Source organism: Meles meles, chromosome 1 (assembly GCF_922984935.1).
Source record: "Meles meles chromosome 1, mMelMel3.1 paternal haplotype, whole genome shotgun sequence".
Classification (NCBI taxonomy): Eukaryota; Metazoa; Chordata; class Mammalia; order Carnivora; family Mustelidae; genus Meles; species Meles meles.
The window spans coordinates 108,404,878-108,614,651 of record NC_060066.1 but is presented as its reverse complement, the minus strand read 5'-3'; the positions used below and the strand labels follow the sequence as shown (position 1 = coordinate 108,614,651).

The following is a 209,774-nucleotide window of genomic DNA, read 5'->3' as shown; positions in this document are numbered from 1 at the left end:
GCCCTACCTCTCTGGTTTCCACAACCCACTGTGTGAAGGACCTCTCACCTGGGTGTCTCCGGTCCACGTCACCAAGGCAACAGAGGCACAGCCCAAAGCAGGGGCTGTGCTTTCTCTCTCTGCCCCTTGTCTCTGTCCATCTCGTCCCTAGTTACCAGCCCCTCCATAGTGGAAGGGCCATAGAGCCGGGCATGGAGAGGACTAGTAAAGCTATGCCTAATAAGCTATGCAGCAGGAACCCAAAGAGTTATTTCAAGTGCTTTCAGAGTCACACTTCAGCAGCTATGGCTCTGGCAGTGAGCTACCCCTGCTTAGAAAATCAAGACGAAGCCGTCAGCGGAAAACCCATGTGTAGTAAGGACCTCTGATGTGAAGTGTTAAATTAGACTCTCTCGAAATCTTTCCCGGGAAGGAGGCCTGTGTCAAGATAGGGAGAGGGCAGTGTTTTCCAGATGCTCGTGTGCATGATGTGGTACCGCAGGAGGACAGTGGTTCATTCTTGGAAGGTTTCCTGGCAGAAATAAGAAATGCATTTCGATTAGAATATATTTCAAAGCCAAGGAAATCTTGCATTTAGCACGTGGTTTAGAGCATCTGCTCTAAAGGGTCAGGTGCAGAGGTCATCCTGCCACGAGCTGCTTGACGGTCTGGGAGGAGATGTGCATCTTTCTCCCCAAGCGTGAACTGTCCGGATAGCTCACCTTGTAGACGGAAAGCACCATCAGAGCAGGGACCAAATCTAAAAACCGGGCTTGTGTCTGGCATGTAGTAAATGCTCAGTAAGCATCTGTGGAGGGAATGAATGCTTGTGTAATGGAGCAAGCAATCATGTTGCATCAACTGCTACAAAGACTATAAAGTCACAGAGCTGTGATGGGTGTAGGTACATCTAGAGGAGGAGGAAGAAAGGATACTGGCTCTACCTGCAGGAGTGAGGGCGGCCTCAGAGAAACTGGCATGGGATGGGTGGGAAAGGGTTTGCCAGATGGATGTCGAGGGTGGCATGGGGGGCCAGAGTACTGCAGGTTCTCCACTTTGCTGGGGAGGGGGGTGGTAGCAGACCCTGCATGTCACCTGGTCATCCTTCTTACCCCTTTCTTCCCTGCTGACTGTACACCGGCTTTGTTGAGGGCAGCAGTGGGCTCAGCCCCAAGTGGTAGATGGTATTTATCCTAAGCCAAGCATGGCAACCACATTCCCTGGTTTCCCAGCCTGCCTTGCAGCAAGGGACAACACGAGTCAAAGTGCACTGCGGGTTTCTAGGAAAGCTTGGAACTTTTGGTGGTACCTTCCCTTTTCCCACCTTTCTTCCTGTTTTGAGCCTGAAAGTGAGGTCTAGAGCTGAGTGGCCGTAGTAAGGCCATGAAGGGACAAGTAGGGTGGCTGAGCCAGTCCTCCAGAGTGGCAGGGAGCAAAGATCAAAAGACTGAGGGCCTGGTGGCATCTTTGAACACTTGAACAACCCAGCAAACACCTGCCTCAGACTTCCTGAGAAGTGAGAAAAATACCTCTCTCATTTGTTTTGAAAGCACACCAGAGTTTAATCCTGACCCACCATTTACCGGTTATGTGGCCTTGGCCAAGCTGCTTAACTTTCTTGAGGTCAGGTTTCTCAGTCTAGAAACCGAGACATGTAATTAGCAGCTCCTGGGGCTGCTGGGTTAGGAATAAAGAAGGGGCAGTGCCTGGCATGTGGGCAGTGTTCATAGGAGGGTCTGACTGGAGGCGAGAATGACGCAGGGATGAGATCCTGACAGGAGGAAGATGGACCCATCACAAGGAGCTTCACACATGAGACCCAAGAGACTGATCTTCACCATCTGGGCAATGGAGAGCCAGCAAAAACTTTTAAGCCAAGAAGAGTTCATGAAGAGATTTAGAAAGTGCCAGAGTATGGAAGACAAGACTAGAGGAAGCTCGGACTAGATGTGGAAAGACCTGTGGCCCCAGCCCGCACCACCTCTTCCGGCCCCTCCGCACTCCCGTCTTAGCAGGCCTGTACCCAGGCCTGCCCGCTGTAGCGGAGAACCCAGTGCACCTGGGAACAGAAAACCCAGTTTATGGCAGCTGACGCAAATAGAGGGTTGTTTTTCTCACCCAATAGAGTGTCTGGCTATAGGCAATATTCAGAGGTTCAGTGGTGAACACAAGGACCCAGACCAGTCTTCCATCCCTTCCACTCAGCCGGCTGTAGCCTGTGGCTCCACTATTGCGAGGGGCTGCTTCTGTTCTCTAGTGGGGAGAAGGTGGCAGAGCTGCACCAGCTGAGTCTGTCCCTTTTTGTCAGGAAAGCCAAGTTTCCCCAAATGTTCTCTCCACCTGCATCTCACAGGACAGACTTGGGTTCCACCCAAGTGCTCCGGGGATGGGGAAAGGGAACATTTAACTCTAGCTTCTAGAGAAGGTGGTGTCTGGAGAAGAGTGGGAATTGCTGTTGGGTCAGCCCCAAAGCAGTGTCCATGCTCACCAGTTCCTTCTGCCTGCCCCTGCCTGTCCCTGCCATTCCCCCCAAAGAATGACCTTTTAAGAAACCCAAACCAGAGGGGCGCCTGGGTGGCTTGGTCAGTTGTGTCCAACTCTGGGTTTCGGCTCAGTTCGTGATCTTACGGGTCCTGGGATGGGCTGTGTCTATGTCGGGCTCCACCCTTGGCCGGGAGTCTGCTAGAAGATTCTCTCCTTTCCCTCCCCCAATTGCGTGCCCCCTCTTGCTCTCTCCAGTAAATCTTTAAAAAAGGAAGGAAGGAAGCTAAATCAGAGTATGTCACTCTCCTGCCAAAAACCCTTCCATGGTCTTCCAGGCACTTAAATCCAGATGGCTTTCTTGGGGCCTCAGAACTTTGCAAGACCCCCTCCATCTCTCAGACATTTTCTGCCCCCTGCCTCCCACCTGCCTGTGTTCCAGACACACGGTCTTTTTTCCCTTCCTCAGACATGCCAACGGAGTTCGGAGTTTTGGAGTTAGGGTCTTTGAACTCTGCCTGCATTGTTCTTCCCCAGGTCTTCACAGGGCTAGGGGGCCCACCTGGGATGCTCTGGTCTGAAAGGAAGCCTCTTGCTAAGGGAGCAGGACTTTCTTTTCTCAAACGGCAAGTCTGTAGTGTCAGTTTAGGGCCTGCCTCTGCGGTTTCTTCCTTTTCCCTCGTGGTCGAAGGCTGAGCAGGAAGGGACTGTACCAGCAATACTTGTCTTTCTTTTCTGGAAAGCAGGTCTTCCCCCAGTAAACCCCTCCACCTCTGCCAGCTCCCACTAACACCTCATTGACCAGACCTGTGTGCATCGCCGCCTTTAAGGGAGGCTGGGAAGAGGAGTATTTAGCCAGCCAACAGTGCCGTAGAGAGCTTCTTGTCACTTTCTCGGAGTCCTTTCCTAGAGTCCCAGACATTTTTAATATTTAAACACCCATGTCCGCCTCTGCCATGTTCTCTTATATCATTCTGTCTTTTTCACAATACCTGTCACTGTCACTGATGTGATCTTGTTTGCTTGTTTTCCTGTGACTGTCTGTATCTGGACTCTGAGCTGTGGCGAGAGCTGGCCTGGCCAGCCATGTTGGTCACTGGTGGCCTGGCACCCACAGCTGCCCAGAGTGCCCTTGCTGAGTGAAGGCTGAGCCATGGTGCCCGGGCCCAGTCTGTGCAGGGGCATGGGGACAGAGATGGAGTCTCATATTTGGGAGGAGAGCAGGCAGAATTGTGGTTTGAGTGGGGGAGAGTTATAATGACTTTTTTTTTTCTTGCAGGGGCAAAGGGAGACATATATGATGGGATTATTCACTAACACAGAAGTAATAGATTTAGACCCAAAGGTGTCTTCTGGGTTTGTAAGTGGGGTGTGGTTGAAATTAGCATGAATCACTGCAGTGGGGTCGATAGGAGTTGGACTGAGTGGACTTCTTAGTCGTCGTGAGATGGGGATGTAGTATGGATACATACGTCTTTCTAGGAGCATGGTCTTGTAAGGAGATGGAGGAAGGGCAGTAGTTAGAAGGGGGAGTTGGGTCACTCGTGGGCTTTTGGAAGGGGAGCTGCTTGAGCAGGCAGGGATCTGGCATTTTTCATCTCTTGAGATCTGTTTTACTTTCAGGCTAAAAATGGTAGAAGCTTCTTAAAAATGTTGCACAGATAGAACCTGATAATGGAGGTAATGGGGACTAACAGGCTGGCCTAACTGTGCCTCCATGTGACCTAGAGTGACCTGTGTCAGCTGCTCCTTCTCCCTATAGTTGGGGCAGTAAGGATCGCCCAGTCTTATAGCACAGGGTGGCGAGGAAGAAGGGCAGCATTTAGAAAGTGAGGTCCTCTCCTAGCCAGACAGGCCTCTACTGCCCTCTCCTGGGCATGGCTGCAGAGCTGAAGCCGCCCCAGGAGATTGCCTGTTCCAGGCCAGAGTGAAACCATCAGCAGGGAAAGAGAAACAGGACTTAGGAAGGGAAGGAGTCACAGATTCACAGATTCTGTAAAGCAAATTGCTTCAGAAGTTACAACATCCAGTGCCTTGTCTCTGGCAGTCCTGCTCCATGAGCTCACTAGATGTTTCCTTCTTTAAAGTGAGGGAAAAAGGAAACCTTCAAGGTTGATTCATTCATTCACTTACTTGCCCATTCATGTATTCAACAGAAATTATTAGACATTATGTACCCACAATGCAAAGTTTTGGGAATAAGATTCTCTTTCCTCAAGGAACTCACTGCCTAGTGACTGAAGACAGGTACATAGATAATTACAATACAGTTTCAAAGGTGAAGAGAAACATACGAGGTATGATGGGCATGCGAAGATGGCCAGGCAATGTCTCCGAATGTGGGAGCAGAATGCTGACGAATGGATTGGGACTGTGGGCCACTGTCTGATACCATGTCTCCCCATTGTCAGCTCTGAGGGGCGATTATCATTTCCTCCAAGGAAAGTTATTCCTGAACTCTTCCCTCAATTTCATCTCTCTGTTTAATACAGTCTGTTAGGGCCTTGTTTTCACAGCTATAAAAAGAGGAGTGTGTTACTGGATGTTACATTTGAGCATCACTGACATGACCGAACTCTATAAATGCTGACATTTGATGAGTTAAAACATCTCCCTGAGAGCATGTTGGCAGGTGTATATGGCCATCCTTGGGAAAATTCAGTTTTAGTCCAGAAGAACCAAATGTACCTTGTGTACAGTTGCCTCACCCTAAATGCTTGCTGAAAAACAAATTTTCAGCATTCTTAAACCATCTGTGTTGGTCCCTTGGGTGGCTGAGTTTCTTCATCTCTACAGGGCAGTAACATGTCCCCCTGTGGATTTTGTTGTGAGGCTTGGCATTGCACAGCCTGACATCCATACCCATGTCTGGCCCGTGGTAGGCCGCTGTAGATAGCAGCTACTATTTCGGTGAAGTAGCAGAACTCAGTGCGTCATTTCCCCAGAGCCAGGAGCAGTTCCTGAGGAGAGGTCACAGGTGTGGGCACCCTGGTGAGAAGAGGGAATAAGCGAAAATGAAATGCAAGTTGACATGTTGGAGTGTAGGACTGAAGACTTAGACCTTTCTCAAGAAAGCTTTTTCAGGGCGCAACCCAGTGCTTCAGTCGTCACACTTCTTCTTTTTCTTTTTTAAGATTTTATTTATTTGACAGAGCAAGGACAAAAAAGGGGGAGAAGCAAAGGGAAAGGGAGGAACAGACTGCCCGCTGAGCAAGGAGCCCAACATAGGACTCAATTCTGGGATCATGACCTGAGCTGAAGGTAGGTGCTTAACTGACTGAGCCACCCAGGGGCCCCACAGTCACACTTTTGACCCTGTCTCTCACAGGCCCCACGTGGACTGGAATCTGAGGTCCTTCAGAAGCAGGACTTTACAAAGTACCCTATTCTTTGGTCATCAGGGCGGAGAAGGGACAGCACAGATTCCTTAGAGAATTACAGTGATGAGAGACTCTCTGGTGGCTGGGAGAACAAAGTGCCAGGAGTTGCCTGATAGTTGTAGGTTTGATTCATTGTCCAATTAACAGGTACCTGGAAACAAAACCGGACGGGAAGAGGCTCAGTCGATTACTATATTTCATTTCCACACTTTATGATTGGAGAAAAGAAAACCAAATGCTAAATAGGATTGAACCGTAGAATTTCTCCAAGTGGAAATTGCCTTAGATCTTAGTGATAGATGAAGAAACCTGCCCACAGATGACAGAGTGGTTGAGGGGCTGGCACTCTCCTGATTTCCAATATAATGTGATTCTAGTATTTCATGCTAGGAAAAAAAAATACCTAGAATTACTAAGTTTGGAGAGCAAAATGTGGCTAGGTGACAGTTCAGGAACGTGGAAGTATTATACCTCTGGGTAGTTAACCTAGCCTTCTCTAACTGTAGCTGAGGACGAAATTGAGTCATTCATTCAGCTAACATGTGAATGCCTGCTGTATCTCACTCAGGGTCATTTCCAGCTCCATGAGTTTCATGAATTCACTGTTCTATACATCATCTTGAACAAGATGCTATGGGGACATCTACTGAGTGTAAGGAAAAGTAGTCTTCCCCTTGGGGCAGGCAAGCCGCCCAGTGCGTTCTTGCTCACATGTATTCAGTAGGTCATAGCAGTGTTTGGAATATGCCACTTTCTCATTTTTTCCCCTCAGCTGATGACCCTTCCAGTAGCAAAACAACAGACTGTGAGACCCACCTACACCGAACCACGAAGGAGAGGAGTTGTCTGTAGCTGTCCTAGGCATTGCATTCCTCATACTTAAAGGAAAGGTGCTGTAGTGGGTGCCATGGTGTGCCATCCAAACACCCCTCCCTAGGACTGAAGCACCCCTGTACTCTCTCTCCTGCCTGCACTGCTGGGTATGTTGATGGCTAACGGGTCTCAGGTGAGACCCCTCTAGGGTCCTCCACTGAAAAATCATCAAAGTTCATGCCCATTCCTGAGGATCAGTGTGGGAGTACAGAGGTCTGATTCCCTTGCCTCTGTGAGGGACAACCCTGAAGGGTCCTCTGTCCATGCTGTGGCTTCTTGCTCTCACAGATGTGTTGGTCCTAACATACACCTTCCTAAACCTTTACCCTTTACCCTTAAGATGCATCCATCTTAAGGAATGTTTCCCAGGGAACTCCACCTGGCAAGAATTGGTGCCAAGACTACTGAAGAGAGAAGATTCTAAACTGAGATTTTATTTTATTTATATATTTATTTGAGGTGGTTGACATCTTTATTGCTTTGGAGTTGGAGGGCGGGGAGCAGGTGCTCAGGAGCTCTTGGTGGGGCAGGCACATCCTCTTCATCACCACAGGCTTCTGGCAGCCATATGCAGATCTGGGTGGCCCTTGTTTTCATGATCCTGTGTCTGATGGGGCTGAGGGGCCCCTACGTAGGAGGTGGTGACTTCTCTGGCCGGATCTGGGATCATGGCTTCCTGACCACTGCTATACCTTTGCTGTAGGCTGCGGGTGCCATGCCTACAATCTGGCGGTGGATCAGCCTGTTGTAGCGGGAGGAGTTGCGAGACTTCAGGTTACTGGGCTCTGTGGTGTTTCTCTTTTCTGTCTTCTGCACCACCAGCCACTGCAGTCAGGTGGACAGTGCAGCGGCTGCTCTCACTGCCATAGCCGCCGGAGGCAGCAAGACTGAATTGGAATTTTAAAGCTGAACCACCTGTTGGCCGGCTAGCGGTGAGGGACCCCATTACTGGGAGTAGGTGGAGCTCGTATGGCTCTGGCACGCTGACTCAGTGCAGTTGTTTAAACCCTCACTGGCTGTGAATTAGAATGGGATCCTGGGGGAAGGGAACCCCTTGGTGGGGGAAATACATCAGGTTTGAGAAGTCACAAAGACAATGGAATTGGAAGCTTTCTGCTTGGGAGAAAGACAGTGAAAGGTGAGGGTAATTAATCACCAACTAAAGCCCAAGGCTTTAGTTTGTAAAGCCCAAGGCCCTCCTTGGCAGCTTAAGGAGAGACTTGTCCCTTGCATCTAGAGGACCCAAAAACCTCAGAAGGACCCGGATTTACTTGTAAGAGTGGGAGAACTCTGGTGAGGTTTGAATTCTTAAATCTGGCAGGTCTGTTGGGAAGGAGTGAGGCCCTGGGTTGGTGCTTTAAAAAATGTTGAATCCTGCAGTCTCCTGCATCCCTTGGGACTGCAGGAGTACCCAGTGCTTCCTGTTAAAGGCCGTGCCTCACCAGCTGGGTGCCCCCTTAGGTAGAAGGCCTGGAGGCCCCAGTGGGACTGGCCGGCATATACTGGCTGGAGATGGTTGGAGATGTGTCAGGCTGCATTCTGAGGGTGTTGCACCAAGGAGGGTGGGACGTAAGGGTGAGTAGATGGATACGGAAGCCCCTTCCCATGATACAGGACTTAATATTCTGACAAGTACCCTGAGAGATACTGTTAATATTGGGATGGGATGGCTCTTAATCACTTGGAGGAAGCCATGGCCCACATTAAGTGAAGCAGAAATAACTGTTTCTTCATAAATCTTGAAATTTTTCCATTTAAAAAAAGTTTTTATAGTTTTCGTTTATTTTTAGCTCCATGGCCATTCTGAGTTAATTTTGGTATGAGGTGTTAGATGTAGGTTAAGTTTCATTTTGTGCCTCTAGCATTTGTTGAAAAGGCTATCTTTCCTCCATTGAATTGCTTTGGTAACTGTCCAAAAAAAAAAAAAAAAATTGGGGCATATTTATGAGTCTGTTCCTGAGCTCTGTATCCTGTTATATTAATCTATGTGTCTGTCCCTCCACCTATATAGTTATACACAGCATTGATTATTTTAACTGTATAACCTAAAAATTGGGTAGACTGATTTCTCACACTTTTTTCAAAATTCTTTAAGCTAGTCCTTTTGCCTTCCACATAAATTTTATGACAATCTTGTAAATATTTACAAAAAGTTTGGGATTTTCATAGTAATTACATTAAACCTGCATGTCTACTTGGGAAGGAAGTAACATCTTTACTAAATTGAGTCTTTTGATCCATGAATACCGTATGTCTCTCCATTTATTTAGATCTTTGATTTTTTTCATCAATGTGTAATTTTCAGCATGTAAATCTTGTGTTTTATTAGTTATACCTATGTATTTTTGAGCAACTTTAAAGAGTACTGTATTTTTAATTTTGGTGTCCATGTGGTATGTGTGTTTGTATGCGTGTGTGCATGTGGGTGTGAATTTATTTTTAGTTTTTTTGTACATTCCTTGAGATTTTCTACATAGACAATCAGGTCATCAGTAAATGGGGACAGTTTTATTTTTTCTTTTTCATCTGTATGCTTTTTACTTCCCTTTCTTGCCTTTTGCACTGTCTAGAACAGCTAGCATTATGTTGAAGAAGAAGGGTATGAAAGAAGATATACTTGCCTTGTCCTGATCTTAGGAGAAAAGCACTCAGACTTTCACCATTAAGTATAATATTAACTGTAGACATTTTGTAGTTTTTCTTGTTAAGTTGAAGAAGTTCCCCAATATTCCTATTTTTCTTAGAATTTTTTTTTTTTTTAAATCCAGGAATGGTAAAACAAAACAAAACAAAACAAAAACCATGAATGGGTGTAGACTTTTGTCTAATGATTCTTCTCCATCAATTGGTATGATCATGTTTTTCTTCTTTACAGTGTTAATATGGTAGATTATATGGATTGATTTTTTAATATTGAACCAGATCAGCATGCCTGGAATAAATCCCACTCGAGCATGGTATATAAGTCTTACCATAATTTGATAAAATCTATTTGCTGATACTTTGTTAAATTCATGAGAGATAATTGGACTGTACTTTTTTTGGTACTGTTGGGGGTTTGTCTGTTTGTTTTCATGGTAATACTAGACTCATAAAATGAATTGGGAAGTATTCCATCCTATTTTGTGGAAGAAATTATGTAGAATTATTAGTGTTACTTCCTCTTTAAACATCTGGTAGAATTCTCCAGAGAAACCATTTGGGCCTGAGAGTTCTTTTGGGGGAGAAAAGGAGAGCCTCAAATAATGAATTAATTCTCCTTAATTATTATAGGACTATTCAAATGATTTATTTCACACTGGGTCAGTTATGGCAGTTTGTGTTTTTCAAGGATTTTGTCTAAGTTGTCAAATTTATGCATATGGAGTTTGTAGTGGTCCCTTATCATCTTTTTGGGGTCTGTAAAGTCTCTATGCTGTGTTTCATTCCTGATCCTTGTAGTTTGCTTTCTTAGTCAGTCTTGCTAGTGGTTTGTCAATTTTATTGATGTTTTTCAGAATACTACCTCTTTGTTTCACTGATTTTTCTTTATTTCTCTCACATTGCTTTCTGGTTCCTTTTATTTTTATTTCCTTACTCATGCTTGCTTAGGGTTTACTTTGCTTTTCCTTTTCTAGGTCCTTAAGGTGGGGCTTAAGATGATTGATTTTAGACTTTTCCTCTTTCCTAATATATGCATTTAGTGCTTGAATGTTCCCTCAGCACTGCCTTAGCTGTGTGCCACAAATTTTGATGTTTTCATTTTTTATTCAGTTCAATGTATTTAAATTGTCTTTCCTTTGAAATTTCTCACTGACCCATGGATTATGTAGAATTGTGTTTAATTTTGAAGTATTTTAAGATTTTCCTAGCTTTCTATTGTTGATTTCTATTTTGAGTGCGTGGTAATCAGAGAGCACATTCTGTATTATTCTATTTTTAAATTGGTCAAGATTTGTCTTTTTGTCCGGGTTATGGTCTCTCTTGGTGTATGTTCTGTGGGAGCATAAACGAAGGTCTACTCTGCTGTTGTTGGGTGGAGTGTTCCATAAATGTTGATGAGATCCTGTTTGAGTTGTGTTGTCATTTCAGTTATCAGCATCTACTATGTTTTTTCATTCAGTTTGAGATCTTCCTGGTTCTTGGTATGATGAGAGACTTTTTTTTCTAACATGTAACAATTTTTTTTTAAAGATTTTATTTATTTATTGACAGAGAGAAATCACAACAAGGCAGAGAGGCAGGCAGAGAGAGAGAGGGAAGCAGGCTCCTTGCCGAGCAGAGAGCCTGACGCGGGACTCGATCCCAGGACCCTGAGACCACGACCCGAGCCGAAGGCAGCGGCCTAACCCACTGAGCCACCCAGGTGCCCCTGTAACAATTTTTTTTTTTTTAAAGTAATCTTTATGCCCAGTGTGGGGCTTGAACTAACCACCTCAAGAACAAGAGTCACACGCTCTCCCAACTGAGCCACCCAGGCACTGCATGATGAGACTTTTTTTTTTTTTTTTAAGATTTTATTTATTTGTCAGAGTGACCACAGGCAGACAGAGTGGCAGGCAGAGGCAAAGGGAGAAGCAGGCTCCCGCTGAGCAAGGAGCCCGATGTGGGACTCGATCCCAGGACGCTAGGATCATGACCTGAGCTGAAGGCAGCGGCTTTAACCAACTAAGCCACCCAGGTGTCCCCATGATGAGACTTTTTATTGGAACCTGGACATTTTTGTATTATGAGATTGAATCAAAATTTAAACTTGTTTTTTAAAAATAATTTTTAAATAAACATATATTATTAGCCCCAGAGGTACAGGTCTGTGAAGCACCAGGTTTACACACTTCACAGCACTCACCATAGCACATCCTGTCCCCAATGTCCATAACCCACCACCCTCTCCCTCCCCCCCCTCCCCCCCATCCACCGTCAGTTTGTTTTGTGACATTAAGAGTCTCTTATGGTTTGTTTCCCTCCCGATCCCATCTTGTTTCATTTATTCTTTTCCTACCCCCCAAACCCCCCACATTGCATCTCCACTTCCTCATATCAGGGAGATCATATGCCTTTTGCCTTTTTCCGATTGACTTATTTTGCTAAGCATAATACCCTCTAGTTCCATCCACGTCGTTGCAAATGGCAAGATTTCATTTCTTTTGATGGCTGCATAGTATTCCATTGTATATATATACCATCTCTTCTTTATCCATTCATCTGTTGATGGACATCTAGGTTCTTTTCATAGTTTGGCTATTGTGAACATTGCTGCTATAAACATTTGGGTGCACGTGCCCCTTCAGATCACTACGTTTGTATCTTTAGGGTAAATACCTAGTAGTGCAATTGCTGGGTCATAGAGTAGTTCTATTTTCAACTTTTTGAGGAAACTCCATGCTGTTTTCCAGAGTGGTTGCACCAGCTTGCATTCCCAACAGTGTAGGAGAGTTCCCCTTTCTCCGCATCCTCACCAGCATCTGTCATTTTCTGACTTGTTAATTTTAGCCATTCTGACTGGTGTGAGGTGGTATCTCATTGTGGTTTTGATTTGTATTTCCCTGATGCCAAGTGATGTGGAGCACTTTTTCATGTGTCTGTTGGCCATCTGGATGTCTTCTTTGCAGAAATATCTGTTCATGTCCTCTGCCTATTTCTTGATTGGATTATTTGTTCTTTGGGTGTTGAGTTTGCTAAGCTCTTTACAGACTTTGGATACTAGCCCTTTATCTGATCTGTCATTTGCAAATATCTTCTCCCATTCTGTCAGTTGTCTTTTGGTTTTGTTAACTGTTTTCTTTGCTGTGCAAAAGCTTTTGATCTTGATGAAGTCCCAATAGTTCATGTTTGCCCTTGCTTCCCTTGCCTTTGGCGATGTTCCTAGGAAAGTTGTTGCAGCTGAGGTCAAAGAGGTTGCTGCCTGTGTTCTCCTTAAGGATTTTGATGGATTCCTTTCTCACACTGCGGTCTTTCATCCATTTTGAGTCTATTTTCGTGTGTGGTGTAAGGAAATGGTCTAATTTCATTTTTCTGCACGTGGCTCTCAATTTTTCCCAACACCATTTGTTGAAGAGGCTGTCTTTTTTCCATTGGACATTCTTTCCTGCTTTGTCAAAGATTAGTTGACCATAGAGTTGAGGGTCTATTTCTGGGCTCTCTATTCTGTTCCATGGATCTATGTGTCTGTTTTTGTGCCAGTACCATGCTGTCTTGATGATGACGGCTTTGTAATAGAGCGTGCAGTCTGGAATTGTGATGCCACCAACTTTGGCTTTCTTTTTTAATATTCCTTTGGCTATTCGAGGTCTTCTGGTTCCATATAAATTTTAGATTATTTTTTTCCATTTCTTTAAAAAAAGTGAATGGGATTTTGATAGGGATTGCATTAAATGTGTAGATTGCTTTAGGTAGCATAGACATTTTCACAATATTTGTTAAACTTCTGTTTTAACTTTCTGTGAACTGCTTTGGCATGGGAGGGAGAGGTGGGGACTTCATGACCCTCCACCAGCTCTAATCTCTGGCTTTATTTAGGATCTCCCCTGTGCATTGCTCCCTCACTGCAGTGCAGGAAACTACCTCTATGCAATAAACTGAGGCAATTGGATGGCTCAGCTGACCTCATTTATTTTCCTTTTCTCATTTAATGGAATTTTGCACTACCTGCTTTTCAACATCCACAAACATGTATAATTTTGTCTGTGTTTTGGTTATTCATATTGGGAAGGTGATTTCTGTAGCTGTGATCATTTCATGGGTAGAAATGGAAGTCTTCCTGAGCCAGATTTTCAGCTGGAACAACTGATGTAGAGGCTAAGGCCCTACAGGATAGGACCTTGAAAGGGCGTGACAAGTGTGTAAGATAGTAATTCCCCCAGTCTTCTCCCGTAAGGACTCATGACCATTTGTTTGCACAGTACATACTGGAAAAAGAGGAGTATTTCACCATTTGAAGAAGTATCTGCTACAGAGTCCTATCTGATATTGACGTCCACATCTAAAGCATCATATGGCCCCGTTAGAGTGGCAGTGAATGGAGACAGGGTGTCAAATGTTCTGCTGGGTTCATAGATCCACCTAGCGGTCATTTCACTGGTCCTTGATGGGTAACAGATGGACATATTTGATAGTTGGCAGACCTATATTAACCATGACAGGTTAAGAGTTCTCATAGTGAAGACGACCAGCATGAAGCTCTTGAAGCTGCCTCTACCATCTCAGGCCAAGATAAATCAAAACTATCACATTAGTGGCCTTCTTGAAGACCTAAAGGATGCAGAGATGGTGGTCCCATCATAAGGCTATTTGATTCACTAGTCTGGTCCCTGGTAAAACCAGACTGTTCCTGGAGGCTGACAGTGGATTATGGCCATCTCAACCAAGTAATTTTCAACAAGTAATGTTATGCTAAATGTGGTGTCTTTGCTAGAGCAGATTAACACAGCCTCGGGTATGCAACAGGCAGCCATTATTCTGAGCAATATATTCCTTTCCATCTCTATAGGAAAGGAGGATCATAAAAAGTTCGCTTTCACTAGTGGAACGAGCAGTAATATAGATTTAGTCTTGCACCTGGACCATGTAAACCCTCCCACCCCGTCATCCTATGACCTGGACCATCTGGGCATTCCACAAAGTATCACCTTATCACACTGATGTCATCATGGTCATTGTACAGGACGAGCAAGAAATACAAGTACATTAGAGACTGGAGCTACGTAAACCTGTGAATAGGTCCAATGGTCTGGACCATGCCAGGACATTCCCTCTGAAGTAAAGGAGAAATTTTACATCTCCCATCTCACTGCTAGGAAGGGAATATACTGCCTGGTAAACCTCTTTGGGGTCTACAAACAGCACATTTCAGTGTTCTGGGAATAGTGTTCTGATACTGGTATCAATTTTGATCATACACGGACAGGTGCAGTCATGGTCTGCAAAGGGCACGATGACCAGGTACTTTATCAGGTAACCTCTTTGGACTAGAAGTACAAGTTGAGGGGGTGTAGCTAGGAACCTAAATGGGGAGTAGAGTGGGGAGAGGATAAATACCCCTGCAGATAGGACAAGCTGTAGCAGCAGGGGCTGTGAGCTGTCCCACACCTTCCTCTGTGTTTTCCCAGGAAAGGGGGCCTATCAGAATCCCAAAGAGATCAATTCAGAACTTATGAAGTAAATGGATCTGAAAACCACAAAAGGTGGACTGTAGTGGAGACTTACAGTGGGCCCCAATTTCCTGCTCCAGGACTGAAGCTGCTGAGAATGCTGAAAGCTCCTATCTGAGTTCCCCTTGGGAACTACCTTTGCCTGTAGTCAGTCATTTCACCTGAGCACATGGCCCTTTCCGGGTCCATGTGGGGGTACATGTCTGGCCACTTGCCTCAATAGGTTACACATTTCTGCACAGCGATCCTAGCTTGAGTGTGAGAGACTGACCAAGGTCTTTGTTGAGACCACTCAGCTCCACCTCCCCCTCTACCCAGTCCCGCTTCCTTGACTCTCCCACCATACACTTCCTGCAAACAAATTTCCAATTCAGTCTGCTTCATCAGGAACTCACATTATAGCAAATTAAAAGAGAAACACTTTGGGATTAGCTGTGTGGAATGTTGTGCCTGTTGTTTAGGCAATTTCAGAGAGCTTCCCGTTGCTGATGGTGGTGGTATGGAAAGATGTTGTTAAATGAGCTTTGCATCTTAACCCTAGGGATGGAGATCGCTGAAATGGCAAATTTCCAACAACACCAGTAGCACACTTGAGTTATGGAGTTTGGCCAGTGTGAGGCTGGCTGCAGTTATCAGTGCAACTGATGTCAGACCTCTATTAGTTGGGATGGCCTCACGTGAATGAAAGTTACTTACCTGACTCAGAGTGGTAGATGAGCTCAAACACTAGGATAGAAACAAGTCTCTCTGAGCTTCTAATAAGAATAGTAGAGTCAATGGTCTCTTCTTTACCCTTCCTAAACTGTGTGACCTTGCACTATATTTGAGTGACTAGCATAATCCATTTGTCAATTGTTGGTCTTTTTTCCACTCATGGACCTTGAATTTATGCAGAACTATCTACTTCCCTTACCTCCCATCAAGATCGCTATTCCATCATTACCCAATGACTAGTCCTATATCATAACCCTGGTCTAGAAACCAAGATACCATCTTTTTCATAATTTCAGGGGCTGGTTATAGAAACAAAACAAAAGTTCTCCTTAAATTTCTTTCATCTCAGCTTCATTTTCTCCCAGCAATTATCCTTAGGCCTTATTTGGATCCTTTTAGAAAAGCAGAATCCAGGGCACCTGTGTGGCTCAAGTGGGTTAAGCCGCTGCCTTCAACTTGGGTCAAGCCGCTGCCTTCAACTTGGGTCATGATCTCAGGGTCCTGGGATTGAGCCCCATGTCGGGCACTCTGCTCGGTGGGGAGCCTGCTTCCCCCTCTCTGCCTACTTTGATCTCTCTGTCAAATAAATAAATAAAATCTTTAAAAAGAAAAAAAAGAAGTAGAATCCATTGTGCTTATTCATATTCTTGACTTTATCAATATACCTAACAAAAATAACTCTTAAAACCAAAGCCTAGGGCACCTGGGTGGCTCAATGGGTTAAAGCCTCTGCCTTCGGCTCAGGTCATGATCTCAGGGTTCTGGGATCGAGCCCCGCGTCGGGCTCTCTGCTCAGCAGGGAGCCTGTTTCCTTCTCTCTCTGCCTGCCTCTCTGCCTACTTGTGATCTCTGTCTGTCAAATAAATAAATAAAATCTTTATTTAAAAAAAAAAACAAAAACCGAAGCCTATTTGCTTAAGTCCTTTGTCCACAGCACCCATGGGATGTAGCCTGCAAATGCATCCTCTTCTTCCTTTTTAGCACTAAACCCCAGTAGCTCCAGAGGACAACCTACTTGGTGGTCCTATCCCCAGTCTACTCAAGCCTGGTAAACAACATCTGAAAAGAACACAAGCTTATAGTCAGTGGTATTATAATAGCACTGCATGGTCACAAATGGCCACCAGACTTGGGTAGGCCCAGGAGAACATACAGAATTACCCAATCATTTTGCCATTCACCCAAGACTAACATAACATGGTGTGTCAAGTATGCTACAATCAAAAAAATTAGAAAATTAGTTAAAATTTATCAAAACATGCACACAAACACTTAAAAGACCATACACAGCCCCATTTGTAGCAGAGAGAAATGTAAACATAAAGGTGCGGTGTTTAATCCTAACTGCATAAAAGCAACTGTTGTGCATATTGTATCACTGTTGTAAAAACACCAGAAAATAAAAAGAGCAAAACCTCTTTATTTCCTCTTGAGATACAAATGCTCAGTTTGTATGTGGGACCAGTCCTGGAGACCGTGGCTAGCTCTTCCACTTGTTCCAACAAATTCCAGGCCAAACAGGATCTAGACTGTTTCCATCTGTTAATATTTGGCTCATCAAATCTACAGCCTGGTAGCCTGCGAGCAGGACTGCCCGGTAAGGCCAGATGTAGTAACAGGCAAACACGAAGGTAGGAGATACGGTGGATTCAATGTGTACGTGCAGTTTAGGCCCATGTCTCCCCACATGCTCTCTAAATTCCATGATTTGGTCAGAGCTGAGAGTGGTATCAGGGTGCTGGCCCATTGTTGCTCCCTGCTCCTCTGATTCTGCTCTTCTGCTTCTGAGGGACAGAAGGGTTAGATCGTCTGGGAGCTGGTGGGGGCCATTTCCTTGGCAGCCTGCCGGGCTAACCAGTACTTGTATCTTTTGGTCTTAGGCCTCTCAAAGTTCACCACAGACATAGGTACCCTCACAGTGTCAAGTCCATTTACCTGTACACAAAACGACAGGAATCCTCAGAGGTCAGTTGGGCAGGTAAGAGCTACTACCATCCAATCCCACCTTTTCACCAGCCAGAAAGAGGAGACCCTATGTGACACACTCACCGTCACCTCACACCAGTACTCCCCCCACCGCGTAATGGGCTCTTCTGGTAACTTTAATGCATGTGGGGCGACCACAACACCAAGCTGCAAAAAGTCACAACCAAAAAGAGATCTGTTTACATTGATGCAACTGTAGGCAACCTCAAAGGAGGTTCTGGAGTTCCTGTAAAGGAATGAATAAAACTGAGTTCACCCTGGCTGATTCCTTGGGAGGGCACAGACCTCCAGAGATAACAGCAGAGACACTCAGTCCCAATTTCTCAGAAAGGGGGGAGGATTCACCAAGGAAAAACAGGTCTTGAGACTGAAAATCACTTCACAAAAGTACAAACTCTCCAGTGAGTCACATTTCCTAGGTTTTCCCTATCTAGAGAGGAAATAAATGATACCACTATCTTTTCCTATCTGCCTTCAAATTCTGGCCACACTTAGTCCTTAGCCATTTCCCTCCCACAACCCCTGCAACCAACAACACTTTCCCTAACTCCAGCTGTACGATCATACCCTTTCCTAACAGATCAATCGTTGGCCTCGTTCCTGGGCTTCTACCCTCAGAGGTACAGCGGTATTTGGGAACACTCACATTTTTGAAGAAATGGCGGGCAACTATTTCAGGGTTTAGTTCCCATTTGATGTTATTCTTCATCCCCACCTCCAGATGACAGCTTCTCAGAAATTTCACTGTCTGATAGGAATTATAAACGAGATAGGTTAGAGTTGCAATCAAGGGAGAAGAAACATGTTAGCAAGAAGCATAAGGTCTGAGTTCAGGAAAAGGCACAATTTCTGCCTCACAAGCATACAGGGAAGGTGAGTGGGAAAGAGAATATTCTTCTTTTTAAAAATCTATTTATTTGACAGCACAAGCAGGGGGAATGGCAGGCAGAGGGAGAGGGAGAAGCAGGCTCCCTGCCCAGCAGGGAACCCCACGTGGGGCTCAATCCCAGGACCCCAAGACCACGACCTGAGCTGAAGGCAGACGCCCAACTGACTGAGCCACTGTCTCAAGGCTACTTTTGTAGGAAGATGTTTTAGTGAAACTTTGGAGGAGAAGGCCACCTATACCTGGTTGTTCCTAAGCAAGGAGAAACAGGCCATGTCAAAGTTAGACCTATCAATGGGGACCAGTGGTGTATCTCAGGAGAGACTGACTTTTTTTCTTTTCTTTTCCTTTTCCCTTTTCTTTTCCTTTTCCCTTTCCTTTCTTTCTTTCCTTTCCTTCCTTCCTTCCCTCCCTCTCTCCTTCCTTCCTTCAACAGAGAGAAAGAGAGAGATCACAAGTAGGCAGAGGGGCAGGCAGAGAGGGGGAAGCAGGCTCCCCTCCAAGCAGAGAGCCTGATGTGGGGTTTGATCCCAGAACCCTGAGATCATGACCTGAGCCAAAGGCAGGGGCTTAACCCACTGAGCCACCCAGGCGCTCCTTTTTCTTTTCTTTTTGAGACAGAGAGAGAGCATGCATGAGTGAGGAGGGGTATAAGGAGAGAATATTAAGCAGGTTCCACATAGAGCAAAAAGCCCGACATGGGGTTTGATTTAACAACCCTGAAATCATGACCTAAGAGGAAATCAAGTCGGATGCTTAGCCAACCGAACCACCCAGGCACCCCAGGATAGAATGACTTTCATAGACCATATTAACCCAATACTTCTGGCCCTTCAGTCCTACCCCTACCCCATTAACAATTTCTCCCTGCTTACAGAATGAAGTATAAATTCATTAGGTGAGGATTCAAAATGTTTTACAAATCTCACCCCAACCTCCTTTCCAGCCATATATTTTGTAATATTACCCTATGTAAGTCCTCTGGTTTTGCTAGACTGGTTCTACTTTCCATGTTAAAAAAATGCCTGAACCACCTATACTTTTTTTCCCTTAATACCTTTCCCACTGTCCTGTTCTATCCAAAGCCTACTAATCCCACAAGGCCCAATTCAATCCTATCTGAAGAAAAGCCCTCTCCAGTCACCCTAACCCTTTTTGATCCATGTCATTCTTATAATCTACTGCCTTGAGGTTACTGATCACATTCTCATGTGCCTATGTTCTCTGCGACTTGTCTGTAAATATCCTTGGAGGCAGAATCCTCATCTCCCATTTTTCCATGGGTCCCCTGGTAATCGGATTGGGGCCCTCCTCAATAAGGGCACATCACCCAACAAGTGAGGATCTCCCAGGAGGTCTCAATACCAGTTATGGCAGCCAAACATTTCCCCTTTCTCCTACTCCTGTCTCTGCAATCAGGAGATTTCAAGAAATCAAGGAGCCTCTCAGGAACAAACTGGTGACTCCTTAGGTGACAAGTAACAACCTTATATGTTTTTACTCACCATCTCACCTGCCCTGGTCTGGATCTTCTCTAATTTTCCTTCTTGTCTCAGCTAGAAAAGAAAGTTAAAGATGAGAAAAAAGAAAAGAAATATGAGTCCATGATAAATATTGAACTTACTATGCTGGATACAGGCTGAGTTTCTGGATTCCTGTACTTCTAATCTCTATTTCATTTTAAAGTTAGATAGCAAAAGAAAGAAAGTTGCAAGAAGAAATCTTATGATTTTTATTTCTCCAAGCCCTTCTGCCTTCCTTGCGCTCACCAATTTCTCCTCCTCAAACAGTTTCTTGCTTTCAGGGGAGGCATATACAGCCAGACCTTGAGGCAGTAGTTGATTCCGGCCCAAAGATTTCTTCACTGAGACCAGGTCACCCCGGACTCCAAGTCCTACCAATGAGAACAGATACTGGATCAGACTACCTAGGAGTACCTAAACAGGAGCAGAGAATCAAAGAAAGAAGCAGCTATCATTCCCTTATACCACTTATTCTAGAAAAAATATTAATATTCACTAAGAACACTTAGAAACTCCTAATTAGTTTTTCTGGGCCTGATTTAGAAATTTAATATTCCCTGTACAAAGTGAGAGCTGTCCCATCACAGGATCTCAGTAACTGTAGCACATGCTGTTAGGCCTCTTTTTCCCTCCTTGCACTGTTTCATGTTCCTTTCTCTACGCAGGAAGGCAAGGGCACAATCATAGTACTTGTTATGGCTTCTCAAATATACAGCAGCTCATTTCTACAAGTAGAGTAAGGACGAAAACAGCTAAGGGGAGACGGCAGGGAAAAGCTGATGCCAACCAGAGCCAGCCCAAGATAGGAAGTATCTTTGCCGGGCCTCACCTTCCACGGACTGCGTGAGGATGAGCTCCAGGTTGCCTTTGGGCCCGTGTTTAGTGTCCTCTACCAGCTTATAGACCCGGTGTCGCCGGTGTAGGCGCGGCTTCCGGCCCTCTCCGGCCAACGGCACCTTCCACCAGCGCTCCACAATGACCGTGCCCTGGCAGCCGGGGACGGAGGGTGAGCGAGTCTCCCGGAGAACCCTCTGCCGCCCTCAACCGCCGGAACAGCCCCTGGCAAGCCGCGGCCCCCCAAGAACTGTATTTGGGCGTAAAGAGCCCCACCAGAGGCGAGGACCCCCTGAGCTAAGAGCTGGCCCTCACCCGATTGTGAGAGAGGCTGAAGTCGCGCTCCGTGCCGGGGGTGCCCCCTGCGAGTCGCGGGAGCAGCAAGCCCCGCACTGTTCCTCGCAGCAATGATCTCCCCGCGGCCGCCGCCATGTTCCCAGCGCCGAGGGAGAGTGGAAGAGGCCCCCAGCGCCGGCGCAGGAAAGGCCCCAGCGCCTGCCCGCGGCGCGCCTGAGCCGCCGCCTCTCCGGCTGGCGAAGCCGAGGGGCAGATCCGGCCCCAGTCCCAGGGTGGCCTAGCCGCCTCGTGGCGGTCGGGAGCTGGGGGAGCTAAGGCAATGATCCGTGATTCGGCGTTTTCCTCACTCCCTCCTCCCTGTTTCTTCTCCGAGCAGGGACGCCCTGACAGATCATGGCATGAACCGGAGAAAGACACCATCTCCCTCTTGGCTTCACTTTATCTTTAAAATGGGGGCTTTGGTTTATCTCTTGTGGCTCTGAAGTCACTTGCGGCTGTGGCATTCTGTGATAAATGGATGCCAAGGGAAGAGGGTTGCTGCGCTCACTTTTCCTTACTTGAGATCTTCCTAAAAGGAGGGGAGGGATGGGATCCTCTGGAAAACTATGGCCAGCCAGGAGGAGGACTACCCTTAATCTTTACAACTGTGGTACTCCCGCTAGTATTTAAAGAATTCTAAATCGCAAGGGAGATAAGCCACAGAAAAAGGCAAGTATGGCAGTGGTGAGGGAGCAGAAAGCACAAAGGACAAAGCACAAGCTGACAACCCACAACTCCCACCCCAGCTTGTGCTTTGTCCCCAGCTTGCCTTCTGCTCCCTTAGCAGCGGGGTCCAGACTGTTCTGTGGAGGATCTTCCTACCCCGGAGAAGACCACAAATAGGGTCTGTTTGGCATCGGAGATTGTGTAAAGGTGTTCTATGCATCCTGTTATTTGACCCTTAAAACGTCCTAATTTCTCCTAATTACACTTGCCTCACTTAGCTTCTGGGACACCAGTTTTGTTTCTGTTGCCTTCCAACTTCACCAATTTTCTTCACAGTTTGCTTTGCTGATTTCTCCTTTTCTCCGAACTTTACTTGGAGTGCCCCCAGGACAGTCTTTGGATCTTGACTCTTTTCAGTATACACCCCTGCTTTGATCTCATTCAATCTTAGTGATTTCCAAAGTTCTTTCTCTCCTAGACTTCTCCTAAACTCAGACTTGAATAGCCCGCTGCTTATTTGTCTTCTCCTTATATATCTAATGGACAATTCAAAGTTAACGTGCTTCAAATCAAACCCATCTCTACCCTGCCTCAAACTTCCTCACCCGCAGCCTTCCCCATCTCAGTTGATGGAAACTGTTCTTTCAGTTCTTGGACTCAACTTATTTTTCTCAGACTCCGGGAAATTCTGGGGGTTCTATCTTTAAACTGTTTCCAGAATCCAACCACTTCCCACCACCTCTACGCTTCAGCCTGGAGTAAGACACAATCTTCTGGGTCACTGCAATAGTTTGTTGGGAAATCTGCCTTAGTGCTCTGCAATTTATTTACAACAGAATAGTCAGGATCTTTAAAAAAAAACAAACCACATACATCAGATCATGTCATCCCCCTACTCAAAACTTTGCAATGACTTCCCCCTTTATTCAGAATAAAGTGAAAGGGCCATACAGTCGTCTACAGGGCTTCCCTAATCTGCCCGGTTAGCTGTTTGACTTCATGTCCTCCTTTCCTCACAGCTTACACCATGGCCTCCCAGTTTCTTGAAAACACACAGGCACTTTCACCTCAGGGCATTTGCCCTGGCTGTAGCTTAGGCATGGAATGCTCTCACCCCCAGATGTTGGCTTGGCTAACTCCCCCACCTTTAAGTCTTTGATTAAATGTTACCTTTTCATTGAGGCCCATGTGGATCACCCTACTTATTTCTCCAGGCTGCCCACGCCCTTCACACTCATGATCTTCCTTTATCCTCTTTTCTCCATAGCACTTATCATCTAACATACTAAATTTTATGTTTATAGTTTGTCTTCTCACTGTTTCAGATTTATTAGAGAGACAGTGCAACAGGGAGAAAGGGAGAGGGAGACAGACTTCCTGCTGATTGGGGGAGCCCCACGAAATCAAAAGTCAGAGCACTTAACTGAGCCACCCAGGCGCCCCTGTCTTCTCACTGTTAGAAGCTAAGTTCCATTAAGCAGGGATCTTTGTTTTGTTTACTGGGGTATCCCAAGCACCTAGAATATTGCCTGGCTTTCAGTAGGCCCTCAATCAATATTTGTTGAATGGGTGAGTGAATGAATATACAGAGGTTTCAAACTGGTGGCCTCAGAATCAAATTTTGCTCACAGTGTTGCCTTTTTTTTATTAACAGTTATTCTTTTTTGAGTAACAGCCCCTAGTTAAAATTTGGAGGAATTTTTTTTTTTTAAAGATTTTATTTATTTATTTGACAGAGAGAAATCACGAGAGAGGCAGGCAGAGAGAGAGGAAGGGCTCTTCATTGAGCAGAGAGCCCAATGCGGGACTCGATCCCAGGACCCTGAGATCATGACCTGAGCCAAAGACAGCAGCTTAACCCACTGAGCCACCCAGGCGCCAAATTTGGAGGAATTTAACACAAAAATCTATCTTTCCATTTTATGTTGAAAAATCATATGGGGGCGCCTGGGTGGCTCAGTTGTTAAGGGTCTGCTTTCAGTTCTGGTCATGGTCCTGAGGTCCTGGGATCCAGCCCCGCATTGAGCCCCACACTGGGCTCCCTGCTTGGCAGGGGACCTGCTTCTCCCTCTCCCATTCCTCCATTTATATTCCCTCTCTCACTGTCTCTGTCAAATAAAATCTTTTACACACACACACACACACACACACACACAGTTAAAAAAAAAAAAAGAAAGAAACTCATACCATCTGGGACCACTGAGTCAGCATTTCTACAACTGGACAGAGCTGAGTTGAGCTTTCCATTTTGCTACAGCTCCACCCAGCAGCTAATTCCATTAGCTGTCCTGGCTCCTGAAGGCTGTTTGCAATTTCTACCCTACAAGGCAATGAGATAATTCAACCATGTGTAGGACCCCTGGATTATTAAAGGTAGGGATATAATAAAAACATTGAACTGATAGGAACTGGGAACCAATGTATTAGATCAGACATTGCATTAGGGCCTCCGAAGCCTTCAGTGTTAAAGACACCAACCAGTTAGTGGCTTAAGTGCGATGTGTGTATGTGTGTGTTACAGGAGAGTATGCACGTGCCTGCGTGCATGTGCCAGAATAAGGAGCCAGGTTGGGCGTACTGGACAGGTGCTCAGGTGAGCCTGTTTACCTATCAGTACAGAAGCTTAAGTATTCTAATCACTGGAACTGCTATGAAGTACTTACTAGATGAATAGGAGCCATAGTTAAGGGGGTTGGTGGGGTGGGGTAGGGGAGCAGCAGAGTGGAGTCCTAAAGTGACATAAGGGCTGACCCCTTGCCCATGTCATAGTACCCACCGGGTCACAATGACACCGGGTTGTGTGAACCTCTGCCACCCTCTCTAAACCTCACTTTGCCGCAGGGAGGCACTGAACTGAGAAACTGCCTTGTTACAGGTTGCGACCCTCTGCCTTCTCCCTTTCTTATATCAAGAGGGGAAAAACACGGAACTACCTCTACCCGATCTGGTCACCATACGCCTTTTACCTTTACTGTTACAAATACCGGATCACCCTCCGGGAGAAGATGCTGCCTTGTTGTTATAAAAGGTAACTGTTTTCATCTGTACTTGTAGTTGTTAATATAAACTGTCAGGAAAAATTTGAGAATTTGAAGGAAAGAATTTGAAGGAAATTCCCAAGTGGTAAGTGATAAGAGCAAAAGAGGGTGGAATGCTGGCATGGAACTTCAAAATTTTTCCATCTGGCTGGCCTGGAAGAATGGAAACAAGCTGGGCAACAGAAGATACAGAAGGTAGTGCCAGAGCCCAGTTCTATGTACCCAGAAGTTAGGAGCCTCTCCCCTTCTCAGACACAGAGGGAACTAATTTGGGCCCCTTTTCCCAACCAGCATCACTTATAAGGAACGGGAGGACTTGACACTCCGGCCCCGTTCCTGCCTTCAGTGCTCCTGAGTCCCTAGCAGGCCTCCAGGTGGTCAGAAGCACCAAACAGGGTGATCACGACCAGCTTAAAGAATTATACTCGGTAAGTGGCCTCTGTGCTGGCGCCGTGCCAGGGAAGTCCCTAGCTTGCTGTGATACATTGTGAAGAAGGGGCATTAGCTAGCTGGAAAAGAGTCTGTAGATCTTGGAGCTCATGTACAACAGCTAGTTGCTTTAGAAACAAGGATTCTGGCCCAAAGATATTAAGTCAAGATCATAGAGCTGGTGGTGAAAAGCAGAATGGGAAAAGAGGAGGGGGGAACAAAGAGCAGAACATAGTAAGACTTCAGGGAAATAAAGTTGTTTATATGCTAAGCAGGGTCTAGAAACCAGAACATCTCAACTTGCCCCTGTACCCTACTGCAGTAACATGTCTGTGGGTGACCTCTGTATTTTAAATGAGAAATAGAATTCAGAGAAAACACCTACCATGGAAAAAAGTGGTAAAGCATTACCAGTGAGACAGTAAACAAATGACAGAGTGTCGTTTGAGGAATAAGGCCTCTGATGTAAGTTTCCAAAGGACTCGTGTGCCTCTCAGGTGAGGTCAGTAGGCAGTAAACCTGCAACTGCATCGACTCCTTTCTAGATTAATATCAAGGAAAACTCCACGGTAGAGAATTAGGTCCTGGGACTAAGGGACAGAGTAAGACTTTGGCTCCAATTCTCCCAGGCTCCCTGTCAGCACACAATTAGCTCTCTCAGACACAGCCAAATCGGCCTGCAGTCTGATCTGAGGTCGAGATGAGAACAGAAAACTATTACTCTTTTATTCCTCTTCCAGGCTGGGAACCTGACGGTGCTGGCTACTGACCCTCTGCTCCATCAGGACCCAGTGCAGTTAGACTTCCATTTCCGCCTCACCACCCAGACCTCTGCCCACTGGCACGGCCTTCTTTGTGACCATCGACTCTTCCTGGATATCCCGTATAGGGCCTTGGATCAAGGCAACCGGGAAAGGTGACTGACCCCAGATAGGAAAGCAGGAAAGAGGAGTGAGGGGGGAAGGGGCAGAGGGTTTCCTTCTTTTATGTCATAATCAGGGAGTGGGGATGCTAACCAGTGAGGTTGATTCAGAAGCTAGATACTCTCGCACCACTGAACTGGCAGGCAAACAAGCCTGTGAGCTGAGCCAGAATCTGGGCTTCAAGGAATCACAGCCCATGGGAGGCTGCAGGGCTCAGATTCAGAAACACAAAAGTGAGGATCCATAAATAGTTGAGTGATAGGACGTGCCTTCCAGCTGTTTGTGTTTATAGAGCAGTTCCTTCTCCCCAGGCCCCTTTGGGTGTCAGTCCTATTGTGTGCAATCCCTGGCCTTCAGAGGAAAATCTATCAATGCAATTTCATCAACTTTTACTTCCTGGCTTAGGTCAGGAAAAAGGGAGCTGTAAGGTTTCTTCTACTCCAAGTAGGGGTCTGGATTTTTTTTTTTTTTAAGATTTTATTTATTTATTTGACAGAGATCACAAATAGGCAGAGAGGAAGGCAGAGAGGCAGGCAGAGAGAGAGGAAGGGAAGCAGGCTCCCTGCTGAGCAGAGAGCCGGATGCGGGGCTCCATCCCAGGACCCTGAGATCATGACCTGAGCCGAAGGCAGAGGCTCAACGCACTGAGCCACCCAGGCGCCCCCAGGGGTCTGGATTTTTAATTCACTAAACATTAACTGTAATTCTTCTCTTTGGCCCCTAGTTTGACTGCAACACTGGAGTACGTAGAGGAGAAGACCAATGTGGACTCCGTGTTTGTAAACTTCCAAAACAACCGGAATGACAAAGGTGGGGATTGGCTGTCCTTCCTGACCTATGGTGCTGAAGTAGCTGACAGCAACTTTCCCTTTGTAGGATACCCTCTTCCCCTACTCTTTAGAAGAGAATGTGCCATAGACATTTCAAGGATTTAACTCCCCTACCCCCCCACCCACACACACAAGGAAATGAAGGCACCCAGCACTCTGTGCCTTCAAATTACACTGGGATTATGAGGAAGGCCCTGCAGGTAGATGTCAGAAGCCAGACTGAAGAAGCACTAATGAAATTAACACAGAACCATTCAAGGCATGTAGCTGGTGGGATGGAAAGGACCTCAAACGTATTAAGCACCTACAGTGCGAAGGGGTTGAGCATAGGGCCAGGAGGATAGGAATATTTTTAACCAGATGCTTGGAGCACATGTTGCAGAAACCACTTCTTCTCTCATCCTGTTGGAAGATGGTCAAGAGCTTATTACACCATCATTGTGTTGGGCTTCATAAACCTCAGCTCACTTAAACTACGAGGGAGGTTCTATGATCCCCATCTGACAAATGAGAAAACTGAAGTTCAGAAAGGTTAACTTGTAAACCTAAGTAAATGTTAGAGCCACGTTTTGGAGTCTAAATCAGCTAGTCCACAACACGTCACCCTAATGCCAACACTACACGGCTTTCCCCCAGCCACTCCCCGGTGAAAGAAGCCAAATCCGGGGGAATAGCTGTATGGAGCCTTGAAGTGTTTTCTCATTTTTTTTCTCTTTTCACAGGTGCCCTGCTACGGGCCTTCAGCTACATGGGGTTTGAGTTGGTCAGGCCAGATCACCCTGCCCTCCCTCCCTGGGACAATGTCATCTTTATGGTGTATCCCCTTGAAAGGGACCTTGGCCACCTCTCCAGTGAGCCTCCCTGAACATACTTATTCCTGCGGATAATGGGAACCTGATAAATGGGAACCAGGATGTGATTCAGGACACCTTCCATCTTAGGAATAAAGGGTAGTGCAATCCTCAAGTGTTAACTTTTCTGGGGGGTGGGCTGCAGGGGGAAGGCAGGGTTGGTTATGCAATCCTCAAGTGTTCACTATTTCTTGGGGGAAAAGTGGGTTGGCTGAAGTGGAACAGGAGCCCTAAAGAGCTGAATTCACTATAGGATAAACATTTAATAATGGAAAAATTAAGAGGGACCTGCACCAGAGAGGGAAAGGAGAAACTAAGAATCTTAGTTTCCTTTGTCTTTTACTTTTACTTATCCCATTTACTGAGCACTTGCTAAGAGAAAAAATCGGGCACTATGGAATTCAGAAAGACTTAAGCCTTGATGGGAGATTTTTATCCATATATTTCAGTTCAACTTAGAGAAATACTAATTCCTTCTCTTTGGTTGTGGAGGAAATCCAAGAAGGTACCTGGATCCCACAGCTGTGACTCAAGGGGAGGATTTCAACAGACAAATTCAAGAAGCAAGCATAGGAGAGGACATTCCACACAGCAAGAAAAGTACAGGGTTGTGTTGAAAGAATAAGGAACCCACCTGATTGGCAAGTCTTAAAAGCCTCATTAAAGGGACAGACTTGCATTCACAGTAACAGACTGCAGCCAGGAATGATGCACCATTCATTTTTCTGAGCACCGAGTCCTACAAATGATTTAGATCAGGGACTGCTCTACTTAAGGGTGATTGCCAAGGGACCAAGGAGCCTTGGTTGTGGAGCAGCACCAACCCCAGGGCCAACGCTGCTTCAGGGGTGGGTTCACTGCAGCCAAGATCTGAAAATTTGCCAGGTCAATGGCTGTCCTTACTGATTCTTCTAAAACCCCACAAGCTACTCATTACAGTTGCTCCTTCACTGTAGCCTTTCTGCTAGATGGTACTGAGATTTTTCTGAGAAAATATATTTTGATAACTGTGGTATGGGAAAACATGGTAGCCATGCTGTGTATGACTAGGCCTAATTCCTAGATTTAAAACCCTGCATGAGGCATCCTTATGTACTAAAGTTCTGCAGTTTACCTTACTGATCCTTAAAAAGTCCTCTCTGTTCATTGGCCATTAATCCACCACCCACATTGCTGCTTACAATGTCTCCTTCCAAGCCCTTCATGGCTCCCACTGGCCGCACACTACTGCCTACAATGCAGGGAGACACAAAGACATGGCTCCCAAAGATCTCACAGTAAGTTCACATAGTGGAGATCCACCAGAACCTAGGCCTCTTCTTCCAAATATATAGTTTGGGTAGGGTCTTTTTTTTTTTTTTTTTAAAGATTTTACTTGAGAGAGTACACGTGCATGTGAATGGGGCAGGGGGAACAGTATAGTGTGGTAGAGGGAGGGGCAGAGGGAGAGAATCTCAAGCAGAATCCCAGCTGAACAAGAAGGCTGAGGCGGGGCTTGATCTCAAGACCCTGAGATCATGACCTGAGCTGAAATCAAGTCAGATGCTTTACTGACTGTACCACCCAGACACCCTTGTGGTTCTTATTTATATAACCTGAGCTTAAATTGGTCTGATTCTTAGTGAATGGTTAATTCTGAAGTAACTTTAGGGAAAGGACAGGATCTGTGCATGGGAAGGACACTTGTTTCAAAGATGGGCCATCCCTGTGAGGCATGTGACAAATTCTACCAGGTTTAGGTTCAGAAGATACCCACAGGCCTGCTTCCACCTGATTCAACCAACATTTAGTTTTAGATAATTTTGTGAGAACTTTATTCAGCAAAGAATCCCCCAAATGATTCAAACAGCTATGTAAGTTCTCTTTCACTCTATGAATGTGTGTATACACACAGATACTACACTAGCACTTCAGAATATTTCCTGAGCCGCTCTCTCCTTGTCTAATTGTATTTTAACCAAAGTTTACAGGGAAATAGCTGGAGCTACTGTTTCAAAAAACCTATCTCCAATAACATATCAGCAGTTAAGGCTGGGAGGCAGTGTTCTCTTCCCCTTTCCTGAGGCTTTTTTAATAATAATTCTGCTGATTTCTGAAAGTGCCTCCTGACTTAACTGCAGTCTTTTGAGTTCAGCACTCAAAAACCTTTAACAGTCACCTGATGAGGTGAGTCAGAAGTCTGCAGAATCATCACTTCCAGTGACAAAACCCTGGCTGCTTCCCAGCCCCCAAAAGGACACAGCCTTGCAGAAGCATAGATCAATGCCTGGCAGAAAATAGTGAGCCAGATGTTGAGCAGCCTGGAAGCAAACTCCAGAAGAATACGGGGTCAGGCAGGTGAAGTGGGGACGTGTACTTGTCTCCCTCTACCCCGCACTCTTTCTGGTAGTCTGACAGAAGGAGAGAAGGCATTCAGTCCGCAGCAAGCCAGATCATGTAACAGAGGAAGGACTGCACAGATCTCTTTATCATAGGCTCCTCTTTCCAGGTACCAAATCCTGTGCCAAATCCTGCCAAAGACACAAACACACAGAGACACAAAAAGCTTGAAAGGGCTCAACCTGAGAGTGAAGCTGCAGGAACTCAGCTGCAGAGCAGTGTTCAGACAGGCTAGGGAAGAGAGCAGAAGGCAAGGCCCCTGTTGTCACCCTTGTTACTCTCTGGTGGCTTCAGACAGAGGAGAGCTGTACTCACACAGCAAAGCAGGCAGCTGAGGTGGCTGAAGCCAACTTCACAGTAAGTAGTCATCGTCCAGGTTATCATCACCAGACATGGAGGCAGCTTCTGTGTAGCAGGAATGGAGAGGAAGTTAGGCACGGCCTCTGAGACTCAGGGAAAAATGGGCTACTTCGTGCTCAGGATGCTTTTGGTTAAGAGCCCAGCTTTCACATCACCCCCGGTTTGGAGAGATCCACTGAAAAACAGTAACTTCGAAAGATGCTCGAGGGAGGAAATGCAGCCTGTACCTGATAAGCTGAGGCAGGACAGGGTATTTGCTATCTCTCCAGGGCTCTTCTTGGTCTCAGTGAGCATGCTGCCGAGAGACACATCTGTTTCTGTGGCCTGTAGGGATGAAGATAAGAGAGCAAGGAAGAATGTAGTGTTGGTTGGTGGGAAAGGAGAGGCCACCCCAGCTTTATGCCCACAGGATCTGGTTAAGGCAGTTGGGTTTGGCTGCCAAGAGGGACGCAGTGCTTCCTTTGAGCAACCTGTGGAGCTACTCCTTAGGAAAGCCCTCCACGGAATGCACACAGGACTAGAAGCCCTCCCATCTCTCTAGGCACCAGATCTGCCCCCAAGCAGCGTCCTACACATAGCCACAACAGCTCACTCACCACATCGTGCAACATGTCTGGGACAGCTCCGCTTTCTTCCACGTCTTCTGGAAGCTCAACTGCATATCCTTTACGAACTAATTCTAACCCAATATCGAGTTTCTGAGAAGAAAAATGAAAAGGGAATGATGTTCTCTCTCTAGGGACAGGAATATCTGAGGAACTAGGACAGAAGAGTTAGGATTGATACTTCAAAGACATTCCTTTAGTGGGACAGTAAGCAGGATCTTATGAGGTAGGAGTAGTATCAGATAAGGGTTTCTAGGAAAGAAAAAGTGAATGAGACTATAAATATACTGAAGAGATAGTGAGCAATGAGTGGACCCCAGTCGTACCTTCCCACTGCTAGTATCATATAAGTAAATCTTGGGCCAAGTTGAGATCCCAGTCTGGACATAGCTGGAGATCTTGGCCACCAGAGGCTTCCAGTCAGCACAGTGAGTTAGTCTGTCAAACTCATCCAAAGCTTCCTCTTCCCACTGTTCACCTGGTGAAAGATTGCAGGGAGAACACCTAAGAAGGGATCCCTGCTGATGGGGTGAGATTACACCCTGGAGGGAAATTGGAACCACCCCTTTCTACTCCACAAGGCACCTATGTCTGCCTACCAGCTTGCTGCTTTCTACTGCTGGGGAGGAAAGACATCTGAGCCCCCAGAACTCATAAAGTTTGGGAATGTGAGAATTCCTTCTATGTGCTGTACGAAAGTTTTTCTATGTGGAGGCAAGGTCAATAGGCCACATGACCAATTTACCTGAGGGGGCAATCCGTGCCAGACTACACTCTATTGCTTGAAATGGGAGGCTCAGGAAGTCACTCCTAAAGTGAAAGAAACTGAAATTAGAATCCCAGTGCCAGAAGGGTCTCTTACAGTCCTTGTTTCTAGAGATCACTAATTAACCCAGCTGGAGAAGATAATCATCTGCTCTCTGTAAACAAGTTCTCTTCCCAATCCCCCTACATGACTGCCAAGAGCACACCACCAGCTATGGCCAAGGCAGAGTTAACTACTGGGACTCCACCATGGCCTCCATACTGACCTGAGTGCCCGGAGGTCCTTCAGTGGGCAATCTCCATTATCTCCAAAGTCAACAAAGTAAAGGTCCAGGTTCCCATTCTCCAAGGTGCCAAGGACTCGAGCTCGATACCAGGAACCATTTGTAGGTAAAGGTGCTGCTACAATGTCTCCCACATGCACAGTCAAGTCTTCAGGCTGCATATGGGAGTGAGGATCAGGACGGGGAAGAGTTAGGATGGGCAGGCTAATAAACAGATAAGCAGGAAGTACCAAAAGGAAGAACAAGTAGTTGCTTCCCAGGAAAAGAAGAGAACACACTACAATGAAAAAAGAGGCCCCCCCCCCCTTTTTTTAATCAAACCCAGCCCTGTCCCTATGGCACTCACTAGACTATTCTCATAGTGCTGGGTCATCTCACTGACAAGCTTATCCAGCTGCAGGCTGCGGGAGCCGATGATTTGGATCCAGAAGTGGTTGGGATGTTCAGAGGCAGAGACATAGACTTCCAGGAACTCATCGGCATGGAAACTGAAGTCAGGACTGGGGACTAAACACAGGGATAAACAAGTTAAGCTATAGAATCCTCACCATCTAAACTGGTGACCATATCAGAATTACCTCTGTTTGAAATGGGGAGACTGTCTCAGAGGTGAAGGTACAAACACCAAATGGCTATGACCATTTAAAAAATGGCTGGAGGGAAAACTGGATGAATCACACAGAACATCCTGAAGACACATCCTAAGTTGATTTGTGTACCTTTCTATGTAACAATACATTTACATTCCTAGTCATCTGCCATATATTCAAATCAGACACCAATTACACGAAGGTAAAGCCTCTATACGCTATGCAGCATGGACCAGTGGAAAGATGTGGGCTTGTTCCAGATCTCATTCTATCACTGACTCATTATGTAGCCCTGGACAAGTCTGAGAACCTCTTAGGGGCCCTGGTCTTCCCTGCCCCCATCCCACAACCTATGCACAGAAGAGAATGCTCACTGTCTTTTCATTCTTCTTAATGGTGATGTTTTTTTAATGGTGATGATTTTTAAAAACAGTAATGAGGTAGGCCAAAAGCAAAACAAAACCAAAAAAACACCAGGCTGAGTATTTTACTTATTTAATAAATCTGCGAAAGAATATCATGTAAATTCAATTATTTGATATGTTCAGTAGTACTAGTTTCCTGTGAACTAGCATATTTTAAGATTTTATTTTTAAGTAATCTTTATACCTAATATGGGGCTCAAACCTACAACCCTGAGATCAAGAGTCTCATGCTCTATTGACTGAGCCAGTCAGGGGCCCCGTGAACTAGCATATTTCTATATCATTCTCCATCACTAACTGGTCTGTGTTCAGAAAATTATTACTTATGTTTAGTACTAACCCCAAGTAAAATATTGCCACATAAAGAGACATCTGTGAAGAGACTTCTAAATGCAATCCAGAGAACAAATTGCTTTTACTGCTTCCTATTTTGGGTTATCTAAGCCAGTATTTCTACCTTCCATATGGGAAATGGGTTCCCACTTTGTTACATACTTTCAAACATGGACATCTCTGGACTGGTCTGGGCTCCAGATTTCTGACAGCTGTCACCATTAGGTTTCTCCCAAGCACTTTCTGGCCCTACAACAGCCGCGTCACCACCTCCTTTTTGGGAAGGAGCTCCTGATAGGGTTGCCGGCTCTGGCACTGTGCCAGTACCAGCGTTTTTCCACAAAGCTGGCTCGCCAGCTCCACCAGACTCTGCCACTTCCTCTCTTCTCACACTGATTGGCTGCTTGCGTGGGACTCTGGTTTCTGCAGAATGAGCAATTCTCTTCCGAAGTTCTTCATCTTCTGAAACTTTCTCCAGTATCAAATGCTGTGGTAAGAGATGAGATCTCTGTGGCCAGATATTTTCACCCAGGACAGAATAAAGGGTTCTCATTCTTAGACACAATTCAAATATATTAGCTACTTGCCTTAGCTGCTGCCACTTCCTTCTGCGTTCCTGAGATTTTTATAAGCCTTGATAGTAGCAATGTCCCCTCTGATTCTTTGTCACAGGTAATTTTGGCTCCAGAGGCCTTACAGATTGAACGAATAGTCTCCCCACCTCTCCCTGCATTGAAAAAATGTAAAAACCTGTTCTTTCCTCCTGGCCAAACTTAACTATTAGAGAAATCACTATTTTGTGTATACTGGGAGAGAAGAGTCAGTTCTCATGTCCCAAGTGACCAGAATGTAGGATATTGAACAGAAAGCAGAAGCTACTGCAATCCTTACTGTGAGAAGGGGACTAGGCACAGTCTTCTCTTTCTCCTTAAACTCTTGATTAGTATAAGTTCATGTCATTTCCATTTTTTGACCATTCAGCATACTTTACACCTGCACTTCGGAAGATATCCCACACTGTGAAACACTGGGCCAATGATGGACATTTCTCTACCTCTAATAGCAGTGTAAGGAATGCTCTTGGGGAAGGCATAACAGATGCTCTCTAGAAGAGCACTATCTTGAAAGATCTGGGATAACATGAGCAGGATTAGCTTTCCTTTAAATATCTATTATGAGGTAAACACATTTACCTGAACCCTTCTGGAACCTACTTGTAAGATTCAGATCATAAAACTTCTTGAGGTAATGGGTTTGCTTTACCACTGGTTCTATAAAAAAAGTAAAGCTCTGGTCTCAATATCCCTGTCACCCCACCCCCCACCCCCGGCAAGGTGAAGGGAGATAGGCCAGGAAAAACCCTTGGGAAGGTGTGAAAGAAGGCAAAAGTGAAGAAAAAAGGGAACAACAGAGGAAGCTGTCCAGTGGTACCTATGATCCTGCCCACGGATCTCTGGGGAACTGAGAGCTGCTCAGACACGGGGGTATTCTCTGTCAGGATCTGATGGATGGCTGCTTTGGCCTTGCACACCTGAACAGGAAACCCACTGATAAGCAGCACCCGTTCATCGCCTACATCCTCTGTGTCCACATCAATCCGAGCACCTGTCTGTTTCCGCAGCTGCAGAGAAAAGGATATATGGCAGTACGCTCTAGAATAGCTCCCATTCGGGTCAGCGAGGTACACTCTCAACCTAACCATGGAGGTAGACGGAACTGGACAGTAATCAGCTAATCAGGATGCTATAAACAGTCCTCAATTACCTGTAGTTATGAAAGGAGATTAGTGACAAAGCTAACCTCAACTAGCCGTTGATTCAAAACAGTTTCTCTTTGTGTTTAGAACCCTTTTCTCCCTAATTTTTTTTGGATCAGACAATCAAATATATGTATATATATTTACATTCCAAATGAACAATAGAAGAATTAAATAGCAACTCAACATTTACTAACAATTAACGAGAACTCATTAATTCCATAGTAGAAAGGATGGTTCAAGCTACACCAAGTTGAGAATCATGCAATCAAAAGTCCCCATTTTAAGCTGAGTCACTTATTCTCTAGGGAGAAGTATGCCTCTCTAGAAAGAAAAGAGCATAGTTAGCTAAAAGTTCCTGTATTTTTTTCTTTTGAAGACATACATAATATGGGATGGGGGCAGAGAAGGGAAACAAGATTAAGCAGAATCAATCCCTGGGGAAGCCAACTCCCTGCTTGCCACTTACCTGTTTAATATTGGCTCCTTGCCGGCCAATGATGAGCTTCACCGCCTCCTGGGGAACTCGCATCTCTATCTCAATGTCGTCCTCCCCAACAAACGTCAACCGCTCTTCTGCACAGATCATGGCTCATCAGATCAGACTTAGATAGCATCCAAGGTACCCCAGCCCTCCCCCCTAAATCTAGCTGTCAAAGAGAACTATCCACGAGATTGACCCAGAATCTCAACCATAATGACAAGTAGCAGCATCTGAGTAGGCATGAGAGGGTCCAGAAGACCAGAACATTATCTCTGGGATACTACTTCAGATTTGGATCTGCAAGGAAGGGGTGCTGGCTTTTGTGCAAACTGGATCTCCCAGGAGATGAACCCTGGAGAAGAATGAAGGTTGGAGCACTTGGGTAGCTCAGTCATTAAGCGTCTGCATTCGGCTCAGGTCATGATCCTGGGATTGAGCCCCACATCAAGCTCCCTGCTCAGCAAGAAGCCTGCTTCTCCTGCTCCCACTCCCCCTGCTTGTTGTGTTTCCTCTCTCACGCTGACTCTGTCAAGTAAATAAATAAAATATTAAAAAAAAAAAGAATAAGGGTTTAAAAGTTGCCCAAGGAATTCACTGGGCTGAGAACTTCCATTTGTACCTAAATCCTTTCTCTAGGTCTAGCCTATGGGTAAACTGGATCCCATGGTTAGCTTTCTAACAACTAAATACAAGAAGCATATAAAAAAGATAGAGTATAGATTCTTAAAAAAAAAAAAAAGATGAAAAAGAACCCACTGTGGTGCTGCTGCTGAACGGAACAAATCAAGAGAATTATAAAATGAGTTTATCATTTCATAGACTAGCTGCACATTTAGGACATAGAAAAGAAGAAACAAAATAGTTTCAAAGACCCCTCACAGAAAGCCCATTACATTCCAACAGACATACCCAGTCCAGCAAGGAGAATTTTCATTTCAATTTAACAAGGCCAGAGCACATTCTGAACATTGCCATACACACAGCTGTGGACTGTGGGGCTCACGTACCTCTGCTTTCCCTGTATCTGCGGTATAGGATATAGGCAACCGTTGCACTGGCTGGGATCCCAAGGCCCAGTGCTATTTTCTGAATAGTGGACAAACTTGTCCAAGAAGTTCGTTCAGTGGACATTTTCTGCTGTATTCAGACTTACATCCTGAAATAAGTAAATAAGGGAAAAGAAGAAGCTTTCATCCTGTACCTTTATGACTGGCAGAGAGGCACAGAAACATATTACAGTATTATTAAAAAGAATACAACTATCAACCTTTCCATATTAAGAGCCTAAGCAATCTCAAAATCTGCGCCCCCCCCCCCCCAAATTTATTTCATGTAAAAGGTCTCAGGGTATTTTTTCTAAATTGCTAAGAGACATACATAAAGAGGCAAACTTCATTCCCCAAACCCTTCCAAGGAAAACCATAAACTGGTCACAATTTTATAAGATGGAAGAACAAAAAAATTGTTAAATGAATAAAACAGTACAAAAATGTATCTTTAGATTTCACATCAGACTACTTAAAATTGCTTATCTGTGCCCTTCCAAGCCTCTAGGCCTTTCCAGAAGCTGTTGTCTCTGCAAGAATGGCTTTCCAGGCCTAGTTTTATTTATTTGACAGAGAGAAAGAGAGAGCGAGTGCAAGAGCGGGAAGGGCAGAGGGAAAAACAGATTCCCTGCTGAGTGGGGAGCCTGACCAGGGGCTTGACCCTGGGACTCCGGGATCATGACCGAGCCAAAGGCAGATGCTTAACCAATGGAGCCACCCAGGTGCCCCTTCAGCCCTAGTTTTAGGCTCTGCTCCTTCTACTTCCTTACCTCTACTCCTGATTTCTATTTATTCCTCGTCTGCCCTGCTCCTTCACCAAAATTACAACTTCCCAGACAGTCAAACTAGCTGACCTCTATAAACCCTATCTAATCTCACCTCTGCACCTTCTGTATCTGGGTTTCTCTTCCTCTTTCCCTGGAAGTGCCTTTGTAGTGTTGGGCCTATCTCTCTGTGGCCTCTATCCACTGCTACTGTTACTCTGCTGTCTTGAGGCGATTTCAGCCACACGCACCTTCAACTACTACCTATATGCTAATGACTCTAATAACACTGCCCCGCCTGATTCAGAAGCTCATCAAATCTCATTCAGACCACTGGCCTTGCTGCTCTTTGTCACTGTATCTTCATTTTGCTGCCAAGCTATTTTTTTTTTAAGATATTATTTATTTGTCAGAGAGAGAGAAAGAGCAAGTGAGCACAAGCAGGGAGAGCAGCAGGCAGAGGGAGAAGTAGGCTCCCCGCTGAGTCAGGGAGCCTGATCCCAGGACCCCAGGATCGTGACCTGGGCCAAAGGCAGACACCCAACCGACTGAGCCATCCAGGTGACCCTGCCAAGCTTATTTTTAAGATTTTGTTTACTTGAGAGCAAGAGATGAAGCGAGCACAAGCGGGCAGAGGGGCAGAGGGAGAGGGTTAAAACAAACTTCCCTCTGAGCAGGGAGCCAGATGCCTGGCCTTGGGATCCTGAGCTGAACTAAAGGCAGACAACTTTTTTTTTTAAAAAATTATCATATAATGTATTATTTGTTTCACAGGTTCACGTCTGTGAATCATCAGTGTTATACAATTCACAGCACTCACTATAGCACATGCCCTTCCCAGTGTCCATCCACCAGCTACCTCATCCCTTCTACCCCCCTTCCTTCCAGTAACCCTCAGTTTGTTTCCGGAGATTAAGAATCTCTTGTGGTTTGTCTCCCTCTCTGGTTTCATCTTGTTTCATTTTTTCCTCTTCCCCTATGATCCTCTGTCTTGTTTCTCAAATTCCTCACATCAGTGAGATCATACGATAATTGTCTTTCTTTGATCTGAAGGCAGACACTTAAACGACTGAGTCATCCAGGCGCCCCTCTCCAAGCTAACCTTAACATCATCACTGTATTTCCTTATTCCATAACCTCTCACACCCTCCCAGAAAACTCACACTGTCTCTTCGCAAGCCTCTAGCACCTCCTCCATCCTCACTCTCAACTGATATCTTACCTCCTATGCGACCAAGAAAGCACAGCATTCAGAGACGATATCAAGTGAGCTCTACCACACTTAATACCTACCTCTATCTATGCCCAAATACCAACCTCCTGTGGCCATGGATGAATGTCTCTTCTCCTGGCACTGAAGGCTCTCATAAAAGTATTACTCTCCTTCCTTCCCATGCATTCTTAATGTTTTCCTCTCTCCTGGATCTTCCTCTTTCCATCAGCAAACACCCACGGTTTCTTGTTTCTTAAAGAATACCTTTCTTGATTCCACTTACTCCTCCAGATACTTATTTCTTTCCTCCCTTTTACAGGAAAATTCACAAGTGCCAGTACTTCAGTGCTCAATTTCTCCTCTTGAATCTACTCCCACTGTTCTTGCCAAGGTCATCAGTGACTTTACATGGCTAATTCCAATGGTCAATTCTCTGTCTTCACTCTACCTGCCCTCGCCCCCGTATCTGGCACAAATGGGGACTCCCCCTGCTCTGAGACCCTTTCTTCACTTGGCTTCCACAGCAGCACTCTTCTGGTTTTCCTTCCCCTTTTCTGGCTGACCCATCAGTTAGTTTCCTTCTCTGGCACGGTAACCTCTTAACACCACACTGCCCCCAGGCCTCTGTCCTTTGCCTCTTGTGGGTTCTACCTCACTTCCCTAGTGATCTCAGAGAGTTTGATTCATAGCTTGGCTTTAAATCCCATCTGTATGCTAATAGCTCCCAAATTCATCCATCCATTTAGGGTCATTCTCCTGAACATAGGTTTGTATACCCAACTGCCTAGGAGACCTCTCTGTTGGAGATCTAATAGGCCCCTCAAACTTAACAGGTACCACACTGAGCTCCTGATCTCACCCCCTGCCTGTAGTCTTAGCTTACTCAGTAAATGGCAAGTCCATTTTTTTAGTTCCTCAGGTAAAAATCTTACTCATCCTCTCCCTCAAATAGCACCTTTAGTCTGTCAGCAAATCCTATTCATTCCACCTTCAAATTACCCAGAATTTGACCACTTTTTATCTTTCCATTCCTAAGATGACCATCTACCCTAAACCATCATTATCTCTTGTCTAGACTATTGCAATCAATTATATCCCAGCATTTGCCATTGTCCAGTTTATTCTCAACAGCTGAAGTCAAATAACATTACTCAGCCACTCCAAACCTCCCAGTGGTTTTCAATCTCACTATGATTATAAGCCCAAATCATTATATTAACCCATGAGGTCTTCATTTTGATTTTATCCCCAATGGAATGTAAACTCCACAGGGCAGGAATTTTTGTTTTGTTCCTCAGTGCACACAGTAGCCAGTCAATAAACATTTGCTGAGTGAATAAACTTCTTGAGCCACTCTGTTGCCTATGTGAAAAATCATTAATGGCATGAAAAGGTCTTTATAATTTGCTTGCCTACTGTTTTCACAGCCTTATACTTGAAGCCCACTGCTATCAGGGGAACAGGATGTGCTCTCCTGTGTCCCTTCTGTCTTCCTGGTCATACTCCTTAGCCCAGCTGGTCTCCCTGGCAAAATCCTACTCTTTCCTCACATCTCAGCTCTACTGCTATACTTCTGCTGAGGCCAGTGTGATTTCCCCTGGCTGACTTAGGGTGAGTTTATCCTTAGCTCCTGTTGCCCTATGAATGAGACTTCCATGATAGCACCTGCTCACACTGTATGCAACTGTGTATCTGTTATGCCTGTGTCCTGGAGGGTGGCTTCAAGCAGGCTAGGTCAACCACATCTATTCAGCACTTCTAGGTGCTAGGTGTTATTGTGACATTAAGGATGAAAAGATAAATGTACTGAGTAGCTACTCTGCTACCAGGCACTTTACCTCCATTATTTTAGTTGATCTTCATGTAACCCTGTAAGGTAGGAAATGTTAACCCCAATTTTATAGAGGAATATACCTTCTTAGAGAGGTCACCTCTTACCCAGAGTCTGGATTATTATTTGGATATTAAAAACCTTGCAAAGTGACTTTAGGAGCCCCTCCTTCCTTTCTTTTACATAAACTGAGCAGAACAGTACTTGGTATCTTTATTTAGGAAATTCAAAATTAACACTAGTGGAAAACACTGCAGCTGGTAAAAAAAAATAAAGATGATGTCTACTTTCAGATAGTACAATCTAGTAGAATAAAACAGTGTGGCTTTTAATGAAATTTGCTTTAAAATAAATGAGGAAATGTAATTTATGCTATGATTTGCCTCCACGTACAACAATTTACCTCGATGATTTGATATCCAAGAAAAACATCTTTTTTAACCTTAAAAAAAAAAAAAAACCTGGTTCTAGGAAGGCTAAAAACATACTCATTAATATAGGACCTACTCAGGAATAAAACTTTGACTCTAAATGCTTTTCCTGAGGAGGAAAGAAAAAAAAAAAGTGCTTTCCCTAAAAGCCTTTCAGGAAGAGTGATGAAGGAAAAGAAGAGACCTAGCACAGATAACTCATTCCAGGGACACTTGGGAGGCTCAGTTGGCTAAGTGTCTGCCTTCAGCTCAGGTCATGATCTCAGAGAGGTACTGGGATTGAGCCCCGAGTCTCCCTCTCCTTCTGCTCCTTTCCAGCCCCGTCCCCCGTGCCCCATGTTCTCTAATAAATAAAATCTTAGTAAAAAACAAAAACAAAAACAAAAACAAAACCCCCAAAAAACAAAAAACTCATTCCAAGAAGCAGATAAAAATCATGTTAAGACTGGAGGTAATTTCTTACTATATTCAGACAGAGGACTAAATTTTGCATCTGGCCTCTAGAGCTTTACTGACCAGCAGAAACGAATAAAGTTCTTTAGAGAACCACCAGAAGTTTGCCTGTATTTTAAAAACTTGTGTTTTTGGATGATAGTTTTAAACAAATTTCATTCACTGTCTTGCCCACTCAGGCCCAAAAGAGAAAAACCTTTTATTACCTGGGTGAGGGACTCCTTTCAAGTTTCTTGTTATTTCAGACAATTCGTTATTTAGTAAGAAGATCCAATATATACAGTATATCACTTTTGGAGATTTAGTATAGACATGGAGAAATGTGGTTGCTTTTTTTTTTTTTCTTTTTTAGTAGGTAGGAAGAAAAGGCTTGAGTTTAATGTGCATTTGAGTTATGAGTTTCCTTTCCTAACTGGATAAATAAAATCAGTTTCTCCTTTTTCTAGGCTGTAAATAAAACCTTTCACTGATCTCTGTGAAAGTTTGGGTGGTATCATGTTTGCATATACCAAAGGAAAGGAAATAAGCTCTGTTCCATAAAGACTTTTGCTTTAAAGTCTTGAATTTTTTTTTAAATATTTTATTTATTTGACAGAGAGAAATCACAACTAGGCAGAGAGGCAGGCAGAGAGAGAGGAGAAAGCAGGCTCCCTGCAGAGCAGAGAGCCCGATGTGGGGCTCGATCCCATGACTCTGGGATCATGACCTGGGTAGAAGGCAGAGGCTTTAACCCACTGAGCCACCCAGGTGCCCCTAAAGTCTTGAATTTTTAAACCTCAAACCACTTTTTTCTTATTTTTTATTCTGGGTATTCAGAAGAGAGTTCACTTCTTTTGTCTAGTGGTTACTTCATATATTTTTTTATACGGTCTCTAAAGTCCAAAGCTCATCTTCACTATTATAGTGCCTCATTTAAATAGTGCTCTTTGTTATGGGCTGAATATGCTGGGGACACAAGGAGGAATAATTCTTACCCTGAAATACAATCTAGGAGGAAAGATAAAACACCAAAACAACCAGCTACAGACAATGCAAAGACATTATAAATTCTTGGTTAAAGCAACAGCTGAGGACACCTGGGTGGCTCAGTTGGTTAGGTGTCTGCCTTCCACTCAGGTCTTGATCCACGGGTCCTGGGATTTAGCCCCGCACTGGGGCTCCCTGCTCAGCAGAGGCAGGGGGCTGCTTTTCCCTCTCTGCTGTTCCCTCTGCTTGTGCGCTTGCTTTCTCTGTCAAATAAATAAAATCTTAAAAAAAAAAAAAAAAAAAGCAACAGCTGGGGGGAGCTAGAACTTAAAAGATTTTTTAGATGGCAGAGTTGAAAACTCGTTAAAATAAAAATAATTTTTCTGCACCCAATCCAATAAATATTTAGTATCCATTATGTGATTGGCCCTAGAGGATACAGCAGTCCAGACAGACTTGGTAGCTGCCTTCATGGGGCTTCCTAACTGGCAAAAGGAAGGTCTTACCTTGATAGGCAAGAGTCTGTAGGTGTTAAAGGTTTTGGGAAACAAATCTAGATCTGTGAACAAGAGTGGTAACTGAATCCATGCTCTAATGCTGTCTGCCTTTTAACACAACATTTCTGGCCACAATTCATGCCTTATTAACACTAGAATTTTAGAATTGGGAGGACCAAAGAAATGATATTATTCCACTAATAGTGTTCCAACTGGGGAAACTGAAGCACAGGGAAATATAGGGATTTCCCTAAGGTTACACAGCTAATTAGTCATTTCCATACAATGCGGTATGCAGTGTGGTTTGAAGACCAGTCACAAAGGCAACTCTTTAAGGAGAAAAAAAACAAAACAAACAAACAAAAAAACTAATAGAATTTTCACCCCAGTTCAGAAACTGTTAAGGATCAAGGCAAACAATATCTGACATTCCTCCTGCTCTGCTGCCAATGCCCCCCACCCCAATCCCAACTTCTCATGCTTATTTGGGTTTCATCACTATGGTCTTCCATAGTACTCCAAACATCCCTTCATAACACATAGCATTGCTTGTAATTCTTTACTAACGGCTGGGTCTGTACTGAGAAGAATGGATGGTAGCAAGTGTGGGGTAAGAAGACAAATTCAGAGGGTAGTTCAGGTGCCAATGATGGAGATGGAGAGTTTTAGTAGGTAGAATACACTCAAGATCTAACAATTCATGGAAAGGTTCATGGAAAGGTTCATGGAAAGGTTCATGGAAAGGTTCATGGAAAGGTTCATGGAAAGGTTCATGGAAAGGTTCATGGAAAGGTTCAAGGGTGAGCCAAAGAACTGGCTATCAGGTTTCTCATTTGAACATGCAGTAGATAGTGTCTGAGACACAGTATTAATGATTTGGTGGTGGAAGAAATGTGGTGGGAAGGTGAATGTCCATGACGAGGATAAATTTATTATCTATTCAAATATTCTATTTGAATTGAAAGCTAAATTTCACTTAACTCTTTTTCATATTTCATATTTGTAATATTTCATATTACAAATGGAATGCATATCTACTTGATTAATCGAGTATGATTTTACTATAATATGCATATCATTTCATATGGTTTCTCGTTTAAAATAAGTGGGAAATACAGCAACAGGGATATATCTGTATAATACTGAATGCCAACTTGTATTTAATTTTATTACTTCAAATTGAATGTGAAAAGGAGGTTGGTATTTAAGACCATCATTCTAGGGGAAACGGAGTAAAGAAGAGACACGTGGATCATTTCAAGGTGATTCAAGTGAGAGAAGCAGATAATGGTTTTCAGTAAAAACCAATTTTGAAATTTCTTGATATTTATATGAAACAGTTGCTATTTGATATGCATAAATAAGGATTACTTTTATGTTATTTCAAAAACATCGTTAGGAGTCAAATCATCATAAGCTCCATGGAGCAAGAATCTCTCACTCCCTTATCTCCAAATAACCAGAACCTACAAAGTAGCTAAAACATAGTGACAGGCCTGTTGAATTGAAGCAGCTTGTTCAATTTTCTCAACCTTGCTACATTTATTTTTAACCAATGAGTGAAGAAAGTCAACCCGTTCAGACTGAGAATAGAGTAAAAACGTAGCTTTGACGGGGAATCTTCAAGGAGGGAAATTGGGAAAACAAAAACTCCAATTTACTATTCAGACGACTGACTGTAGTCATCCTATTAGAATAATTAAAGAAGATCGCATCTCGGCCTTTTGGCTAAGATCAAGTGTAGAATAATTGAAGAAAAAGCTGGAGAGAATAAAAGGCAAACTGATGGCGGTTCTCAGTCTCAAAAAAGATCTCTCGAAGAGTCCAAAGTAGCTTGGGGCAAACACTCCGGACCCGGGTCCGTTATGGGACCACAGCATGTCCTCCGGATTCGGTTGGTAGCCCGCCGTTCGGCTGCTCCATACCCTCCGGACGCCTGCCTTCTCTCAGCCCCACAGTCTCGCCTGCTTGTTACCCCCGGCCCGGCCTCTCGCACCCCCTAAGTTTCCGCGTCCGGTCCCAGCCTTTACCGCTCCTCCAGTCAGTCGTCGCGTGCTCCGCCTCGCACCTCGCCCACCGGCCGTCGCCTCCTCCCTCTTGCACTGCAACTCGAGCCACGCCCGCCTCGCTTCAGCCGCCTCTTCTCCGCCCCCGCAGCTCGCCTGCACCAATCAACGCCCGGATCGCAGTCCGACCAATCGCCTGCCTCGCTACAACTAATCCTTCCGCGGGCTGCCCCTGAGTGACGGGGCTGCTGCGTGCTGATACCCAATTACCCGGATGGAATTCAAAGCCGGCCACCACGTCACCCAATAGGAGTCAGGGAAATCAGACGTTGTTAATTGAGACTGCACCTGCTGAGAATTAAACAGCCAATTAGAGGCTTCGCGGCGTCCTCCCCGCCCACCTCTAGTCCAATTACCGAGGAAGCGTCAACGTCCCCTAATCTGGGGGAAAAATCAGCGCTCCTAAGTCTGAGACCCAGGTGCGAGGGCGTGGAATCACTCATGCTTGTCACCGTTCGCAAAAAATTAGTGCCTTTGTAGCTAGTACCACCAACACCCCAGTTACCGTGGGGAGAGCAGCCTCCTGACCGGCGATGGCGATGCTCCGCCACTTTTCCTCTGTGATTTTTTGCCTTGATGGGTCCTAATACTGTGGCAGGGACTCAGGAGGCATGGAAAACAATTTTTTTTTTGAAAACATAAAACAGGCTCGGTAGAGATGGGGAAGTTGAGGGGAAGGAGGTGCTCGGAGTGGACAGACGATGAAGACGGCCACGGCAGCTGGGGAGATGGAGAGGGACCCGAGTTGGAGCGCCCCGTGGTAAGGGAGCGGGTAGAGCGGGCGTCAGGGACTCGCCCTTTCCTAGGGATCGAGGGGAGCGGGTTGGCGACCGGAGCAAAGGCACAGCTGGGGGCCCCCGTTCTGTGCAGCGCGGCAAAGGGGGTGGGCTTTCCCAGGCGGCGGTTTCCTTGGGGAGAGGGCATTCCAGCCACCTTCCCAGACCGTGGACCGTTAAGGACGGTTGGGCCCTGCTACCGCCGTGGGGCGGGCTGGGAGCCTCGCGAGCCGGACCCCGCACTCCCCCGGGCTCACCCGGGGACGTGGAAGCTGGGCGCTCCTCGTAACGTGGAGGTCTTGGCACTATCTTCTGTCGCTCTGGCTCACGATGAGCACTCGGTGCGTGCTGAAGGAACGCCAGATGGTATCTTTGGTCAACTGGAGCGGTGCCTTTGGGTCTCAGGTTTTCGCTTTGTATTAATTTTTAAAATGTACATTTTGAATAAGTAATACATACACATTCTACAAAATTCATAGACTTTAAAGGTTATTACGGTGAATAAGGTCTCTCTTCCCTCAGGAGGCAACCAGTTTTACTACATTCTTTTAATTTTTTTCACAAGATATTCTTTTTTAAAAGAGTTTATTTATTTGACAGAGATCACAAGTAGGCAGAGAGGCAGGCAGAGAGAGAGGGGGAAGCAGGCTCCCAAGCAGGGAGCCCAATGCGGACTGGACCCCAAGACCCTGGGACCATGACCTGTGAGTGGAAGGCAGAGGCTTTAACCCACTGAGCCACCCAGGCGCGCCCCCACAAGTAAACATGCACCTATCATTCATATATATATATATATATATATATATGCACAAATTTTTTTTCTCAGTCGATAATTTATTATCCGTACTGTTCCTGCCATTATATAGCCTAGATAGCTTACCAGCACAGCATATGTACCTGCTTCATAGTAGGTTTCACCGTAAGATTGAGGGATGTATTAAGATATATTTCACCAGTCCTTTCACATTATATTGATACCCAAGTATATTTCATCTGGCTGATGTTTATCTGTATAATAAATCCTTAGGACAGCAGAATACTAGGTCAAAGAAGTGTGTGCATTGTTTTTCATTTGATAGATATAATTTTGCAAATTCCCAAAGACCTTTCTCATTTTCATTCCATCAGCAATGAAATTTGAAAAAAATTTGGTAAAGAAAGTATGTATTGCCAATTTGCCTTCCACTGAAGCTTTAAATTCTCTCTCCCATCAACAGTGTATGAAAAGGACCTGTTTGGTAACATACTTATGCTTTCTGATTTTTGACAATCTCATAGTGTAAATGGTATCTTATTGTAATCTTAATTTCCATTTCTTATTTTCTTTAAAGATTTATTTTAGAGAGAGTGTGAGAGAGAGCAAAGGGGGGAGGGATAGAGGGAGAGAAAGAAAATCTCAAGCAGACACCTCCCTGAGCTCTGTAGAGCCCCAGTGGGGCTCCATCTTGGGACCCTGAGATCATGACCTAAGCTGAAATCAAGAGTAGGACACTCAACTGACTGAGCTACCCAGGAGCCCCTAATTTTCATTTCTTTTAAGTCAGGTTGAGCATCTTTTAGTACATTTAAGTTACAGTTGTTTTTTTTTTTGTAAATTGTTCATATACTTTTTTCATATTTATATTGGTTATTAGGTCTTATTTGCTCTTTGTTCATATATAAGTTAAAAATAGTTTTCCCTTTTCTCAGTTTGTCCTATGTCTTTTTACTTTGCTTATGGTGGTAATTTTGGTAGGCAAATATTTTTACTTTTATGTATTTGAATTTATCACTATTTTTAAATGACTTCTGGGTTTCCTATAATATTTAGAAAAGCTTATAAGATTATTAAGAAATTCTCCAGTGTTTTTAAAAAATACTTTAATTGTGTCTTTTTTTGTATGTAAATATTCTCCTGGAATTTATTTTGGTGTAAAAGTGTGAGATAGATATCCAACTTAGTTTTGTTTTATTCATCTCTACTTATTGAATGAACCCATATTTCCTTCTTTTTTTTTTTTTTTTTTTTTTTGAATTCTACCTTTATAAGACCCAAATTGCCATATGTATTCAAGTCTGTTTCTGGATTTTTTTGTGTTCCATTGATCTCTTTTCAATTCTAGTACCATACTGGTTTTTTTAAATTATTGTACATTATGAATTTTCTCATCAAAATTTTAAAAATTGATGTATAATATACATATAGAAAAGTACACAGATGAAAATAATACATTTTTTAAAAGATTTTATTTATGGCAGAGAGAGATAGTGAGAGGGAACACCAGCATGGGGGAGCTGGAGAAGGAGGAGCCAATATGGGGCTCGATCCCAGGATGCTGGGATCATGACCTGAGCGGAAGGCAGACTCTTGACAGCTGAGCCACCCAGGCACCCTGAAAGGAATACATCTTGATGAATTTTCAAAAATGTAACACATTTGTGTAACCAACACCAGATCAAGAAACAGAACATTACCACTCAAAGCCACCGTTTTGTTCCTTCTCAGTCACTACTCCCCTCAAGGGTAAAAGGCTCTTTTGACAAAAACTAGTTTTGACACAAACTAGTTTTGCCTCTTTTTGTTTTTTGTATGAAGAGAATCAAACAGTATGTACTTATTTGTGTCTAGATTTTTTTGTTCGGCATTATTTTTGTGAGATTCAGCTATATTGTTGTGTGTAGTTTTATTCCATTAGTTCTCATTACTGTGTAATATATTGTGAGAATATACCCCAAGGTACTTTGTGATTGTACTGTTAATTTTATTTTTATTGGAACCACATATTGTTAGTTTACCCAAGGGAGAATTGTGTTTGTCATACAGAATCTTCCTACATACACATCTAAGCCATTGGTGTTCCGTCAGCAGCATTTTAAAGTATTTGTCATACAGACTTTACATATTTCTTGTTAAGATTATTCCTCAGTATTTGACTGCCTTGATTGCAATAGCCATGTTTACTTTTAAAAAGGTAAACCAGTAGTTCAGACCTAAGCAAGAATAACCATTGTTGCTATAAAAAGTACAGGCCTGCTTTATGGACCCATTATCTTCTAGTTCCAATAGGAGGTGGTAGGCAAAAAGGATATGAAGTGGAAGTCCAAAAACAAGGATTACAAATTAACCACAGGAGGAATTTCTTAATCAGAACAGCAGAAAACCAGGTTTAATCCCTTTTCGCAGAAATTTTTTGAAGGAGTGTTGACTTCTAATTAACTTTTAATTGGCTGAACAGAGAGGTTGGCAGTAGAAGGGACAGTTTTAGGTGAGAGGATTCCAAAGTCTCAACTCCTATTTGGGATTTGTCATCTCATGTACCCCTCCAAGAGCCCGAGTCAGGATTGAAAGATTGGGTTATGAGGCTGGGATTGAATGAATTGCAATTTCTGTGTCCTTATCTTCAGTTTTGAAGAGTCTGTCCTCTTCCCTTGAAGGGTGCAGGAGCAGGTGATACCAGTTAACGTAAGGTCTGGGTTTTCCAGAGCATTCAGTGAGCAGATGTTTCCATTCAATAAGCTAAGCAGGAAAGTGGACTTTAGCTAGAAGGCTGGGCAGTGAGAGGTTCTCAAAGGCAGTAACCTGGTTCCAGAGCCTTTCCTGCTTACAGAGTTCCCTGCTTGGACAACAGGCAAACAATCCAGGCATACAATATTCAGCCATCTGAGTTTTTAGAAAACAGCATTCATTTCTCCCTTTGTCTGTTGTAGGAGTTACCCCATCCTCCCCCATGACTCAAGGCTCTGCATCCGAAACCAGCAACCCCAATTATGCTGTGCTGCTCTTTAGTCTTTAGAGCAGATGGATGGATTGTGGCAGGTGTCCTCTACTTCTCTGGTCTCCACCACTCAGCTCTATGTTTTCCTACTTAATTCTCCTTACAGAGCAATTTGGAGGAAGAGGACTCAGGAGTCCCTGATATCAAATGCTCTCCATCCGGAATCACCACCACACTCTTTTCTTTGGGCAAAATTCCCTCCCCACCCCGAACTCTCCTGCATCCCACTGAGACATGGAAGCTGGTGGGAGGAGGGGAACAAAGGAGGGGAGAAGCTGCCCTGACCTGTGCTAACATCCACTCTGTGCCATAGTCCTTCCCAGCCTTTTCTCCTTCCTTATGATGGACCCCAGAGAGTACAGGCAGGCTTGTCCTCAGCTTTCCCGGCCCCTGCTTCTGATGGCAGAGCTTCTTCACCTGCCTTCCGTGGAGTCTGTGATGGTTTCAGGGTGACTGAGGACAATCTATAAGCATTTTTGTTCATAGCTCACTCCAGGCATTCTCATAGGGGTCTGTGACTCCAAAAAAAGCTGTGGATCATTGTCTTGCAGGGCTTTCATCCTTGAATCAGGGATCCAACATAGCATAGGAAATAGAGAAATTGGAATCTGTCAGGGGCCAAAATGGGGAGTGCCCAAATGCTGCCCGAGTATTTTGGGGCCCAAATTTCTCTCAGCTTAGGTGAGACCATGTCTGAAATGGAAGAGAGGAGAGTGGGAGGATGGGGTAATCTCAGGAAGGCTCTGTCAAGCAGGGGTGGGCAGAAGGTAGGCCTTCTGGTTGTTCTACCATACTAGAAATTACCGAGCAGCCTCTCTATAACCTAAGAGGTTTTTGACGTTAGAACCCAGAAAAGGAGGAAGTTTGAAGACTCCAAATTGTGAGAGGCTCTGTTGCTGGCATCCAGGATTTCAGTTCAGATCATTTGATCCATGGAATTTCTGCCCCTTTCTGCCAGTCCTTGGAGCAGAGGCAGCGAGGACATTTGGAGAGGGAAATGAGAAGAAAGGGTAACAACCAACCAAACAACCCCCAGCTTCCTGAGTCAGGCGCTTTAGTTCCTGAAGGGAGAGAAGGCTGTGTCCCCCTAAGAGACTTGTTCTGAGTGGTAGGGTGGAAGAAGAGCCAGGTCAGACCCTTCCATGGAGAGGCCCTGGGGAGGGGTCAAAGGAGCAGGCAACGACTAAAGCAGCATACTTGGTGGGAAGCATTTGGGTTTTGAGTCCCGACAACCCCGAGTTCAAAAACAGCTGCCTCACTAACTAGTATGTGTCCTTGAGCAAGTTCCTCAATCTGTTTGACCCTGCAGAGAGCCACTATTGGGTTGCCCCTACTATGTGGTCCTTAGTAACATCCCCGCGCACACACACACACACACACACACACACACACACACACCCACCCCCCCACCCCCCCGTACAGTCACACCTGGGCTGAGGGCAGCCTCCCCAGGCAGGTAAGATAAAGAACTGGCTTGCTGGTGCTTGGACAAGCTGTGGAAGTGCTTATCACAGTGACCTTGCCACATCAAAGGGCTCTAGGAAAAACTGTGTAGGGAAAACAAGGGGTGTTAGTGGGCGGTAGTTCCACAGGCATTTTCCCCAGGCTGAATGTGCTTCTCGAGGGCTACATTTAAATATTAAAACTGATACTTGATTTAGTTATTGGAAAACTTTTAATATATTTGGAACAAGGTGGATGTGTGAACCCCCTTTTTCAACAATGACTTTTATGAAACCTATGAACAGCTTGCGTCTTCCTGGGAAAATTTAGTGATTCAATTGAGATGTGCTATAAGTGTAAAATAGACACTGAGTTTCAAACATGTAATATGAAAAATAATGTAAACTATTTCATTACTAATTTTCATATTGATAACATGCTGAAATGATAATAGTTTGGGTGCCCTGGGTTTAATAAAATATAGTATCAAAATGTTATGGTATCTCTGGGCTCTTTGCTTTTTCCACGAAATACGAGACCATCTGAAATTATATGGGTGACTCACATTCTCTTGCTTTTGGGCAGTGCTGCTCTAGAGACTGTGGGACCCAGGGAGCTGCATCATTTGCTCTAGGGCATGTCATCTGTCCCCCACTGCCTCTGGGGGCTTTCCAGAGATTTGTCTGCACAGCAATGCTGCTTCTGCCCTCTTCTGCATTGCAGAGTGGGCAACTAGAGTGAGAACCTCTAGTACTAGACCTCCAAGTCCCAACCTAGTAACCTGTGCATGAAAGATTTCAGAGGGGAAAGGGCTGTGCCAGGGAAACCTTTTCGGTGCCCTACAAACTGGAGAGGAGCAGTTGCCAGGATGTAAGAGAATTGGGTTGGGGTTTGGGGGGATGAGGTTGGAAGCTCAGGGATACTGTTTTCTCAAGATTGTTGGATTTTCCAGCCTCACTCCCCAGCCTGCTGGGTTCTTACCTCTGGTCCCCTCTCATATCCTCATTGGGCCCCACTGAAGAGCTTGCATGCTGGTCAAGTCTGGCTGCCTCCTGGAGGGCACCTGCTCCCCTCTCTGGTCAGGGACAGTTTGAGCTGGGAATCTTAATTAATCTAATTAGTGGAGTCTCCTCGAAGCAAGGACGTGAGCAGCAGGAATTGCTAGGAGTCTCATGATGCTTGCATATTGTGGGGTGGTTGGGGGCTCTTGAGGGCAGAGGGGAGCTAAGGACACTGAGCAGATGCTGCTGCAGAGAGAGGCTCCCTAGGGCCACATGACTCCCCAATTCTCAGTCTCTCCTCCCTGCCCCTCCCCTCCCTTCGCTCCTCCCCTTCTGATGATGCTGGTGCTGTTGCCTCTGGAATCTCTCCTTTTCTCTGGTACTGCCTTGCTTTCTCTTTGAAGCACACTCAGAGGCAGTCAGCATCTCCTCCCACCCCTCCTCTGTACCTGGGGTCTCTGTTCAGCAGTGACCTCTATCCAGAGACAGCTTCCCACTGGGGCTGCACTAAACAGGAAAACAAGGGGCACCTGCAGAAAGGTAGTGGAAATTAACTAGGCAGCCAGAACCTGCTGCTTCCTCTTTCCTCTGCTTTTCACTACAGTGTGTGGTGCCCCTTCCTGCCTGTTTTCTTCAAGCCTGGTCCCGCTGGGTTCTGGGACTCTCTCCTAGCACAACTGCAGATCCTTGCTTTTGTTAGGCATTTTCTAGGAGTTCCCTTTATACTTTTCCTCCAGGGCACTAGGGATCTGTGTTGGGAGATCATGATTCGGAGATCCCAATAAGAATGAGAAAGAAGTGAAGGAGCTGGGTGTCCTAGACTGGTATTTCTGCAGCAGATCTCTTGGAAGGTGGAGGACCTCTCCCTCTCCAGCTGCACAGATGCAGAGGACAGGGAAAGAACTGAAACTGAAATAGATGGGGAGTCTCTCCAGAACATCTCTGGGCCTCCTTCTGTGTCAAGCCTGTATATCAGGCAAGCCCATTGGGATACATGCTCAGTGGGCAGGCAGAAAGCGTAGGAAGGGAGAGATTTGCTAACAGTGAAGGGGGAAAAAGAGTGAAATAAAACTCCCGATATCACACTTCATTTAGGCTGCAACTGTCATGGCCATTTGGCAGCAAGTTTAATGTGACAGATGGGACAGGTATTGGAAGCTCATGCAGACATAGCGTCAATGTGTAGTGTGACACCACCCCCACCACCCCCCCACCCCGCCACCCCGCCACCCACCGCCATCGCACATTCACATCTTCCTACCCTGAGGTCCTTGACCCTAGTTCCTTGTGCCTGGGGAGGGGACAGAGCAGAAAAAAAGAGGGAGACTGCCTGGTTGATGAGCAGAAACACTGAGAAGCAACCGACACTTCCCAGCCCCACCTCTGCAATGATCTTATAGCTGTGGTTGGCACCTGGTAGTGATTGTTAAAGGGCGTAAGTGCGAGCAAGTAGACTGGAGCCTTGGGGATGTTTCCTGTTTTGTTGGGGGAAGGGTGGTTGGGGAGGTCCGGGCTGACTATGGATCTGTATCTTCTGCTCCCTGGGACCCTCAAACTGCAAAAGCATGGGGAGGCAGACCATCCTTAGCTGCTGGCACGAGGCAGGCGAGTGTGGGACTAGCTTCTGGTCCAAGGAGCCTTGGTTTTCTTCCTTTCTGTATCTTGGCTGGAATTCCACCATGGAAGGAAAGGTCAGAAGAGCTTGGCAGTGACCCGGTTACCCCCAGAGTTCTTATCCCCAGAGGGCCGAGGGGCCACAAAGTCAAAGGTCATGTGATGTTTGACCCGGCCTTTGCCCTTGCTCCAGAGGGCAATGAGGCCAAAGCAGAGGGTCACGGAGGTGAGGAAGGGAAGAAAGCCCACTGCCAGCACCATAGCGACCCCCCTGCTGTCTAGGATGAAGGGCCCTGGGATAGCTGGCATGGTGATATTCGGGTCAGAGAGGGTGCCGTTTGGCGGTTCCACTTGGATTACTTCTAGCCAGGTCCTCAGGGAGTCATTCCCAGCAACGTTGCTGACCACGCAGATGTAGGCTCCCCTGTCCTGTAGCTGCACTGAACGGATCTCCAGCGTGCCATCCTCTAGGACCCTCACTCTCCCAGCCCTTCCCAGCCAAGCCCCCTGCGGCCTCATCCAGGAGACAGTCGGGGCTGGGTCTCCATCTCCAGAGCACGAGAAAACAGCATGCCCCCCCTCCTCTGCGATGACCCATCGTGGCCCGGACTTTCGGATCAGGGCTGGTTGGCAGGTGAAGTGCCCTGGAGGTAGGATGTCTGAAAACTCCCTCAGGCTCTTCCCCTGCATGTGCCGGGGGCCTGCACAGGCTGGGGGTGATGCGCCAAAGTCCAGGCGGCGGCGGAGCCGTAGCAGCCAGAGGAGGCGACAGTCACAGGTCAGGGGGTTGCCGGACAGCCTCAGGGTGACCAGTTTGTCTGGAGCAGGGAAGGCTGTCTCTTCTAGGGTCTGAAGAGCGTTATCCGCCACATCCAGGAGGTGGAAGGCGGTCAGGCCGTGGAAGGCATGAGCGGCGATGGAGGTGAGGCATGCTCCGGACATGCGGAGCTCCTGGAGCCGCACCAGAGGACTGAGCCTTCGGGCTGGGATGGCTGAGATGGGGTTCTGAGATAGATCCAGGACCCTGAGGAAGCTCAGGTGATGGAGCGCTTGGAAGGGCACGGAGCTCAGATTGCAGCGGGTGATGGCCAGGCTGCTAAGATTGAGCCCTGCCAGGCTCCCGGGCTCCAGGGCCTCTAGAGATGGCCAGTGGTGGATCTCCAGCTCCTTGAGCTGCCCCAGGCCCCGGAGTGCCCCGGCTGGCAGCCTCCCGATGTCCAGTTCTCGAAGCCTGAGGGCCATCAGTGTTGGGAGGCGGGCTAGGGCTGGGCCAGGCACTGTGCTGAGGTTACAGCGCTCCAGTGTGAGGGTGCTCAGCTTGGCCAGCCCTGCAAAGGCCCCTGGAGCCACAAACACCAGGTGGTTGTCCCCCACCTCCAGCTGCTGGAGGCTGCCCAGCTCCCCAAAGGCTCCATCAAGGAATAGGACAATCTGGTTGAGGCGGAGGTCCAGTAGCCTGAGGGCCGGTAGGCCTGAGAAGCTCCCAGGCCCCATGATTCGTAGCCGATTGCCCTGCAGCCTCAGGGTGAGTAAGCTTTGGAGGCCATGGAAAGCTCCGGGTTCCAGGCTGGACAGCTGGTTGTAGCTGAGGTCCAGCTCCTGGAGCAGGCCCAGGCGGGAGAGCATGCCACGCTGAAGCCCCCACAGGCGATTCCCACTCAGGTCCAAGAGCTCAGTGTCCAGTGGGAGTCCTCCAGGCACAGCCTCCAGTCGCCGATGGGCACAAAACACTGCCCGGGGCTGTGAGGTGCAGTCACAGACAGCAGGGCACCCACCGCAGCTCCCTCCAGGCAGAAGGAGCAGGAACAGGAGAGGGGGCCAAGGGGGCCAGGCTCGCTTTGGAGCTGTGGCCATGGCCATACCCTCTTCAGTCCTGGAATAGATGATGACATGGTCCTTTATGGAAAGTGACTTCAGGTGATGGTGACCCCGGCCTTCCCTGGGCCTCCTTAGAGGAGAGAGAGATGGAGCTATCTGTCTCGGCATTGCCAGCGAGTAGGGTGGAGACCCAGGAAGCACCACTGGTGGACCACTTCCTTGGGCACCTTCCTTGGGCATTCTCCTCTCCGGAGAATCTCTATTTTCCTCCTGCTCCCAGCCCTGGACACCAGGCCAAGTGCTTACTGGCTCATGGAACCCTAGTTGAGCCTGACTCCAATGGGGAAAGTTTCCTATGGATGGGACAGGAAACAAGGAAGTAACTCTGAGTCTTCCTGTATTGTTTTTTTCCTGTATCTGTGAGATCCAGGAATACCTCTGGTCCCTTCTCCCTGATACTTGTTCTCCCCAAGCCCTGCCCTCCCACTCTCTGCTGACCCTTGTTCTCCCATGTTATCTGCCTCTAGCTTTGCCCCCATAGCTCAGGGAGAATCACATCCTTGGATTAAGATTGGAGTGAGGTCCTCACCTTGACTGAGTCCTCCAAGGCTGGGAAACCTGCTCAGCTCTGCTCCCCCAGGCTGCACTTACTGCCCCTCTGCCCTTCTCCAGTCTGGCCTTGAGCCCGGAATGAGCAAGATCCAATCTCCCCGAAATCCCCATGTGGACAACAGCCAAGCTTCACCTCAGCCACGGTACAGGCTACAGGGGGCACTTGAGTCCCTCACAAGAACTCTAAGGGCAATCCCCTAGTAGATGACACTGGGGTATGTGAGGGATCCAAGGGATGCCCAAGATTTGAGGTTGTTGCTTGGTCCTTAGTCTCAGACTTCTCTTCTATTCCTCCTCGATGGTGTTTTGATTTAGTCCAAGGTGTTAATCTGAGGGAGCTCTCTTGTCCCCTTTGGGCTCAGCTGTCCAAGTGATGCACAAGAGACAGGCTGTGAGCCAGGAATGCATTGACAGGTGAGAGACAGCACCCGGCCTGGTGCTGTGGGTGGGGAGCGTGCGAGCCCTCGGCTGGCACAGCGATCGCTGGGGGAGGCGGTGTGCAGAGCCTGTGGACTGCAAGTGAGTTTTCTGGGAACCTAGGGCCTCGGTGGAATCACGATGATGGTGGGCAGAATGGCCACCAGGGAGTGATCGAGGTGCTAGAGGAGAAGGGGCCTGGTAGATGGTGAACTCACCCTCAACTTCCCCTGTTTAATGTCAACAGGGCACTGAACAAGGGAGGGGAGGTATTGGAATTGGCAAGTGAGGGCTAAAGAGATGGGACTAGAGACAAGTGATGTTCCCTGGGTGTCAGTCTGCCTGGGTTTCTTTCTAGCTGCGGATCCAGATGGCCTTTGGGGCTTCAGGCTGTCTGGGCCCTGCAGGGTCAGTTTTCTCCCACATGCCCCATTTTCTCCCATGTGGAACTTAGGAGAGGCAGTTTAAGAGATGGTAGGACTTCTTCCCATTCGGGGGGATCACATCCCCGGATTGTGATTGAAATGAGGCTCCACAGCCCCCCTTTAGAAGGGCTGTTCTGGCGGCGCTCCTGCTGTGGTAGTGGGAAACTGAAGATCAGAGAGGCAGAGGGAGGCAGGACACTGTCCCCAGGCTTGGGATGAGAGAGAAGGGCACGGGGCAGGCCAAGGCTGCTGCTCAGTCTCCTCTTGTCCCCAGCCCAACCTAGCAGGTATTTCTGGCATGGGACAGACGTGTCCCAGTGTCCCTCATTGTCCCTGTGCCTGTTCTGGGAAGTCCCCCGGACTGCTAGCTCTTTCTCACAACCGCTGCAGTTCCTGCTTGTCCTTTTTGCTGTGCATTCAGCAAAAGTGCAGTGAAGCATGTAACCCAGCTTCCCTTCCTCCTACTCCTGTGAGTTTCCTCTTGGTCCCCAAAGCCTGCTGGGCCAGGGGCTGGGGGATCTGGGAACAACCCCTTTTCTTTATTTTTAAGGTGGCTAATTTAATCACAAACTTCCCTTGCCAGTCTCCATGGCTACAGGACTGGCTTCCAGCCACTTTTGCAGGAAGAAATGGGTGTCAGAACCACTTCTTTCTCTAAATGGGGTGGGGTCTGGGGCATCATCTCTTCAGGGAACAGGAAGCTTTCTTCTTCTTGTGTCTATGTGGCAGTCCAGAAACACATCTGAACCTGGATTATCCCTTTTAGAGCAGACCTGACCGAGGTGTGGGGACCTGCATGGGGAGAGGGCTCTTGGGGGAAAGATTTCTGGAATTTCCACACTGAAATGTGGGAAAAACCCATCCCAGAGGTAGAGGAAGCACTGGGGAGATGGAGGGAGGTCTCCTTAGAGTCCTTCCCCACAGGGGCCTCTGGGACATTTTAGTTTTCCCATTGAAGTCCAGCTGGGCCAAGATCAATGGCTGGCCAGAGCCAGGAGGGGAGGCGGGGGGGGGGGGGCTGGGGACAGCCTTGGGACAGGGGGTGGGGTCACTTACCGGAGAAGCTGGAGGGTGGCATCAAGTTGGACACTGCATCTGTCTGGGGCTGGGGGCCGTCCCATTCAAGCTGCACCCCAGGGCTGGGGTGGGGGCTGGCTGTACCTCCGGGTGTGTCTCACTCCTCGCTGCCTGCCACCCGCTGTCCGCCCGCCCGCCTGCCCACTGTGGCTGCTGTCGCTGCTGCGGCCGCTGCTGCCAAGACCGAGGTAGAGAAAAGAGCCAGAAAGCATTTCTCCTTTTTTTTTTTTCCTCTCTCTCTTTTTAAACCAGGCGAGAATGAGTCTGCAGCAACCCTGTTGGTGCAAAATAAATAAATAAAGCAACCAGGGAGGGCTGCAGCAAGCGCCACTACAGGCAGGTGAAGGGGAGGGGAGTGCACAGGGAGACTTTGGGGTCCAGGAGGGGTCAGGAGGTAGAGGCAGCCAGCAACTCGAAAGGGTCTCTTGTGGACATCCTAACTCCCCCCTGGGGAGCTCTGGGGCCCAGCACCCTCCTCAGCGTTGTCTTTTAGTCTCCCAGATGCAGGGAGAGTCTGTGCAGCCTCTCAGTCTTAATATCCCCCAGGGGTAGCATTTTGTGGGGAAAGTTTTCAGTCCGGAACATCTCCCATGGTTCTTAGTTTGAGACTCCTTCGGTGGGGGTTCCTGAGCAGCAGCTCCCAGGCCTCCCTGGAGGGCTGCGCAGAGTGGGGGCTGCAGTCCTCATTATGTTCATGGGTCGCTGGGTTAGAAACCTGGGTCTCCACATGGGAATGAGACAGGAGAGTAGCTTGTCTGTAATTGGATTTAAGAACCCCTACCCCTGTCCCTGCCACATATACCTCTGGGCTTTAAAGTCGTTTTATGAAGAATAGCACAAGTTGGGGTTTATGTTTAGCTGACTAAACCCCTCCCCTGAAAGGAACACAACACCCCCACATCACCGGCTGTTTATCCCTCAGAGGAGGGCTCACAGTGATTTGTAAAGCCAAGAGAAGTTCTGGGGCATGATCACAGCCAGAGACACAGGTGTCTATCCTGTTCCCTGGTCTCTCCCCTGCTGGAGTTGGGATGAAATGACATCTATTTCCTTTCCGCACAATGAAGGAGGACTCTTCCAGGGACCATCTGACCGACCAGTGTCCAATCATCTCTTCTTCTTTTGGGGTTTCTTGTGCTGACAACTGGGGCTGGGATTGAGTTTGGGCCACCCCAGGTATAAGGTTGGTGGACTGGTACACCATGAGAATGTTCTGGGGTCCCTCAGGATTGGGACTCTTTCCCTGAGGCCACTAAGTACCTCTGAGCTGTGGCCTCGAGGAAGACAGAAATCGTGTTAGGTTAAATGTGTCTACAGAGGTGCAGAATTGCAGTTTGAGTTTGTGAGTGTGTGTTTCCTTGTGTGTGGATGTGTGTCTCTCCTCAGATTTGTGCTGACGCCTGAAGTCTATTTCTAAAGTGCACAGAAGTGGTTTGAGTTCTAACTATCTATGATGTTCTTGGCCTCCAACTGTACCCTATCCCTGTACCCAAATGCCATAAAAAAAATTATCCCAGGCCCTTACCCCCATTACATCCATATTCTCCACATATCCCGTTCTTTTTGTTTTTTGTTTTTTGTTTTTTTAGACCCTGGGAAAAGGGCAACCATTTCCTTGCTGAGCTAAGAGGAAGGGGGAAACAGAAAATCTGAAGATTTGGATTCATGTTATGTACAGGTTCTCCTGAGATTCAACCATCAGTCTCTGAGCTTGACATATCTCACCAGCCAAAGCCCAGGGGAAATGCAATGAGGTATTTTAAAGTCCTATTTTTAGCTTCTGAGCCCAGAGGTGAGTTCTATTCATCCAGGGTGTCCTGGATCTGCCTAGTGTCCTGAGGACACCATGGTCCTTTTAGAGGTCCTTATGTGGTACCTGAGGCCTCTCAGAAGCTGGGGGTGAAGGGTCGTGGGAAAGGAGATGCAACAAAGCTGAGGCTGGAGATGGTGTTCCCTCATCGCCACCCTCTGGCTCTTGGCCCCACTACCAGGCAAGTCTGTAGGGGAAAACCAGTCTCAGCAACTTCACACCCCTCAAGAACAGGCAGGGACCACCCTCCGGGGGCACAGGTAAGAAAAACGTGAAGGTGGGATGAGATCCTGGGAGGAAGACCAGTAGGCTGTAGGGAAGGGAAAGGAGTCCTCCTCCAGGTCACTCGGACAGGCCTTCAGGTGACTCAATTTCAGTGCTGAAGAGTTCCTTGTAGAGTGGAGGAAAAGCAGCTTGGACCACGATGGGGTGGAGATGCTGGAAGGTCTGCAGCTTTTCCACGTGCTGGCTACACAGGCTCCGAAGTTTCCCCTTGGGTGGCAGCTGGAGATGAGTTAACAGGGGAGGAGGGTCAGTACTCTGGCCTTCTCCCCAAAACAAAGATGTCCTCTCCTCCCTGGGTGAGGGCAGCCTGCCTTGCTTTCCCCCTCTGCACTTGGCACTGGAAGAGGGGCTCGATAAGAGCCCATCACAGGGGGATTATGAGTTCTGGAAACCGGAGGCAAGCAAGGGCTGCTGCGGGACAGGTGTGTGTTTTCTGAGTGAACACCCCCCCCCCATTACATTCCTGCTATTCCTAAAATGAACCCTTGTGAGTACTCTAATTCGCACTTTCTGCTCTTAGAACAGTGATGCCTTGTGGCTGTGTTGTAGTCCATCGCATGCCCCTGGGACCTTCCCTGATGCTGTTCTCCTCACCTGGAATACCTTTCTGACCTTTCTTTGCTTGGCTAATACTTCCTCACTTTCAAGTGTCCCCTCCTCTGGGAATATTTCCCTAACCTGGATGAGGTGCCTTTCCTTTGGGCTTCCCTCTGTGTAGTAGCACTTAAAGCCCACTTTAGGAAAATGGTCTAATTTGTTTGCCTTCCCACTCTAGCTAGGTTTAATTTCCTTAGGTAGGGTCTTTCCTTGTCTCCCTCTCTCCGTCTCCCTCTCTGTATCCTCTGTTCCTGTCATAATGCTTGGCACATGACAAATGCTCAATACCTCTCTGAATTATAAACGGTTTCCAAGCAGGTACCCAACACCACCAGTACTCAGCCAGAGGGGAACAAAAGAGGCCCAGAGAACCATGAAGAGAGGCAGGGAGACCTCACTGGAGAAAGGCTGAAAAAACCATTCAACCTCTGCAGCTTCCTGTATAACCAAGCTGGGCTTGAAAAGACCGCTCACTAGCTGCCCCCTTTTCCCCCCACTTAGTTTCCTAGGAAAGGGGCAGTCAGAGAAGACTAGGCACATAGATCTCTTGATATCTCTTGGATTCATCGTCTTCTCATTTCTGCTGGTTTAGTCTGAGTTTGTCCAGACTGCCACAGTAGCTTCATCTGCCATCCGTTCATCACTAACTGTTGAGAACCTACTCAACTAGGCACTGTGATGGGCTACAGTGAAATGTCGGATTTACTGGATAAAATAAAGTATAATAAAATAAAATATCTGGCTTTATTAAATGCATATTGTAATGAAGGAGTCAGAAAACAAACAAATATATAATGAGTTTGAGAATTTCTTAAAAAACAATACTGCCAGGTGAGGGGTGGAGGGCTTTTTGCCTCAGGCGGTCAGGGAAAACCTCCCCAGAATGAAGAGATGGAGCCATTTGGAAGACTGGGGAAGAACTTTCCAGGCAGCGGGAACAACAGATACAAAAGCCCTGAGATGCAAGTGTGTGTGATGTGCTGAAAGAATGGCAAGGAGGCCAGTGCTGCTGGAACAGGTGACTGAGGGGGTGGTGGGAGGAGAGGAGGTGAGAAAAGAAGTCGGGTCATATCATGCATGAGGCCAGTGAGCCGTGACAGACTCTCGAGTTGCCTCTCAGCAGAATGGGTGGCTACAGCAGGACTGAAACCTGTGCTAAATGGCTCTCCTGTAGGACTGGGGGGCCTAACAGGCCACAAGAGAATGGTTGGGGGTTAGGTGTGATGGTGGAGGGTTTGTATTCTGAAGGTGGAGCCAATCAGATCTGCTTTCCAGCTGCGCTCCCAGGCTCCAGTCTCTCCTTCCAATCTGGCCCACCGGACTCGAAATTCTTTAGGACTTAGAATGTTGTGTAAGTCATCTCTCTATCCTCAGCACCTAGCACTCACTGTGCCTGGCACATAGCAAGGGCCCATTGCTTGAATGATTACATAAATGGTTCCTCTATGTGGGTTCCAAATTAAATTGCCTAAATAATAGCTCTGATGATATCATTCCTCTAGCCTTTGGAGTTCTCCATTGCCTGGAAATAGAGCCTTCATTCTTTAATATGGCCCTGGAAGTCCTCTCTGATTTGCTGCCTGACCTAATTTCAAGCCTGTCTTCTGCTACTTCCCTGCCCTCATCAATCAATGCCAGATCCCAATCTTACACATTAGAATGGACCACGAGCTATTCCCCATATATGTGCTATTTTGCCTCCTTATTTTTGCCAATGGTTCCCACAGCCTGGAATGCTTGTCCTACCCCCATGAATGTCTGTTAAAATCTGACATACTTCATTGCCAACCTTAAATGCCACCTTCCTAGGAAGCGTTTATGATCCACTCCTTTTACCCTGAATTATTTTTAATTCCTGTTTTATGCTGTCATAACATTCCCCCACTATCTCTTGTTGAAGTAACCTATGAGTGGTGTGGGGTTATGGTAGGAGAGCGCTGGGATTAAATCTTATATTTATTACTTACCAATCGTGCAAACTTGGACTAGTTGCTTAAGTCTCTTCATCACTAAAAGGAGGTTTTAATACCTGTCCTGTTGACTAAGCTGCCCTGAGGATGACTGCACGTCTGGGACAGCATCTTGTTAATTGCATTACTATTGTATCACATACTGTAGGCTACTCTGTACTAGAGTCACTGGTACACGAGCCTCTTTGTACCAGACCAGAAGTGCTCAGTGAGGGCAAGGACCGCCTCTTGGGATCTTTCCATTCCACGGTGCCTTACACAAACAGGTGCTGGGTGAGTGTTGGCTATATGAAGCCAAATTATTTCCTGGCAGTCCCTCCCAATTCCAGGTTCTCTTAACCTTCCGTCTGTACGCACATGGAAGCGACGTCTCATCCCCTTGGTTCCCGAGCTGCTGCAAGCTCTCTTAACACAACATGGCACTCAAGGGCTTCCTACCCCCAACCTTGGAGTCTGGCCCTCGCCAGTCCTGGAGGCCCTGCTCCTGCACTGGACCTGACCTCCTCCACCTCAGGGACTGCTCCTACCTTGGCCAGGATGCCTTGGCGGTGAGTCTTGTAGAGATGGTGATGAAAAGCCAGCTCCAGGTTGTGCTGCAAGTGCTCTACTTTCCTTTTCTCTTGGAGCCCTGGCCGGTCTGAAGGAGGGCATGGGACCATAGTGAGAACAAGAAAGAACACGGACGTTAACGGCCCCCAGAAGGGTTAACAGCCCCCAGTTTGGACATCTGTGCTGGATAGTGGCCTTCTCGGCTGAGTGTGTACACACGTGCATGTGCATCCTGGTTTGGTCATGAGAAGCTCTGGAGCCTGGGGCTTGGCTAGCTGTCTACAAGGAAAGCTGGGGAGAGATGAAATGGATAAGGACATCCAGTCTCCTGGGAAGCTTGGGTGGTTCAGTCAGTTAAGCATCTGCTTTCGGCTCAGGTCATGATCCAGGGTCCTGGGATCAGGTCACACATCTGTCTCCCTGCTCAGTGGGGAGCCTGGTTCTCTCTCTCCCTCTGCCTCTCCCCCTGTTCTTTCTCTCTCTCTTGCCTTCTCTCTCTCAAATAAAATCCTTAAAAAAAAGAAAAGACATTGAATCTCCTGACTCCAAGCGGCCTTCTCCTTGGTACCCTGATATTTCACATAGCCCATTCAATGTTTGGATTCCACTATGGGGGAAAAAATGAGAGGGAGCCCTGTCTCCTGGCCAAGGATGAGCCTGACAGCAGGTGGCCCTGCTGAAGCCACCTAGGCCAGCACCAGGGCCTCTGCAGTCATCTGGGACTAATTTCAACAGACAAACCACCTTTGCCCTGGCTCCAGAAAATGGCCAGAATCATCTTTTAAGTCTTTATCTCTAGTTTGAAGGATGTGTTTAGGTCTCTACCCTTTGGCAGAGTCAGACAACAGATAATCTTGATGGGCAAACTCAGGTTAGTAGCTCGATCCACTTCTCCAGGTTCTCCAAATACTTAGCCTTCCCCGGCTCAGCCCAGCCTGCTCCATTCCAGGGGGGTGGGCCTGCCCGAGTCCTGCCATGACAGCGCACAGTCCTCAACCCAGTTTACACAGAGCAGTGATCCCCACGCACGTGGCAATCACCTGTGGGAGGCTATAAAAAATCCTGGTGCTCTGGCTGTTCCCCAGATCAATGACCTCAGTGTCTCTGGGAGTGGAGCCCAGGGAAGAATCACTTTTTAAAAATCTCTAGGTGATTCCAGTGTGTGGCCTCACTGAAATGACTGACATGAGAGCTCAGGAGCAGACGAATCTCTCCCTGGGAAGCGTCGCCCTTCCTCTCCTCCTCAGGGCTCTCCACTTCTCCAAGCCCAACTTGGAGGGTGTTTCCCTCCCAGAGGCTCCTCTGAAATCTTCTCTCTGCTCTTTAAAGCCATTTCCCAGATTTAACCACATTTGAAGGTCCAGGCCCTTTAGCATCCGTCTCACTCCAGCCACCTGCATGTCCCTCAGGCAAGCCCAGCGACACTCACTGGCATTGATGAGCACTAGCGCCGTGTAGAGAGCAATCTCATCCTCAGAAAAGTGCAGGGAGCTCAGGGAGCGGGAGAAGTCGAAGATGGAGCTGATGAGCTCACTGCAGCCTGTGAGAGGGAAAAACCAAAGGATGAGCAAGGTAGATGAGGCCCCGGCGCCCGAGGACACCCGCCCTCTTGGTGTTGGGAGCAGGAGGGTGATCTGCCCTGAAAAGAGGGAGCCTGGGTCTTGAAGCTTTAGATGGACTTGCCATCCAGTTCTGGTCTCTCTCATTTCCCCCTGCCCCTCACCCAAGGCTCGGAACAGCTCCATGCCACCGTATTTGCCTTCGAAAAAGACCGTGTGGTTGTCAGCGTTGTAGGCCCGGCACATCCTGACCAGCACCACTTCCATTGCTCCTGGAGAGGGGGGACAGGCAGGCAGGAGTCAGGCAGAGCCAGGGAGCTGGCTAGGTGCCCCTCCAGTGTCCTGCTTTCCCTAAGCCACCTCCCTCTGTTCAGCCCCGCCCCACTGCATGCTCTCTCTCCCCCTCCCTCCAGGCCTGCCCCCAGTCTCCAGGCACCTGCTTTGAGAAGCACAATCTGGTCATTCTGGCAGAGCTCCATAAAGCCCGAGAGCCTCTTAGCGAACTCCACCACGTACTGAATGGCCTCGGTGAGGCGGTGGGCACAGCGTTCCCACATCTCCCACATGGACTGCAAAGAAGGAGGAGGGTAGCCTGTACACTGTAGCCCATTTATGACCCTGTCACCCTCCCACGCCCCTGGGAGCCCAGACTGATAAACTGCGGGCGTGAGGTTCAGAACTCCCACACTCTCCACTCTGGCATTTTCAGTCTATTCTCAGCAAAGATGCACACTCGGGGTCAACTCCTATCGTTTGGTCCCACTCACTGAGCACCCACCAGCCACTGGCACCAAGTTAGCTGTCATGGGAAAATGAAAAAAAAAATCTGAGATGCAGCTTTGCCCTCAAAGGGTTTGTGTTTTGTTGAGGTGAGAAGCACATAGTGACCCCTCTCCCTGTAAAGACCTGTAGAGCAGGAAAAACTGAATGCCCAACGAGTGTTTTTTAGAGCAGGTGTGAATAAGCAAGAGCATAAACTTTGGGGCCTGGTGGATCTCAGTGTGCCTATGGCTCTGCTATTTTATGACCTATGGTAAGTTTGTTGACTTCCCCGAGCTCAGTTTCCCAGTCTGTTAAATGCAGAAATAAATGCCAGCCTCGTAGGTTGCTGTGGTGAGGGTGGAGGATCATTTCTGGGAAGCGTGCATTTTAGCACAGTGCCCAGCAGAGAAGGGGTGTTTAACAAATGGGAATCAGGGTTCTGACTACTGCTATCACACAGAGGGGACGGGGAAGGAGAGTGTACTGAGGGCTGTACACACCAAGGTCTGGGTGTTGGCGGAGGCAGGATGAAGTCCAGGCAAAACATCAATAGGGGAAAAGGAAAACCTATCCATCTGCTACACATAGACACATAAGCACGGACACACCCCCAGACTTAAAAGCAGGCACACACTTGTGTCTGTCTGCTTCGCCCCAGCCCACTTGCATGTGCAGGTAGCCATCTCTTACCCTCCCCCCAGCCCCTCCCACATGGTCTAGTGGCCTCACCTTCCTCTGGTAGCTGGCCACCTCCTCCCGGGAGAAGATGTTAGGGCGCTGCCGTAGCAGGTCCTCTAGCCGCAGCTGACACGTCTCTCGGTAGGACTTACAAACGTTCTGCACCAGGTGCTCTGGAGCCAGAAGAAGGCACAGGCTTCATCACAGCCAGCTGCGACCCTACCCATACTCCTTGGGTATGCCCTTGGCCTACCCTTGGCCTGGCCCACCCCTGCTCTACCTTCCCCACCTCGGCCCCTCAGCTCCCTGGGGCTCATGTTTGGTGTTCACAGGGTGCTGACTAGGGTCCCTCTCTTGGAGCCCCTCCCTCATCATCCCTACCCTCTCTGCCACCACGTTGCTCACCAGTCTCTGTCAGGGAGGCATAAGGCCCCTCTGGGGCGCTGTGGAAACTGAGGCTGCAGTAGCTGTCCGGGCCCCGTCCTGGTTCCTCAAGCCCAGGATGCCCGGCATCCTCAAAACGAAGTCCACATCTGTCAGGGCTTAGCTGGCTGCCTGTGCTGTAGAAGCCCTTGCCAGCCTCAGCCTTGCCCCGCTCAGGGCTGTATTCCAGGTGGTATGAGGCCCCGTCAGGCCCGGCCTTGGCCAAGCTGCTGGGGTAGGAGGACCCGGAGCCCGGGGCTCTCAGGAGGCCAGTGGGGCATGCCGCAGCCTCAGGCAGGTCAGGTGAGGAGCCCAGGGGCAGCTGCCCATCAGGGAGCCCTATAGAGCAGGCGAGGGGGTCGGCCCCCTGGCCCCCCGCTGGTGGGGTCTTGGCCACCTGTCCCCGCTGCTGCTGTTGCTGCCGTTGAAGCTGTTTCTGCACCTCGGCGTGCAGGCTGTCCCTCTGCTTCTTGGACATGCGACCGAACTTGACAGCTGAAAGAGGTCGGGGATCAGGAGTTTTTAAGGCAGGAGCTCAGGGTACAGGACAGCATTGACAGGCATTTTGATCATTACAGAATTCACTTGCTGTTCCCTGAATAGCTGGCTCCAAGCAGAGCTTCTCCAGTGTGGCCTAAGAACCTCCCCTAAGGACCCCCACTTTTGCTTGAGAGCCCTTCCACCTCTTGCAGGTGTTTGCCACGGGCTGTATGCAGCCCAGTCTCCCCAAAAAACTCTCCCAGCTGGAAACCAGCTTCTGCTGGTAGCAGAATTCAAGCAGCAAGTCTGGACTGAGGACTCTGGCCTCCTGATGTCGGGGCTGGGGTGGTCGAGTTGGGGGGCCTCGAGCTGTATTGGGGTCACCTCGCCTGTCTAGGAGGGTCGGAGGAAGAGGAGAGCTGAGAACACAGGTCTCCCTGTGGTCAGGCCTGCAGGCTCCCTGGTGACCTAGATACTCACCACAGCCCAACCCAGGCTCCGCGGCTTGTTTCTGAACATCCTCTTCTGCTCTCTCTTTCCTGCCTTTTCACTACCCCCCACACCCCTCCCAGGTGTGGGGGCACAGCCCCTCGCCCCGCCTGCCCCTTTGCACCCCTGCGTGTTTCCTTTCACTTTGTTATTTTGGGCGCTGAAAAGTGCTGACAGCCTCTTTCTGGCTCCTCCTCACCTCATGCCTCCCCCAACCCCACCCTGGGCTCCCTCTGTGGTGGTGATGGGGGGCTGCACTGAGGTGGTGGGCAAGGGCTGAGGAGAAAGGCCTCGGGAACTGCAGCCCTCCCCACCCTCATGCCTTCCAGGTGGTTCTCAGGCTGACTCTGGCTCCAGTCTTTAGCCACTGTCCTGTGTCCTAGCAAGGGGATGGGGGTCTGCGGGAATGGAGCTATTTCCGGAGCCATGGGGCAGGAGGGAGTGTGGAAGCTAGATGGTAACTGGGACACAGGCAAAGGAAGTAAGGAGAATCCATCCCAGGAAGAAGGAAATGAGCAGCCTGGGACATTGAGGGTAGGAGGGCTGTTCTAGCAGAGCCTACAGTTGGGGACCTCGAAGAACTTTGGTGAGGTGGACCCCCACGATGTATGGCCCGCCCATGCCCCATAGATGGAAGGACATTTCTACGGGGCAACCTCTGCCCAGCACAGAGGCCCGCCTGCCTCTTTGGAGCCTCCAGGGAAACCCCAGGGGGCTTCCTGCTTGGCCTCACCATCTCGGGACATGCCCAGTGCCAGGCATTTCTGCAGGCGACAGTGCTGGCATCGGTTTCGGCTGGTGCGGTCGATGGGGCAGTTCTGCTGGCGGGTGCAGGAGTAGACCACATGGCACTGCTGGCTCCGGCGGAAAAAACCCTGGGGAAGGCAGGCAGAGACTCAGTTGCCCATCCCGGGCAGCCCCAGCTCTGTCCCCAGGGCTTCCAGCCCAGGTTCTAGCCCCAGCATTCCCAGACCCCATGACCGGTCCGTTTTCTCTCCTCCCTTTCTTAGCAGAATTACGACTGGCCACACAGTCATGTCCCCAGATTACGAAGAGGCCCTCCCGAGTCAGGCACTGCTCTAGCAGCCCCCCAGCTGCCTCAGGAGACCGACCCGGAGTCAGAACAAACGCCACAGAAAGAGAACAAAGCCCACATCTCCCCTTCTGTCCACCTTGGAAGAGACCCTGTGCGCAAGTGTGCCTGTGTGCCCATGCTCACCTTGCACCCCTCACAGGTGATAACCCCATAGTGGATCCCAGATGACTTGTCCCCACAGATTTTGCAAGGAATGACTTCAATTTGTGCTGAAAGAGAGAAGGAACAGGAGGTCTGCCCAGGGACCTGATCCGCCTCCTACCCTGCGCCTCTGGGCTGTAGATACAGGTACACGGTGCGTCCCCACCCTGCTCCGGCTTGCTCTACCCTGTCTTGCAAAATGGAAGAAGGGCAGTGCCTGTGCTACCCCGCAAAGGGTCTGGGGAGGCCGTTTTCAGTTTCATGGGGGCAACCAGGAGCTATCTCAGCTCCATGGGGGCAGAAAATGCAGCTGCAGAGAGGACACCTGCTCCGCCCTTGAAGTTGAAAAGCTCCAGTCGTCCCCCTCCCTCCTGAGGACCTAGGAGTTCTTGCTGCTTAACAACACCTGTTTCCCGCCCAGGGGGCTTCTTCTAGGCCACCCTCCCCCACCAGGCTTTGCACCCATGGGCAGAGGGTGAGGCGTGGGGGTGGGGGGAGGAGATGTGGTACGTTAAGGCAGGAGGCCCCAGGGGATCAAATAGAGATGCTGGCCATGCTCTGGCAATACTCTTGGCTGGCAGTAAAGGCTCAGGGATGGGCTGGGCAGCAACCAGGGGCCAAGAGGAGAGGGTCCACCGAGTAGGACCCAGAGAGGGTAAGGAGGAGTGAGATGGAGCCCAGGAGAGGACTCAACAAGCCAAGTCTGTCAGATGCTGAAGATCCGGGCAAGAATCAAACAGGACGCTGAGGCCCCAGGTCCTGAAGCAGAGAGTGGGCAGCTCTGCGTGTGTGCACCCATGAGAGTGCCTGTGTTTATGGGCCCAATCACATGTGCGCCAATCATGAACGTTAACTCTGGCTGGGACTAGAGACCATCTCATGCAACCTTTGTCCTTTCCTTTCCTTTCCAGGTGGAGGGATAGACCAGACAGGGTAAGGTGATTGGCCTGGAGTTCATGCAGCTAGTTTCCCCCAGAGCTGGGTCTACACTCTATCTCCCCTGCTTTCCATTATGCTGTTCCTTATACCTGGCTTTGGGGTCCATATGCCAGCGGGCATGTATGAGGGTGTGTACACACACGGGAGGTATATTTGTTTGTTAGCCAGCAGGCACAGTTTCCTGTTGGTGTGTTAGTGTTTGTTCATTGGCCAGTAGGGCCCCTGGCTGCCCACTGAGCTCATCGTGGCCTTTCAGCGCTCCAGATTCTTCTCCTCTACTTCGCCCTGTCCCTGTCAATGCCCAAAGCTCTCTACTGAGTTTCAGTGACCAGCAGTTGGGCTTCTCCCAGCTCATCTTTGAAGGGGTTGGGATTCCCGCTATGTCAGGGGTTTTTATCCATCCCAAGGGGACAAGGGTCTCTTCTCTGCCGTGGGTGCCCTGCTGCCTCCCCTTTGAGCAGGGAGGCTGAGTCCGAGCAGGCCAGAAAAGTGATCTAAGCCCCCAGCCCCAGGTCATCTCTGACTGGTCCCCAACTGTGTCCCACCGTGAGGGTCAGTGGAGGCAACAGGTTGCCTGTAGGGCAAGCCTGTGTTCCATTGAGCTTACCTCTGGCCCAGGCCTGGACCCTGGTCTTGCAAAGGGCCTCCTGATTTGAGGTGGGGAGGGGGACGGTGGCTTGCCCACCACCCTGTGGAATTTTGTTTCCCTCATCTTGAAACCATCGTCCCCTCAAGCCAACTTGGAGCTGAGTCAGAGTAAGCAGCTGCCTTCTCCTGGGGGACAAGGTCCACGGGTGTCTGCAATTCCTTCATGAGAAGTCACTTCTGTCCCCAGCCTCAGCCCCCACGTGGCTGCCCAACATCCACATAGGAGGCTGTGATCATCATGGACAGATGGCAAGAGAGCTTTTCAGATTCTTCCCAGTAAATTAAGAGAAGATTGGAATGCAAGGAAGGGAAGAGAGAACAAGAGGGGACTGGTAGCTGGAAAGGGGGCAGAAAATGTGGAGGCACCTGCATGTCAAGTCACTTAGATTCTCTAGGCCTAGGTTCCCTTGTCAGTGAAATCAGGATGAAAAAGAACATTGCTTGTCCGTGGGATGACTGTAGGTGGGACAGTAGGTGTGATGACATGACCTGCGGAAAGCACTGCGTTTAAGAGGCGAATTCTATGTATGCTGTCACCACAGAGCACAGCTGAAGGCGAAGAAATGCAATGGGCACCTGAGGCCCAGCGGAAGCCTTGTGCCCCATAGAATCTGCCCTTGCCTCAATACCTTCCCCTCCAGCAGCGTGGGTCTCTCTCCACGGTGGCCCAGAGAGGGGAGAAACCAACGTGGGTCACCCAAAAAAGCAAGCAGAGGGGAGATTAGGCCAAGCCACAGTGGGAACTCGGACTCCAGCCCAGCAGTCAACCACAGGCCTCCCGGCCTCTTCCCTTCTCCCAGAGCCACATCCGTGTGCGTGTGTGCGCCAACCACACAGGTGACCCAGGCCCATCTCTTTCTGCCCCACACCTGACCCACTGCTGGTCCCAGCCCCAGGAACCTCACGACGCTGTGAACCAGACCTTGCTCTTCTCATGGGATGGTGTAGTCAGCCATGGACCCCTTCACAGATACCTATGCCTGGGGAGATGCTGGAGTTTGGACCCCAGCCACCAGGCCAACCAATCTTCAGGGTTCCCCAACCACAGGCCCCAAGACAGAGGTACACAGTGAGGCAGGAATATGGAGTCAGAGGTTCTGAGTTAGAGGGGCCCAGACCCTATAGCCTCTGAGCTAGAAAGACCAAGAGGCTTGGGACTGGCAGGCAACAGAGATTTAGACCTTGAGATGGAGAAACAGGGGCAGAGACACAGAAAAACCCCTAGTGAGGTCCTAGTCCCAGTGCCCTGCCCCTGGCCCTGTGTGTACCATCAGACCCTCTGCTCCCACTGCTCCCTCCTTCCCCTGCCACCTGTACCCCGTTCAATGCCATCTGCCCGAAACCTCAAAGAGAAAGTCACTGAGTGTGACTTGTGGAGGCGGGGAGGGGAGAGGACGGGAAGGACTGGCAGAGGTGGCAGTGGGGTGAGCGGGAGCTGAAAAACACCTCGGATCCCTCACCTTCACAGCCTACCCCTGAGCCCCTGCCTGAAGCAGCAGGTGATGGGAACCCAGGTTGGGGAGGGGGAGCTGAGTAATCACAGGATTACTCAAACTGTTGCACTGGAGCCTGGCCTGCCAGGAACTTACCATCTAAGGGCCTGCGGGTGCCAGGAACTCGAACCAAGCAAAGGTCAGACCTGTCTAGGCCAGCCCCTGTGGCCCCCGCTGCTTCGGGAAGATCTTTGTATCTCATTGTTGCTCTCTCCTGGGGGCCCAGCAAAGGAAACCCTCACACTCCCAGGAGACAGAAGTGCCTCCTTGCTCAGGAAGGCTCCCGAGATCATCAAGGGACTTTGTGATTCTAGCCCTTTGCGTTTCACACAAGATCACCGAGGGATCTTGTGAACGTGTTGTGAGCAGGTCCCTTCTCAGGTCTGGGGGCCCAGATTGTGCATTTGGACAGGCTCTGGTTGGTGCCCACTCTGGCTGGTCGTCAGCCTATGCTTTTGAGTAGCAAGAATCTGGGCCCTCTTGAGGCTTTTTGGGCCAGGCGGCTCCTCCTGGGGGGTGAGGGTGGGGTTGGTCATCTCCCCCCCGATTCTTGTGTCTTCTTTTCAACCTGGGAGACCTCTAAAGCTTCAGTTCTGATACGGTGCTGGGGAGAGAAAAGGAATCTCTTCTGGATTGCTTCAGAGACTGAAGTATCCCCAAGGAGCTTGCTATGCACATCTCCTCTGTGGGGAAATCCGGTAGCAACAAAGTGGTCTGTCTGCCCCTCCCTCCAACCCCTCTAACCTCGCCCTTCCCACAGCTGTGAGATTCATTGATAGCGCTTTCTGAATGCATCCAGAGCCTGGCCCTGGGCCACCTTAGGAAGCCAGCCGTGGGCCTTGTCCAGGTGCCCTATGCCACAGAGAGGAAGTGGTAGGAGCAAAGGAGGGGCTCTAACCCAGGGGGATCTCTCCCCTCAAACCCCAGAGCCTCCCCTAGCCCTGCTGGTGAGTGGGTGCAGTCAGAGGAGCCGTGGGGTCCTTAGCTTCTCCTGGTGCTTTTCAGTCTCCCGCTGGGCCTTCCTTCTCTTCTTTTTCTCTCTCCTTTTCTCCACTGGACAGTGATTAAGGTGGGATGGTAGTGATAGGCATCAGCCTTGGCTGAATTCTTACTCTGTGCCAGGCTTTGCATATGTGTTTCATTAATGATTATGCCAACCCTAGGAACTAGGCATTACTTGCCTTGTCCCCGTTTCACAGATGAGAAAGCAATCGGGGAGGGCATAAGTGGCTTGACTATGGTTACACAGTCTGAAGTGGCATATCTGGCATTTGAACCCAGGTCTTTGTACCTCGAGAGCCCATGTCCCCAACCGTTAAGCTACACCCCCTCCAAGGATGAGATGCCCAAATGCATCAAGGAGATGGGATAGGGGACAAAATTATTGGCTGCAGGGGAAAAGTGTAAAATGTGGAGGTGGACTGGGAACAGAATTCAGAGAGGAACCCCTGTGGAACTAAAGCTGACACTCGTGTCTAGTGTAAAGACCCATGGAGACTTGGCTCCCTCTGTCCCAACTCTTCCTCTCTGGAGCCCACCTCCTCCTGCCTTTACTCATGTCTTGGGGCAGGCTTCCAAGGCCAAGGTGGAACAGCTTGCCTAACCAAGCAGAGCTCCTTCAGGGGTATGGACTGGCTTTCATACATCTTAGCAGGCCTCTGCAGAGATGAGTGAGTGAATGGGAAAGAGGAATGCATCTCTTTTCTTAGTTTAGCTCCTCCCAACCCCCCATCAGCACAGAGACCACAGCTCGGGCCAGGGGTCCCCTGCGTACTCCAGCCTGCCACCAGCCTCCCTCCTTTCTCAGCCCTCCTTCCCACAGCTTCTGCAAAGCTGGAAACCACGGTGGTGGGTGCCACCACAGGGGAGCAGGAGGGGGAGGGTCGGTGGGGAGCCAGGAGAGAGCCGCTTTCTACCTGCTGAACATTACTTCCAAGCCAGGGTGAAGATTTTCTGCTGATACACCCAGATCCCGGGGCTGAGAAAGTCATGAAGCTAAAACTCAGGTGGGCGAGGGAGAGTCTGGGGTTCTGAAAAGCCACGAAAGCCAGCCAGCCGCCTGAAACCCCTCCTGGTGCCCCCGCCACCCCCGCAGTCTGGGACAGGAGAAAGGAGGGGAAACAGAAGAATTGAGTGAAAACAACCAGTGCATGGGGGGGGGGGGAGGGGATGAATCACCAGGAGGAAGCTCTGAGGAGTGGGAACCCCAAGTCCCAGTCATGGGCTTCCCAGCCGCCAGGGTGGGAGCTCCCTTTCATAGGGCTCTGCTGTTCCAGGACACACGGAACCCAGTGACACTCCAGCTCTGGTGCTGAGTCCAGCCCTGTTAGTGTCCCTTCCTGAAAGAGACACCCCTGTCTGTTCTGAGGCCAGAGTCCCAGGACAGCATTGCAGTGGCAGGAGGAGTAGAGGTTAGATCTCAGAAAAGACAGGCCATGGAGGACGAGAGGAGACCCCAGGGCTGCCTTCCGTAGAGGGCTCTTAGCATGGGAAAGTCCCTGTTCCCTGTTTGAGTCAGGGACACAGAGGCAGGGGAGGGGAGGGGTGCCTCTGGGACGGGTGGGGACACCAACACCCATACTTTGCTGTACGGGACAGGCTGGGATACTCCAGCTGCTAGTATCTTGGGCTGGGGATGTTTGGGATTCCTGTTAGGAATGGAAGAGAGGAAAAGGCAACAGTGCAGGGGTGATACAAGGAAGGAGGGGGCCCTTTGTAAAGTCTTCAGGTGGCCCTGGGCTCTCAGGATAAGAGCTGTGACCCCCTGGGGACCTGGACTTCTTTCTGGCCCACTGCTCAGCATGATCATGACCAGACTTGGGAAGATCAGGGCATAGCAAAGACAGGCATGAGACCTCCCATCTGCCCCCCACCCCCACCACCTCGTCATCAATAGCCAGTGCTGGGGCCTCATGCCTCTTGGCTCCACACTGGCATGTTCTCAGAGAGAGAGAGATGACTAGGGCCACCATCCCTCTGGCTGGCTGGGGAGTCTGTTTGGCCGATGGACTTTTCCTCTTTACTTAGCAGCAGGTAGCCATGGCGGGGAGCTGTGCCATCCTTTCAGAACCTCCATGCACTCCATGCCTCCCTCTCTCTGCCTTCCTGGCCCCTGTCATTACTTCACGTCTCCCCTTGGCCACCCATCCTCCTACCTCTGCATCTCTCTCTCTCTCTGTCGGTGTGCCTTACTATCTTCTGTGCTCCAGCTCTGTCTCGGGTTTCATACCTCGATGTTTTGGTGGTATTTCCTGGTACTCCTCCATTTATAGCTCCATCAGGACATCACTGGCCTCTGCTCCTCTCTTTATTTCCTGGTCTGTGTCTGCCCCTTGCTCTCTGGGTGTGGCGTAGTCCCCAGCCCCCAATGTGCTGCCTCTCTCTGACTATGGTCAGAGGGCATGGAGGTGGCTGGCACTCACTAGGAGTGTGTATGGGGCGGGAGAGGGGGACAGTCAGGTAACCCAGGGCCATGAGATACCCAGAGATGTCCAAGTGAGAAACATTAGTGGCATCCGGTCCCAGACCGGAGGGGACCCCTCTCTCCTATCTACCAGCTTGGATGGAGCTGTTGGGGGATATCATGTGGAGCTGCCTAGAAGCTCCCTCATTCAGTCCTGGGGACTCCTGCTCTCTGCAGAGCTCTGAAGCATATCCAATCTTTGCTTGCTAGGGTGGATTTGCTGACAGGAGGCCATTTCTGGGAAGATTGGTTTGCTAACCTTTGCTGCTAATCGGAAGAAGCTAGAAGGAAACGAAAGCTCCAAAGGGCCCCTCTTCCTGTGGAAGGTTTGGCTTTTTTCCTCGCCTCACTGACCCACTCCAGCTCATACACCTGCACTGGGATCTCTGTCCCAAGCCCTTCCTTTCCTATGGCCTTCTTTTCGTCTGTGTCTTGGGAGCATTGAGACGCCTTCACCAGCCTTCACCAGCATTGAGACGCCTTCACCAGCTCACCTCGGGGACCAGGGCTCTCTTCTTGGTCGTGGGTCCTTAGAACTGGGAACCTCTCCCAAGCTGGTTTTGTTTTTAGGTTCAGCTCTCTTGTTTTGTTGATGAGGAGACCAGGGCCCAGTGACTTGCCTAAGACTATATGGCGAGTCAGTGACAGAGCTGGCACCAGAACCTGGTTTTTAGACTCTCAACCCATGGGTCTTTCCAGGACCCAATATGGCTTCTCTTCTGTGGTTTGTGGGAAGACCCCAGGTTGAGGTTGGGGCTGCCTCAGGCCTCAGGCCACAGGGACATGGGGCTTCCCTTTTGCGCATTTGCCCGCTGCTCTGAGAGGTTCTCTAGCTTTCCTTACATGAACACAGGGATTGTCTGATTCACCCATCCTTGCTCTGCTAGAAGGTACAGGGATCCCAGACATCTGCCCACTAGCTGTTGGCCCATGGCTCCACACTAGGAAGGGGGCGAAGCTGAAGGCTTTCTGCTCCCATCTCCCTTCCCCTATCCCCCTCATCAAATGGGTGACTGAAACTGGGGACACACACACACACACACACGCATGTTGAGACCTGGATGCAGGGTTCGGACCCCCTCTACCTGCTGATCTGGCTTTCCTCTCCCTGTCCTGCTGCTTTGGGGCACAACAACCCCTCTGGCCGTCTGGCTCCTCTTTCACCCACTTGGAGGCAGGTTGGAGGCATGGAGGGAAACTCTGCAGTGAGAGTCTGGGTCTGTGCCTGTAGTTAGCAGCTGCCCTCTGCTACAGCAGTGGGATCTGGGGCAAAGCTCTCCCCTTCCTGGGGCTCAGTCCTTTTTTGTTAAACGAGGAGCAGAGCACCTCAGATACTCCTGCAGATCCTTTCCAGGGCTCACGACAGTGGCGTTACTCTACAACCCCATGTATTACCCAACCCGCTCTAAGAAAATTGCCCGGGGAGCAAGACTTGTCAGTTACTCCACCCATCTCCCAACAGACCTTGGCCTTGACTGGGACTCACGCTGCCAGCAAGAAAGAGCACTCAGCTTTGCTCACACTGTTCCCAAGACACCCTTCTGTTCTAGAGGCCCAGGGTTGACGATGGTGTCCAGGCTTCCCCACTCCCAGGTGGCCCCCTTCACTTACTTCTCATGACTGAGCCTTGGGCTTTGCCGCCTCAGCTCTCTGTCCTCAGCAGGGGGTGGTCCAGGGATGGGGCACAGCTGGCAGCTGGGTTGGGGGTGAGGCCCTTTCTGCAGAGCCTCAGCCCGTAGCTCTGCACCTAGCTCTCTCCCAATTCTTCTGGGCCAGGGGGGTTTAAGCCACCACCACACAGGTGGCCGAGTGACAAACCCCCCTCACCGCATCCCCACCCCCTCTGGGGTGCAGCAAGTAGGATGACAGGCGCCCCACGTGGCCAATCTGGGCCCGGGGCAGGGTATGAGGGGCGGGGCAGCCAATTGCAGGGGGCGTTGGAAAATTCCAAAACCACATGCGACAGCCACACGCGGTAAAAGCTGTTTCCACCCGCCGGGGTAGTTCTGGCTGGGGAACCAGAATGGAGCTCACAGGAGCCTGGCCAGGTTCCTACTCCCCCCTCCCACTGAGGACCCAACCTGACCCTCTTTGCCAGGTGACTCCAGGGACAGGGATGTTTCTAGAGGTAAGTCACAGGATGTCTGCCTGGAGGGGGCAGTGGCTTGTGCCACTTGAGACCCTGTGGACTGCCAACAGCCACCCAGTGAGGTGTGATCTGGGAGGCTGCCCCACCGCCCACCATGCCCGGGGCTAGGGAATCAATGATAAGAGCAGCGGTAATAATCATCAGACAAATACCCACTATCTGCAGGAAGTGTTAGTCTGTCAGAAATTTCCTCAAGAGCAAAACTGAAATTGGAATTCAGATAACGAACGATGATAGCGGTGATGATGGTGAGGGCAATAATAATAATAATAATAATGTTTACATTGTGCCAGAAACACTTCCTAAGGTTTTATACGGATTATGTAATCCTTACAAAATACTTTTATGAGGTAAGGTACTGTTATCCCCATTTTGAAGATGAAGAAAATGAGACACAGAGAGGTGAAGTAACTTGCCCAAGATCACACAGCTAGTAAGTGGTGGGGTCAGGATTCAAACTCCGGCAGTTTGGCCTCAGGAATGGCAGGGTTTCTCTGGTTCAAGTCTGCTCTTGAGGGTGTCTCTTGGGAGGTCTCCTTGCATGTGAGTCTAGAGTTTTTCGTCCTTCTGAGGGGCTCTTTCAGCCTCATATCTGCTCTGTGGGGTACCTCAGACTGGGAGTTCCCTTTTCAGGGCCCTCGAGTAGGTAGGCCCTCTCTTCATCTGGGGGTCTCTCCTGGGTTCCTCCCTTCTTGGGGTTGTCTTGGACCCCCTCCTTGGGGTTGTCTCAATTTGGAGCCTATTTCTCTGAGCCTCCCAGCCTGGGGGAGTCAATCGCTCCTGGGTTCTCTGCACCAAACTTCTTAAAGAGGTCTCTGATCTTGCCAGGCCTCCAGCAGCTCCTCAGCCTGGTACAGGCTTTTCCCCACTGGCCTTCCTCTGGCTCTCAGGACCTGGGCAGTGGATTGGGGTAGGGGCTGTCCCCCTGGCTTCTCAGAGGACACTCTGGACTGGGGGTAAGGGCATGGTTGCTCAGGACCTGTGGGCTGGGAAGGGGGCGTGGTCCCGGCCAAGGTTTCTGTGGTAAGAGGTTAAGGTAGGAATGGCATGTAGCCTCTTCCAGTTCCAGCTGCTCCGAAAGTCCCCCTTCTCCCTCCCCACCCACGTATGGTCCCTGGCTCCCATCCCCCAGCTCACTAGCACGTCACTCCTTGACCTGCTTTCCTCCCAGGGCCCTGCTCAGCATTTCCGTGGGGCCCTGTGGCTAGGGGCAGGCGAGGCACAGATCAGGATTGTGCTGAGCAAAGCAAGCCCCCACCCAGGAGGATGTGGCATCCTGGATGCCCCCCCAGCCCCTGTCTGCCCAGCTCAGGGACCAGGGGATGCTGTTGCCTCTGAGATTTCTCTACTGGGAATGGGGAGGCTCTAAGCAATCTTGGAAGCCAGAATAGGATCAGCGAGCTCTCGGGAGGAACTGGTAGGTAATCCAAGGGAGGGCCATGGAGAAAGGCAGGTGGTCTCTTGCCCCAGAATGGTTCTCTGTCCTCATTAATTCAGGGACTTATGCTTATGGAGGCCTTCCCCCAGAGTACCCTCAGGCTCTTAAGGGCAGCATGCATGGCCCTGATGGGATAGAAGCTTTGTGGCAAAGTGGAGTGGGTGCATTTTCTGGGAGAGTAGCCTCTCCCACAAACTAGGGGGTAAGATCTGCTGTGCTGAGAGGTCCCTAAAAGAGGGTACATACTCTCCGGTATCCTTGGGAAGTCCTTCCTGAGCTCTAGACCCCTTCCCATATGCTGTAGCCTCAATCTTACAGGGCCCAGAGTGTCCCTGGGTATCATGTTTCCTACAGAGGTGAAGGCTTTCCTGCTCTCCAGCTCTGTACAGCCTGGCTTGTTCACACCTCAGGATGTGTTAACCACCGAGAGGAGCACCAAACATGGCTCAGCTGCCACGAAGCCTGCTGGCACAGGCTCCCTGAGTTCCCAAGGCTGCCCCTGCCTCCCTCTGCTCTCTCTCTCCTTCCTTTCCCCTACTGGCTCCTGTGCCTCTGTCCAGCACCCCTCCTCTCTGTCTCCCAGGGATCCCTTTAATAATCATTCTCTCCTTGTGTCTGTGGTGCCCCCTCTCTGTGGGCTTTCCCTTGATCTGTCACCCTGCTTTTGAGGTTTCTTCACCCCTCCCCCTGCTGGGCTCCCCATCTCCCCTCTTTCCCTAGTCGCTGCCTCTGCCGCCTCTGCTGGGCTCCCTTGTCTCTGGGCCTGCTCTGAGTCTTGCTCTCTCACTCACCCCCCCAGAGCCTGTTCAACTCATCTCTCCACACCCCATGCCAGGGGCCGCCCCAACCCTCTACTCACAGGTGTGGGTCTTCTTTGCAGCCAGCAGCTCTGGAAAGAGAAGACAGAGGGCCGGGGCCAGAAGTTGAAGACGGTGGGCACCAAGAGACAAACCCTTCCCCATCACAGCTCCTATCATACCCCATTCCTTCCTCCAGAACCTGGTGTCTGAGCAGAAGGTAGCCCCATCCTCCACAGCACCCATCTCTCCGTTCTCTGCCTCCAAAGTGCCAGGCTTCTCACCACGTCTGGGAGTCCCCCAGACTATTCCTTCTCTCGAAACGCCCTTTCCTGACGCCCTGCTCAGCATTAAGCCAACTTCTTCCCATCCCTCAAGCTTCCAACCAGAGAAGCCGCCCACGCCCCGCTCTCCTGACCTCGTGCTGACACTCAGCCTCTTGCATTTGGTTTCCCAACACTCACCGCCATGTGGTTATCTAACTGCTATCATTGTGTCATTATCCATGAAATGAGGCTCTCTCGCTAGCTGAGAGGCTGTCTCATTGACCTTGTTATTCCCAGAGCCTTCCATAGTGGCTGGCCCATTAGAGAAGTACGTAAATATTTTGGAGCTAGAGTTACAGCTCTGTGGGAGTTAAATCTCTTGGTTGCTTTCTGGTGCCTAAAAGCACCCAGGGCTTCCAGAGGTGTGGAGATTGAGAGTAAGGCACTGAAGATATCAGGAGGAAGAAGAGGGAGATTCTGCCTTCCCAGACATCTGGTCTACCAGCCTGCAGAGGCCTGAGTCCCTTCCTACTGCTGGTGCAGGTAGACAGCAGCCAAGTAGAGTGCCTGGGTGGGTTAACATAGGGTGGGCAGGGATGCACATACTTCTGAGGGGCGACTGCTAAGGGGAAAGCCTTAGCTACAGCGTCGTGGCAGTGGTGGTTTTGGTGGTGGGGTGGGGAAGGTGGTTATTCATTTATAGCATTTATTGAACACCTACCAAGGGAGCCCCTGGGAAGAGGTTTCCCCTGCCAGTCCTTGGTCCCTTTCCTACCATCACACAGCAGCTCCTCATAGAGCACGAGGCCAGCCTTTTGTCCCAGAAAAATTGCAGCCCTCCCTTATGCCCCCTATAGTCTCCCTGACCTCGGAATCTGCTCTCCTGTTACATTTTCCCTTCCGCTGCCCAATCCTGGACATCTCTCCACCATCCCCCCCATACTGTCCTTCTGCACAGGAGATGCTCCGCACTGGCCAGCTTCCTCCACGGGGCAGGGTTGGGGGCGTGGTAGCAGTGATGAATGGATTAGAAGGGTTGGGCTCTGCTGGGGTGGGGGGGAGGACTGCCCCAGGAAGGAGTCTTTCCATCCGGTCCCTCCCCCCTCCCCCTGATCCAGACTGGCCCCACCCAGCTTCCTCCCTGACGTGGCACACTCTCTCTGGCCTCCAACCCTGTACCTTTGGAGCAGTCCTGGGAGGGGCGTGCTCCCCTCACCAGCCAGCCAGCTGCCTGCCTGGGAAGTAGATTTCTTCCTCCACCAGGTGGCCCCAGAGCCTGCTGGCCTCACTCCCTTTGGCGCTCATTACTGACCAAGCATGTGGCAGTGGCTCCCTCTCTGAGAGGGTCTCTGAGTTAGACCACATGTGGGGCCAAGGACTGCCTGACTGTCTCCCACTGCTCCGGTCTGCTGCAGAAATGAAACCCCACCCTCCTGGGCCAGTGGGGAGGAAAGTGCCAGGCTAGTGGGCATGGGCAGCTGACAGGGTGTGCTTGCTTCCATCCCCGACCCTCAGTCTGTCACCCTTAAAGGTAGGACAGGTCCCTCCGCTGGTGAGTGAACAGAAGGTGGAGTGGCCAGCCTTCCAACCCTGGCTGAGTTCCATTCCGCCAGCTGGGTTGCCACCTTCTCGCAGGGACACTCGTGCTGGGGAGGGCCTGCCCACATTCTGACCCTTCCTGGCTCAGCTCCTCACCCCCCCCCACCCCTGCCCCACACCTGTTGTTTCCTTCTCCACAGCTCCCTTTCTTTCCTCTCCATGTGTTTCCTGCTTCTCCCCCTTTCCACACTCTCCTCCTCTGCTGAGTCCCCAGTCTCTCCTCCTGCTTCTCCTTCAGTTTCCATCAAGACTGGCCAGCATCCCCAGCCAGTCCATCTCTCTCCTCTTTTCTTATCTTGTCCTCCTCCTTCTCCTCCTCTCTTCTTGACCAGACTCTTCCAATCTCTCTCTCTTCTGAACCTCCTGGCAAGTCCTTTCCACCTGCCTGCAGGGCCATGGGCCTCTTACCCTGCGAGGCTCGGTGCTGTCTCTGTGGGGCCCTGTCCATGGGGCAGCTCCCTTGGTGCCGTCCTTGCTGCCCTGGCTGCCCAGGAGGGCAGGGAGCAGGGCCCAGGGGAGGGGGGAGGGAGCAGGGAGGGAGCACCTGGCCCATCAGCAGGCAGGGGAAAGGAGTGGCTGGCAGAGTGGCCTGGCAGCAGGAGGGGACAAGGCTAGAGACTGGAAGAACAGAGTTTGGAACCTGGAGGAGAAAAGGGAAGGGGACTAGCATTTATTGATCACCTATGTGTGCTGGGCCCTTTTCCAGATGCTTTATGTAGGTCCATGATTTTTTTTGATCCTCACAATACCCACCATTATTCCAGATTTACCCCTAAGCTACGTGATGCTCAGAGATGTTACTGACTTGCCCAAGGAGAGTAAGTGGCTGAATTGTGATTTGAACCCAGGTCTTTGTGACTTTAGGATGGTGTGTTTTCTACCTGGCCAAGAGAGGCAGCAAGAACAGAGGAGATGGGGAAGGGATGGCTTCCTTGGGCGGGGGGCTGGGGGGAGGATTGTGCTGCTTCTCCGGGATGAGGTCAGACTCATCCCATGGTTCCTCAATTTCTCAAGGTCTCTGGCTGCTTAACCCCTGCACCTCCCTGTCCTTCCCCTGAGTTCCCTGGCTTGCTGATGCCTCCACATTTTCCTGGTCTGTCGGGGGCTGCATTGCAGGGCTGGAGGAGTGTGTGGGGGCAGAGAGCAATGGGAGGTGAGCAGCCAGGAGAGATGCCCCTGCACCAGCTGGAGGAAGTAGAGGCCCCCCACCCTGACTCAGTGGGCCCACACTGGAGCTCACGCAGAGGAAAGGCTCTGCAGAAGGCTTCAGGACAGGATGAGGCTGGGGCAGGTCTTGGATGCTGCTTCTCTCCTGCACAGCCTCAGTCCAGAGTTTGATTAGCTGGGCCTGGCTCTCCTGGTTACCCAACAGGCTGGTTGGCTGTGGGCCAAGACACAGTGGGGCGGCTCCCTGGACCCGGCTCCTGCTCTCACTCCCAGCTGGTAAACAGCAGAGCAGGAGCCAGCCATGCCACAGCACGTGGCACCTGGCGTGGAGAGGGCAGGTGGCTGTCCCTTCCCTCTCCTGTCCTCCCGTCTTGACATCCTACCCTCCCGCCCCACCCTGGAGGCTTCGCACTCTGCTGCCATCAGCACCTCCATTCCTGGGTAACTCCTGGTATCTTCCAGTGGCTGCAGCTTGAAGGACAAAGGTCAGAAGTGAAGAAGGACTTCCCAACTCCTAGGATGGTGGGCAAGGGGATAGGGAGTGAGGAAGAGTGGAGCGGCCACTTTGGGGGACCGTCTTATGCCAAGATTCTGATGGTGGGTCCCCCACACCATTTTGGTAAATGAAGGGCCCACACATCTAAGTGGCCCATACTTCTATGGACCGACCACACTTCTCCACACAGAACAGGATGTAGACCTGTTTTGATACTCTCCCCCTCAGGCAGGCTTGGATTAAGAGGGAAGGCTCTCCAAAGTACCACGCCACCTGGTGCCCTCTGGCAGACAAGTAGAGCCAGCCCAGAGGCAGAGGGACAGGGGTGCAGGGGAAGGCAGGGGTCCTGCTGTACTGCTCTCCCTTTCCCAGCCCAGTGACTGGCTTTGCTTCCACTCAGGATCTTCTCTGTCTCTCCCTGTCCGCCCCTTCCTGTCTATGGTTCTGTTTTCTGTGCCTCTCCATCTTGTCTCCTCTTCCAGCCTCTCTTCCTTTGTGATTCTGGGTCTCCCAGGGCCCTTTCTGAACTCCCAGTTGGGGGCACCATGCCAGGCTATCGGGCTACTCCCCCAAACCACAGGTGTGACTGCCTCTCCCAGCCACACCACTGGTGCCACTGTGTAGGCGGGGAGGAAGTGACTGGAGCTTTGGAAGACAGGGTCCTGGGGTCTAGGCCTAAGCAAGTCATGTGCTTTCTGGACATTCCAGGGTCTCTACCCTTTCCTTTCCCAAGCATAGATTCCTGGGGTTCTTGTCCCTAGGACAAGAAGTTACTGTGATCATCCTTTTGGGAAGTACCCCCTCATGCCTAATCTTCCTCCCTACTGCTCCAATCACAGCCCCTTTTCTGGAGGAATTGGTCCTTTCAAAGCAGGGCAGTGATTTTTTTTTTCCCCTCCTCAAATTTATTCTTACAATTCTTACGCAAGGAAGAGGCTGATAGGGATCAGAGAATCATTTCACCCCCATGTGCCCAAGTTCCCTTATCAGACTGGGGAATCTCAAAGCAGGGGGCAAGCAGCCTGGAGGAGGTAGAGGGTGGTGGTGGTGGCTTGGAACTGGGGGAGCAGTCACCGACTTGTTTTCCCTTCCTCCCCACCCTCTAAACCACAGAAACCACTTAAAGCTCAGTGCAAGCCTGCCCTTCCAGGGAGGGCCTGGGGGTGTGAAGGTGGAAAGAATGTGGGGTCTGGGCAGCCTGCAGGCCCCATACTGCTCCAGCGCCATCCTTCCAGGGCCACCCCCTTCTGGGAAGCCTGAGTCAATGATGAGGACAACTTTTCTTGGGACCTTTCTAGGAGGTCCAGGCCTGGGGAGACCTCAACCTACGGGAGTGATCTAGGCAGGGGGCTGTACTTCCCTCCTCCCTCAACCATTAAAAAAAGCATAACAGAGGCTCTAGAAACATCTGTAGAGCTCAAGGTCTCCACCCCTCCCCCTTCCTGTCACAAAGGCCACTGTGGGTGGAGGGAACAGTAGGAGTTTGACCCCAGCTACTGGCCCTGAACTTTCTATGGTGACCCGCCTGTACACTCATCTGCCAATTAACATCTGTGATCATTTAGGCTTGGGCACAGCCGCGAGTGCTGAAAGGTGGAAGCTGGGAGTTTTGGAGCTGAAAGACTTGGATAAGAACACGGCCTGCAATGACCACATCATGTAAAACGGGATGACAGTAACTCCTGGGAACAGGCTTTGAGGCCCCAGCAGTGTGCACACAGGAAGGATTCTTGGCACTGTATTTGTCCGGGGGCACGCTTCTGTGGCTTCAGCTAGCCACGAAGTTCCTCTGGGGACCCTGGCCTCCAGCACAGGGGAACAGCTCATAGCTGTGACTTGAGTGAGTCGCTCTTTGAATCTCCACCTCATCTGAGCCTCATCTGAGCAGCAGGGTGGGGTGGGAGATCTGGGGGAGCCAGGGTCCTAAACCTTCCTTGCAGCCAGGCTGTTCCCAGGCGAGTTTACTTAGCCTCTCTGATCTACCTCTCAGTAAGACGGGAATGACAGTACTTCCCTTACAGAGCAGTTGTGGTGATTACTGGGAAAACACAGGTAAGCTACAGGACCTGGTCCAAAATACTGTGGCTAAAAAACGATGTTTTGGCCCATCCATTCCTATGGTCTTCCCTTCCCTTTATCTGACTCCCCTTTCCTAGGCCCCTTCCTGCTTTCTTTTTCTCCATAACATTTTACCAAGTAACTTAACTTCTCTTTTCTTTTCTTTCTTTCTTTTTTTTTTTTTTTTTAACATTTTACTTACTCATTTTGTAACTTGCCTGATCCCAATGTCTGTTTTGATCACTGGCACCTCAGTGGGGCCTCCCTACCTTGTGTCGCAGGAATGCATGAATGAAAGTTAAATGACCTCTGTGTTTCTCTCCAGGGACTTTCAAATGGGCATCAAATCCAGTTGCTCATCAAAGGTTGTGATGGGGGGGATTTGGGGCTGATGTAGAAGGACAGTATTAAGGACAGAGCTAGACCCATGGGTGATTTCACAGACTGGAAAAAAAAATGGGAACACTGTCCTTCTAGGGAAGGAGGAGACACCTTTCAGAGTGACCTGGGTGGGAGGTGGCAGCGGGCACTTAGAGATATAGAGGGGTATTAGGAGCCCAGACTCTGGAGCCAGACCCTCTGAGTTTGAATCTTAACTGTACTCTTCACTACAGGAGTAAAGCCCAAGGTCATATTGGCTAACAAAAGTACTTAACGCTCCAGGGAGTTGCTGGGAAGAATAAACGAGTTGACAAGTTGTAGAACAGTTCCTTGCTGGGTGATAATCCTTGTATCTATTAGCCCTTCTTATTGTTTGGTCAATGCTACCCCCTGGTGGACAGCTGGAGCAAGGATTCGGGGCGGCTGGTAGGGGTACCTAATCAGGGGAGGAAGAAGGCATCCCCAGGATCTGAGCGAAGTACGTTTGTGTTTTGTTAGCACCACTCATGCTGAGCTTTATCAGGATCCAGCAGGCTCGTTTCTGGTTCAAGGCACCATGGAAACTGAGAAAGGGCCCAAGGGGGAGGGAGAAAGAAGCTGGGTTGGCCCAGTGCCTTCCTCTTCCTCTCCCTCCTCCCTCCCATCCCTCTTTCTTTCCTCTAAGTCGGGCATGAGCCAAGAGGAACCAACTCCAGGGAGGGTGGAGAGACAGAGAGAGAGAGAGAGAGAGAGAAGAAGAAGGTCACTGCTGACGTCAGGAACATTAAGGTAGGAGGTAAACACAATGTGACCTACATTTTCTCCTTTCCCACCCTCCCCCTACTCACTGGAGTAGTCTTTTAGAGCATCTTTGAGAAGAGCTCTCACACTCAGGTAAGACTCCCTTCCCATCTCAATCCCTGGGACAGTTTTTCTCCGCCATTCAGTCCTCAAGGGCTGCTTGGACTCTTGACCTCAGCTTTGGCTCCTAGGGTGGCACAGGCACAGGCAAGAGAGAAAACACCTAACTCAGCACTGTGTGCTGACATCTCCTGACTCACTCTCAAGACACAGAAATTTCTTTTCTCCTCAGGACACACGTGGGTACAAGTGGGGAGGCAGAGGAATGGGGGACTGCTGATTTCCCCTATACAGCCCCAAGGAACCCCCTTGGGGGAAAGGTGGCTGATGTTGGTTTCAGTCACAGAGCCCAAGACTGCGGATGTCCGATTATTCCAATGCTCACTCAAGTTTGAGAACCACCACTTGAGGTCGGCTCTAACTCGGTGTGAGTTTCTTCCATCCATGGCGTAGCCAAGGCAGACGGAAGAGAGTAGGCCGCAGATCGAAGCACAGGATGCCAACAAGGGGCGAGACCCTGCTAAAAACAGACATTTTATTAGCAAAAATAAATACAAGCTGGGCGACGAAAAGAAAGAATACGCAGACCTAGAGGAGATGTCTTTGCGTTCGAGACAGTCTCTCAGTCTACAGGCTGAGATGGGCAGGCGCCAGGGAGGTCCCCAGACCTAGCCCCCCACCCAAAGGGGGCAGCAGGGCAATGAGGGGCGTCTCACACTCCCCCAGCAGCGCGTCTCTGCGGAAGCCTGCGCCCCTGTCCAGCACCTTGGCCCTCAGACTGCGGGCGGCCAGGTCTGGCGGGCCCAGCCCGTCGAAGAAGAAGTCCTCGTTGAAGATGGGGTTGGCGCTGCATTTGACCACGCGGCTCCGTTGGCCCCGCGGACGGACGCGCGGCCGCAGCCTCAGTACCACGCAGCAGCCGCCGCCGCCGCTCCCGGGGCCGGGCCGCGACCGCGGCAAGCCCTCGGCGCTCACCAGGCGCAGGCGCAGCCGCCGGGGTCCGGCCTGGTATTCCGCCGAGAGCCGAAGCTGGCCGCCGCGGGGCCCGAGGCGCAGCACGCTCTCCTTGGTCGGCCGCAGCTGGCAGCACAGGAAGTCCAGGTGGAAGAGCGGCGGCCCCGCGCTGCGCGGCGCGTGAGGGCTAGTGTCGGCCGAGCTCGCCTCCTCCGGGGACAGCGAGTGCGGCCGGGGCCGGCCGGGGCCTGACCGCGGCGAGCCGAAGGGCGACGACTCGGGCGACGAGGCCGTGTCGCTGTCGGGGGCCCGGCAGAGGCGCAGGTCCGGGGCGGAGACGTGCCGCCGGCCGTGCGCTGGGGAAAGCCCCCCGGCGGCGGCGGCGGCGGCGGGCGGCGGCGGCGGGTGGAACAGGGACTCGCGCCGGCGCGTGTGCGGGCTCTCGGGCAGGAAAGCCCAGCCTTCCCGGCCTGCAAGGTGGGGCAGCGAACAGGCCGCGGGGAGGCTGCGCCCGGCCAGGGGCTCGGGGCCCGCAGCGTCCGGGAGCCGCGGCGGGATGCAGAACTGCGGGATGCGATCGGGAGTGAGGACGTTGGGACAGGCGCGGGCGGGCGGGCCCGGGGCTCGGCGCTTGGGGAGCAGGCTGGAGGACGCCCATCGGGGCCTGGACTCCGGGGGCCCCAGCCTGTAGCCGACTTTCTCCAGAAGCCACATGCAGTGGCGGTGGGGGTGGGGGTGGGGGAAAGTCCGAATTCAGCGTTCCCGGCGGAGGCCTGCGGAGGACAGAAAAGGGCCCGAAATGGGTGATACGGCAAACATACACCAGTTGGTCCACCACGGCGCACTTTCTCCCGGCGCCCGGGCCCCTATCCGAGCAGGAAAAACAAGGGGCGGTGAAGCCTGGGGGGCTTGAGGAGAAACGGAGGGCATCAGGGTATCGGACAGTCACATTTGCAGATGCACGCCTTAGGCACCCGAGATCTCAGACTCCGCCATTAGTACTAAAGATGCTCAGTGAGAAGTCCCAACACACCCACTGAAACTCTGGGCTACTATTAGGAGAATGGATGAACATGCTCAAACTACCGAAAGGTCCATAGTCACAAACACAGACACAGATCCCGAACCCTGCTGGGACATCCTGTTCCCCGGAAGAGACACAGAGGCCCTTGGCAAGCTCATCCCCTTCTCCCTCGCCCATCCCGAACTCATACTCTCCTCTTAGGTCTTGTCTGGCTCCCCTTCCGGAGGAGGGAGGAAGCTAGCTCCGGCTACCTTCTCTGGCGCCAGGAACGAGCCCCTCCAACCTGAGCCATCCTTCCGTCCTGGCCCCACCTGCCTCCTCTTGCTCCTCCCTCTCCTTTCTGAGTGGCTCCAGGCTGGAGCCGACTCGCTGCACACCAGGCTGCTGCCCTGGGAACCCCCAGGGCCGGTCCAAGGAGACGCACCTCTGGGGGTGAGGGAGTCACAGAATACCCTCCTCCCCAAGCCCTTGTTGTCCTGCTGCAGCCTCCCAGCCCCACGGCATCCTGAGTCTGCAAGGCCGGCCGGCCGTTGGGCCTCCACTCTCGCTCTCCACTCCTTCTGTCCCTAGGAAACCACTGAGCACAAAGGCGGTATTGATTCTCTGCCACCCCCAGAGTTGGTTCCCAGAGGCTTCGGAGGCTCCGCCGCTGGTCGCTCACCGCACCCCCGTGCCCACCCGCGGGACCGCGACGTCTTGACCGTCCGACCATCTGCCTGGGAGCCGGGGCCCACAGCGGGCTCAGTCAGATTCCCGGAGGGCAGGCCTCACCCGTGGGCTGCCTGGGCTGCCGCTGGTTCCTGGCTTCTGGCTGGCAGGAGTTCAGAGCCCAGAGGGGAGCAGCTTCCTCTCCAGCTTGCTCCCCCAGCCCAGTCCTTCTGGGAGGAGCTGGCAGGGGCCTCTGTTGCCTACGTACGACCTCTTTTCCTGGATAAACAGAGCTCTGTCTCCACGGTCATCAGCCCGGCCTTCTTAACTCCTTCCTCCAGGTTTCTAGCAGCAAGCCAGTCCCTGGGCCCTGGCCCTTTCTGCAGGGAAGAAGAAGGAGGTCATCAGTGGGCAGTGACCTCCATCCCTCTGTGCTGCCTGGGCCCTACCCTCGGCTTGCTAGGTGAAACCCATAGCCATGGTCACACACACTGCATATTCTGCAATATGCAGAATATGGAGTCCCCTCTGTTGTTCTGTTCTGGAGCCATCACATTAACTCTCAGACAGAGGGACTTGCAGTGTGACTAGTTCTCTGAACTACACTGGCTCAAGGAAAAGTGACCGGGATTCAGATTTCTGGACATAGAGACACTGAGGACAGAGCTGGTTCTATCAGTGGGTCAAGCGCCCGCTGGCCTATGCTTGTCTTTCGCAGAAGGCTGTTAAACTGGAAACATAGAGGGTGCCTCTCCTCCTGTCCCCTCCCTTGCAGGCAGATCCCACAAAGCACAGGCCACCACTAGCAAGATGAGACCCTCAAGTGCACCCACCATCCCTCACTCTCTCAAAGACTTCAGGCTCATTCCCTCCTTAGGTTTTTTGCATAGGTTGTTCCCTCTCCTAGGACGACTGCCCCCTTTCATCCTTCAGATCTGGAGGCCCTCACTGACAGCCTCCCATCTAAATTAGGGGCTTCTGTTGTATACTTTCACAGCATCCCATATTTTTCTTTTCTGGCATTGGTCACAGGTGTTTTTTTTTTTTTTTTTCCCCTCTGTGATTTTTGTATGTGATTATTTAACATCTTATTAGATTGTGAGCATCATGAAGACAGCACTTAGGACAAGGCAGGTGCTCAATCAGGATTTGTTGAATGAATTAATGACATTAAGTAGAATTATATCTGAATCAATTTATTCATCCATTCACTGTGCTAGGTGCTAGATACATAGAATGGGGGCAGGCTAAAGGAAGGGACAGTTAATAAACCTTCAAACAACAACAAGATGCAGGAAACAAGATGGTTATTTTGACATCTGATACCTGAGAGTTTTAAAAGAGCATATGTTTCTTTTGTGGAGATCCCTGGTGACCTCAAACCCTCTAGTTCCATGGCTCCTGACTCAGCTCGGCCCTGGTGTCCTTTCTGGGGAGGGTGGTCTGTGTGGAGTGCGGCAGCCAAGAACTCCAGGCTTTGACATTGGTCAGACATTTTTGGCTTCTATAATAAGAGGTCCAGAGGTAGGGTAGAATTCAGGGAAGTTTGATTCTGTGGCTTCATTCATTCAGTTACAGACCACCTATATGTGCCAACACTGCGCTGGACTGGAGGATATAGCAGTGAGAAAACAGATGTATCTCCTAGCCAGCTGAAGTCGATACTTTATTTATTTTTTTAAAGATTTTATTTATTTATTTGACAGACAAAGATCACAAGTAGGCAGAGAGGCAGGCAGAGAGAGAGGAGGAAGCAGGCTTCCCGCTGAGCAGAGAGCCGGATGGGGGACTCCATCCCAGGACCCTGGGATCATGACCTGAGCTGAAGGCAGAGGCTTTAACCCACTGAGCCACCCAGGCACCCTGAAGTTGATACTTTAGCAGAGGAAGAAAAGATGATAGAAAAAAATCAGTAAAAAAATAAAGTACAGTTTATGAGAAGTGTTGGGAAGAAAACAAAGGATCATAGAGGAGCGCTCAGTTTTAAATGGGGTGGTCAGGGATGGCCACCTTGAGAAGGGAACATTTCAGTAACAACATGGAGAGAGGAAGGGTTTCCAAGGGAAACGCATTCTAGGCAGAAGGAATCATCAATGAGAGGCTCTCAGGCAGAACCATGCCTGGAGTGTTCAAGGAGGCAAACAGGTCCGCAGAGCTAGAACAGAATGAGTGAGAGGGAGGTAGAGTCAGAGGGATAACAGAGCCAGATGTTGTTGGGACCTGTAGCTACTGTGACAATTTTAGCTTTTATTTGAGCTGAGAAGTAATATGACTTGCCATGTATTAAAAGGGTTGCCTGGTGACTATGTTGAGAACAAAATGAAGGGGATAAGGGCATAATTAGAGAAACCAGATAGGACACTATTGAATTAATCTTTGCATAAGATGATTGGGGCATAGATCAGGGTTGTAGTAGTTTCTAGATCTGTTCTGAAGATCAAGTCAATAAAGGGATCCATCGCCATCTAAAGAGAAAGAATGATCCAAGGTTTTTGGGCTGAGAACTGGAAGAATGGAGAATGGGCCGAGAAGAGGAAACATTAGGAGCTCAGTGTTAGCTCTATATAGTCTGAAATGCCTGCTGACATCTAAATAGAGACATTGAATAAGCAGATGCATATATGAACCTGGAGCTCAGAGGAAAGGTCCAGACTGGAAATATAAGTGTGGGCACCAAGAGAAATGAAGATAGAATTTAAAGTCAAGAGACCGGATGAAGTACAGGTAGAAAAGAGGAAGGATCCCGGGCTCAAGGCTCACGACTGAGCCCTGGGCATGCCAATATTTTTTTTTTTAAAGGATTTTATTTATTTATGAGAGAGAGAGAGAGATTGAGAGAACAAATGGGAGGAGGGGCAGAGGGAGAAGCAGACTCCCCGCTGAGCAAGGAACCTGATGTGAGACTCCATCCCAGGACCCTGGGATCATGACCTGAGCAAAGGCAGATGCTTAAGGGACCGAACCACCCAGGCCCCGGGCATGCTGACATTTAGAGGGGAGAGGAACCAGCTGTGCCAGATGCTGTGGCAAGATCCTGTAAGATGAAGACTGAGAACTGATCATTGGATTTAGTAATGCAAAGTCACGACTATGCTAACAGCAGTTTCAGTGTAGTGGTGGAAGCAAAAGCCTCATTGGAGTAGGATGCAGAAATGTTAGGGAAAAGAGAGACCAAAACAAAAACAAAAACAAAAAAACAAGACCAGACCCAAACCCCAACAAACCTCTCTTGAAGAATTTGCTGAAAGAGCAGGGAGAGGGGCACCTGGGTGGCTCAGAGGGTTAAAGCCGCTGCCTTCGACTCAGGTCATGATCCCAGGGTCCTGGGATCGAGCCCCATATCGGGCTCTCTGCTCAGCAGGGAGCCTGCTTCCTCCTTTCTGCCTGCCTCTCTGCCTACTTGTGATCTCTCTCTCTACCAAATAAATAAATTTAAAAAAAAATCTTAAAAAAAAAAAAAAGAAAGAGCAGGGAGAAGTGGGGTAGTGGTCCAGGTGGGAAGTGGAATCAAGAGAAAATTTTTTTTAATTTATTCATTTGTGAGAGAGAGAGAGTGAGCATAGCAGGAGGAGGATCAGAGGGAGACCGAGAAGCAGACTCCCCGCTGAGCAAGGACCCTGATGTGGGGCTCCATCCCAGGATGTTAGGATCATGACCTGAGCCAAAGGCAGACACTTGACTGACTGAGCCACCCAGGTGCCCCAAGAGAGAAATTTTGAAATCACAGAAATAATGGTATGTTTGTATGCTGATGAGAAAGATTCCATAGAAAGGAGGAAATTGGCAATGCAGAAGAGACAAACGAGAATTAATGCAGCAATATTCCTGAGTAGACACAAAGAAATAGGTTTTGGGCATGGGAAATCAGTCTGGGGGTTGTCGTTTGCCTGCTATGCGAACAGTACACCCAGTTACTGAAGAGAAAGTAGAATAACTGAGTAGAGGTAGAAGGTGAAGGAGTGGGTGGTGGGAGCTTGTTCCCTCTGAATGCTCCTAATTGCTCATGAAGCAGGATGCAAGGTTACCAGCTGAGAGTGATGATGGCTGGAGGAGGAGGTGACTCTAGGGTTTGGGTAGGTACCAGGAAAGGAACAATCACCCAGGAGGACAGGGGAGTGAAAGCTCTAGGGAAATGCAAGCCCGGCAGTACTGCAGGCTTGCCTGGAGGATAGCTGCCGTAACTTTATGCTGCAACCAAACAGCATGGTTGTGAGAGTTTTCTCTAGCTGTATTCAGTTGTACAAATGCAGGGGGAAAATGGGCAGAGATTTGGTTCAGGATTGTGCTCAGTCATTGATAGTTCACTTCCTGGCTCCCTCTCTCCTTCCATTTCCTTCTCTTGGTGGATAAAAGCAAGGGCACATACAAGCGCACCCACCACCTGGATTGCACAGCAGTGGGACTCAGAACGGAGTATAGATAATTCACAGCCTGGTTGCCTCAGTCAGGGTCAGGTGAGGGGAGGAAAACAGCACCTGCTGGGCAGTTCAACAGAGGGAGTTTAACACCGGGAACTTGTAACAAAGGTATTGAGAGAGCTAAAAAGGCAGATAGGCGGGGCGCCTCGGTGGCTCAGTGGGTTAAAGCCTCTGCCTTCGGTTAGGGTCGTGGTCCCAGGGTCCTGGAATAGAGCCCCACATCAGGCTCTCTGCTCAGCAGGGAGCCTGCTTCCTCCTCTCTCTCTCCCTGCCTCTCTGCCTAGTTGTGATCTCTATCTGTCAAATAAATAAATAAATAAAATCTTAAAAAAAAAGGCAGATAGGTTGGTGAGAACAGTCTAGCAGAATCTGGGATCTTGGAGACACAGCCTTTCAAAGCAAAGAGAAGGGGAGAACTCTCTTCTTGCTACTTCCCGCCTTCCAACTGGTCACCAGAGCCTCTCAAAGACCTCTCAAAGGTGACAACAGGACACCTGGGTGGCTTAATTGGTTGAGCGTTTGCCTTGGTTCAGGTTATGACCTCAGGGTCCTGGGATCTAGTCCCACATCCAGCTCCCTGCTCAGCGGGGAGCCTGCTTCTCCCTCTGTCTGCTGCTTCCTCTGCTTGTATTCGCTGGCTTTTTCTTTGACAAATAAATAAATAAAATCTTAAAAAAAAAAAAAAAGACGAGTGACCACGGAGCCTGGTTTCCCAGGTTGTAGGCACTGGCTTTGCCCAATCTAAGGCAGAGGAGGGGAGGAGGAGGGATCTGAGAGCCATCAAGCAAATGACTGGCACACAGAGGAACCACAGGTCAACTTAACGAGAACAAAAAGATGTCAGACCTGGAAGGAACTTAGACATCACCTCACCTGTCCTTCCAATTTTATAGAGCCAGAATGCCATGATGTGCCAAATAGTAGCAGAGTTGAGGCTAGAAGCTAGATCTTCTATGTTAAAGAGCATTTTTTTTTTTCCTTGAACCCTAGAGGTCTTTGGATTGGAGCAGAACTGCTCCCTTCAATGAGGTCCAGAGTGCTGCCTCCTCACCTCCCCCAGCACTGTCACTGCCACTCCTGGAGAACCTCACATGTGACCCAGGGCCCTGATCGCCTTATTCCTGCTGGTGCCATTGTAGAGGGGCCCCTGGAAGACTGGGCATTACAGAAGTTATCTGGGTTCAAGCCTAATGAAGAGGCAGGCAGGACTTTCTCCCAAGTAGGCAGGCAAGTGCTATAAGACTCCCTGGGCTTTTGGGTCTTGCTAAGCCCTCTACCCCATGGCCTTGAGTAGTGGCCTCAGCATAATTTGCTACAATGTTCACTGTGGGCACTGGCAGGTGATGGAATTGGTGATATGCTGTGTCTTATAGCTCTGGCTCCTTATCTAAGACCTTTGATGAATGACTTAGCTCTACAGTTCTAAGAAGGCCTTAGGGGCCCTTTCTTTAAGAGCTGGTATGAGCTAGTATCTCCTGCCTTCTTGAACTGGTTGCTCTTACAATTGCATTATCCACTCTTCGGTTCTCTTGGCACTGGACTCAGGCACCTGGAGAAAACACATCCTCTGTTTTTTTTTAATTTTTTAAAAAATTGATTGATTGATTTGACAAAGAAAGAGAGAGAGCGAGTGAGCACAAGCAGGGAGAGCAGGAGACGGAGAAGCAGGCTCCCTACTGAGCAGGGAGCCCAAGGAGGAGCTCTATTCCAGGAGCCTGGTGTGATGACCTGAGCCAGAGGCAGACGATTAACTGACTGAGCCACCCAGGCAGCCCTATCCTCTGCTTTAAGCAGTATAAGCTGCCTCATTTACCAGGATGGCCAGTGGATTCCATTCTATCTACCTTTAGAGTAGCTGCATTTCTGATGACTTTTTTTAAAGTGTGGAGGCAGCAACTCCCCTTTCCTGCCTAGAAAGCTGTGATACTTGACCTCCTGGAGAGGAGAGGGACTTCTCAAAGCCCTAGAGCCTAGAGAAGTGTGCCAACATCCGATAACCTTATTTCCCTTACCAGGATCCCTGCCTGCTTTATCCAGTCAAGACTGATATTCCCAGCCTTGCTGTGGGGTCTTGCCTGAGACATTTCCAGCTCTGTAGATTTCCAGCCCGTGCCTGTTTCTGTTAGAGGTGCCAGGGTAGGGGCCCCAGCTCCTGGAACCTCAGCCTAGGCCTGAAGTTGAATTCTTCACTTTCCAGGGTGAGGGTTTGGATATAGACTCTTCCTTCCTCTGCCCATCCTCTTCTCAAACGGAGACCATGTTTACCAGCTATTCACCCTAACCTTTTCCCTTTCTTCCCCAACATATAGTTAGACCATGTTTTCTAATCAATCTCCTTTTGTTGTTTAGTGGGGCCTCGTGACTGAGTTCTGGTCAATGGAAATATTTTGAGGCTTGGTCCCCAAACACCTCCGTTATGATTCTCTCTTCTCTCATCTGGCAACTAGATGTCAACATCAGGATGATCTTGGAAGTCATGGGTTAAAGACAGCAGAGCTTCCGTCTGCCAGATTCCTGAATGACTCCTACACACCAACAGCTGGACTTTAGGTCCATTCTTTTTAAAATATGGTGACACTTCGGAGATGTAAAGGTGTACCTGTCTCAGTATTTGGCTTTACCACACCTGATAATAAAGTCCTTTGTGATATGCCCCCTTGAAGTTCTCATTCTTTGGTAAAATTGCTCAAGCCCTTGACCTCTTCCTGGGCCTCTCCCGCACCCCTTTAGTTTGGATGGCATTCTGCCCATCCTGGAGGTCGCTGCTCAGTTTCCCACTTCTCTCCTCTGTAGGCTCAGAGGAGGCTCTGGCTTCTCCTCAGTGACGATTTCCTCCTTCAGTCTGTATTCTCCTTCATGTCATACCATTCCTTCTTAAAAATATGCACCGCCCATATTCTTTTTCTTCCGTCACTGCTGTTTCCTTGCCTGGCTTACTGGCCATTGTCCCATAGTCTTGCCAACTGGCTCCCACCTTCCCCTCATCCCAGGTCAGTACACTCCAGACCCCCATTTTCCAACACCAGTTGGCCTTCTGCATGCCTCAGCCCACGTGTACCTGGTCGGTTTGTTCTGATCCACAGTGGCGTATGGCAATCATTGCCCTTCTTCCAGACCCCTCTCCCCACTGAGGACCTTGCCTCCTGTTTCACTGAGGACGCTGAAGTCCTCGGGCATGAAGCCCCCTCCCCTCCCCCCTACTATGCACTCCCCCTTCTACTAATTCCTTTTTTGGTATCAGAGTCACTGATGCTGTCTCCACCTGTGCTCTCAATCCATCTCTGAGACCAGATAGGTGTTCTGCTGAATGACACCTCTCTCCCTCCTAGAGTGTCAGCCTTTCTCCACTGGCTCCTTCCAAAGCAATTTATAAATATAGTCAACTCTCTTTCCTTAAATAACTTCATCATCAACAACAAAAACAACAACCTTCTTAGAAAGAATCATCTAGATTCACTTCTCATTCCCACCCATCTTTTCACTCACCATCATTCGATTTTGCTCCCACCTGGCAAAGAAGACCCTCACGTTCCTCATTGCCAAAGGGAAAGGCCTATTTTTAGTCCTCATCTGTCTTGCCTTCTTTTGAGTGTTTGACACTGCTGAGCTCTTCCTCTTCAGAATAGTCACTCCTGTCCTATCCCCAGTCTCTGGTGGCTTTTCATCCTTTGCCCCAACTTTAAGCCTTAGCATGACTGAAAGTTCTATCTGTGACCCCTTCCCTATCCTTCATTTCTCCCCCACTTTCCCTCCTTTCATTCTGCATGCTTCACTCCCCATGGTTCCATGTCCCTTTTTATGTTGATGACTTACAGACCGAGTCAGTTGCTCATCAGTCTCGAGCTCCAGACCATAATATCCAGGTTCCCGCTGGTTCTTGCCATGTGGCTAAAACATCATGGGCACTTCAAGCTCCATGGGTGGGAAACTAAGCTCATTATCCACCCCCACTTCAAAATTGCTCCTCTCTATTCCCGATAATGCCATCTGCAATTCCTAGGCCAGAAACCTGGTGTCATCCTGCATAGCTCTTCACCAGTCCATGACATGTAATTAGCAGCAAAGTCCCATGCTCTTTTGTTTGTCCCATGTTCCATCTCTTTCATCTTCAAAGCTCTGACCCATGTCAGGCCCTTACTATCTCTAGCTGGGGGCCGTGCTGGGCTCTCCCAACCAGGGTTCCCACCTTCGGGCTTAGTGACCCTCGCTTTACTGCTACCAGAGTTCTCTTTCTAAAAACAAAACTTTATGTCCCACTCACCGCCACCCCCAGCTCCCCCCTCCCCACCCCACCGCGCTTACTGACCACCACCAGGCTATACCCTTTAAAGTCTTTCCTTGCTGTGTGCTTGGTGCCTCACCCAGGGCCTGGAACCTGCAGGTGCCCAGGAGATCTCTTGGTGCTGAATGGGAAAGTGGGTGTATGGGAGGTGCTGGCAGGATTCTGATTTCTGGGCACAGAAGGGCCTTAGCCTGAGAATGAGGCCATGAATCTATTTATTCAGAGGAGTGTGTCCTCTCCTTTACCTCACCAGTCAATTCCTGGGGACCCCTCCCTGCTGTGTAGTGGATCCCTGGCAGGCAAGGCAGTCAGCAGGAGGGCTTAGTGACTATTACTGGGATGATTCCTCTTCCAGCTGGAGCTGAAGGAAAACACCTGCGGGGAAGGAGGACAAGCTGAATGGCAGGAGCTGGATGGGGTGCCCTGAGCATTTGCATCCTGTTATCTGGTGCCTGATCCTGTCCCTGTGGAACAGGTCAGACCACTCATACATAGAAAAAAAAAAAACCCTAGCCTGGTTCTCCAGGTGCCCAATCCCACTCTAAAAAGCTGGCCCCTGCTTGGGACAGTATCATCAGTATTCTTCCTTCCATTTGCCCTGAGGGTGATGGTGGCAGGGAGCTGAGGCTGAGAACCTCTTTACCTGAGCACTTGGCATAGACTGTCTGCTGGTCCCTGCTCTGGGCGATGCAAGACATGTAAATCTTCTGGTCCTCGATCTTTTCCACGTCAACATTCAGGACAGCCAAAGAGCCCACAGGGATCAAGCTGGAAAAAGAGGTGGTTTAGCCCGTCCCTCATAGGACTCCCCAGCAGCCATCCCTTCACCCCTTCATTTCCCCCAGCCTTCTCGTCATTCCACTCTGCCTCAAGGAATAAGTGGCTCAGGACTCTAGGCCCTGTTTGCAGACTTCCAGAGTCTGACGGCAGAGGCTGTGCTCTGGCTGGAACCCGAGGAATGGCTGAAGAGTGGCTGGGGAAGGAGGGCACCAGACAGGACTCCCACACCACCACCACTGAGCATGGCCACTCCTCAAGGATAAAAAGCACATGACTTTGGCCAGGGCCCCAAGGACCCATACTTACTTTTTGAACCTGATGTTGAGGCTTACTGTGAACAGCCCCTCTCCAGCCAGGTAAGCCGTTTTCGAGAAGGTCTCGTCCATCAGGGCAGCCAAGGACCCTCCATGTGCAAACCTGGGGGTGGTGTAGGAGCTAGGCGGGGGCCGAAAACTTCCCTGTCCCGCTCCCTGATCCTGGAACCACCCCGCCTCTGCCTTTCTACAGGAGAGAATGAAGCAGAGCAGCATCCCAGCTCATCAAACTGGTCCCAGTCACTTCAGCTTTTCTCCCATGTTCCTTCAAAGGCGTCGGCAACCACCTGACATAATTCTTTCATTTTGCCAGGAAAACGTGTTGTTGTTTTTCTGATAAAGTTAATGGGAAAACATTTTTTCTGATTCGTCACTTAGTGGCTGGCAGAAATGGCCACCATTTGGAAAGGTGTGCTCGTATAGGGCCTGGAAAATGCCCGGTGTCTTTCAGTTTGGGCTCCAGGGCATGGCCTTGGGCCAGCTCCCACCTTACCCATCAGTACAGCTGGGGCCGAGCCCACATTTTCAAGGCAGAGAAATGTGAACTGTAACTTATGTTCTCTACAGGGCCAACAGGACGGCCTCCTGAGCAGTGCTGTCTGCAGAAGGCCCAGGGCCCCCCTTTGGCAGGTTGCTGTCAAAACCTGCTTTCCTTAGAGCAAGAGAATTTCTCAATCTCAGTTGTGTAAGCCGACCTTATGCCAAAGCTGCTTTGCTGTTGATGAGGTTGGGAAAAAGAGAAGTGTGCCGAAATCTAGAATGCAGATAACATGAGACAGATTCCAGCTTCTGATTTCCAGGAGCATGATACTCCACGGACCAGGCTAGCTGCCCCGCTGTGCTAGCACGGATTACCCTCCTGTTCCCACCACCAGGAGGGGAAAGAGCTGGAAGGCTGTGGAACAACCCCCCACCTGGTTGGACTTCCTGCCCCACCTCCCATTACCTGTCTGATCTTGAGCAAGCTGCTAAGTTGCTGAGCTGCTAAGTGGCTAAGCTTTTCTGAGCCTAAGGTTTTCCACTATAAATTCTGAACAGAAATAATTCCTATTTCAGCAGATTACATGAAGTAATGTTCATAAACCCCCCTACTTCTGCATTGCTTTAAAAAGGGGAAAATAAGTTGGTGCCAAAGAACCCCAAATCTGCTCTTCCCTTGGCATCCTCATTGGCCAGACAGGGACCCCCCCCCCCCCCCAACAGGCTTGTGGATTCTGCAGGATAGCTCTTGGCCAGCCTGCAACCTAGCCCTCCTCATTGCCTAGGGGCTGGGTGGACACTTGTGATAAGATAGGTGATATATATTGGTCTCTGCCCTGGATTCAGCACAGTGCTGTTGAAACCCTTGTAATTTCCTGGGCGATGGGAGTGTCTTGTTTTACTGAGGTGGCTCTGGGCAGGCTCCTGGATGAGGGCTGGTCCCCAGAAAGACCAAGCCATGATTAGAAGCTTCTAGAGAAGGGAGAAGGGCTGGAATGGAATATTTGATGGATCACACCTGGTGAGGAAGTCTCCATAAAATCCCAGTTGTACAGGGTTCAGAGAGCTTCCAGGCTGGCAAACACAGGCCCGGGGGAGGGTGATGCATGCCAACCCCACAGGGACAGAAGCTCCTGCATGTGCTCAGAACACTCCCAGACCTCGCCATATGTGCATCTTCATCTGGCAGTTCTTCTGTATCCTTTATCATATCCTTTAATAAACTGGTAAATATAAGTGTTTCCCTGAGTTCTAGAAGCCTCTCTAGCAAAGTAAGTGAGCATGAGGAGGGGATTGTGAGAACTCTGACTGGTAACGGTAGGAGCCAAGGCAAGCTGCCCCAGGATGGGCCACTCGAGCATGAATATTATTTTGAACTGAAGGCAGTTGAGACCCTGTGGGATCCCTTCACTACATAGAAGAATTTAAACTGGGGGTCTTTCCCAGAGTAAAGGTTATTACCAGAGATAAATTTTACCTGAGTGACCCATCTGTAAGGCAGGGTAAGCATCTAATTACCAAACATCTGCTCTTCTTCTTATTGCCATGCAAAGTGCATTCCTTCCCTTCTAAGTCCCAGAACCCTGCCCCCTGCTCCTCAGTTCAGGATGACAGATAGGGTTCATTTTGCCTGTCTTTGGAATTCCCATGTCTGTGTGAATTTCCTGTATGTACACGATTAAATTTGTTTTTCTGTTAATCTGTCTCAGGTCAATTTGATTCCTAGTCCCGCTGCAAGGACCCTTGAAAGGGATGGGAAATTCTTGCTTTCCGACATAGCCAAGTCAGACAGAAGTTGTGGGAACCTGGTGAACTGCCACTTGCTCTTGGCGTCTGAAGTGGGGGGCAGTCTTGTGGACTAAGCCTTTACCCTGTAGGATCTGATGCTCTCTCCAGGTAGATGGTGTCAGAATGGAGTTAAATTGTAGGACACCCAGCTGGTGTCCCAGAATTGCCTGGTGTGGGCAAAAGCCTCTACCCATTTGGTGATCAGAACTTTACTGTGTGAGCAGTAAAGGAGACGCACAGGAGAAAAAGACACAGTAGTTGAGAACTGTTTTTTTCCCCCCCTATGCAGTAAATAGACTGAACTGGGTATCTCTTTCTCTTCAGTATTCATCTCTTCTCCGAACCCCTCAACCCACTGGCTTCAGTGTTGGGTGATCCTCCGCTGCCTTTCCATGAGCCCCTAAATCAAATCAGCTATACTTCACCCCTCAGCCCCGCCTTCTACAGTTTTCCTCTTGCGAATGATAGGCATTCCTGACCTGTGTAGGGCTCTGACCTAGTCTCCCAGTGCTCAGTGGGAAAATCAGTGTCCTCATGGAAGATGCCTTTGGGGTGGCCAAGGTGGCCAAGGGCTGCAGTCTGAATCCATGGCCTGTGGAGGTGCTGACATCTATTAAGATCTCTGAATTTAACTGCGAGTTTCTCCCAGGCCTTGGGACCCTAAAGCTACCCCCCACCATTCTTTCTCTCTTGTAGGAACACTGGCACCACCAGCAGGCTTCGGTGACTGTCTAAAGAAGGAACAGGGATGCAGGAGAAGGCGGACCACCATGGACTTGGTGGCCCAGTGGCCTTGGGCAAGAGGCTCAAGGCCAGCTTGATTTCCCTTGTGGAATTTACCTAGTGTGAGTTCCTTCCTGGGCCTATCCCAAGTTCGAAGGCAGCAGAGTATAATGGAGAGATCAATGGCTTAGAGTCACAGATCCTGGACTAGAGACCTGATTGGTTGCGTGGGCTGCTGTGCTACCTTATTTCTGTGTCTGCACTAGGCAAAAGATGAAGTCTGGAGAGATGGTATCTAAGAGCTAACATTGTGCCATATGATTTGTGAGTACATAGACATGGTCCTGTAATACCATATCTCTCAGTCATTCTGGCAGCTGGATATTATTGCCCCAGGTTTCAGGTAAGAAGGCTGAAGGCCAGAGGTTAAATGCTTGCTTAGGGTGCCAAGGCCAGCAAGGCAGAACAGAACTGAAAGCCTGGCTCCAGATCTTGTCCTCTTCCAAGTTCACAACACATTTCTCAAAGTGGCCTCTAAGACCACCTTCTTACTGGAAAAAATTCCAGACCTCCATACAGAGGCTCTCCTTATCTGCCCAATGAGGCCTGGACCAGGCGACCCAAAGTGTCCTTCCAGGCCTGTGTGGAGACAGAAGCCCAGTGCTCACCCTCCCATTACCCAGCTCCTGAGGGAGAGGGACAGACTCTGGGGCCCTGAGTGTGGCCCATCTGAGCCGAGCCCAGAAAGCAGCCAGGGACATCCACCCAGGCTCTGTCTGTGGCTTACCCTGGGGGCCCCTCCAGGTAGCGGCCAGGTTGGAAAAGACAGATGGACTTCTTCTTGGATGGGTGGAAAAAAATGACATACTCGTAGCCTTGTCCTTCCTCTTGGATGCATCTGGTGAAGATGCGCCAGTCGCTTTTGTCTAGGGAGAGATGCGCAGTGCTGTAGCTCGAGAAGTGGGTGCACAAGTGTGTGGGGCTCAGCACCATAGTGGAGCCCTGCCTTAGGCACAGGGTCCAGGAGAGAACCAGAGGATGCCCCGGCTCTGCCCTCAAGGAGCGTTCAATCTAAGAGTGGAGAGTCTGCCCTTTCCTCAGAGAGCCCTTGGTCTGGAGGGGGGAAACACTCAGGAAGTTCCCTAGCTGAGGGGTAGAGACAGTCTTGATCAAGACTTTAACAGACCTTAAACCTGGGAAATTAAAAATGTAACATGCACTGCACATATAATTCAAAATAACAACAGTACTAAACAGTAAAATCAGGATGCCTGGCTGGCTCAATTGGTAGAGCACATGACTCTTGATTTTGGGGTTTGAGTTTGAGCCCCATGTTGGGTGTAGAGATTACTTAAAAATAAAATCTTTAAAAAAACCCTAGTAAAATAAGTGCAGAAAAGTCCACCAAAGTCCTGATTTCCCCCCCAAGATGACTACTACAACAACTACATCCTTTTTTGGTGGACATCAAATTCTTTGAAAAAAATTAATTTGGTGACCCTGCTTTGTGGCATAAATGCAAAGGTCGTGTGCCTACCATACCACAGATTCATCAGTGGGCCGGAAAACCACATACATGAATGAGAGAGACAAGAAAACAGGGACGTGTGTGTGCACAGGCACACATACACGCACCCACACACATGAAGGAAGATGAAGGTGGAAAGTTCTATCCGTCTGATCTGGTGGGAGTTTGGGGAGCCTGGCTATGGAGCCAGTAGAGTGGGGATGCTATGTTGAGGCCTGCAGTGGGTGAGGCAGGCCCCAGGGCCCCTACTGGGTGGAGAGGAGGACTTGGGATAAAGCTTGACGGCATAGGAAGAACACCCAGTGGGAAGGCAGAAGGGTAGGGGGCTAAAGGCTGTGCTCAGGGGGTGGCTCTTGGCTGGAAACAAAGGCCAACACTAGGTTGTGTTCTCTCGGATGCGAGGAGAGAACCAGAGATCAGAGAGAATACTCTTCTCTTCTCTACCCGCCTGGGGCTACAGCATCCCAGGTGGGTCAGACACAGAAAGAACTTCCTGCTGAGAACTAGAAGGGAGGTTGTGGATCTCCTTCCCGAGGGTCCTGATGGTCAAAACAGTGAAAGGGACTGGCTGAACCCCCCGGTGGGCTGGGGAGCAGATGTGCCCACAGGCCCTCCCAGACCAGGCCTTACCTGAGGCAACTGCTAACCCAAGTGGGAGTTTCAGCCCCTGGATGTGGTCTCTGTTGGACTTGAAGGAGGGGAGTTTGATCCAGCCATCAGTCTTGGTCTTCTCCAGAAATTCCTGGTATAGGTTCAGCATGTCTGGACACCAGCTGGCATTGGGAAGGGAGTAATCCTTCAAATCTGTCTTCTCCAGACAGAACCTTGAGACCTGGGCAGGAAAAATCAGGGAGATTCAAGAGCTTCTTGGGGGATGGGGGCTGCTGCTTGTGCTGTGGGACCTCTAGGTGGTTTGCTCCTGGGTTCGCTGGCTCCACCCGTGTTGACTTACAGGAAGTGGCCCAGGTTCCTTGCAGAGGGTTAGGGGACACCTGTGGGCGATGGGCAAGGGGACCCTACAGTGCAAAGGAAGGATAAAAAAGGAGCGGGGGATGACAAGTAGAGGCATACCGCTCTGTGGTGTGCCTTGCAACTGTCCTGTTTAAAAACCCGTGAGCTATTCTTTGAGGCTGAGAACTACTAGCCTAAGCCGCACTGTACAGATAGGGAAACTGAGGAAATATGGCTAAGGTTGCCAGGCTTGTGAGTGTGAGAGCTGATGGTCAAACTGGAGCCTGTCCTGAGACACTTTCTATCCCAGAGGGTGTGTCCAGTGATTGAGGACCATTGCTGCCACCTGGTTGCTTCAGGGGCTAGTCCAGTTCTGTCTATAGCTATGGGCATGCCCTGGCAAGGTGGCTCCTTTTTTTTTTTTTTTTTTAAGGCGGCTCCTTTGAAACATGTTTAAGGTGCCCACACAAGGGTGTTACTATCTGTAGGAAGAGTGAGCCCTCTGTGATGTCAAATACTCACGGACCTGTCACAACTGTGGGCAGTGGGCTGGCTGCTGGCCAAACCACACACAGGTCTGTCCATGGGGAAATGCCCAAATGCAGCTGCAGCAGTCTGAATTCCACGGGAGGAAAGTGATTCATGCATGGCTGCACAAGATCCAGACCAGGATAAAAGTGTCCTGGTGGTATTAGTTTTGGATTGCTTGCCCTTTCTTTCTTTCTTTCTTTCTTTCTCCCTTCCTTCCTCCCTTCCTTCTTCCCTCCCTCCTTCCCTCCCTCTCTGCCTCCCTCCCTCCCTCTCTTTCTCTCTTTCCCTTTCTTCCTTCCTTCCTCCTTCCTTCCTTCCTTCCTTCCTTTTTCTTCCTTTCCTTTTCTTTCTTCCTCCCTTCCTTCCTCTCTCCTTCCTTCCTTTCTCTCTCTCTCTTTCTTTCTTTCTTTCTTTCTCCCTTCCCTTCCCTTCCCTTCCTTTCCCTTCCCTTCCCTTCCCTTCCTTTCCCTTCCCTCCTCCCTTCATATCTTTAGGCCCAACATGGGGGTTGAACTCACGACCCTGAAATCAAAACTCATGCTCTACCAGCTAAGCTAGCCAGGAGCCCCTTGGTCAGGGTGACTTGATATCCCAAGAGCACCTTCCCTTTGCCAAATCACATAGCTCCCCAACACACTGCCCACTTGCCCCAGCTATCATCTGGGAAGAAGAAATTTGGGGTGCTCCTTATGCCCTAGGCCCCCAAGAGAAGGAGGGCTGCCTACCTGGCTGAGCTGGGAACTTACCAGGGAGTCCGTGGAGGATCCAAATGCTGAGGTGGGGCTGAGTCTGGGCAGGACCTTGGGGACGCCAGGAAGGACCCTGTGCTGGCCAAGTCTTACTGCCTGGAGGAAGCCTCTCCTGATCATGGTTGAGTTCTGAGGCTGGGGCTGGGGGGACCACCGGCAGACTCTTGAGAAAGCAGCAAAGTGAGTGAGTGCTTTTTGGATGTACCTGGGTGTTGCGGGTACCCCTGCCACCTCTGGTACAAGCCTCTCACCTTTTCTGTCACCAGGCTTCCAGCAGCAAGCTGCCTCTGCAGATGATTAGGCAAGGCTGGGCTGGGTTGACAAAGGACCGCAGATGTTTGGAGCCTTTCACTGGTCCCAAGCCCCACCCAGCGCTTGGGGAGGAGCAGGCCCTGCTTGGGCAGGAATGCTTAACAGGACTGGGCTGAGTCCAGAAAAGAAACATTTGTTAAAGAGAAAGAAACACGTAAGGAAATAGCAGATGGTACACGGGGACTCGGAGGGCTGCCCTGAAGTGTTTGGTGGGGTGATACGAGAAAATTCCCAGAAGGATAAGGGAGCTCTGTCTCTCGATTAGAGAGTGTTGGTGGAGTGTCTGTGTGTGTTGCTGGAGGCTTTGTGGCATGTGCTCTGCAGGAAGACCACTTAAGCCCCCTGGTATGGTCCTGGCACCCCTTCGTATATCCCAGACAAGGGGTCGCACAGAGAAGCCTCCATGCTGGTCCCTGGAGGGGATACTGGCAAGAAGGAGATGGTCTTAGAGGCACAGACAGAAAATCATTTGGGAGCAGTGAGCTTAGCAAAGGTGCTCTCATGCTTTGGGAAGCCCAGGGAAAGGGTTGAGTGCTGGGGGTGAGGTGGGGAGCTGGGCAGTGGAGGCCTTGTTCCTGGCAAGCCTGGAAGAGAGACAGCTTTCAGGGGAAAGTGGAGAGGAGTGTTCAGCAAAGTGTCTACGAAGTTGCAGGCTTTTCTGGTGCTGGTATTTTTTCTATTGAATTAAAAACTGCCAGTTTTCCACTAGAAGTCCTGGTTTTTAATTTACCGAGAAAAGCATGTTCTGAAGTTCAGAACCATGTAAAGGTGGAATTCTGATGACGATGGTGGTGATGGTGGCAATTGGGGCAGTTTTTGTTTACAGGTTTTGTCCCACTTTCTGTATTTGGCTTCCCCGGAAGACTAGAGTATAACTGTTTCCCTCATGTCCTCTCAAGATTTGAATGAAATTTCTTCAAGAACGGGGAAACCAGGTTTTTGATTGAGTTAGTCTCTGGATCTAGCCCAAATGATTAGAATTAGTTGCTAGCATTTTACAAAACAGGGAGTTTCACACAAAGCAGGTCAAGGATCTCCAGATAAGTAGGAAGATCTGGCAGCAGTGTCCTTCTAGCACTGTGCTGCAGCAGCCTGCCGGGGGCAGGCATTGTGTTCTCTGGCTTGGCCCAGGCCTCCCCCGGTGCCTGGCATCCCTTCATTCCCTTGCAGCCTCTATGTGTGATACCTGACGGAAAAGATGGGGCTTGAGGAGGAGACGAGAGAGGAAAGAGGAATCTCAGAAAGACTGGAGAGGGGTCTTGAGGACACAGGAGTAGGGAGGAGGAAGGGCTCCACAGGGGCCTGATCCCAGGAAGGTTGCCGTTTCTGTCCAGATTCCAAGAAGAACCAGTAGCTGAACCTGAGAAAGGAAGTCCTTGTTTCCTTGCTCAAGAGCCATGTGGGAGCTAGGTTATCGCCCTTGCACAGCCCAAATTCCCTTGCAGATCACATACCCCAGCGGGATCAGCCTCTTGTTGCTAGACTCGCAGAGAAATACTCTCTGCGAAATAATAGAAGATATATATATTGGTTTCTGCCCCTGGTTTCTGAGCACAGCTCCTAAATCCCTTGGAGTTTTCTGGATGATCCAAGTGTCTTTCGTTCTAATGAGGCAACTCTGGAAAAGGAGTCTCCTGGATAGCTTCAGTACGGAGACTGGTCACTGGAAGGACAAACCCAGGATGAGAAGCTTGGAACTTACAGTCCCTGTTGGTTTGAAACCCCTTGGGGGCGCCTGGGTGGCTCAGTGGGTTAAGCCTCTGCCTTCAGCCCAGGTCATGATCTCAGGGTCCTGGGATCAAGCCCCACATTGTGCTCTCTGCTCAGCGGGGAGCCCACTGCCCCCTCTCTCTCTGCCTGCCTACTTATGATCTATCTCTCTCTGTGTCAAATAAATAAATAAAATCTTAAAAAAAAAAAAAAAAGAAAAAGAAACCCCTTGGGAGCTTCCTTGTGTAATCTGAAACTAGCCCATAAGAGACCAACAAAGAGAGACTGGAGAAAAGAGGCAGGCCACGCCAGGTTGGTAGGTGGCAGTTTTAAGGAGGCAAGGGAACTTATAGGAGAGGCTAGTCTTGGGTGGCAGCAAGACAAATGGAACCCTGCACCCACCTGGCACCTTTTAGGTTCAGGGACAGAGGGGCCCTAACTGGATTCAGTCATGTAGACTATGCAGGGCTTCTCAACAGCACATCGTTACTCAAGGCTGTGTCCTTGGAGCAGCCTCTCAGAGTAGGAAAGGCAAATGGAACCCACATTCCAAGGACAGGGGTGGGGGCAAGAACCTCTGATCACCAGGATCCAACTTATGGGTCAATCGGCTGTCATGTCTTCTTGATGACCTTCCCCAAAAGGTACCCTCCTCCATTCTTCAAGAAGGGGACAGAGGCTGGAGATTGAGTTAATGATCCACCATGCCTATGTGAAAGCCCCCATACAAATACCAAAGGTATGGGGTTTGGAGAAGCTTCCAGGTTGGTGCATCTCAACCCTGTGGGAATAGCAGTTTCTGAGCTCAAGACCCTCCCAGACCACATCTTATATATCTCTTCATCTGGCTGGTCATCTGTATCCTTTATCACGTGCTTCATTGTATAATAAACCAGTAAGTGTAAGTGCTTCCTGGAGTTCTGTGAGCAGTTCCAGCCAACAATTGAATCTAGGAAAAAGGGTATGGGAACCTCTGATTTGTAGCCAAGACAGACAGATGTTGTAATTAACCCAGGGACCTACCGCTTGCCATTGGCATCTGAAGTGAGGGACAGTGTTACAGGACTAAGCCATTAACCTGTGGGGTCTGCACCTAATTCCAGTTAGTGTCAGGATTGAACTGTAGGGGCGCGTGGGTGGCTGAGCTGGTTGAGCCTCTGACTCTTGGCTTCAGCTCAGGTCATGATCTCAGGGTCGTGAGATTGAGCCCTGCATTGGGTTCCGTGCTCGGAGCAGAGTCTGCTTGGGATTCTTTCCCTCTTCTTTTCCCTCTGCCTCTACCCCTCCCCCTGCATGCTCTCACCGTCTCTTAAATTAAAAAAAAAAAAAAAAGAATTGAATTGTAGGACATCTATCTGGTGTTGCAGAGAATTGCTTGGTGTTGAGAAACCCCACACATCTAGTGTCAGAAGTGTTGTGCAATTAAAAAGGAGAAATGCAGAACATTTTCTGATGGACATCCTCTCACTTTAGTTGTTTCACAACTTTTGGTTAAATCTGCTTTCACGTATTTACATCATTACGTTTATGTAAGTTTTGTTCCCAGTCTGCTCAAGTCCTATTGTTAAATTCCTTACTTGTATAACTAATTTTCCGTGAACTGATGATTCCCAAGGTTCTGCTGGATGCTGTGGTCCGGGGCAATACAGGGAACTGAAGGGGCTGTCCTGTAGATCAACCTTCATTTCCCAGCTGGAAGGGAAGAGATCCATAAGAGAGAGAAGAAAAGGAAGAAAGACCTGGTGATGTCTGTGATATTTAAGACAGTAAAATGGGGTCAAGGGTATAATAGATAGAAGGTGATTAGAAGGGAAGATACCTGAGAGAACATTTATGCTGATGGCAAAAGCATGGGTATGGCCTTGCAATCAGTGAATGGAGGAAGTTATTCAAGGCCATTCCACATATCTTGCAGGTTCTCTGTGCAATACAGAGCCCCTTCTAGAAAAGGGCTGGGAGGTCAGCTATGCAGGGAGGTGAAAAGGTGTTGACTAGGGCCTTGAATGGATTTTGTTACAACATGAAATTTGGCCCTGATCCTTCCCTGTGAACTCAGCTTAGAAAGAACAACAACAACAACAACAACAACAAAAAACAAACCCAACTCAGCTCAGGGGAAAGAAAGCTTCTTCCAGACCTGGACTCTCTGGAGAATTAGTAAAAAGAGGGAGTGGAGTGCCTGGCTGGCTCAGTCTGAGGAACAGGTAACTCTTGATCTCAGGGATGAGTTCAAGCCCCATGTTGGGTATAGGGATAAAAATAAAACTTAATGAAGTACTGTCAAATGACTAACATAACATAATAAATAAAAATAAAAATAATTAAAAGGGAAGAAAAAAAGGAAACAGAAGGAAGCCAGTGAAGGTTCGTTATAATTTAGAACTCCTATTGAATTCTGATTCAGCCTGTTCGCCTGTTTGGTTCATTTCCTATTTGGGACCCATGGGGGGATGTGGAGTCTGGGAACTTCTCTCACCAGGGTTCGACCTGTCCCCAGAAGCACGTCCTGGGCCAGATCTGACATGTGGGTGGTCCATCAGGAGAACCAGATAACTAGCAACTGCCTCTCGGGAGAGCTCAGAAGTTTGCCAACTTCTGGGGTGGAAATATACCCGTGGTGGCTGGTTTCGGGATAGCACTATGAAGCCACAGACCCTGACTGCAAAGCTGGGAAAAGATGTAGACAGTTGGCTCCTGCAAGCTGGTAGGTACTGGCTCCAGCACTCCACTGATCTAGGAACTTCTCTGGTGTGTTGTAAAGCAACAGGGGTGATCAAGGGCTGGTGAATTCTGTGGATCACTTCCCAGTCCCAGGACTCTTTCTTCCTTATAGTGGGTTCCCAAATCTGAATGCACACCCACCTCTGTCTCTTTGGGAATTTCTTTCACTGTAAGACTATGTGGTAGCCCTTAGTCTCCCCAGCCTGCCCTCCTCCCCTGCTCTCACCAGAGACCCTCTCTCTCAGAGGACCCTTTTGCTTAGGGGGATTTACTGTAAATCACTAAAAGGAAACAGGTAAAGATGAACATTGCCAGAAATCTTACAAAGTCCTTCTCAACTTGGGGGTCCTGGAAGCCCTCTCAGATCATTATGGACATGTAGTGGAACTCCCCACGTGGGCTGGCCGGCTCCCACCTGTGATGGTGGGTTCTGGGCACTTTGGAGTCTTTCTGTCAGAATGGCCCTAGGCCCTTCTGTTTTAGTATATGTGCTGCCGAAGCGAGCACCCTAGGCCCTTCTGGATGAGGAAGGGACTTCCTAGATGTCTTTGCTCTTCTGTGATCTTGATCCCTCCTAAAGACTTGGCTCTTACACTCATCTCTGCAATTTCTAGAGGGCTCCCAGACTACCCCAGGTTTCTCTCAGTCTGTGACTGATCTTCGAACTTGTCAGGCTAGCCCCAACCTCAGGGAAGCTTGGTTTCTTGACCTTCTGAGTCAAGGGTCAGGGACCAGGCTGTGAGTGATGGGAAACCAAGGGCACTCAGAGGGGGCCACCGTGGTCTTGCTCCTCTCAGGAGTTGCTGTGAAGGAACACAGGCTCAGTTACCAACTTTCTAATTTCTCCAGAAAAGCTGGTACAAAACCAGACTTTTATGTTATGTGAAACCTTCCAACTTGCAAACGTTGCCACTAATTTATAAGTACACAGCATACACCAACTCAAATGCCTCTGCCTGGATTTTATCTGGCAGGCTGCTTGATCATGCCAGCTGGGTATAAGCTCATGTCTGGACCTTCTCACACTCTGCTCTCCCGGGAGTCCGCTGCTCTTCTGTTCGGGTCCCGTCTCTCTGACTATTCCCAGAACAGTCCTCTTTTTATGGCTCCCTGAGGGAGAGACCGTCCTCAGATGCATTTTATATCCTGGACACTCACCATGGGCACTTTGGAAAGGAAAATAACTGTCCAGTGTTGAAACTGATAAATCAGTTGCCTTGGAGTTTTTCCCTCCATCCTGTTGCTAAGAGGTTTTGTCTGTGCTGCTCATGGGACCTGTGAATGAACAGCTTGGGGAAAGGCAGAGGCTCAGCCTCAGGACAGCCAAGACTGGAAGGGGTGGGGGAGGCTGCCTTCATGAAACCAGGGCTGTGCCCAGAGGGGCCCTGACAGGACGGGCTGGTGGATGTTGCCTGGGGGAAGGGTGAGCAGGACTGTGGCAGGAGACCTTGTGTCCAGGGGAGCTGGGCAGCTGATAAGCAGACACTAGATCCCAGTATGATCATTGCACTGAGGGAGGGGGTCCCAGCAGAACACAAAGCAGGGACTGCGCCGGGACTGATGGGGACCTGCTCTCCTCCTCTGAGATGTGAGTGCCCCTACCCCAGCTCAGCCGGAGTTCCTATTTGTGAACAGTCCCAGAGAGCTGGGACCTCTAATCTCGTGAAGTGACAAATCCTGAATGGGGTGTGTGTGGGTGTGTGTGCACACTCAGGGTAGGGCTCCCAGTTCCCAGGCAGGCCTGTATGTGAAATCCCTTCTTCTTCAAACCCAGACAGTCATTTGAGAGATAGCACCTTCACATCAAATGGACAGCCACATGGTGCCACTGGCAAATCTGCTTTTACGTTCTTCGGACACAAAGTAAGGTCACATTGCCTTTCGAAAACATATCACACGGCTAAAACAGATCCCATGATACCTGGAACCTTTTCTTCCCCGAAAGCTCTGGAACAGGGGTGTCAACCATCAATTGAACGAGTTCAGGGGCCAAGTCTGTGAGGCTTCCAAGTACAGGTGACAGTGGCTTCACTAGCTGCTGCGGGGCGCCCCGTATTTCTGCCCACTTTCCTCAAGTCACGGGCATCCCGGTGGTAGAGTGTGTGTCTATCGCATGGGCATGGTGCCAAGTCCTGTGGCCCTGACACTCCCTGGCATGGGCTAGGGGAGGAGGGTGTGAAGGCAATTCCTCTTCAGGCCTCCAGGAGGAGCCTCCTCTAGGCCTTGGGAGTGGGCTCACAGGATGAGTCAGCGGCCAACTAGCCCGCAGAGGAGGCCTTGAATAGTGACCTCACAGGGTAGCCTCCTAGGCTGTCCCCCTCAAGGTCCCACCTCTGTGCTTCCCAGGCAAGGAACCCCCTCCTTTGTGGGGCAATTTCCCCTGCCAGCCTCCTTGTAGCCTGCCGTTTCCACCTCCCTTTCTCTCCAGCCAGTCTTCAGACTTCCACTTAGTCCCCATGTGGGAGGCCCACTTCCTTCTCCAAATTCTTCCCATAGAGTTCCCAGAGCCCACGAACCCTGAATGATTAGCACCTGGAAAAAAAAAAAAAAAAGAAACAACCCAAAAACCCAGAACTGTCAGTTCTTCCTTTTCTGGGGTATTGTAGGGTACTATTTCCCACCAGCTCTGGGAGATAAGAAGAACTATTCCATTCTTTGAGTGGCAGGTAAAGATTAAGTTTGATATTAAACCAGCTTAACCTTGGATTCCCTCCTCAAAGCCAGGCTGCCTGGGAGTGCCGGCTGGGGCTCTGCCTTGGGTTCTATGAAGACAAAGAACCCATAGGGAGGTCCCTTCTTGAGGCCGGGGCCTCTGGCTTGGTGGGGCAGGGGAGTTCGGAGGATGTGGCCTCCTCAGAGAGTGGCTCTCCTGACCATGGCTGGGCACTGGGCACACAGCCTCAGCACTGGGCCTTGGTGGTCCTGTCAACAGAGAACAGTGTTGCAGCTGCTCCCTGGTGTCAGGAAAGCCTTGCTCCCTCTGTTGGTGTCCCCTGTGAGGCTGAGCCGGCCTGGCTCCTGGCCACCGTGAAGCCCAGGGCTTTACTCCTCTCGCCTACCTTCGACCCAGCAGCCTGAGTCCCTGCCGTCTCAGTGCATACACACTCACATGCGCACACACACACCCACACATGGGTACATGTGCTCACTTACAAACATACTGTGCATAGCTACACACACTCACATATGCACACACATACTCACCTGCTGGACTGGGAGAAATTATCAAAGAAAGGCTTCCCCCTCATCTTTCATGGCGTGAGGGGCAGTGAAGTCTGTGAAGGGAGGCGAGCCCATCACGGGCCATGTGCTGTGGCTGCCTTCTGGCCAGGGGCATCTCTGGCCAGGTGTCTGCAAGTGTCATTGGTGTGATCACCCCCTAATGGAAGCAGGTAGAAAAAAATAAAAATTCTTTTGTGAAATGTTGATTTGATGGACATAAAGTTCAGATCAGTAGAGGAGTTTCAAGGGCAGAAATATTTGGCCATCCTCATCTCTACCGTATTGTCAAATGAGAACAGATTTGAAGATTACAGATATTTTTTGGGTTTCTTATCCAACTCCAAAAGATCTAATGTTGCAATCACCAGCCCCAAAGCCTTGCTGGGAAATCCTCATGTTTTAGATCCCTGCTTTGGTGCTTTACTGGAATACAGCATTACTAGGGGTGTCTACACGGGGTGCAATTCACCTCCTGAACTGCAGTTCCTGCAAAAAGCCAGGATCAGAGAGACCCACAGGACCAGGTCCACAGCCTCAGTTGGTACCACATCTGAGGGAGCTGCTGTCCTCACCTCTGTGCCAGGGCCCCTGCAGCCTGCCTGTGTCCCGGCCTTTGCCATGAGCATGGGGGCCATGGGGTCCAAAAAAGCCTGCTGTCCATTCTCCACACCAGCTGATTCCGGCCACTGGGCAGTTACTACAACCTGTCACTGAAATAAATGCTCACATGGGACACCCAGCACGACTGGCTGGAGGAGGCGGGCATCAAAGTGCAGGTTGTCTGGCTGAATGGCTGAATGGCGGGCCACGTCCTGTTCAAAGACTGCAAAGACCTGGACTTGACTTTCACGTAGTTCTTCCCACAGAGGCCGAATTTCAGCTGGTCAGGGATGTGCTGCTGAGCTCCCTTCCGAACTTCCTGCCAGAGGGCGTGAACAAGCTCAGAATCAGCCTGGTCACCCTGAAGGAGGTGTATGTGCAGAAGATGGTGAAGGTGTGCACGGACACGGACCGCTGGAGCCTGACACTGAGAGGGAGACTTGCCCTCTCCAGCAAGAAAGGCTGGAGCGTGGAGCTCAAGTTTTCGACTCCAGCCAGTGCCAGTTTGAGTTTGACATGGACTCAAACTCGACTCTCTGCTCTTCTCCTCAGATCATCCTGGACTCTCTGCTCATCTTCTATGACTGCAGACCCTGAACCCCATCTCCCTCCTGGCCTCACATGTGCTGGCAGAACAAAACATCATCCCCAATGCCGCCAGTGTCACCTGTTACTACCAGCCAGCTCCCTACATCAGTGATGGCAACTTCAACAGCTACTACATTGTCCATCCTCTGGTCACCTATAGCCAGCCGTACCCTACCTGGCTACCCTGTAGCTAAGCTTGAGACCTGAAGGCTTCCACAGTGGGAATCCCAATAGGGCAAGGGTTTTCAGGGAGGGGTGCCTCCTTCTCGATGTAGGTGTTTGGCTTTTAAAGGGGCACTCAGCTCTGATTCTGCTCTTTTTTTCTTTGTGCACCATTGGAATGGGTCTACAGTCTATCACAAGCCAACCCTGAAGGGACCCGTTATTCCAGTGCCACTCTGGAAAATGCTACAGAAGGGACGACCTCTCCACATCTTTCCAGGATAGACACTAACACGCATGTCCCCAAACACCCGCACGGGGAGATTGGAGCTCCGTGCGCTAATGGAATCTGGGAGAAAGCTTGGTCAGTGTCTCTTCTTTCTCACTCAAGCTGAGAGTACGTTTGCCCTCACATAGGATTCTCAGCTGTTCTATGAAAGTTGTGGTTGCTGTCTATTTTCTTGTACTGATTTTAGTCACGCAGAAAATGGTGGATGTGAGAGTGGTCTCATGTCTTCATTTTTGTTCAAGGGACTGAATTGCTTATGTTTGTTCCCTGTTAGCAGAGCTCAGGATTTCTTTCCTGAACAAACCAAAGCTGGTAGCTGGAGAATTGAGATCTGGTTGACAGTGGTTTATGGTTTAGAAGCTGTGCTCTTATGAGGAATTGTGAGATATTGCTTAGGAAAAAAAAAAATGACCTTTGCTTGAAATGTAACTTGGAAACAAAAAAAAATGTAGAACATAATGTCTTTTGTTTTTGTTTGTTTTGCCAAATGCTTTGTTTTTATTTCATGCTGGGCCTGAAGGCCCATGGATGCCCTACTCCACCATTTCACCAAGAAAGTAGCACTGCCCACTCCCAGCCTCCCATGACCTGGTTCCCAGGCCACAGAGCAAATGCCTAGAATCAGAATTGTTTTCTGAATCGAATGCAAAGTTCTCCAAGGGCCCTGAGCCTGTCTGGTTCAGCCCGCAGGAGAAGCGGGGCTGGGGGTGTGCAGTGGGGCTGCACAGGAGAACTCGGGGTGGTCTTCCAGGTGACGCTGGGGACAGAGCCTGGGGTACTTAGGAAGGCCACGGCCTCCCTCTTGTTTTATGCGGCCTGTTGTGATGCCCCCTTCGAAACAGAGCGGGGAGATCAACCTGAGAACCTCTCTCCCAATGGTTGCAGGTTCCGTGTTTGGGCCAAGAGTGGATGACGTACGTACACAGGAAGAGGAGGGGTAACAGCGCTACAGTTCCAGTGGTTTCGACTCTAGAGTAGGCTCTTCTGAAACTCAGGGATGTTTGTGGGGCATGTCACAAATGGACAGAGGACTTGGAAGCTCTTTTTTTATTCCCTCATATTTTAGATATGGGTGAAGTGGATATTATTCTTGAATCTTGTTTCCAGTTGCTTTCCTTTGTCACATTTATTCTTACCTGTGGTGGCAGATTAATTTTTCCTGAGAACAGAAAATTACTTCAGAGGAAATCAACAGCCTGAGTCTCGCCCCCTTACTTAGAGCATTTTGTTTGTATTCCTGACAGGGCTGATATACTCAGCTAATCAGAGACAATTAGCTACAACTCTGTAACATTTACCCCAAGTCCTTTACACTTAACTTTACTTAGTATTGTTTACCAGAGGTTTTTCTCCTTGACCCTTAAAATGGACACTAGTGATATACTACTATCAAAATTTGCCTTATGATTAAAACTTTACCAATTTCTTGATTGGAGTATCATTCTTTATAAAGTAGAAAGTTTTTAAAATTCAAGTTTGTAAATTCTGGCCTGAAATCAGTGATAAAGGAAATGTCCGTTCCACCTTTGCCTCCTTGTGGATCTCTGTGCATCATACTTACACACTTGCCTGGGTTTGTAACAAGAGGAGGACAGTAAATCCTGGTGGTGGAGTCTTGAGATCTGGAGTTAGAATGACAGATGCAAATCCCAGGTTTGCCTCAGCCTCCCCATCTGTAAAATGGGAACAATCAAGAGTTCCTACTTCATGAGGTGGCTGTGTGATTTTGGGAAATTTACTTAACCTCACACAGTTTGCTCACAGGTACGATAAGAAGTAAAGGAGGTAAGGCAATAATGTGTTTACACAATGACTGGAAACTTGTAATTTTAGGCAATAGCTATCCCTCCCCCCCTTTTTAAAAAATACTTCCTAGACTGTTGTAGGCTTGAACCACTCCAGAGAAGCCCTATGGGCCAATTTGTCTTTGTTTCATTCACGCAAGGATACAGCCTCTGTAAACAACCTGTGCACACCATCTCTAACACTGCTTCTCCCAGGGGCAAATCAAGACACCGTCAGCCAATGAGGGCAAAGGTCTTGTAAAATTCTATTTTACAAGTTCTGAGGTTCTGAGAAAGAAGGTTCTGAGAAAGAAGGTTCTGAGGTTCTGAGAAAGAAGATTCCTTTTTTTAAATTTTTTTTTAAAGATTTTGCTTCTTTATTTGACACACAGAGAGAGAGAGCACAAGTAGGCTTAGCGGCAGGCAGAGGGAGACGGAGATGCAGGCTCTCTGCTTAGCAGGGAGCCTGATGCAGGGCTTGATCCCAGCATCCTGGGATCAGGACCGAGTGGAAGGCAGATGCTCAACTGACTGAGTCACCCAGGCACCCCGAGAAAGAAGGTTCTCTTTTTTTTTCAAGATTTTTTTTTTTTAAATTTATTTGACAGAGAGGTCACAAGTAGGCAGAGAGGCAGGCAGAGAGAGAGGGGGAAGCAGGCTCCCTGCTGAGCAGAGAGCCCGACGTGGTCCTTGATCCCAGGACCCTGAGATCATGACCTGAGCTGAAGCAGAGGCTTAACCCACTGAGCCACCCAGGCACCCGAGAAAGAAGATTCTTAAGGTCAGTGTAGATTGCTGCAGCCTTGAAGTTGATAGCCCTCGGGTTTGGGTCCCTTTCCTCCCCTCTCCCTTTCTGTCCTTGCCAAGATTGCCATGCTGTGGAAGCACAAGGCTGAGGGCAGAAAACGGTTTACAGGAGGGTGGACTGTCACAGTTCAAGACTGGCCACAGTTTTCCCCGGGGAGCTAGCTGGGACCTTCACATTTATAATTGTGCACACACTAGTCAGAGTGTTTAATGCTAGTTCTAACAGCATGGGGTAGGGATAGCAAACACGGCGTAGGGATGCTGAGGGAGCCTATCTCTGTGGCGGTGCTCTGCTATTTCTCCAGTTGACCCTTAGTTCACTGTAGTGACTGAGACATGTCCCCCCCACCAACCTTGTCTTTCTTCCACGGTTACTAGGAGTTACCTAGGCAATCTTGCTTTCATGGTGAGAGCCACCACTGCTTTCTGAGGGGAGGATGGCAAGAAGTTGTTTTCCCAGAGTGAGGCTCACTTCTTTGTGTTCCTGCCACCTGGGCCTGGGTTCCCACTGTGCTCTAAGGGTAAATTACAGATAGACACTGTTCTTTAGCAGGGGTCCCGGATGTGACCACTTCTGGGTCTGCAGATTCTGGCACCCAAAGGGCTGAAAGGAGCCAACTCTAGAGTCCAGCCATCTCATACCCCTTCCAACTCTTGCCCACGACTTCTGCCTCTTTCTGCCCTCCTGCCTCCTACTGCACCTTACTCCCCCACCCGGGTCCCTCCAGACATGATTAAAACACTTTGACTCTTAGAAAGGTCCCAGGATCCTTATGCAATTATCTCCCTACCTCCTCACAGACTCTGGGCTTCACATGTTATTAGTAGTTGAAGGGGAAGAGTTTGTGAGGGGGTGGAAAGAAGGATGATTTGGTTCCACCCGTCCCTCTGCCAGTCTGACAAGATTCTACTAGTAGAGTCAGAAATGGGGTGACATGTCAATCAGAAATGGCTAATCCTCTTCAAAAGATGTTTTGCTATATTAACTCACCAGGCACTTCTCCATTAATTGTAGGTTGAGTTTATCTCATATAAGTTATATGAGACTATATATATGGTTCCTGGACTATAGCTATGCTTATTTAACATTTAAACTCTAAATACTTCACACATTGCTGCATCCTGTGGGCTCAGTAGTGTGCTGACATGGCTCCCAACCAATGTGGGCGAAGAGGAGAGTGACAGTAACAGCAAACATGCATTTTACATTCATTTACTCAATTCCCCATACAATAAAAACTAGGGACTAAAATTACCTAACTTGCTCCAAGGCACAGTCAGGATGTGAAGCTAGGCTGTCAGACTCTGAAGAGTAGCCTCTGACTTTCTTTCCCTGTGACAGACCCTGACAGACCTTGACTGACAGAGCCTGACAGACCCTGACTGACAGACCCTGACAGATGCTGACAGATCGTGGGCTACCAGAAGACTTCTCTTTTGAGGAAACCTGGGCAGATGAGAAGCTACTGGTAAGAGGACCTAAAGTTACCAAGCTCTTCCACCAGCCAGAGGCCATAAATTACTGTGTAAACGTCTCCTTAGATGAGCACAGAGCCCAGCCCTAGCCAGCAGAAGCCAAATTTCAAAAAGTTTTGTCGTCTTTTTAAGGGCAAGGGTGTCTTATTCAAATCACTTCTCTACCTGGGAATTCATACACATTTTTACTGAACTCTTTCTCTGCATCATACTAAATGCTGTGCATGGATTTGCTGTTTTAAGCCTCATATCCTTATGAGGTATGCCTTATTTAAAAAAAATTTTTTTAAAAATCAATTTATTTAACAGAGAGAGAGAGTGTGATAGAGCACAAGTGGGGGAGGGGAAGAAGGAGAGGGAGAAGCAGGCTTCCCACTGAGCAGGGAGGTCGATGTGGGGCTCAGTCCCAAGACTCTGGGATCAAGACCTGAGCCAGATGCTTAAATGACTGAGCCACTCAGGTGCCCCAGGTATGCTCTATTTAAAAAATCCAACTTCTGGGCGCCTGGGTGGCTCAGTGGTTTAAGCTGCTGCCTGCGGCTCAGGTCATGATCTCGGGGGGTCCCGGTATAGAGTCCTGCATCGGGCTCTCTGCTCGGCAGGGAGCCTGCTTCCCTCTCACTCTCTCTGCCTGCCTCTCTGCCTACTTGTGATCTCTCTCTGTCAAATAAATAAATAAAATCTTTAAAAAAAATCCAACTTCTATTTTATCAAAGTAATTTCTTCTTCTTCTTCTTTTTCTTTTTTTTTAAGATTTTATGTATTTATTTGACAGAGAGAGAGAGATCACAAGTAGGCAGAGAGGGAGGAGGAAGCAGGCCCCCTGCTGAACAGATGGGCTGATGAGGGGCTCGATCCCAGTACCCTGGGATCATGACTTGAGCTGAAGGCAGAGGCTTAAGCCACTGAGCCACCCAGGTGCCCCATCAAAGTAATTTCTTGCATAGAGTTTAAGGTTAAACTTTATGGAAGTAAATTTTTTTTAAAAGATTGTATTTATTTGAGACAGAGTGTGTGTGACAGAGTGAGAGAGTGAGAGTGGGGAGGAGCCGAGGGAGAGGGACAAGCAGACTCTGTGCTGAGCCCAGAGCCTGACGTGGGGCTTGATCCCATGACCCTAAGATCATGATCTGAGCCAAAATCAAGAGTCGGATGCTTAACTGACTAAGCCACCCAGAACCCCCCGAAATAAGGTTTATTATTAAAAACATCATATTCCCTTCACACTGCTCCGTTTTCCACTTCTACAGATTCAATCACTTTTAACTATTGTAGTGTTCCTTTGGTTTTTTAAAACTTGCTTAAAGTGATTTTCCATTGTTGGGTTTATACTCTGGGTTTATTTCCCTAACATTTCCATATTTTATTTTGAATTAGAACTTATGACACTTCAAAATATTTAAGCTATATTTTTAATAGGAGCTTTGTAAGAATTTGTGTATTCAGCAATTAAATATTTGAGATTTCTATTATATTAAGTTGTCTCTTAAGAAACTAAATTTTAAAACTCAGTACTGGCACTGGGAGCCTCAATCCTAGTTTTATATTATTTTTAAAAATATCATGAACTCACAAGATGGGACTGGGGAGGGAGACAAACCATAAGAGACTCTTAATCTTAGGAAACAAACTGAGGGTTGCTGGAGGTGTGGGGGGAGGATAGGGTGACTGGGTTATGGACATTGGGGAGGATATGTGCTATGGTGAGTGCTGTGAATTGTATAAGACTGATGATTCACAGACCTCTACCCCTGAAGCCAATAATGCATTATATATTAATAAAAAAATATATCATGAACTCTTGGTCTTCCACTCTGTGATTTATTTGCCAGTATTTAACCCCTATTTTTTAAAATTTAAATTCAATTAATTAACATATAGTGTATCAGTTTCAGAGGTAGAGTTTAGTGATTCACCAGTTGCATTTAACACCCAGTGCTCATCACATCACATGATCTCCTTAATGCCCATCACCCAGTTACCCCCTTCCCCAACCCACCCTTCCCTCCAGCAACCCTCAGTTTGCTTCCTATAGTTAAGAGTCTCTTATGATTTCATCTTATTTTTCCTTCTCTTCCCCTATGATCCTGTTTTCTCAAATTCCACATTTGAGTAAAATCACATGATAATGTCTCTCTGATTGACTTATTTCACTTTGCATAATACCCTCTAATTCCATCCATGTCGTTGCAATTGGCAAGATTTCACTTTTTGATGGCCGAGTAATATTCCAACATATACCTCATGTCTTCTTTATCCATTCTTCTGTTGATGGACATTTGGTCTCTTTCCATAGTTTAGTTATTGTGGACAATGCTGCTATAAACATTGGGGTGCAGGTGCCCCTTCGGATCACTACATTTGTACCTTTGGGGTAAATACCTAGTAGTGCAATTGCTGGGCCATAGGTAGCTCTATTTTTAACTTTTTGAGGAACCTCCATACTGTTTTCCAGAATGGCTGCACCAGTTTGCATTCCCACCAAGAGTGTAGGAGGGTTCCCCTTTCTCTGCATCCTTGCCAACATCTGTTGTTTCCTGACTTGTTAATTTTAGCCATTCTGACTGGTGTAAGGTGGTATCTCATTGTGGTTTTAATCTGTATTTCCCTGATGCCAAGTGATTTTGAGCATTTTTTTTCATGTGTCTGTTGGCCATTTGTATGTCTTCTTTGCAGACATGTCTGTTCATATCTTCTGCCCATTTCTTGACTTAACCCCTATTTTTGTATCAACATCACCCCCAGGCTTTTATTACAGAGAAATACAATGTACACTCAGGAAATCACTCACTCCTCCTAATATCAGTCTATTAATTAGAACTGAAAACTTGCTACATAAAAATTTTTCTAAAAATTCAGAAAGTATTTCCCCTATCATTATCTAGTTTAGGATCATCTGTGCCACTAGCATTAATTCACCTAATTCTCTATCAATTGTCTACTGCTACATTATAAATTACCTAAAATTTTAGCTCAAAATAACATTTATCTCATATCATTTCAGAGGGTGAGGAATTTGGAAGTGTGTTAACTCTGTAGTTGTGGTCCCATTTCTCGGGAGGTTTCAGTCAACCTGGTGGGTGGGGTGGAGAGAGAGATCGGATGGGGAGAGGGAAAAAGGAAGGGGGAGGAGGAAGGGGTGGGGAGAGAAAGAGAGAGATAGGGATGGGGAGAGGGAGGATTCAAGATATAAAGATGTAAGCTTTTTTTTCTTTTAAAGATTTTTATTTATTTTATAGAGATAGAATAAACAAACAGGGAGGAGGGGCTGAGGGCGAGGGAGAAGCAGACCCTCAGTTGAGCAGGAAGCCCTGATGTGGCTCCACCCCAGGACCCCAGGATCACGACCTAAGCTGAAGGCAGATGCCCAACCAATTGTGCCACCCAGGTGCCCCAAGATGTTAGCTTTTTATTTGTTAGATGTGCCATTAAGTCCCACCCACACTCAAGGGGAATGGAATTAAGATGTAGTATAGTTAACATACAGTGTTATATTAGTTTCGGTGTACAATATAGTGATTCAACAATTTATACATTATTCAGCACTCATCATAAATGTACTCCTGGGTGGGGGGATGGGTTAAATGGGTGATGGATTAGGAGGGCACTTGTAGGGGTCCCTGGGTGGCTTAGCTGGTTAGGAATCTAACTCTTGATTTCAGCTCAAGTCACAATCATCGTGAGATCAAGCCACGTCAGGCTCCACACTAGACATGGAGTCTGTTTAAGATTCTCTCTCCCTTTCCCTCTGCCCCTCCCCACTACTTCCTTCTCTTAAAAAAAAAAAAAAAAAAAAAAAGGATAGCACTTGTTGCTATGAGCACTGGGTGTTGTGACTAAATTCTATACCCGAAACTAATATTACACTGTACATTAACTAACTGGAATTTAAATAAACGTAATTGAAAAAATAAAATTTATAAAAACTTTAAAGAGATAAAAACATTTATGCAACAAGTTGTGGGAAAAGTATATAATACAGAATCAGCCATTTAAACCATGTTCAAGTGTACAATTCAGTGGCATTAATTGCATTTATGATGTTGTGCACATGAAATGTAAAACTATTTCCCAAATTTTCAACACCTGGAACAGAAACTGTATCCATTATGCGGTAACCCCTCATTCTCAGCTCCCCCCAAGCCTCTGATAACCTGTAATCTACTTTGTGAATAAATTTGCTTATTCTAGATATTTCATACAAGTGGAATCACACAATATTTGTCCTTTGGTGTCTGGCTTATTTCACTTAGCATAATGCTTTCAAGGTTCATTCATGTCAGAATTTCCATAAAAATGGCTAATAGTATTCTTTTATATGTATATACCGTATTTGTTCATCCATCCATCTGTTGATGGACACTCGAGTTGTTTCTACCTTTTGGCCACTATGAATAATATGTTAATGAACACTGGCATCCAAGTATCTATCTTTTCTTTTTTTAAGATTTTATCTGAGGGGCACCTGGGTGGCTCAGTGGGTTAAAGCCTCTGACTTTGGCTCAGGTCATGATCTCAGGGTCGTGGGATCGAGCCCCACGTGGGGCTCCCTGATTGGCGGGAAGCCTGCTTCCGCCTCTCTCTCTCTGCCTGCCTCTCTGCCTACTTGTGATCTTTGTCAAATAAATAAATAAGATCTTTTAAAAAAAAGATTTTATTTATTTGAGAGAGAGAGCATGAGTAGCGGGGAGCAGCAGAGGGCGAGGGAGAAGCAGGCTCTCTGCTGAGCAGGGAGCCGGACATGGAGCTTGAACCCAGGACCCCGGGATCGCGACCTGAGCTGCACGTGAGTCTCTCTTCTTAATTCCTGTGGGTTGCCAGGGAATGTGGGAGGAGAGAACAGGGTGTGACTACTAATGGGGCTGTCATCTGGGGTGACGAAATTTTGAAACTAGGGAGACGTGGTTGTTGTACAACACTGGAAATGTACTAAATGCCCTGAGTCATACATTTTATTTTATTTTTCAAAGATTTCATTTATTTAACAGAGAGAGAGAGAGAGAGAGAGAGAGAGAATAAAAGCATGGGGAGTGGGAGAAGGAGAAGCAGGCTTTACGTGGAGCAGGGAGCCCGAGGTAGGGCTCGATCCCAGGACACTGAGATCATGACCTGACCTGAGAGCAGACACTTAATGACTGTGCCACCCAGGCATCCTGAGTCATACATTTTAAAAGTTAATTTTATGCTATGTGACTTTCATCTTGATTAAAACACACATGCACAAAGAGGTTTCTCTTCACATCTACTGGGATGGCCATATATACATACACACATGCATGTATGTATATATAAATATATAGATACAGATTTATTTATTTAAAAAAAGATTTTATTTATTTATTTGACAGACAGAGATCGCAAGTAGGCAGAGAAGCAGGCAGGGAAACAGGCTCCCCGCTGAGCAGAGAGCCTCATGCAGGGCTTGATTCCAGGACCCTGGGATCATGACCTGAGCAGAAGGCAGAGGCTTTAACCCACTGAGCCACCCAGGTGCCCTGATTTTTTTTTTTTAAGATTTTATTTATTTATTTGACAGATAGAGATCACAAGTAGGCAGAGAGGCAGGCAGAGAGAGAGGAGGAAGCAGGCTCCCCGCTGAGCAGGGAGCCTGATGTGGGGCTTGATCCCAGGACCCCGAGATCATGGCCAAAGCCGAAGGCAGAGGCTTTAACCTACTGAGCCACCCAGGCGCCCCATTTTTTTTTTTTAAGAAAGAAAAAAAAAAAAAAACTAAGTGTTGGGAAAGATGTGGAAAAATTGTAACCCTGACATGATGCTAGTGGGATGTAAAACGGTGCAACCATTATGGAAAACAGTTTGGCAGTTCAAGAAACTCAACAGAATTACCATATGAACCAGCAATTCCACCTATAGGTATTTACCCACAGGAATTTGAAAAGAGAGACTCACCTGCATCATATGAGGGTTACAATTTCTCCACATCTTTTCCAACACTTCTTTTTCTTTCTTAAAACAGACAAGATAGACACATGGCCATCCTGGTGGTGTGAAGAGATACCTCCTTGTGCATGTGTGTTTTAATCAAGATGAAATTCATGTAGCATAAAATTAACTATTTTAAAATGTATGACTCAGGGTATTTAGTACATTCACAGTTGTACAACCACCTCTCTCTAGTTTTAAAATTTTTTCATCACCTCAGCAGTAATCACACACTGTTCTCTCCTCCCCGATTCTCTGGCAACCACTAACTTACTTTGGCTCTGCGGATCTTCCTGTTCTGCATATTAACTTTTCATTTAGCATTTTAAAAAATATTTATTTTTTTGACAGAGAGAGATCACAAGCAGAGAAGCAGGCAGAGGGGGAGGAGGATGCAGGCTTCCTGCTGAGCAGAGAGTCTGATGCCGGATGCTGGACTCCATCCCAGGACCCTGACATGATGACCTGAGCTGAAGGCAGAGGCTTTAACCCACTGAGTCATTCAGGCACCCCTCATTTAGCATGTTTTTGAGGTTCCTTCAAGTTGTAGTATGTCTCAGTATTTCATTCCTTTTTATGGCTATATTCCACTGTATGGATATACCTCAATCTGTTTATCCGCTCTTCCACTGCATTTGGGATGAATAATGCTACTATTAAGATCTGTGTACAGGTTTCTGTATGGGGGTGTTTTCATTTTTCTTGGATTAGAATTGTTCAGTCACATGGTAATTTTTTTTTAACATGGTAATTCTATGTTTAGCCTTTTGAAGAACTACCAAACTGTTTTCTAGTAGTAGCCGCACCATTTTATAATTATGAGCAGCAATGTAGAAGAGTTCTCATTTCTCCACATTCTTACTTTCATTTCCATAAAAAATACCTATATATGTGTGTGTATCTATACATATATATCTCCGTCTCAGTGACTGTGAAGTGGTATTTCATTGTGGTTCTGATGTGCACTTCCTTAATAACCAATATGTTGAACACCTTTTCACATGCTGACTGGCATTTTCTCTCTCTTCTTTGGAGAAAGGTCTATTCAGATCCTTTACCCTTAAAAAGATTTTATTTATTTATTTGACAGAGAGAGAGATCACAAGTAGGCAGAGAGGCAGGCAGAGAGAGAGGAGGAACAGTCTCCCGGCGGAGCAGAGAGCCCCATGCGGGGCTCGATCCCAGGACCCTGAGATCATGACCTGAGCCGAAGGCAGCGGCTTAATCCACTGAGCCACCCAGGCGCCCCCCTTTTTAAAATTTTTAAAGATTTATTTATTTTGGAGAGAGTGTGAGCAGGGGGTAGGAGCAGAGAGAGAGGAAGAATCCTCAAGAAGACTCCCTGCTGAATGTGAGCTCGGTGCAGGGCTCAACCCCATGACCCTGAGATCAAGACCTGAGCTGAAATCAAGAGCCAGCTGCTTAACCAACAGAGCCATCCAGGGACCACCCCCCCACCCCAACCCTGCCTTTGCTCATTTTTAAATTGGGTTCTTGTTAGGTTGTTAAGAATTCTATATTCTGGATACTAAACCCATTATCATATAAATGATTTGCAAATCCCTTCTCTCATTCTGTAGGTCATATTTTCACTTTCCTGGTAACTTTTGATGGATAAAAGTTCTGAATTTTTATGAAGTCTTTGTACCCTGCAACTTTGCTGAATTCACTCATTAGCTCTAGTGGTTTTTTGGTGGATTCTTTGGTATTCTCTACGTATGGAATTATGTCACCTGGAAATAGTTTTACTTCTTTCCAATGTGGGTGCTTTTTCTTTTTGTTGCTCAAATGCTCTGCCAAGACTTTCAATACTATGTTGAATAGCAGTAGTAAACTTACAAATCCTTTAAAAAATTTTTTAAAAATTTTAATTCAGTTAATTAACATATAATGTATTACTGGTTTCAGAGGTACAGGTCTGACTCATCAGTCTTATGTAGCATCCAGTGCTTGTTATATCACACGCCCTCCTTAATGGCTATCACCCAGTTACCCCATTCCCCCACTCCCCTCCAGCAACCCTGTTTGTTTCCTATGATTAAGAGTCTCTTTTGGTTTGTCTCCCTCTCTAGTTTCATCTTGTTTTTCTTTTCCCCTATGATCCTTTTTTAAAAAAATTCCATATAATAAAAAATAAATTCCATGTATCAGTGAGATAATTGTCTCTGATTGACTTATTTCACTTCGCATAATACCCTCTAGTTCCATCCACATCAGTGCAAACAGTAAGATTTCACTTTTTTTTGATGGCTGCATATTGAATCCTTATCTTGTTCCTGATCTTCACAGGGAAGCTTTCAGTCTTTCACCAAGTATGCTAGCTATGGGTTTTCCATAGATGCCCTTTTATTATGTTCTGAAAGTATCCCTAGTTTTCTTGAGTGTTTCTTCATGATAGGGCATTGAATTTTGTCAAGTGCCTTTTTCCCATCAATTGATCATGTGGTTTTACTCCTTTGTTCTATTAACATGGTATATTACATTATTTTCTTTTGAACTACCCTTGTATTTCTGTGATAAATTCCACTTGGTCATGGTGTTTAATCTTCTAAATGTGCTGTTGGGGGAGGTGGGCTTCGGTGGCTCAGTCGGTTGGATGTCCAGCTCTTGATTTCAGCTCAGGTCATCTCAGGGTCCTGGGATTGAGCCCCAACTCAGATTCTTTGCTCAGCTGAGTCTGCTGGAGATTCTCTCTCTCCCTCTGCCCTTCCCCTCCTCTTTTCCTCTAAAATCAATCAATCAATCAATCAATCTTTAAAAAAATAAATGTGCTGTTGGATTTGTCTTTTGTTGAAAAATTTTGCACCTGTATTCATAAAGGATATCGGCCTATGGTTTTTCCCCCTTATCTTTGTCTGCAGTTCACTTATTTTAAATCTATAACTACGAAGAAAAATAAGCCAATTCTGTAATTCTGAGCTGATCTTCGTAGTGACAAAGATTATTATCAAAAGAAATTTTAAATTCTCCTGAAACATAAAATCCAAGACTTTAGTGATTTAAACTTGAGATTTTGTGTCTACCACAGAGAATGCTGTATGGTTGGCATTGGAAAGAGATGTTTGCCTAGGGTTCCATGATGACTGGTTATTAGATAAAATAGTAATTTGGCCTCATGACTCCATGATAGGAGGTCAGCATCTTGAGAAGGAAATGCGAAGTGAAACATAGAACATGAAGGACATCTGCATCCTAAGACAGAACAATAGGTTTTTCTTGACTTCCTTCCCACTAGAGAAAAAAAGTTAATTTCTTTTTTAAATTCCTTCAATGTACTTCTGTACATGACCGTCTATTGCATTTCCTAGGCATTTAGAAACCTGGGGTTAAGAGCAAAAGCTGGCTGCCTAATTATGTTTGCCCTGATAGTTCAAGGGTATTTTAACACTGACCCACATCAATTCCCAATCTTTATTCAAACTGTTCCCTACCGGCCGGGATAAGGAGGGGAAACGGGCACGGAGGAATACCTGCACAGCAACAGCTACACAGCAAGCTAGTGACTGAGCAGAGCTGGCCCAGTTCTCAGGAAACCTCCCCCCCTAAGCCACCTGCCCTCTATCTTACAGATTTATCAAAAATGCAAGCTGATGAAGGCAAGAAGGCAAGCTTGGTGAAGCCTAGGAACAAGAGTCTGCTGCGTAGCAGGGAAACCATTTTGCCCTTGCTGGCTGTGGGAAGGCCCTGCGTAAACAGCTACCAAGCCTTTCCCATGGCTGACCCTGTGCAGGTGCAGGCAGAACACCCGCAGTACAGTGCAGCCCAGACACCAGCAAACAGTGAGACGAAAACCTTACATGTGGATGGGAAGGAAGGTATGCACATACGTAGTAAAGAAAACTGGTCCTCTGGGAATCTTTCAGTTAGGTTCTTTTTAGCTTGGATGACGGCCTGGTATGCTTTAGCCGTCTGGCAAGCCTGTTCAAATAAGATTTTTGAAGTACCTTCTGTCTAAACTCCTACTAATCAAGTGAAACTAGATGGCAGTGTTGGCTCATCCCTTCAGCTTCACATTTTTACACATCCTACCATCCACGAGAAGCTATTAGAGTGGCGCCAAGAGCCCACAGGCTCCAGTGTCATTTAGATTGAAGATCTGGAAGGGAGGCTGTTGCCAGACATGCAAACTGCACAGATGCGGGCCAGGCACCTCCCCAAGCTCTGCCAGGATTTCGAGGAAGAAGAACTGTTAGCCTCACCCTTATGGTGACCCTTATCTTCTGCTGGGGCCTTTCTTGCAGCCTGGGAACTGCAGGTGTGCCTTAGGAACGGGAATCTTCTTTGGGCTTGGCCATCCCAGGGTCAGTCCACTCCAGCAGTGGAGGAGCCTGGCTGATCTTTTAGCTGTGCAAGGATGACTGGGTAGGGCACCGCAAGGCTATCCCTAGGTCATTAGGTTCAGCCACAGGAAATTTTATTTGACCATTCTGACCTTCAAAAAGGGCTATTTTGTGCGGTTCAACCTAAACTTTCATAAGGGAAAAGAAAGGCAAGAAACTGAAGCCCAAACTATCGTCTGCAGTAGATTCTATTCAATCTATTAGAAGTAGGTTTCCTAGAACATTAGTCTCCCAATTCATTTTTTCACCTTTCATCTTGTTTAAGGTTCTGTTATGGGGTGAACCATGTCCTCCCAAAAGGCATGCTGAAGTCCTAATCCCCCTACCTCATAATGAGAACATATATGGAAATGGGGTTCGTTTTTTTTTTTTGTTTGTTTTGTTTTTTAAAGTAGGCTCCACGACCCCAGTGCAGGGCTTGAACTCATGACCCTGAGATCAAAACCTGTGCTGAGACCAAGAGTTAAATGCTTAACTGACCGACCCACCCAGGTGCCACAGAAATTAGATCTTCATCAAGGTAATCGAATTTAAAGCAAGGTCATTAGTGTGGGCCCTACCAATGACTGGTGGCCTTATAAAAAGGGGAAATTTGGCTAGAGGAAAGATGATGGGAAGGCAGGAGTGATGCATCTACAAACCAAGGAATGGCTGAGGCTACTAGCAGCTAGGAGAGAGACTTGAGCAATCCCTTCCCTAGAGCTTTGAGACGGAGCTTGGCCTTCTAGAACTCTAGATTTTGTATTTTGGGTTCCAGAACTGTGAGGCAATGAGTTCCTCTGTTGTTTTAAATCACCCAATATGTGGTACTTTGTCATGGGAGCCCTGATGTGAAGGTCTGAATGTTTGTTCCCACCCCTGTCTTCATATCTTGAAATCCTAACACCCAATGTGATGGTATCAGTAGGTGGGCTGTAGAGAAATATGTAATAAAGTGGAACCCTCAGGTGTGGTTAGTGTCCTAATAAAAGAGGATCTAGAGAACCTCTAGCCCTTCCTACCATGTGAGGACACAGTGAGAAGGCGTCAGCTCTAAGCCAGTAAGCTAGCCTTCACCAGGTGACTGTGCTGGTGTTTGATCCTTGACTTTCTAGGTTCAAGAGCTGTGAACAATAAATTTCCATTGGTTATTTTGTTCCGTATTTTGTTATAGCAGCCTGAATGGATGAATACCTGGGAAGTAATTACAGGTTCCTTCCAGTGAAGATCAACTATGCTGTTGGTAAGACACAACAGGACAGCTAACGTTAAAAATGGTACAGCTGTTTAATCCCTAGGATTCAGAGTTGGGCTATCATTCATTCCTATAGGAACTAGCTGTGCTTCCTACTGTGGCCAAAAAGACTTGTTTGGATATAATAAAGCTAGCTTTGTAATTTACCCACCCCCCCGCCGTCTCTCTCTCTCTCTCACACACACACACTACTTTCTTCGGTTTTCTGGCATTTTCTAGTTTGTGGTAAGAGTTTCAGTATGAATTTCCTTCAGTCTGCAATGGAGCAGACATCATGCTTATGAAACCTTAAGGAGCCCATTCAAATTTAGGAGAACCAGAAACTTATTCTGAGGAGACACAAAGAACTGCTGATACTGTCACAGAGAGTCCTTCTGTGTTAAAGAGTTTAGAAGGTGGAAACAGCTCCTGGAGTTGTATTCTGAAGATTTGTTCAGGAGGATCAGTATTAGCAGGCTTCAACCCCTGGGGGCCTCAAAAGCAGGTAAGCAGGGCAGGACCAGAGACACCAGCTTCTTCTGGAGAGAAGAAGAGCCCAGTGCAGGTGGGTGCAGAAAGCACCAGTAACTTCTATGGCGAACTTTTTTTAGGATCCAGTTTTACAAATAAGCCTAAACAAACAAAATAACAGAAGGTAATTATAAGTTGGCTGACTACAGTTGGATGGGACTTCTCTGAGTAGAAATGTATATGTAAGGAAAAGGGATTTTCGCTCATATTTGTTCCTTCCCTCTTTGGACCTACTCTCCTTTCTTAGCCAAATTAAGAGTCAGCTTTTGACTATCCCAATAGAACAGCGCCTCCAGGAACCGTCCTCTCCGGAGCACTTGGTCATTTCATGGTTCATTACCACTTCCATAGAGAGAGTTAGGAAAGTGAATGGAGATGAAATTACAACTAAGCCAAAGGGAACCTTTGATACTGAAAACTTTAGGGAGACAGGACATATAAACCACAGCCTGGAATGGAGTCTTTAAATTTGCTATGGATTCAAATTATTCAGGATCTTATTCCTGTTTCTTTCACCCATCATTTCTGCAAACAGCTACTACTTGGCAGGGGGTGGGAAGGAGGAATAAATATTAAGACACAAAAAGGAATAATTGTAAAGGAAAAAAAATTAATAAACACAACTACATTAACGTGAAAAAAAAAACTTCCATTCATAAAAAAGATACCTTAGAGCAAATAAAAGAAAACTTACATACTGTAAGGTGAGGTTTGCATGTCCAACAAGAACACTAGTTTAATACAAAACATAGAAAGAACTCCTATAAATCAGTTAAAAAAAAACAATAGAAGAGGCTGAACAATAGGAATTTTACAGAATGGGAAACGAATACGGTAGAGAAATAATATGATGAAATGCTCATCTTCATGGGTGATTAGGAAAATGCAAATCAAGATCACACAAAAGTAACATTTTATAACCATTTCATTGACAAAAATCCAGAAGTCTGACTTTACCAAATGCTAGAGAGGACAGGGATCAACAGAATCTCATACATTGCTGGTGGGAGTATAATTTATTAACAGCTTTAGAAAACAAGCTGGTTTCCTCTCTGAAGCTGAACACTCTCATACTCTACAACCCAGAAATTCTACTAACTATATGCCAAGCTCTTGCCTGTGTACACCACCGGAATGCTCACAGCAGCCCATTCACGAGTCCAAGGCCCATGGGAGACCTGGGTGGCTCAGCTGGTTAGTCGACCAACTCTTGATAATCGGCTTAGGTCATGATCGCAGGGTGGTGAGATTGAGGCCCACATCAGGCCCCAGGCTGGGTGTAGAGTCTGCTTAAGATTCTCTCTCCCCACCCTGTCCCCCCTCACTCCCCCTACCTCTCTTTAAAAAAATAAAATAAAAATAAAAAAGAGTCCAAAGCCCAACATCAGAAGAGGATATAAATCCACTGTGGTATAGTAACACAATGGAGTATCACTAAGTAGGATAAATGAGGAAACTACACGCCAAAAACAGAATGAACTTCAGTAATGTGAAGCTGAATGAAAAGACAATCAACTCTCAGAAAAATACATATAGTGTGATCTTTTTACAAAGTTCAGAACAACTAAACTGTACATTCCTTACACACATATATTCTTGATAAAACTTATTAAAATAAAAAATTAGGTATAAGCAAATATAACTTTTTTTTTTTTTTTAAAGATTTTATTTACTTACTTGTCAGAGAGAGAGAGGGAGAGAGAGCGAGCAAGCACTGGCAGACAGAGTGGCAGGCAGAGGCAGAGGGAGAAGCAGGCTCCTGGGATCATGACCTGAGCCGAAGGCAGCCGCTTAACCAACTGAGCCACCCAGGTATCCCAACTTTTTTTTTTTTTAATTTATTTGACAGAGAGAGAGAGAACACAAGCAGGGGGAGTGGGAGAGGGAGAACAGGCTTCCTGAGGAGCAGGGAGCCCGAAATCAGGTCTCGATCCCAGCATCCTGGGATCATGACCTGAGCTGAAGGCAGACACTTAACGCCTGAGCCACCCAGGTGCCCCTAACATTTTATGTTAATTATACTTCAAAAACCTCAGGAAAGCAGGAGGATGAGATGGGAAAGTAATTAGATAGGAAGATGATAGTAAGATTCTTTTTTATTTATTTTTTTTGAAGATTTTATTTATTTATTTGACAGAGAGAGAGAGATCACAAGTAGGCAGAGAGGCAGTCAGAGAGAGGGAGAGGGATGCAGGCTCCCCGCTGAGCAGAGAGCCCGACGCGGGACTCGATCCCAGGACCCTGAGATCATGACCTGAGCCAAAGGCAGTGGCTTAACCCACTGAGCCACCCAGGCGCCCTGATAGTAAGATTCTGATTCTTGGCTGATGGTAGGTTTTCAGGGTGTTTCTTACTAAACTGAAAAATACTTTAGTGAATAAATAAATAAAAGATGACTGTTTCATGCATCAATGATGCCTACTGTGTCCTAACTCAAAGATTCTGATTAAGCCAAATCTGGGCATCTGAGGTCCATTAAAATAAAACAGAAAAGGGGTGCCTGGGTGGCTCAGTGGGTTAAGCCTCTGCCTTTGGCTCAGGTCATGATCCCGGAACCCTGGGATTGAGCCCCACATTGGGCTCTCTGCAAGGCGGGAAGCCTGCTTCCCCCTCTCTCTGCCTGCCTCCCTGCCTACTTGTGATCTGTCAAATAAATAAATAAAATCTTAAAAAAAAAAATAAAACAGAACAGAGACAAACAAAAAGCCCGGGATATCTAAAGTAACTCGTCTACCAGCTGAAGCTACGGAATGTAAGGCTTCAAGTGCTCCTCCCTTTCAAAGGCCCAGTCAGTCGAGTGGCCGTGAGTGCTCAGGGATACAATCTGGAAGCACTTGTGATGAACAGCGTAGAGAGACCGCAGAGGGATGGGACCTGCATGTCCAGACAGCAGCAGCAGTAGCAGCAATGCTGTAGTTTCTTTCCTCTTTTTAAATAAAGACTCACATTTGTACCCAATTCTGCATTCTTTAAACTGTGCAAGCTTTAGGTGCCACAAAACCTAGCTCTTGTCCTGCTAATCCACTGATATAATCATGCTACAAGCTACACACAAGAGCCTATGGTGGCCTCTCCCTCCAACCTACCTAGTCCTCCTCCCAGAGGAAACCAACGTTTGTGTGGCACTCCTGAAAGTCTATGCAACACAAGAATATTCAGATATTTCCCCCTCTCTCCCACTTTTTACTTTGAAATGTCAAGCTGACAGAAGATTGTGAGACTAGTTACTACAAAGAATGGTCTCCTCTGGCACCACTAGAGATTAACTTGCCAAAATGTGTGTAAAATGACAACATATGAAGTTACTCACACTGTTATTTTTAAGAGCAAGAGACTAGGAAAATGTTCATGTCCAAGACCTTCAATTCCAACCAACACCACAGGGTTCATTCTCTTTGTTCATTCTCTTTGTGTATCTGGAAATCCCTTCTCCTGACAGTAAGGCACCTGGCTCCCCTCTCCGCAGCCAGCCTGAGTAGATGCCACTATCCCACAAGGCTCTGACACCCTGCACTGGGCCACCTGCCCTTCACTCCACTCAGGCTCCAACATGGTGCTCAGCCATCATAGCCAAACCTCACCACAGCCATACCTCGCCGCAGCCTTTGGTCAATCCCAAGCCTATCCTGCCCACTCTACCTAATGGCTTTTGGAATAAATTATTCAGGAAGGAGGGTAGGAGTAAAAGGGAAAGAGGAAGAAAAGGGTAAGAGAATGCAAAGAGTCTCTACATTTTCTATATTAATGATAACGATACCACATTCACAGTTCTGCATCTTATGGTTTTCATTCAATATATATTGAGATAGTCCCATATCTAAAGAATTTCCTTATTATTTATGGTACCGTAACATTCCACAAAACTTCTTGCAGCACACACAAAAATGGTTGCTCAACCAATCTCCTACTGACGGGTATCTGTGTTCTGCCAATCTTTTGCTCTCCCAAATAACTACAAGAGTAATACAATTACTGTGACAGTAGAGCAACATATACATTGTAATTTTGCACACTTTAGTACACCTGTGGGATAAAGTCCTAGAAATAGGTGAAAAAGAGTACATGACTTTGTAGGGGTGTTTGTTTTTGTTTTTTGTTTTTAGATTTTATTTATTTGACAGAGAGAAAAACAGCGAGAGAGGAATGGGAGAAGGAGAAGCAGGCTTCCCACCGAGCAGGGAGCCCCACATGGGGCTCGAACCCAGGACTCTGGGATCATGACCTGAGCCGAAGGCAGACGCTTAACAACTGAGCCACCTAGGTGCCCCATGACTCTGTAGTTTTGACAGATTTTGGCAAGTAGCTCTCAACCAGTGTTTAAGAATACCTTTAACTTATATTTTTACATGATAGGGAACTGAGAATTTCTGGGCATTTGTGGGTTATAAAGCCAAAGCAAAACAAAACCAAAAACAAAACCCAACCACTTCCAAGTCCCCCAAACACAAAACCCAAGAAATCTAAACCAAACCAAAAAAAGACATAGTAGCAGTTTCTTACTTGTTGCCTCAGAGTATAGGGTCTTTTCATCCACACTTCGGACACTACAGGAAACAAACAGTTTCCTTCCTTCGATTTTATCAAGCTGGCTATTTATCACAACAACAGAACAAAGCGGGATAGGCCTGCAGAAGAAAAAAAGAAAGGAGACAAAATTTGTTTTTATTAAATTTATGTAACACTGAGATGACCAAGTGCTTGTGAAGGGCTGGAAATCTCTGATAACTAGTATTAACATGTGTCAGATAGAACTTTCTCAGATCAGACACCCGTACCCTGGGCTGCACCCAGGCTGCCCTTGATGTTAGCTTCAGAGACTACCAGGAATTCCAGCTTTTCAATGGCACAGGCTGTCCCATCTGAAGACCCAGAGCAAACTCTGAAGGGTACTGGAATCCTTTAAAGAAATGAAAACAGGGCCATGGGAGGTCTCATTTTCTATCATAATCCAAATTTCTCACCGAATCCCCTTTAGAGTGACTGTCACTAGAAAGACACCCAATAACAACAAACCGCAGGTAACAGCTTAATGTACTAAGCCAGGGCCGTCCAAGAGAACTTTCTATAGTAACAGAAATGTTCCACCTCTGAGTTGTCCACTACAGTAGCCACCTTACAATGAATACCCAAGAGGGGCTGCTGTGATTTAAATTTATATTTCATTTTAAATAGCTACACATGACCAGTGGCTACAGTGGCCTTTGGGAATCCTGGAGACAGAATGCCATGATGAAAGAGGTACCTTTTCAAAGGTGAAGTGTTATTTGGCAGAACTGTACGTGAAGCAGGATGGGGGTCTCTGCTCCTACAGTGCCAGCACGGAAAGGAACTACTCCAGGTGGAAGGGAAGTCATCACAAGTGATTACCTCCACCCTGGTTTCGCTCCCATTAGCTTTTCCTGAACCTCCTGATAGAACAACCAAATTCTGCTTTTATTACTTTAAACATATTTTAATATATTCTTTATTATGTAGAAAAACCATCTCTAGGATCTAATTTTATAGTATAAATAGTATAAAACTATTTGTTTAATGTCAATGTATAAAAAATATACACTATAAATGTATTTAAGTATAAATGTATAGATAAATGTATATATGTAAGTGTACAAAATAAAGTCAATGTAAAAACCACTGATGACTATTTTTCCCAAGTTAATTTTTTAAGTTAATGCAACTGCTATCAAAATCACATTTTGTTTTTTGGTAGATTTTAACAAATTTATTCTAATTTTCATTTGATTCATTCAAATGATACAGAGGTGGTTGGTAAAGCACAGGATTATATAAGAGAAGGTATGATGACAGTTTTGGGTGAGGAGTTAAAAATCTCAAATGCAACTAGTAATAAAGGAAACTACCTCAACATAATAAAAACCATGTAAGAAAAGCCCTCAGCTAACATCATACTCCATGAAGAAAGACTGAAAGCTTTTCCTCCTAGTCACGTCTATTCAACAATTCCACTTCTATACATTAACAGTGAACAATCAGAAAAGAAAATTAAGAAAAGAAATATATTTAAAATAACAGAAAAATAAAATACTTAGGAATAAACATAACCAAGGAGGCAAAAAAAAAAAAAATGTACACTGAAAACTACAAAGCCCTGTTAAAAGAAATTAAAGACACAAATAAATGGAAAAAATATCTGTGTTCAAGGACTAGAATACTAGTAAGATGTCAGTAGTATGCAAGGCAATTTACATATTCAATGCAATCTTAGAAAATCCCAGTAGCATAATTTTTTGCAGAAAAAGAAAAATCCATCCTAAAATTCATAGGATTCTCACGGGACCCTGAATGGCCAAAACAGTGTTGAGGGGTTGGGAAGCAAGCTCCAAGTCTCATACTTCCGGATTTCAAAACACATTACAAAGCTATAATAATCAAACAGTGTGGTACTGGCATAAAGATAGACATACAGACCAATGAAATATAACAGAGCCCAGAAATAAACCCTCTCATCTTGGTCTAATGATTTTCATTAAGAGCATTAAGACCACTCAATGGACAGTGCCCAGGTGGCTCAGATGGTTAAGCATCTGCCTTCCCAGGGCAAGTTCCTGGGACCAAGTCCTGCATCAGGCTCCCTGCTCAGTGGGGAGTCTGCTTCTTCCTCTCCCTCTACCTGAACCCTCTACTTGTGCTCTCTCAAACAAATAAAATCTTTTAAAAAAATGCAAATCAAAGCACAATGATGTATCACCTCATACCATTAGGATGGCTACTATCCAACAAAAGCAAAAACAAAAAACCCAAGGTAACACAGGCTAGCAAAAAGGTAGGCTCCTGTTGGGAACGTAAAATGATGCAGCTGTTATGGAAACTTGTACAGTGCTTCCTCAAAAAATTAAAAATAGAGCTACCATGTAATCCAGCAATTCTACTCACTGTTTGGTACTTACTCAAAAGAACTAGAAGCAAGATTTCACTGAGATATTTGCATATTCATGTTCATTACAGCATTATTTGTAATAGGTCAGCAGTGGCAACACCCCAACTATCCAATGATGGATGAATGGATAAACAAAATGTGATATATACATGATGGCACATTATTCAGCCTTAAAAAGGAAAAAAAAATCCTTGGATGCCTGAGGCTTAGTTAAGTCTCCAACTCCTGATTTCAGCTCAGGTCATGATCTCATGGTGGTGAGATCAAGCCCTGCACTGGGCTTGGCACTCAGCAGGGAGTGTGCTTGAGATTCTCTTCCTCTCCCTTTCTCTGTGTACCTCCCCGACCTGCTCTCACTCTCTAAAATATATGTATCAATCTTTAAGGAAAAAAAAAAAGAAAGAAAAAGAAAAAATCCTGTTACATGCTACAACATGGACAAAACATGAGGACATTTTGCTAAATAAAATAAGCCAGTTACAAAAAGAGAAAATGTTGTATGGAATCCACTTATGTGAGGTTACGTCAATTCATAGAAACAGAAAGTAGAATGGTGGATGCCAGGGGTTATAAGGACAGGAAAATAGGAAGTTTTAATGGGTATAGGGTCTCAGTTTTGCAAGATAAAAAAGTTCTGAAGATTAGTTTCATAACAATATGAATATATTTCACACTACTCAAAAAAATGTTAAAAATATAAGGCACAGGGGTTTCTGGATGGCTCAGTCGTTGAGTGTCTACCTTTGGATCTGGTTATGATCCTGGGGTCCTGGGATCAAACCCTGCCATCAGGAAACCTGCTTCTCCTTCTCTTACTCCCCCTGCTTGTGTTCCCTCTCACTGTGTCTCTCTCAAATAAATAAATAGAATCTTTAAAAGCAAAACAAAACAAAACATATGTATGTTTTGTTTTGTTTATATGTATGTATATATATACATACATATGTTATATATGTTTATGTTTATATATAAAGTTTATATAAATATTTTATATAAACTATTTATATAAAATGTTCACATACATACATGTATGTTTATATGTGTGTGTATATACATATACATGTAAGACATGTGTAAGACACACACATATGTAAATATACACACACATGTATGTAAGACACAAAGTCCATTAAATCTAAAACACCACTGTGGGGACACCTAGGTGGCTCAGTCAGTTAAGCATCTGCCTTGGGCTCAGGTCATGATCCCAGGGTCCTGGGATTGAGACCTGCTCCTTGCTTGGCAGGAAGCCTGCTTCTCCCTCTACTTTCTCCCTCTGCCTGCTTCTCCCTCTACCTGCTCTGCTTGCCACTCCCCCTGCTTGTGCATGCTCTGACAAATAAATAAGTAAAATCTCTAAAAAAAAAATTAAAATACCATAAAGATATCAAAAAAAACTAAATACCATGTGAACTCATAAACTTACTAAATGTTAAGAATTTTCCAGCTGTGACACAGAAATGGCCCAGCAGCAAGGCTATCCTGCCCACCATGAGAACACATCTAATATTTTCCTAGTCTTTTGCACTATTCTCCACTCAAAAGAAATCAGCAATCTTTACAGAGTAGCTACTATGTGTTTTGGCCTAGATAAACCTCGTTGTTGCTAAAATAAAAGTAATAATAACACTAACAATAATAATAATAAGCAGCTAACACTTACTGAGTACTTATGATGTGGTCAGATATTGTTCTAAGTGCTTTACATGCATTCACTCATTTACAGCTCAAAATGACTTTATATGGTGGATATTATTATCGTCTTTTTAAAGATGAGGAAATTAAAGCATAGGGAGGTTAAGAAACCTGTCCAAGGTCATACAGGTGGTAAGTGGCAAAAAGGGCATTTGAGCCTGCTCCAACATCTGTCCTTTTAATCACTACATTATACTGTCACTCTGGAGACAAAAGTACTTAAAATTCCATCTGGAAAGAATTGAAAGGACAGGACCTAGTCCAAAGAAACTCCTAACAGGCCAAATGCAATTTAAGCACAGAAAAGAGTGTGATAATTATGAGTATGTTATGGAAAGCCAGGAGTCCCTAATGATTCTAAAAAAAGGGAAAAATTAACACAAGAACTATAAAACTATAGCTATAATTAAAAAATAAGGATGGCTATGATTGGATAGGTTTAAATTTTTAAGCAGTTTATATATAGAAAACAATGAAAATAAAAGTTTATGTCTGCCTCACAGTGTTTTACTCTATTAAAGGTCATGGTAATAGGTGAGCTGACAGGTGAAAAGAATATCTATGTACATTGGTGGATTTACACCCAGACAACTGCCATTTGGGGGTTTATGTATGTCTGGCACAGTCTAAGAACCCTCACTAACCCTCTCCCCACATCAACAGGCAGAGAACTGTCTGGAAGTCAAACAATTCCAGAAAACGCAGGAATGGGACCCTTTACAGAAAGGACTAGTTACAGAAAAGAACCAAGTAGAAGGCAAATGTGTTGCCCAGCTGAGTATCTCTGAAAGAGAAGGCTAGCTTCCATAAAAAGCATTTCCTTTACCATGTGCACACCAATCTGTCTCAAGGTCTGCTGCCTGATCCAGGACATGTAAGAAGCAAGAGAATACCCAGGAATTTACCTTCTAAAATTGATGTTGAGATTGGCAGTCATGACAGTTCTCCCAGTTTTAAGTGCACACATACCAACAGTAGAATCAATCATGGTTGCAATGGCACCTCCGTGAAGGAATCTAGTTACAACAAAAGAAAAACGTTTTCAGAAGTCTAAACAGAGCCTCTGGAGAGAAACTACCCAAGCACATCTCCATATAATTTATGAATGAAAGGTCCACTTGGTCCATGTTCAATGAACTCAAGTAATATCCATGTCCCCAGATTTATTTCATTTTTAGCATAATACTATAGTGTTGTTAATACACCAGAGCTTAATGGTAATCGGATACCAATTCATTTGTTTTATTTAACTGTATATAACACTGTTTAAAAATATAAGAAATGGGGGGGCGCCTGGGTGGCTCAGTGGGTTAAGCCGCTGCCTTCGGCTCAGGTCATGATCTCAGGGTCCTGGGATCGAGTCCCACATCGGGCTCTCTGCTCGGCAGGGAGCCTGCTTCCCTTTCTCTCTCTCTCTCTCTGCCTGCCTCTCTGCCTACTTGTGATCTCTCTCTCTCGCTGTCAAATAAATAAATAAAATCTTTAAAAAATATATATATATAAGAAATGGGGATGCCTGGGTGGCTCAGCTGGTTGGACCACTGCCTTCAGCTCAGGTCATGATCCCGGAGTACCAGGATCGAGTCTCGCATCGGGCTTCCAGCTCCACAGGGAGTCTGCTTCTCTCTCTGACCTTCTCGTCGTTCATGCTCTCTCTCACTGTCTCTCTCAAATAAATAAAATATTAAAAAAAAAATATGTAAGAAATGCAAGGGCGCCTGGATGGCTCAGTCGCTATGAGGCTGCCTTCGGCTCAGGTCAAGGCCCACATCGGGCTCCCTGCTCAGCGGGAAGCCTGCTTCTCCCCTCCCACTCCCCCTGCTTGTTGTATTCCCTCTCTCGCTCTGTCTTCCTGTCATATAAATAAATAAAATCTTTAAAAAAATGTAGGAAATGCAGATCAACAAAAAAAATAAATTAAAAACTGGAAGGCCTATAATGCCACCACCATCTAGTGACAAATCAGTTAACATGTTAATGATTCTCTTTTGCCCTCATACTTTTGAGATTTAGTATTTATAAACATCTTTCCATGTCAATAAATATGTATCTACATTGCCACTTCAATGCTTTTATTGTAGTCTATGGATATGTATGACTACAAGCTAGCAATCTTTTAGATGCTACTAATCAATGGGATGCTATCATTCTTACCCAGGTACTCCTTGCAGGTAAGGACCTCCTTGCAATATACAAACTGTCCTGTTTTCAACATGATTATAGAACATCGCATATTCAAACCCCAGACCTTCCTCAAGGCTTCTGGGAAAGACCCGGGCCTGTGACAATGGTTCTTCTTTCACGGGCTTTGCATCTGTAGGGAAATGAGGTGGATGAGCATATGAGAAAACAAGTATGAGAAAGATGCCCTGACAGAGCTAAGCACCTGTACCATGCGAGAACCACAGGTTACTGGATGACTGATTAAAATGTCAACCAGGTACAAAATTAGAGGGAATGGGAGCATCCTACAGAAACAGAATATAGGGTCTTGGGGCACCTGGGTGTCTCAGTGGATTAAGCCTCTGCCTTCGGTTTGGGTCATAATCCCAGGGTCCTGGGATGGAGGCCCACATCAGGCTCTCTGCTCAGCGGGGAGCCTGCTTCCCTCCCCTCCTCTGCCTACTTGTGATCTCTCTGACAAATAAATAAATAAAATCTAAAAAAAAAAAAAAAAAATAGGATTTTTGCCCTTATGGACTTAGCAGTCTAATTGGGGACACAGTGAACATAAATGAAATCAAAACCAAGTACTTACTCACACATGGCAATCAGGAAATATAGTATCTCAATGCTGAGGGTATACTAAATAAAACAGTAAATAAGGTACAAAGTCTTCTTGGAACAAGTACGGCTTAAATGGGATTTAAAGAAAATTAACTGTTAGCAGTAGGGAGGTTTTCTTTGCAGAAGTGAGTTTAGCCTCAGCAGAAGAAAAGTTATCATACTGAATCAAAATCAGGTCCAGTTCAGTTGAGTGTTCTGTGTGACTAGGATTCTAAGGCCCCAAATTCAGGGTTAGAAACATTAAGGTTAGTAAAATCAAATTAGTGAGTTGTAATCAGACTTTAAAAGAAAGAGAATGCTTCACATATATCCCAGGCAACAAACAGTCTTCTTATTTAGACATGCTTTTTCAGTTACACATCTGTGCCCAAGTTGTGTGTTAGTGGGTTGCGAGTCAAAATGCAGGTTACTTCCACGCAAAGACTGAAAGCTATTGTTCTAAAGGTAGGGCATGTTTAAACTTACAAACCAATGTTATGATTTAATTCCCCAGGGCGCCTGGGTGGCTCAGTAGGTTAAAGTCTCTGTCTTCAGCTCAGGTCATGGTCCCAGGGTCCTGGGATCCAGCCCGGAGTCAGGCTCTCCGCTCAGCGGGGAGCCTGCTTTCTCCTCTCTCTCTGCCTGCCTCTCTGCCTACTTGTGATCTCTGTCTGTCAAATAAATAAATAAATCTTAAAAAAAAAAAAAAAGATTTAATTCCCCAAACTCTACTTTCTCGGCTCATCATGATTTGCCAAGCCTAACACTAAATTTCTTTTGTTACCAAACTTGTATTTATAAAGTTTGAAAAAGATATGAGATGAGAATACTTGGGAAAAGAGGGGAGAATGGCTTTTTAGGCCATGAACATCCCCCGGGGGGGGGGGGGCAGGTGCCCTTTTAGACTTTGTCTGCTCCACAAGTGATACATTCATTGTATATGCACACAGTACGCACTCTAGTGGTTGTGGAGAAAATTAAGGAGTCAGACAGTTAAAATGGAGGACCAGTATCATAGGAGTTGGGAAAATTGAGTTCTTTGCCTAGAACTTGTTCCATCCTCCACACTTTATCCAGACAGTGAGGAGATAAACCTCAATGACTCTGAGAGCCATCTAACTCTGACAGCCATCTAACTCTGACATTGGAACTTCAGTTAATAAGCAACAAACCCTTCTGATTTTTTACTTTAGAGTTCAAAATTTCTGGGGCACCTGGGTGGCTCCGTGGGTTAAGCCTCTGCCTTCGGCTCAGGTCATGATCTCGGGGTCCTGGGATGGAGCCCCACATCGGGCTCTCTGCTCAGCAGAGAGCCTGCTTCCCCCTCTCTCTCTGCCTGCCTCTCTGCCCATCTGTGATCTCTCTCTCTGTCAAATAAATAAATAAGATCTTAGGAAAAAAAAAAAAGTTCAAAATTTCTGATCTAGATTACCAAACCTTGAGGTTACCTCACAGAAATGAGAAAACAAAGATGCAAAGTTAAGTTTTGTTAGAAATGCAGATTGTAAGGCTCTACCCTGACCTACCGAAGCGCGGCCTGCATTGTAACAAGACACTCGGGTGCCTCATATTCATGTTCAAATTTGGGAGGCACTGGCCTTTTACAACACAGTATAGCAATGATGGTAGCAGGAGTGACATGGTTGGACTTGCATTCTGAATCACTCTGCCAGCTGGATGAAAGGAGGGATTGATGGGGATGAGAAAGATGAGGGGAAGACCATTGAAACACTACAAAATCACAGTCACCAGCTTATTCCGAGTGAGGTGACTGTCCCCAGTGAGAGAGAGATGATGCAGCTATTCGTCCAGGGTTGGGGTTTTCGTAGATGAGTAGGCCAGAAGTTCAGACAAATGAGGTCAAAGAATTGCTTCTGTGAGCCTTAATCAAGCAAGCTGGAAGGAAAACAATCATGGTCAGGAAACTGAATGTGTGAATGTGGAGGCTGTTAACTTGTTGCAGACAAGGTTCAGGATGTCTCTGGCTTGTACAGCTGGGGCTGGGTAAAGAAGAGTTCTCAGCTGACAGGAAGCTAAGTGAACTGAAATGATGGGGACTCAGATGGTGAACCAGGTGTTGAAATACTCTGTATGTGAGGTAGAGGTTGGCAGAGGACAGCTAACACAGAGGGTGACAATATCAGACAGTAGAAACCCTGTTCAAAGGAATGGGTTGCTAAGGGAACAGAAAATATGGGTTGAAAGCAAGTGTGGGTGACAAGGAGAACTTCCAAGTCCCCCCCACCAAATTCAGAGAGAGTCAAGTTTCAGGCAAGAACGATGAACTATGTGGGAAAGGAGCCCTGGAAAACATTGATATTTAAGAGCAGGGAGGAGAGAGAGAAGATTGTGGTCAGAAAGGTTTGTGAAAGCCAAGAGAGAAGTTCCAAGGAGAATGAGATCAACAGAGGGGTCAAGTACAGGCCAAAAAATGCCCTCCAAATTTGGTATTTATGTCACTAGTACTTTAAGTAAAAACTTCCATAGAGCTGTTAGAGGAGAAGCTAGATCACACTGTTAGAGACAGTCAACTGTGTGACAGGATAAAGATCTAGAATGGAGTTAGTAATACAAGTTACTAATTTTCCCCTTCATTTGTAAAACAAAGTAATTCTTATTTTTCTCTATTGGCAGTTCTATAAAGAAACTTGTGAACTCTACCATTTTTCTTGGTTAAAACTAGTTTTATTTTTCTTTCATTTGTTCTTTCAACAAATGCTAAAGTACCTACCATGAGGAAATGAGGCAAGGAATAACTTGCTCAAGATCATACAGCTTTAAATTGTGGAACCCAACTGGAACCCACTCACTAAACTTCAACAGTAAAGTAGGAAGCTGTCAGCTTTTGGATGGTGTCCAAAGTCATGTGAGTGAATGGGACTACCAACAGAGTATAGAGAAGAAAGGAGTCCTGAGGGTTGAGACGTGGGGCACCCTAACATTAAGAGCTGGAGGACAATGAGGAAATGGCAAAAGACATGGACAGGAAAGGACCAATGAAGTAGGGGGGTGTGAGGTCTTGGAAGCTGAGTAGGGGAGTGTGCAGCCTTGGAAAGGAGGCACTGGCTGCGCCAAAAGCTGAGAGGTCACTGATTAGCATCATGAAGGTCACTATGCCCCTGACAAGAGTAGTTTCAATGAAGTGATAAAATTCTGATTGGAGTGGGTTCTAGAGCAACTGGGAAGAGAGAAAGATAAGAGTTGTGGCACGACTGGCACTGATGACTGATGACCCAGCACAGTGGGAGGTCTGTAAGTAGGCCAAAGGGGAGGGAATGCAGTGCACAGAGACAAAGCTTGGCTCCCCTAAGAGGAGGGGAAGTTCATCGGTTAACAGGAAAAAGCAAAATACCAGGCACAGATGCAGGGAGTGGATAAAGGAGGCGGAAGGCACTTGGAAATTCTTTTTTGAATGCTTTTACTTTCCCTTAGGGTTACAGGAGGCAGATCAACTGAAAACAAGGCTTGAGAAGCAGTTAGGATATAGCCATCTAGGACAGCAGGAGCATGAACAGACAAGCAAAAATGAAAAATGCTTCTCAGGCAACATTAAGGGCCTACTCAAGGTTATTTTGTATAAAACCATACTAATCCTGGTGTGGGAGGCCATGATAAGGCTTGAGACCAGGACCAAACCAGGCCCTGACTTGTGTCTCCTTTATGACTTGTGTCTCCTTTAAAGTCCGAATAGTCTAACAAAAGGCTTATTAGGACGGAAAAGTTGAGTTGCACTGAGAAAGGGTCTGTGCTGTGTGTGTTGTGCGCTTGCCTACGTGACTCCACACCTTTACTAGTTAGATGAGAGCAATTTGGGTGGGGTCACAAATTCTTAACTGGTCCTTGCTGTTCCAGCACAGCTCCAAGAACACTCTCAGGTTTGTTGTTACTTCTTTGTAATTATTATCTGAAGACAAAGACCACTGGCCTTGGAAGATCTGCATTTAGACCTTGAGAAGTAGTTAACGGGGAAGTCTGGAGGGTTTCATGCATATATAACAAATTCTTTTGTAATTAGCTAATGATGGATACTTCTTTGTAATTATTTCTGTTAGCTACATAATGCCTCGCTGTACTGAATAAATTCGGCACTGTTGGACATCCTCCTCAGTGTTCCTCCTGCCCCCCATCTCTTCGTCTCTTTAACTTCTTTTCACCATCCTCTTACCCTCACGTTTCCTGGTCGATTTGTCGCAATGGCTACAACATCCTGGGGCATCTGGGTGACTCAGTCGGTTAAGTGTCTGCCTTCAGCTCAGGTCATGATCTCAGGGTCCTGGAGTTGAGTCCCATTCCCCCCCACCCCCCAACATCAAGTTCCCTGCTCCACCAGAAGCCTGCTTCTCCCTCTTTCCATCTCCCTTCTCCTCCCTCCTCACCCCCAACTTGTGCTCTTTCTCTCTCACAAATAAAGAAAATCTTAAGAAAAAACAAACAAAAACTCATCACAATCCCCAAATTATCCTCAGGATGAGTTTGGATGACTAAAAGATAATGAGTAAATTAGGAAATATCTGTATAAGCTCTGTTTACCATCTGTTTACTAAGGCCTATTCCAGAACTACAGTACTGAGGGCAACAGAAATGCTCAAAAGATAGTAATTGAAGGAACAAATCCTGGAATTGCAAATAAGAAGCCAAAAAGGTCTTTACAGGCTGACTCTAAAAATGAAGAATATATTAGGTATATACATAAACTTCTTCAATAAGGTTCAACGAGTCAGCCACATAGGTGCAGAAGAAGGGAGACCAATAGTTCACACAAACGACACAGGGTGTTTAGCTGACTCTTAGTGGAAAGTGGGACATGGCACTCCCCTATTGCTAGTATCTTATTCTACACTGAAAGGATATAAATGGTTTCAAGCTTAGTTCTGGGAAGCACACACTAAGAATTCTGAGAAACTGGAACATGTCCTTGAAAAAGCAACCAGGCTTATAAAACAAAATGTCCTCTGGGAAAAATACCTGAAAAAACAGAGAAGAGAAGCCTGGCAACAAGAATTGTCAGGCACAGGTGCGAGAATGCATGTATCTAACTTCTACACATGAAAGGATGTGAAAGGATGCTTACTCTATGTGTTCCCAGCTAATAGAACTCAACAAATGGGTGAAAGGCACAAGAGTGACTGTAGCTCAGAATGGTCCAAGGAAGAAATCACTAATAATCTGAGCTGTCCAGAATGGATAAAGCCCCTTTGTCCCAAGCACCCTATGACTGGAAGGGTTCAAGTGAAGTGCGGATGAATGATCCTAAGGGTTAATACAGAAAGCAAGAGAAGAAAGAGAAAAAGTTAGACAACAGTAGGGGGTCCCAGCCTTCCTTCCATTCCAAAACAAAGGAGCCCACTGTTCTTTCCAACAGCAGTGGCTTAGTAAGAGTGCTGAGTTATGAGCAAGGGTGGGGCAGCCCAGTTTTTTTCTTCGGTGCTATACCCCAGTGGCTAGCATAGTGTCTGACACACAGTAGGTGCTCAGTAAATATTTGTGTAAGGAAGAAAGCTAGTAATCTCAAGAGAGAAAAGAAGGAAGCTGCAATGATGACTAAGAATCCCTCCCTAAGTGATTCTGACGGTCCATTCTTATATTCCAGACTAAATACTATCTTCCAGGTGCCAACTCCCAGATTCTATTGTCTCTATTTTATCTTGGTTTGATTTAGCTAATTAATATATTTATCTCAATAACTATCCACATGTGCAACTCTTTAAACTTCCTGACATTTCTAGGTCATGGATTCCTTTGGGAATCTTATGAAAAACACTGATTGGTCCCATAAAAAATGGACATTCCTCAGGGAAGGAAGACCATCACTTTATCTGAAAGTCTGACATACTTCTTACGTCCCCTTAACGGCAGGTATTTCAAGTGTTTGTTTCTGTTTTAAATGCAGAAGTCTAGGGATGCCTGGGTTGCTCAATGGGTTAAAGAGTCTGCATTCGGCTCAAGTCATGATCCCAGGGTCCTGGGATAGAGCCCCGCGTCGGGCTCTCTGCCTCTCTGCCTACTTGTGTTCTCTGTCAAATTAAATAAAGAAATAAAATCTTTAAAAAATAAATGCAGAAGTCCAATTTAGGAGCCTAACTGGGCAATAGAGTGTCACCTAAAATGGCAGATAAAAAAGGTTCTATTACCTCCACTTAAAGGGAGATAAAACAAAAGGTGAGTTCAGTAAGACTGGCTTTTGCAATGTGAAGATCAAACCAGTTTAAAGAACTTTCAACTACTAGTTGGTTAACATCATAACAGAAATCAGTGGTTCCCTAATTCCAGGACCAACTGCATCCACAGTGTTAAAGTTTGCTAAAAATAGATTCCAGGCTCTACACCAAAGGGTCCAAATGATTCAGATCAGGAGAAACACAAAGGAGCTTAACTCTTTAGTTAGTGTAAAAGCGGTAAACCTATGCAGACTTGGAAACACAAGTTTTTCAAGTTTTCAGATGTGCCCCCTTTATATCGTAACATCTGGCCTGTGATTTTCACTCCTACCAGACCCAAGAAGGGAGGTAAAGCAAGCAATGGGCTGGTGCAGTTACTCCTTTTCCCCTGGTTATCTCTCATGTATACATGAGGTATACCTGTTAATAAGCTTGTTTATTTTTCTTACTAACCTGTCTTTTATTACAGGGTTCTCACCAAGAACTTGGAATTATTTTTCCTCCCCTATAGTTTCTGGCGACACAGAAAGTACCTGCTGAGACTTATCACTTGTTCCAGAGCCTACACATGGGATCCTGGGAAAACAGGCAGAAGTCAGCCAAGGGTAAGAATTCTTACCAAACTTTGCTCTCCCAGATCTCCATCTGTAGTGTCCGGACAAGAAAGGAAGGTAAAATATTGTTCTACCCTTCCCAAATTCAGCTTAGTAGGAGAAAAACACGTGTAAGAATTAGTTCTTTGAACTGTGGCTCCTGGATTTGCTTTCAGGTAACCACTGGCTATCAACCCTTTCCCTCTTGTGGGTAGTTACCACTTTTCTGTTTGTCTTATTTTCTGTTCCGAGAACTTGGGCTGCATTTCTGCCTGCTGGGGCACATAGGTTGTCAGTTCTTATGTGTACAGGTGGTCCAACTGTCAGGCTGGGGGTCCCAGAAGGTGGCCAGACAGAAATGTGAACTGTACCCCATTTGTGGCTGATGTCCTGGCAACTTTTTGCAAGCTCTCAGGGGGCTGTATAGGTCTTTCTTTAGGTTACCTTGGGGAGTGGTTCTGGGTCTTGGAAGGTCTGCATCTTTTGCCTCTCTTTGGGGACACTTTTTATGTCTGTCGTTAAGCCATAAAAGGCTTACTCATTTTAGTTTTTAGTCACTTGATGGATATGCCTTTGATTTAAAAGACAGGAAAAAGTATCTTAAAAAGAAATAACGTCAGGAAAATTTACTGTTTGTTTCAGTCGAAACACGAGAAAGTATTTGAATTTTTTAAAAAAGCTCAATGGTCAACACCTGGCCACATTGGAATCTGACAGTTTTTGTTTTAAGGGGGAGGTGGGTGCACCTGGGTGGCTCAGTTTGTTAAAGTGGCTGCCTTCAGCTCAGGTCATTATGTTGGGGTCCTGGGATCCAGTCCCACTTTAGACTCCTTGCTCAGCGGGGAGCCTGGTTCTCCCTCTACCTGCTGCTCCCCCTGCTTGTGCTCTGTCAAATAAATAAATAAAATCTTGAAAAAGAGTCGGGGGGGGGGGGGGGGAGGGCGGGGAAGGCAAAGGGAGGAGATCTTTAAGCAGGCTCCACACTCAGTGGGCAGCCCAATGCAGGGCTCCATCTCATCTCATGAGCCTGAGATCATCACCTAGCCGAGTCAGACACTTAACAAACTGAGCCACCCAGGTACCCCAGGAGTCATTTTTTTTTTTAAATGTCTCTCTGCTCTATTTGATCCTGACTCCTCCCATGTGAAAGCAACTGACTGAAACCCCCCCCTTTTTTTTTAAAGATTTTATTTATTTACTTGACAGAGAGAAATCACAACTAGGCAGAGAGGCAGGCAGAGAGAGAGAGGGAAGCAGGCTCCCTGCTGAGCAGAGAGCCCGATGCAGGACTCGATCCCAGGACCCTGAGATCATGACCTGAGCTGAAGGCAGTGGCTTAACCCACTGAGCCACCCAGGCGCCTGCCCCTGAAACCCCCTTCTTGAATCCTTGCTGACTATATGCTCCACCAGCTCTGTCCACCTCCTTCTTGCTCACATGATTTAGCTAAGTATAATTTGGAACTTAATTGGCTTCTTTGGGAAACTTAAGATTTCCCTAGATTGGCTCCTCTGGGACCTCTTCCTTCCTACTGCTTCTGTGTTCCTTTTGTCACCTTCTATCTTCCATTCAGTTCCCTGAATCCTTGCTAAGTCCCCTACTTTAAACTCCTACCTCATCCAAACCTTCTCCACCCCTGCCAGATTTCCCCTTCCCACTTCACCCCCTTAGTTCCTTATAGCCACCTGAGCTTCAAACTGCTTTCCTCTACTGGGGGCTCTCCAGGGACCCAGAGATCCCAGTCAACTCTCTGAGACTGCAAAGAAAAAAAAGGAACTATTTGGACATGGGGCAAATGAAAAACTCTTAAAGAAGTCTTCTATACAAATGTTCGTAAAAGGCTTTAGCTGAGTGGGTTAACCCCAGCTTATTCCATCTGCCTGAAATACAATTTGGATTCAACTGTTCTTTCTAAACTAAGTATAAGATTTCTGTTTGCATTTATCTGTATGTTTATGTATGTCTATATATGTATGTTCTAGATGTGTGGAATTTTTCTACCTCTGGGTGGCACTGCCAAAATTACTCTGTAAAAAGAATTCTACTTAATTGGCTTAAAAAAAAGTGCTTATATATAAATAAGCATTCTCAAACTCAGAAATAAAGAGACTAAGCCAAATGTTTTTCAAATTCACATGACTTGGTTAATCTTTTGTAAATATAAATACTGCCAACCCAGAAAAATAGATAGGCTTTCAGAGTTGTCAGCACTAAATACAGACATGCAACTTTTTCTACCTCCTTTGCTAGTCAAATGAGCTCCTGTTATTTGTTATACAAATTTGTTAGCAAGAAAAATAACTTTAGATGATGAAATTTTTATGAATAATGTAAACATTGCTAAGAACAAATGAATTAAATGGATGTAAGCTAAACATTTATAAATGAACAACAATTTTAAGTCTACCTAAAAATGGCTTCTTAAATCTCTTTGGTAACTTACATTCTTAGAATTTTGCTAAGTTATGGGTATTCATTAAGTATCTAGATCATTTCCAAAGAAGATAAATACTGAAACATTGTTAAATTATTAAGCCTAAGTATTTTTTGTTTAAACTTTTTTTTTTTTTAAAGATTCTATTTATTTATTTGACAGAGATCACAAGTAGGCAGAGAGGCAGGCAGAGAGAGAGGGAAGCAGGCTCCCTGCTGAGCAGAGAGCCCAATATGGGGCTGGATCCCAGAACCCTGGGACCATGACCTGAGCCAAAGGCAGAGGCTTTAACCCGCTGAGCCACCCAGGCGCCCCTAAGCCCAAGTTTACCTGCTTGTGGCTTCTTATTACAGAAGAAATAAACATAATGGGGTCTGTGAGTATACTAACATGTCCTGTGCCACACTGAAAAACTGTACTATGAGGAAGTGTGTGCTTCTAGAAATTGTAAAAATGTATTCACAAATTTGCCAATCTCCACAATGCTGGCATGACAGTTCATAACTGCTTACTTCTTCATTTTCACTAGAAATTAAGGTGTCTATGGGTTAAGAATTCTAATATATGGTATTAAACGTACTAGAAGTAATAAGGGAAACAACTCTATGCAAAGCAAGCAGAATGTACTTTAAGTAAGAAAATGTATGAGGTGTGGAGATGTATTTTTGTTAAGGAAAAAAAGGTAAATCTGTCCTCAAGTAAAGTAACTAGTTGTTTCAGAATGAAAAGAAGAGAAGGACGGACAAACTAAGTAGATAAAGTTGGAGGGGAGAGGGAGAAACACTCTTACCTTTTGTGGTCAAAGTGGCTAGAATTGAATGAAATTATTGAGTTTTTTTTTTTTTTTTTAAAGATTTAATTTTTAAGCAATCTCTATACCCAACATGGGGTTCTAACTCACACCCCCAAGATCAAGAGTCGCATGCTCCATTAACAGAGCCTGTGTGGTGCCCCCATTGTAAGAGTTTTTAAACTAAGTTTTAATTGAATAGCTGTACAAAGTTAAAATTTAACCACCTTTCCTCTATTAGGAGGACGGAGTTTTCTTAAAAGACTATTGGTCTGCTCTTGGTAAGAGATTGTGGAAGTTTTGTTTTTTTTTTCTTTTTTTCTTTTTAACCTTTTAAACAATCTCCCTAGAAAGCACAGATTTTGTGTCTTACCAACATCATTTCCTATGCTCCATGTTGTTTTCTGCAGGTCTTTACCTGAGAACCCGAGTCTTCTCTATTCACAGAGGTTAAGTTTTTGGTGTTTTAACAACTAAGTATTCTTTTGGTTTGCCTCTGACATCTTTTAACCATCTCTTTGGTTAAAAGAGTGGTGTTTCACAGTGACCTGTTTAATAAGGTGTTCTAAAACATTTGGTATTTGACAAACTTCCCCCAAACAAAGTCTAAGTAAGTCTTTCTGAACTCAGACTAATTCTGGGATTTCCCAGCATGTTCCCTGGAACATCTTCTAAAGGAGAGATACTGAACTATTTAAATCATGTGATTAAATTCCTAGCAATCTGCTCTGTTCCGGTATAATGTTATCAGTCATAATTCTAGTTATCTTAAAAATCTGTGCCACAGAAATAACCACATTTCCTTGTCATTTGCATTAGAATGAACTCCCATCAGATCTTTAAACCATGGCCATTTTTAAGTCTTTTTTGTCATTTACAGTTTTACTCTGATGATTTTTCAAGTGCTCTGTCTTCTGAAATTCAAGAAAAGGACTCTGATATGTATAGGTTTCTGATAACTTTAAGATCATTCCACTGAACTGGGTAAGAATTTCCGTAACTCTAATGGAAAACTCAATTCACAAAACTGCCAATGATGAAGTTTTAGAATGTTAAGTGAGGTTTGGTGGGGTGAGGTCTGGAGCCGATGACCAAGAAAGAATTCTTGAGACATCTTTGGTGCAAAATGGTGGTTTTTTAAAGCACGGGGACAGGACCAGTGGGCAGAAAGAGCTGCTGCCCAGGGTTGTGAAGAGTGGCAGGTTCTGTACCACGGGGGAAGTAAGGGAAAGAGAGGTTTCAACAGAACTTTCATATGCTAAAGAGGACCTACAAGATAGGGATACCAGAGTCCATGCCATTGCCAAGGTCTTTCTGCCCTTTTCAGCAAGCTATTAGATAGTTGGGAGAGTCACATATGTCCCACCCAGGAGTGGGGTTGGGGGGAGGTTGCAAGGTATCAGCCTTTTGCTTTGTCCTCAGCCAGCCTTCAGTTCCCTCATCACCAGGATCAAGCAAAACAAGAATCAATTACAAGGGACTAAATGAATTGATGAAGATAAACAGAACTGAAACATTTATCTTTCTCCTTATCTGATCTCATCAGAATTTGGAAATGCTTATTAAGTATTATTTTCATAGTATTATGTATTTATTTGCAGATAATCTGTTCCTTATAACAGACACAGGTCTTACCAAACAGCCTCAAGAACTACCGCTGACTTTTTAGAGCCAATAAAAGCCCTTCAGAACACTACCTGGTATCTTGCTTACTGGGTTTCTGGCATCACAATGGATAAAGACGTCCCCTCCTGGCAGCCTGAGAAATTCAGAATACTTTGGGGGCTCTGAGAAGAGAGGAATCCATTCAAATTCATAGGTAATGCAGGCAAGGACAGTGAGTCCTTGGCTTGGCTTCTGGCCTTGAGCGGCTTTTAAAAGTACAATCTGAGGGGGCACCTGGGTGGCTCAGTTGGTTAAGCCACTGCCTTGGGCTCAGGTCATGATCCCAGAGTCTCAGGATGGAGACCCTGTCAGGCTCCGGCTCCTCGAGTAGTCTGCTTCTCCCTCTGACCTTCTCCCCTCTCATGATCTCTCTCAAATAAGTAAGTAAAATCTTAAAAAAAAAAAAAAGTACAATCTAAGGGATGCCTGGGTGGCTTAGTTGGTTAAGCAGCTGCCTTTGGCTCAGGTCATGATCCCAGGATCCTGGGATTAAATCCCACAAGGGAGACTGCTTTTCCCTCTGCCTGCTGCTCCCCCTGCTTGTGTGTGCTTTCTCTCTCTCTCTCTGGCAAATGAAATAGTAATAAAATAGACATCGAATCGGAGATTCCATAGAAAAGCAAAGGAGCGCCTAAGTGGCTCAGCTGGTTAAGCATCTGCCTTCAGCTCGGGTCATGATCCCAGGGTCCTGGGATTGAGCCCTGCATCAAGCTCCTTCCTCAGCAGCAAGCCTGCTTCTCCCGCTCCCTCTCCTGCTTCCCCTGCTTGTGCTCACTCACATTCTCTCACTGAAATAAATAAAATCTTTAAAAAAAAAAAAAGCAAATCCAAAAAACCCATGTGGCCAATAACTATTCTTGTGGTAGCTATGTAAATAATCAGGCTATGTTTAATGAGACCAGATTTATTTTGCAAACAAGTTAGTCTTAACTGCGATTATCTCTGATACAAATGGATGACTGCAGAAGAGAAAAAGTATGTTTCAATAGCACACCTCTGTGGGTATCAGATCCCAGTGCTGTTGCTGTCTTTGAAGTTGTTATCTATCTGCAAACTGACCTGGATCCTAAATTCTTCTAGTTTTCTCAAATATCTGAGTAAGACTCTCCAAACAAACATTTCCAATTTTCTTCCACCCTTCTGACTTGGAATCACTAAGAACAAAACTGCTTTTCCTGAAGTCCTGCAAACTGAAACTGGACAATCTGACAGAAATTTCCTAGAAATCACAGTAATACCCATGCGTGGATGATGTTCTTGCCTGTTGCAGCTGGGCTACTCAGAGGGTTCACACCTGATGACATCACCAGAGATCAAACTGCACACAAGGAAAATGAATGAGACTGCTCAAAGCGGGCTTTCAACTACCTCCATTTTGACCTTAAGTTTTCTTTCTAGCTATCTCTTAAGGCAGGCAAAAAGCTCTCCAGGCAAAGTATCCTGCCTAGGGAACCAAAACTGCCCTTCAAGCAATAAAGACTGCCTAGACCAGCAATAAGGACTTGCCTAGGCCAGAAGACCCCCACCTGTGATTGATGCCAAGCTAATCATCAACCTGACCTTTATATAATTGATGGAAGGAGGGAATGGAGGCTCAGGAGGGAAGTTGACCCAAGTAAAACCATTTTGGTTTTTAGGTTGACTCTAGTCAGCAGGTCATAGTCTCAAAAGACCCCACTCCCTCTGGCTATAAAAGACACGTCGGCTGGACATTTTTGAAACTGTTCCCTCAGAGTGTTGTGCTGATCATATTCACCCAATCTTTGGCCGTCCATCTTGTTCACATCTGCTCAGTAACCTCGCTTGGGACTACATGTTCTGGGCCATTAGGAGATTAATGTATATACCTTAGAAATGCCTGTTAAGGCCAGGATTGGGAGGGGGGAGGGACGTTTATTTTGGCCTCCCATGAATCTGTTAGAGATGATGCACAGGTCGTGCCACAAGATCTAATTAAAGGTCAGCTGCCAAATAAGGGGCATGGAAGCCCTTGGATGTATGTATAAACCTTTTGATCTCACTACAATGCCCTCTGTGTGTCCCCCACTCTACATAACCTGTGGACTAAGGTCCGGATTTCCTGAATACTACGCAGCTGCTGTGGATAGTTTTCCACCAGAATCCCTCTGTCAGTAAGTTATCCTGAATAAAACTCTATGTAAACTATGTTGTGGCCTGCTTTGTCTGCTGGTCTTGAAGTGCCGTCTTAGCTTGGGAATAGTTTACTGATCATCCTCTACCTTCTAACATACTCCCTGCAGGTAATACCACAACCCTATGGAGGACAGTAGAAAAACCAACCACCAAAAGTATAACCAAATATAACCACCAAAAGTATAACCAAAATATAACCACCAAAGGAGTAAGCTCCTCCCTATATGGTTAGCTAACAAAAAACCAAACAAACAAAAAAACCTATCAAACCCTTTGCCAGAAGCAAAGGGGTATAACTCATTCTTCACCCAGGAGAGACCATTACTTTGTGAAGTAGCTCCTGATGTGGGAAACAAAGGCAAAAGAAAACATTAAATTTCCTACTGCCTATAAGTCCTTGAAACAGGCAGAGTGACATTTCCTCTAGGAACTCAGCTGCCTTTATGTTAATACTTGGCTAAGGGCAATCTTAGCCCACCCCCAAGATCCTGTAAGTCTACTTTAACACATAAAAGTTCCCTTGGAAACTTCCATTATCTCTACTCCCCACCCCAAGATAAATGTTAGCAATCATCCTCTAAGCACACTGCCCACTGATCTACATCTGAAGGGTCTCATGACTCAGGTTTTATTTGACAGTAATAAATGACCTCTTCCCAACAGCAGTCAGCCTCCTCAAGGTCCTGGAAACTTTGCTTCCAAAATTCCTTACAACTTATGGTATATCCCTAACCCCTCCCAACTTGAAGGCATATAATCAGTCACCCATCACAACCCCAGTGCAGCTCTTTCTACCCGTGGGTCCTGTCCTCATACTTTAATAAAACCACCTTTCTGCACCAAAGACGTCAAGAATTCTTTTTGGGCTGTTGGCTCCGAGCCCCAACACTGCCACATCACTTGGTGCCTGAGGATGTGGCTCAGTCATTTCATCTGAAGTCTGAGCTTCTCAGACTCACTTTCTCCTTTCTTCCTTTACTATCATTTCGGGGCTTTTCAACGAGTATGGTCTTATTGGAACACTTTCAGGTCATTGCTCTGGCTGCAATCCTCTATCCTGGGGCTGCTCTATGAGGAAGAGAAAGCCTGCCTTTTGGCTGGTAGTACCCTGGACAGAATGGTAGTTAGACCCAGAAGCTTGAAGCCCTCCCTTTATTTCTGTCTTTATACGAAGTTGTCTTTTTGGGGTACAGGACAACCACCTAAGTTGCTAGCGTAGCTGCCAATCTTTAGACTCCAGTGTGAGGATTCTTCTCATTGGTTTAACGTGATGTTCTCCACGTCTCTGGTCTAGTGATCTCTGGAACTGGCTGAAACCAGAACCCAAATGAATTGAAGTCCAAATGGGACCACTTGGGGAATGAAGGATAGCAGAATGCGCCAAACCCAAAGTATGGCTCTTTGGCATCAAGATTATTCTGAGAACAGCAAACACAGGGGAACCTCTGAAAACAGAGTAGAAGTTAACCTTTTGAGTGGAAAATTTACATTTCTAAAGGAAATCTCCATTTGTAATGGTGTGCTCCCCCCACCCTGTTCCAGATAGAAGAGGGCTCTACTTGAAGAAGAGAATCTTATCTATGGAGAAAGCACCAAGTTAATTCTGCCTAACCAACCTTATCCTCTTTACTGTGCTTTTTCCTGGTATCTTCCCCACAACTGCTCCCCTTCTCCCACATCCTGCTTCAGTCTTGAGCTGAAGATGGTGACTAAGGCCACCCGGGGAATTACTCACTTTTCCCTAGGTATCGTCCATGTACACCTGAGGTTTACTTGTTCAACTTTATTAAAAAAAAAATTTTTTTTTTTTTTTAAAGAAAGCAATGGGCCTCCCAATTCCTATACCAGAGACCTGGCACCACATTTTAGGGACTAAAAAGTTCTCTTTGGGAGATGAAAAGAACTGAATAGGGACTATAGTCAGTAATGCTGTGATGGCAATGTGCAGTAACAGAGGGTAGCTACCCTTACAGTGATGAGCCTGAGTAATGTACAGAACTGTTGAATCCTAGGCAGTATACAAAGAACTACCCTAACATTGTTAGGTCAGTTTAAAAAGTTCTTTTTTTAAAAATTAAGGTGCATTTATTTTTTTGTATAGCACTCATCACCGTTTGACATCCTTTATTTTATGGTCTGTCTCTCCCCTCTATGGTGTTAGCTCAATGAGGGCAGAGATTTTAGGTAAAGAATTTTACCTCTTAGTAGAGCACCTTCAACAGGTCTTCCAGGTTTGTTTTCTCTTTCCTTTCTTCCTTTCCTCTCTTCTTCCCACAAATATTTATAAGGCACTTACTAGGCAGCTGGTACTGTTCTAAATATTAGAGATCCCAGAGAGAATAAAACAAAAATCTCTGTCCTCAGGGCACCTGGGCAGCACAATAGGTTAAGTGATCTCAGGGTCCTGAGACCATGACACTGAGCCCCTGTAGAGCTCTGAGATAGCAGAAAGTCCGCTTAGGACTCCTTCTCCCTCTGCCCCTCCCCCCACATGTGCACACTCTCTCTCATATAAATCAATCTTGAAAAAAAAAATCCCTGCCCTCTTAGAGCTCACACCCTGGTGTGAGAGACAAAAACAGTCTGTCAAATGGTGGTTAAGTGCTATAGAAAAAAATAAATGCACCTGAATAAATGATTATTAAGGGAAAGAAAACAATTTGAAGCTGCCACATATTGTATGATCCTAATTATACAACATTCTGGAAAAGGCAAAACTATGGACACAAAGGATCAGTCATTGCCCACAGTTCAAAGGGAAGGTGGGGAGGGTGAACAGGGCGGGCAGGGGGGCTTTCAGGACAATGGAAACATTCTGTATGATACTCTGATAGATACCAGGCATCATACATTCACCAAAACCCATAGAAAGCACAATCCAAAGAGTTAACCCCGATGTAACCTATGGTTAAGGATACTGTTTTCGGGGCACCTGGGTGGCTCAGTGGGTTAAATCTCTGCCTTCTGCTCAGGTCATGATCTTAGGGTCCTGAGATCAAGCCCTCTGCTCAGCGGGGAGCCTGCTTCCCCCATCCTCTGCATGACTCTGCCTACTTGTGATCTCTGTCAAATAAATAAATAAAATCTTTTAAAAAAAGAATACTATTAGCAATAGTAGTTCATCAATTATCAATTACACTTTAATGCAAAATGTTAATGATGTGGGAAACAAAGGCAGAAGGAATGTAGATAAAATTAAATCTTATAACCAGATTATAATATTCCTCTTTATGAAAGTCTGTGCTCCTCATAAGCCCGGAGCAGCAAGGAGCAACAGCAGCCACAGCTCCTTCCACCCACAGGGCCTGTCCCAGTGCTTTAATAAAACCACCATTTTGCATGAAAGACACCTCAAGAATTCTTTCCTGGCTGTGGCTCTAGACCCCAACATTTCCACATCGGTATCCAGTGTCTCAATATTTCCCGTTTTATATTTAACATTTAAATATTCTTTATGAGAGAATGGTTGTTCCTACCAGGAAAAAAGATTTTGACTTCTTCAAGCCTTTTAGAAGATGTAAATCTATATGAAGGCAAACGTTTCCAAGAGCCATCTTCACTCTTCTTCATGAATTGGTAAAAAATGAGTCTCATGTCCTTGCTCCAGCTGGGGTTGGGGAGAGAATGGTCCACGTGAACAACCTCTGATGAATATGACCTCTAGAAGAAAGAGAGGAGAAAAAGAAGAATGGGAAGTGAATCCTATCTTGTAACGTATTTTTTTCTTTTTTCCTGAGACTATCTTTCTGCCTCTGCCTCTCCTCTTCCCAGAAGTTGGTCATTTCAGAGTGGAAGCAAATTTTAAAAATCAGCCAGACCAACCTCCTTGAGAGGAGAGATTGAGAGAAAGGGTAAGCGATTTGCTCGGTGTCACCCAACTAGCTTACAACAGAGCAGCATTTAGCTCAGGTCTGTGGATTCCTTTCTTTTTAAACAAAACAAAACACCTTAATCAAGCACAAGGTAAGCCAGGAACTGGAGGTAAACAGATTAATGTAAAAGTGTTACTAGTGGAGTATGCAGGAGCCAGAGCACAGGGGAGAGGTATTTAGCTCAGATGTTGTTGGGGGGGGGGGAGGGGCAGTGGTGGTGGTTCAGGGAGGAATTCTTTGACCTCAATCTTGATTTTGATGTAGGGAAGATGTTTAGGGTTCGAAGCCCATGGTCGGTCAAGAAAGAATTCTTGAGTTGTCTCTGCTGCAAAAAGGTGGTTTTATTAAAGCACGAGGACAGGACACATGGACAGGACCCACGGGTAGAAAGAGCTGCACTGGGGTTGTGATGGGTGACTGATTATATGCCTTCAAGTTGGGAGGGGTTAGGGATATACCATAAGTTGTAAGGAATTTTGGAAGCAAAGTTTCCAGGACCTTGAGGAGGCTGACTGCTGTTGGGAAGAGGTCATTTATTACTGTCAAATAAAACCTGAGTCATGAGACCCTTCAGATGTAGATCAGTGGGCAGTGTGCTTAGAGGATGATTGCTAACATTTATCTTGGGGTGGGGAGTAGAGAAAGTTTCCAAGGGAACTTTTTTTTTTTTTTTTTTAGTGAAGCTACGCGGCACAGAAGGCGCAGGACTATCATAGCCAACTGCAGGAACCACCTGCACCCCAGAACACTTAAGACTTTATTGCTTACATAGTTAGAGACACTGATTGAGCGACACCAAATTTCCCTGTGCCTGGTTCCAGGTCACTCTATGTAGAGCTTCCCTAAACTGTTGAGAGCTGGGACACTGCTAGGCAGGGGCAGGACCCAGAGTGAGAAGAATGGTACCTCCTAGGAGCTGTAGAAGGGGCAGTGGGCTTTTAAAGGGCCCTTGGGGTGAGCAGAGAGGTCAGGAGTGTAGCCTTAAGCCAGGGCCCAGGGGCAACATTCCCTGAGATGAGTCAAGCTCCAGCCCTCTCTGGGGTTTCCAGAACAAAGGCTGGGTGGGTGTGGAGAGCAGCACTTTGGAGGGAGCATGGGGCATTGTCTCCAGGTGTTGCTGGAGCTAGGGGAGCTTGGAAGGGTGGCCTGGGTGATTGGAATGAAAGAGGTGGCAATCGGGCTTTCCTGCATTACAGTGAGGGATGAATGTCTCTAATGAGGGAGTCACGTACCAAAGCTGGGCTGGAGTAGCCCGTACCAGGCCTGGGAGCAATGGGTCTGCTGGGGTGACAGCTGGTGGCAAGGAAAGCCAACTGTCGCTCATGCCCCACTTCAAACAACTGCATTCATGCAGGATGAGGCAGGGAACCTCCTCCATTGGGGGTGGAGTCATTTCTAAGGCCTAGGTATTGATGCTCCCCCAATCCTTAGTGTGGATGAACTTCTGAGACATTTCTTTACTCAAACCCAGTCTTTAAGTCTCCTGAAGTAAGCCTTCATTCACCCACCTCCAGGGACTAACCTGGCTGCTCTCACCTCCCCAGCTTTTGTCACAAGGCACTTGTTACAGGGCTGGCCTCTAAGGAAGGGTCGGGGAAGTGGCTCTGACGGCGGTGCCCTATCTACAGGGTCAGGACTCTGGGTGGAGGGGGTCAGAGGCTAGTGGCTGCCATAATAGAGGCGCACAGCCAGACCAATGAGCAGCGTGGCCAGGAAAAAGGCAGCTGTGAGCTGAAGCCGCAATAGGGCTGCTGAGAGCACAGCATTGACCACCAGTGAGCAGGACACAACGAACAGGCATGTGATGCTGCTGCCATGCTTCATGACAGCTGACATGAGCAGTCCATTCAGTGCCTGGCTCAGTACCACCAGCGCTGCCCATCCGGAGAAGCCCTCCAGGAGGCCCGGGCCGGGGCCACCACCTGCATGCAGACCTAGGTTCAAGAGCACACCGAAAGCGTAGAGGAAGAGGTTCTGAAGGGCGAGGGGCAGCCGCTGTCGCTTCATAAGCAGTTCTGTGTACATGGACGACAGGCCTGAGATGAGGCAGTACAAGATGAGAAGCAGCAGTCCCAGTGGAGTGACATGCAGGGGCATGGGGCCAGCAGCAGCTGCTGAAGGTGGTCTAGGAAGTGTGTTCCCAGGGTCCTGGAGGCCACCAGCTGCATAGCAGGCCCCCGCTGCCATCAGCAGCAGTAGTGCTAAGCCCTGGCAGGCAGAGAGGCAGTGCCGGAGACAGAGGCAGTTGAACAGGGCTGTGCTTCCGATCTTGAGATTGCTCAGCACCTGGTAGGTGCTGGGGTCCATGTAACGTTGAAGTAGATCACCAGGTTGTTGTCAGTGCCATAGAGTAGGGCTGATAGTGCAAAGAGGGCAGCCTGGCGCCATGGTGGGGCCCCCTGGGGCCATGCTTGCCAGCCCACCAAGAGGGAGAAGGCACACAACAGTAGCTTCGTCAGCTCGGTCAGCAGCATAGCTGAGGAGGGCCGAAAGGGCACTCTGCCGTTCACATGGCACAGCGCCAGTAATGGGGCATGAGCACCGTACATGGCAGTGGACAGGAGTAGCATCAGGGTTCAGTGGGCCTGCCTGGGATGGCCCAGGCCTGGTGTACCCCTGTCCTCTACACTCATGCCCAAACCAGACCCTGGCTGGCCTGGGTAGCTAGCAAGGGGGCAGCAGGAATTGGAACACGTTTGGGTAAAATCAGTATGGAGCCAGCTCGTAGGAGGGAGGAGTTGTGGGACATCGCTAGACAGAATACTGAGAATCAGAGTCAGCTGCAAACTCCACAGTCAGGGCTGGAAGAGGAAGGGGCTGGTGGCCCTAAAAGCCACAGTCTTGGGGCCAGTCCCATGGGGTTAAGGAGGGGCATCCAAACTGCTGGCTGATAAGCCACTCTTTACCCTCTGCAAGAAGGAAAGCAAGGATGCAGGCTGTGGGCAAGTTGGAGATGGCAAAAGGGTGACAAGTGGGGAAGCCAAATATGGTGTCTATGGTTGAAAGACCTCTACCTGCAGGCCCGAGGTGCTCATCCTTCCTCCCCCATGGTATCCAGAGCTAGTCAGGCCCCTTTCGCAATGACCGAAGATAGTCCCTCAATGTCTTCTCCACATTGGGCATGGCATATGCCTGAGCTGCGTAGATGCCAGTGCAGGTACCCACAGCAAAGCCCAATACTACAGATGCCCTCAGTTTGGCCACCACATAGCCGGCTAAGAAGCCTCCAAGGGAACTTTTATGTGTTAAAGTAGACTTACAGGATCTTGGGGGTGGGCTAAGATTGCCCTTAGCCAAGTATTAACATAAAGGCAGCTGAGTTCCTAGAGGAAATGTCACTCTGCCTGTTTCAAGGACTTGTTAATGGGGTACAGTAAGGAAACTTAATAAATTTTCTTCTAATTAGCAGAAATTAGCTAGCTAGCTAGAGTACTGTAGGCAAGGGGAAACTATACGCAAAAGGAGGTATAACGGTTTTATGGGGCCTCAGGACAACCACACTTACCAAATACTTATGAAGTAGGTACTAATTTATCATCCCCATTTTACGGATGACGAAACTAAGGCCTAAAGAAGTTTGGCTTTGTTTCAATGCAAGCGGAAGAGCTTCTTCCTCTCCCACTTACCCTGCTGTCTGTGCTCTCTCACTGTCTGTCAAATAAATAAAATCTTAAACAGGTAACTCTAGGATGGATCAGTTCCAGTCTTTTTATGGACCAGGATGAGAGAGACAATTGAAGACTTCTAGGAACTAGAATGACCCCTTGGCTGTGGGCTGTCCTACCAGATTTTAACTTTGAAGTGTGGGATTCAACTAAATGCAGTGAACTTTTTAAAATCTGCTATATGCCTGGTTCCGTGCCAGGAACTGGTTGAGAAAGAGAGAGAAAAGAGGACTTGGGCCCTGTCCTCAAGTGGTGGCAGCCTCAGGTGTGAAAAATACCATAACAGGAGTACATATAGACACAGGAGTGACAGGGAAAACTTCAAAAAGATGAGGACTGATGGAGTGATTTCTAAAATATAATAAGTCCACTAAGGACAGAATGGGAGGGCTATACCAAGCAAAGGCAGAGAGAGATGACACAACTGTTTGACACCTTGGGGGACTGCCAGGATTTCAGTCCTCATGATGTAAGGTAAAATAAGAATAGCAGCCAGAGTGGAAGGTAAAGTAAAAGGGGAACACTCACTTCCAAGCCTCTGTGGCCTTAACACAGGGCTTAGATTTCATCGGCTAGGTCAGTGTTTCCAAACGTCAAAATGAAAGCTGATTTTAGGTAGCACAAGGACTACAGCATATGTATTTTTAAAATGTCTATTATCGGGCGCCTGGGTGGCTCAGTGGTTTAAGCCGCTGCCTTCGGCTCAGGTCATGATCTCAGGGTCCTGGGATCGAGTCCCACGTCGGGCTCTCTGCACTGAAGGGAGCCTGCTTCCCTCTCACTCTCTCTGCCTGCCTCTCTGCCTACTTGTGATCTCTGTCAAAATTAATAAATTAAAAAAAAAAAAATCTTTAAAAAAAATTATAAAATGTCTATTATCAAAGGACATAAATAACATGTCATATTTGGCGATCTCACAAATGTTATTTCTTAGGATGAAGTTCATTAAAGAAAGGTAATCTTTAAAAAACCATGAAGGTGGTATTTGAATGATAAAATACTTTTTTCCATTATGGGGAGCTTTATGGAGTTTTAAGCAAAGCAGTTAACATGAACTTAGGTTTTACAAAACCACTCTCTGGTGTAAAAGATGAATTGCTAGGTGAGAAAAATGGCAGGGAAAGCTGTTAAAACTATTGCAAAGATCTAGATGAGATATGGTTAGAAGCTAAACCAGGTAGAGAGAAATGAAGGGGAAAAAAAGATTAAGAGACTTTTAAAATACTGGGACCAAGGGATGTGGAGAGAGACTGATCATGGGGAAAAAGAAGTAGGAGAGCCTTGGATGATTCCAGAATTGCAGCTTTGCAGATTGGGGTGGAATGAAAGGAGATTTTTTTGTTAGTCTTTGTGTTAGGAGGGGGAAAAAGAGGAGTAATCTATTAATTTTAGAGGCATGTAGAGTGTAGGACCTCAGATGAACACTATAATGTTGTGAGAAATAAAAATAATGAAAGTTTCAGTTCAATAGGGTAGGAATCAAGAGATACTTGATGTAAAGGCACTTGCAAATTCCCAGCACAGACTGTGTACATGAGGGATAAATGTTAGGGATAATCATTACCTTTTGTAGCTCTTACTTGGTCTTTGGTTATATGTTGTTCAAGGGGGACTTGTTAACTGAAGTTATGACTTCTTTTTAATGCGTATCCTTTTAAGATTAAGTTACTGAACAGGAAAAAAAAAAGACTTACAATGCCTTTAAATACTATTGTTAAATAATCTCAACACAGATTACAAGGCACCAACATATAATTAAAGTAATAAATTTATCTTTGTTGTGAGAGCAGCACAGGCCATTTTTCTTTCCGAGGTGAAAGATGGTATAGGATTAATAACCGGTCGGCACACATTATTCTTTAAAAGAAAGGTACAACAGCTTGCAGTTCTTGCTCAGTACAGAACTGTTCCATGTTCCCTTAGTACTTCATTGTAACATACAGCCATTCACCCTTTTCTCCCAAACTAGATTGTGAGCTCCTTGAGAGAATGGTTTTCTTACTCATCTTTATATCATCAAGACCAATGTCTGTTGGGGTTCGATTAATAATAATTGAGTACTTCAGTGAAGCAAAACATAGGGAAGTAAGAACAAGCATTATTTATTTAGTACAGGCAGTGCTTTAAGCATTGCCTCATTTTCCTCTTACAACCTCCTTTAAAGTTGAGAAAGTGGCTTATAGGACAATTATCCACTGGGCAGAGATGATCAGGATGAAACCCTCGAAGGGACACCGCTCTTCTGGCGAGCACATACTGTAATGGTTAGGAGCGGTACTGCCTAAGTCAGACGCCAACTTCACTACGGGCCTCTGTGTGACCTTGCCCAAACCAGACCGCCTTTTTAAAAAAAAAAAGATATATATAATATATATTTTTATTTATTTGTTTGTTTGTCAGACAGAAATCACAAGTAGGCATATAGGCAGGCGGGGGGGGGGGGGGGACAGGCTCCCCACTGAGCAAAGAGCCTGACACTATCCCATGACCCTAAGATCTAAGATCATGACCTGAGCCGAATGCAGAGGCTTTAACCCACTGAGCCACCCAGGCGCCCCCACGACCGCTTCTTTACCGGTCTCAGCCGCAGCCATCTTCCCCGACCTGCAGACTAGAGTCCAACATCCCGGAGGCTGCCTCACGCCGGTATGCCCTTCCTGTCCCTCTCCGCCTTTGGCTCGGACTGAAAGCGACCCCACTAACACCGACGTCTGGCACTGACGTTAGTTTTTACCCCGCGGTCAGCGAATCAACAGGTCAGCGCGGCAGTCCTCACCAGCTCCCCACAGACACAGACTGGCCTGGCGCGGCCGCCCGCTCCCGACGCCCCGCCCCCGCACTCACAGGCGGCGACCACGAGTCCCTCGCGGGCGGAGGCGCGCCTGCCAGCGGGCAGCACAGGGCTCCAGGCGTCCGCAGTCGGGAGACGCATCTCCGCAGCATGACTCCGACCGCGCGCAGGGCTTCTACTGGAACCGCCTGACGTTCGCCGACTCGCGGGCTCTTCCCACTCCCCGAGGAACCACGTGACCAGGGGCGGCACGGCCTGAGGCCGGCAGGGCGGTGGCCTTTGGTGCCGGTAAACTTTGGCCCTCCTCAAGTCCTGGCCAACTACTGTCAAACCACTCGGGTGGAGGGCAAGGGGAGCGAGGCCCCGGAAGCGGGGAGGGCTGGAGGGCCAGCCCACAGCCCGGCAGCTCCAGCCTGCCTCAGCCCCCATCCCCCGTCCGGCCCCTCCCGACCGGCGCTGGGATCTCTGGGCGGAAGTGTTACCGGGAAGTCCCTCTGGCGAGAGACAGAAAGGCCCTCGGCGGGTGGGAGCGAACACACCGAGCGGTAGCGACGAGGTCTTTGTAGGCCACAGACGTTCTCTAGTATCAGACTGGTACTGATCTGTAGAGAGCCTTCCAACTACTGAGTGCATTTATACGCGTAAAATGCTCCTTTTCAGCCTCTTCTGCTGCCCCGGGTCTCCCGCCCCCTTAAAGCCCCGGGCAGAGCTAAAAGTCCTAAGTCTTGCCTTTTTCAAAAAGAAAGAACTCTTTAAGAACTCTTGAAGGACGAGTTCATCTGTAGCCTTGGAGACAGGCCTGAGCTCAAACTCCTCTCCACGTCTGGCCTCTGTTTCTTCATCTGTTTGCGGAGAATACTAAAGGTGCGCAAAAGGATATTCTCTTTCAGTGGGAGTCACGAAGTTAGAAGTCACCTGAAGTTACCAGAAGTCACCTTGTACTTCCCTCAGGAAACTGGCCCAGGGGCCCCTTAGTCCTTTAAGAGTCTTCCTGCCCCGGAGGTCAGGAGGGGCCTGGCATCCAGCCCTGCTCCTGGGGTTCCCTGCTCAGCCAGGCCTACTTCTCCCTCGGCCCTCCGGCCTGCTTGTTCTCTTCCGAGCTCTCTCTGCTCTCTTTCTCAAATAAATAAAATCTTAGATTTAAGAAAACAAAAGGAAGGAAAGGAAAGAAAGGAAAATGGAAAAGGGAAAGGAAAGGAGAGAATCTGCCCCAGGCCGGTGGTGTGCTGGAGCTGGCTCCTCCTATAAGCTCCTGGGCGGCTTACAGAATTTGGGGGTTCCTGGGCGGCTCAGTGGGTTGGGTGTCCGCCTGGGGGGGGGGTCCTCCTCCCAGGGTCCTTTGATGGAACCCAGCGTGGGGTTGGTTCCCTGCTCAGTGGAGAGCCTGCTTCTCCCGCTCCCTCTGCTCCTCTCCCCAGCTCACTCTCTTTCTCTCTCAAATAAATTTTAAAAATTCAGAATTTGGCTAGCCAATCCTTAAATACTGCTATTACTGAAATTTAAATTATGTCATGAGGTGGGAGTGGCTCAGTTGCTTAAGCAGCTGCCTTCAGCTCAGGTCAAACTCTCAGGGTTCTGGGGTGGAGCCCCAGGTTGGACTCCCTGCTCAGCCAGGTGTCTGCTTCTCCTCCCGCCTTTGCCCCTCCCCCTGCTTGTGCATTGTCTCTGTCTCAAATAAGTAAAATCTTTTTTAAAAATTATGTCGGGGCGCCTGGGTGGCTCAGTGGGTTAAAGCCTCTGCCTTCGGCTCAGGTCATGATCTCAGGGTCCTGGGATGGAGCCGGGCATCAGGCTCGTTGCTCAGCAGGGAGCCTGCTTCCCACTCTCTCTCTCTCTCTCTGCCTGCCTCTCTGCCTACTTGTGATCTCTGTCTGTCAAATAAAGAAATAAAATCTTTAAATAGTGTAGTCAGTAAAGATGTATGGTATGACTTCAATCTTTTTTGAATTTGTTAAGATTTGTTTTATGGCCTAATATGTGATCTATTCTAGAGAACATTCCATGGGCACTTGGAAAGAACGTGTATTCTGCTGTTTTAGGTTAGAATGTTCTGAATATATTTGTTAGTTCTATCTAGTCTGATGTGTCATTCAAAACCACTCTTTCTTTGTTGACTTTCTGTTTGGATGGTCTATCCACTGATGTAAGTAGAGTTTTAAAGTCTCCTCCTATTATTGTATAACTATTGATTAGTTCCTTTATATTTGTTATTAACTGTTTTATGTATTTGGGTGGTCCTGTGTTGGGTGCATAAATATTTATAATTGCTATATCTTCTTATTGGATTGTCCCCTTTATTATTAGTGTCCTTTGTCTCTTTGTACAGTCTTTGTTTTAAAGCTTATTTTGTCTGATATTAGTATTGCTGCCCCAGCTTCTTTTTGACATCTGTTTGCATGGTAAATGTTTCTCCATCCCCTCACTTTCAATCTGCAGGTGTCTTTGTGTCTGAAATGAGTCTCTTCCGGCAGCATATTGATGGATCTTGTTTTTTTTTAATCCACTCTGTCACCATATGCCTTTTGATTGGAGCCTTTAGTCCTTTATACTTAAAGTAATTGTTAATAATATATATTTATTGACTTTTTTTCCCCTTATTTTGTGGTTCTTTTTATAGGTTTTTTTTTTTTTTTTCCTGGTCCTTCTCTCTTTCATGGTTTGCTGGCTTTCTTTAGTGATATACTTGGATTCCTTTCTCCTTATTCTTTGCATATCTGTTACTAGTTTTTCATTGTGGTTACCATTGGTTTTTTTAATATAACATCTTCTGCATATAGTACTCTATATGAAGTTGATGGTTGCTTAAATTTAAACCCATTCTTTACTCTGTTCCTCCCCATATTTTGGTATATGGTGTGATATTTTGTATCCTTTTATTTTGTGAATCCATTGACTGATTTTTAAAAAAGATTTTATTTATTTATTTGACAGAGGGACAGAGATAGAGAGAGAGAGAAAATGGAGAGAGAGAGAGAGAATAAGCAGGGGAGGGGCAGAGGGAGAAGCAGACTCCCCACTGAACAGGGAGCCTGATGTGGAATTTGATTCCAGGACCTTGGGATCATGACCTAAGCCAAAGGCAGATGCTTAACCGACTGTGCCACCCAGGCATCCCTCCCTTTACTGATTTTCATAGGTATATTTATTTTTACTGCTTTCATGCTTCCTATTTTTTGTATTCTCACTTATGATCTTCCTTTCCACTCCAAGAGTCCCCTTTAATATTTCTTGTAGCTGTGGTTTAGTGATCATGAATTCCTTCATGCTCTCTAAATCTCTCCTTCTATTCCAAATGACAGGCTTTCTGGATGAGTACTCTTGGCTGCAGATTTTTCCCATTCAGCACTTTGAATATATCATGCCAAGGAAGGATGCATCCTTGAATTGTTATGCCCAGGATAGTGCACCAAAGTGAGATTCTGGATGGCAAAGGGTATAGGTTGGTGGGGAGCTGATAGTGAGGAAAAGAGAAGTTAGAAAGAGGACCACCTCAGGCAGCTGCAATTGGTGTACGTCATTACTATGTTAGTATAGTATCTAGACATATTAGATGGTTCTTATCATCCTTTGAACCACGTGGCAAGAGGGAGAGTTCTGCCTTGAATGGCCAGACAGAGGGCACTGTCATTTTCTAACAGTCATATGTGCTTCCCACATGGGTTCTCTTTCAGGGAATACCCCAGGCTCTTTCCTGCCTCGGGCTTCCTTATATGCTGTTCCTCTTCTGGCATGGCTCTTACCCCCAACTTCACTTGGCTAGCTCCAACTAATCCTCCAGTGCCAGCATAACTGTCACTCTTTTAGTGATGACTTCCTTGACCAAGTGTATCAGAGGCAAAGCTAGGTGCTTTACATTCGATAGTTTATTTAATCTGAATTAGGTCCTTGTTAAGTTCTCCCATAGTAGCTGGGACTTTTCCTTTAAAGCACTTAGCATAGTTTGTAATTAAGTATGTATTTTTGTGCCCTCTGCCTCCCTCAGGAGACTGTGAGCTTTCTCCAGGTCTCCAAGCTCAGCCCTGCATCTCTAATGTCTGGCACAGTAACAGACAGATCATGGCACTCAGAAAACAGTTGTTGGATGAACTAATGAATGGGAAACATTTGGAAAGAGGCTGAGGACTCTTTCCCTCTCTCAACCCCCTCTCTCTAGATTATCTCATCAATTCCCAAGGATGTAAACACTACCTATATGCTGATGCTCCCAACTTTTATCTCTAATTCAAAGCTCTCTTCACTTCATCATTAGGACAATTGTGTGTGATAACCATTATTATCCCTATTTTAGAGATGAAACACCTAGAGAAAATTATATGTCCTGGTACTGTCATCCAAGTTGGATGTCATCCAACATCCAAGAAATCGTGGATGTTAGGATGCATTCCTAAGAATGTTCCACTATGTCATTCTTATTACAGAGTGCTGGGTTAGTCTTTTCCAACATTGCCTTTGCTGACTTCAGAATTAAAAGCTCACATAAGATTTGTAATGTAATGACACCTGGATTGATGGATCCAACCATGCTGTTACATGAAGATTCTGGTAGTGAGTGGGATCTGTTGAGCTGGATAAACAGCATTCTTTACAGAATTATGTTTTAAGAAAGCTTGTTTTTGCCTTGGTATGCCATGACTAATAAAAAGCACCATTTAAAAATATTTTTAAATGGGGGTGGTTCAGTGGGTTAAGCATCCAAATCTTGATTTTGGCCCAGGTCATGATTTCAGGTTGTGGGATTAAGCCCTGTGTTGGGCTCTGTGCTCACTGTGGATTCTGCTTGTCTCTCTCTCTCCCTTTGCTCCTCCCTGCACTTGTGCTCTCTCTCTCTCTTTCTCTCAAATAAATAAATAAAATCTTTTGAAAAATAAATACTTACAAATGCTCAATACAGATTTTAAGGCACCAGCATGTGACTAAAGCAACACATCTACTTCCACAGTTGTAGGATTACTGTAGGCTATACTTCCTTTGCTACTGTATGAAACTATTTGGGTTGGGCACTAGCCCAAATATCTTACGAGTCTTGAAAAGGAAAGCTGCAATAGGTTAATAGTGAAACTGTCCCTGAATAAGTCACTAAGTCCCTGAGTGGATGAAGTCTGAGTTAAGTCTTGTGGGGCTAAGATGAGTTGGCCCAGCAGGTGAAGCAGGAGAGGACATTGCAGGTACAAGGTGTCCAGGAGCAACTCCCAATGCCAGAGGACAGTGTGGAGGTGCTTGGCAAGCCCAGGGAACCACTAGTGGTTTCTGTGGGGTTTGGGCATTAGGTAGGAGAGGGATGTAGGGAAAGATGAGGATGGAGCAGCAGGCAGGGTCTTCAAGATCCAGAAGGACCATTACTGCCCAACTAATGTCTTGGTGTTTAGGCCTTGGGGAGCTACAAATGTCCTGTTAGCAGAGGAGTGACATTATCTGGTCTATATTTTAGAATGATCACCATGGAAGTTTTGTGGAAATTGCATTAGAATCAAGGATGTGCTCGAGAATAGAGGATACGGCTCAAAGTGGGGAAAAAAAGTGTGTTTGGGGACAGAGGAAAGAAGGAATATCTATTGAGTTGGAGATACCCATGGAGATGTCCAATGGGCAAATAGAAAAGTCAGGAGTTTGAGAGAAAGACTTGAAAACATCTTTTGATGTATTCACACAGAGCACACTGCAGGCCTTCCCAAGAGCTGTGTGAGTGGAGTGAGGTTGGTGGCCAGACTGGAGAGGGGTGTGGCATGCGGGGGGAGCAAGCAGGCAGGACATAGATGGGAATGGACTGACTGCCCCTCAGAAGCCTCCCTGTGAGGAGAAGGAGTGGCAGCAGCTGCAGCAGAAGAAAGGTCTGTTTCTTCTTTAAAAATGAGGCTCATTTCTGTTGTTGTTCTTTCTTCTTTAATACAGAGAATATCAACTATACATGCTAAGAACATTCAAACAACACAAGTTATAAAAGTAAAAGTAAAAACTTGTCAGCCTGCTTGGTGACCAGACTCCTGAGCAGGCGGCCTGGCACCTATCCTTTGGTGCTTTCTGCACCTGGCCCCTTTCTGTTTAAATCTTGTCATTCACCCAAAACAGCAATAATGCTAATAGACATCTTCCCTCCCAGTGTGGCTCCTCTCTTCCGCCACAGCCACAGCTCTAAAAAAACCCACATTTCTCAACCCATTGTATTCTTCCCCAGGGACTACTGAATTGTCCCTCACAATTGCCATATTCAGTGGGGATTTGAAGGCCTCTTCTTGCTTGAGTCTCTTCACAGCAATTAAATGTATTGATTTCTTTTCTTAAAGCTTCCTTTTCTCTGGTTCTCTTAACTCCACCTCATCCAAGTTTAATTCTTGGGTCTCTGGAAAGTTGCTTCTGTGTGGAGTCATCACCTTTCTTATTACATCTTGGGACATCTATCCTCGGCTGTTTTTCTTTTCATGGGTTGTGATCTGGCAAACTTGGTTACTCTTTAATTCTGGTAAAAAGCTTGGGTTCAAATCTGGCTGAGTGACTTTTTTTTCCCGGCCTTGTGGCATAAGGGCTCAATCCCACACCACTGCCCCCACTTCAGATGCAACCTGCAAATGGGACACTCCAGCTACCTTCACTTCTGCCAGCTGACTAAAAATTCAGAGGTTCTCACTCCCATCTCCACTGAGTTCAAGAGTTCACAGAACTCAGGAAAGCATGTATTTACTGTAACAATTTTATGATAAAAGATGTAACTTAGGGACAGCCAAATCCGAGGAAGGTGTGTGGGGGGAAAGGGTGATGCAGAGCTGCCATGTCTCTCTGAGCTCACCACGCACCCAGCACATCAGGTTTACCAACCTGGAATTTCCCCCAAACCCTGTTTTTTAAATTGAGCTCTCATTATGTAGGCATGATTGGTTAAATCATGGACCACTGGTGTTTGAACTCAGTCTCTAGCCCTTTTTCCATCTCCAGAGGTCCAGAGGTGGGACTGAAAGTTCCAACCCTCCAGTCCCATGGTTGGCTCTGTGGTCCTGAAGATACCTAGGGGCTCTGCCTTGAGTTGCATCATTAGCTTGTTACACTCAGGTATGGTTGAAAGGGCCTATTATGAATAACAAAAGACAGAAAATTCCCCTTTGTGTCTGGGGCATGAGACTCTCTTAACTTTTTTTTCCATCTTCTGGATTGTTCCTTCTCAGTCTTCTTTGAAAGTTAAATTTCTTGACTAAACTATTAAATGTTGGAGGTCTTTAAGACAAGTTTGGTTCATTGATTCTACTTGTTGAGTTTATTTAATCAAGTGTTTATTGGACAACTATATATTAGGTTCTCTTCTAAGTGCTGAGGATATAGCAGTGAACAAAATAAACAAAAACTTTTTTTAAAAAGTCCTTATAGAGGGGCGCCTGGGTGGCTCAGTGGATTAAGCCGCTGCCTTCGGCTCAGGTCATGATCTCAGGGTCCTGGGATGGAGCCCCGCATCGGGCTCTCTGCTCCGCGGGGAGCCTGCTTCCTCCTCTCTGTCTCTCTGCCTGCCTCTCTGCTTACTTGTGATCTCTCTCTGTCAAATCAATAAAAATAAAATCTTTAAAAAAAAAAGTCCTTATAGATGTTATGATTCATTCCTCTACTGTATGGTTTTCATTAAAGAGTGCTGGCTTGGTCTTTCTCAAAATTGCTTTTGTTGACTTCTGAGTTAGAAGGCGATCAGAACTAAGGAAAAAAAAATAAAGCAGGAAAAGCAGAGAGGGAATACTAGAATGGGGATAATCAGGGAAAGGACCCTGAAAACATGACATTTGAGCAAAAACTTGGTGAAAATAAGGGAGGTTTTGGGAAAATGACAAGTACAGTGGCCTTGAGGCAGGAATGTGCCTGGTTTTTCAAGGAAGAGCAGAGAGGCCACTATGTCCACATAACAATGCGTAAAGGAGAATATTATATGGAAAGAGCTAATGGAAGCCAAATTACACAGAGTTTTGTAGGACATCGTAAAGACTTTGGCTCTTACTCTGAGCAAAATGGGGCACCATTGGAGGCTTTGGTGTAGAACAAGGCATGATGTGACTCGCATGAGCTACCTTAACAGTGTTACTCTGGCCACTCAGTAGACAGTTGACAGCAGAGGGGCCTTTCTTCCCTCTGCCCCCAAACCAATTCCTTCCCTAGCCCATTTTGGAAATCAGTTTCCACCATTCATGCCCAGAAACCTAGATGGCATTCTGAGTCCTTCTATCTCATACCTCACATCCAACCAGTTACCACTAGTCAAGGAGACCAGTTAGGAAGTTAATGCAGTAATCTAGATGAGACAGGATGGCAGCCTGGACCGGGGAGGGAGTGATGGAGGTAGTGACTCTTGGTCTATTTTGAAGGTAAAGGGAACAGGATTTTCTGATGAATTGCAGGTGGAGTGTGAGAGAAAGAAAGGAGTCAGGATGAGACCAGGGATTTGGGCCTGAGAACTGGAAGTATGGAACTGCCAGCAACTGAGATAAGGCAGACAGTAAGAGGGGCAGGTTTTAGGGGGAAGATGAGGAACTCAGTTTTGGATGCATTTGGTTTGAGACAGACAAACAGATCCAAGGAATAGAAAAGAGCATGAAGACACAGACATACATACATAGACACCTGACTTAAAACCAATGTGTCACTGCAACAGAACAGGGAAAATATGTTCTTTTTAACAAGTGGTGCTGGATCCATTGGATGGCTGATGGGAAGGAATGAGCCTTGACCCTCTTTCATGCTATGTGCAAAAATCAATCTGGTTGGGGGCGCCTGGGTGGCTCAGTAAGTTAAGTGTCTGCCTTCAGCTCAGGTTATGATCTCAGGGTCCTGGAATCAGGGCCCGAGCAGGGCTCCCTGCTTAGTGGGGAGTCTGCTCCTCCCTCTTCCTCTGCCCCTCCCTCCGACTCTTGCTCACATGCTGTCTCTCAAATAAATAAATAAATAAATAATATTTATTTTTAAAAAAAATTTAAAATGAAATTAAAAAAAAAATCAACTCCAGGGGCGCCTCGGTGGCTAAGTGGGTTAAAGCCTCTGCCTTTGGCTCAGGTCATGGTCCCAGGGTCCTGGGATTGAGCCCCATATCAGGCTCTCTGCTCAGCAGGGAGTCTGCTTCCCCCTCTCTCTCTGCCTGTCTCTCTGCCTACTTGTGATCGCTCTCTGTCAAATAAATAAATAAAATCTTTAAAAAAAAAACAACTCCAGATGGATTATAGACATAAGCAGGAAGAGAAAACAATAAAACTTAGGGAACATGGAGGAAGATATTTAAGACCTTGGAGTAGAAACAGTATTTCTTAACAAGATATAAAAATCTCTATCCATAAAAGAAACCCAAATTTGGTGGCATCACAATTTCAGACTTCAAGCTCTATTACAAAGCTGCAATCATTGAGACAGTCTGGTACTGGCACAAAAACAGACACATAGATCAATGGAACAGAATAGAGAGCCCAGAAATGGACCCTCAACTCTATGGTCAACTAATCTTTGACAAAGCAGGAAAGAATGTCCAATGGAAAAAAGACAGTCTCTTTAACAAATGGTGTAGGGAAAACTGGATAGCCACATGCAGAAGAATGAAACTGGACCATTTCCTTACACCGCACAAAAAAATAGACTCAAAATGGATGAAGGACCTTAATGTGAGACAGGAATCCATCAAAATCCTTGAGGAGAATGCAGGCAGGAACCTCTTCGACCTCAACTGCAACAACTTCTTACTAGAAACATCACCAAAAGCAAAGGAAGCAAGGGCAAAAATGAACTATTGGGATTTCATCAAGATCAAGAGCTTCTGCACAGCAAAGGAAACAGTCAACAAAACCAAAAGACAACCAACATAATGGGAGAAGATATTCACAAATGACATCTCAGATAAAGGGCTAGTATCCAAAATCTATAAAGAACTTATCAAACTCAACACCCAAAGAACAAATAATCCAATCAAGAAATGGGCAGAAGACATGAACAGACATTTCTGGAAAGAAGACATCCAAACAACCAACAGGCACATGAAAAGTGCTCCACATCACCGGCATCAGGGAAATACAAATCAAAACCACAGAGAGATACCACCTCACACCAGTCAGAATGGCTAAAATTAACAAGTCAGGAAACAACAGATGTTGGTGAGGATGCGGAGAAAGGGGAACCCTTCTGCACTGTTGGTGGGAATGCAAGCTGGTGCAGACACTCTGGAAAACAGTATGGAGGTTCCTCAAAAAGTTGAAACTAGAGCTACCCTATGACCCAGCAATCACATCACTGGGTATTTATCCCAAAGGTACAAACATAGTGATCCGAAGGGGCAGTGTACCCGAATCTTTATAGCAGCAATGTCCAAAATAGCCAAACTATGAAAATAACCTAGATGTCCATCAACAGATGAATGGATAAAGAAGATCTGGTGTATATATATACAATAGAATACTATGCAGCCATCAAGAGAAATGAAATCTTGCCATTTGCAATGAAGTGGATGGAACTAGAGGGTATTATGCTTAGTGAAATAAGTCAATCAGAGAAAGACAATCATCATATGATCTCTCTGATATGAGGAATTTGAGAGGCAGAGTTGCGGGTCATGGGGGATAGGAAGGGGAAAAAAAAAAGATAGGACCAGAGAGGGAGACAAACCATAAGAGACTCAATCTTATGAAATGAACTGAGGGTTGCTGGAGGGTAGGGGGGTAGGGATAGGATGGCTGGGTTGTGGACATTGGGGAGGGTATGTGCTGTGAAATATGTAAGACTGATGATTCACAGACCTATACCCCTGGGGCAAATAATACATTATATGTTAATTAAAAATCTAATCATAAATGAAATATATTGATAAATTGAACTTCATTATAATTAAGAACTTTTATTAATCAAATGATACCATTAAGAGAGTAAAAAGGCAAGCCTCAGAGAGGCTGAAGATACTTGCATCTGATGGGGTGCCTGGGTGGCTTAGTTGGTTGAGCGACTGCCTTCCGCTCAGGTCATGATCCCGGACTTCCAGGATCAAGTCCTGCATCGGGCTCCCAGCTCCCTGGGGAGTCTGCTTCTTCCTCTGACCTTCTCCTCACTCATGCTCTCTCTCACTCATTCTCTCTCAAATAAATAAATAAAATCTTTTTAAAGATGCATCTGATGAAGGGCTTTATGTAATTATTATTTTTAAAAAGATTTTATGTATTTATTTTTGTGTGAGGGAGAGAGCCTGAGCAGGAGGGAGGGGCAGAGGGAGAAGCAGACACCCTGCTGAATATGCACATGCTTGTAATTCAATCAAGCACATCAGAAAAGAAGATATCCAATGATCAGTAAGCAAATGAAAGGGTACTCAGCTTTATTAGTCATTAGGGGATGCAAATTAACCAATATGCACCTACCAGAATGGCTACTGAAAAAACCCTGACAATACCAAATTTTTTAATTGTACCAAGATTTGGAGGGGCAACTGGAGTTCTCATTCTCTGCTACTAAGAGTATAAATTGATAAAACCACCTTGGATAGCCGTTGGGTAGCAACTGCTAAGGCTGAACATATGCATTCTCTATGACCCAGTGGTTCCACTCCTAGGCTTACACCCAACAAAAGCGAGTGAAAGAAACAAGAAAAAGAATGTCCATAGTAGCTTCTTTTATAATAGTACCAAAGTGGAAGCAGCTCCATACCCATAAGCAGTAGAACAGATAACTTGTGGTTAACTCAGACGTCTTTCATGCCTTGATAAAGAATGAACCGTGCTTTCCACAACAGCCTGGTGAACCTCATAAACAATATTGAGTGAAGACAAGCCAGGCACACAAGAGTAGGTTGAAATTTCATTCATACAACCTTCAAAACCAGGCAAAACATTTAAAATCATAGAGTCAAAATTGTGTTATCTTTAGGGAGGGAAATTACTGATAAGGAAGAGATACATGGGAACCTACAAAGATGTGGGTAATGTTCCAATTCTTGAAACAGATGGTGGTTACAAGTATATGTCCATTTGTATAAATCCACTGAACCACACTTATGATTTATAACATATTCTTAATGTCTTTTTAGCTCCTTTTGAAATAATAGGCTATAGGGCTTTTAAAAAAATGTTTATTTGGGGTGCCTGAGTGGCTCAGTGGGTTAAAGCCTCTGCCTTCACCTCAGGTCGTGATCTCAGGGTCCTGGAATCGAGTCCCGCATCGGGCTCTCTGCTCAGCAAGGAGCCTGCTTCCTCCTCTCTCTCTCTGCCTGCCTCTCTGCCTACTTGTGATCTCTGTCTGTCAAATAAATAAATAAAAAATCTTTTAAAAAATGTTTATTTACTGATTTAATACTCTCTACACCCCATATGGGGCTTGAACTCACAGTCCCAAGATCAAGAGTCACATGCTCTACTAACTGAGCCAGCCAGATGCCCAAGGTTACAGTTTTGATCCATTTCGTGGGCATGTCTTTCTGGCATGTTCTATTGTTTATGGGGATTTATTCTGTTCCTTAACTCTTTTTTAAAAAAAATTATTGTTATTAAAACTTTGTGATGACTCAACTAAATCCTCTTTTGTTGCTCACTTTTGTATGAAAGTAGTTCTCTTGAACTTTTAGAGTGAGGTAAGAAAGTTTTTCCAACTTCACAGAGCTTCCTCTGCTGTTTGGTGTAATGTTAAAAATATGAAGCCCACTTTCTGAGATTTCTGGACTCTGTTCTCCTCCCTGATCAGGACCTCTGCCTCCTCTCTGTGCTAGAAGGACACCTTGGGGGATGAGTACTGACAGTTTATGGAGGCCAGACTGCTCAGCCTCTTTGGTCCTTACTGGGGACCCCTTGTACTCACTTAGTGTTGAGAGAGCAGAATCTCCCCAGTTTCAGCTGGGCCTTCTGTATCTGTTGCTGTTTTGAAGTTTTCCTGTTCTTGGAAATCAGACACTGCCGCCCTTTCTTCCTTCTTCCCATACTGATACTGATACTGTGCAGGTTTTGTGACTGTTGATTTATCTCTAGTTGCTTTTATTTTGAGGCGCATGGGGGATATTCTGCCATCTACTTTTACTGTTAAAGGGTCCAAGGGCAGGCCACTCCAAAATGGGCCACTTTGGCATGAAGATTATTTTAAGTTAAAAAGCAACCCCAACCCAGCAGATTCAGGAAAAGCTCTCTACCGCCACCACATCTACCTGGGAAGAACTGAGATAGAGGACCTGCTCCACAAAGAGAGATATGGTGGATAACTACCTTACACCATGAGCTAGGTCTGGTGGACAGGGAGGAACCTAGCAAGGCCTGTTTGATCAAAGTCCTCTGTGTTCCATTGTTTCTGAGTGGCCCAGCACATGTGTGTTTACCAAATATGGACTCTTTTTTTATCTTCCTGTGAATGGCATTCCTTCCCTTTGAAGTTCCAGGCCCCTACTCCTTCTCCTTAGTTCAGGACTGCTGTATATCTCATTCTGCCTGACTGTCTTTAGAATTTCCATGTCTATGTGGATTCCTCCTCGGTATGAAATTAAATTTGATTTTCTCCTGTTAATCCGTCTCTTGTCAAGTTGATTCTTAGTCCAGCCAGAGGGACCTTGAAGGGGCCAGAAGTTCTTCCTCCCCATGCGGTGACATTCCATGAGGTTTTGGTTTTGCTATCTATTTGTTTGTCTGATTTTTTTTAAAAAAATTATTTATTTATTTTTTTCAACGTAACAGTATTTATCGTTTTTGCACAACACCCAGTGCTCCATGCAATATGTGCCCTCCCTATTTCCCACCACCTGGTTGATTTTTTTTTTTTTAAGTGGAGCCTGGGTGGCTGGATGGTTCAGTCTGTTGAGCATCTGCCTTCAGCTCGGGTCATGATCTTGGGGTCTTGGGATCAAGTCCTCTGTCGGGGATCCCTGCCCAGAGGAGAGCCTGCTTCTTCCTCTCCCCTTGCCCCTTCTCCTGCTTGTGCTTTCCCTCTCTCTCTCTCTGTCTCAAAAATGAATAAATATCAATCTTTAAAATTAAAAAAAAAAAGTGGAGCCTAATGCGAGGCTTGAACTCACAACCCTGAGATCAAGACCTGAGTTGTGATCAGGAGCTGGACACTGAACTGACTGAGCCACCCAGGTGCCCCTGCTTGTCTGGTTTCAGGTGAGGATTCAGAGATAGAAAAACTGCTGCTGCCATCCCTGCTGAATACCCTACACTCAGATGCATTCCCTGCGCTGTATAGATAGTTTATTTTTTAAAATTTTCTTTTATTTATTTATTTTTAAAGAATATTTATTTGAGAGAGAGAGAGAGAGTGAGTGAGCCAGTACAAGCAGTGAGAGCAGCAGAGGGAAAGGAGAAGCAGACTCTCTGCTGAGTAAGGAGCCCAATGTGGGACTCGATCCAAGGACTCTGAGATCATGACCTGAGCCAAAGCAAATGCTTAACTGACTGAGCTACCCAGATGCCCCATTGTATAGGTATTTTAGATATTTATACTTTAGGGCAATCTTAGCTTCACAGAGAAGTTAAACAGGAAGTATAGCAAGTTCCCCTGTACCCTTTCTCCCCCAAACAGTTTCCCCTGTTATTAACAGCCTTTGTTACAAATGATGAACCAGTAGTGAGGCTGTAACTAAAGTCCATCATTCATATTAGGGTTTGCTCTTTATGTTGCACTTGGTTTTTGACAAATATATCATGTCATATATGTTATATTTCCATAAGAGGTAAAAAGAGCCGCCCTCTGCTCAGAAATAGCTTACCAGTTTCTAGTACTGAGACCTTGAGGCATGGATGTATACAGGGGTTCTCATGGAGGGGACTTTGTATAATGCAACAGCTAACACCCTCAGTGACATCCTGGCTGTGAAAACAGCAAAAAGCCTCATATAGTTCTACCATATAATGTCCCTCAACATAAACTGATGGTACCAAAGTCCAAGGAAGGAAATTCAGGGGGAATGGAGAGACCCAGCAGGGGAGGCAACAGGTATATAGCTTTCTGACAATCTGGCCTATTGCAGAGAAAAATGTACTGTAACTTACATATTCTTCAGTTAATCCTACATAAAAATTTTGGTAGATACTGAGAAGTGACAGCACATTAAAGATTTATTCGCTTATGAGATTTTTTTTGGTCAAATGAGTGCCATTTTCTGCCTTTCTTTTGCTTGAGAAATTGTAAATGTGGGTTTTGGGGCTGGTATTCTGTATGAGGAGAGGTGGGGTTTAAACACCATTAAGAATCTACTGACGTCTTCCCAGCTGGAAGAGAAATACATTAGGATGTCTTGTAGTTTTTTATGACCCATTTTTTTGGTGTCTTTTTGTGGAACTGTTTGCAGCTCTACATCCCAGAAAGCTTGTGGTTTTAATACTTCCAGGTAGGCTATAGTAACTATGCCTTCTATTTATGTATTACATTTTCCTGGCCTTTCATTTCTTTTGAAATTACCTTATGGTACACCAAGAACACACAGAAGAAACATCACAGAATTTGTTGAGTTTTTTTTCGGTATGTTCTCATCAAAACTGCACATTAACCTGAAACAGCCAAGATAGTGTGTATTAGTCTCTTATTGCTTCTGACAAATTGCCACAAATTTAGTGGCTTAAAACAGTGCAAAGATAGTTGGGGAGGTCAGACACTCCACAGGGGTCTCATGGGGCTAAAATCTGAATGGGGGGGATAGATTCAGGGGAGAGTCTAGGTCTTTGCATTTTCAAGCCTCTAGAGGTCGCCCTCATTCCTTGGTTCTGCGCCCAGAGCCTGCAAGGGTCTAACTCCAGCCTTTGCTGTAATCCGAGATCTCCTTTGATTCTTCTGCCTCCCTCTTCACATTTAAGGACCCTTGTGAGTACATCCGGCCCACCCAGGAAATCCAGCATAATCTCATTTCGAGTTCCTCAATGTAATTACATCCAGCGAAATCCCTTTTGCTACATGAGGGAACATTCATAGATTCTGGGGACTACAATGTGGCCATCTTTGGGGGCCTTCTGTTCTGCCTAAAAGTGTTTTTAGACAGTTAACTGTATCTTCCATTGACTTTTAGCCCAAATCTTCTGAATTTGTAGTCAGTAGGTAAAATTTTTGACTATATGAACATCCTTTGAGTAATTAGGAAGATTTTATACATCTTTATTTCCCTGCACACTTTTGGCCAATTTTCCTCAAGAAGTTAGTAAGTTGTATACCTAATAGTTTGTCCCTTTAACTGATGACTACTGTCTCATTAAGGGCTTAGAAAAACTTCAAAACTTCATCTGCTGAGGCTTACACAGTGATAAATTGTTATTTAACATTTTTGTTTTCCAAATTGGGTAGAGAAGAAACATTTTATTTATTTTTAGAAGATTCTACTTATTTATCAGAGAGAATGAGTTAGAGAGAGAGAGAGAGCACAAGCAGGAGTAGCAAACAGAGAGGGAGAAGCGGACTCTCTGTGGAGCAGGGAACCCCACGTGGGATTCCGGAATCATGACCTGAGCCCAAGGCAGATGCTTAGCCCACTGAGCCACCCAGGCACCCCCAGAAGAGACATTTTATACAGATATATACAATGAGATCTTGGGACTCTTTCCTCTTTTATGAAGAGAGGGAAAGATGCTCCCTTCCTCTTTCTCCAGTACTTAAATCCATAGCAGGACTAAACGTGCCTGGAGGACAATGAAGTATGTTTAGTGATTAAAACTAGCTCAGATTTTAGGAGTATCTGTCCTCGATCTCCTTGAACCTTGAACTGCAAAGTTGTCACAATCAAATCTTATGGGCTAGAAGAGGGGACAGCTTCCGGATTGTTGCTGTTTGTGTTCTCTGCCAGGTGGTACTCTACAGCGGACATGTGAAGAGTGGGTAATGAGCAGTATCTATGTCCTCCTCTGAGTGGGCTTGAGGTTGTTGAAAGCAGGTTTCAAGGTACGGACATGTGGTGTCTTGTAGGTGAATGCTCTGCCAAATTTCTAGGGCTGCAAGATAAAAGTATGCTGAGTTCTAAGGATTGTCCTGGAAAATGAGGTATGAGTCACAGGATAGTCCTCCTCATAAGAGAGCTGGCAGCTGCAGGCAACATGGGCTGTGCCTGGGGGATTTTTCCCTCCAGAGCAGAAACCACCAGGACTGCAATTGCCTTCAGCATGAAGGACTAGGTGGCGGGGGTGGGGGTATGAAGAACATGACTATTATTTACATTTCCTTGGTTTCTGGTACCACAAAAGATACAGAACTCTTTTTTTTTTTTTTTTAAAGTTTTGATTTATTTATTTGACACACACACACACACACACACAGAGAACAAGCAGGCAGAGGGGCGGGCAGAGGGAGAAGCAGACTCCCTGTTGGGCAGAGAGCTGGACATGGGGCCTGAACCCAGGACCCTGAGGTCATGACCTGAGCTGAAAGCAGACACTTAACCAATTGAGCCACACAGGTGCATTGATACAGAACTCTTACTATATTCTCTTTGGAATGAGGTGGTGAGAGCTACCACTTGTTAAGGAGCTCCCAGAAACTAGATACCGAATGAGGCACTTTTTACCCATAATATCGCATTTAATTCTCACAGCAACCCTGGAGTGTCTGCCTTGGTATGTCTATTTTAAAGGTGAGAAGACAGTTCCAGGAGATCAATTAACTTTCCCAGGATCACAAAATTAATAAGTTATAGAGCAGGAATTCAAACCCAGTGTTCCTGACAAATTACATGCATTTTCACTAAATTACAGCTAACTACACTGCCAGTTTTTACCAATATTGGTGAAATCTCTCATTTCGTTAATATGAGCAATGCCAGAGCATAATCCTTTTGTTTAAAAAAAGATTTATCTTTTTTTATTTTGAGAGTGAGAGCGAGTAGGGGTCGGGGGTGTCACAGAGCCGGAAAGAGAGAGAGAATCCCAAGCCGACTCCCCCACAAGCAGGACCCTGAGATCAAGACCTGAGCCAAAATCAAGAGTTGGGTGTTTGACCAGCTGAGCCACACAGGTGCCCCCAGAGCATAATATTGATGTCATTTCCAGAATCATACACTATTGAAACCTATATTTGTTCTATCTTGTTGGACCCAGGTTTATATATACAGGTTAAATACAGTCTGTTATTTTTGAAAAGGGAAAGCAATTTGCCTTCAGGACCTGCAGGGGGCATCAGAGGCCCATTGACCCTGGTACTCCTTTGTCTTTAGCCAAATTCAAAAAGAAGTCAAGGGGCCCTGGGACTAGGGCAGTATCAGCTATTTAGGGAATGTGGGCAGGAATAAAACAAAGTGAAGCTTACAGATGGAAAGAGGATGTGTCTCCCTCTTCTTCCTGCTGTTTTCCTACCACATTGCTCTCCTTTCCTTTAAAAATTGTTTTGTTTTGTTCTTGTACTGTTAACTTCCCCCCATCCAGTCCAACATAATTACATTTTGCTTCTTACTAAAGTTCCTTATTTTTTTATTACTTCTCTTAATTTAATTTTATATATTTTTTATATTTTAAAGGTTTTATTTGTTCAGATGAGAGAGAGAGAAAGCAAGAGAGAGCGCTGTGTGGGAAGGGCATGGTAGCAGCTACAGAGGGAGAGGGAAAAGCAGACTCTTCCCTGAGCAGGGAGCCCCAAGGGGGGCTCCATCCCAGGACTCTGGGATCAGGACCTGAGCCCAAGGGACACGCTTAACCGACTGAGGCACCCAGGTGCCCCACTTCTCTTATTTTTAAAAACCTCAAATTTGCCTTAGAATTTACTCATTTAAAATCACCTCTAGGGGCGCCTGGGTGGCTCAGTGGGTTAAAGCCTCTGCCTTAGGCTCAGGTCATGATCTCAGGGTCCCGGTCATCCGGCTCTCTGCTCAGCAGGGAGCCTGCTTCCTCCTCTCTCTCTGCCTGCCTCTCTGCCTACTTGTGATCTCTCTCTGTCAAATAAATAAATAAATCTTAAAAAAAATTTTTTTTAAATCGCTTCTATGCATGTGAAGATAACATAACAGCAGCACTGGTATTATACAATAAGTAATTACTACCAAGAGAAGGTGCTCACTGACTCTTTAGGGGGAGGGGGCACGAAATTAAATGAAATTGAAAGTGATAGCAATACTTATACCTTAGTTTGGAAAAAAGGAAAGTTTCACAGAGATGCTTTGAATTGAGATAAATTAAGATTGTGATTTCTTTTACTGTTTTGGAGAAACCTTTTCAGTGATCTAGCTTCAAATAACTGTTTCCTGCATTCTAACAAAACTTAAGAGCTCAGGGAAACTCTCACACACACCTAAAAAGTAGTAAGCATCAAATTCTAATTAGATTCCTGGATTCGTAGTCTGTCGAAGCTGAGTGAGATCTCAGAGAGCATCTAGACACCTCTCTTCTCTTCTGGGGTGACTGAAATTCTCCTTGAGACCAAGGACAGTATACTATTCTTTGACCCCATAAACCTCAGCCCAAATTCTGGTTGGGAGCAGGTGTTGTGTAAATATTTGTTATCTGAATGAGAACACTGGAGGCCCAGAAAGATTACAGATTCCTATAACTTCACATAACAAGTCCAAAGACATAGGATGGACCCCAAATCTTGCAAGTACACATGGAATCCCTGTGATTGCAATAGTGCAGATTTGAGCTGATAGAAGTATGTTGGTGACTCTCATTTGTCATCAGTCACCTCGTTTTACAAAATATGAACGATTCTTGGGACATTTCTAAACAGCTGAAGTTTAACTTTATTTGACTTACATGCCGGGTGCATTCCTATAAAATTCAGTGACGTTCCAGCTATGGGAAAAAATGCTTCACATTTATATGTAAAATGGAATTAGGCTCTACGTTCACATAATCATAAAATTTTGACCTACAGGAGGGCTAGGAGGACTTTTAAAGTTGTGTAGGACCTGGGGGAGGGGTCGGTTACTGTTACATGGAATATAGAGCATCTAACCCTAACCCTGACCCTACCGGCTGAATGCTGGTGCCTGCCGATCATTGTGCAACCAAAGAACACACTTGTAAATTCCCCCCTTTTAGAGGTGACTCACCTTGTTGAGAATGAGTGGTCAAAAGGGTCAGCATTTTTTAGTTACCTGTGATTTTCATCGGGAGAGATAATAATATTGACATTTGTTGAGTAGTAATTATGTGCCACCCACTGTTCTAAGTACTTAATCTATTTTAACTGATTTAATCCTGACAACAACTCTACAGTGTAGTGTCTGTTATTATCCCACATTTACAGACAGGAGAACTGAAACTTATCAAGGTTAGGCAACTCATCCAAGAAAACATAGCAAGGAAATAAAGAAATTGGAATTTGGGGTACCTGGGTGGCTCAGTGGGTTAAAGCCTCTGCCTTCGGCTCAGGTCATGATCCCAGGGTCCTGGGATTGAGCCCCGCATCGCATAGGGCTCTCTGCTCAGTGGGGAGCCTGCTTCCTCCTCTCTCTGCCTACTTGTGATCTCTGTCTGTCAAATAAATAAATAAAATCTTAAAAAAAAAAAAAAAGAAATTGGAATTCAAACCGAGGCAGTCTGGTGCCAGAGCCTGTGTGAGTAAACATTGCACCCATTGCCTTATGGTAAAAGGTGATCAGGCTTAAACCAGTTCTCTCAAAATACTTCAAAAAAAAAAAAAAAAGGTGATTCTCTTAAAATTTATCAGTGTCCTAAAGTAATCTAGGCCTGCTGTTGTGGAAATTGATGAAGATCATTTGACTCCGTTTCTAGATGCCCTGCCTCATTTCTATCTCTCTCTCTCTCTCTCTCTCTCTCTCTCACACACACACACACACACACACACTATACTCACTTAACTTCCTCTGGTTCATTGGAAGAAATGATGATATCATAGTTCCTGCAGATCCGCAAATGCTGGTATCAAGGACTGGTGAAAATGAGTCAGGGGCCCCTTGTTGGAAAGATCATGAGTGTGTATGTGTATTGTATTTTCACTACAGAAGTCATAACTTGGTTACAGTTGCTTGGTAACCATACATGGTTATAAGCAATTTGTAAAAATTGAAAATGGCTCTGGTAAAAGTCCATGCAGATTTTTTCACCCCTTTTTATACAGTCTGTAGTTCTCACTAGTATCACAGAGAAACAAAAATTCAGTAGTCCTTCATGCTTTACCTTTCCCTCACTCCCCTGTGTTTGGCATCCATTTATAACATGCTTTTTGCCAAATTTTAAATCCATGGCATGGAATTGCTTCACAGTAGCTTTTGAAATCGCTACTTTTAGATATTTATTGGCAAACCTCTACACTCCTGTCCTCACTAAAAGAGAAGAATTAAACACATTTTGTGTTTGAGTGGTCAGTGTGAGACACACATGTGTTAGAACTCATAGTCTGAGAGGTGGCCTCAGTGGAATCCCAGCATATTAGGTCTGAGCTGCCAGTGAGTCCCATCCCTCAGCTAGAGTGCATGGCTGCCCCAGGACAAATTTCACCCCACACTTGGTCTTCGACCTTGGGTAAGTTACTCAAATTCTTCAAGACGGAGTTTTCTTGGCTGTGGATGGAGATAATACTAGTTCCTAACTCATAGTGTTGCTGGGGGCGGGGGAGATGAAATAAGGTGATGGGTATACAATAACTAGGCCAGTGGGTGCCCAAGGCAAGTAGTAAGGTGGGGGATAAACTTAATACTATGAGTGCTCCAAGGTCACCAAACCTTTGAAGGTCAGAAGCAATGTACTTGACATGTCCTTAGTGTTCATTGGTTGTGAATTAGTGGCCTGTACATATTTGGTCATCCATGTAGTACTTTAAAAATACTTTAGTAATTTGCTGGCCTTAAAAATCAGGAGATAGCATGTAATAACCTAGACTTATGGTTTCTCTTGAGGATATAGGAATGTCTGAAATCCCCTGCCCTATTTCCTACTTGGCAGCAGTAGAGTGGAGCTGAAATGGGGTTGTCCCCATGGGTGAACTCTCTTTTCACTTCCTTGTCATCTGCCAGCTCCAAGACATTTGAGTCAGCTGCTGCCTGGTGCCCATAACCTCTTACCCAATGCCTGTACCTTGTCACACATGTGTCACCAAACATGTGTCCAGCCCTTCCACGTGGAGGAGCTGGGTAGCAAGAACCCAACAGAGCAAAGTGACTGAAAAGTACATCATCCAAGGCCTCCTGTAACTGCTCTGGAATGTCAGGAATTGTACCAGTTTTAACACCATTAAGCCCATTCTTCAGAAACATTTCAAGTTAGTGGACAAGGGTATATTATGTACACACCTGTCATGGTGGGACATTAGCTGAAAGTTCAAGGAAGTTCTTGAATTAGGGAATGGATAGCATTTCTCAAATAGCTATCAAATAGGATCAAATAGCATTTCTGTGGCATGTCTTTTCCTTTTTCCAATACATCAAGACACAGCCTAGCTTTGAAACCCTCCAGGGTTCCTCACTGATTTCAATGGGGAAGGAGAGAGAGGGAAATATGATATTCTCAAAAATCTTAAAAAAAAAAAAAGATTTTCAAAAATCTTTTTAAAAAAGATTTTATTTATTTATTTATTTATGATTTGTTTATTTGGTGGAAAGAGTGAGTGAGAGGCAGAGAACGAGCAGAGGGAGAGGGAGAAGAAGACTCCTCTGCTGAGCAGGGAGCCCAGTGTGGGGCTCCATCCTGAGACTTCGGGATCATGACCTTAGCTGAAGGCAGACATTTAACAGATGGAGCTACCCAGATAAATCAAAATACTCTTGAAACATAATATAAATCCTTGATGTGGGGCACCTGGATGGCTCAGCGGGTTAAAGCCTCTGCCTTTGGCTCAGGTCATGATCCCAGGGTCCTGGGATCAAGCCCCGCATCGGGCTCTCTGCTTAGCTGGGAGCCTGCTTCCTTCTCTCTCTCTCTGCCTGCCTCTCTGCCTACCTGTGATCTCTCTGTCAAATAAATAAATCTAAAAAAAAAAAAAATTAAAAAAAATAAATCCTTGATGTGACTGAACACTCCTGACAACGAGTGGGGAATGAGGAAAGTAGTGGTAACCAAGGGGCGGTATGGGGGATTCACCCCCTCATTTTCTTCAAAATATCTTCCACAAAGACCCTCCAAGTAAGTATGCAACTATTTTGCTATCTCAAATGCTGCAAGAGAATTATCTGTGCCCTACCCTCAGATTGTTAACCCTAGAACCCTCCTTTGTAGAAATTTCCGAGGGCACATGGGAAGTTTGGTGACAGCCTGCATGCCTGGATTGAGGTGTTGTGAATTAAAACAATGCGGATTGGGTCCCATTCCTCAGTACTTGCTCTTCCCGCATTAGTAGATTTGTAGCAAACAAGGTGGGGTTATGGTTTGTTTTCCTGAAATCTGTCTGACCACCTTTTTGAACTTGATCTGGGTGCTTGGTTGAGATTATGATCAGAATTACCTTAAGGACAAGAAATATAAATAAGCCTTTTTATATAGTGGCATCCCAGTTAGCAGGCAAACCAGCCTACCTCACATACCCTATTTCAACATACTTAAGTCACTTTAGCAGGTAGGCTGAACTCATGTGGAAACACAGTAAGCTCACCTGAATGGCAGATTTTTTTTAAAGTTTATGTATTTAAGTAATCACTATGCCCAATGTGGGGCTCAAATGTACTACCCCAAGATCAAGAGCCGTACATTCTTGTGACTGAGCCAGTCAGGGGCCCCAGGAACAGCAGATTCTTAAAGCCAAAACTGAAATATGTGGCGGGCTGTCCCAGAAACTGTAACAAGCACTTGACATGCATTAGTTTCTTGATCCTCACAATAACCCTAAGAGGTAGGAACTATTACTGTCCCCTGTTTAGGAGTAAGCATACTGAGGGACAGAGAAGTAGAGTAACTTTCCCAGTTCCACAGCTAGTCAACCACCTGGGTACAAACCCAGGCATTCTGCAGGATTCATGCTCCTCTGAGGATGAGATGAATTTCTTGGCAAGCACATTTTGCTGACCTCTCTAAGGAAGGCCTAACACAGTGGCCACTCCTGGCACACTAGCTTACTGTGGCACTAAAGTTTTGTAGTGTTGAGGGGCAAGAATTTCCTTTCCCCTTCTAGGTCCTTCTCGCTGGATTAAGAATCAAATGGACTGGGGACCTGGGTGGCTCAGTGGGTTAAAGCCTCTGCGTTCAGCTCAGGTCATGATCTCAGGGTCCTGGGATCGAGCCCCACATTGGGCTCTCTGCTTAGCAGGGACCCTGCTTCCCCCTCTCTCTCTGCCTGCCTCTCTGCCTACTTGGGACCTCTGTCTGTCAAATAAATAAAATCTTAAAAAAAAATAAACCTCAAAAATAAATTAATTAATAAATTTAAAAAGTAAACCTCATTAAAAAAAAAGAATCAAATGGGCTTGAGATAGATTAACAGGAGAAAATAAAATTTAATTTCATACCGAGGAGGAGTCCACATAGACACGGAAATTCCAAACATAGGCAGAATGAGATATACTCGTGAACTAAGGAGAAGGAGTAGGCCTTTGGGACTTCAAAGGGAAGGAATGAGATTCACAGGAAGATAAAAAAGAGTCCGTATTTGGTAAACACATGTGTGCTGGGCCACTCAGAAACAATGGGACACAGAGGACTTTGATCATACAGGCCTCCCTAGGTTCCTTCCTGCCAACCAGACCTAGTTCATGGTGCAAGATAGTTATCCATCAAGATAGCTCTCTTTCTGGAGCAGGTTCTCTATCTCAGTTCTTCTCAGGTAGATGTGGGGGCGGTAGAGAGCCTTTCCTGAATCTGCTGGGTTTGGATTACTTTTTAATGAAAAATAATCTTCATGCCAAATTGGCCCATTTTGGGGTGGCCTGCCCTTAACCCCTACAGAATCATGATATAGCATGATGCTGTAAGCCTAGAGGAACTTCGTGTTACCTTTAATGACCTGAATTAGACCTAAGGAAACTGCTAGCCAATGACAGAATACTTAACTCACTTTAGTGCCCAAGAAAAAAGTGGTTAAATGTAATTTTCAGCTTGCCCTTGAATTTAGGTGCAACCAAACGTCCACCCCCAGCTGTGCATTAAATGACAGTAGTCAGGGCCTCTTTTTTCATCTCAAATAATGGCTCTGGACCCAGAGCTAATAGCGCTACTTGAGTCCAAGCAATTCAGTCAGCTGAGAGGGGTCCTGGCAAATGGCACTTCTCCAGGGCATAAGGCTGTCCTCTTGTGGCCTTGATGGCCCTCTGCCGGCAGGATAGGTAGAATAGGGATGGCGGTGGACTTGTGCTGACCTGTTCCCCCCCAACCCCCCGCCCCGCCCCCTCCCCGCCCCACAGAACCTGCCCCACCCCGCGCTCCTCCCATTGTGGTCAGGGGCGGGATCTGTGAGCTGCCAGGCCTACCAGGAGGAGAACGTTTGGCTGTGCTGTAAAGTAAAGCAGCCAGCTGTAAGGAGGGATTGGAGCTGATCAGCACCAAGCACAGACCTTTCTCCATGTATCTGTGAACAGAGCATCTCTGTCCTACTAGCCGGCTCCCTCCTATGCCACTTGTTCGGTTTTTGCTTACTTAGCAGTTAGCGGTCAAATTAGAATTCCAGGGGCGCCTGGGTGGCTCAGTTGGTTAACCCTCTGCCTTCAGCTTGGGTCATGATCTCAGGGTCCTGGGATCGAGCCCCGCATTGGGCTCTCTGCTCAGCGGGGAGCCTGCTTCCCCCTGCCCCTCTGCCTGCCTCTCTGCCTACTTATGATCTCTCTCCCTCTGTCAAATAAATAAATAAAATAAAAAAAATGGAAATCCATCCTTGTTTAGTCTTCAAAGCCTTGATATAATCTAACTTTAATTGGCAAGACCAAACAAAAAATCCAACCAGACAGGGGTCTTCCTGTCTTATAACCAGAAGCAATCAGATAGAGTGATTGGATAGGTGACTCAGGAGTCAGACTGCCTGAGTGAATCCTGGCTGTTCCTCCCAGCTGGCCAGCCTTAAGGTCTGGTGTCTGTGTTTCTTCATCTGTAAAATAGGAATGATAAGGGAAAAACTGTACTCTAAGATGGCCGACCAAACCAGCATGGGAATTCCGGTCCCTGTCTTAAAGCCCTTTCGGGTTCTTCTTTCCTACCCCATTTCCTGTGCATGTCAAAAGTACCAAGTACGCAGAAGTAGAAGGGTATAAATTACCCTCCCTGCTCGTGCTTGGGGCTCAGACCTTTGGAGAACGGTCTCCTCTGAGCCTGCTGGTGTTAAATAAACCTCTGATCCTCCAAAGTCTCTGAGTGCCACTTAGTTCTTCTGTCAGGATCCAGTCCAGGTTCTGTAACATTTGGTTCCCTGACCGGGAAACCCAACCGTGCTGGCGCATTGTTGCCACTGGTTTGGGGCAACGGCGGGGCAATGATGGAATGAGGGATCCTAACGGAGAAGGCACACCCTACCTAATCCACACCTTGTCTAATCTCCCACCTAGTCTCCTCAGACTCTGCTCTGCTGTTCACACCTGGGCTCAAAGGATATTTGGCAGGTGAGGACCTGGTCCCGACAGTAGATTTTGGTAAGGCCTGGGGTCCCAGGACCCAGTGAGGCCCACCCATCAGGGTGGAAGGGGAAACTGATCACTTCTCAGAGACGTCTTAGAGGTCTCACAGGTAGGGACTCCTGGCGGGGAGGTCCCTCAGGTCAGGAACCCCCGAGAGGGGGAACAGAAAGGAATTTCCAAAAGGAATTCCACAGGCCAGGGCCTTCCAGTGGGGGAAGAACTGTAATAACTTCCACGTGAATGCGTGAGTGAATGTGCAGTTTGACCTGGCTTGTCAGGCGGGACTGATTCTGTGGCTCCATGGGTGAGCAGGGTTCCCTTAGGGTCCCCAGAAGCCCACAGAGTCTAAATGGGTCCTAACCTGTTTCCGTGGTGACCTTATAAAGTCTAAGGTGAGCCCTTTTAGGGCACCAGTCTGGGATTTATATGGACTTGCTACAGCTAAGAGGCACCAAAGCCTCCTACGGGAGAGGGTCCCTGGGAGGGACACCGACATTTTGTCTGTCTCTGCACCACTGCACATGGGAAACACCACCATGGGATCAGGACAGAGCAAACCTACAGTCCTGGAGACCGTGATCAAGAATTTCAAAAAAGGGGGGGCGCCTGGGTGGCTCAGTGGATTAAGCCGCTGCCTTCGGCTCAGGTCATGATCTCAGGGTCCTGAGATCGAGCCCCGCGTCGGGCTCTCTGCTCCACAAGGAGCCTGCTTCCTCCTCTCTCTCTGCCTGCCTCTCTGGCTACTTGTGATCTCTCTCTGTCAAATAAATAAAATAAAATCTTTAAAAAAAAAAAAAAAAAGAATTTCAAAAAAGGGTTCTCAGGAGTTTATGGAGTTAAGATGTACCCCAGTGAGTTGAGAACCTTTGTGAGTCAGAGTGACCGATTTTTGAGATTGGATGGCTGTCAGAAGGGACATTGGACATCCCAACTATCCATCATGTATGGTGAGTCATCACAGGGGATCCAGGACACCCCAACCAGTTCCCATACATTGATTCCTGGCTGGAAATCGCCCAGACCCTTTCCCCATGGGTGCAGTTCATTCACAACAGGCAGGGACAGGCTAGAGTCTTAGTGGTCTCATCTCAGTGACCCAAAGGGAATGGACAGAAGTCCCAGCCTCCACAGTTCTTGGCTGGAGATCCTGAGGATAAGCTGATCCTGCCCCCCCCCATATGTGTCCCCAAGACCATCTGCACTGGCCCTTCAGTTTCAGACACTCCAATGCCATCAGTCTCTCCAATGCCCTCAGGTCCAGAGAAGCCACCAATGGATGCCCCTAGGTCCAAGGGATCTGCTTTCTCTGGGACCAGGAGCCATACTCCTCCCCAGGTCAGGCATAAATGCCTTCCAGATGCTGGTGCAGGAAACACGGAAACCCAAAAGGTGCAATGAAGGCTTAATGGTCCAATGCAACCAATCTATGATGTATTATCAGCCTTTCTCCACCACTGACCTCCTTAACTGGAAGCACAACACCCCATCTTACATCTTACTCCAAAAAGCCACAAGCTATGGTAGACCTCATGGAGTCCCTCTTCCAAACCCATAGGCCAACCAGGGAGGACTGCCAGCAACTCCTGTTCAACATGGAGGAAAGAAGAAGAAGAAGAAGAGGGGCAAGGCAGTATCTAGAAGAACATGCGCCAATGGTAGTTATCGATCCTGTTGCGTGGGCTGGCGCTATAGCACCCGGGGAACGTACCATGTGGGACTTCACGATAGAGGAAGGACAGGCCACATCCACTGATACCAAGGGTTCCTCCTCCAGGGAATCCGAGCAGGAGCGAAGAAACCCATGAACATGACCAAAGTGTCCACGGTCACTCGACAGCCAGAGGAATAATCCCCCAGGGACTACTATGAAAGACTGTGTGAAACCTATAGGATGTATACTCTGCTTGACCCCGAGGCACAGGAGAGCCAACAAATGGTAAATACCTCCTTTGTGGCTCAAGCCACCCCAGACATTGGGAAGAAACTCCATAAATGGAAGGGATTTGCAGGGATGAACATCACCCAGTTAATAGAGGATGCTAATATGGTCTACATGAATAGGGAGGTCACAGCTGAGACGGAAGCTGAAAAGAAGATGAAGAAAAAGGTCAGTCTCCTTGCTGCCACCCTGAGGGAAAAGGATGATGCAAAGGTGGGAAAACCACAACCACTAAAAGGGGGAAAGCCCAGAACCCCCCTGGCGAGAGACCAATGTGCCTAGTGTAAGGAAAAGGCACACTGGAAAAATGAAAGTCCCAGGCAGAGAAAGGCTCCGAAGCCCAGTCGCTATAAGGAAGAACCACAAGGAAAGGACCTCATAGGTCTGGCAGAAGTAGATTTTGACTGAGGAGGACTGGGCCACTCCTCCTTGGCCCACTCCCCTTGGCCTCCATGAGCCCATGGTCAGAATGAAAGTAGGGGGCCAATCAATGACTTTTATTGTTGACACTGGGGCTGAGCACTCTGTTGTCACCTCCCCGGTGGTCCCCTTCAGCACAAGAACTACAACTACAACCAACTACTGGGATGAAAGCAATACAGCAACCCTTCTGCCAGGTACAACAATGTAAACTTGGGGGTCACGAGGTCTGGCATGAGTTCCTTTATTTGCCTGATTGCCCCATCCCCTCCTGGGCTGAGACATACTCTCCAAGCTCAGGGCTCAAATAATTTTTGAATCCACCAGGCATACCAGTCTCCGATTAAACCCAAGACAAGAAGAAGCAGGGTCTTTGGTGCTAGTGGTCACCACACTGAGAGAAGAAGAATGGAGGCTATTTTGTGCTCGAGCCCAACTGAACAGCCCACCGGAATTCAGACTTGCCTTCTCTACAGTATGGGCTGAAGACAACCTGCCTGGACTAGCACAGAACCAGGTTCCTATCATTGTTGAAGTGATCCCAGGAGCCCAACCCAAAGACAAAAGCAATATCCCCTTCTACAAGAAGCCAAGATCAGCATCCAAGAACACCTGATCAAGCTCAAAGAAGCAGGCATTCTGCTAGAGTGTCAGTTGCCCTGGAATACCCCACTCCTGGAATCAGGAAACCAAGAGAGGAACACCAACCAGTTTAGGACCTGTGGGCCATCAACAAGGTGACCATCTCTCTGCACCCCTGGGCCCAGATCCACACACCCTCCACAGTCAAATCCCAGGATCAGCCGGATGATTCACTTGCCTGGATCTAAAGGATGCCTTCTTCTGTCTCCACTTAGCTCCCTAGAGCCAGCACTATTTACCTTTGAATGGACTGAACCTAACACAGGGCCTCAGATGCAACTAACTTGGACGCGCCTCCCACAGGGGTTCAAGAATGCACCAACCCTCTTTGGGGAAGCACTGGCCACAGACCTCATTAGCTTCCCAAGAAATCCACACTATTTACCCTCCTCCAGTGTGTGGATGACCTCCTTGCCAGTGACACACAAGAAGACTGTACTAAAGGCACCAAGGCCCTCCTACAACTTCTGACAGACTTGGGATACAGGGTCTCATGGAAGAAAGCGCAGATCTGCCAATGACAGGTCAGATGCCTCAGTTTCCTTCTCACCCAAGGGAAGAGAGAATTGGGGCTGGAAAGAGAGAAAGTCATCATCTCTTTGCCTAGGCCTCAGACAAAAAAAGGCCTACAGGAATTCCTGGGGGTTGCAGGATTCTACTGCGTCTGGATCCCTGGGTTCTCAGCAATAGCAAAGCCCCTCTATGATCTCTTAGGAGGTCTAGATCGGGAACTCCCTGCCTGGACTGAGGAAGGATAAGCTGCCTTCACAGAGATGAAGACTGCTCTGGGAGAGGCTCTAGCTCTGGGCCTGCCAGATATAGGAAAAAGTCTTCAATCTCTTTGTACATGAGAAAGAAAAGATAGTGCAGTGCTCTGGGTACTCACCCAGACTGTTGGGCCCTGTTGGGCCAGTGGCATATCTGTCAAAGAAACTGGACCCTGTGGCAGGATGGCCACTGTGTCTCAGGGCACTAGCAGCCACAGTCCAGCTCATCAAGGAGGCAGACAAGCTCACCCTGGGACAAGAACTTAACATCAAGGTCCCTCATGCAGTTGCAACCCTCATGAACACAGAGGGGCACCGCTTCCTTTCCAGCTCCTGGCTAGCACAATACCAAGGGCTCCTCTGCGCAAACCCTTGAGACAGTAAGGACATTAAACCCAGCAACCTTTCTCCCCACAGAAGAAGGGGAACCAGACCATGACTGTTCTGAGGTAACTGATGAAGTCTACATGAGCCATCCAGATCTATGGGATCAAGCCATAAAGAATCCAGAGTTCATGCTGTTCAGCAAAGGCAGCAGTTACCTACAAGAGGTTGTCCAGAAAGCAGATTATGCAGTGACCACAACCACTGAAGTCTCAGAAGCTAAGGCATTACCATCCGAATGATGAGCACAATGGGCTGAACTCTGTGCCTTAGTCTGAGCCCTCACCCTCAGTGAAGGCAAGAGAGTCAACATCTACACTGACTCCTGGTACACCTTTGCTACTGTGCACATACATGGGGCCCTCTGTAAGGAAAGGGGCCTCCTTACCACCGCAGGGAAAGCTATCAAAAACAAGGAGGAGATACTAAAACTCTTCAAAGCTGTCTGGCTTCCAAAGGAAGTAGCAATCCTGCACTGTAAGGGACACCAGAAAAGAGACGACCCCATGGTGCAAGGAAATCATCCAGCAGATGAGATGGTCAAGACCACAGCCAGTAAGGACATGGACAAAGTCCTTTCCCCTCACCATGGCCCTGATGCCCACTTACACTGAAAAAGAAAGAAAACGGGCCATGGCTGAGGGGTCCACCCTGACTAAAAAGGGATGGTGGATGATGGCAGACAGACACGTCTTTGTTCCAACAGCAACAAGAGGGCATCTAGTTAAGGAGTACTACTAACTCACTCATCTAGGGAAAACTGCATTAGAGGCCCTCCTCAAGAAGCACTTACTACATCAGCCAGCTGCCAGCACTATGCTGAGCAACCAGTGAACATGTGCTAAGAATAATGCTTGATCTGCACCACAGCCCCCACCAGTTGTCCAGAGGATGGGAGCAACCTCTTTTGAAGATTTGAGCCAAGTACAGCCTTGGTACAGCCAAGCAGGGGGAACAGATATCTCCTAGTAATGGTGTGTATATACTCTGGTTGGGTTGAGGCCTTCCTGTCCAGAGAAGAATGGAGTCAGGAAGTAACTAGAGTCCTCCTGCGAGAGACTGTGCCTTGGTTCGGTCTGCCATTAAAAATCCACAATGACAATGGACCGGCATTTGTAGCGGATAGTGTACAGACCTTAACCAAATCTCTCAACATCACCTGGAAGCTCCATACTGCCTACCAACCTCAGAGCTCAGGGAGAGTAGAATGGATGGATCGCACCCTCAAGGGAAACTTAGCAAAGTTTTGCCAGGAAAGTAACCTTCCATGGCCAGATCTGTTACTCCAGCCCTCCTGCGTGGTTGTTGCATGCCTGGTACACTAGGCTTCTCCCCTTTCGACCTCCCCCATACTTAGGGAGCCTTCCAGGGAACCTACATCAGACTGGAGATAAGGACGTAAGGGAACAGCTTCAGGCACTGGGGACTGTCCTAAATAAGCTGTGGAGGTTTACCATCGAGAGAGCTACGACATCTCTAGGGTTGCAGGTACACTCATTCCAACCAGGGGACTCTACTTTGGTCAGGGATTGGAAAAAGGATGCCCTCAAACCACAGTGGACGGGGCCTGACACTGTTGTTCTAACCTCCAGACTACCCTCAGAGTCACAGGTGTCACTTCATGGGTACATCACTCCAGAGTGAAGAAAACTCATCATTCGGATGAGGAGATGCACTAGTGGAAAGTCCAGCCAGATCCCACAGATCCGCTCTGGCTTTGCCTTCGAAGGGACCCCACCGACTAATGGACATCTGCTTGCCATGGTCCCTAGCTCTCATTGGCATGATATCCCTCATCTTAGGAGTTGGACTACACTGTTGCCCCTTCTGACTGGACTTTCCTCCAGAGACTTGCTATTGTTATTGCTTATTGGGCAACCTTGGGAACCTTAGGATGGATTGCTACATTTATCTAATTATGGGTTTCCTCCCCCTCGCCTCCCTCCCTGATACTTCCGGAGAGCCCCAATGTGCCTGCATAAAAACAAGCCGATGGGGCACTAGGTTCAGTGCCTATACTTACATGCCAGCCAAATGTTATCAAAGGGCTGCCTTGTGTATATATAATGGGAAAAAATATTGGACTGGGCAAATAACTAATAACAGGATTGCCAAACCAGGGGTGACAAGGGCGCCACTGTCTGTTGCACATATCTCACCCACTTTGGAATGTGAGATGGAGAAGGGGCCCAGGATCAGGCACTAAAAGAAAAAAACAAAAGGGTCAAGGAGGGCCTAAAGGCATTGGTAACCCTAAACCCTGACTATCACAGGATCGACCTCACACGATCCCACAGTGAACCCAGGGCCTGGCCCCCACCCACCAGGTTGGCCAGGTCCTTACATCAGCCTATTCACTAAACCAAAACTCGAGCATAAACATGCAAACATACTGGTTATGGCTACCTTCCAGTACACAGAGCCTATATAGGGACCTCTGTACCTGCCTCTATCTATTGAGAGCTGGACCTCTATAACAAGACCCAGAACTCCATGATATTAATTGGTCCAGTGGCTTTCAATGTTCAGCTCCAACCGACTAGAGATAACATTACATGTTTCAGCAGTCCCAGAGCAGGAAATACTAGCTATGGTTCAGTCCCAGCTCAGCTATGTAGCAGTAATTGTGCTGCAAGCCATTCAGAGATTTACCATACCCCGCCCAGAGTTTTCCTCTTGTGTGGAAATTTGGCTTACAGGAAATTTGGCTCCAGGAAAATTGGATAGGTCTGTGAATACCTGTCCTCCTTACCCCTGACGTCTCTGTCTGGTCTGATCAAGAGGTCGAGAGAGCTCTCAGCCCCCACCCAAGCAGACCAAAAAGGGCAGCACTGGCCATGACACTGTTAGGCGCACGCGTACTTTCAGGCTTGGGAGCGGGTGCAGCAGGCCTAGGTACCTCATTCCAGTTCTGTTACAAACTTTCCCAGGAACTAAATAAGGATATGGACAGGGTTGCAGACTCTCTCCTCTCATTGCAGAGCCAAATAACTTCCTTAGCCGCAGTGGCCCTACAGAACCAACAGGGCCCAAATCTATTCACAGCTGAAAGAGGTGGGGCATGTGTATTCCTAGGAGAAGAATGCTGCTATTATGTAAATGAGTCAGGGGTGGTAACCACAAAAATTAAAGAATTAAGGGTAAGAATTAAGGGTAAGAATACCAAAGGAATTGAAAACATGGGGAATCTACAGGCTCAGCTAATGGACTACCTGGTTGCTCCCTTTAGCTGGACTCCTGATCTCCATCCTCCATCTCATCTCAGTTGGCCCCTGTGTAATAAACCCTCACTAGGTTTATAGAGAACACTGTCACCAGGTGCAGCACTGCCCAGATATTGGCCTTGCAAAACTACCAACTCATAGTAGATGATGATGATGCCTTCTAAACTAGGTGTTTAAAGGGGCATCAAAGGGGGGATGATAAGGGGAAAACTGCAAGATGGCCGATCAAACCAGCAAGGGAATTCCAGTCCCTATCTCAAAGCCCTTCTGGGTTCTTCCTTCCTACTGTTTCCCATGCGTGCCAAAAGTACTAAGTGTGCGGAGGAATAAGGGTATAAATCCTCCTCCCTGCTTATGCTCGGGGCTCAAACCTTTGAAGGGCAGTCTCCTCTGAGCCCGCCTCCGAACCTCCAAAGTCCCCGAGTGCCGCTTGGTTCTTCCGTCAGGATCTAGTCCAGGTTCCGTAACAGGAATCGTAAAAAGTGGTGCAGTTAGCCTGTTGAGTACCTCTTTGTCAGGCCTCAGGAGTTACCATTGTCCTCAGAGTAGTTCAGCATTGTCTGTGACTGAAGTCCCATCAGAGACAGAGACCACAGAGGAGCTGTTAACATGGAGTTACTTTGGGTCATTTTGGATCTCCCTTTTTGTTTGCTTTTTGCAATGCTATGTGGCAGCTCCCTCTGCTCTGTGTCAAAGGGCCTTTCCTGGTGATTAATGTTTCAGATTTATAACTGGTCAAACAGATACCAGGAAAAAAAAAGGCTGTAGTACTTCGTCTAACCACACCCACACGAAAGCAAATGCTGGGCTGTTGCCATGGTGATGCAGAGTATTTTGTAAAACACTTGGCCCGGGGGACAGGAGTTGACTCATACTCCCGCTGGGTGGGGAGCGGGCAACTGCTTTCAATTAAAACCTCCAGTCCAGGGTTTGAGTTGGGAGATTCCCCAGGTTCTTGCAATAAATCAGAGCTTTCTGGGGCCTGGGGTTTGGTTGTACATTTGGTTCACCTGTCATGTGGTCACTTTTTTCTGACTTCCTTCCTCTGGGTAGAAGGAGCCATAGATACCCCTTTGCTCTTCTGCATACATCAAAACACGGCAAATTTAGTTCTCTTCAAAATAAGGTCTGTTTTCCTCTTAACTGCTGACACAACTAAACCTAGGAAAAGGATTTTTGTGAGCTTCTCTCATCCTGTCTGTTTACGCATATTCATTGTCCATAAATAAGGCTCACTGGAGCGTGTTATTCAGCGTTTTCTTTTTAGCTAGAGTTAAGTACACAGGAGGTTATTTTTCAGAGAGGTGTTTGGACAGCTATAGGCATCATAACTTCAGAATGGAAAATCTGTACCAGATATGACTTCACTGGAATTTATTAGCTGGTTGAAGTCAGTAATTCTACATGAAGCAAACTGAGAGGCAGAGTTACATGCCGATAGAATGTGCCAGGGCCTTAAGCACTTAGTCTGGATTAATACTGTTCAGTCATCAGTGACGACCCATAGTACGCTGGGCAGGAGCAGAATGAGACATACTCTAGGAATTACGTGCTGATGAAAGTCAACCTCTCAATCACCTAACTTCTCAACCTAACCATCTCAATGAGTTGCTGTCATGCCCAAGGCACCATGCTAAGCCATCAGCAAGGATATAAACCCTCTAAAACACAGCTCTTGTCCTTTAAGCATTTCTAATACAGGGGAGGGAAAACAAAAAAACAGAAAAAACTAGCAATGATATGATGCACAAGGTAATATAAACTGAATATGGCAGCAGTGGGTGACATGTGTGTGGAGAAGAGAGAAAGCCCCACGGGCTGTGGTGAAGGAAGATGGGATTTGAGTTGAGTCTTGAAGGATGGATAGAGGGGGCAAAGGTTATTCAGGAAGGGGAAAAGACAAGAGCAACAGTGCAGAGGTTGGGCCTCAGCATTAGAACTTGGTCCACATAGAGATGTTAGGACAGGCCCAGGGAAGTCAGAAACTGGGGAAGAGAGAAGGCATTGGTGTGGGGTAGTATTAACATATAGTGGTGAGGGGCACCTGGGTGTCTCCATCGTTAAGTGTCTGCCTTTGGCTAGGTCATGATGGTCCTGGGATGGAGCCCCACATCAGGCTCCCTGCTCAGCGGGAAGCCTGCTTCTCGCTCTCCCACTCCCTCTGCCTGTGTTCTCTCTCTTGCTGTCTCTCTCTCTGTTAAATTAATAAATAAAATCTTTAAAAATATGTATGTATATATATATGTATAGTGGATCTTCATTAGCATGGCACCTAAAAATTGTGAGCCAAGAAAAACCAGGAAAGAATACCCAGAATACAAGGGGGGCTATTTAAACGTGTATAAGTTATGGCCCTGCCAAGCAAGGAAAAGATGAGAGGAACACAGAATTCAGTCAACCCAAATCATGCAACAGTGTAAAAGTTTACAATAGAATTCCATAACGTGTGTGGGATCTGATGAATTGGCATTATGATGCTTATGTGACTTGAGGGCCCAATAGAAGCTCTTACTCAGAAGAAAAATTAAAAAAAAAATTACAATATACCAAATCTACAAAGTCAGTTTAAAAATATTTAAGAGCATTTAATTAATTTGTGAAGGCACTCTGAGAAATGATGGCTGAATTTTGCTTGATTAATAACTAGAATATGGAGATTTACTCTAGAAACACTGGATTTTTAAATTTAGTATATGTGCTGCCGAAGCGAGCACTGGATTTTTAAATTTAATTCTAATAAACCAAAATGGTGTTTTTCTGTGTGCGACTGCTGCTTTGGAGGACACGGACAACCGCACTGGGCACAAGCACAGCATGGAAGTCCTGGCCGAAGCTGGTTTGATATGGCAGGTGGGCAGCACCAGGTCGAGGTCCCTTAGCTGTAGGGACTGAAGTCTGGGGAGAGACTTCAGTTCCTGGAGGCATGGAGAGGAAAAAGAAACACTGACAGCCTAGGACCTGGGGCAGGAAATGGAGACACATGTCAGCAGTTCTAAGTGGCAAAAGGTTCTCTCCCTGAAGGTAAACAAGCACAGGGAAAAATGAAAACTTTTAGGGAAGAACATGTGGACATCCCATGAAATACTTTTCTTTTGCTTTGCATCATGTGAAAGCCTATAGTAACCAGTAATAAAACTGGTATTGGTCTCTTTGTTATATTGGAAATGAGTTATTAGTCTGGGGACCCTTAAGTAGAATTCAGTATGTGCTGAAAGCAGGCCAAAATTCAAAGGCCCATTAGAAAGGACGGCTTTTAAAAATAATGCTTAAGCCCTACCCCAGAACAATTGAATCAGAATCTCTGGGGATAAGCGCTGGGCATCAGTGTTCTTTTGTGTTCTTGGCAAGTCATTTTAACTCTCTGGGCGTCTGTTTCCAACTATACAATAAGATTGGACTAGAGGTTCTCAAGGCCCCTAAGCAGCTCCAACATTCTGTGATTTGTGGTGGAGAGACTGCCATGCTATTCTTTGTTGGCTTAGGCACGGCCCTGCCCACAGCCGCGGCTCGATGGCCCACTCACTCTGGAGGAATGTCACACAGGAAAGAAGATGCTAGCGGTCACTCCAGAGAGACAGACAGAGACTTTGTACTTGGTCAGGGAAACAAATGAGAAACAGAAGCAACTCCCAAAGCAGGCTCACTTCCTTTGGCTTCCCTGCATACCTGTTCCTAAAGTGAACTTGAATGAGAACTCTCAAGTGGAGGCTTATGTCTTGCGTTATTACTTATATTGGGGCCATAACAAATGACCAGAAATGGGGATGCTTAAACAACACCAACTTGGTATCTCATAGCTCTGTAGGTCACAAGTCTGCCCTGGTCACAGGAGGCTAAGATCCAGGTGTGCACAGGTCGTGTTCCTCTCTAGAGGCTCTGGGGGAGGTCCAGTGGTCTTACTTCTTCCAGTGTCTGGCGGGATTTAATTCCTTGCTGTCCTAGGAGTTGAATCTCCTCCCCCGGCCAGTCTTCTCCTTTCTCAGCTCTCCAGCACCAGGGAAGTTTCTCTGCTTTTAGGGATTAATGTGACACGATTGGGCCCACACAGACAATCTGGAATAATCTCCCCACTTTGAGGCCCTTAATCTTAATCCCATCTGCAAAGTCTCTGGCAGGGTAAGATTCACAGGTTCCAAGGATTAGGATGAGGGCCTGGCGGTGCAGGGGAGGAAAGTATTATTCTGCCTACACTGGGCCTCCAGGTAGGTAGGTGTTTTTTCTTTCCTTTTTTTAAAATTTAAAAACAAACATATATATATATATATATGTTATATATAAATATATATATGTTATATATAAATATATATATATATATATATTTTTTGAGATTTTATTTACTTATTTGACAGAGAGAGATCACAAGTAGGCAGAGAGGCAGGCAGAGAGGGGGAAGCAGTCTCCCTGCCGAGCAGAGAGCCCTATGCAGGGCTCAATCCCAAGAGGACCCTGAGATCACGACCTGAGCCGAAGGCAGAGGCTTAACCCACTGAGCCACCCAGGCACCCCTATTTATTTATATTTTTAAAAATGTTCTACTTATTTCACAGAAAGAGAAAGCGAGAGCAGGAACACAAGCAGGGGGAGTAAGGGATGGAGAAGCAGGTTTCCCGTAGAGCAGGGAGCCCGATGCGGGGCTCGATCCCCTGACCCTTCGATCATGACCTGAGCCTGATAGGGAAAAACTGTCCTCTCAGATGGCTGATGAAATCAACAAGGGAATTCCAGTCCCTGTCTCAAACCCTTTCTAGGTTCTTCTTTCCTACCCCATTTCCGAGTGCACCAAAAGTATCAAGTATGCGAAAGAAGAAGGGCATAAATCCCCCTCCCTGCTTGAGCTCGGGGCTCAGACCTTTGGAGAACACCCTCCTCTGAGCTCACTGGTGTTAAATAAACCTCTGATCCTCCAAAGTCTCTGAGTGCCGCTTGGTTCTTCCGCCAGGATCCAGTCCATGTTCCACAACATTTGGTTCCCTCTGTGTGCTGGCCCATTGTTGTCACCGGTTTGGGGCAAGGACAGGGCAGTGACTGAACAAGGGACTGTAAGGGAGAAGGCACACCCTGCCTGATCTTCCACAGTCTTCCGCCTGGTTGCCTCAACACCCCCCACCTTCCCACCCCCACCCCCGCCTCACTGTTCCCACCCAGATTCAAAGGAGACTTGGCAGGTGAGGACCTGGTCCCGATGTTGGATTCCGGTAAGACCTGGGGCCCCAGGACCCAGTGAGGCCCACCCATTAGGGTGGAAAGGGAGACTGATCACTTCCCAGAGACCTCTTAGGGTCTCACAGGTAGGGCCTCCCAGGGGGGAGGTCCTTCAGGTCAGGAACTGCCCACCCCCCGTCCCCCCAGCATAAGGGAGGACAGGAAGGAATTTCCAGAAGGAATTCCACAGGTCAGGGCCTCCTGGAGGGGAGGAACTGTAATAACTTCAGTGTGAATGCATGAGTGAATGTGCAGTTTGACCTAGCTTGTTGGGCGGACTGATTCTGTGGCTCCACGGGCGGGCACCCTTAGGGTCCCCAGAAGCCTATGGAGTCCGAGTGGCCCTAAACTGACCTCATAGGGTCTAAGGTGAGCCCCTTTGGGGTGCCAGTCTGGGGTTCATATAGACTCGCTAAGGCTAAGAGGCACCCAGGTGTCCTCTGGGATGGTGGACAGAGGGGCATCTGACTGGTCTCTCCTTTGGAGGAACACCCACCTTTCGTTTGTCTTCATGCCGAACACACAGGGTGGCCAAGAGAGCCTCCCTGCTCACCATGGTGGAAGCTCTTCAAAACCTATAGTCTTAGACTGTATGCTCAAAGTTTTAAGAAGCGATTCTCAGAAGACGATGGGATCAAAACAGGTCACTACGGAAACAGTTTAGGGCCACTCGGACTGTGAATTGGAATGGGCCACCTTTGGGGTCAACTGGCCCTCTGAGGGGCCCTAAGACCTACCCATTGTTCCGGTCATTTACAAAATTATGGTCAGGACTCCCGGACACCCTGATCAATTCCCATATATTGATTCTTCGCTTCAGATAGCCCAAACTCTGACCCCATGGGTCCAATTCTGTGCTAATAGGAAGGACCAAAGTAGGACATTTGTAACCCAAGTAAAAGAGCCCAAAGGCTGTAAGGAAGCAAAGCCTATCAGGGAGGCCCTACCCAGGGGCATCAGGGGCAGCAAAGCAGACGAACTCTGGACAGGGATGAACCCGTCAGAAAGTGTGGGGACCACAGTTCTCTGACCAGGGGCCTAAAACTGAGCCGCAGGAAGAGAGTGCTTCTGTTTCTTGTAAGTGGCATGTGTGGGGGCTCTGATAGCCCACAGGAAACTTGATCCAGACAGAAACAGAATGTAAAATAACAGGAACTCTCATATTTACCTTTAAGAGAAAGTGGGAGAGGCACCTGGGCGGCTCAATGGGTTAAAGAGTCTGCCTTCCGCTCAGGTCAGGATCCCAGGTGTCCTTCAGGATGGGGACTTTAAGGAATATTCCCAAGCAGCTGCCAAACCTCCTTTGTTTCAGGGAAATTCCATCTTCTGTGGCCCAATATGGATTGTCTATCCCCACCCTTGTTGGCGGGAAAACATGGCATCTGCTTCTCTGGAGCTGATGATCATCTGAACCGGGAACCCTTTCTCTGCCCTCTGGCAGCACTTTGTCTCTTCTGCCTCCCCATCCCCCTTTTTCCTGTTTCTGCACCACCTTGGGTGTGGCCTGCATTACTGGCTTCTAGACCATCCTCAGGGCCTTAGGCACCACGGTCAAGGAGCAAGAAGAGCACCCATAGGATCTACCACCACCCACTCCAGATTTCCCCACATGTCTTAGGTGAAAATTGACCTTGGGGAAGATCCTGGTGGAACATATTTCAGCGTTAAAACTAAGTTTGCTGGTTTAGTTCAGACTGATATATCAGTGGTAAGTGTGAAACTTTTATACTATCAAGGTTTACTGAAGGTCAAATAAGCTCGTTATCTCTGTTGAAATTTGTTAGCAAAGTGATGACTAAACTTATGGTTAATTGTCTCAAAGTTTTCATGGGTAATTGTTAATAAAGCTTTCAAAGTCTTTGATAACCTGAAACTTTAAAGTTTTGGTTGAATGACAAATGGGATTAAATTCATTGGATATCTAGGTCTTTCAAATAGGATAAAATGATAAGTCATTAAGGACATAGGTTTGTGCTTTGACTTACTGCAAAGAAACTAAGAATATTTAAATCTGTTGGTAAACATGTCTTCTAAAGAATTCTGTTGTAACAGTTCACAAATGGTTAAGACTTAGCCATCACTAGATGTCAAGGTGTTTCTTTTTTTTTTTAAGATTTTATTTATTTATTTGAAAGACGGAGATCACGAGTAGGCAGAGAAGCAGGCAGAGAGAGAGGAGGAAGCAGGCTCCCTGCTGAGCAGAGAGCCTGATGTGGGGCTTGATCCCAGGACCCTGGGATCATGACCTGAGCTGAAGGCAGAGGCTTTAACCCACTGAGCCACCCTGGTACCCCTAGGTGTTTCTAAGAGTACAAAATTCAGCTAACTGTAACTAAGACTGATGGAAGTAAGGGAAACAACCCTGTATGTGGAAAAGCAGGAGATATGTAGGAAAGATATAAGGAATGGGAATGCACTTTGTTGAAGGAAAAGAGGTAATTTTGTCCTAAATGAGATGGTTGTTTGGTAGGAAATGGCTTGGGACAAAGCCTAAATGCAAAGGAAAGTTGTAGAAGGTTTGTGAAGGGAAATCTTCGGAAAAAGAATTTTAAGTGTGGTCATGACAGGCTAAGATTGAAATGAATTTTAAAAAGACACTGGAATAGAAAGCTTTTTTTTTTTTTTTAAGATTTATTTATTTGACAGATAGAGATCACAAGTAGGCAGAGAGGCAGGCAGAGAGAGAGAGAGGAGGAAGCAGGCTCCCAGCCAAGCAGAGAGCCCGATGCGGGGCTCGATCTCAGGACCCTGGGATCATGACCTGAGCTGAAGGCAGAGGCTTTAACCCGCTGAGCCACCCAGGTGCCCCAAAAGCTGGTTTTATCTCTGTTCAAAAGGACAAAGTTTTTTTAGGTTAATTGATCTGCTGTTAAGAAGAAAATGTAAACAGTTGTTTCCTCTTTGCCTGTCCAGAAAAACCATTTTCTATATTTTGCCTATATTGGGTCTTTAACATCCCTAATTATATTTAGGCATGTGCTTTAAAACTTTCTAAGATTTTTTTTTTTAAAGATTTTATTTACTTATTTGACAGACAGAGAACACAAGTAGGCAGAGAAGCAGGCAGAGAGAGAGGAGGAATCAGGTTCCCTGCTGAGCAGAGAGCCCGATGTGGGGCTCGATCCCAGGACTCCAGGATCATGACCTGAGCCAAAGGCAGAGGCTTTAACCCACTGAGCCACCCAGGCACCCAAAACTTTCTAAGATTTTAACAAGTGTTGACAAGATTTAAATTATAAATGAAGTCCAGTCGTGTTTCCATTGGTTCTGGACCTGCCTGGAGGCCCTCCTTTTTCTCCTCTGCCGAGTAATGACTGCCCTGAGACCCAGGGGGCTGCTTCCAGAGGGGAGGAGGGCAATCACAGCAAAGTTGGGGGTGTCAGTTATGAAGACAGTAAGGATTGTATCCTGGAGCCTCTTTCCCTGCCAGAAAGTCCAGGTGGCACCACTGCCTTAGAAGGTTCTCCATCTGTGCCTTGTATTTTCTGTGAAGAACATTTTCCTTGGATGAACAAGACAAACTTCTGAAGCACATGATTATTGAACATAAGATGGTCATAGCTGATCTCAAGTTGGTTGCTGATTTCCAAAGGTACATTTTATATTGGAGGAAAAGGTTCACTGAACAGCCCATTACAGATTTTTGTAGTGTGATAAGAATCAATTCCACAGCTCCCCTTGAAGAACAAGACAATTACTTTTTGTTATGTGATGTTTTACCAGAAGATCAACTACTTAGAGAAGAACTTCAGAAACAGAGACTGAAAGAAATTCTGGAACAACAGCAGCAAGAAAGAAATGATAACCATTTTCATGGTATTTGTATGTTTTGCAATGAGGAATTTTTCAGGAACAGATCTGTTCTTTTGAACCACAT

At 46.9% G+C, this 209,774-nt stretch overlaps 9 protein-coding genes and 2 pseudogenes across 12 annotated transcripts in view; 3 read left to right on the top strand and 8 right to left on the bottom strand.

The window, feature by feature from the left end:
• Window positions 1–16,956: 16,956 nt before the first annotated feature.
• Window positions 16,957–21,259, bottom strand: MRPL9 (mitochondrial ribosomal protein L9). Its single transcript, XM_046023119.1, has 7 exons — window positions 21,101–21,259; window positions 20,781–20,937; window positions 20,198–20,322; window positions 19,934–19,984; window positions 18,189–18,290; window positions 17,606–17,689; window positions 16,957–17,491 (listed from the first exon to the last, which is right to left on the bottom strand). The coding sequence occupies exons 1-7, from the start codon at window positions 21,215–21,217 to the stop codon at window positions 17,357–17,359; spliced, it is 771 nt and encodes a 256-aa protein (XP_045879075.1). The 5' UTR covers window positions 21,218–21,259; the 3' UTR covers window positions 16,957–17,356.
• Window positions 21,260–24,332: 3,073 nt separating this feature from the next.
• OAZ3 (ornithine decarboxylase antizyme 3) lies at window positions 24,333–29,073 on the top strand. The gene is given in 7 exon segments (XM_046017451.1): window positions 24,333–24,380; window positions 24,646–24,815; window positions 25,117–25,177; window positions 25,179–25,253; window positions 25,995–26,170; window positions 26,902–26,987; window positions 27,730–29,073. Coding segments are annotated over 7 exon segments (759 nt in total). The 3' UTR covers window positions 27,873–29,073.
• Window positions 29,074–29,178: 105 nt separating this feature from the next.
• On the bottom strand, window positions 29,179–45,198 carry TDRKH (tudor and KH domain containing). 2 transcript variants are annotated; one of them, XM_046023100.1, is made up of 14 exons: window positions 45,037–45,116; window positions 36,847–36,995; window positions 35,825–35,931; window positions 35,031–35,220; window positions 34,187–34,326; window positions 33,762–34,086; window positions 32,598–32,758; window positions 32,234–32,406; window positions 31,948–32,012; window positions 31,529–31,680; window positions 31,194–31,295; window positions 30,825–30,921; window positions 30,553–30,642; window positions 29,179–30,368 (listed from the first exon to the last, which is right to left on the bottom strand). In XM_046023100.1, the coding sequence occupies exons 2-13, from the start codon at window positions 36,968–36,970 to the stop codon at window positions 30,590–30,592; spliced, it is 1,689 nt and encodes a 562-aa protein (XP_045879056.1). In that variant the 5' UTR covers window positions 36,971–36,995; window positions 45,037–45,116; the 3' UTR covers window positions 29,179–30,368; window positions 30,553–30,589. The 2 variants fall into 2 exon arrangements, with proteins under 2 accessions (XP_045879056.1, XP_045879065.1); XM_046023109.1 differs by lacking the exon at window positions 36,847–36,995 and having other exon boundaries at window positions 45,071–45,198.
• An 8,106-nt stretch (window positions 45,199–53,304) lies between these two features.
• Window positions 53,305–59,539, bottom strand: LINGO4 (leucine rich repeat and Ig domain containing 4). 3 transcript variants are annotated; one of them, XM_046006668.1, is made up of 2 exons: window positions 58,024–59,539; window positions 53,305–55,866 (listed from the first exon to the last, which is right to left on the bottom strand). In XM_046006668.1, exons 1-2 carry the CDS (start codon window positions 58,043–58,045, stop codon window positions 53,774–53,776), a joined length of 2,115 nt encoding a protein of 704 aa, XP_045862624.1. In that variant the 5' UTR covers window positions 58,046–59,539; the 3' UTR covers window positions 53,305–53,773. The 3 variants fall into 3 exon arrangements, with proteins under 3 accessions (XP_045862624.1, XP_045862634.1, XP_045862642.1); XM_046006678.1 differs by having other exon boundaries at window positions 53,305–55,643; XM_046006686.1 differs by having other exon boundaries at window positions 53,305–55,568.
• A 153-nt stretch (window positions 59,540–59,692) lies between these two features.
• On the bottom strand, window positions 59,693–82,188 carry RORC (RAR related orphan receptor C). Its single transcript, XM_046006695.1, has 11 exons — window positions 82,084–82,188; window positions 79,873–79,902; window positions 68,866–68,951; window positions 68,380–68,521; window positions 66,660–67,172; window positions 66,306–66,427; window positions 65,251–65,383; window positions 64,979–65,086; window positions 64,685–64,795; window positions 63,234–63,343; window positions 59,693–60,358 (listed from the first exon to the last, which is right to left on the bottom strand). The coding sequence occupies exons 1-11, from the start codon at window positions 82,121–82,123 to the stop codon at window positions 60,197–60,199; spliced, it is 1,557 nt and encodes a 518-aa protein (XP_045862651.1). The 5' UTR covers window positions 82,124–82,188; the 3' UTR covers window positions 59,693–60,196.
• Window positions 82,189–87,195: 5,007 nt separating this feature from the next.
• On the bottom strand, window positions 87,196–89,429 carry C2CD4D (C2 calcium dependent domain containing 4D). The gene is made up of 2 exons (XM_045991576.1): window positions 89,367–89,429; window positions 87,196–88,344 (listed from the first exon to the last, which is right to left on the bottom strand). Exon 2 carries the CDS (start codon window positions 88,283–88,285, stop codon window positions 87,245–87,247), a length of 1,041 nt encoding a protein of 346 aa, XP_045847532.1. The 5' UTR covers window positions 88,286–88,344; window positions 89,367–89,429; the 3' UTR covers window positions 87,196–87,244.
• An 8,754-nt stretch (window positions 89,430–98,183) lies between these two features.
• THEM5 (thioesterase superfamily member 5) lies at window positions 98,184–105,907 on the bottom strand. Its single transcript, XM_045991708.1, has 6 exons — window positions 105,785–105,907; window positions 104,187–104,388; window positions 102,816–102,954; window positions 99,030–99,140; window positions 98,587–98,711; window positions 98,184–98,318 (listed from the first exon to the last, which is right to left on the bottom strand). The coding sequence occupies exons 1-6, from the start codon at window positions 105,905–105,907 to the stop codon at window positions 98,275–98,277; spliced, it is 744 nt and encodes a 247-aa protein (XP_045847664.1). The 3' UTR covers window positions 98,184–98,274.
• Window positions 105,908–114,471: 8,564 nt separating this feature from the next.
• On the top strand, window positions 114,472–114,949 carry LOC123949711 (annotated as a pseudogene).
• A 16,034-nt stretch (window positions 114,950–130,983) lies between these two features.
• Window positions 130,984–167,335, bottom strand: THEM4 (thioesterase superfamily member 4). The gene is made up of 6 exons (XM_046013419.1): window positions 167,020–167,335; window positions 160,115–160,298; window positions 142,233–142,392; window positions 140,984–141,094; window positions 135,986–136,110; window positions 130,984–131,586 (listed from the first exon to the last, which is right to left on the bottom strand). Exons 1-6 carry the CDS (start codon window positions 167,116–167,118, stop codon window positions 131,546–131,548), a joined length of 720 nt encoding a protein of 239 aa, XP_045869375.1. The 5' UTR covers window positions 167,119–167,335; the 3' UTR covers window positions 130,984–131,545.
• Window positions 161,218–163,707, bottom strand: LOC123947289 (annotated as a pseudogene).
• Window positions 167,336–195,330: 27,995 nt separating the features above from the next.
• Window positions 195,331–209,774, top strand: part of LOC123949627 (zinc finger protein 277-like) — a 15,251-nt gene continuing 807 nt past the window's right edge. The window contains 4 exon segments of the mRNA XM_046017220.1: window positions 195,331–195,426; window positions 197,505–197,536; window positions 209,206–209,399; window positions 209,402–209,774. The exon segment at window positions 209,402–209,774 is cut by the window's right edge and continues 356 nt beyond it. Of these exon segments, the coding sequence (XP_045873176.1) occupies window positions 195,331–195,426; window positions 197,505–197,536; window positions 209,206–209,399; window positions 209,402–209,774 (695 nt within the window).

What these genes read in the sequence shown, in the direction of transcription:
- MRPL9 (XM_046023119.1), bottom strand. Translation starts at nt 21,217, where the DNA reads ATGGCGGCGGCCGCGGGGAGATCATTGCTGCGAGGAACAGTGCGGGGC. An exon ending in TCAGCCTCTCTCACAATCGG is followed by an intron (nt 20,938 to 21,100) that starts GTGAGGGCCAGC and finishes CCCGGCTGCCAG; the next exon opens with GGCACGGTCATTGTGGAGCG. An exon ending in CCTCACGCAGTCCGTGGAAG is followed by an intron (nt 20,323 to 20,780) that starts GTGAGGCCCGGC and finishes TCTCATTGGTAG; the next exon opens with GACTTGGAGTCCGGGGTGAC.
- TDRKH (XM_046023100.1), bottom strand. Translation starts at nt 36,970, where the DNA reads ATGTCCACTGAACGAACTTCTTGGACAAGTTTGTCCACTATTCAGAAA. An exon ending in AAGGAGCCAATATTAAACAG is followed by an intron (nt 35,221 to 35,824) that starts GTAAGTGGCAAG and finishes TTTTCTCTGCAG; the next exon opens with CTGCGGAAACAGACAGGTGC. An exon ending in GTCCTGCCTCAGCTTATCAG is followed by an intron (nt 30,643 to 30,824) that starts GTACAGGCTGCA and finishes CCTGCTACACAG; the next exon opens with AAGCTGCCTCCATGTCTGGT.
- LINGO4 (XM_046006668.1), bottom strand. Translation starts at nt 58,045, where the DNA reads ATGCCACCCTCCAGCTTCTCCG. An exon ending in GCCACCCTCCAGCTTCTCCG is followed by an intron (nt 55,867 to 58,023) that starts GTAAGTGACCCC and finishes TCCCATCCATAG; the next exon opens with GAAACTTTCCCCATTGGAGT.
- RORC (XM_046006695.1), bottom strand. Translation starts at nt 82,123, where the DNA reads ATGGACAGGGCCCCACAGAGACAGCACCGAGCCTCGCAGG. An exon ending in ACTGGGCATGTCCCGAGATG is followed by an intron (nt 67,173 to 68,379) that starts GTGAGGCCAAGC and finishes GACCTCTTTCAG; the next exon opens with CTGTCAAGTTCGGTCGCATG. An exon ending in TGCCTCCCTGACAGAGACTG is followed by an intron (nt 66,428 to 66,659) that starts GTGAGCAACGTG and finishes TTCTGGCTCCAG; the next exon opens with AGCACCTGGTGCAGAACGTT.
- C2CD4D (XM_045991576.1), bottom strand. Translation starts at nt 88,285, where the DNA reads ATGTGGCTTCTGGAGAAAGTCGGCTACAGGCTGGGGCCCCCGGAGTCC.
- THEM5 (XM_045991708.1), bottom strand. Translation starts at nt 105,907, where the DNA reads ATGATCAGGAGAGGCTTCCTCCAGGCAGTAAGACTTGGCCAGCACAGG. An exon ending in CTCAACATCAGGTTCAAAAA is followed by an intron (nt 98,712 to 99,029) that starts GTAAGTATGGGT and finishes CTCTTTTTCCAG; the next exon opens with CTTGATCCCTGTGGGCTCTT. An exon ending in AGTCTATGCCAAGTGCTCAG is followed by an intron (nt 98,319 to 98,586) that starts GTAAAGAGGTTC and finishes CCTTCCCCGCAG; the next exon opens with GTGTTTTCCTTCAGCTCCAG.
- THEM4 (XM_046013419.1), bottom strand. Translation starts at nt 167,118, where the DNA reads ATGCTGCGGAGATGCGTCTCCCGACTGCGGACGCCTGGAGCCCTGTGC. An exon ending in AGTCAAAATCTTTTTTCCTG is followed by an intron (nt 142,393 to 160,114) that starts GTAGGAACAACC and finishes ATTTCCCTACAG; the next exon opens with ATGCAAAGCCCGTGAAAGAA. An exon ending in CCTATACTCTGAGGCAACAA is followed by an intron (nt 131,587 to 135,985) that starts GTAAGAAACTGC and finishes TTGTTTGTTTAG; the next exon opens with GCTTATTTGTAAAACTGGAT.